The 288358-nt window shown below is 46.7% G+C and overlaps 2 protein-coding genes across 2 annotated transcripts; both read right to left on the bottom strand.

The window, feature by feature from the left end:
- Positions 1 to 52092: 52092 nt before the first annotated feature.
- LOC142574349 (alanine aminotransferase 2-like) lies at positions 52093 to 225528 on the bottom strand. The gene is made up of 13 exons (XM_075683453.1): positions 225378 to 225528; positions 224982 to 225071; positions 183146 to 183248; positions 140893 to 141020; positions 139195 to 139308; positions 127257 to 127386; positions 109565 to 109644; positions 96553 to 96686; positions 81798 to 81903; positions 69446 to 69511; positions 67400 to 67555; positions 59458 to 59570; positions 52093 to 52240 (listed from the first exon to the last, which is right to left on the bottom strand). The coding sequence occupies exons 1-13, from the start codon at positions 225474 to 225476 to the stop codon at positions 52150 to 52152; spliced, it is 1410 nt and encodes a 469-aa protein (XP_075539568.1). The 5' UTR covers positions 225477 to 225528; the 3' UTR covers positions 52093 to 52149.
- Positions 225529 to 248479: 22951 nt separating this feature from the next.
- LOC142574348 (alanine aminotransferase 2-like) lies at positions 248480 to 270442 on the bottom strand. The gene is made up of 3 exons (XM_075683452.1): positions 270292 to 270442; positions 258255 to 258367; positions 248480 to 248630 (listed from the first exon to the last, which is right to left on the bottom strand). Exons 1-3 carry the CDS (start codon positions 270370 to 270372, stop codon positions 248540 to 248542), a joined length of 285 nt encoding a protein of 94 aa, XP_075539567.1. The 5' UTR covers positions 270373 to 270442; the 3' UTR covers positions 248480 to 248539.
- Positions 270443 to 288358: the final 17916 nt, after the last annotated feature.

The following is a 288358-nucleotide window of genomic DNA, read 5'->3' as shown; positions in this document are numbered from 1 at the left end:
TAATGCCTTGTGCTAGTTAGTATTTCAAGTGATTAAGAGAATGATATAAGGGCTGTTGGATTAATTTGGTTTATTTGTCGTGTTAAAACACAGGCTGTGAAGTTAAATTCAGCATGTCTAGGTTGTTAACATGTCTAAGTATTTACGAAATTGGGGTGGCAGTGAGACTCCCTGGGGAAGCAATACCTCAGTTGTACTGATGGTATGGCTTGATTATATAATTTCATCATTGCTTGTTTAGAAATACGACAGTGGGTTAGAACCTATGAAATCCCACAACAGCAAGGCTGAACATCCATCCTTGCTTCTAAGAGGCTTAAAGAATGATGAACAGTTATGCTTTACAGCATATTTTGGTAACAAATATATGTCATCTTCATTTCAGTTGAACGGAAAGAGGTGATTGAGCACAGCCATGGTATTGTAGCATGCATGAAGGGATACAGGAGAGCCTGGGGGCTAATATATGTTAATGGAGTGAACAAGTAGCTGTGACTGGCAAGATTATTTTACTCCACAGAGGATGCTGCAGTAAGGTTCGTGCAACTGTAAGCAATACGAGAATGAGTAAAAGATTACTTGTAATATGTGGATTTGTATGGCAGATGAGAATGTGCACCCAATTTGCCACTACGCATTTTTTCTATTTTATGTTCAGCACAGAGTGTGAGTTACTATGGCTTCTTAACTGGAAATTTCTGCGTTCCGTTTCACAGTGTTTATGGTGCTATCTGCATTCATTTGACTACTTATGAAGTGATTGCATAATAGAACATGCCCACATCACAGATTTACACAGAACATAATATGAATTCATCATAAAGCTCCACCCAAGAAACTGTCTGTTGGTTATGAAAATAAAAAATGGCAACAAACATTCCCTTACTCTCTTGTGCTGCCCCGTACATGCTGCTAATTAACTAATGTCTACAATGCAGACATTCTGTTCTTTCATTAGGGTTAGTTGCAAGTTGCTCTGACACAATCAACATGCATTCATTGCCCACAAGCTACTGCATGTTGGAATCGGGGTTACAGCAGGCATGGCAAATGTTCTCCCCTACTTGTGTCTTGTGCACCATATGAGCCAGCATTTCATTTCATTGTCATGTACCTGTTTAAGCTGTTACTGATTCAGAAAGGCAAATATAAAATGACTTACTACGTCAACCATTTTGCATGCAAGATCCTTGCACTCATTGCAATGCTTATTAGAGAGTTTTAGATCAGGGGGATGCAATCGTTGAGGCTCGAAATACTAGGGGGCCTCAATGCTTGCGTCCCCTTAATCTAGATCTCTATATAGTCGCTTGATAATCTTGCTTTGCTTTGAGATGAAGTACACGTACTGTGCACCTGTTTGTTAGCCTATGCACTTCTCTTTCTTTTTAATGTGGCTGTGCATCAGCTAGCTAGGTTGTCACTACATGAATGATGTTTGGGCCAAGCCCAACGCAATCAAGTAACATTACTTTGCTATAGCTCACTGACTGTGCAAGCTTCTTTTTTGTCTAGGGAAAAGAATAAAAAGAGAATGCATGCATAAATGATGTTGACAGCAGCAAACGGTCTCAAGGCAATCATCCTTGATTGTCGCCATTGCTGAGAGAGCAAGCATGCCTGTATTCACTTTGACCACAGGCTGTACATTGTTTAAATGCTGATAGAAGTATGGATAAATAGTGAAGGGGCAGCAGATTGGCCACCCAAGCCTTTATGCATGGGCATTGCTGCCTTGTGTGCCCTGTAAAGCTCTGTTATCTCTTAAGGCATGAATGACATAACACTACTTCTATTGGCAGGGACATTTTTAGCACCAACAAGAAATGTAAACATTAGGTGAGTTCACGCCTATATGTGGTGCCTTTTCAGCAATATGAATTAATATTTGTTTTTGTGTTAACATTCTTCTCTTGAAAACATATCTGACAAGCATCTCTGCCTGAAGAAGTAACTGTGATATGTACATATCACTTTTATGTATGTCATAATTGTAATCAATTGCTCAAGACGTACTGATGGCTAGTTGTTTAGTCATGACTTAACATGGCAGTGCACTTTGAAATAATGACGCAACATAGAATGAACAAATAGCTCTGTGCGCCCCTGTGTGTTCATTCGGTGTAACATCATTATTCAGAAGTGCAATGCCATATTACATCATGTAAGCAATTGTAGGCTCACTATTAACTTGACAGCTACTAAAGAGACCTCAGCAGCAAAGTGCAACTAAATCAACAAGCCACTGTTGATGATTCACATGTGTGCTCGGTGATGAAGTGACTTGTCAATCAACACAGCTGTATTCCGTGCTAATAGAACATCTGTATAGGAGTATGTTAATAGATAATGCTGCGGCGCTTCAGCGTGCTACGCTGTTTCTGTGACAGATCCCTTGCTCATTGGCTTAGATACACCTGTGTGTTCGTGTATGCATGTTATTCCAAGCTGTTACGTACAGGGTCTGGCCCCATCCGTGAAAGGAATTCGCATTGGTTGGTGGCAGAAAACAGACCGAGTTTATTTTCTACAACGGATGCAGAAGAGAGCCGCATGTGTTTGAGGGGGCAAACTCTCGGTCCCTGTCTAGTGGCCGAGACGCTGAGGGTGATGGAGAATTCTTGGAACTCGACTCGGGGCGGGGTGGCTTCCTGTTTCGTCGGCACTGGTGCCTTATCCAGCCAAGGAGTGGTGGTGCATCGCTTGTACAAAACACTTGCCTCCCTTCTCAGATGGAGTCGCCGTAGTGATCCGGAGGGTGTCGTTCCCGCTGCGGACATGACTCTGCAGTTGTGTTTGGCACGGTCTCAGGGGCAGTGCCAATCTCTGGTTTGGTCACCGATGATTGCGAAGGCTCCAGCATTCCTGAGAGAGTGGCCTCTGACGACGTGGAGTTATCTGCTTTTATCCCAAGCATAAATGGGAGCGGGACACTGCTCGCGGTTAGTGTACAGCCCTTAACCTGTGTCGCCGAATCTTCTGTGGGGTGTCTCAATATACCAGGCTTGATGTGGTCACATTGTCATCGCACTAACCTGTTGGGGCGTTTAATGAGCCACAATCTGTGGTCTAGCTTTTCCAAAATCGTTCCCTCTGTCCAGATCAGATTCCATCCGAAGTTTCAAAAGAAAACTGCTTCTCCTACAGCGAGTACTCTCGACTTTGTGTCCCTGTTGCAGTTGGTATGGATTTTGTTCGCTTTTGCTTAGGGCTGAATGCACGTGAGAGCTGTATCCAGCTCACGCCCAAACATAAGTGCAGCTGGCATTTCACCCGTTGATGTGCAGATTGTGGTGTGTTGCTTTAGAAAAAGTGGGCCAGCCTACACGCGAATGTTTCGTCCTTGTTTTTGGCTAATGCTCGTTTTCTTTCAAAAGCCATCCTTTCTGCTTGGCCATTTGTTGTAGGATGGTACGGTGTGCTTGTTACATGGACCACCCCATTCTTCTTTAGGAAGCTCTCAACTTCTACTGAAACGAAGGATGGCCCGTTATGCCTGCCTGCCCAACAAAAGTACCTTCTTGCACATGCCTTCATGACCACAATTATATGGTGGTTTGCAGGTGCGAGTTTAAGAAGGTAGTTTCTTGCCTTTGTTGGAGTTTCCATCCGGAAGCCTCTAACAAGGCACCCTTCCTGCGCTGAAAGCTCAGTCTTCAGTTTCCGGCACGATGAAAACTGTTCTTTTGGCAGTTTATGAACTACACCATTTGAAACAGCCTCCAGCACTTGGGACAGAACTGAGTCTTCTCGAGTCATTCGTGCTAGTTGACGCGGTGAAAGCTCGAAGCTGGGAATGGTAGCCAACATGAGCACGTCTCTTAGGGGATAAGGTTTATCTTGTGCCGGTAGTGGAAGTCAGCTTAGAGTGTCCGCATTTTGGTGCAGTAGGCCAGGCCTGTACAGCAACTTGTAATCGTACATTGCTAGTTTAAGGCACCATTGCGTTAACCTTGATGAAAAGACCCGGGGTACTTGCTTTGTTTCACTCACGATTACAATCAATGCCTGGTGATCTGTTATGGTCACATGCCGGCCAGCTATGTACTTATGAAAATGACTGATGCTGTAGATTACTGCTGCACTTTCTTTGTTGAGCTGGAAGTAGCTCTTTTCGGCACTTCCCAGTGTTCATGAACTGAATGCAATGGGCGCCTCTCAGCAAATAGCATCTTCCCGAGCGAGGACGGCATCAACGCCGTAAGGCGATGCGTCCCGTCATTGTGAGCGAGTACTGTAGATGCATGAATCATCTCCTTAAGTGCCTCGAAATTGGCTTGATGCTTGCTCTTTCACTTCCAGTGCGTGTTTTTCTCTAGGAGCCTATACAATTCCACCACGACCATTGCTCTGTTCTCCAAAATGAGGTCGTCAAATGAAATAAGGCCCAGAAAAGCCCTTAGGGATGTCTTGTCAGATGGTTTGGGTGCTTGAAGTATAGCCTCAACCTTTTTCTGGGTGTTGCAAACACCATTGCCATCAATTCGATGTCTCAGAAACTAAACTGACGTAATTCCGAACCTGCACTTTTCTTTCTTGAGGCGTAAGCCTTTCTCAGTCTCGACAGAACCTGATTCAGACGCTGTGCATGCTCATTTGCACTATTCCCGTTGACAATGATGTCGTCAAGGGGAACACTCACCCCTGGAATTCCAGGTATCTATATCTCCCTCACGCACTGGAAGATAGCTGGTGCAGCGGAAATTCAGAACGGGAGGCATTCCACCCTGAATAGTCATTTTGTGGTGTTCACTGTGAGCAGTGCTGCTGTTTTTTCATCAACTTTCAGTTGTTGATATGCTTGATAAAGATCCAACATTGAGAAGAGGGTTCCACCATGCAGGTTTGCAAACACTTCATCTATAGTTGGTAGCGGGTAAGATGCCTTCTTCGCTGCTGCATTAACAGTAACAGTTTTAACAGTACTCCTGTAGTCACCACAGACATTGAGTGTACCGTCGGTCTTCTGAACAAGTACCAATGGGGTTGCCCCTTTGGTATGCTGCATTGGTTTTAGGATGCCTTGGCGCTGCAGATGGTCAAGCTTATGTTCCATAAGCGCCTGCAGCGCCACTGAAATCGGACGAGCCTTGCAAAACATTGCTGTCGCACCGTCTTCAAGTTCCAGGTGAACTAAAGGACCTGTATAGCTTCCAATGTCTTCCTTGAAGACATCTGGGTGTCATCCCATGACCTCTGTAATTTCTAGTGCTGGCTCTCCAACGTGGTTGATCCCCTTCACCTGAATTTGAAGTGCCAAAAACCAATCTCTGCCTAGGAGGTTGCACCCGGTGCCCGTCATAACCAACAACGGCAGCAGATAGTCCTTTGATCTCAACATCACATGAACTTGTGTGGAGCCCAGGACGTGTAATTGTTTACCTGACCATGTGCACAAATCGAGCGGCTCGCATGAAAGCCACGGAGTGTTTTTCTTCCACCTTCTGTAGGCTGTGTCTTCGCTTATCAGGGAGCATGCTGTATCTGTGTCCACCTCAAACTGGACTGGCTTTCCCTCCACTATCAAGTCCACGAGCAACTTGGGGCAGTGTGTACGTACACTATCTGTGTGCAGCTTGCAGCAGGATTTGCTGACAGGTGGTGGTTTGACACTGTGTGCCCATAGCTGTTAATTGTCGGAGCGTGGTTCCGTGTTTTTCTTTTTCTTTGAGATGCAGGCACGCTCGATGTGACCTTCCTTGGAGCAGAAACGGCACTCGGCTGTCTTGAATTTGCATGTTTCAGGGTCGTGCAAGCCGTCGCATCGATAGCAATGTCACGCTGACGTATGCTTGCCTCCTGGCTTGATTTGCGACGTCCTGTTAATTTCCTCCGAGGTTGCCACTCCCTTGATATCTCGCTGATGCCTTGACGCACTTTCCGCTGACAAGGCTAAGTCCACAGCGCATTGAAATGTCAGGCTTTTTCTGCGAACAGTGTCTGCGGAAGATGTTCGTGCCAGACGCCGCGGACGAACTTGTTCCGCAGCATCACATCTTGGGGCGGCATAGTTGGGTTCGCCGCTGAAGCGGTCGTTTGGGTGTCAGGTTACGTCGTCGATATTGTAGCCGAAGGCAGCGCTCCGAAGTTGCAGTCGGCTGTCAACGTTCCGAGGGCCGCAGCTTAGCTGCTGATCGACTCGTCTGGCCGTTGGTCGGGTCTTTGAAACACGTACCGGCTCTAAAGCTCGGATGTCCTGGTGTCGAAGTGCCGCCTTAGAAGTGTCACTAAATCATTTAAGTTTACTTCTGCCGGGATCTTCGGCGTATATCAGCGTGCACACGGTGTTCGAAAGTGTCGGCTCCACAAAGCGTGAGGAGAAGTGCCCGCTTCTTCGCTGACGTCGCTCGCCACGAAGTAAAACTCGAGGCGCTGGATCCACGATTCCCATAACTTGCCCGAGAAAGGCTCGACAGGGCCGTACATTCGTCCTATAGCCATGGCCTTAACTTCGAAAACTTACAGATCCGCTTCGCAACTCCTGCCTCATCGCCAGTGTTACGTACGGGGTCTGGCCCCATCCGTGAAAGGAGTGCGCATCGGTTGGTGGCAGAAAACAGACTGCGTTTATTTTCTACAAAAGACGCAGGCGAGAGCTGCATGTGTTCAAGGGGGCAAACTCTCGGTCCCTGTCCGGTAGCCGAGACGCTGACGGCGACGGAGGATTCTCGGAACTCGACTCGGGATGGGGTCGCTTCCCGTTTCTCCGCGCTGGTGCTTCGTCCAGCCGAGGAGCGATGGTGCGTCGCTTGTCCATAACACAAGCTTTCGCTAGCACAGCTACAGAAAGTTCGCCAGCACGCCGTACACAACCGAGCACATAGTGACGTATGTTGTCGCAACATTATGCGGTAGCCATAAACAAATAACAAAAAAGCGGCACAGGTAAGACGACTGCACAGTGTTCCAAAGGTGGGTCACCACGTCAATGCCACACATGCAGCACAGAATGTGACAGTGCAGGAGTCGCGTTTTCACCATGACGCGGAAGCTTCTACCTACATCGACAAAAATATGCTAGTGTCGTCTGCTGTTGGCGATAGTTGCCGACTTCGAACAGTGTTGCTCTGCGCACTGCCGAATGTTTGCCAGCTTTCAACAGACGTCGCGTCCCCGAACCGAAGTGCGGATGCAGGCGCATTCGAACCGCTCGAGCTAACTAATAAAAAAATAACTAATAATACACAAACGTAATAAAAAAATCCTGGCACGGTGCGAAATATTGCTGATCGCCAGCACTCGAGGCTGCCAACTCGCTGATGCATGTTGCCAGTTGCTGGTTACCTATTTGGACAACCAGAGGGCGCATGCGAACCGCACCGCATCATGCGGACTCAGCGTAAATGCAATTTTGTGACCGATCGCGGCGATCGCCCGTTTTTCACGAACCGCATGCATGCGGTGCGGCGTGCGGCGATGGGCGGTTTGAGCGTAAATCGGCCCTTAGCCACCATCGTCGGCTCACTCATCCCATCCCCCTCCCGCCCCCATGCTTTCGATCACTCGCACATGCAGCATGCGGCGCGCGGTCACGATGTTACCGCCCTTGGACTTTTTACGAAACATGAGGGCGACGGCAGGAATGCACCTGGAGTGTCCATAATATTGCTATCGCAATAATATAATAATAGCATCCGGCAACTGAAGCATAATTTCTTTCCGCAAAATAAGTAACAAAATCGAACTTTCACCATGCCACAATGCGCTGCGCCGCAACAATGTATTTTTCTTCCTTTTGTGGGGCGGTGGCACCGAAATGAAAAAAAGAAAGAACGCGAAGGAAAGTATATGTTGGCCACAATCGAATGCGTACTTTGGACACCTAATGTGGCGACCAAAGGAATATCGAAAAAAACATGAGATGCTTGTTCCACCGAGAACCATACGCATACTGCTCGGTATCCTACAACAGCGTGACAATAGCTTCCGCAGAGGTTGTGCTCAAGCAAACGCGGTGCAATCCGTCGGGTCCCCACAGTGATGGGGGCTAGCGACCATTGTTTCCTTTTCTCGCCTGCTAGCCAGAAAACGTCCAAAACTCTGTCGGGCGAAAACCCACTCGGCCAGAGAAAACCGAACGTGCACCAAAGTTAGCTGCGTGATGATCGGGGCAACACGAGAAAAACGCATGCGCTCTGGCTGGCTTTCGCAGCCCGCAGGTAGGGTAGCGAGAACAAAAAAATTGAAGAGGCTCAATGTGTCTTCGCGAATAAAAGTCAAAGTAGCAAAATAAATATGAACGTAGTTACCTTGGCTGGTTTAGTGTCTTGACATGAATGTTTTGGCGTAGGTGAAAAAAAAATGCTATTTTTTATCACATGACGCCACGAATGAACCACCACAACGCTTCTTCTCATGGGACCTCTCTGCGTGCTATGTCAGCTTGATTGATTGATTGATTCTTTATTTGTTTATCTTGCCTGATAGCGTGTTCATTAGGCTTGTCTCGTTGTATGTCCCGATGTAAGACTTTAGAAAAGTCAACGCACCTTTGGCGTCAAATGTTCATCACTACATTAAACCCACAAAGTACCGCAATTGAAAATCTGAAGCACAACTTTCGAAATGTCAATGCACCTTTCGCATCAAAAGTTTACGAAAACTTTACACCTATAAAGTTTCGGAGTTGACATCCATGCTGTCCGTAGATTCCGCGGCCTCCGCGAGATGATGCCCCGGCGAGCCCGTTCACCATCAAAATGCCCTTGAAACTTGGTGCTCGGATAGGGCTCCTTGCTTTATGTGACTCCCGGTGCATGGGCGTTGCCGCGAAATCCAGCCCGAGTTCGCAATTTTCGCGGTGAAATGTCTTTTCGAGCGTGAAAAGGACATTCTAGACAAAATCCAGAATGATTTCCGGCGCCGGAGGTTGCTTTGGTCGGCCGTGCATGGACAGCACGAATACATTTCGGGGGGGGGGCGCTGAAGCCCCATAACCCCCCCCCCCCCGGCTACGCCCCTGGTTCCTATATAAGAGAAGGGGGAGGTGTCGTGAGAAGGCAAGAAATCCACACTTCTATACGACAGCGGCTGCGGGTAAAACAGGATGTTATTTGTGCCCCCCTGATATTTCTGAAAAATAAACGCCATGCAAATATGTCCAGCGGAAAAATTACGCAGGGCGTGCAGAAGCAGAGCCACACTAATAAAGCGCGCCGCAGGGTCCAGGAGACACTACGGAAGCGGTCGACCGTCAAATCAACACTTCTGTGCCCGCTGAGCTAGCTTTGCCACTATGGCAATGCTAGAGGTCGTGGATTTGATCCCAATCGCGGCAGCCCCATTTCGACGGGGGCGAAATAGAAAACGCACGTGCACTAAGATTTTGGGAGACGTTAAAGAACATCACTGTGTCAAAATTATTCCGGAGTCCGTCAGTACGGCTTGCCTGATAATCCTAGTGTGGTTTTGGCACGTAGAGCCCCATAATCCAATTCAAGATTAATACTTCTGCCGCAATGCAATGTACCATGTGAGGCACTGACAACGCTCAACCCTCTCATAGTTTATAAAGTATGGCGCATAAGAACGCCACAAGCAAATACCTCTCGCTATGCGTTCTGTGTACTACGCAGAAACAGTAGTGGTGCACGCAAAATTATGTTCAAGATCTAGCCACCACTCTCGTTTTAGCGTAAACTTAAAAAAATTAAGCTTTAGCCGTCAACCTCACCATTAATTATCGTCAATCAGCATCCAGCGCAGCAAGCTTCGTTTACATCGATTCTCACAGTGCGTGGGATCTGCATATTTTTTTGTTTATAGAAAGAGCAGATGGTGCGATTGGATTGCGGAGAAGCTAAAATGCGTCATCAGTATCTTGTGCAGTCGGTATGCTTAAGCTGCCCAAACCTCTTTAGCTTCCACTAAAATGTTTCTCGCTCCGGTACTATAAATTGTAGTCAGGAAAAAAATCAACTCAATTCCAAGTTCCCAAGGCATCTTTCCAGAATGTGTTTGATTAACAACTTAACGCTTCAACTACAGCATTAGGCCGATGTGCAGCATATGCGCTTGAAATAACTACATTCCGTAAAAGTGAACGACTGCGCTTACAATAATAAACTTCGTAGTAGCACTGCAAGAAGTGCAGCGTGCGTATCGGCCACAACAAAACTGATGCGTGTACAACCTACTTCCTTGGAAGCACCCCTTTCAATACTGTTCGGGCCTTTCCTATTCTGGGTGTAACATTCAGCCCTTCTCTCGACTTTTCCGCATTTATCATGAGCACTGTATTTAAGGATCATCTAATTCTTCGGTTTGTGTCCCCTGTCTCCCTTCCCTGTAGACATGAGGTTTTCCGAGCAGTCTACAGTTCTATCATTCTGCCACGGCTTGAGTACTGCTCATCAGTGTAGTCCCTGTACCCAACTCACGTCGCGGACAAACACGAGCTTGTTCAGCGCCGAGCAACAAGCACCCTCAACTCCCGTCTTTTCGGTCGTCGCAAGCTCATACCAGCGTACAAAAATTGCCTCAAAGCCCTCAAGTGGCACCACCTGCAATGCCAGCGCAATGCTGCACCAGTCTGCAGGATGCTTGACGGCTCTCTGGTCAGCACGGCCTGAGCCACATCACACCTGTATACGCCCCGACACCACACCTCTATGCTTATACGTGGCATACAGAGTCTCTTCTCCTGCCCCCTGGCAATTCACACCCCTTCCTTGCGACCAGACTGAATTGTCACGCCTGTGTTGTGCACCCGTCGACTGTGTGCGTGTGTGCCGTACTCTGCGATTGAGCAAGTGTGTGTGTGTGTGTGTGCACGTGGAAGGGTGCTGTCGTCTTCACTCGAAAGATTCCTGTTCTGTACAGTTAGCCATGAGACGCTCTAGCGTACAGGCATCAGGCTTTCTATTAGTCTTGCGAGCTGTCTAGATTGCCATGTTATCGCTAAGATTATTATTGTCGCAGCACTGCGCGACTGAGGCAGAGAAAGAAGTAGAGTTCGCGCGCGTGATCTCGGTGTACTCTGCGCAGGCTGGGCCTGGCCTGTAGCTTCCATCTCGGACCTCGTTTCACCCTGTGAATAAACACGTAAGTGCAGCATTACAAATTGCGCGTGCCACATACGCTCAACTACAATACCACGAACAGACTGCTATAAGTATCTAGGTGTTCACTTGACATAATCATTATCATGGGTTACTCACATTGAAACAATATTCGCAAACGCCTCGCGCACACTTGGTTTCTTGCGTCGCAATCTGAAATCTGCATCGCCCGCTATAAAAAAACTTGCCTATCAGACATACGTTCGGCCGAAACTGGAGTACGCATCATCTATCTGGCACCCCTCGCAAGCATATCTCACCTACAAATTAGAAGCCATTCAGAATCGTGCTGCACGCTTTATCATGTCAAACTACTCAAGTAAAACCAGCATAACTGAACTAAAACGAACACTCGATCTTCCCAGTCTCCAATCACATCGTATCATCTCGCGTCTCTGCATGCTTCACTCTTACTACTATCACCAAATAGCCAGACACCCACCCTCGACTACAACCCCCGCCTAGAATCTCTGCCCGCCTCAACCACAGCTGTCCAATCACGCACATTCAGTGCCGTACGTCTTCGATGAAGGATTCTTTTTTTCCAAATGCAATAGCGCTGTGGAACACTGCCCGACTGTATTGTCTCTTCCGCCGACCACACGACTTTCCGTGAGAAACTAACAATCCACTACACCTAGAATGGTTCGTCTCGAATGCATTTGCTTATTGACACTTTTAAGTAATTAATTGATAGTGATTTGTTCTCACGCATAATATGTTTTTATATTATTTATGTAGTATTTATTTTGTTGTATTTTATGGTGTCTGTACAGTGATTTTGATGATAGTACTGCTTGCTCGGTTCCCTCCTGAGCGTTGTTTCCTTTTCTCTCCTTCGTCTATCTTTTCTTCCTCTTTTCCCTCTTTAGCGTGATGAAGAGTTCCTCATACTTTGTTTGCCCCCGCCTTATGTAATGCCTCCGGGCCTTTAAGGCTTCAATAAATGAAATGAAATCATTCGTAACATCTTTGGTGGAGGTGGGGGGTAAATCTTGGACGATCCTGGACGACCCAGCTCTACCAACTGTCCGACGGAGTAGGCGCTTGGCCGGTTTACGACCACAAGCAGCGGACATGGCCGATTCCGGAAAAGGCAGTGACGACGCCACCTGTGGCGGACCAGACAGCAATCACGCAGGTCAGGCTGGCTACTGGACACCGCTGCGAGAGCCACCCACCTTTTCGGAGAATGCGAACGAAGACGTCGACGACTGGCTTGAACACTACAACAGAGTGAGTCGCCACAACCACTGGAGCACTTCGAAGCAGCTCGATAACGTGGTTTTTTCAAACCGCGCTGCTCTGGTTTGAAAACCACGAGAGCATTCTGACAAGCTGGGACAATTTTGTAAAAGAATTCACCAAGTGCTTCGGGGACCCGACCTCTAAGAAAAAGAAGGCTTAGCAGACACTTTCCCGACAAGCTCAATTACTTGAAGAAACGTGTACGACGTACACAGGGGATGTTCTGAAATTATGCGGAATCGTCAGCGCTACTATGACAGACGAAAACAAAGTAGGACATCTGCTTAAAGGAATCGCTGAAGATGTTTATAATTTTCTTATAACGAAGGAAGATCTTAGTAGTACGTATGATCTGAGGAAACACTGCCGGGCATTTGAAGCGCTGAAAATGAGAAGGATTGGGCCAAAGTTTGGACGCTTGGACAACGTTACTACTATTGCAAGTGTGTCCGTCCCAACCCACGACGACATCTCCTCGGTGATTCGGCAAGTGGTTAAAGAAGAGCTTGAACGCCTTAAAGTAGTTGACGACGCTCTCGTGTGCCACCGGCCGCCTGGGCACCTCAGAGTTACCGAGAACCTCGCAGGACTTATGCTGATCGTACGGAGAGCAGCAACTTGCCACCGCAACCGACAAGTCTGGGACGCCGACAAGATGCACCACAACGATTTGTTGCGCGGGCTCTTCCCTCCTACAGCCAGCCTGAGAGTACGTTTCCACCCATAACACCCATGTTACCGGTGTCACCCGCGACAAGCCGCGACTCTCGCATTTGCTACAGCTGTGGTGTGCCTGGACACGTTGCTAGGTATTGCCACCGCCGGCCAGCAGCGTGCTCCACGATTTAATTCCTACACACCCCGCGTGCCCGCTGACGAGCCCTGGCCGTATCCCAGTTCCTTCCAGCGGCTGCAGCAGGGACGCGCGAACCGCAGTGACTCCCCCGTTTCCGATCGCAGCCTGACACCACCACCGACACGACAACGACGCTCGCCATCACCTCGTCGTCGCTCGTTATCACCGCCGCCGCTGGGAAACTAGCTGGTGTGACCGACGGGGGTGAGGCCGCAATATGTTCATCTTCATCAAGACCCCCTTGTGTAAAATTGTTTAAAAACAAAGTGTGCGTTTAATTGACAATATGAGTGCGTTTTCTTTAGTTGACACCGGGGCGGCAGTTTCTGTTATGAGCCTGTCCTTCAAATCGTCTTGGACAAAAGGTTGTTTTCTTGGGATCGGAACGCTACCTTTCGTGGAGTTGGTGGGAAAACGTTACGCCCACTTGGGGTCTGTTCTGTTTCAGTTACGATAGGGGACCAGACATTTTGAAGTGAATTTACTGTGCTTGAACGTACAACGCATGACATTATTTTAGGAATTGATTTCTTGCGTGAGTGGGGGGCAACTTTGGATTGTGGAAGGGACGCGATTTCTCTTCGCTGCGACGCACGAACTTCAATGCCAGATAGTACCAACGATGCCGCCTACGTTCTCTCCGTGTCACAAGATGTGTGTTTGCCCCCTCAGACTGCAATGTTTGTACCTGTGAATACTTCTCGCCCTCGTACAGGTTCTTGTTGTGGTTTAGCCGAGCCCGACTATAAAAATGCGCTCAAGAAAAATGCGATAGTCCCTCGTTCCCTCGTTGTCCCCACTGATGGTTGTACTCGTTTGTGGACAGTGAACGTTTCAACCCAATCCATAACATTGCCGCTAGGACTTAAACTGGCAAGTTTTGATGAACAAGCCATTGTCAGCGTCGGAACGGTCGAAATGTCAACTGCCGAAAAGAAATTCAACCCCAATTCCAACCATGATAATTCTGCTGACTTTAAGCGCATGATTAACAAGTCGCTGTCTTCTAGTGAGCAGTGTCTGCTGGAAGCTGTGCTCGCTCGCTACGCCACTGTGTTTGATTTTGCTCAAGGCCAACGAGCGTCCCATACACCACCGGCGTCTCGTATGCAACACCGCATCCACACAGGGCTAGCAACGCCGATTCGTCAGAAGCCCTACCGCGTTTCACCTTCAGAGAGAAAAGTCATCGCCGAGCAGGTCAAAGAAATGTTACACAAAGGAGTGATCCAGGAATAATGTAGCCCTTGCGCTGCTCCTGTGATCCTAGTGAAGAAAAAAGACAACTGATGGAGATTCTGTGTGGACTATCGCCACCTAAACACCGTCACAAAGAAAGACGTGTACCCCCTACCACGAATAGATGACGCCGTCGACTGCCTCCCCTCCGCGTCGTATTTCTCCTCTGTTGATTTACGGTCAGGATATTAGCAAATTCCCATACATCCCTCAGACAAGGAGAAGACAGCCTTCGTGACACCTAACGGTCTCTTTGAGTTCAACGTTATGCCCTTTGGCTTATGCAACGCTCCAGCGACATTCGAGCGATTTATGGATACCGTGCTCCGCGGACTCAAATGGGAAATTTCCATGTGCTATTTAGACGACGTCATTATCCACGGCCGGACATTTCACGAGCTCAATCAGCGCCTGTCGATCGATCTTGACTGTATCCAGCAAGCTGGCATTAATTTAAACTCGAAGAAATGTCATTTCGGTGAGCGTCAAGCCCTCGTACTAGGCTTTCTGGTCGACGAAGGCGGCATACGACCAGACCCTGAAAAGATAGCAGCGGTTCGCGACTTCCAACAGCCACAAACGACGAAAGATCTGCGAAGCTTTTTGGGCCTTTGCTCACATTTCCGGCGCTTTATCAAGAATTTCGCACAGCTTGCCTCTCCCCTCACGTCTCTCCTTCACAAAGACACCCCATACTTGTGGACTGCTGACAGCGAGTCGGCGCTTCAACAGCTGAAATTTTTGTTGGCTTCTGTGCCGGTACTGCGGCATTTTGATCCGGAGGCATCAATTGCGCTGCACACTGACGCCAGCGGTGCGGGTGTTGGCGCTGTGCTTGTTCAACTCTGCGATGGCCGTGAGCATGTAATTGCCTACGCTAGTCGGACACTTACGAAAGCGGAGACAAACTACACCGTTACTGAACTCGAGTGCCTAGCAGTCGTATTCGCCATTCAGAAGTTCCGTCAGTATCTACATGGCCGCGCATTCACGATAGTGACTGACCATGATTCACTCTGTTGGCTGGTTGGGCTGCGTGACCCGTCTGGTCGGTTGGCCCGCTGGGCTTTGCGCCTTCAAGAGTACAGCTTTTCCGTTAACTACAAGAGCGGGCGCTGTCACACGGATGCTGATTGTCAATCCCGTCTCCCTTCGCCTCACACTAAAGCTGAGGATGATGACTTCGATGACTACCTAGTTTCCATCTCTTACGACTTTCCATACCTGCGTACCTTCGAGAGCGAGCAACGTTGCGACCCTACCTTGAAATCCCTACGGGCAGCTGCACGTGAGCCAGCAGGAACAACACCGTTTACTTTTCGTAATGGTTTGCTGTACAAAAAAATTACTCCGTGGATGGTCCCCCATTGCTTCTAGTTGTGCCCGAAAATCTGCGCCCTGCTGTTCGTTCCATGCATGACGATATCACGTCCGGGCACCTTGGCTTTGCACGTACACTCCACCGACTTAGACAGATTTTTCTGGCCCAAGCTCTGGAAAACAACGAAACAGTATGTCGCCAGCTGTACTGTTTGCCAGCGCCACAAGCAAACAACGACGGCCCCAGCAGGTTATTTACAACCAGTTAGGCCAACGACGCTTCCCTATGAAAAAGTCGGCATCGACTTGCTTGGCCCGCTCCCAAAGACGTCAGCTGGCTACCGCTGGATTATAGTATGCGTAGATTATCTCACTCGCTACACGGAAACGGCGGCACTTCCATCCGCTACTGCAACATATGTCTCTTCATTTTTGTTGCATCACGTCATACTCCGTCACGGCACTCCCCGGGTTGTCATCAGTGACCGTGGACGGCAATTCACATCCGACGTCGTTGAAGAACCTTTACGGCTTTGCGGTTCTGCATGTCGGCATTCCACTGCTTACCACCCGCAAACCAATGGCCTCACGGAGCGGACGAATCGAACCCTTACCAACATGTTATCAATGTATGTCGCTGCTGACCACAAGAATTGGGACGCCGTCTTACCTTTTGTAACGTACGCGTACAATAGTGCCAAGCACGAAGTTACTTAATATGCGCCGTTCTTTTGCTGTACGCACGTGCTCCCAAGAGCTTTCTGGACACTATTATACCTTTATCGTGCCAAGAAGATCCTTCCATCGCCCAAACTCTATGTCGTGCTGAGGAGGCACGTCGACTGGCGCATCTTAGGACGTTGTCCTCACAAGGCAACAGCAAGATTTGCTATGATGCGCGGCATATCCCCGTCAGCTTTACTCCCGGTGATTATGTTTGGTTGTGGACACCTGTTCGCAAAAAGTGATTGTACCGCAAGTTTCTCGCCATTTACACCGGACCATTCGTTATACTCAGCCGCTTGAGTGATGTCCACTATGTCGTCGCCAAAGTGACGGCATGTAATCGGCGTTCACATGCGACGCAAGTTGTTCACGTGGCCAGACTCAAGCAGTACAATCACAGGTCCCTTTAACTCGCTCAGCGAGCTTCGTCTGTCCCCGGGGAAAATGTCGCAGCACTGCGCAACTGAGGCAGAGAAAGAAGAAATAGGGTGTGCGCGCGTGATCTCGGGGTACTCTGCGCCGACTGGGCCTGGCCTGTAGCTTCCATCTCGCACCTCGTTTCACCCTGTAAGTAAACATCATTCGTAACATTATTATTATTGTTCTTATTTTTAGAATCACCCCAATGAATGTGTTGAAGTCAGCGCGACAAATAATTTAAAATGTTTGTGGAGCTTCGTGCGCCCTTACTCTTCTGAAAACAGTGTCAAAGACGTATGTATTGTTGATAAAAATGGCGACGCTGTTTCGAACACTGCTGGTAACCTTACAGAACATTTCTGCTCTCTGTATAGTGCAAACGATGCTTCAAGTAACCTTCCTTCTCAGTCTGGCATGGTGTGTACGCTATCAGTCAATAAAGAACTTGTTTTCACGTACATTAGTCGCCTCAAACCTTCCCTTTCTTGTGGTGCCACACCTTCAGACACTGTTTACACAAGGGTGCGAGCAGTACAGTGCATCGACAGCAACAGCGCTGATGAATGTGATGACATTTGAAATGTGTCGCATACATATTGAAACACTTAAAATTGGAAATGTACTGCAATTTTGAATAATGTGCAGACTACTTTAGCAAAATGAGTGGGAATGTAGATTGTTGTCTTGTTACTAGGTTCCAGTATCTTTTTCACAATGTCACGCACCAGGCATAAACTTTTGAAAACACAAAACACTTTCTGTTTCCATATTTGATGTTGCTGTAGTGAGTTATCGCGCGGAGTCCACATTTTGTAAACTTGACAAAACTCAATTAACAATTCCTAATCTTTTCTGCGGGTGTACACTTTCTATGATTCTGACGATGCAAGAAATGCGGTGAAAGCAAGTTTTCAATCAATGGAATAAAATGGCGTCTGAAAGGGTCAAGATATATGGAAGCATACTTGTTCCCTGTTCGCACAAGCATCTTCAATGAAGCGACGCATTTAAGCCCCAGCCACTGGCATGCGTCGCACAGCTTCCATTCGCGCCGACAAGAGAACACGTCGCTCCGTGTCGTTTGGAGGAAAGGGGCATGCAGACACTGGACATAAGCTCTGACGCGTGCCGACGCTCTCTCCTCTGCTGCGGCACATTGTTGCTGGATAATTTTGTCTCCAACCGTCCAAGTCCGACCTAAAACAGCCTGCTTTAAACTAAGCTTGAAACAATAAGTTAGTGATCTGTATGCTCTGTTAGATATGAAAAACACGTTTGAGTAATGAATGTACGCCTGCTGCAACAGTTTATCTTTACGTTTGAAGTAACAATAGTGCACAAAATATCGACATCAGCGCTTGCGCTCGCGTATCGTCTGTCTACAATACAGCTTTGCAAATACCTCCACGACCATGGCATACCGTATCAAAAGCTGTTGTACAATTTCATTTGTGGTAGCTCATGGCGCAGCCAACTATGTTAGATTTAATCGTGCAAAGCATCATCGGAAAAATTGTGTTAGAAATATTTTCACGTAGTAGTCACGGTGGAAAGATTATGCTGACAAAATTGGGAGTTACAAATTTAACAAACTCTTGCCCAGCAAAAGCAACACTCAATCTCAACGATAGCGGTGAGCAATGTTGGGAGTCGTTGACAATTTCATTTGTGGGTCAAGCGCATCGGCTTTCATATATCAGTCGCTGAAAGTTCCATCGTATTCGCTGGTGCCCGTGCTCCTTGCAGAAATTACTACACGATACGTGTCGCGCATGCAATCAGATAATACACGGTCCGTCGATAAGAGACAAGGGATAGAACCATCGATAACATTCGCGAAACTTCCGATACATGCAGACGCGTCCTGCGCGGAGCGATAACGTTTAACATTTGTTAGCCGGTGAAGTACGGTTACCAGATACAGATAAAAAAGTATCCTTGTCAATATATTAATGCTTGTTGGTGTATGAAAGAAACGTGAAAAAGTGGGTCCTCAGAAGATCAGCAAGAAAATTTAAACATCTGCACCACTACAAAAAAATACACATAGCTAAAACTGACGTAATTCGTAGCTTGTCACCTCTCGATTCTTGATCCTGTCAAATCTTGCCCACGGAACAACTAATTTATTATTCTAGTTTGTTTTGAAGCATGAACAGCGCATCGGGAGGCCTTCACATTGAGTGTATTGCTAGAAAAAATTTCACTGCATAAAGGTCATGTTCTATTGTAACTCGGTTGCACATGTGAAGTCTGTCTTGACATTATGAAATGACATACGGTCAGATAATACAAGCGTAAGAATCGGAGGGGTTTAATAGGTGTCGTTCGCTGCCCTTTGCCAAGTCATACTGTAGAAGTACTTATTGGAATGTGTGGGGGCACCTCATCATAATATAAGATATATATATATATATATATATATATATATATATATATATATATATATATGTTATTTTCACAATCTGTTCACGCCCAGTCACCACAAAAAAGATGCCAGTTTATTGTTTTCAGCCTACAATGATGGGACAGACATTCAATTTGTTCTGTGAAGCACGCAATAATTGCGATAGCATATTATTTTATTGCGCAACACTGGATGCAGTTGCTAAGCATCATTAAAACTCTGAAGAAATTAATAACACAATGCATATGATCAGGCACATAGCATTTTATTGCGCTTTCTTTATTGACGCCTTCTTTTAATTGCACTAAAGCTATTTCACTGAAATCATATACTAGCACATACTTAAAAAGCACCATTTAATACTACAATAATAAATAAATAAATCAAATGTTTGTTATAGTGTCCAGGAAAAGCTAGAGAGCCTTCGTAATGGTGCACTTAAAAAGCAATATGTGAGAAAATATACAGAAAACATAAAAATAAAGCGAGACAATGAAACAAATACAGAAAAAGAAAACGATCGAGGAAGGGTAAAAGGAGGTTAATCAAACAGATTATCTACCGACACACAAAACAGAGGAAATGAATTCTAATGTATGTCAATACAGGCACAATTCTTATTACATATTTTTGGAATCGAGTCATATATAGCCCAGTCTTTAATGCAGTAAAGCCAGACAAAGAATGCGGAATGCTGCGGGGTAAACTGTTGCGGCACGAACAATGACATGTGATCAAGAAGCTTTGGGCAATGTATAATACCATGGGCCACCTTACACAGGAAGAAACGGTCTGAGTAACTAAGTTTCGAGTGTAGAGGTGCCATTTGAGCATGTTTCAGAAGGCTAAACTATGCTTGCTGGAATGGCGAAAATGGTGCTTCAAGATAGACACCAATTTGTTCTAGGCGCATTCAATGAGGTCAGAAATAGATTTGCACGTTGCACCCCCCTCCACAACGGCATACTCTAGTAGTGGAAGACGCACGGTAGAATACAATTTCAGATACAGGACACGTGAGTGGAAATCATGCAATATACGACATACAATTCCAAGAGCGTGAGGGCCGCGCTGTGTGATTATCTCTGGGGAGAGAAGTTTAGTATTTCGTCGAAGTACACACCAAGGTCTTTCATTTCAGCCATCCTGGTCAGTGGTGCATCCCTTAAAGTGTATGAAAATTGCACATGGGGTGTTTTCCGCATATAAGTTAACGCCATAGTATTCGAAACATTTAAGAGTACCTTATTGTTTCTGCGCCAGTTTAGGAGTGAAGAAATATATTTTTGTAGGTTGCTGCAGTGATGAAAACTGTTGGCAGTCAAATAGATTTAAGTCGTCAGCACACAAAGCCATGCTGCTCATTTATTAAAGCGTTCTTAACACTAACAGAAAGCAAGGAATGCAATACCGATTAAAATACTTTTGACGCACTGCGTAGGATAGATGTAGGCCGGCTGTAGTAACTGCATGTCTAGCACCCGATTTGTGCATGGGCAATGTCCACGCCACTACCTTCCAAGGGCTAGAAAACGTACCAGACTTTAGGAAACTATTGAAGATGCTTGTGAGAACGGGGAACAAGTATGCTTCCATATGTCTTGGCCCTTTCAGACACCACTTTATCCCGCTGATTAAAAACTTCGTTTTGCCACATCTCTTGCATGTTGAGAATCGGACAAAGTGCACAGCTGCAGAAAAGATTAAGAATCTTCCGTTTTTAAGAGAGTTTTGTCTAGTTTACCGAATATCGACTCCATGCAAGAACTCGCTACAAGAAGATGAAATACGAGAACATACAATGTATCGTGCTTCGAAAAGGCTTAGCATTTATCCAGCCCCAAGAATATTATGTCTTGTGCATGACACTGTGAAAATCAATGAAAGAACTGAATCCGCTTCATACAACGTACTGACACAGAGCAGAAACACCCAACCGTCTACCTTCCCACTCATTTTGCCAAAACATTCTGCACGTTATTCAGAATTGCAGCAAAGTTCCAATAAGTGTTTCAAGATGTATGCAAGACTCTTTAAATATAATTACTTACGTCAGTGCTTTTGGTGTTGATGCACTATTTTGCTGTACACAAATGTGTTGACAGTGTCACTGCGGAAGGAATACCATCAGCAACACAACAAAGGGAAGGTTTGAGGCGCTTCATACGCTTCAAAACAAGGTCTTCATTGACTGATAGCGTACACACTGTCCCAGACGGAGAAGGAAGGTTACTTGAAGCATCTTTTACACCATATACAGGACATAAATGTTCAGCAAAGCCATCAGCAGCGTTCGAGATAACATCAGCATTTTGATCAAGAAGACATACATCATTGGCGCTTTCTTTAGAAGAGTAAGAGCGCATGAAGGTCCAGAAATATTTTGAATTACGTGTCATGCTGGCCTCAACACATTCAATGTGGTCGTACTGATGAGTCTACTACTACTGCTTCTACTACTACTACTACTACTACTACTACTACTACTACTACTACTACTACTACTACTACTACTAATAATAATAATAATAATAATAATAATAATAATAATAATAATCTTAGTGACAACATGGCACTCTAGACAGCTCGGCAAGACTAAAGAAAAGGCTGATGCCTGTACGCTAGATTCCCCTAGAATGTTTGTCTATGAAGCAGCCGGTTGCATGCACATACGGTAACGGGCACGACCAAATGTGCGTACTTATCCCCCTTATTATTCCCATTTAGAGCGTGCTTTCTGAAATGGCCACATACGCATCGTTCCATGCGGCCAATTAAACTTTCTCACGCGTCATCTGTGGGGTGTTGAAAATTCGGTTTCGATTTTTAAATCATAATCCGAAAACAATTCTGAGCATGGCGTCCCTCTGGTGTTCTTCGCCCCTAAGGAGTTGCTAACTTATTGTTAGCTACGTGCTAATAAGGTACAACTTAATAGGGGTCGATAGGTGTTATGAGGACGGTACGCTGAGGAGCTGCGCATTTGCCGCAGTACAGCACCGTGCCACATCCCGCACTTGTGGACGTTTACGGTTCGAGAATGGCCATGCCGTGTTTTTTCAGTCCCTTCACTTGCGGGACAGGCTGGCCTCAGATTTGGGGTCCGTCTCCCTCCTCTTTGTTAGATTCCCCTCTCCGCTCGAGGGTTGAAACAAAGCGTCCCCAATTCAGTCTTGCGACCGTCCATGCACATTCCCAGATGGGGTTTCGCTGCTCAAGCATCTCTGTAGCTTCTTCAAGGTCGGCATAGTACTTGGCATTCCAAACGACAAGCCTTCGGTCCACCAGCTTGGCTCAGCTGTCCCTCTGCGCGTTCCTCTGTGCCCACTTACACCAGCATTCTGTATGCTTAATCAGCTTGGTTGGACACGGTTGTTTCTGGACATTCGCGCTCCTTTGCCTCTGCTGTAACCGAGGTTGCGCTGCCGACAGCGAGGCCGGGTGAGTGGCCGCTGATTGTGAACGTGTGGGCCGAGAATCGCGGGCTGAAAAGCGACCGAAGACTGGTTCTTTCTTTTCATTTGCTTGCCGCAAGATGGGTAGTCGTCGTGCGCGCTGCAGAGGGGGCTACCCTGAACAGACAGGAAATCCACAAAATTCAAAAAGAGGTGGGACTCGTGCAGTATATTAAAGCGAAGCTTTCTCTGCCTCTTCGTTCGACTTTCCCACTTCAGCTGCTGCTGTTGTATGGCACACCGCGTCGGGGGTAGTTCAGAGCGCGTGTATAAGGACAAGAGCACGACCTATATAGAGGAAAGATTATGCGAGAAACTCGCTTGTACGTTAGCACCGTGTCGAATGTGCACAATTACCTCCGGAGCTCCCCTGGGCGGTGCCCTCCCGTTAAAAATTTCTGGCAACATTTTTGAGACTGTCTTTAGACTATTGTTACTAGACCCTACCAACTGTCTTTATACATCCTAACAACGCTCTAGTAACACCCTACAAACAATTGGCCACCAACTCCCAATAGAAACGTGTTCATGGGATGTTCTTAAGCTTCCTACCAATTTCGTATGAACATTGGCCTTTATACACCCTAGTAACATACTTTCAAAGGAAGAATGTTCATATATCTCCTGCCAACTTCCTACCAACAACCTATTAACATTCTTCCAATTGAAGAATGTTTGTAAACGTTCTTCCAACTTCCTACCAATCCCCTATTAACAGGCCTTCTTAGTACACCATATTAACATTCTTCCATTTGAAGAATGTAAACGTTCTGCCTACTGTCTACCAATCCCCTGTTAACAGGCCTTCTTTATAAGCCATATTAACATTCTTCAAACTGAAGAATGTTTGTAAACGTTCTGCCAACTTCCTATCAATCACCTATTAACATTTGTCTTTATACACCCTAGTAATATCCTATCAAGAATTGGCCACCGTACTTCAATTGAAGCATGTTCATAGATGGTCTGTAAACATTCTACTAACCGTCAACCAACACAAGTCTTTAGGCTCTGCAGTAACACTCTGGCAATATTTTACTTACATGTGCTTATGTACTTGCTACCGACGTCTTACTATCCCCCTTGTCACATTTGTCCCACATACGACCTATTAGCATAGTGTAAAAATTTGTCAGTATGTGTGAACTTGTTGGTAAAAGGCGGTATGCAACCTAGAAGGTGCATGTACATGAAAAACAAATGCAAGTTTGCACTAGAAGTTTATTCACACAAAAATATTTACACGGAATTGTGAGAGAATATAGAAATTAATAAAAGTAATAAATAAATAATGACTTAATTGAATACAGCATGACAGCTGTCACATAATATCTAGCAAGCATCGATTATATTGTATTTTTTTACGTTCAGGGCTGATGTCTCTCGCAATATTTCCAGAGTGAACCCTGCAGAGGAAAAAGATGGTCAGCGTTAACATCATGTTCAGGTTAGCACATCACATATATAGAACAGCTTTTTAACAACGTTCACATGCAAGTTCATATGAATGCTAAAATTGTGACCGTCATCCCTGTTTACTTGCAGAGGAGATGGCAAGGATGGGGCACAATTTGCAATGCATATGCTTTACTGCGTTGTATTTACTACAAGTTATTAAAATTAGGAAGGTGTGCAAGGTTGTATTCAAAAGAAGAAAACAGCCTAACACTTTCGTTATAGCCGACAATGCTGTGGCCTGACTAATTTCATTTTTTCAAAACGTTTTCTTAACCAATTGTCTGCATAAATAATTTGCCCACTCAAAAAGTCAATTAGATGGTTCATTCATGTTGAAATTTGTAGCGCGCGAAATAGACACGGGCGCAGAGAAGGTGGACACGAGAGCTCTTACACAGAACTGTTTCCTTTTGGAAAGAGAAAATGTAAAAGTCCCAGCTAGCTGCACCGAGTATGTGCAAAACGTGTTCATCATTTTTATATAAACAGATTACAGAGCTTGAAGCAGTATTCAAGAATAAAAAATCTTTGTCAGTGATAGCAAGCAGTGGCTGACTGACGCATTTTTAAGCACGCCTTATTATATGAAAAGCTTCTGTAATTTGACGAGTTCGTTTATGTTTACTCGAAAACAAATTATCAGTGTAAGAAAATACCGGTTCACAATGACATAGGTTGCAGCGGTTAGACAAGACAGGTTAGGCAAGTTAGACATTCGCACTGGTCTAACCAGAGCAACCTATGTTTTTGTGAACCGGTTCGCTCAAACATATGTCATTGTGGACCGTGAAACTATACGTTCAATATTTTACTATCTCTCATCCTGTACAGCCAGAGTAGGAAAGAGCAAAGAATGAGTTCATGATCAGACAATATTTACCAGACATTAGGTCATTGCCAGCGCTGTGAAAACGAAGTACTTGTACGCTTCATGTTTATAGCAACTTCAAGTAAACGGCATGACGCGGCATTTCATTTCATTTCCTTAAAGGCCCCATTGAAGGGGTATTATATAAGGGGTGGATATATGCATACATAAAAAATTGAAGGCCATATTTTATTACAGGTTAAGATAATTTGTTACGGTGTTTAAAAATGTGCTAGGGCAGGTTATGACTGTGATTTCGTTGGAAAGGCCGTTCCAGTCTGTTGCTGCACGAAAAAAGAATGGAGACGAAAAAGTGACAGTGCGTGTACGTGGGTGCGTGACTTGTTGCGGGTGACCGGTGCGGCTGGATATGCGTGCCGGGGGGAGAATGTACGGGGCTTTGCCAAGTGAGCTGTAAAAGAACTTAGGAAAAAGAGAAAGACTAGCAAGGTGGCGGCGAGGTGCAAGCAATGATAAGCCGGATTCTGTTTTTAGTGTCAATATACTGATGTCGTAGGAGTACTTAAAAAATAAATCTTGCAGCTCGATTTTGAAGCGATTCCAGTTGATTGATGAGATATACTTGATGAGGGTTACAAATGGGGGATGCATATTCTAATTTCGCCCTGACGAGAGAGTGATAGGCTAGTAATTTTACATTTTGGGGGGGGGGGCGTGGCGCAAATGGCGTTTTAAAAACCCGAGTGTTTTGTTAGCAGATGAAATGATATTCATAATGTGCGTTTCCCAGGTACAACGGGTTACTCCGAGACATTTGTAGGAGGAACTAATTCAAGCTTGACGTCAGCAATTTGTTACGAGAAAACGCGTGGATTTCTGCGGCGGTGGAAGGAGACAGTCTTACATTTGTTAGGGTTAAGTTCCATTAGCCAAAGGTTACGCCATTCCTGTACACTTCGCAGGTCGTTTTGAAGAGACGTGTTATAAGAAACGCTGTTAATTTTACGGTAAATTATACAATCGTCTGCAAACATGCGGATGTTACAAGATACATGCATTGGTAGGTCATTAATGTAAATTAGATATAGTAGTGGACCAAGGACTGACCCTTGAAGTACGCCTGAGGTTACAGGGGTAGAGTTAGATGCTTGATTGTTGACAAAGACTGATTGTGAGCGGTTACATAAGAATTCTTTAATCCATGCTAAGATATTGGTATTAAGATGTAATGCGGCAAGTTTTAGTAGTAGACGCTCATGAGGAACTTTGTCGAAAGCTTTGGTGAAATCTAGGAAGATGGCGTCAGTCTGGAAGTTAGAGTTAATGTTTACATGCAGGTCGTGAACGAACATAGCTAGCTGCGCTTCGCAGGAAAAACCTTTCCTGAAGCCATGCTGCGCAGGATGAAAAATATGGTTGGCATCAAGAAAGTCCATGATATGTGTGTATATGATATGTTCAAGGATTTTGCAGGGAACACTGGTTAGAAGATGGGGGCGATAATTTAATGGGGAGTGTTTCTTGCCCGATTTGTGAACTGGAACGACCTTTCCTGCTTCCAATCTGGAGGCAGCACGCCTGTTGAAACTGACTGTGAAAATAGAAGACAGAGATATGCTGCACAAATACGTTTAGTTTTTTTTAGAAGTTTCGACGTAATGTTGTCCACAACAGCTGCCGATGAAAGTTTGATTTTGTCTATGAGGGAAGAAATGCCGGGTGGAAAAAATGTAGTTGGTGGCATGGTACATTGAAAGTTCGCATGAGGAATAGAAAATGACATTTGAGTTTCTTGTGTAAAAACTGACGCAAAGGTTGAGTTAAACCATTGAGCACATTCAGCGTCGGTTAGGGAATCACCTGATTCATTTGATAGGGTAATAGTTCGCGTGTCCTGTGGGCTTAAGACTTGCCAGAATTATTTTGGGTCGTTCCTAAGCATGTTCGGCATATCATAATAAAATAATGAGTGTTTGGCATGATATAGGGCTTCCACATATGCAGTTTCAGCGGCTTTGTATTTTTTCAATGCGTCAGGGGTGTTACGGGACTTGGGTACGCGGAATAGACGTTTTTTATTGTTTTCTAATCGCATCAGTGCTTTATTGAACTAGGGTTGTGCTCAATTGGAATGAATGCTAATTTGTGGAATGTATTTGCCAACTAAACTGTTTAGTTTCTTTTTGAAAATTTGCCCATTTTCCCCCATGGTATGACAAGGAAAGGCACTTGCAAAACTGGGGTAAAATTGCGTTAGTTCATGATTAATTGTTTCATAATTGCCCTTTTCATACAAGCTAATAGTCTTTTTACCAGTCGGGGTCAAAACGGGTTTAATTACGAAGTCGACATGAATGACTTTATGGCCACTGATTTCTGGAAGATACGTGATGGATGACATGCCCTCAGAATTACTTGTTAAGACAAGGTCTAGAATATTTTGGCAGCTATCGGTGACACGGGTTGGTTCTGTGAGCACTTGAGATAAGTTAAAGATGAGGCATACCTCAAGGAACTCGTTCGATTCCATTGATGTAGCCGTTGGTGCAGGCCGGCTTGACCAATCAATATAGGGAAAATTAAAGTCTCCAAATAGAATTACATGCATGTTGGTGTGTTTGGTTGTTATTTCACTTAAGATGTTATTCAGTTTGAAAGAGCAGTCTGGAGTACTATGAGGGGGCCTATAGCAAACGCCAAGTAAAATTGAATGGGGTGTGGCATGGCATTTAAGCCATAGGATTTCAAGATCGGACATAATGTAAACAGATGTACATAATGTATTTTGATTTACGGCGACAAGTACCCCTCCTCACCTCGTGCCCTTGCGATGGTTTCGGAAAAGTTGAAAATTTGGTAGGTCAGCGAGCACTTCGGTGTCCGTTACGTCTCTTGTAAGCCATGTTTCCGTTAATACTAGAAGGTTACTGCAAGATGACGAAACCAGATTAGAAATAATGTCACGTTTTGGGATGAAGCTCCGCATGTTAGTGAAAATAGCGGAAAGGAACAAGTTTGATCGCGGGGCGGGCCGAGGGTGGAAAGGCACATGTTGATGACTGGGCAATTGCCACGATATTTCCTTAACAGATTCTGTGCAATGGTCAAACACATATCGTTTGGTACCTATATGTAATGTTTTGAAGCGGAGAGAAAAGGACGTAGATTTCGATATAGCGAAAGCGATAAGGTTTTTATAGGCAATTCTGATGGGCTGAGGGAAATCTTCGCCGACGCTGAAATTGCTTCCCTTAAATTTAGGGCCATTAGAAAGTAGAGACTCCTTAGTTTTGAATTGATTAAATTTGACGATAAGTGGCCGAGCACGGCCTTCTGTATGTCGTCCAAAGCGATGAGCACGATCAATATGGTTGGGATCAATGACGAATTTCAAGTGATCATTACAGTGGCGGATGACAATTTTTTTCAGATTCTGCAAATGTTTCTTGCGGGTTAGGATCGGAGATGTTATGAAATATTAGATTATTACGACGTGACCTGTTTTCGTTATCATCCATCTGTGTAGCAAGGCGTGCAATCTGGCCTGCCATCTGGGTGGTATCTACTCTTGTGGTATCAAGGTCAGTTCGTAGTGTTGAAATGGCTTTGTAATGTCTTTCTAAATCATTCATGTGTTTACTTAGGTCTGATAGGGTTTTGTCTGTTGTTATTAGCTTGCTTTTTAGGTCTAGTACTTCAGTAATAAGTTTTGACTGGCCAGAAGCTAGCTTTCCTAATTCAGACATTACGTCTTCAATACCGGTAGGGCCAGGGTTAGTTTCTATATCACCCGAGGAAAGCAACAAAGACCGTATGACATGAACACATTCGATAACAATTGTAGCGGAGTACCATGGGCTCGGTAGCTGTATTAGGAAGTAGTTGCTGGAGTTTTTCCCGAAAGAATGATACGTTCTACTGACCTGCATGACGAAATACAGCGGATTACTGGTCTGCGCTGAAGCACAGCCACCGAGCCCACAGAGCGCGGGGGACGACAGGACCGGCTTTATAGCTGACGTCGATTACGATGTTGCTGACGATGGCGCGTTCCATGGTGAATGAAGACCCAAAGATGGTAGCGATGGCGTTGTTTTACATGATGAATCAGTCGTGGCGGGAGCAGGTAAGGGGCCCGCGCCGGGCGTGCCTGGCCGGATTGCTGTGGCTTGGGGGAAGGCCAGAATTGCGGGCAATGGAAGAAGTCTGGAGATGAAACCGTGCACCTGCATGGCGAAACACAGCGGATTAGTGATCTGCGCAGAAGCACAGCCACCGAGCCCACAGAGCGCGGGGGGCGACAGGGCCGGCTTTATACCTGACGTGGGTGGCGATGTTGCTGACGATGGCGCGTTCCATGGTGAATGAGGATCCAAAGAAGGTAGCAGTGGCGCTGTTTTACATGATGAATTGGTCGTGGCGGGAGCAGGCAAGGGGCCCGCGCCGGGCGTGCTGAGCCGGATTGCTGGGATGGCTGTGGCTTGGGGGAAGGCCAGAATTGCGGGCAATAGAAGTCCGGAGATGAAAGTTCAAGTATGTAGATAGATAGATAGATAGATAGATAGATAGATAGATAGATAGATAGATAGATAGATAGATAGATAGATAGATAGATAGATAGATAGATAGATAGATAGATAGATAGATAGATAGATAGATAGATAGATAGATAGATAGATAGATAGATAGATAGATAGATAAACTTTATTAAAAGAATAATCAGAAAAACCGCTAATGGTCGGAGCCCTTAGTCCAGGGCTCCGCTGGCTCTTGCCATCTTCTCAGCTCACTTAAACAGCTTGAGCTGGTCGTCGAGGGCCGAGCTGGACAGCAGTGCCTCCCATTGCTCCTTCGTTGTGTTCGTGTCTGGGTGTTCTATGTTGTGTAGTGTGCACTCCCACGTAATGTGGTATAGGGTTGGTGTGGCCCCACACCATGGGCATTGGCCCCTGTAGGCTGTGGGGTGTATCCGATGTAATATGTGTAGGTTCGTGTAAGTGCCTGTCTGGAGCCTACGCCAGGCAGCGGCATCTTCTGTCTTTAGGTTTCGATGGGGTGGTGGATATCGCAAGCGACGCCCTCTGTGGTAGTTCACGATGGCTGAATACTCGAGGTCGACAGGGTCCAGGTCTTCTGCAGCCGGCGTGATGAGTGCTCGGTTATGTACAAATCCTCGAGCTGCTCTGTCGGCTTGCAGGCTGCCCGTGATGCCAGTGTGGCCCGGTATCCAGATGATGGTTTGGGTGGTGAAGTCCTCAGAGTCCTCCTTGAGTATTCCGGCTAGGACTTGTGCAGCAGGTCTTCCAATTCTACCCTGTGGGAAGTTGCGGCAGGCCTGCTGGGAATCCGTGAGGATCGTCAATGGTTGGTTTGCGTGTAGGCCCTCGCGGATGGCTAACGCGATGGCCAGCTCTTCGGCTTCCGTAATCGTGCAGGGGCGGGTCGATGCCGCGGAGGTAATGTAGCCTCGGTGGTCGCATGCCACTGCAACTGCGCCCTTGTTGTTCGTCCCATACATGGCGGCGTCCGTAAAACGGGCCGTTGTACTGAACCTGAACGCTTTCTCTATTTACTGGGCCCTTGCTCTCCTCCTGCCGGAGTGTAGGTTAGGGTCCATGTTGCGTAGTATCGGGGCAACGTGAAACTTGTCCTAGACGTGACGAGGTATCAAGCAGGTTTCTTGGGTTCGAGTTGTTATTGCTGGGAACCCCAAGGTTTGTAGGACCTGCCGGCCCGTACGAGTCCGCGCAAGTCTCTGTTGTTGCGAGACGTAATGGGCTTCTGTCAGTTCGCTGAGGGTGTTGTGCAACCCTAGCGCCAATAATTTTTCAGTCGATGTACTCATCGGCAGGCGGAGAGCGGTCTTCAAAGCCATCCTCAAAAGTGTGTCGGCCTGCTTTGTCTCGCACTGTGTGAGGTGGTAGTAAGGCAAGCTGTATGTGATTCTGCTCACCACCAGGCTACTGACCAGTCGGAGGGTGTCCCTTTCCTGCTACGTCCTGCAGTTTGCTTGCGAGACCAATCATGGCGACGTTGAACAGCGTGGGAGAGATGACAGCACCTTGTGGTGTGCCCTTGTTGGGAGGGTGGTACACTGGAGTCTGGATCTCTCCCATCTTCAGCTCCACCGTGCGGTGGCTCAGGAAGCTCTGAACATACTTGTACGTTCGCTCGCCGCAGTTGGTGTTGGCCAGCCCTTCTAGGATTCCTTGGTGGCTGACGTTGTTGAAAGCCCCTTTGATGTCGATTGCTAGGATGACGTGTTCGCAGCTGCGGGAAACGTTTCTGAGGACTTCTTCCTTGATTTGAAGTAGCACATCTTGTGTGGACCGGCCTGCGCGGAAACCGAACATGGTGTCCGGCAGGTGTTTGTTATCTTCCAAGTGTCTCTGTAGTCTGGTGTTTATAATTTTTTCGTACACCTTGCCGAGGCAGGACGTGAGCGATATGGGTCTGAGGTTTTCAGTTGCCAATTTCTTGCCCAGTTTAGGGATCATGATTATGCGTGCGTGTTTCCACATCGCCGGTACCGTACCTTGTTCCCAGTGTTGGTTGAGAAAGGCCGTGAGCGCGGAGATAGACTTGTCGCTCAGGTTTCTGATCATCGAATTCGTGATTTGGCCCGTGCCCGCCGCTATGTTACGGGTGGTGGCTGCGATGACTGCTCTTAATTCGTTTTCGGTGATAGGTTCGTCCATTAGTGGGTTGGGTTGTCCTGTGTAGGGTGTTCTACATGGTTGTGTGGGAGTGGGATCTCCATAGCACTTGGTCTTGATGACATCGATGAGGTCTTGTTGGCTGCCTGGGTAGGTGTGTAGTAACCGTTCCAGAGCCCTGTGTCCTTATCCTTTGGTTTTGGTGGGGTCCAGGATGGCTTTGAGTATGTGCCACGTTTTGGCCGTGTCCAGCGTGCCACCGAAGGAGTCACAGAATCTATACCAGTTCGCTGAGGCGAGTTGCACGGCATATTCTTCTGCTTCCGCTGTTATCTGTGCTATGCGCGTCTTCAGTTTCCTGTTATATTTCTGTTTTTTCCAGTGGCGGGTAAGGCCCCTTTTGGCACCCCACAGCTGTAGTAAGTGGGGATCCACCTCTGGGGTCTCTTCCGTTCTGGCTATTTCCTTTGTGTGGTGTTGTTTATGTCGACGGAGGTTGTCGCACCAGACTTCCAGGTTCGTGATTGTGTCGGCGTCCTGTTCTTCGGCTTCCCTGATTTTTCGCCTGTCAGTGAGTTTAGCTGTACCGATCTGCCTGCGTAGGCGTCCAGTCTGTAGTGTTATGTTTAGCATGTAGTGATCGCTGCCTAGGTTTTCGAGTGTGTTGAGCCATTCGGCTCACGTGGTTTGAGTGATGAAGGCGAGGTCGGGAGTGGTGTCGCGTGTTACGCTGTTCCCTTCCCTCGTCGGTATGTTCGGGTCTGTGATGAGTGTCAGGTGACACTGTTTATTAGTGTTTGTAGCTGGAGACCCTTCCAATCCTGCCTCTGGTACCGCCGTAGCGTGTTCTGAGCGTTGAAGTCGCCTATGATTACCAGGGGACTGTCTTTAGCGAGGCGGAGGGTGTCCCCAAAGAGTTTTCCTATGTTTTCCCGTCTGGCTGGGGGACAATAAATGTTGAGGATGAAGGCGCTCTGTTTCTGATTGCCTTTGTATATTATTTCGAGAAGTACAAGTAGTATGTGCACGTCGTCTACGGGTTTGTGTTGTATGGTTGTGATGTTTCTGTCTACTAGTGTGGCTACCTTCCACTTGTCGTCTTGACTTGTGTGGTATTCTTCGTAGCCATGTAGTGTTGGTCGGGTACCGGGCTCTTGTAGGGCTATGACCCCCGGTGGCTTTGAGGAATGTGTGATCAATTGTGTCAGCAGCCCTTTCTTCCTCCGGTATCAAAGTCAAAGTTTTCTTTGACTTGCTTGTATCGTCTAGGATTTGTTGGACGTTGTGGTCGGTGATGTTACGATTTGGTTCGGTGCTGCTACAGGTGTGGCCTTGTAAAGGTTCTGTCGTAGCGTCTTTCGTAGTTTTATGGAGTGAAGCTGGTTCCTAAGCTTGCTATCTACAGTCGATTCCATGTGTTTCATTGCTGCATATGTGCGTTGTATTGCAGTCTGTGTTATTTGTTCCAAATGGGCGCGTGTAGCGTCCATGAGGGCTTGCATCTGGGTGCGGATGGCATCTACATGGGTTTGTAGGTCAATGATGTCCTTGTGCGGAGCCATCTCTTGTGGCAATTGTGTGAGCTGTATCACTTGTTGTTTGAGTTGTCTGTTTTCTTGTGTGAGTGTTTGCATCTGTGCGCGCATGGTCGCGAGTTCCTGTTCCAATTTAACAGATGGTGGCGTCTGTGGTTTTTTATACGAGGGGGAGGCTACTGCTGCCCAGCTTACCTCGTGTTCCTTGGTGGTACACCTCTTGAGTGAGGCTTCCTTGGTCTTTCGGTGGTCTTGCTGGGGCCCCTTGTCTTTGAGTGCCGCGGTGGCTGGTGCTGCCTGCTGTCCTTGTTTGGGCGTCGACCGAGATCGCCGTCTGGGCGACGGAAAGTGAGACCGGGGGCGAGAGCAGGAGCGGGACCTGGACCTTGGGTTGGAACTGGACCGGGATCCGTAGATGCTCGGAGACTCCGAGTAGTCGGAGTCTTCCCGCTCGGAGCTGAACCATCGCGGGCGAAGGTCAGCCGCCTTGGTCGACTGAGTGACCGGGCGGCGCTGTCGTTGGGTTTTGGGTGTGGTGGTGGAGGTAGGCTTCCTTCTGCGTGGAATGCGCTTGAGCTTGTTGTTGCACTCTGCTGCTGCCGTGAGGTGGGCCCCTCCGCACAGGGCACACTTCGGAATACAAGTGTGTCCGGCGTCTGGGTTAATGTGGTTGCAAACGTTGCACGCACGAACCGTTGGGTTGGGGCAGACGTCTGGTCGGTGTCCGGTGATTCTACAGATGGAGCAGAACTGCCTTGTCGGCTGGTAGTCTCGGCAAGGCATCTCCCCTCCGTAGTAATACACAAATCCAGGCACCTGGGGTCCCTCGAAGTGGAGTAGGGCTGTCTGAGATTGTCCGAGCATACGGGCCCGCACGATACGGACTCCATGTGTGCGGACCCGAAGATTCGCCATAAGCTCGTCTTCGCCGGTGCCTGCGTCGATGCCGTGTGCGACACCTTTAAGCAGGCCCTCGGGTGTTGATAGATACACCTTCACAGGGTGTGATCGTCCGTGAAAGGTGAGGCTTATAATTTTCATGAGGGTGGCCGCCGCGGCCTCGTGAGGGGTGCTCACGATGATGATGTTCGAGTCATGTCGCAGGCGGAAGATGAAATCATCCCCCTTGCAGGTCGGCGCACCTCCGGTGGCTTGGACGATCGCCTTGGCCACCTGGTGGGTCTGTAGTTTTCGAACTATGAGGCCCGGGGTCGGGCGGATAATGATTTTCATGTCAGTGCGCGGGAGTGGAGGCGCGCGTGGGCGAGGCCTGCTCCTTGCAGCCGCGTCATCAGAAATAGGTGTTCCGGCTCCGCGCTCTTCGCAGGTAGCTTGCGACGTGCCTTTCGCGGCGGCGGCTGGCGCCTCGGTTAGAGCTAGCCCTAACGGTGTGGCTTGCGATGGCGGGGTTTGCCCGACTGGGTCTTGCTCACCTGTGGATTGTTGTTTTTGAAGACGGCGTTTCCGATGAAGGGAAACGACCGTTTGCCACTGAGATTCTTGATTGTGGAGCTGCTCCGAGAGGACGGGAGACGGCCCAGGCAAGGCCTCGTCAGGCAGGGGTCTCGGGTGACTCTCGGATACGACTTCCATCGTTTCGGTGTCGGTGGGTTGGTGGGCAATGGTGCCTGGGTTTCCCGCGATCGTAGCGTTCCTGGCTGGGAACTGTCTGGGCAGATTGCGTGTAGACGTGCACACTTGTCTCGTCTACACGCAATCTGCCCAGACAGTTATACGTCCCGAACATGTCCCTGGTGTAGCAACCACACAGCGACACTCGCGCACATAACACACGAATGCACCGACCGTCCGGGCGACGCAATTTCGCCACGAGTCACAACACACACACTCACTACGTGGTCTTGGGAGGCGAGACTCTCCGAACTCAACCTGGGAAGCCAACTGGCGACCCTCGACCAGGCCCGGCGAGCCGCGATCGCCAGTGGAGCCCTGTCAGAGGGAACCACCCAGCAATAAAGCGCGCAACGGTTTCTGCAATAATAAAGTTTCTCCTCCTCCTCCTTCTCCCACAGCTCACTGTAGAAACGGTGGCTGCTTGCGGGTGTCCGAGCTCCCGCTCGCCAGCGTTCGGTGTTAGGGCTAACCCTACCGTCGGCGTGGGCGAACGAATAGGGCTTTCGTTGGTATTAAAACTGCGGCTCACCGAAGTTCGGTTCCGTAGAATCCCCTTGATGTTTAGAAGTATATTCCGCTGATCCCAGTGGTACCAGAAGATTTGGACGCTTGGAAAATTTGAAATCACGGAGCCGATGCAAAGCACGTCTGCACGCTTCGAGCTTCTTCTTCCCCTCTTCAAGCATGTAAGAAAATCGTTGTTAAAAAATTTTATGTCGTTACAGTTTGTGCTATAATAACCTGCCAAAATGCGGCATATGAAATTGAAATAAAATAACATCAAGATAATATGTTTATGAAGAATCATGGAAAAGAACATACCTTCTATTATAATTTGGAGACCGACAGAACATCGACGCAGTGCTGTCTTGAGGAACAGCTGTTCGCTATTTGTGCACTGTGCAGTTTAAAACACAGGCAGTGCCAATATTAAATCATTTCACACGACACTGCATCGCAGCTGGCACAGAAGTTGCAGAAACATTCACATCACGGAACGAAGAAAGCACCGTGGGCTTCTCAAACACGTTTCTGGTTGGCTTGCATCGATGAATTAGCCAAAACACAACATACACAGCAGCAAAAATAGCTAGATTGCTGCTAAAATACGCGACCAAACACCTACGTCGCTCCGACCGTACCATGCCGGCGTCGCAGAGGAACAGATGGCGATTGCGATGGCCTCCATCTTTGCCACAACTCGGGTACAGTGTCTAGAATAGGCACTGTAACTGCGGCCACTGTCAAATGTGTGCTCATGCGCGAGATAGGCATTTGACATTCTTTCCATCCGACCGCTCCGCCTTGACCGCCGCGGAACTGAAGCCCCTCTTTACGCCGAAACATGACCCCCACCCCCCACCCCCTACCTTGTGATGATTGACTCACACCTTAACGTTCGCCGCCTCTCGGTGAAAGCTGCGGCCGGCCTTTGAGTGCGCACGCCCCTCTGGGAACTGCACTTCGAGGAAGGAATGTACCTGGTGTCCGAGGTTGAAAAAAAAAAAACCTGACAAGACAGCCGGCTCAATTTTGTTGTGCATTTAGGGGCTATATAGTTTTATATTTCGAGACAATTATTGTTCTGAAAACCGGCTTTTATCTCCAAATGTAATAAACCTAGAAAAATAAAATCATATTGGGTAAATTATGTGGTTACCCCATTTTGCGAAAGAACATCCTTTAGCACTTGCCATTTTCAAAGACAAAACTTTGCTCCAAGGCGCCCAGCGCAAAATAATGCTGAAGCCTATTGTAGTAGTATTTTTATAGTGAAATACATGTCCAAGGAGTGGCGGCTATGACGTTAGCAGTTTTCAGACGCCCGAAGCACGGCAAAAGCATGGTCTTTCATATCCTGGCTCTTGGTATCCGTAATGCCATAATTACGGATGTCATGATGACCCCTTGTCTAAGCTCAAAATTTTGTCGCCATGTTGTGAAGCGAAGTCACTGATCATTAAGCGTACATAATTATTTCTTTTCAATCTCTCTTGACACACAGCAAGCTACCATCGCCGTATAAAGCCGATGAGTTGACATAGTTACTTTGCCTTCACTTTGATGCAACGTCCTATTAGTTTCCTTTAATGTGCAGAAGCCGTCGGTAGGAGGCAGGGGCGAAAGCGAGCGAATAGGGACGCGTACGGAGCTACATTTTTTTTTATACAGTAAGGGTAATTTCATTCTTTTTTCACAGAAGGGTGTTACTTGCACAAAGTTCAGCTTTTCTTTCTATTCGATCTGTGCGCTTCTCAGGTCGACACTCGCTCTCACTCAGGAACAGCTGTATTTTGCAGCCTTTTGGACATTTGAGCGGCAACGTTCCTGCGCCGCGTTAGCCTGAGTTTCGGCTCTTTTTCTTCTTGTTAACAAATACCGTGACGCTACTATGCTGACACGTTCCAGCTTAGGGCGTACTATATATATCGTGGAGTTCACTGACCTGATTATCTCGTTACAAATCTAATTGGTGGCCTTGCAATAGCAGTGTGTGGTAAGGACCGATTTACGCTCGAGCCCCACGCCACACCACCCGCCTGCCCGCACGCATGTGGTCGGGTGAAAATTTGCACATTTCGCAGACTGGTCTGGTGCACAGATTTCGGTTTACACTGCACGTGCGAGCCCAGTGTATACCGAAATTTGTGAACCAGTGTGCGAAATGTGCAGTTTTCTGCACTACCGCACGCATCACGGCTCAAGCGTAAATCGGCCTTTAATTAACAAGCCCCAAGGGCGGGTTAAAGCTGTGCAACTGGTGCGCGGCCTGCAAAGTACTCCGCTATCACACCGGTCAGGTGGTGTAGCGCAAGCAAATTTTCTCGGAGTGTGCTGATGTCACCGCACGCTCACTTAGTCCAGTAGAACATTTAAAGAGATTAGTTCTAACAGTTTAGGAACATATTTCTTTAAACATTTTAGTAGCACTCCGTCAACAATTCGCTACCGACTTGGATTGGGACTATGATTTAAAACAAAGAGCTTGATTCCTGAGTATGTCATATATCGGCATTAATGTGTGTTAGAAAAATTTATCAAAGACTCTCAAATTACTTCCAATTCTAAATATTTATCGGCAAACATTACGAGCTGTGGACGTATTGAGGATACATGTGGTTCAGAAAAAAAATAGTTTGATGATGTATAGTAAAACATTCTTTACGCAAAAGCAACGAGCCTTCTGACGCAGTACTAAAGTTGTTACAGTATATAGACAAAAGGTAGAAGAAGACAGGTTGACGTTGCACTTAAAATATTCTATGTGGAAAGTAAGAAGGAATTCTTTTAACGGCGTATTTAAAACATTCTTTATACAAAAGTGAGAAGGAAGTCTTTTAACGGTGTATTAATATATTCTTTATACGAATGTAAGAAGGAAGTCAATTAACGGTGTATTTAAAATATTCTTTATACAAAAGTAACGAGGAAGTCCTTTAACGGTGTATTTAAAATATTCTTTATACAAAAGTAAGAAGGAAGTATTTTGACAGTGTATGAACAAATGTTACTAGAATGTAAATGTAAATAGAGTGCCAATAAAGTAAATATACAGTTGGTAGAAGTTTCTAAATAATGTAAAGACGAATCTTTGTAAGGGCTGTTAGCCTCTTGACAGTTTTAATTATCCGTGATTCCCTCAAAAGCATAGCAGAAATTGCAGTGCTTACCTTTCTACTAACGTGCAAATCTATAGCGAAGCTAGATAGGATGGGGAGAGGAGGCAGCGTAATCATAGAACCGACAAAGTCGCGAAACGAGTGAACAACTCTTCCCTCGCAGTTCTCATACAAGGAGGGGAAGGGATGAGATAAGAAATAGGGTGCGTGAGGAAGCAAGGAAACGCTTCTACAAAACACGACAGTGGTTGCGGTGAAGCGGGATAAATCTAAGTTCAAGGTACCCTACGGTGCGTTTCTGATATTTCTGAAAAATAAACACAATGCAAGTGTGTGAAGCAGTCAACTTACGTAGGGCGTGCAGAAGCCGTGTCGAATTAATTATAGCAGATCGCAGGGTCACAATATTGTTCGCGGATTGGATCCCGACCGTGGTTCCCGCATTTCCACGTGATAGAAATAAAAAGCGCTCGTGCACTTTGACTTAGGGAGACGTTAAAGATCGCCATGGTGTCCAAAATATTCCGGAATCCGCCACTACGGCGTGCATTATATTCCGATTGTGGTTTTGGCAAGTACAGCCCCTATAATTCAATTAAAGTTTAATACTTCTGCTATGATGCGATGTGCCTTGTGAGTCAACGACAATGATCAACCCTCTCATAGGTTATGAAATACGTCGAACAACAATGCCTCAAGCTAGCAGTTCTCCCTGTTTGTTTTGCGTACTGCGCCGACAAACAACAGTGGTGCACGTAAGGTAACGTTTAACATCAACTCCCTACTCTCGTGTTAGACTAAACGTTGAAGAAGTTAGGCTTTCGCCGTCAACATCACCGCCAGTTATCGGCAATCGAAGCAAACAGCAAAGAAAGCGTCGCTTACATCGATTCCAACAGTGGTATCTGCATAATTTTTCTTTGCTGGCGTCTGTCGTGGTTGTCCCATTGCCGTACGATTTGTGCAGTGCCTGCTCTCCATACGCGGCTCCGACAATCCGCCTTTTGTATGGTCCGAGTGCGCGTACGCTCCACCCTAGCGGCGAGCGCTGGAAACGTGTTGTATGGCACGTGGCCTCAGAGTTCGGTCGGCGCGTGTTGTCTTTTCCAGGCCGTTCCATTCGGGCGGAAAGCAAGTAGTCGGGGAAGTTTCCTCTCCCGCCGCAGTGACGATAGCCACCGATTTAACGTAAAGTCCCTATATTATGGTCCCTAGGATATTGGGACACTACCTCCATTTTGGAAAGTAGGGAAAGTAGCGTCTCCTCCTGGCGTGCGCTTTTGTCCGAAATTCTCCTCGGATTTAACTCGTGGATTTCGTTTGCTCAGGGCACGCTATTCGAGCGAGTGGCCGCCGGATGCCGCGGAAGAATCAATGCAGGCGCTTTTTGTTTCAGTCGTTTGAAGCGTTATGGTGCGGAATTTGTCGCCCAGTGACAGTGATACGACTGTAATAAACTTGCGATAGGTCATGCCAAAAAATATTTTCGTAAACATACTACGAAATAAACTAGCGGAAGTGCTCTAAAAATGGCTAAAGCCTAGTGGCTTGATCTCCATAGCCGCGCCGCCTTGGCCATCCATGGCGTGGTGGAGTACGGTATGCTAAAAATTGAAGCATTGCAGACAATTTATGCGTTCATTTCGTATGCGTGACTTTAAGATCCCTTCTTATAAGCAAGAATATAAATGATGCTTGTTTGCTATAAGTACAGCTTTATCGAGGGACGGAAAGCACTTGAGCCAATGCCACTGCGCGAGCCGCATTGTGGGCTTGTGTGAAGCGTCAATAAAGGAAACAACATTTCGTTTACGTCACTGCAATATAAACCAACAGCTTGCCACATTTAAATTTTACCAGATTTAAAGGGCCAAATGGAATGCGCGTAGCTCGTGATCTGTGACAAGCCGGGAAGAAAGTCTGTCAGCTACGCGGTTTTCTTTGGTGTTGCTGGCTACTTACTGCACAGCGAATGCTGACATAACTGTTAGCAGCCGTCAAGTGATAGTTTGTGTTTCATCCGGAGCGTCACAAACTGAAGGGTGGGCGCCTACAAGATGCATTTGAAAAATCGGGCCACATTCTTCAATTCATTTATACGAACTTACCATTCTTTGGTTTGAAGGCAAACCTATTGGGGTTTTTTTATTTTAGAGCAAAAGGCCGCCGGTGTTCCCCAAATTGCGACACTTAAGTATACGAACTGTCACGCTTCTAGAGATGTGAGTACTAATTAATAAAATAAAAGATCAAACCGAGAGTTTGGCGAGAACTCGTCTACTTGGGATTGCTCATAGTCGTGAACAAGGCCCCAGTAAGGGAGCCAAATCGTCTTGGTTTTCTTGTCTTTTAATATTTTTGGTCGGCGCCGGTTTTACCTTTGACTAAAAAAATGGTTGAGAGGTTTGTAGGCGTGATTGCTGTCGTGACTGGTGGGCGATACTCAAAAATAAAAAGAAAGAAAAGCTAATGGGCAATAGCCTCGCAGTAGTTATCATTAGCTGAAAGCTTTCTTTCTTTTACTTTTGTTGGTGGATATAATTTTAAGAGAAATGCAGCCTCCATAGGCACACCAGTACGATTCTTCAGCTCTAATTGTTCGTTCGAGAATTGCAACACGATAGCGCTTTCTATGTATAGTTGAGGCAAGAAAACATACTCCGCGTATTCCTGTTTAATTGCATTGTTACATAAATACAGCGCACGTATGGGGCACTTCTTATTGTAAACATGTCAGAAGACGTTAGTGATCTACTGTGTGATATCATAGCAGGATTCATGCCTTGCACCGTCCAAATAAAATGCTTCTATAAAGAAAAATATTATTGGCCGCGCGGAACGTTCATAAACACACAAAGAGCAATAAGCATCACGCTACCATTGCTCCCCAAGTGCTACACTCAAAAGTTAGCAAGGATAGCACAGAATTCTTATCATTGCTTGGCTGAACTGAAACTGGCAACTACACGTGCCATTCTGGCTGCCTATCTTACGTTTCCCTCACCTTGGCTTCCTTTGGCTCCTTCTTGCACCTGTCTTTATATTGCGACGTGAAGTGAAAATAAGCGCCCATTCCAAGGTTGCGATGCAAATACACTCTAAATTTTTTTACACCCTTAAGGGTGTCTTTTGTCGCGCGGTAGCACCCTTACCATCAGAGCCCTAAAAATTTATAGAGGACAACAGCGGATATCTGATGAGACGTGCGATGACAAAAGACGTCGTTCAAAACTATGTAACCATTCTGACAGCCTCGGGCGCACAGAAATATCTGACAAGAGAATTTCACAGGGAGAGATAGGAAACTCTCCTGTCGGATATTTATATGCGCCCAAGGCTGTCAGAATGATTACATAGTTTTCAACTACGTCTTTTGTCATCACACGTCTCGTTAGAGCTCCGCTGTCGTCCTCTATAAAAGTTTGTAAGGCCCTAACGATAAGGGTGTTACAGGGAGACAAGAAAACACCCTTAAGGGTGTAAAATGCTTAGAGTGTAGGTCGCGATGCTTCAGGCGAAACATGGTTCAGAACATATTGTCACCGACATCAGCACTTGTGGTTATGGGAGCAGCGATTGAAGCGCGACTATGTTTGGGAGGAACAAACAATGGGAAAGAAAGAAAGCGTTTTTTTTTTTCAATTAAAGCTACACAAAGTTTGATTCATTCCCATAAAATAACATTCTTTATCAATTCTGTATTCGTGACAAATAAAGAAAAGAATACTCAATTTTTTTTTGTCATGTCCGACATGTAGGCGCGGTTGATCGAAAACACATGCACTTTATGTTTTAGTGTCACACACACATATTCATTGCTGTCATGTGGAGTGATCGTGTACCGAACAAACATCATGTCACTGCGTATACACATGAACGCTTTACTCTTGTGTCCATCTTCACGTGACCAGGGCTTAACGTATGCGGAAAGGCGAAATTCCGGCGTTAGGGTGGGCTCGCATATCACGATCACTGGGAAGCGGTATTTGAAAACCCGTTGCCTAAAGTCAGACATACGGCCGCATAGACCTCGAGCATTCCATTGCATTATAACAGAATGATGCATCTTCCGTTTCAATGTCCAGTGTTTTATCGTGAGCGCCATGATTGTCACCCTTATTTTAGAGCCGCTAATAGCGGCTCCATGGCATCTAACGTCCTCACGACCGATAGAGCAGTTGGCATTGCCAGTCTGGAGAGCAACATACGCATAGTGTTTACTAGCTGTTTAGGCATGCCTATCACCTTTTCATTTTCAATCCTGTCATTACCCTCCCGGCTTTTGGGGAGCGCCGAAGGAGTATCTCCACCTGAAGCCCTTTGTGGTAGCGAAGGCCCCTTTACAGCCGAAGAGGTTGGACGCATGTTGGATAACGATTCATTCCTTGACGGGCGCGGAGGTACTGGGGGAGGCGCATCTTGTGTGTGCCAGCCTTGCTCTCTCTGGCACGTTTTGCGTCGAAGTACTCAAAGGAAGTGGCTCTTTCTCCCGGGACTTGCTGTGGGAGCGCCGACGCCTTTGCCGCAACCGGCGCCTGTTCTTGTGGACGGAATCGGCAGCCTGCTTGTGCGTGGAGTTCTCTCTCACCATTTTTTTTTTCAGAATTTGTCTCTCCTTTGCCATTTTGGGGCAGTCCTTTGATGTCGCGTCATGGGCTGCGGAACAATTTGCACATTTCATGGCGTCAGCCTCACAGGATTGAGCACCTGATGAGCACCACCACATCTTCGGCACGACGTAGGATTCTTACACACGGCACTCACGTGGCCAAGTTTGAAACACTTGTGACACTGTAACGATCGTGGCACATATGGACGCACTGAGTGCCTCCCATAACCTACTGTTATCGATGCTGGTAAAGAGTCTGACTCGAAGACCAACTTCATGCACCAGGAGCGGCCGAATCGGTTGATGTCAAAGATTCGCACTGTCCACGATAGAAAATATCGCAGGTCTTCATTTTTGACGTCAGTGTCCACATCTGATACAACACCAGTGCAGGTATCGTTGCCATAAGCTAGGAATGAGCGAACTGGGATGCTGCCAACCGACTGCAGGGAACTGTAGCGCAAATCATAAGGCTAATCGGAAGGATAGCACACAAACATAGCGGGATGAGAGAGGAAAACACGATCAGGTTAATGCAGGCCTTCGGAATAAGTAGAATAGTACACATAGCGCCATAGTTGAAATGTCACGTCACGGAAAAAGTCAAACTAGAATGCCTCATTGGGAAAATATGCAAACAAGCCATAAGGATACTGATCAGCACCAGCACGGACAAGTTGCTCCAATTAGGCCTACACAACACGATAGACGAGCTCACTGAAGCGCAATGTTCGGCACAATATGAACGCGTCTCTAAGACTAGGGCAGGCAAACACATCCTAGAGAGGGTAGACATAGGTTACCACACACAGCATGGTGTCAAGGTGGACATCCAAAGAGAGACGAAGGAAACAATGGTAATACCCCCATACCAAAGAAAATGCACCCAGAGCACAATAAGGACAGACGAGAGAACAGAGCGAAGCAGATACAGAAGAAATTCGGCAGCGACAAGGACGCCGTCTTCGTAGACGCGGCTCGATACAGTCGAAGACGGGGGTTTACGACAGCCGTAATCCATAGAGAAAAACAGTATAAGACGTGTTCGAAGATATTCTCCAAAAGTAACGAGACAGCGGACGAAGTAGCCATAGCGCTCGCAGTAGCTCAGACTAACGGAACCGTGATAGTCAGCGACTCTCAGACGGCAAAAAGAAACTTTGCCAAGGGCCGAATCTTCCCAGACGCACTACGCTTTCTTCTTGCAGGAGGTCAAGATTGTAAAAGAAAGATGTACATCACATGGACACCCGCTCACACCCTCGTGGACGACTGCAACAATAAGGCGGCAGACGACGCGGCTCGAGCCGCTGTCGAAAGTGACGCCCCGGCACCCTCCGGACGTGACGGTGCGGTAAATAAGTGGGAGGGGGAGGATAGAATGACCACACATAAAATGACATCACGAAACACTATAGCTTACAGAGGGGCATATTCTACGACCTGACGCAAAATTATCAAGAAAGCAGCCTGCTTTTGGCGGCAGACAACTTTTTGATATATGACTGTGTTTGATATATCCGGATATATATCAAACGGAGAAATTAATCAAAGGGAAATCAGACATCCACCCGTTCGTAGCAATTGCTACAAAGGAAACCCATAAGTGTTCCTCGAAAGAAAAGCTTCAAAGTTGAAGAAAAATTCGTCCTGGTCCGGGACTCGAACCCGGGACCACCGCCTTTCCGGGGCAGCCACTCTACCGTCTGAGCTAACCAGGCGGCTAGCAGATGGCAGGGCGAAGTCGAATTTGTGGACAACACACGAAGCAAGGCCAAGTGTTTGACGTAGTAGTTCTGGGGAAAGCCGCAAGATGGAGAGAAGTTATTAATAAAGGGGAAATCAGATATCCACCCGTCCGCAGCAATTGCTACAAAGGAAACGCATACGGATTCCTCGAAAGAAAAGCTTCAGAGTGGAAGAAAAATTCGTCCTGGTGCGGGACTTGATTTGGAAGGGAACACCGACGTTGTCCCTAGGGCATTTAAGCGCGGGTTGAACCCGGGACCACCGCCTTTCGGGGTAGCCACTCTACCATCTGAGCTAACCAGGCGGCTAGCAGATGGCAGGGCGAAGTCGAATTTGTCGACAACACACGAAGCAGGGGCAAGTGTTTGACGTCGTCAGGCAAAGAAGAAGACCTAGACGCAATCAAGAACCCCGTGAACACCACGACTCATTGAACGCGGAGACTCCCCCTCTCAAGTCAACCATCAGCGAGGAATCCCGGTCCATGAGACGGGAGCCCAGAGGCAGCCGCTAGCCATTACCAGCCCGAGCCCGGACAGAGATTGATCCAGGGCTCGCTCAAGGTCGTCCTCCCGGGGAGGCCAGAGTGCCAGGTCACGCTCTCGCTCGAGAGGGCGATCCCGCTCTAGGAGCACATCGAGGGCCAGAGGTCGCTGCAGTTCCCGGTCCAGCCGACCCGGTGTCAGCATCCAGAAGCCAGATACGCAAGGAGCTGGTGCCACATGGGCGAACACAGTCAAGGGCAAGCCCAGAACGGTAATGGGGGGTTCGCTGCCAGAGCATAGTAATGCTAGAGCAGCGCAGCTTGAGAAAGAAAATACAATGCTGAAATGGCAATGGAGCGACTCAAAGCCTAGATAGCGGATCTAAGGAACGCGACTAAACGTAATTTAGCACGATCTTCCGCGTCACCCCATTATGTCGAGGGCGAAACTCCCATAGAAATCCCAGTTGAGGAATCAGATTACGAACGTCCGAAAAGAAAGAAAGCTATAGCGGAACTAGGAACTAGCACTTCTTTCATGAAAAGAGTCAGAAATCAAAGACGCCATTAAATCACTTAGCATTACGATTGGGACAATCAAAGCCACGTTTGAAGGTCTCGTGGAAATTTTCAAATCACTTAGTAGCATCCAGGACAAGCCTGAGAAGCACGTGTTTGACATGAGTCAACCACCCCAGCCTGCTAAGGGGAAGGAGCCAACTTCCGCCTCGACGAAGCAGATAGCGGTTGCATCTAGCAGCATCTCATATGACCAACTATCTTCCAAGTTAGTTGGCCATGGCGGCAAACCGTAAGTGAATTCGTATCAGGAAGTGGATCTGTACGGGATTGCAGCCCAGGAGGAACATCCTACAGTAGTTTTTGAGATCGCATCAGAGCAAGCCGGATGTCATCCTTCTACAAGAAACGCTCACTGATTTGGCCTCATTACCGGGCTACAAAGGGTATGCGACACACAGTGAAGGAAAAAGGGGTATCAGCACTCTGGTAACCAATAGAAGCACTTTCATCTCTCACGACAAAAGCCACAATTCTAGAAAAGTGGAGTACTCCCTGGTAGAAATTATACCAGAGGGTCTAAACAAGCCCAGTATCTCTATACTCAATATATGCAGCACGCCTGCTGACCACAGGAAGAGGTTTGCAACGATTGTTGCCAAAACGGCCAGCAAAACAAGGAACTCCCCCGTAATCTTAGCCGGGGACTTCAATGCTCCGCATTGAGCTTGGGGGTACCCTCAGAATACCCGCAAAGGTGCCGACCTATGGCAGAGTGCAGCGAATTACAACCTAACTTTAATTACCGACACTGCATGCCCAACTACACTCGGTAAGTCCTGCACAAGAGATGCTTCACCGGATCTCACCTTCGTGAAGAAAGTAGATTCCGAGAACTGGACCAACTTGTCAGCGGACCTGGTACCAATCACCACATCCTAGCCACTAAGATTAACGCCGAGAAGAAACGAGCCAGAAATTTTAGCATCACAGATTAGGACCTGTTTCGAAAAATCAGGGAAGAATGTAAGAAGTCCTAGGACCGGACGCCTACCTGGACCAGCGGTCAGAGCAGCTCAAATATACCAGGGTGATCACTACGTCGATGCAGACCGACCTTGAAATCGACAAGATGGACAGTCGTCTGGCGCATCTTCTGGAAGGCACGAAGTCACTCATCGACAGGAGGAATGGATACAGGTTGAATCGCAAACTGCGTAAAAGGATTGCAGAACTGGATAGAACTATAGAGGAGCATTGTCAGAAGCTAGCCAAACAGCAGTGGGATGAAGTTTGCAGTTCGCTGAATGGTCAAATGAGAGTAGGGGGTAAATGGGGCCTGCTTAAAAAACACCTCTTAGATGACAACTCCAAGTCTAATCAAAGGCAAGCGTTTCAGAAGGTTCTCCACGAGGCGAAGCAATCGGAAACCCCTGATGCTAGTGCAGATGGGCTGGCAAGCAGATATCTTCCGGTAGAGAACGCCAGTCCAATCGACAACCCTGCATACAGGGGCGAGCCAAATCCAAAGCTCAACGAACCATTCTGCACTAGTGAAGTTAGGGCGGTACTGCACAGACTGAATAGCAAGTCTGCTCCTGGTCCAGACGGAATATCTAATAGAGCTCTAAAGAACATGGACGTTCACTCTATTGAGCACTTCACAGAAAAGATTGATCGGGTCTGGAAGCGGGGATTGGCGCCCGAAACATGGAAGTCTGCATCAGTCCTCCTCATTCCGAAGCTGGGAAAGCCCCCTGGGCTCGCACATCTTCGGCCCATCTATCTCACGTGCTGCGTGGATAAGGTGCCAGAGCACGTCATTCACGACCGTATTTCGGAACACGTTGAGAAGAACAATTTACTCCCACACAACATGATTGGCTTTCGTCCGGCTTTGTCCACATAGGATGCGATGAAGCTAATAAAATGTCAAGTCATTGATCACGCAGTCCGAGATGTCAGGGCTATCCTGCGTTCAGACCTAGAGAAGGCTTTAGACAAAGTGTCTCACGTACACATTATGAAGGCCATATCGGAGTTCAATCTGGGTGCTGCTTTTGATAGCTGTATAAGCTCCTTTCTAAAGGGGAGGTAAGCAACACCCAAGACTGGTGATGTCAAGACAGGCATTCGAGCTCGGACCTAGGGGCACGCCGCAAGGGGCGGTGGTATGTCCACTTCTCTTCAACATAGCAATGAGGGGTCTCTCGAAAAACTCTCTGCCATTGGGGCGTTCAGTCGCACGCTCTATGCAGACATTATAATCATCTGGTGCACCAAGGAAGCGACGGGGAAATTGAAACAGGCCTCCAGACAGCAACAGATGAGGTCGAGTCATGTCTGCAAAATACGGGAGTGAGATGCTCGCCTAATGAATTCGAGCTACTCCTTTAAGTGTCGAATCCGAACGGGACCGAAGCCTAAGGGTTGGAACTACCTCTGACGTCGATATCAATCTAGTTACGCGTTATGAAAGCGTCATTCCCAGCGTCGACTCAATCCGTGTACTAGGCATTGTTATTGAATCCGATGGGTCCAACAGCCTCACGTTGGCTGGAACCACCACTAAAACGGTAAATGTAAGTAGGCTCATGGAGAGCGTCTAGCAGAAGGTGAGGCTTGAAGAAAGACAATCTGCTCAGGTTTTTCCACGCCTTCCTTATGAGTCACATCATTTATGTAGCAGGTATGCACAACTGACATACTTCTGGGAAAAAGTTTAACATCCTCATTAGGAAACGCATCAAAAGGGTACTCGGAATCTCCATGGCCGCCAGTTCAGAACGCCTCTATCAACAAGGAGTACACAATTCCTTGAAGGAGATTATCGAGGCGCAGGAATCGGCCCAACTGGCTCGGCTGCCCAGCTGTTTGGCGGGCTGAAGAATTCTCGCCACCCTGGGCCTAAACCTAGTACTTTCTGAAGAGAGAAGGCATCGAACCAGTCACGAGCAAAGAGAAAGCACTTACGTTGCTCCGATTCCTCGCAATGTACACACGCAGCCCAATGGGGGAAGGCGTAGGGCCAGGGCAATAGCGATCCTGAAGTTCAAGGACGAACCACAATTGGTCTGCTTTGTGGATGCGACTCATATGGGCGCTCGTCTCCCTTTGCCATAGTGGCAATAGATCAAAGAGGCCATGCTGTTTCGGCAGCATCGGTGGCTGGCACGACTTCTTCCAAAGCGGATCAGGTTGCTGTTGCTTTGGCTTTTTTGGATGACAACTCAACGAAAATATACATACTCTAGATTGGCAGTCAGGGCGTAAGCCTCGGGCTCCATTGCGAAAGACGCCCATAGTATTCTGAGGATAAGGTCAATCACTCCATATACGATTACTTGGTTTCCGGCACACTTGGGTCTAAAACTGGCAATTTTGGACCAATATCAATGGCATTGTCTAGTCCCAAGCGCGCGTACTAACTCTCCGCGCGGGAGGAGAAGCCTTGTCACAGTCCAATGTCCAACAGTTCAGGGACACTCTATTCACCTTTAATGAATAAACAAAACATTTCTTGCTGGAGAGAATAATCTTTCCTCCACCACATAAAATGCTCACAGGACCTCAAGCTATAACCCTTAGGATGCTTCAGTCTAGCTCTTATCCTAGTCTGGACTCCATGCACTGCTTATTCCCGGGCGTTTTTAGCTCACAGTGTCCTAGGTGCGGCGGGGCATGCAGTTTACATCACATGCTCTGGCGGTGTACTTCGTTACGAGAGGATAAGAACATCACTGAACAGAAGCGGAAATCGGCCATCAAGAGCTGGGAATCCCATCGTCAGCTTTGGGCTGTCGGGAGAGCCTGCGATGAGGCGGATAGGTTAGGCCTAACTGTCCCCACGTGTTAGCAGCCCGCGGTGTTGCCCTAAGGGGCGGCGCTTCTCAGGATCCTTTAATTAAAGTTCTTCGTATCCGTATTCGTATCCTCGTTCTTCCACGTGCCCATACCGCAATGTTTCAACAATCCTCTGTTATACGCATTCCACATGGCCGAAATTGCCTTCCCAGCCATATTGCTGCAAGCACCGATCCTGCTGGTTTTAAAGCCACCGCTCAATAAATCGTGTCTGTCGTCGACAACACATAGGAATGCCTGCACTACCCTGCCCTACCTTGTGTTATTGTATTCGCTGTTACAGTACATACCTTTCATGTATTGTCCGCCACGTGGCTGTTGATGTGTGTTAAACAAATAAATAAACATATAACGAAAGAGAAATAGGCATATACAGGATGTTTCAGCCAACGCTTTCATATATCTTTAAGAGTTGCTGGTGGCAGATATCAGAATTGTAGTTCATGAGCTGGTCTACTCGAAGCGGCAGACAATACTTGCAAAAAATGAGATGAGAAATCGACTAAATAATGAAGAAATCTCTAATTAGGTTTTTAACTAGTTACATTATGTCCCATATTCCAATTTACAAATTATAGACATAGAGTCCGCAAGGCGGATCCGCTTGGAACGCATTTTCAAGATGACATCTGTTTCGAGATATAAATTCCCGAACTTTAAGGAGAAATTCATTGGCGTTCTAGTTAATTTGTTACCAATTTGTTACTCCCCAACAAACCTCTTAGCTAACGCAGGTCTTAATACACTATCTGTTAGGGCCAGAGAAGCCCGCTAAAAATTCATCTACCAACTAATGCATGGCAGTTATAAGATAGACCGAGCTAAGTACATTACTTTGTCTACATCACGTCTATCGCGAAAAAATAATCCATTTACACTAAACCATTGCAAGTTCTCAATGACACGTTCAAGTTTTCACTTTTCCCACGTGCGATCAAAGAATGGAATCTCCTCCACTCAGACATAGTTTCCTCTCCGTCACTTTCATCATTCATCAACCTACTAGACACATTCAACAGAGAAGACGCCACTTAACGCATCCACATATATTAAACTGTAATACTTACTTCTGCGCGTGGAACGTCTGTATTTCAACCCCCAAACTGGTCGCTTCTGCGTGGTTATGTTAGCTTTATAGCTTTTGCAATCTTACATGGGTCATTTATCGCAAATTTTTATATAAGTTCTAGTAATACTATATTGTTATACCAACTATATTGTTATATTGTTATGGCTATATTGTTGTACCAACCAAAAGTATTGTACTTCACATCGTCATTGGTGATTTCTACAGTGGTCAAGGAAGCTTTTTCTCTTTCCTTTCTTTTACTGTACCATGTATAACGACCTGTTTGTTTCTTTTTGTAAAACTGTGCCCCCCTGCTTTGGTCTCCCTGAGAATAGCAGTATTCCAAATAAATAAATAAATAAACGTTGTTTCATACACTGACGCAAACAAGTAACTGGAACGCCAGTGCATTTCTCCGCAAAGTTGGGGAATTTGTATCTCGAAACTGGTGTCGTCCTGAGAGTTTGTTCCAAGTGGATCCACCTTGCGAAGTTCACTGTTATAATGTGGAAATTGCAATATGGGTCATAAGATAATTAGCTATGACGTTTATTAGTGTATTGTTAATTAGTCAATTTTGCCTTCCAGTTTCTTGTGCAAGTAATGCCCGCCGCTTCTAGTAGACCGGCTCATGAACGAGAATTGAGCTATCTTCCAGAGGCAACCTTTAAAAAATTCTGTAAGTGTTCGCTGAAACACCCTGTATATGTCCTTCTTTTGAATTTATTGAACGGTATTAAGTAATAAAGGATACTTTGATCCGTTATTGTTTAGAAAACCTTCATACTAGCAGAAGGTGGACAAATTTATAGATGCGTAATTTTCTGCGGATGGTGATCACATACGTGATATAAACATACACGTTAATACTTATTGTCCACAGATAACCACTGAGTTTTAGTGGAAGGTAGGTAAAGATAATTTTGCGACTGGTTTTGTATTTACTGTAAAAAATATGATTCACACAAACGTTAGTTGTCAGGGATATATAAGTAGCACTTTCAGATATTTGAATACTTACTTACGCGGTTGGCAGGAGCTTATCGGAGCGCTCATAAAGAAAGGGTTAGCTCCGAACGACAGTAAACACACAAAAAACACACACACACACACACACACACATACACACACACACACACACACACACACACACACACACACACACACACACACACACACACACACACACACGCACCCACACACACACACACACACACACACACACACACACACACACACACACACACACACACACACACGCAGATATAGCGTAAAGTTGCGCATGTGTTACAATTTTGTGAATTATTCATAGCTGGGTTTGCATCTGTGTACTATCGATACATTTTATTTTACTTGTTTCTAATGAAGAAAAGCTGCGGTGTTCTTCATCCTCAATGGTACTTCATCAGCAGTTCTTTATGAAAGGATTCAAGTCGGTCAAGCAACTCCAACAGCTGCTCCCTGGATGGAAGTATTGTGATCCTGCGAAAAAGAAGATTACCGTGTGAGCAATGAAGCGCGAAATTACAAAGTCGAGAAAGTCCAGAGAATGCATCTCTGTAGTTGACAGTAAAGGTGTGTTCGATGTAGCGCCAACATGAAGTACGGTATTTTGCACACATCGGCCTTCTACTATGGTTTCTTCCGACTTTTAAGTTTGTTATGCGTTTGCGGTTTCTCTTCTGCGTCAGCGGCATTGAGGACGGCCGTGGCAGCTTGTACTCCCTCTCTGGCTTCGATTTGAGCGGCACGAGCTCCTCCACTAAGCTCTTCGCCGGCGCGTGATACGCTGGTCTGGTATATGTCTTGATGAATAAATTGTGGCGTTTTTAATTAGAGCACCAAGCTTGCAGTGTATAAACCGTTTCTTGAAACACTTTGTAGCTACATGCAAACTGTTTTCCTGACAAAATTACTTTCTCTTAATGGCGATCGTTTGCAGGTCGACCAGACAGCTGTCATCAGCATGCCGCGACCCGCACATTCCTCGCGCAGGTAGCTTCAGCTATCTTGTGTTGCGTTAATATTTGCGTGGGCAAAGTTCAAAAACGAGAATTTCCTAGAACGACTGCTTTATCTGAGTGTAAAGTGTCACTGCAGCATCACGAGGTTGCGGGTTCAAATGCTGGCAAATCCCTGCCACGGCGTGCGCATTTCGATGGCGGCTATATGCGAACACACGAGTGTACTTAGATTTACGTGCACGTTCAAGAACCCCTGCTGGTCGAAATAATTCCGGAGTCGTTAAATGTGCATAGAATCTTACATGTGCTTACATGCGTCCCCAGGACACATGGATGCACATGTAGCCGGTCCGAATCTTTCAGGCACATACCCGTTATACCACTCTTCCGGAAACAATCAGTACTCACGTGGCTCAATGTCACTAAAGGGCGAAAGTAAAGTTCTAGATAAGGATGCCCAAACTCGGGGGGGGGGGGACGCAAACCGCCGGCGTAGAATGGAAGGTAAAGTGAGCAGAAAAGAGCACTGAATTCGCACAAGAAAGTTTGCGTCTTCCATTGCTTGGGAACGGCTTGGGTGCCTAATACTGTCTAATAACTCTTTGTAAATCACATTGCTGGCACTCCCGTAATTGAGAGTAGAGGTAAGCATGAAATGGCAACCGGCAAAAGAAATTGGTTGGAGATGATACTAGCCAAAATCTCAAAATAGTTGTAGTGCATGTTCGCAACGGCACACCCAACCGCACCACACGGCACAACGCCATACTGTGCACTGGTCCATACGAACGCCGCCCGGCTAGAAGAAAACCGGCTGTAGGTGAAACGACATGCAACGAAGGACACCAGGGAGACAGTGCGCACTGCCAGGCTAGAAGAATAAGATCGCTTGAAGGAGGCGCCACGCAAAGTGACGCCATCTCTCGAGGCGACGCAAAACACGCGCCGCAGATTTCAGGTGCTGTAACTAGAATACTTGAAGTAAAAAATTTATAAACAGAGATAAGGTGCCTCGGAAAGGAGTATCCCTAATTGCAAACTTTACACCGCAGTGTGCTATTCCATCTGTCAGCCCCATTCTTGATTTTATTATACTTGAAGTCACGACTCGTTAAATCGTCGTTTGCCGGCACTTTATTAAAGTTACTCCTATCCTATCCTATACTTGAAGTGGAATTACCCCTGAGCGGCACGTATGGGAATCGCTGAAGCCACTTTGCAAAGCTTCCGCTAGATGGCGTGCTCGCCTGCTTAAACTTCAGACCGCCGCATAAAACGCATGCTTGTATCATCGACTGTGTGTGTGGTGCGGGCTTGAAGCATTTTTTCGTGTAAATGCTGCCTTGAAGATACACGATGAGCCGGCGACAAAGTCGTTGTTTTGTACCCGGCTGCATAAGCGGGTACAAATCATGCAAGAAGAAGTTATCGTTGTTTGGTGTGCCGACAGAAGAGGATGTATTTCAACAATGGCAGCGCAATATTCCAAGAGCAGACAAGCCTCTTGAACGCAACGCAGCTGACAGCGAGCTGCACTTTGACATACAGTTCCTGTCTCGTCACTTCGAGCATACCTTTGACGGCAAAACTGTGCGCTTTGAGAGAACGAGGGCACTCCTTCTGCCTGGTGCTGTTCCGACTATCTTTCAGAACGTGCCTTCTTACCTGTCAAAACCCGTTCCCAGGAAAAGAAATCCTAAGGAGAGGCAGTGCCCACCTATTCAAGAAAAGCGACAACGGATGAGCAAGGTGGTGCAGCCGCTGCCAGGTGAGGAGTCGGATGAGCCTGATACGGCTACTCCTCAGCCTCGACTTCTATCAATCACAAGGACATTGCTCTTCAGTCAGACAGCTGGGGAAAGCACGTGTTCAGTTGTGTGCCATTGAAGATCGTGTACAGTGCGTGCGTACCTGGGCCTGACAGGAGTGTTCTGTGCGCCAAGAAGCTTGGGTTGTTCACTGTAACAGACGACATGGCGAGGCATGATGTGTTTGTGCGCGGAGTGAAACTTGCATAGACGTGCCTGGCCACCCACCTTCGATTCTCCAGGCCGTTGATAGCATGCATGTATGTTCAAAAGCAGGATTTGTTGAAGAGTTCGCATTCGCGTGTTCCAGCTCTAACTTGACAGTGTGGAATGGGAGCGTTTACAACAAGAAGTGAACAGGAACCTCACTTGAGCGGTGTGTAGTCTGCAAATATCTCCGGAGGATCCTGATCAATCAGTGATGCCGGAGAAAGAAAACTAAGTCAGAAACAAATGTTTCTAGAAAGGTCAAAGTGAAAACTCAAGCAGTGCGGCGCTTGAAGGCCAAAGTGAGAGCGTTAGTTGAAGTAATTTCGCAAATGAAAGAGGAAAATAAGAAGATTGAGGAAGTGGCACTTCTGAGAAAGATCCATAAGCTTCCTCCGAAAGAGAAAGCTGCGATCCTTCACTGTTTTGAAGCTGCAAACCGTAAATCACCAAAGGGCATGCACTACAGCTCTGAGTGCGTTCTTGAATGTGTCATTATACGCATTAAGAGCCCAAGATTGTATGAATACATACGCAGGGAAAAAATTCTTACACTTCCCAGCCGCACTTGTCTCAGGAAGTTTATGAAGAAATATGAGAGCAGATTCGGTTTTCACTGCACTGTTCTCTCAGGAATTGCAAACAAAACCGAAAAAAAATGATGAGTTTCAACGCCATGGCGGTCTTATAAAAGATGATATCAAACTCGCCGAAAACTTTGGATTGGCACAAGGCACTGGGAAAATTGGTGGCTTTGTGGACCTAGGTATGTTCACTCCTGACCACGAAAAGACCATGCCTTGTGACCATGACATGGTTGTAATGCTTCAGCCTTTGTCCAGGTCCTGGCAACAAAAATTAGGCATTCTTATGTCGAGAGGGAAAGTGAAGGCCCATTTGCTGTGCAAGATTATTTTGGAAGCGGTTGTTCTATCAGAAGGAGCAGGGCCTAAAGTTGATTATGTCACCTGCGACGAGGCATCCAGAAACCGTGCGATGTGGCATCAATTCGGTATACATGGCACGGCTGCAGCTGTCACACCATCAGTACAACACCCTACTGGAGTTGGCAGGCACCTTTTCTTTCTTTCAGGCTTTCCGCATTTGGTCAAATGTGTGAGGCATGGCTTCAAAAAATTTGTATAGAGAACGCCAGATGGTCACGTTGACGTGTGGCCAGTCAAGGTTGCCCATCAGTTGGACAAGTGTGCTACGACACTTAAAGCGATGCCCAGGATAGCTCATGTACACTTATATCCAAATAACTGTGAAAAGATGAATGTAAATTATGCTTTTAATCTCTTCAATACTGAAGTCCTGCGTGGGCTTTTTTGTACAGAGGCAAAATTTCAAAGTCTTGCGCATACAGAGGACCAACAGAACAGTTTATCTCCTTCATGCAGAAATGGTTTTCTGTCATGACATCAAGAGTGTCTTCAATAGCACTGAGAAAGAACTCCGAATACGAAGCAGTGCTGAAAAATGCCCTGGAATGCATAAATAGGTGGGAAGCCAGCACAGGGCCCACAAAGGCAGGCTTTTTGTCGCAAAGCACAGTAGAAGGCCTTAGAGTAACACTCAAAGATAGACTGCAACTTCTTGGATATCTGACTGAATGCATCAGATATAAGTACTTACTAACCTCACGTCTGAGCCAAGACCTTATTGAAAAGTTATTCGGAATAATTCGGAAATTCTACGCCTGCAACGATCACCCAACGTCATCGCAGTTCTTAACAGCAGTAAACTGCCTAACTTGGCTAAAGCACTGGACACCGGGAACTGTGCAGGAGGTGCTCTAACTTCCTTAGTCGGAGTGTATGAAGCCACCAACCATGTGGACACATTAACTGACAAGGCAAAACTTAATGAGGCTTCATGTGTCCTCGTCAAGTCTGAAATTGGTGACCGTGTCTATAGATAGAAGACCAGCGACGCCAGACTAACATATTACTTGGCTGGATATGTTGCTCGAAAGAAGGTGATGGCAACAAAGTGTCGTGAATGTTTCAGTCAGCTGTTAACATCTGCTGAAGGTGCAGATGAGGGTCTCTCCTCATTTACAGCATTTTCTGATCAAGGGGGTTTTCTGTACCCTTCAGTCCAGCTGTTCGCATTTGTGGTAGCATTAGAAGATATATTCACCATGTGGTTTAGCTGGCAAAAACTTCAGCGAGACGGCGTGCTGAAACTTCGTCACATCATGCAGAATGTTGTCCGTGTTGGGTGTCAATCACACCAGCAAGAACTTATGAACAACATAATGAAGTTCGTTCTTCTGACTAGGCTCTATTTTTCACCAAGCCCCTTAATAAAGATAGGCTGTCAGCAAGCGAAAGAAGGAAACACCTGAAACTAAGGAGAATCACTTGAATGGCAACAGCTTATGTTGCACGTATGACGTGTGCTCATTTGTCTCCTCGATAATGTAGAAATGCAGACAATGTAGAGAGCCATCGTTTTAATATTAGAGTTGAATATGTTTGATCTACCTGAAAAAAATATGAAATCCAGCGGCACTTTTTGTAATATTTTGTAATTCCTGTAATTTTTGTAATTTGTTCAATGTTTTCGTGTCACTTATTTGTCGAATAAAACTTTTTATAGCACAAATTTGTCGTCGATTGTAGAAGAAAAAACAATCATATCACCATTCAAGCAAATATACAGCTGTCCCCAGATCGTATGGCAACAGCTCGCTCGGTCCGAAGCGAACTTGCCAAGTTTTCTTTCTCGTGTGCCGAGACCTTGGCAGAACGTCACCGTTGGTAGCGGCACCCCATCCCCATTTAAACTAAACGCCAGAAATTTCATTTGGCCAGTGAATGCAGTTTGCGCTCCTGGAATCCGTACTGTATGATCATGCAAAAGAAGCGCGACATCCGAGAGCAATCTGCAGCAACGAAATTCACGGCGAAAAAAAAAACATCGCTTTACAAAAGTCTTCATGCACATCGACACCACACAAAGTTGGCGCAGAAAGAAAGCACCGGAATTCAAAGGCAGGTCGGCGAACTCGGTCTATTTACTGCGCGGCGAGCAGACGACTTCACAGCGCGCGGACGTGTAAGCGAACGCCAGCGCCACCAGGACCTCTCTTTCCGACGCATCGCGGAAGGGCTTGAGAGCTGGAGACGCGATACGCATACTTGCCCATTCTAGACACTGTAATTCAGGGACCGTTGGCGTTCAAAATACCCAAGGGTACTCTCTTTCATTGCCAAAAGATGACAATGAAGTGTATGGTGCCCTGTATCTGTCTTGTGAACCTCCGCTATTGGAAATAAGAAATAAAACTTTAGCATAGTAGAAGTGACTGCTTGAGTGATTTTGTGAACAAACATTAGGACGAACTCGGAAGCAATATTTTCTGTAACTTGTTAGGGCTGTAACTAGCATATGTTACTATAAGTTAGAAGCGTTATTACTGTCATATGTTATTAGGGCCTGTACAAAGGGTTGAGGGCGAGAGACCGCATTATATTGAATTTGATTGGTTGCCCGGATAATCTCGTGTTGTTCTCGCAGCTTGCCCTGATGTTTTCGTTTGAGCGCCCGGGCAATGACTCTGGCTGTTGGCTCAAATCCACTTGAAAGTCGCCGTCAACGGGAGCTAAAAGCATTTCAGGCTTAAAAAAAGTGAACACACATACACCATCTCACACAAGGAGGAGGGTATCGGAAAATGGTGAGAAGAAAAACATACTGCGGCGACGATGGCTGCGGGATGGTGCCAGAGTAGCGCGCGTCGTTTGCGAGGCTTGTCGGCGGCGGCTGCTGCGAATCATGCCCACGCGTCACCCATGCGCTGCCTCTCGCAATTTTCAGATTATCGATGCAGTCGCGCCACACTTCACACAGTTTACAACGTGCCGCACGAGACAGACTGTCCGCGCCAGCCAATATATCGCGAAATGAAAGCACGTGTAGAGCTGCGCTCAGATTTTCCTTTAGGGAGTATTGTTATCATCAGTGAATTTTCGTAGGCATCACCACAGCAACAAGAACTGTGTCATCTTGTATCGAACAGCTAAAATCAGTGTGCAAGATTCCTTGCAGCCTTGTTAGTCCACACATGAGGCTTTAGGATTTTGCCGAACAAGTTATATGCAACCGGACTCTTGTCTACACACACAGAATACACACTAACTTCAGATTTTAAAGCCGCTAACTCAATTCTTTCTGTAAGGGCTTTGCACATCACAACAGTAGAGAGGTTATACTGGACGTATAGAGGCGACCAGCAGTGGATCGTCTCGTAAAGTTGCATTCACGCGACGACGCAGATCACTGATTCAATCCTCAGACGAGCGTCACGTAGCTCAGCTGCAACATATCGGGCAGCTAACAGTTCATCTTCGGCTTTGTTCTGATACGGCAGCAACGTGTTGCACCATGTTTGTCCACGAAGTTTTGTGCGTCGTGTGAATCCATTTAAATATGGACACAGAAAGGAATTGGCCAGTCCTTAGGATTCGTCCTGAATGTTATGTAATGGACAAAATCTTTTTGTTTGGAACGATTAGAGTACTCTCAAGACGTTTCGGGAGAATATGCCACGTTGTATTGAGGTGCAGATCTATGTACTCGGCTGTATAGGTGCTCTTGGCCGCATTGGGATGACTCCAGAAAATCTTGAAATGTTATTCTATAGTTGTACAACAGGTCATGTTTCTCTTTAGCATCTGTTTAAGAGGACGGGTGCGCTTTTCCTGCCCACCTGATGTGAAATCGTCCAGGCAACCGTCCAAACCCCGAGCCTGGTATCACGCAGACTCCTTTCCTTTTCAGTAGCTCCTCAGCGTAAAATTCATCAGGACCCTTGTCTTGTCGCTGTAAAAAAAAAAAACAGAAAATGAACAGCGAATTAGGCTGCAAATTGGCTTGCGAGAGTGTCCATAGACGAGACAAAAGTGGGATTACTGTCAGAGAGTGAATCAGCTGGAAAAGATGCTGCTGTTCGACAATTTTGCTTGTGTTAGAAGATAGGGGGAAAATGTTAATACAGGAAGAAAGGCAGTATGAAGAACGAGTGCATGCTGTTGCAGTATGACGTTTTGTGCACTAAATGCCCTACTAAAGGCGGCAATGGGCACGATAGCTTCAAGAAATCCTGGTGATAAACATACCAGATTTGTCTGTGCTCATTGTGTCTATCTTGTACCGGGAAACTCTGCATACAAAAAACCAGCGTCTCTGCCTGGCACAATTGGGACCAACAGTGCATTAAAATGAAAATAAATGAATAGATAAATAAAATAAAACGAAATGAGCGCTTAAAAGGAATCCTTATAAAATACCTATTATTTAACTAAATAGACTTAGTGCTCGCGACCAGGTTCTCGTTTTACGGATGCAGCTTAACATACTGCACGGATACGGATGCGGCCGAATTTTTCCTCGAACACTTTGCAAAGTACAAACAGTACTAACTCATGTTAATTGTTAAGTTTGAAGCAGAAGAGGGCGAAAAGAACAATTCAAAAGCTGCTGCAAATATTTTTAGAGAACCGGCATATCTTTCTCTTAACAGTAAGTCTAAAAATTGCATAGAATTTGCCAGTCGCAGTTTGCAAATCATACTTGCAAAATATACCAAAGTGTACATAACAGTCCTGTTATGCCAAGTTTAGGAGCTCTATGGCTTGGAACAGTAGTTCCCTGATAACGAGAACATAAATGCACTAGTTTGACTCCCTTATCGGTCTGTTCGTTCTTGACATCGGCGAATAAATCCGCTTTTGCTCCTATAACAGTAATTTATGGCAGTGTTTGATTCGTCGTGGTGGTTTCTAATTTTATTGTCTGAGGCTTGCTAGAGAGAGTCAAGTGTGCGGCGTTGTGTAGGAGCAGGCTTGTTGAATAACATCGTCCAGACGTCTAAGGTATGAAGCATATCTAGAAGAGAGGAATCATACAAAGTAATTTCGTAAAGGCATAAAAGACTTTAACATGGCAAATTAGTTTTGTGGAAGCCCGCTAGGAGGAGAGTTAATGAAGGGTACACATTCCAAATGGTGATATTCAAGGATTCGCTATTTGCGGCTTACCTATAGATAGTCTTCCACACTTCGATGATGAAGGATATGAATACAGACAGGCGATCTAGGTGTGCGGTCCGTCTTGCATGCACAACTATAGCTGCATTTATACTTCTGTGCTGCAGTGTCTGATTTTAGTCAGCCACAAAATATTACGAAACACGATATCTGAGAAAAAAATGAATATATGCGCAGTCTCATGACGCCGCCTAGTATTCGCATTTGCAGCTTCTACTAGTATATGTGAGCAACACAGTGATGTTCGGTTTTACTGACAACGGTTAAAGGCTGCTCAGAAATTGAACGTTTTTCGAGATCCCATGGTCCCTAAGCTTTTATGGTTGGCGGTACTTCCTTGCTGCAACAGCAACGTGGTAGAAATTCCAGATGGGTTGCATTATTATAACAAGCTGAGACCTCAGTATTTGAGCATGCTTTTAACAGTCGCATGTTCTAATCTATCTTATAGATTCCTGAAAAAGGAAGTACTTTTTATTTCTTCTCCGCTTGGGCAGCTACAAATTTAGACAGCTTTACTGTGTCACATTAACTTCAGAGGCATCGGCACTGCGAAAGCAGTGGCGCTAGATGCGTCACGAGCAAATAGGCGAGTGGAATCTATTTCTGGTAGCATTGGCTGGGTTCTCGCAGTAGATGTTGATGTCTTCTAATTTCTGTAGTTCTATGTGACACGAGATCACCATATCAATCGCTGAACCAAAGTTGTACATGCGTTTACTTTTGTTGCACTTATACTCCCATATTGAGCGAGAGTAATGCCACATCAAATACGAAATACCGTATGCATTCATGTAGTAGCCCAACTGTTTATAGCCGCACGTTTGTTCTGCCTCCTAGCTATACTACGTAAGCGCCGGTGATGCGTCTTGTGGCATCAACGCTGGTGACATTGAGCTTCTGAAGAGTTGTAGTGCTCTAGTTTATAAAATTATGACAGCTAGACAACCGGACCCCTTCCGCGATTACTCAGCGTTTGCAGGGAGTGCCTGCTGACCACGGTGGTGGCGTGCTCATGGACAAGCGGCTCCGAGAAAAGAAAGTTATCGTTACGGTGCACATGATAATTGAAAGTGTAAATAGACGTGTAATAGTGATCAAAAATAAACTGAGGAAAACAGAGACCACATTTTGTATGCCAAGAATTGCAACAAAAATAAGCCATGGAGAATTACACATATGTCAAGAAGGAAATCGGGAAGGAAAATCCGTACGACAACACTGCGGGTATTGCCTTGCTATCAGAGTGCCGAGCCGGGTGCCTTAGGACCAAAAAAAAAAAAACGCCCGAGCAAATATTCGCTACAAGATGAGGCATGCGGCTCCAAAAGTACGCCGACAAGTTAGCGCATTGTACTGAAATGCTAAGGTATTAACACTGCAAAACCCTTTCAAAACGTCCACCTTACAGAAGCGCTGGTATTCAAAAGGAGACAAGCATTACTTTGTCAGCAGCCGAGACAAGCAAGATATGTTTAGAGTATTGGCATGAAGAAGGAAACCAACAGATTTATAGAACCGAGCAAACATAACTGAACAAAATATAGATGTGGTTCTAACGAAGGTAAAAAATGTGACAGGGAGAGGGGAAATTATATATATATATATATATATATCGCGGGATCGAATACCGCCACGGCGGCCGCATTTCGATGGGGGCGAAATGCGAAAACACCCGTGTACTTAGATTTAGGTGCCCGTTAAGGAAACCCAAGTGATCGAAATTTCCAGAGTCCTCCACTACGGCGTGCCGCATAATCAGAAAGTGGTTTTGGCACGTAAAACCCCATAATTTTTTTTAGCTATTTGTTACAGGCCTGTTTGGAATGGGATGCTCACATACATTGTCACCATCATCGCCGGCAGTTCAATGCGGCCAGAATGGAAGTTCTTTTGTACCGAGTTTTAGGTGGACGTACCTGGATTTCTAGCAGGACAAGTGAAATGAGCAGCCCACCACTGCGGTTTGGCTCACAGCCTGTGCATTTCTTCATGTTGTGGTTTACCTTTGTCAGTGGACACAGATCCATCATGAGGGAAATAAATGGATCGGTTGTTTGAAGTTAAGCTTTTTAATTCGAAAGCTTTAAGTGGCTCATACACCCGATAGACATGAAAAAAGAAACACGTTATCTGGCCCAATGGCAAAAAACTATCATTATCAGCAGCAGCAATGGCTCATACCCCTCTATGCAAGCAAAAAATATAATCGCATTCCTTTCGTAATGCAGAGGCTGCAAGGACTCATCAAAGTGAAGCGTACAGTGCATACATTCATTGGCATTACGCATACACACATACAGGAACGCGTCATCTAGTCGAGTGGTAAAAAAAAAAGAACACGTGAGCTTCTCAATGGCTCATACCCCCGGAAGCAAGCAAATATATGCAATGGCTCATAACCCCGTAAGGCTGATGCTTCAACAGCTCAGCAAAATGAAATGAGCGGCGTACACATTCATTGAAATCGACCATACAACACACAGAGTAGCATATCTTTCAATCCCCTGCTGACAGGATAAAACTAAAGGCGAAATGTCGTTGGCATGACTCTGACCTCGCTGTACGAGCGTTCGAATCCACAGCTAAGCGTAGAAAAAGACCGAGAAGCCGAACTGCAAAAGCAGCAACGCGAAGATGCGGGAGGGCGCATTACCAAGGGCGCAGCAGCCTTTCGCATTCGCATGTTACAGAATTGTAACATGCTGTCTATAGAACAGTAACATATGCTGCCCAATGTTATTGTGCTTCATCTTATTCATAATAAACAGCATTGTACAATTGGAACAAAAGCGGAAATTTGTACGGACTGCGTGCAAATGTCTTACAGAAAAGTTGTATAGGAGTGTTGGCTTTCGTGAGGTGGCCAGGTGTGGCACCGTAGTCTGCATCTAATGTCAGACAACAACCTGCGTACGACCAGGGCGTCATTGAGTACTTGCAGTTAGACACTTGCAGCGGTAAGGAGCTACCAGTAGCAACAGGAAGTAGCATAGCCTGCGCAGCAGCCTCAAAGTGGCCATACCGGGGGTGATATTCTATGGGATTTTCTGTAAATGTTCACCTAATGGACATGTACATTTCGGCCGCTGCTGAAACGCTGATTGGCCGAGCTCGGATACCAGCGATAAAGCAACGGACCCCCCAAACATCGATTCCTTCTCGCTAGTTCAGCTCGAGCCAGTTGTGACCGCCGAAATGGACAGTCCACCATACGGAATACCACCCTCTACCCTGGAAGCCGTAAAGTTCCACCACAGTCTCAAATTACGCAATGGCAGCATTTGGAGCCAATCAGAGAGGCCGTAGCCGCTCGCTGAGCCAGTGAGAAGCGAGAAGATGGGCATTTCGACAATATGATGAAATTTGACAATGTCTGGAATAGCACCTCTGCACATCACAATGCACAGCCGGATGCGGGTGTTAGTGAAGGCAGTGGACAATGCTGGAAAAACTGTCAGTGAGTATAAAATACAGTGAATATAAACACGATTGCTCCACGACATCGCGTGGCGAGGTGGCGAGGAGAGGGACAATGGACGCCGGAAAGGCTGCAAACTCGATTCGGGACCTCTAGGCGACGGCGAGCGGCTCGAAAATGTCGTGGCAGCGTCATGATTGTATCGGTGTGCTGCAGATAGTGGCTCAAAAGGGCTGCGATAAAGGGGGCGAACATGGGCAAAGGATGGAGTACGTTGCGGGAACGACCCGCGCTTGTTACAGTTGCAATCAACGTGGCCGACACGGCGGCAGTTAGGACGGATAGGTCGATCGTATTCAGCTCTCCAATCATCAGGGTTCCGAGATCGTGGAGCGAAACATTGATAACGAGGAAACGGTGTCGGGGTCTCAGAATTGGAAGCAGGACTGACTACGGCGCAAGCAGCGTGAACCCCGAGATTCGCTGGTTTGTTTCTCACGGTGGCTTGGACGAGTGAAACTACTGGTGTGTTTGAGTCACCGGCGTCAGAGCTGGTAAAGAGGTTAGCTGGAGCCATCGCTTCCTTTGCACGGCGGATAATCCTCGTCACTTCGCCCGAAGGGGGTGAAAGTTGATGCTGCGGCCGCTCTTCACACGAAGGCGTTGCGGTGGTTTTAGGAAGTTGGCTGAATGGTCGTTCAAAACGTCGGCTCTAGGCCTACTCGAAGGGCTTGCACTCGATCATGGAATCGACAGTAGCACAATTTCTGCAAATGAGCAGGAATGCGTCATTCGCTATCCCCTTCACGAGGTGGCCAACTTTGTAAGACATTGGCATGTCGCTGTCAACTCTGCCACACAGTGCCAGCACATTCTGTATTACGAGAGGTATGGCTCCGTGGACGTTCTGGCTCGAGTTAACAGCTGTTTCTTCACAGCGATTTTTCGACTTGAGGTCTTACCGAACAGGTAACGGAGCTTTTGCTTCAATGTATTCCGGCTCACAAGTTCAGCCTCATGTTTGTCATGCCCCAGCTTTGCCGTTAACTAAGATAAAACACTACATTGGCCAGCATGACTGTCAGGCCCAAGTGAACGTGACCGCTCACCCGTTCTAATTGCGACAGTCATTCCTCAGTGTCAATGTTATCGGTCCCGTGGCACGGCCCAGGGTTTCGAGGGTGGGCTAACACACTTGTGGTCCGCGGCGCAGCAGCATATTCTGGTTGGCGTGCTTGGTGGTCGCGCCGCGGCGCTGACCGCCCTGCAGCTCCGTCGCCTGACGAGGTAACCCCGCACCTCCTCAAACGTGTGACGGCGCCTCAAATAGATTAGAAGCGAACCATGGTGCATAAATATTGCACTTACAGAGGTGACCGAGACGGCTGAACCCGCGCAACGTCCCGGGGATCGTCTTCTTCGTTAGCCCAAGGAGGTGGCTCGTAACAATATTAAGCTCGGATATGTTTGAAGTGTATTAAATAACTCGGGTGCCCTGATACCGAGAACAGTTTGCAAAGCCCTGGAAATAATTTCGGCCAGTGGCATACCAGACCTGTAAGATCCCCGAAGGGCGTTTAGACTCCTTTATACATCTTCGATGCACGAGCTGCTTCAGTTCGCATACGTTCACGAATATCTTGTATGTCCTCTTCGTACACATGCATGTCTGGCTTTGAGGCCTCATTCCCAAACGTTCGAAACTTTTTTCAGCAAAGGCTAAATTAATGGACTGTGTTATGATAATCATGCGTTCGGCCGACTTAAATTCTCTATGCGGGAGGAGACAGTAGTTAGGGCGAAAATGACCTCACGCATGCCACAGCGTTCAGAGGCTGTGAAAAGACTAGCTGTCACACTGAACAACACCTGCGGAAGTAAATACAAGGAATATGGTGTCACTGCCCGATACTCAATTTTCTCACCATGTGAGAAAGTCGTACAGATGGACTGAATTTACTGTGGAAGCAGCCTTTCCTGCGTGTAATAAAATGAAGGTAAGCAAATGCTCATCAGGCGACGATAACCCGGCACCACATTAGCGCACAAACGTCTCTGTTACATTTAAAGTTTAAGACTTAAAGTATCCATTATCGCTCCGGTTTGCAATAAGATACATTAGTCCAGCAACGCTGGTGATTAATGGGGTGTTAAGTCGCAATGGCCCGGGATGGCTAAAGAGCGCCAGGAAAAAGAGCAGCGCAGAGAAAAATAAATTGGGCAGAAATTATCTGAGGATAATCGACAAATTGAAGCATTAGCTTCCCCCAAAGACTGCCGAGATATGCTGCTGGAGAAAACCCTCCGCGGAAGCCCGCTGGCGATGGCGTTCAGCTTTTAAACTTGACGTCGCATAGTCGATAGACGCCGCAGTGGCCGCATATGGAAGAGACAAAAATGCGAAAATGGCCGCCTACATAGATTTATGTCTACCTTAAAGAAGCCAAGCTGGTGAAAATTAATTCGGAGTCGCCCACTACGGTGCGCCTCATACTGGGAGCGTGGCTTTCACATTTAAAACAGCATATATTTATTAATTTTGAAAGACATCTAACTCTTCCAGCTCTTTCCGTTATTGCTGAGGCATATAGGTGCTACTGTGTTGCACTGCCACCAGGGTCAGCACCAGTTATAATCTAGCTCAAAGGGACACAAAAGCTAAACAATACAGAGCTGATAAAGGATTGTTTGAAAACTATGTTGTCGTTGATTTCATGATAGTGAGTAGATCATTAGAAGAAAAATAAAACTCGAAGTTGCAATTTTTTTGTTAGTTTCGGAGTCCGTTATTACCGCTTAACAATTAACTGCGCCTTAATAGACACTGCCAAAATTGATGAGCTGGTGCGGGAACTTTAAGGCATCGCCTTCACTCTTGTGTATTTAGTTTTTTTTTTTTGGCTCACCAAGCGCCTTCGCGTGGTAAGAGTGGTGTTTGTGTTATTTTCGAAGAGTAAATTACAGACACAGACGAAACCATTGTTCTCTTCAGCGTCCTTTTAAAGCCCCAAACAGGTCATATACCTTGCAGTGGTATCATGATCAGTCCACTAGGTGTGCACCGTTGATCAGATTGCCTCTGGGATCGGTACAGCTTGCATGGCCAGGCAGCGGCAGAAAACAAATATTGGGGGATGTCCCGAAGAACAACAGCTTGAAAATTATTTATCCAGATCACTCACCTGAGCTTCCTCTATGGCTTTCGCAGGTATCTGGACACGAACGTAGGCGGACATGGCCCCCTGTATTGGATTGCAATGCATGCCTTCAATTGCGTTTATTCTTTCCTCTGCAAGCCGCGCTCTTTCCGCCAAGGATTCGATTATGCTTGTTTTCTCCTGGAAAAAAAGCGGTACAATCTCTTTCGCTTGGAGATTCTCTTCACCGTGGCATATTGCAAGTTGAAACAAAAAAACATTGGGCAGAAATTAGGGATTGGTCATTTAGTGCGTAGCATTCTTTGTAACAATCACTCATGAAGCCGGTACTCTATACAAATTAGCTCTTAATATGGTATTGCGAGTAAAATAAGGTATTCGATGGCGCGAGGGTCACTGTGAAACTACCTGGAACAGGTGAAAATGCAAATTGCAGTTTCTTCACAAGTCTAGAGTCATGCGAGAGCACCATGAAGCCCTCCCCCCCCCCACCCTGCCCCAACTTGCACCAGAGATACAACAAACAAGTTATTGAAAAGGGTGCTCGCACTGCATAATTACGAGTTCCTGGTAGAAGGTGTAATTTGATCATCGCAAAAGGTGTCTGAAAAATCTTTCTCGCCGACCAGCAGATAATTAGGGCTGAATATTACGCAGTAACATAACACGAGAGAACATTCTTAATTTAACACAGCAAAGTCCGACTGGCGAAGCGTACCACAGGTTGATTTTCTCAAATTCAGCGGCAAGAAATGGATTGGAGAAAATTTTTCCCGGCAAGAACAACGACCGAAATTTATGAACTAATGGGCATCTTAAAGGTATTTCTTATCAATTTTTTTCATCGTACAACCACAAATTCAACCTATTACTATGCTTATTCTGCGTCCGCCAAAGCTGGGGACGCGATTCTTTTGCCTCCAGCAATATGGCCGCCGCGGATTCACTTGCATTTGCAGGCGGCTGCAAGGACTGCCAGTCCAGAATCTTTATGTAAACTGCTTCAACTACATAAAGGATGAAACGCGTTAAGAGGAAGCTTTAGCACGGCCCCAACTCTGACGGCGCCTATTCCAATACATCTAAAACGCAGAAATGTTTTTTTGATTTAACTTCAGGGCAGATTTTGATGAAATTCGCGGCATTTAAGAAAGAACGTTAAATTGAAGCGACTGTTGGAAGAGAAATTTTGATTGCTGGCCCGAATATTTTTGCAAATATCGCCGAAAATTGATTACATTGAAAAAAATAGACGCAGGATGTTTACAAATCCGGCCACTCTCCACCAAGAATAGATATCGCAGTTCTGTACTTTGTATCCGTCACAAGATCAAAAGCAAATTCTGTATAATAATTTATATCTTACGTGAAATTCTTACAATGTTTACCAAGGTATTGCAAAAGTACTATTCACATCTTAGTGATCATGTATTTCAGAGCATTGTATAATACATCAAATTTGCGCGCTTTACATGTACACTAGGTGAAATATACATAATTGTTGTGTTCATTTCTTTTATTGAGTTACAGTTGTAAAACTGATAATTTCGTTTTCTGCAAATTTGTAATTTCCAGATTTTTTTTAATTTTTACTTTTTCTTTTAAATGCATCAAACTTCAGCAAAGTTGTAGAAATGGCTGCCGAGAAAAATGACTTTTCCTTTTTCATGTATTTCGATAGGAGGCCCCCGAGCTAAATCTTCCTCTCGATAACAGAAGCCCTGAAGTCAAGAAGTACGTTGGACTTTAAGTTAAATATTTACGCAAAATTTTTCAGGCATCATACAGAATTCAGTCATGACAAAATGTATTTCCACGCTTTGGTGCGCGGGTTTACTCGCACGGTGATGGAGAGGCTTACTCGCATTCCTGATTACTCTCGTGCTGCTCATATACACCCCACTAAAAGGCAAGCATGCATGCATTTTTTCAGCTTTACGTTCAAGAATAACCATGGGAGTGCTTTGCAGTTCGCGATGATTTGTGAGTACCTTTCCTCAAGCGAAGCATCATCTTTGATTTTTGTGTGGTGCACGAAACACCGGAAAAACAATTTTTAATACACCTTACCTTGTTATACAAGTCGTAGGAAGGTTCAGCCAGCTGTGGCGGTTTTACCATGCAGTCCAAGGCAACCTGGTAGTGCGCAGGAACAAAAAGAACACAAGTGCTGCAAACATTCATTCTGTGGAATTAGACGAAGACATAGTATGGATCAAAGGACTGCGAACGCTTGAAATATTGTCCTCAGTGTCATTCAAAAAGGGGGAGAAGCACGAATTCGTGCAAATTCGGTGTCAGTGCCGCAGTATGCTGTAAGACATTAAAAATCAGTTCAGCCGATAAGAAAGATTTATTCACACAACTCTTACGAAAACGTGACTTCACGACGACGATAATATTCGAGCTTCGGTGCACATTTAGCGATGCTGAAGGATTGTAAACACAAAGTTCTGGTTATTTACCCATCGAGTCCTAAGGCGTAGAAGTTCGGATCAAATCTAATGCATGATTTTTTGGGAGATATCTGTTCTCGTTACCTAAACTAGTTCAGAAACGGCTGACTTGCACTTAGCGTATGCTTCAATGCCTAGCCGTTAGCTGGTAAGATCAAACTTGCAGTCGCAAGCGATCTGTATTTCCTGCTTTGTAGTAGGCTTTTCAGTTATTTTCACTAAAAATAGGCGAATAAGTGAATCCGTATACTATTTGTAGGTGTCATTAACTTTGCAGAGTGATGCCGGCGTTGTTTCGCTCATTCAGTGAAAGACTATATTACCAAGTCGTTATTCAGGACAGCTGTGTGATGGATGATTTTTGCTCGGGAGAACACGAAATGTGATACCTAAACTTTACTCCTTTAATGGTGATGTTCCTGCGGCTTTAAAGCACTGCTCAAACTAAATGTTCTAGCATAGCAAATTATATTTCACAAGGAAGTTATGCATAGTTATTTAAAGATAATGCTAACCACCATTGTTATTGATATTAACTTGAACATCTCGTTTACTAACACAAGAAACACAAAAAACACTGTTGCTCCTGTTGTGTGATAGCAAAAAACTATAATGTTGCACATGTTGCAAGTGTGGCGTGCTAAAACCATCCTGTCTTACGTGGTGGCTTTTACAGAAAATGGGCGTTGATCCGTACATGCTTATACCATACTCGCATGCTGAACTGTTCATCACGAAGCGTTTTACACGTTGAGGCGATGCTTGAGCATTTCATAAGTAGAATAACCTTGCAAAAAAGAAACCTGACATTACTCCCGTTACGCTCTCCGGTGTTAATGTTTACGCTAGCTTCGAATAGGCGGTTTCGTGACGACTCTAACAGCAGTAGGGCATTCGTATAAAATATTAATCTTTAAGATATAATAATAATATTTGGGGTTTTACGTGCCAAAACCACTTTCTGATTATGAGGCACGCCGTAGTGGAGGACTCCGGAAATTTTGACCACCTGGGGTTCTTTAACGTGCGCCTAAATCTAAGCACACGGGTGCTTTCGCATTTCGCCCCCATCGAAATGCGGCCGCCGTGGCCGGGATTCGATCCCGCGACCTCGTGCTCAGCAGCCCGACACCATAGCCACTGAGCAACCACGGCGGGTTAATCTTTAAGACTCGAGATCTATGACAATGGTGGATATTACATTTTGTGCCACTTTTGCCAGATTGATTATTAATGAAATTTTCAGGGAATACTTTTATATTCATGGCGGCATCGGGCGCCCATTTTCTAACTGCAGAAGTCGTCTTGTACACAAAGAAATTTTCTGCCTTAAGAGGAAGTTTTAGCTCTGGTCAGACAGACAGACAGACAGAATACTTTAATTAGGTCCTGTCGTACGCTACCGCTCAGGGCGGCAGAGCAGCCACGTCGAGACGGGTAGGCCGAGCCTCACCGCCGCGTCGTAGGCCCTCTGGACGGCCCTGAGTTCAAGCATAAGGTCTGAGCTCCTGAGCATGGAGCTTCATTCCTCTTCGGTCGTGCATTGAGGACTCTGTAATTAGGGGCACTGCCTGAACATGTGATCTAATGTACAAGCGGCGCCGCAATCTTGGCATTTTGGATCAAGGCCTTCGATGAAATGGCAGTCGGAATAAAAACTAGGGTATGACCTGGTATGAAGCATGCGGAGGGTAGATGCCTGTGCTCTAGAGAGCTTCTCATGAGGAAGGGGAAAAACCCTCCTGCCCAACTGATAATGTTTGATGATCTCATTAAAAGTGAGGAGAACATCCCTAAAGACAGCTAGATCGGACTCCGAAGATCCCCCAGGCTGCCAAGAGCGGTGAGTTAGGCCGCGTGCTGGGACGTGGGAATTCTCCTTCTAGTTACGCATGGAGGCCACATGTGATCTGAGGTGACCCGGAAACCAGGCTATTGTGGGAGGAGAAATATCCATATGACATAAAATGCAAATTACTTCAGCTGATACCGATAGGGACGTAAAGGCCCTGACCGCTGCTCGTGAGTCTGTGTAGGTATGTTGCTTAGAATCGTCAAGGAGAGCGAGGGCGATAGCTACAAGCTCAGCTTTAGCAGGAGTGGCGTTCCTGAGAGAAGCGGAGTGGAGAACAGAACCTGCGTGATCAATCGTAACGGCGGGGAAGTTGGCCAATCGAGCGTACTGCGCCGCGTCTCCGATGCATGCAGACTCTATGTTTGCAGACTCTATGTTTGTTATGTATGTTTGTCGTTTGTGTTTAAGCAGGGTTTCACCCCTGACCCTCTGTCTCCCCGCATTGTGCTGTGGGTGCACGTTGCGGAGAAAAAGAGAGACCGTAGTGTAAGTCATTTGCTCCCTAATGAGATTATGCTTGCTTCCCTCTTCTAGCACTGGACTACACCCTTGGACACCCTTGGATGATCAGGATGCTCGTGCCCGCGGTCGAGGAGAGCCAGGCCATCTGAACCATAGGCTGTCTAGATTATCTCTTCCAACGTCTTGTGAATACCCAGTTGCATGAGCCGGCCCATGCTAGTACGCGAAGGGACCTCGAGCACTCCCTTGATGCTCTTGATAAGGAGAATGAGCTGTCTTTTTATGACTATGTGAGTAGTGCATGGCAGCAACGTAGGTAACGTGGCTCATTAAGAAAGCGTGGAACGTTGGTAAATGGTCCTCCCTTACGCCACCTCTAGAGTTGGAGACTAGTGATAAGCCGAATCATGCTTTCTGTTTTAGCTCTAATCTTGTTGATGGTATACCCATTAGTGCCGTTAGCCTCTATAAACGTGCCAAGAACTCTGACGACCTCCTAGCCTAGGAATGAGAGGAGCAGAGCTGGTGCGAAGCTTTATATTGATGTCCGAGAAGGAGACCAAGCCCTTAGGTTTTACACCCCTTCTCCTTGGTCTGTACAGTAAAAGTTCCGACTTGTTACGAGGAGTCGTAGTCCGCTCCACTGAGGAAACCTTCGGTGTAATCCACAACCTGTTGGAGTGCCTCCTGTATTCTACCGTCACTGCCACACGTGTACCAGACGGTGATGTCGACGGCGTAAAGGGTATGATGCCTGCGCTCGACTTGCGAGAGCCTCTTGGAAAGCACACATGGAGCAGTGTTGAATAAAACTGGTGAGACCACCGAACCTTGTGGAGTACCTTAGGAGCCAAGTACGAGGGTTTCTGATTCTAGATCTCCTATCTTAATCGTGGCCCTTCTATTTTTGAGGAAGGAGCCGATGAATGCATGGAATCTGTGCCCTAAGCCAAAACTAGAGATGGATTTGAGAATATGCATCTACGAGGGAGTGTCAAAGGCTTTCTCTAGGTCAAGTCCCAGGATTGCCCTGATATGTCTCGTCTGAACGTCGATAATCTGATGGTTGATCAACTTTATGGTGTCCAGGGTCGAAAGTGTCGGCCGGAAGCCATTCATGTTGCACAGGAAGAGACCGTGTTCTTCAATGCGTTTAGAAATGCGGGTGTTAATGACGTGTTCGGTCACCTTGCCTTTAGAGGAAGTAAGCGATATGGACCTGAGATTAGACAGACCCAGGGGGCCTCCCTGTTTAGGGATAAGGAAGACTGACGCCAGTTTCAACGATTCCGGGACGGCGTCCTGTTTCCTCACATTTTTAATATGGCCCATGAGAGTTTGCATAGAAGCATCCTCCAGATCACGAAGAAGCCTATTAGAGATCCCGTCCTCGCCTGGGGCCGAGCTCCCATTCAGTCCCATGAGGGCCTCCCTCACTTCAGCCGTGCTGAAAGGTTCGTCTGGAGGCTTCGCGTGCGAACCCTTGTAACGATTATAGTGGGCGTCGCGTGAGAGATCAATCGGCAGATATTTTTGGGCGACTACTTCGAGTATTTCTTGGTCTGAGTCGTCCTGTTTGGCCGCATGGAGAATTTTTCTTTATTGTCCCTCTCTGGTTGAATTTCAAGTTTGGTTCATTGAGCAGGTGCTTGAGCAAGTACCGTATGCCCTGCCCCCCCCCCCCCCCCCCCGGGCGCATCTGGCCATCAACCGAGCTACAAACCTCGTCCCACTATTGCCTATAGAGCGTCTGACAGTATTCCAATCTCGTGATTCAGCTCAGCAATGATTTTGCGCAGCCTACGGTTGAGCTTTTGTGCTTTCCACCTGAATAGAAGGGCGCTTTTAGCTTCGAGCAAGTGCGCTAGACGGCTGTCGATCTTGTTGACATTAAGGTCAATAGGTAGGGACTTGGTGGCCGCAGCCACACCCTCTGAGTTGTGCTACCGAGCGGTCGAAATTCCGGTGATTGACGGTTCTGAGCAGCCTGTTCCCTGATTTTGCGAAAAAAATCCCAAGCTGTGAATTTGAATTCACTTGGGACCTGCTCTGTCCTTCCATCGAGGTGGCGGGAATGTAGTGATCCCTACCGAGACTTTTGTTAAGGTTGTGCCAGTTTACTGACCTCGAGTTGGCCACAATGGTGAGATCCGGAGTGGTGTCTCTGGAGCACGAACTGCCAATTCTGGTAGGGAAGGAGGCACCAGTGATTAGAGTGAGGTTGTGGTCCGAAGCGGCCTGCCATAGATCTCTACCCTTTGCGCTAGTGTAGTGATATCCCCACTCCTGATGTGGGCCATTAATGTCCCAGCAATTATGAGTGGGGCCCCGCCCGCCTTTCCGACTGCCTTGGATATGAGCGACGTAAAGCGTTGTCTCATGTCCCTAGGAGTACTGTAGATGTTGAGGATGAGGAGCTGTTCCTAAGCTGCTCGCATGACATGACCTCTATTAACAAGTGCTCAGTTTTATGGTGGTTCAAAGACATTGTGAGCTATGGTAATGAACCTATTCGAGACAAGGGTACAGAGGGCCCTTTTATCCTGTCCGAAAAGACAGTGAGACCTGTAGCGCGATAGGGTGAATGAGCCCGTCAGCGTTTCTTGGAGCAGGATAATGTGCGGCTTGTTAGGATGAGATCTAATGAATTGATAAAGGACTGCTTTCTTACACTGCGATCCACAACAATTCCATTGCCAAACTACTATGTTTCTAGGTCGACCCTCCATGATTCATAATTTCAATGAATTTTCCCCTCGCGAATCTCTAACCGCCGAACCTGACGACCCAGTACCGACCGCGGATTTGGGCGCTTCGACTCACGCTCAGAGCGAAGAATGCTTCGCCAAAGGACATGAGCGTATTCCTCAATACGGTATGAAACACTCTCATCTAGTTCTTAAATCCCTAAACTCAGATTTGAGCTCTTTCAGTCCCTCATCTCGTAAGGGCTTCGACAGGGCTCATTTCTTAGCGGGGCGCCCGGCTACAGGTGTCTCCAGCGGGATCTCAATGGGCTCGTCTACCGTCCCCGATGCGGCAGCATACTGCGAATGCGCCGACGTGGCCGCTAATTTTAGTTTGTCTACCTCTGCTTTAAGACGCTCAAAGGCCCTCCTTACCAAAGCGATTTCGCGCTCGAGTTGTGTGATCCTAGCCCCGCCATGCTTTGGCAGTGGTGATACTGCCCTTATTACCGCAGGTGACGTTCCCTGAACACAGTCCTTGGCACAGTTGGCCCAGCGAGTCTCCCCAGCGGGTGGTGCTTTTGGTCGAACTGCAGGTGTTCCCCTGAATCGCGAGCGCTCCCTGGAGCGGGAGCGAACGCTTTTGGACGAAGAGCGTGATACTCTCGACGTGAATCTGCTGCGGCTGCGCACCTTGTTGGCACCGATCGGCGCAAGTTGTTTGGCGTGCTGCCGTTCGCGTATCCTTTTGCGCACCACATACGGTAGTTGGAATCGCTGCTAGCACAGCTTGTCCACAGTAGGGTGAGGCCCTCCACACAGGGCGTTCGGGAGAGCGCGTGTGATCTTCGGAAGGGGGATAGCTTCCCGCAACTTATGCAAATCACGTCCTCGAGCGCCGGGCAAGCGTCGGCCCGGTGGCCTAACCTTCCGCATGTGTAGCATACATCCGCTTGTTGACGGTAAAGCGTACAACGTAACATACTTGGCCCCTACATGACGTAGTTGGGCAGCTTGGGGCCGTGGATGAGAATGACGACGGTTGTAGTGGTCTTTATGCACTTGACGTCCAGTGCTCTGGGGTTTCTCGGTTGAACAATGATGTTGCTGAGCTGCTCTTGATTAAAGACCAAGTCGACACCTCCGACGAACCTTTACACGCATTGTCCGGTGCGGCCAAGTAAGAGCTGACCTCATAGCTGGCCATCTCGACTATGATTGCTTCGATTATAGAATATGCTCGGGCGTTCTCTGCGTTAGGCGTACCCACGACGAGAATACTCTGCGTAGGGTTGGGGCACACAATGGGGTCGGCTATATCGGCCGGGCTGAGTTGTGCTGCCACTGCCAAGGCTTGGGCCACTTTGATTTGGCTAATATTCTTGACGTTCAGGCCACGTCGACCTCTAACGATGATTCTACAGTGGTCCCTCGATAGACGGGGAGTCTCGATGCGGCGGCGAGACGCTTCTTTGCGCCTGCGAGCGTGCGGCCTCCACCGCAAATGCCGCCACATTGTGCCGAGCTTGCATAACCTCCTTGCACGAGCGCACCGTGTTGCTTGCGCTTTGAAATGGCTTTGGTCCATCCGGACTCAAGGCACTCTTAGGTGGTAATGTCCTCCCCTTCGACTTCAAGTTGCATTGACGTCTTGTAGGAAAAGCACAGCCGCACGGGGGGAGAGCCCCTACCCAGCACTTTCGCCGGGGGAGTAGGCCAAGCTAGTCAGGCCTAGCGGCCGTTCTGCGTGGTCTGGCAGCGAAGCTCCAGCAATTCGGCAATAGGACCTCTCACCGAGAAAACTCCGGTATCGGCGTGATTTCCAGAACAAACTGCGTCGAATTACGTAATGTTGAGCAGCAGGAACTATTAATTCCCAAACGAAAACTTCAAAGTAGCGGGAGCCGATGTGTGCCCATCGGCTTCTTCCTCCTTAGCACGGTTGCTCCTATCTAAATACATGGAAAATGGAATTCGTTTTTCTTGGCAACCACTGCACCAAATTTGAGAAGGTTTGTTGCATTGAAAAGAACATTTCTAAATCTGTTGTTTGCGTGTTTCGAATTTTTGATTTAGGTCGTCACTTTTAATTAAAAATTTGCAAAAATAGAAAATTTACAGAAAACGACTCTATCAAATTAGCAAGAAAAAGTGATATCACAATTCTGTGAATTGTACCTTATAGTATATCTAAAGCGGACAAAATTGATGTCTTACGCATGAATCCAAAGAAAAATTGATTAGATGTAAATACAGCTTTTGCAGAACCGTTGTAAACAATGTAACAAATTCACGTAAGATATAAATTGACATCCCGAATTTATCCGCTTCGAATGATCTGATGTATGCCGTTTACAGAACTGCGATATCCGTTTTGATGCAGAGCTATGAACTTATAAACTTTGTGCGTCTATAATGTCGAACTTTCAACTTTTTTGAAGATTCACGCTTCCGACGGTGACCACAATTGAGCTTTCTCTCTTAAATGCAATAAATTTCGTTATCAATCAATTTCATTACTAGGTCCAGGGGTCATCTGAGAAAAACGTTTTTGTCTTTTACATGTATTTGAATGAGCCACGTCGGAGTCAGGCGCGAGCTAAAGCTTTCTTTAAGCGAGGTTCGATAAATACGGACTCAAATAACATCATGAAGTGCATTCCACTTAATTTTTTTTCATTCTCCTGCAGGGGCCTTAGTTTCATCAATTCATTCATGAGCCGACTAAGACCAACCCTTGAGTTTCAGTCTGAGTGAGCCCAGTTGAGAATGATGGTTGTGAGTCTGAATCTACATGAGGCTGCATGAAAAAAAAAAAAAACTCGTGGTGACAATAAGCGATTTCCGTTTACTGTGCCGACATATGGTTAAGGGACACTGCATTAACTCGAACAGCGATAAAGTTCGCTTCAGAATATTATTACTTGGAAAATTTAATCGTCAAAAGTTATGCGTTTAAATTAGTTCAGTTCAATTGTCAAATTAGAAACATATTTTCTACTTAAATCACACTAATGAAACTTAACATCCTTGGACATCAGAAAACTACGCCTACGCGATATGTCAGGTGATGTCTTGTAGCTCTTCATTGTCAGTGCCGCTCAAGCAAACACCTACTTTTAATTTTACCCTCGCGAGCCCGTGATGGGGGCCTCCTCCGTGTCTTTCGCACGTAATCCACGTGTCGCCGTGACGTTTAATGCACAGTGCCAGTTGTACCACTATTAATTTCTCTTTTGAAACAGTGATGAGAACGTGGAATACGAGGACAAGGGGCTGCACTGGCGCTATTATGATGGCTACATTTCGAGCGACTCATCTGACACACATGAACATGTTCGAATGTACTAGTTAACACTTTCTTTACCACGAATATTGAAATCGTTTGCCCGCGATCGATGATTTAGATTACCAATTTTGACATGTTGGAACCGTTCCTTATCCTGTGAAGTGCATCCAATAGTTAGTACTGAAATAACAGAATCAGTTTAAATTTTCGCGCTCCGGCGATGTTGTGATTTTTGACTGATTTTTTGGGAACTAATGTGCCCATGTTGTAGCGAAAAGAGAGGTAGCTGTCACCTTCTGCCGCGCTCAAGAAAAAAGCATGCCGCTCACATATACACTGCACTAGCGTCAGAATGAATTCTGTAATCAAATGACTCCCAGCAAGTAAAGAAATAAATTATATCGGCGGCTTTGCCATCCGACGTTGCTGAGCGGTGATAATTACTCGAAAATGACGCCACCTGTTCACTAGTGAGCTTTGGTTTGGAGGCCGAGTCGTTTTATTCTGCCAAAGGGGAGTTCCGAAGGTCCGCCACATGTCCAAGATGTGGAGCTGGTATTTGAAACCACTTTCAAAGAGTTTCGGTAACGCATCTGCCGTAAAATTCCGGCAAGAGGCGCTGCCAGTGTCACCGGGCAGTTATCGGAAATCGCTCCCATGGCATCGTCCCACGCGGCTGCGTCACGAGAAAAGCGTTGTGCTTCAAGCTATGCTACGCCCACACTTCAATTTTGTGATGCGGACTCGAGAAATGATACCAAAAATTACAGCAAAACTGATTCAAGCTCTGACGGCGACGATGTTTTGAGTCAGCATGGGACATCCGCAGCTGTTCACCGGCGAGTTTCCTCTACGGCCTTGAGGGGTCTCATTCCTTGCGCGGGCTTATCTGCGATTCTTCTTGTACGACCTGAGAGTTGTACTAATTATCTTCCGGGGGAATACTTCGCTTGGTGATGATGCGCTGCCATCGGCAGCAAAGAAACTTCAGTTCACGCCATGCAGGCGCCCCCGTAGCACATGTCGCCCCAGCATTATGTATCAAGCCAAAAAAGTTCACAATGGCGTGGGACTTCTTTCTACTCTTTTTCTTTGCAGAGGTGATAAAGACAACCTGCAAAAATGGAAACAGATATGCTTGGATGCATAATCGTGTTGTTGCCCAGCTACGCCGAGAGCCATCGCTCCTGGAAGAGGTACATGAGTCTGCACGGACTGGTGAACTACGTTCCTTCGACTTGTCATCGCACCATCCTCAGAAGATGGCGAAAAGGTGTGACTGCAAAATGTATTACGAGGACCGACAAGTTGAACAAAAACCAGACATGTTGTGGGACGAGTGCGGCGTGGACCGATGCTTAACAAAATCCAGGACCTGCTACACCGCATGGCACGAGCGATGAACTGTTTTTAGTTTCTTTTTTTACATCCGAAGAACGGAGGTTTACTGAGCATTTATTTGTTTCAGACTCTATTTCGGAGTTATTAATATTTGAAATGTATATTCTGGATTTCCTTTGATATTAAAGTGCTTGTAAATGTTTTTAATTCGTTTATGAACCGGCAGCAAAAATGACGCTTTCTAGAATTTTTATGTGTTACCTATCAAATTTTTTTCTTGCAACGTATGTTTTTGGAAAGAGCAGTTCATTATGCACAATATGCTAGCTGCAATGTGGGCTGGATAATTATTTGTAGTTGTAAATAATTTTTTTACGAGACATACAAAAAACGACCATTTCCTCGCGGTAATGGAAGAGTTAGGTATACGAACAAATTAACTTAGGTATTTTTAGGTGTAATTTCGTTGCAGGTTTCGGATGAAGCTCACCGCCTACGGATACGGCTTTTCTATTGTGATACTCAGTCGACGCTACAAATAAAAATTGTGAATTTATATTGCGCCGGCACTAACGATGTAATATAGAAGAGTCGCACACTCGGTTTCGAAGCCATGTGGGCAGAGTTACAAAGAAAGCTGGAACATTACAAGTGACAGATTTATTGTACGTTTTACGTTTCAATGGTTCGTTAACTTGTACCGGCGGATATGACGCTAGCATCAATAGAATGGCACTAGTGCAAGTTGTTTCAGCTTAGTTTTGTCTTTCTAACATGGCTATTTCTGAATGGTGCCAAAGATTTTTTGACTATCATAAATATATAAAGAATTGTAGGACGCTTACCCCTTTAAGAGTGGAACGCGATTGCATTCAAAGATCCCTGACTGCGTCTCTCGCTTCGCGGCCACTGCAGCGCATGTAACAGTAATGTTTACTGGGAAACGGTCGCAGCGAACGCTATAGGTACGAAGGTGGGCCCTCTGGTAGAAACGCGCACTCTTGCGTGGCCGCGATGCTGCGGACGCGAGCGTCATCTGGAAGTGTTGCAAGGAAACGGGCGCTCCGCTCCTTCACCTACAAGGTATTCGCGCGCCGGCGCGCCCAAATGGCGGACGCCGTGGCCGGTCTGTGAATGGTAGAAACGCTGGAAAAGGGGTTTGTCTGAGTTTTCGCGTGACAGAATTATGTTTTCTCGTATATCCAACTTACAATCCGATGCTATCCTCTCTGTAGGTTGTGTGTATGTCGTAGTTTACCATTGTTCTATGAATTTTAGCTTGAGAAATTTAATTAGGTGAGTACCTTCCTTGCGCCACATGAAGAACCTGGATACGGGTGGCTGAAAAGTCTTTATGCCAAAAGAACGCCTGACGCTGAGTGCCGGACGCCGACGCTGGATTTTCTACATGGGGGCCTTAGAGGTATCGCGTTACCGCAATCTCTCCAATGCTGTTCAATGCATGGGTAATAGTATCCAAGCTATTAGACTTTGAATGCTTAGGAGAGAAGATGAACGGTGTAAATATCAACAACATTCAGCTTGCAAATGACATGGTCCTGTTCAGGAACACTGGGGATGTATTGCAGGAAAGTATCGAGGACCTTAACATAGGAAGTACAGAGTAGGGTTGCACATTAATATGCAAAAGACGCAGGTAATGTTCAGTAGCCTGGCAAAGGAACAAGATTTTATGGTCACCGGCCAGGCTCTGTAGTTTGGGTAGGAGTATAGTTATGTAGGTCTATTACTCACAGGGGACCATAAACTTGACAAGGAAACTGACAGAAGAATAAAAGTGGGCTCGAGCGCATACGGGAAGCATTACCAAATCATTATGAATGTTTACTGCTGTCGTTGAAATGGAAAGCGTAAAATTATTCCGTTATACCGGTGCGAACATATCGGGCAGAAACATAGAAGTATAACAAAGATGCGCTATAGCAAGTTAAGCAACAGGCAAACAGCGATGGGACGAGGCATGTTAGGCGTAAGGTTAAGAGAATGCAAGCGAGTGGTGTGGATGAGGGCGCAAGCGGGGATAGCTCATATTCTAGTCGACATGAAGAAAAAAATAATAACAGAGCTAGGCATGGTGTTGGGAAAAACGGGTGTTGTGAAAAGGGCAGTGCAGTCGAGGACGGCAGTACATTGGGTGGGGTCATGAAATTAAGACATTTGCCGGCAGAAGCTGCAATCAGCTAGGGCAGCAAAGGGTAAGTGGAGATCGCTGGGAGAGGTCTTCGTCCTGCAGTGGACGTAAACTAGGCTCATGATGACGAGGTATATCGAGTATGCCAGACAGGTGGTCGGTCAAGTACGGTTACTTTACCTGAGTTAATAATGGCACCTTAGACAAGGTCATCGCGCTCTCCAGGTTTTCCCGATCCGTAGAGTCCAGGTTGATAGCCTCCAAGTATCCGACCCAGAAGCCTGCCCTTTGTAGAAGAAAACATGGTCGTTACATGGTCTAGGCAGATTGTGACACAATAGCAAAAATTTGATTAACCTGTCAAAGCAACGAAATGAAAGGAATTCTTACGGTCACAGGCTATACCCTTGAATTTCTGCCCAGCAGGCTCTATCGCAGAAAGTTAAAGCTAGGACAGTCGCCTTGCGTTCTTTTGGTTTTTCATGCTCGCACCCGTGACTCCTAGGGAATGATAGAAGTATAAAGCGTGGTGGAGCTGTCATACTTGTCTTCTGCGTCTCCATGGCAGCGTTTTGAAGTTGTTCCTAGTGCGCCTTTTTCACGGCCCGGTGCTTCATGCGCCGCGTCCTAGTGGTTGCCCACAGAACGTTTTGCAAGGGTGGTGCGCGCGGCCGCGGTGCCCGACATAGGGGGAGTCCTCAGAAAAACATTAAAAATTTCACCTACGCACACTGCTGCAAACACTCGTGACGCATACTGCGTTGTAACTCCACTGGTAGCTCCACCTCGGCGTTGGGCTCAAAACGTGCGTAGCGCAAGACCGCAACTCCACTTTAAAACAAAGCAGCCATGGCTTCGTCCGGACTGCGCCGTGAATCACGTAGCTGCCGCCTTTCGTTGATGGCTAGCAAATTTATCCAAAAACCCCGACGTTATACTGCGGCGACACATCGAAAGCATCACGTTGCTTACAAAGTCTTCTTGCAGTGTGGGCCCTCGCTAGCTTGTGGTGGTAACGCGCGCCTAGTTCTTGTTTAAGTCGCGAGTCGATACGAGACCGACAAGAGGCTGACGGCAACGATTGGCCGAGTATTCAGCAAAGGGTGTCACTGAGACCATTTTATGCTACCAGGCCGACAACCACACAGCTGACGAGCGCGAGTTGTCGTGGTACGACCGGCTTTCTTGTCGATGGCACTAACAAATTCAGTGTGCCGACCATCGTTCGACGGAACCCAGCGCGATCTGCCGTCGAAAGGAAACGCGACAGCCGCAGCGCCTTCGCTTGTATATATTATTCTTTGCGCAGAAAATACTTCAAATCATGCCTTCGAAGTTGCAATGCAGAAGCTTCCGCCCTCTCAAGCCGTCCACATAAAATTTGAGCCAGTGTTGACCCTGTTCAGTGGATGTTATAAGGCCTGGAGCCATAGAGTTCATCCACGCGCTACCAGATGTCCCTGAACTTCAAAAAAAGATCCTTTGGAACTTAGGAAACTGTTTTTATAGTTGAGGTCAACCCACCATGGTTGCTTAGTGGCTATTGTGTAGGGCTGCTAAGCACTATATCACGGCATCGAATCCTGGTCACGGCGACGGCATTTCAATTTGGGCGAAATGCAAAAGCAGTCGTGAACCTAGGCGGTACAGATCTCCGGAGTTCCCTAATATGGCGTGCTTCATAATCAGACCGTGGTTTTGGCATGGAAAATCCCATAATTTAAGCAATAGTTGAGTTCTGCCCTGAATGATTTGAAAGGAACTGCTCTTCACCCGGCGTGTACATGATAAGCGACAAGCGGCAGCTCAACTCTGTACTATGTCAATTCCCGAACGCTGTGTAATCGCATTCGCTACGTACATGTGTGGGTCTGTACGTGCTTATGCTGGTGCATTTCCTGATTTCAGATATAAGCTATTTACCCCTGCGTGAAACTGGAAACAACCGACGGCGCATTCGGTACAGTAGCATAAACAACCGCTTCGCTCAGTTGCCAGCGGTGCTAGCACGCGACGGCATCCATGTTTTCGCGAGAGAATTAGAAGGTCTATAAATGAGCGCTTATTCGAGCACACATTTCTGTGCCAATACTTGGTGGTGCACACTCGGCAAGTATGGTGAAGTTAAAAGAAAAGCGAGAATCAGCATGTGATATAGGCGTCTGGATCCCAGCTACCAATGTTTAAGTGACTCGGCCACTCATATTGACTCGCTTCAGGGTGGAAAATTCGGCTCATATACGCAGATATGAAGCTCTGCTGTTTTGACATTATTCCATATCATCAGAAAACAGCTTCAGCCTTGAAGTTGATGGTATTATTAGACTCTCGCCAAGCCTGGATGGACTCGACGTAGAAATGCCGCTGAGATATAAAACGTACCCATGCGTCAGCTTTTGGCTCGCACGTCGTCCCCGATCGCCTCGCCGAGTTACAGCGGCCAAAGAAACTTCGCCCCTCTTCGGGAGGATCCAAGTGCGCTCTATGACGTGTGTAGTGCATGCACCCTGGAATTGCTCCCGGGGCACCGACTTGAAAAACACAACCTGGTCAGTTCGGTGGCACTTCATAACTAAATATGGCTGGCACCCTGAATAACATTGCATTAAACGTACAGGGTTGCCAAGTCCTATAAGACACGCCGAAATTTTCAGCCTGGCCCGCGCTAAAAATCGTGATATTCTGTGTTGACAAGAAGCAAATTTTTTCCCCTATTGGGCATCGTTCTTGCTTTCAAACGTTCTTTCGACCTAGATTCTTTTTAATCTTTCACGACATCACGCTCTAGTGGAGTGGGCATTATTATTGTGAATCAAGCTTTCTTGCCAGATCTCTGTTTTATTTTTATGATGGTAAAGAGCGGATATTGACATTTCATTGTGTGCTATCTTCATTTAGGTTACGATTTTATGCATCTATGGACCCGCGCAGGCGACAAGTACAATATTTTTCGTGACCTGGACGTGTACGTTCAAGGCGGTCGTCACGTAGTGCTTGTTGGCCATTTTAATTCTTTTAGACACGCGAGCATATTTGAAAAGCCCGTGCTGTGGTCGCTCTGATTGGAACGCACAGGAGTTGCGTTGCCGCGACCAGCACCTTTCCTTGCTGGATACACATCGAGTTTTTCATAGGTCTTCATTTGTCTGGACGTGGCGACGTGGTGCGTCGTCAAGCAGGTTACACCATGTCGACGTGCCAAGCAGTTTAGCTCTGTATGTCCCGCAATCTTATGTGACAACTTTACCTATACCTCTTCTGTTTATATTTCCGATCACAGACCAGTTATGCTTAAAGTTTGCTTCCCTGCTTCCTCATCAGCAAAACACTGGCGCCTCGCCGTCCGCGTTCTATATGGCGCGCTCTCACGCTCTTTTTTTTCAAGCATCTTAGACACATCTCTTTCTAGATCTGACCCAGAGTCATGGGACGCGCTGAAGGTGCAGTGGCCTCTGCATTGCTCAGTGCATTGCTTCTGACGTATGTCAGAGGAACGGGCGGTTAGTGCCACAAAGCTCTGTATTGTCCTTCAGGTCAATCGACTGACTCGGATGATGCGGTGATGGCAGCGTGAGCTACGGAGGAGTTTCCAACGCCTCATCGCAGCATCGTCTTTGCCAGCTGCTGCTTCGCGATGCAGACGTAATCCGTGTGCACACCCTGAAGTTCTGCGCTTTGCAAGAAACTCGCTTTTTAGACAATCGAATACATTCGGTATTGCGCACCCAAGAGTAGTTCCTGTTATGCCGCCTCCTGCGCGTGATTATTCGCTTTTTCTATCACATTTTGAAAACATGGCGCGTACAATTATGCGAATGAATCGTGGTAACGTTGAAATGCTTAGTGGTCTGCCTCAGGTTCCACCTAAGGTCGCTGACCTTCTTTGTGCAAGACCGTTATCTGCTGAGGTGAAGGGAACATTACCTTCCATGAAGCGTAGCTCGGCCCCCGGGCCGGACGGGTTACCCATCGAGCCTTACATAATATTCCGGAAAGATAGTGCACTTTGTATCTGTTATCAGCCGCTGCATTGTGAGCCTTGAATTTGCGGCTAGTTTTCGCGACGGTCGTATTGTGCTGATACCTAAGCTTGGTCTACTATCAGTTCATACAGATTAATGGAGGCCAATCACGCTTCTCAACATTGACTACAAAACCTTCACAGCTGTTGTCACCTGGCGCTTGGGAGGCCTGATGCCTTCCTTACTAGGACACCGTCAGGCATGCTCGGTCCCTGGCAGAGAGATACACAATTTTTCCATCATTACGCGTAACGTAATCATGTTCACGCTGACCAGGTCAGCACGTGGTCTCTTATTTTCACTAGATTAAGAAAGGGCATTCGATCGCTTTGAACTACATAACTACATATTTTATGTGCTGACCTCATTTTAGTTTTCTGCAAATTTTGTTGAGCTTATTAGGAATTCCTACTCAAATATTCGAAGTAGATTGTTTCTTGATCTTCGCGAACGTGCACCATTCCCTGTCACGCGCGGTGTTCTTCAAAGGTGCGCTCTGTCCCCCCTACTCTGTGTGCTCAGCCTTGAGCCACTCCTGCACTCGGTACGTAGAGACCCTTACTTGTGCGGTCTCCCACTGCCTGGTAGCGGTGTTGTGAAGGTGACAGCCTTCGCTGATGACAACACATTATATCTCAGGAATGAAGATAGCTTGTTCCATAGCCTTCCAATTTTGCCTGAGTGCGGAATTATTTCAGGTGCTGCGCTAAATTTTTCCAAATGTCTTTATTTGTGCATTGGTTCCCCACAGACACGCCTAAGCCCCGTTTTCCTTCTACAAAAGAGCGATTTTATTTGTAGTTCAGGCCTTGATTTGTCCCCGATCGCCTCCCTTTCCGAACTCAACAAACTTGTGCTGATGCAATGCGTCGTTGCTAGGGTATTTTGGAGGGCCGTGCATGACGGTTTCCATGGCCTTAGAGCTCACCGCCTTATTGCATCTGCTCGCGTGGCCGTTTCGCGCAACTTTCAATTTCTGCAGGGGCCTTTTGTCTATGGCGTAACCAGTGCGAGGCAGTTGCCGCGGGATGTCGCTGCCACGCTGTTTCTACTTCTGGAGAGTCTTTAAACTGAGCTACTGCTGTTTCTGTCAGAGGAGTTGCTCATCCTTGGGGAAGAGGAGTTCCTTCGACAGTGGTCATACCGCTTTCCATCGATGGCTGATAGACACCTATAACTTAATTTTCGACCAGCCTGGTTCTTCTAGCCAGGTTATCAAAAGTATTCATCGAATGTACATAGAATGTAGGCGCCTCTCATAGCATCACTAAAATTATGTAAAGTGTCTTTGTCATACCGTCATTTACCTACCAATTGCGTACACTGTATATATTGAATATCATTTTGCATCATGTGAAAATCAGTTTATCTGTAACTGTGCGTTTTCGTGGGCCTATGTGGCTATATGTCAGAAAGTGAGGACTCAGACACTTCTTTGAAAACGTGCCGTGTATACTATACTTTGTACTTTGTATGTGTTATCCTGGTGGAATTGTGCCGTGATTATAATTCAGTATTAGTATCGTCTCTTGTTAAAATAAACTTTTTCTAAGCAAATCTCTTATGAAAGATGCCCCTTTTCCACACTATTTGAAGTTAACTGTCTGTGGCCGTATATTTCGACGTAAACGGATCCTTGTCTCTCTAAATACGATGCGGCAGGCTGTCCACGAAGTCGTCTTTGAGATGGAAAATGTATAGATAATGGGTAAAAGGAATATAAAAAGTGTGGTGAGGGTGCAGAAATTGGCGACAACGAACTCCAAAGCATCCAACCGCATCGGCAACAGAACTCAGCGTGTCCTTAGTCGGCCCCGCTATTAGCACAGCTTCGCGTTCAGGCCTGCTTACCTGAGCCGTAGTCGGTGAATGCGATATGGCTTCCAGGAACGATATACTGTCACTGAGAAGCCATTAATAATTAATCGCGATCCACAAAATGCACAGCCGACGCACAGTCAACACTGGCGCAGGTACACAAATCGAACTGGGGAAAGCGCCAGCACCCTTTCGAAACGTGTCGCGTGGCGTACGGCAGAGGGCAACCCAGATTCTCTAGCGCGGCCCTCTGATGTTCCGATGCTATGCAGCAGCTTTACATCCGCAGAGCCAACGTATTAGGTCACTCGTGGTATAACGACTGTGGTGCTGACGACAGTGTCGACGTTTTTTGCCTTTTTTGTCATCGATTGTCAGCAGCGGAAGTTCACAGTACCAGTGACTGTATCTCGGTAATTTTTACATTGTACTTTCCGCAACACATAATAGAACATATGGAAAACGGTTGCTTTTAGATGTGGCATTATGGCTTCATGAAGAGCTTTCTTCCGCCGAAAAAATAGAGTGTGTCCTGGAAGCACAATCCACAAACAAGTCATGTCTATCACGCAACTTACGTGTGCAATTATTATAGTGCAAAAATTAGACTGCCTGTTAAAGGTTGCAGATAATCTATGTTTTCTACGAATTTGCAAAATTTAGAAGACATTGTCTTATCGTCAGAAAATCCTGCATTGAAGTTTTTACAAAAATATTTTGTTGAGTTTCATTTGAGCGGTGAATCGCTACATGAAAACTATGTGTCTGAGACGCCACACGGCGCCTGCGTGATTTTAGTGAGAACGCAACAACAGTGGCATTAATCACAACATAATCACTGACGAGAAAGGAATCACTAGAGATGTCCGAGAACGTTTACACAATGTACCTTAAAGTTAACAGGAAAGAGGGTCTGTCCCCAAAGATCAGAATGTGTGCGTTTTCCAGAAGATAGGAAATTCAAACATGAAAAGAAAAGTGCGAGTATGGGACAAGAAAGCAGACAGGGCGGAACGGTTTCCCACTTATTGTCCCATTGTCGCACTTTTTTTAAACACGAAAGTGCTTTATGGTGGACTCGACCGAAATATATGTCCCGTTCGGCACAAACGTACGCAATCATCGTCATTCAGATGAGCGAGACGACGCTAAATTGCTGTCTTCTACCTCTAGCTATGGTTAGGAACGCAGACATAGAAAGGGTTGCTTCATTAAGAAAAATGTACTCGTTACAACGTATATTTGTTGCACTGAGGATGCTTAGGTATCTCTTTTATCACTGGTTAATTTCGTAGCCAACATGGCTGACTGCCTGGAGAACTATAGGCCAAATGAAAATGATAGTGCATGCAAAGAAGGTCTTGCGGTCTAACTCACCCGCTTTCTACGCACAGCGGCGTTCCGGGCATGATCCCTGAGAACTGTAAGCGCTCGGTGGCGCTGCGGCTGCTCACACCCCTTTGGTTATCTTTGGTTATCTTTAACCAAAGAGCATCTTTGGTTATCAGGTACGATGAGTGGGAACGAAACTTGGCGGGGCGTTACGTATTTGTGGACCGGAAAAAATTGCACAGAGAACAATAAAGAGTTAGTGGAGTGCATAAGCACTGATATTAAGGCTTTCGGGAGTGGTGCTGAAACTGTCCTATTAGGGGACATGAATGCCCATATACAGGATTTAGATGGCTATACCGACAATAACGGGAAGTCAATGCTGGAACTTTGTGAGCAACATAACCTCGTGATCGTAAATACAGGGCCTAAATGTGACGGACAGATCACGTGGGAAGTGGGAAACCGGCAATCGACCATTGATTACTGTCTGATGACAGAAGGAATTCATGGCAAGTTGAGAGAAATGGTCATCGATGAGGAAGGGTTTAACAGCATAGGGAGTGACCATAAACGCATCATTTTGAAAATGGAATATGTAGTTGGGAAAGAGAGCAAGGAGAGCAAAATGGCCAGTCCAAATTTGAACGCTAATCAAATAGCAAATACAATCACTAGAGTTGAGGAAAACTTGGCAAATGGCCAAGTAAAGAGTGGGAATATGGTGTGGTTCTAAGTTTAATAACGATAGAAATACGGAAAGAGAAGCAACATGTTCTTCGGAAAGGAAAAAAGAACCGAAAAGCTGGTGGAACAAGGAGATACGAGAAGCGATCGCCGAACGGCAGAAAACATCTCGAGAGCACAGGCAAGCAAAGAAGGCGCAGTTGCCGCAAGATGAAGCAACCAGTAAATGGGAAATATACCGGGAGAAAAAGTGTATGGTTCAAATACTGGTGCAAGCAAAATTAAAAGGTGGAAGTGAACGTTGGTTGTCAGAAATACGTGAGAAAAAGAAGGCCGCACCTAGAATATTTTGGAACTAGATAAAATTATTAGGCAGGAAGTCAACAACAATGCAGCAACATATCCTAGACGAAGATGAAAACAGACTGGAAGGAGAAGCGGCAATAAATTACATCCGTAAAGCAACAGCCGAATCTTTCCAAGGCAATGACGAGGTTGTACTTGATGAAAAAAAAGAGCATGAAAGAAACCCAAGTGGAAAAGGAGCTGGTGCGTACAAATTTAAACTGGAAGAAATCGGAAGAGAAAATTCCTAAGCGCACAGCCACGGGGCTAGACGAGGTTCCCGTTAGGCTGATAAATGAACTAGGACCAAAAAGTAAGGAAGCTCTGGTGAAAGCAGTGGAAAAACTTTAAAAGATAGACGAATACCAGACAGTTGGGGACAAAGTAGAATGAATTTAATTTATAAAGGTAAGGGGGAGAAAGACAGAATTCACTCGTATAGACCGTTGACCATTACATCGGTAATATACAGGCTAGCAATGCAGGCAATCAAATTAAAGCTTCAAGCATGGGCAGAGAATAATGGCATTTTGGGAGAGCTTCAGAATGGCTTCAGAATAGGTAGGCGTTTGAATGATAACTTGTTTGTGCTTACTCAGTGTATTGTAATATCAAAAGCAGAAAGCAGACCGTTGTATGTGGCCTTTTTAGTCATTACAGGAGCCCACGACAACGTAGACCGTAACATTTTGTGGGATATTCTGGAAGGGGAAGGCTTAGGTAACGATTGTCTACAGCTTTTCAGAGAGATTTACCAAGAGAATACCGTTTGCGTTGAATGGGAAGAGATGAGGAGCGAGGAGAAAGTTCATATCAACAAGGCACTGAGGCAGGGGTGCCCTTTATCCCCGCTGCTGTTTATGTTGCACATGGTGAGGATGGAGAGGGCGCTAGAAGGAAGTAATATCGGGTTTAATCTCTCATACAAACAGGCGGGTACAGTAATAGAGCAGCGACTCCCAGGTTTATTTTATGCGGACGACATTGTGTTGCTAGCTAACAAGCAAAGTGATTTGCAACGTCCGGCGAACATCTGTGGATAGGAAGGCAACAATTTAGGTTTGAAATTTAGTGTTAGAAAATCAGGTGTTATGGTATTCAATGAAAACAGTGAACAGACAGTGGAGATACAGGGCCAGGAAATACCTCGGGTAACAGAATATAAATACCTTGTTATATGGATAAACGTAGCCAATATATATATAAAAACACAGGAAAAACCGATAACAGTGAAGGAGAAGAGAAATGCAGCCACAATGAAGCACAGAGCGCTATGGGGATACAATAGGTACGAGGTCCTCCGAGGTATGTGGAAAGGTGTAATGGTTCCAGGACTTAATTTTGGAAATGCGGTTTTTCGCTATAAATCAGGGGTACAATCAGGACTCGACGGGAACTAAAGGTCAGTGGGTCGCCTCGCATTGGGCGCTCACTGAAATACTATAAATGAAGCTGTGCAGGGTGATATGGGCTGGACTAGTTTTGAAGTGAGGGAAGCTCGCAGTAAAATTGAGTATGAAGAACGGCTGAGGAATATGGAAAAAAGTAAATGGGCTGGGAGACTGTTCAGGTATCTGTACAGGAAAAACGTTGATTCACCGTGGAGGAAAAGAACTAGGAAGCTTACCAGCAAATGTGCGGCCTGTAGGGTGAACAACACAGCAACAAAGAAAGTCAAGCGGAAAGTCAGAGAGCCGGAATTAATATCATGGGTGGCGTCAATGGAAAATAAACTTTCCATGAGTAACTACTTAAGAGGAAAAAACGAAATCAGGAAAGAAACCATTTATGATAACTCAAAGGGAAGCTCATTACACTTGGAAGCGAGATCGGGATGTCTTAGAAGACGCACCTATAAAGCGAGATATAAGAAGGAAGAAGAAGCACGTGCTTGCTGTGGTAAAGCTAGGGAAACTACGGAGCATGTTTTATTAGAATGTGAAGACGTCTACCCAGCGGTCGATTTAGGCACCACTGACCTCCTTGAAGCCCTTGGGTTCAAAGGGAGCAGTGGTAAAGCAAACATGTCCGCAATAGACATTAGTAAGAGGCGACTGGAGGATTGCTGGAAGAAAAGTAGGGAAACGACAAAAGACGGAGACGTACAAAAGCACAGTTCGCAATGGGGGATCAGAAAATTTGGGCGTGGTAGTTCAGAGTGTTCTTTTTTTTCTTTTTCACTGTTTGGCCTAGGTAGGATATATAGGCAGTAAAGCAGCAAGAGCTTGGTGGCGCAACCCACCACCCCGTTCCAAAAGGGACGTCATAATATCCATCCATCCATCCTTTCTTTAAGCGTATGCGCGCCATGAAAGTTTCGCGCATGTGCCTGGGCTCGCCATGCCGTCGCAGCTCTAACGGGGGCACTTTCACCTCATACGCACTCACCATCGCGTCATATATACCTGTGACGCCCTGCAGCCTGCGGGGTTCCGTTTGCACTCCACAGCAGCCCAGGCCTCTGTGATTGCTATCGCTTGCAAGCTCACCGGCCTCAATTCGTAAATTAGAATATGTGCCGCAATTTAATTAATTCAGAAGCTAATTAGTACATATTTCTTAATTAGTTGCACATGTGTTTCAATTTCTCGTGCCAGTTATGTACGCCTCTTCGAATAATTCAGCTCAAGGACGAGAACTATTCTGTCTGCCACTGGCGATTTTGAAAAATGTCATAAAACTTCGGGATGATCACTTGTACGTTATACGGCCATGCACAACTACCTACAGCAAATATTTAATTATACGGCTCAGCTTTTTCGGAAGAAGCGGCAGAATGCAAAGTACTGGCTACTGTATAAATATAGCCGCGATATCTTGCATTCTGTTCAATCGCGTAGTTAGTGAAAATACAATTCACCAGATTGACAAACGTTACCTTAGGTCAGCACTTCCACTGAAAATATTATAGCCTTCAAGGAAACATGTTTTTCAGCAGCTTTTTACTGCCTTGTTGTTGCGTATTGATTTCTTTTTCGGTATTATAAAGCGCCTGCGAAATACGAAGACAAAATTAGGCAGAAACTCCGCTGGAGTTTTCTTAGTATACATAATTTACTTAATTTGCCATTTACTTATCTCCATGCACCCCAGTGCCACTATCAACATTATCAAATTTGATACAAACAAGATGAACCATTATCAATCTTAATCGGTCGTTATCAACCTTTTAGGACTCGATGCGACCCTTATCAATACTTATCGGTCCTTATCTACCTTAGAGGACTTGATCCGACCCTTTCAACTCTTACCGGTTCTTAACAATCTTATCAGAATTTCTCCGACCATTATCGTTCTTATCCATCATCCACTATCATTATCCAGACCATTATCAGCCTTATTGATCTTCAGCACCTTATCCAACCATATGTAACCGTTATTAACCGTGATGAGAACTATATAACCCCTCATCACTCCGTACCTTATCAACTCGTTGACAGCTTATCTGTCTGGGTTGCCTGACGCGAAGTGCGTGATGCCTTAGGGATCGGTGGCATTTTGGTCGGTCTCGTAACCTCCTAACGGAAGGCGCATCCCGAGACCACTGTAACGCATCGGGGATGTGGCGTGTTGTGGAATTTGCTTGATGTCTACAAGCCTCTAACATTGGCTCGGAATCTAGTCCTATAGTGATGGCTTGTATTCCACCACTACCAAATATCTGTGCAAAGCCTATATAAAAAGTGTTCTCCTTAGAGATTTGTTTTCTACCGTCGGTACCATACACTCATATGGTTCAGATATAGTCGCCTTCAGCGAGCGTGGGTGTTAAGCCGAGTGGGTAAGACACTCGGCTTCTGAGCGTGGAGTCGTAGGCCGAAAATTAACCACTGCCAACTTTTCAAATTTATTCTGTTTTTCTTGACAAGGCGCACCGTGTTACGCGTTACGGAAGGACAGACTGTCGCACGGATTTCCTGGTTCAGTCACCTAAGAATGCTCGCGATTTAAAACGCGCGCGACAAGCCCACTTCCGCGCAGTGAATGCAGTGCTCACAATCTCACCGCGCGTGAACGAAGAGCGCATCTAGCATTGTACGCAGCCTGGCCTGCTTATCGCTGTTGCGAACCACCGCGAAAGAAGCACATTTTTGGTGTAGTTCGCGTAGCATGTGTCAGTGCCTTGTCTCCTTTCAAGGAGTAGCGCAGAAGATTATGAAACTGATCATAGGTACTCAAGCAAATTTAAGAGCACTGTAGTCGCGGCACGCAAGTGGGTTACCTGGAATATATATTTTTTGTATTTCCCGGGCTTTCTTGAGGATCCAAATGAAAACATGGCTACGAAACAAGTGGGACATTGGGAAGGGCTGCATTAGATGTTTCCTAGAACAATCTACGACTTTCTCTCTGGTAGTTTTGTCCTTTCCTTAATACTTGCGAAGCTTCTTGACTAATTATGCAATTAGGTAGAATGAAAAACCCACATATCCAGACCCTTAGATCGCTTGACAAATTTTTTTAAAACTTCGGCAGAGGTTAGCTCCCACACCTTGCATAAACGGTCTGATAGTCCAGTAAAAAGAATGTGGATACCATGGTGCAAAATAAATTGTGTATATCCTACGCAAAAATAAAAGCAACACAACGTCATTGTCTGTACGACTATAACTACATCAATTACGGACCTACCTTGTAGGCACACTACTCTTTACGGCAGCAAATAAGGTTGAGTGGCTGGTATAGTTCGAGGGCGGTCTGCAATATATCAACGCCATAAATGTTGGGCATTACATCTAAGAAAAATATAAGAAGCATCGGGAAATTCATTGCCTATTGTATATGCATAATTACCGAACCTAAAAGCCGAAATTACTGAATACAGTTTAATTTTGTTAAGCACACACGAGAAATCTTCCATTATAAAACTCGTTACCAATCCTGTCATTGTTCAGAAGCATGCGTAAAAGTTTGGGCAATGCAATTATTTTGTCCAGAAATTCTGCCGGCACGCTGCTAAAGGCATCTGTGATTTGTGCCTCATCTTCTTCCATACTACGGTGCTCGCTGCTATTATAGCGTCCTGCGGGACAGCATGGCAGCGAGGCATGTACACCAAGGCGGTCTAACGAACGCCCGGGAATGTGGTTGCCAAGCGACTTCCCGTCAGGCCGCGCAAAATGGGGTGTTTTGCAATCTTCAGGGTCACCTATGTTCTCATAACTGGAAAAAACAAAGTCATATCCCTGTCTAGAGCATGTACAAATAACAATGTGCATTTATTGAACCCCGGAAATAAAATGGTCTCGCAACTTCAATTGCCTAGCCGCAAAAGAAAATATCACTTTCTGCTGATGATGCAAGCTTCCAAAATGGCCTCCGGATAGTCTTCAGTGCGGCGCTAGCAGTTACGAACCTTCACAAGGCAAACCGTGTGACTTACGTGAAGGACAGCGCCGTCACTGTAGAAAACGTTCTCGACCTATTTCGGCCATTCGCCGTTCCCACATAAGCATTATTGCAGCATACTCTACGGGACAGCGCGACTGTATTCGTCATTCTTTTATCATAATATGGCTTGTGCGCGGAAAAAAATTGTTTTGAGAAAGAAGGATAAGTCGCGTGTCCCGGAAGGACACGCTCACTGGGATTCACATGTTTGGACTTTTTCGGATCAACTTTTGAATAAAAGTCGCTGTATGGTTTCCAGCATCTTAGCCGATGAAAAGGCGGGTCGCTGATTACTTCTGCCGGCATAAGGTATGGATCCTGATGGTAATACACGAACAATGTCAGCTCTTAACAGTTGTTGCGCTGGCAGATGTTATACCAGTAATGCGCTTCCTTTCACGATTTTTGCATGCGTACTACGGGGTGCAGCATTTTATACATGCATGCTTGATGAGCGTGTTCAGGAACGGCAAGCGAGGCGTCGGCGTATGCTGTGGCCTACATAAAGAAACTGTCGATTGTTTGGTTCACAATCTTTTAGTTTCAGATAAATAAATGCAAAAGTGTTAACCTGATACCAAATAGATACATATCGACTTTCCAGGCACCGTGTGCTAATGAAGGCATAAGCCATCAACAAAACAACGTTCTAGCTCTGAGGCATATTTTCTATTGACAAACGAAGTAATTTTTGCGGTTGTATGACTATTTATTGTCTGTCATGAATAATGTTTACTTTATTTTCCTATGAGCACTTGCGAAAAAAACACCATTTGCAGCTCACAACAGACAGCATGTGATCGAAAACGCTATTCATCAAGAACACATATAAAAGTTTGTGTTGAGGATATGAAAGCTTTCAGAGATTGGTTATTTGCAGTACGCCCTAATTCATGTAATAAGATGCACTCATTAGTGTCGGGTAGTGCAAAATGAAGGAATAGTGGACACTCGCCCTCACAGTCATTCCTGCGGTAAAAATCGATGCGCGTCTCGCATAAAAGAAATGTGAAAGTGTGACTTGTAGCTGCTTGTCCACGCGTCTTCAGGAGGACTCCAGTGATTTAAACTACCAGCAGGAAAGTCCACAATGTCACCACTATAGTAATTTAAATCGACGCATACTAGTCAACGGCACGACAACTGTTCGTAAGTGCACAAAACCCTCTGAACTAGCGCTCATTTTACTTTGCAGGAGGTAAAGCCATTCGCATGTTTTACCGCTGTGTTAAAATGTCAATCCCACAACTAAATCCGCAATGGGTGTGGCAATCACAACTAAGTTTTTATAATGAGTTTATTTATGCGATGAAGTAGCAATAAGGGGAAACTGTGCTTACTCTGCTATAAATCCTTTGGCCAACGAGTGGAATGTGACCAACGGAGTCCGGGCGTAGGGGGGGTCCATTTCATTCATCACTGCTCTGACGCTGCGGAAAGGGCGGTCCTTGCAATAACAATTGTCCTGAAAAACCTGTAAAAAATGCAGGCAGGCTGACAAAATGCGTAATATTTCGCGTAATTTGCTACGACGATTTGTCCACAAGGTGGGTGCTGCCTTGTACTTTACGGGCTTTTGACTTTTTTATGAAATTCAGGCAAATACAGACGGATTTCACATCGACCAACTCTCCCGATTCGTACTGGATATTTCCGAATGCCAACCAATCTCGCGACCCTACGGATGTCACCATAAATGTCCCGAAAAACTGTGCCACCCCCACCGTGAAAAGAACATATAAAAATAATTAATATAAAATGCGTCATGCTACACAGCCGCCTCTCAACTGGCTTTATGCGCTAGGTAGAAAGTCAGATTTAAATTCAAGCCTTTTGCGTATAGGCAGCGTAGGCCTAAGTCGGTTCTTTTCAGACAAGACATGCACCGAGCTGTGCGCGTATGTAAAAGGTCTAATATGCGTTTTATAACTGCTGCTTCTGGGAGATAGCAGGGACACTATCTCGCGGAATTAGTGAGAGGACATCAACGCCAAAAAGGTTTCGAACTCTTACGGCGAACAGTATTACACTAATAAGAGAATTAATTACAGGAAGAACATGATGCAGTCACAACAACGTCATTACGCTTAAAGGTTATGAGTGCACAGTGCTCCACTTGATCATGCAGATTTGGAAAGGCTGTTCGAGTGCCTTCTACGAGTGGCGCTTATAACGTTCGTATTATTGGCATGAAGGAACAGAGACAAAGAAATGAAATATGAGTAGAAGTTTATTGTTTCTTTCGGTTATCTCCTCCGAAAGCCGAGAAGTTGTTCCAACAATGGATGAACTGCCGCAGGTCATCGCCGTAGAACTCCTCATTGTTTCCGGAAGAGCACGGTCAGAGCGATCACTTCATCGTCATCCCGAAAATGTTTCCTACACAGTGTGCTCTTTATGCGAGGGAAGATTAATAAGTCACTTGGTGCGAGTTCAGGTCATTATCATGCGTGGGGCATAATTTAGTAGCCTATGGAGGCTGTATGTTTCACCGTCACCTGTGCCGAGTGATCCGGTGCATTGTCATGGAGCAAATAGCCGCCTTTCGTGAGCTTTCCTCTGCGCTTCGCCTTGATAGCACTTCGCAATTTGGTGAGAAGCTTGGAAAAGTACTTTTTCTGTAATAGTTTGGCCTTTGCGGGCAGAATCTGCGGGAAGGGAACCACGGCAATCGAATGAGACGCTCAGCCTGACCTTACCAGGTGAGGGCACAGCCTTGGACTTTTTCGGTCCGGGAGACTTTCCGTGCTTGCATTATTTGCTTCGAAATTCACTTTCTAGGTTGTAATTGTTCACCCAACACTCACCAACGCATATCAGGCGGCCAAAAAAGTCGCGCGAGTCGCTTTCGTAAAGCGTCAACATTTTTGCAGCTGATTCCTTCCGCAAGTCTTTTTGAATTAGTGCCAGCAAACGCGGAATCGACCTCGCAGCATCTTTCGTCACGTGCAGTTTGTTGTGATTTATGTCGTGCATAGAGCCTGTAATCAAAAGAACAGACTAATGGGCTAGTTGGTATTTCATAACTTGAGGCCAAGCTCAAGAGAGCACGTTGGACAACAGAGGGACCGAAGGCGCATCATGTTGTACCATGGTATATATGTGTTACCCACATTAAATAAAGAACTACTGTTAGTGCTGCCGTGTCTTCGTCCCCTTCTGTTGCTCTACGTGCTCTCTGGCACTCAAGTCCTGCACCCAAGTTAACTTGTTCTACTAGTCCTTCAACAGTTAGCCACCGGTCAGCGAGCACAAGAACCTCCACTAGCGCAACAATCTGTGGCTCAACATTCAGCAATGGGCGGCCAATTCGTTTATCGTCCTCTAGGCGTGTGTAACCGCACTGAAATTGTCTGCGCTATTTGACAGCGGTGTCACGAGATGGGACATTGCCACCTCAAACCGCACCAGCTCGGCATGAATCCTGGCACCTTGTTCCTTCAAATACAGAAAGCGGATTATTGCACGTATTTCCACTTTCCTGATGGGTGCTGCCATTTCGCTTTGGTGCCCTAGCGGTGTTTCGCCGCATTATAAAAAACAGAAGTTTTATATTGCGATAAAACTAGACAGACGCTTACTAATTTTGGTGCCTATCCTGCACGACTTTTACAAAGAAATCACAGTGATAATATTGTGGCTTTTGACCACAACCTTTGGGAACACAAAAAATGCAGCCCTCAGAGGTGGTGCTGCATTGCCTCGGTCTGCGCCCACAAGGAGAAGTGTAATTGACGTTAAAATGAAGTACCTCTTCAAGCACTCGTCGACAATGGAGTCCACGTATCTGTGATGAGCGCTAGCCTACGTAGACGTTTAAAGAATGCCCTCACCCCAGGAGCTGCCCGAGTGCTTCGTGTGGCCGACGCCGGCGTGCTGGTTGGTCTTGCAATGTGTACTTCGCATTTAAGTAATAGCCAGCGCCGTACTTCTGTTCTCTTTGCTGTGATCCACAACTGCCCTCACGACGTTATCCTTGGATTGCACTTTTTATCCGCTCATTATGCTCTCATCGACTGCGCGACCGGAGTTCTTCAATTAGAACTGCCTCGACTCACCGATGTTCCGAACACCACCCCACCACACTTGTGCTCGCTTCACGATGCGCGTCTGTCACCCGAAGCAGTTACTTACGTCACTTTGACCACCCAGCAACTGGTTCCTAACGGTGAATATGTGATTCGCCCCATCATCGACGTGTTTTTGTACCGGAACGTTGCTGTTCCGCATACGCTGGTCACAGTTATTAATAACGACGTCGTTCTACCGCTTCTGAATGTCAGCCTGTGCCCTCATGTGATTCCTGCCGGCACGCTCATGGCCAGCGTTTCTAGTGGTTCCGAATTTGACATTGAGGGTCTGAATGGCGAGAGTGGTTTCTTAGCGCCGATTGCAGCTCACAGCTCTGGTTTCTTAACGGATGCCTTTGCCAAAATGTTTGCACCTGAACTCATCTCTGCACAGCTCATGGACATACGTCTCGTGCTTGAATCGTAAAGTGACATCTTCCATTTCGACGACAGGCCTTTAGGCCAAACATCTGTTGTTCATCAACGTATAAACACTGGAGACACGAATCCTATTCGTCGGCGTCGCTATCGTGTATCGCATGCTGAACGTCGAGTCATCCGATCAGAAGTGGACAAAACGCTCCGAAAAGGGGTCATCGAGCCATCAGACAGCCCACGGGCTTCGCCTGTCATACTTGTGAAAAAGAAAGATGGTACCGGGCGTCTTTGCGTCGATTATCAGCGCATAAACAAGATCACACGAGAAGACGTCTACCCACTACCACGCATCGATGACGCCTCGGATTGCTTGCACGGAGCTAAATACGTCTCGTCCATCTATCTTCGATCCGGCTACTGGAAGATTTCAGTTGATGAAATGAACCGCGAGTAGACGGCCTTCGTCGCGCCGGGTGGCTTATATCAATTCAAAGTCATGCAAGGCTCCTGCGACATTTGAACATAAGATGGACTTTCTTCTCCGAGGCTACAAATGCACCACGTTTCTCTGCTACCTTGAGAACGGTATTGTTTTCTCCCACGTGCGGCAGCCACCTTACCCTACTCGCTGCCATTCTAGCGGTCTTCTGAAAAGCAGGTCTCCAACTGAACTCGACGAACTGTCTATTCAGGCACAGTCAGTGCCGTGCTGGGACACCTTGTTGACGCATCCGGCGTCCAACCAGATCCGGGAAAAGTTCGTGTCATACGCAGTTTCCCTCTGCCACCTTATTCTTCTGATGCGCGCTGCTTCGTCGGCTCGTGTTCTTACTTTCGCCATTTCGTCAAAAACTTTGGCGATGTTCCTCGGCCTTTGACAGATCTTCTAAAAAAGAACCTGTCATTCTCATGGGGCCCGCAGCAGGCTCACCCATACGCCGCACTCATGGGGTTTCTGACCAACCCTCCCATACTCTTCCACTTTGATCCATCTGCTCCGACTAAGTCCCCACTGACACAAGCCGCCATGTCATAGGCGCCTAACAACAGAATGGTACCGAGTTCCTAATGCCTTCCGGCAGCCACCTGCTGCCACCTGCCGAGAGAAATTACTCCATCACCGAACGGGAGTGCTTGGCTTTAGCTTGGACTTTCACCAAGTTCCGTCCATATTTGTATGACCGCATGTTTTCGGTCGTTACAGAACACTACACACTCTGCTGGATGTCTTCCCTCAGGGACCCGACGGGACGGCTTGGTCGCTGGGCTTTGCGGCTCCGGGAATTTTCATTTATTTTCAATTACAAGACTCTACGCCTCCACAAGAACTCTGACTGCCTCTCTCGTCGCCCTGTGGATCCGCCTAATCCTGCTTTGCATGATCCGATGACCTGCGTGATGGCTTTTACTGACATCACCGACATGCGCGCTGTACAACAAAGCGAGAAATTCTTACAGTCTATGATCGCCGGAGTGCAATCAAGCAGTACTTACGGCACGTGCCGCATGTTCGTGCTGAACGACGGCATCTTCTGCCGCCGAAACAACTCTGACGGCCCAGATTTGCTCATTATCCTACCTCGTCATCTGCGTTTCGTCGCTCTCGAACAAATTCACGATGCACCGACGGCGGACCACCTTGGAGTTGAGCGTACATACGACGGCGTAAGACGCCGGTTCTTCTGGCCGGGTATCTACCGCTCTGTATGCCGTTATGTCACGACTTGAGAATTGTATCAGCGCCGGAAGAAATCCTTCTGACAGCTGTCGGACGATTCCATCCAATTGAAGTTCCGTCTGAACCGTTCTTCGCGTAGGCCTTGAGCTCCTTGGCCCTTTCCGACGACTACAGGGAATAAGTGGATCGCCGTCGCTACTGATTACACGACACGCAACGTGATAACAAAGGCGTTGCAGACTTGTTACGCAACAGACGTCACCGATTTCCCCCCCCCCCCACGACGTCATTCTCCGACACGGTGCACCTCGACAGTTACTTTCAGACCGCGGCCGCTCGTTCTTTTCTCGAGCTGTCGAGGACCTCCTCCGCTCTTGCGCCACTAAGCACAAGCTGTCCACCGCCTACAACTCACAAACGAACGGTCTTACGGAATGTCTCAACCGAATAATCAAGAGATGCTGTCGATGTACGTCTACATCGAGCACCGCGACTTCAATGCCATGCTGGCCTACGTGACGTTCGCGTATACCTCGTCTCGACATGACAGCGCAGGATATTTACCCTATTATCTTTTGTATGGTCGCGACCCCACATTGCCGTTTAACACCATCCTCTCTTCTGTGTCGCGTGTTGCAACTGAGTACGCCCGTGAAGTCATCGATCCCGCTCACACGGCACATCAAGTTGCCCGATCTCGTTTAGTATCCTCGCAGCATATACAAAAAAGCGTTATGATCGGTGCAAACGCGTTGTTAAGTTCCGCCGGGTTCTTGGGTGCTCCTTTGCTAACTATGTCTTCGGGTTGGCCTTTCCCGGAAGCTTCTCTCTTGGTACACAGGGCCTTACGAAGTCGTATGTCAAGTTACCGACTTAAATTACCAGATTTCGCTGATACAGTTTGATGCATCCTCAAGTCCGACGCCTGCTGACGTCGTGAAGATTTCGCGGCTGAAGCCATATTTCGCTCGCAATTCTTCACCTACCATGCGCCGAGACGGCAATTCACTACCCGGGTTACTGTTACGGACGGATGAAAGAAGAGAGAGGAAGAAGAAGATCGCGGGACGGTGGCTGCTGCGTGTTGTTGGTGGTCAGCCACGTTAACTACTCTGAGTCATCTTGTATATATATTGTAAATACAGTCTTTCTATACTCCCTACTTCCCCGTAACAATATTGAAGCACCTTGGTTGAGGCGAAAGGAAGAGGAAGAGGACGACTGATCTCTTTTGGTGCGGAGCGCGGAACAAAACTGGTGCAAGACTGCCTTTCCTAGATTCATCCATCTCATCCAACATCTCTAAATAAACATACCTCGTCCGTATCAGTTTTGTGGTGGAAGTGCTGGGTACTCAAACAAGCAGCTCGGTTCTGCAACCATCTGATCAACGCCGAAGCTGCCGACTTCCGGGCCGGACCCCGTTGCCGCTGATGGTTGAGATTTCTCGTGGTGAAGACGGACCCCGGAGTGTCCCAGTTCCTGCAGCTACAGCCCCTGCCCTGGTTACAGCGGCCTCTTCGGTACCTGCCTCAGCTCCGGCTGGTACCTGGCAAAGTCAGTACCTGATAGAGCCTCGCACGTTCGGAGGCAAATCTGGCGAGGACATGGATGAGTCACTCGCACGTTACAGACAGTTGAGTAACTATTACACTTGGGATGCGGTAACTCAGCTTTCAGACGTCATGCTTTTCTTAACGGACATGGCGCTTGTGTAGTTTGACAACCATGAGGACACCCTCAGGATGCGGGATCGGTTCGCGACCGAAATAACGGAGTGTTTGGGGCTCAGTCGCGAAGTGGAAGTAGGCTGAACAAACGCTGCTGCGAAGAGCCCAGGTCCCAGGTGAGACGTGCACAACGTATACTGAGGCTATATGGAAGATCTGCAAGACCGCCAACCCTCGCATGTCAGAGGAAGGTCAGCCACCTTGTAAAAGGATGTGCCGAGGATGTATATCACTTGCTCATCGGTAAAGACAATCTTGGTACAGTAACTGACGTTATGTGGCATTGTCGTGCATTCGAGACCCTGAAGATGCGGTGTATCACGCCTAAATTTGGTCGGCTGCCGAATGTGCCTACCGTTGCAAGTGTTGACGACTACGCGTCCTATGAACTGGCGTCTGCAATACGGTATATTGTACGGGAAGAGCTCACCCAACACGCGCACTCGACACCTTATGGTGATGCGCCAATCCCGGGCCCCTCTCATCGTGTTTCTATTGCTGCAACTGGCGTCTAGGACTACAACTACAGTTGTCACTCGCAAGCGAGGACGCAGCGCAATCACTACGCAGAGTCTAGGTACGAACACCGCTTCAGTTTTCCTCGTTAGCAGGCCGTCACACCCCAGGAGCCGTGTGAAGGTGCCTTTGTTGCCCAGCGCCACGAAAATGCTTTTCAGGAGTACAATGCATATCGCAAACCTCCTGTGTGTTATTGTTGTGGCGTTACAGGGCGCATAGCTCGCTTTTGTCGTCAGCGCAGGGAAACATCACGATACGATCCGCCATAAACGTTTCATCGCGCCGGGAATAGTCACAAGAACGATGCCTGGTCCGCCTATTCCAGGAGCGCCTCACGACAATTGAGTTGGCGCAATAGTTTGCCCGCTTCTGACCGTAGTCTGACACCGCTGTCAGGCCGACTGCGCCGCTCACCTTCACCACGACGGTGGCTCTCAGAACCGCCGCCGCAGCGAAGCTAGCCGGCGCAACCGATCGAGGTGAGGTCGCACAAAATTATTTACCTCAGATGGTTCCGATGATGCTTAGGAACGAAATACGCGTAATGATAGATTGAGTATGTCCAATGGCCTTAGTAGACACTGGTGAAACCATTTCTTTTATGCGACGTTCCTTGAAAGAACACAATGGCCGCAAGGTTATGTTTTCTTGGCACGAATCTACAATATTTCGTAGTGTCAGTGGGAAAATACTTCATCGCCTCGGAGTTTGTGTTGTTGGCCAGATAGGTGTTCCCAACTGAGCTCCTGTTTATGCAGCGGTGTACACACGAAAATATTCTTGGTTTTGACTTTCTTCAAGAGTGTCCTACTTTCGTCGACTGTGGCGTCGGTGAACTTTCAGCCAGCAGTGAGGTTGTTACAGCCCTCGGTGACAATTTGTCGGCTGCGTAATACAGGCTAGTTGTTTCCGAAGAACATACAGTGCTAACATCGTCCATGCTGTCAGTTGCCGTGTTTACTGCCACCGTCCTTCAACCTCTCACTGGTCAGTGTGCTAAGAAAAACATCTCAGTGCCTCGCTGTATTCTGTCGATTATCAACCGAGCCACGTTTTTGTGGACAGTAAACTGTTCGCCAGTACCGGTTATACTTCCTCGAGGAATAGAGCTCGCCGTCTTTGATGATGCCATCTGAAATTCTATCACTGCCGTTAACGAAGAAAAAGATCTAAAACGCTTGACCGTTTGTGAATGCAGTTGCTACAATGAGTCTCAGATTCTGAGCATAGTTAGTAAGAACCTACGGCAACACGAGCGACAAAAATTGGCCGAGCTATTGGAAAGATATGCTTCTGTGTTTGACTTCTGTTAAAATGAGAAGCGACCATTTTAGCGCGGTTCTAGAGCTCAGCACATTAACGATAAAAGCTCTGCTCCTCCGGTCGGGCAAAAACCTTACCGAGTGTCGCTATCGCAGCGTAATGTTATTGCCGAACAAGTTGAGAATGTGCTGCAGAAAGGCGTTATTGAAGAATCGTGCAGCCCTTGAGCAGCACCTGCCATTTTGGTTAAGAAGAAAGACGGTTCTGGGAGGTATTGCGTTGATTATGGACGATTAAACGCACCCACCAAAAAGAGATCTATATCCATTGCTTCGGATAGACGATGCCATCGACTGCCTGCATTCGGCTTCCTACTTTTCTTCACTAGATCTACGATTGCGTATTGGCAGATTTCAATGCACCCTGCTGACAAAAAGACTGCGTTCGTGACGTTCGGTGGAGTGTATCAATTTACTGTTAGCCCGTTTCAGCTTCACAATGCTCTCGCTTTATGGACTCAGATTTATTACGACTTATTAAGATTTATGAACGTAGTTCCTCGCAGTCTGAAATCGGAGGTATGTTTGTGCTATCTAGATAACGTTGTCATTTTCGAACGTACTTTCGAAGAGCATAACGCCCGTTTATGTCTCGGTTTAGACTGCATTGAAAAGACCGGCTTGGTTCTGAATTCTAAGAAGTGCCGGTTTGGTGAACGACAAGCATTAGTCCTTGGTCACCTGGTTAACAACAATGGTGTCAGGCCAGACCCCCGAAAAATAGTAGCAGTCAATGCCATTAGGCCATCTCAGACACTAAAATAACTCCGCAGTTTCCTGGGATTATGCTCCTACCTCCGATGGTTCGTGCCCATTAGCGGATGTTGCTTATCCATTGGCAAGTCTTGCGAAAAGACAGTCCATACGAGTGGGCACATAAACGCGACACGGCATTCTCTCAACTCATGTTTCTGCTGACATCAGAACCCATTCTTCGTCACTTCGTTCCGTCTGCTCCTACTGCAAGTGCACAGTGATGTTATCCGTGTCATGCATGATGATCGGACGTATGGACATCTTGAATTCATTCGCACCTTATATCGAACACAGGAGCGGTTTTATTGGCCTAAGATGCGACATCCTACTAAACAATACGTGTCGAGCTGCGACAAGTAGAAGCGTCACAAGCAACCTACGGGCGCTCTGCAAGGCCTTCCTCATCCTGTAGCGCCGCCTACTACACCTTTCGAGCAAGTTGGTACCGACCTGCTAGGACTATTTCCACGATACTCGAACAATAATCACTGGATCATCGTCTGTGTCGGTCACCTCTCTAGATAATCGGAAACCACTGCGATTTCCTCCTCCACAGCCGCTTGCGTCCATGCCTTCTTGTTACGCTACGTAATTCTTCGCCACAGTCGGCCTCGTGTAATCATCAGCGGACGCGGTCGCCAATTTGTCACTGACACCGTGGAAGAATTGCTTAGACTCTGCACTTCGCAATTCCGCCACTCAACGCCATATCATCCTGAGACGAATGACCTTGTCTAACGTGTATCAACTGCACCCTCACCAACATGCTGGCTATGTATGTATCATCCAAACAGAAGAACTGGGATGACATCTCACCGTTTATCACCTACGCATACAATACAGTGAAGCACGAAACCAAAGACTTCACACCTTTCTGCCTGCTCTACGCTCGGGAACCGCGCCGCTGCCTCGATACCATTTTCACTTTTACGCTCCGTACAGAGAACTCAATTGCTGAAACCTTATGGTGTGCTAAAGAAGCTCGACATATTGCTCGTCTTTGTACATTGGCATCACAAGATCGCTCCGCAGAGCGGTTTGACTGCCACCACGACTCGCTTTCATTCGAAAAAGGTCACTCGGTGTGGCTGTAGATGCCTCAGCGCAGACGCAGGTTACTCCAAAAGTCCCTTCACAGTCATTGACCGCATTAGTGATTTAACGTATGTGGTCGCCCCTGCAAGGTCACTAGGACTCCGCTCTAGCGCTAGTCGACTTGCGCGCGTTACGCGCCTCAAGCGATATCACACATCACTCAGCGCTAACTTACATGGCAGGCTTCGTCTGCGAAACGGGGAATGCAACGCCTTGGTTGAGGCGAAAGGAAAACGAAGTGGAAGACGGATATTTTTGGTGCGGAGCGCAGAACGAAGGCGGCGCGGAACTGTTTTTCCTAGACTTATCTCATCCATCACCTTTAAATAAACACGCCTTGTTCGTAACAATATGAACATTATGAACGTCTCTCCTACAAGCGTCGTCGCCAAAGGACTGCGGTCGGCTGCATAGCATTTCCAGCTTAGTTAAGGAATCTATGTTTCTGTGAGCTGTTATATTTATGAAAGTGCATACTGCTTGAATGGCTTGATCAGTAGTTTGCTAAGGCGGTTCAAAGTGTAGCGACGCCCAAAGCGTTCAGGTATCACAATTCCCCCAATAACTACCGTGCATGTCATTACCCCATTGTACTTGATGAAAGCGTTTATTCGACCTTCACGGCAATAAAGGTTTGTTATGTGGGTACATTGAACCAGCCTATTTTTTGCATTGTAGTGTTAATATTTCAGTGGCAGCCTAAAAATGCAGTCGTATTAGAGGAATGAATAAAGCCGGAGGACTGCAACCCCGTAAACCACGAGTCAAAGGCTGTTACCGAAACGGCAACTAGAGTTCCCCTTTTAGAAAGTGGCACATCGGTACACTACGCAAATGTCACTTGCGCATTTACATCAATATGTCTATGTCTTTAGCGTGTCGCATCCATGCAAACGGGAATGATGTGCTATGAACACGAATCCTCCGCCAGACGCAGCTTTAGGGATCGCTGACCACGCCCCACCGAAGATTTCAGTTAATTACTGGAAGTGCAAAAGTGTAGCTAGGGAGTATATTGCTGCCTTGATTTTTGAGAATGGTCCGTTATTAGAGGAAATAAGATAATGTTTAATATATTGGTATCCTGCTGCCAAGACGCGAGCTTTACTGCCAACGTAACAACTTGCCTTGCCCTCAAGCAACGTCCGAAAGCAGCAGTCATTCTCTGCCTTTTTCTTTGAAGAGCTCAGGGAGCCAATCCAGTTTAGGTCAGCAGCACTGCCTCGTTTTCCTTTCAATGTGGCTAGCATCCTTCGCCTATTTCAGCCACTTCGAGTCCAGTTATCTATCGAGCCTTTTACGGCACTGAAGTGAGCCAACTAGTCTAGTGGATTGAGTCACTGTATGTGTGTTCGTGGTCGTGATGCCGTCGTAATTCTTCGCCAACCGACTCTCGTCATGCCGTCTTCGTAAGCCGTCGTCGTCATATAGTCGCCATCCCATTGATGATGGTTGGCAGGTGGCAGGACGACATCATTTCAGCAACGACATCCCATTGTCGTCACCGTCATACCAGCTTCGTCGTTTCATCTACCGCATTCATTCTTCCTGATAGCATCGTAATTATGCTGTCGTTATTCAGTCATGAATATGTCGCCGTTGTCATGCCATCGTTGCGACTGCGTCGTCGTCACGCATTCATTGACATAGTCGTCCTGGTCTTTTCAGCTTCCTCGTCAATCGTTATGACGCCGTCGTCCTGTGGCACTCGTCGTAATTCCAATGTCTTCATGCGTCCGTCGTCGCGCTGTCGTTGGTATGCCATCGTCATCAACTGAGACTCGCCATCCAATTGTCGACGTGCCATCATCATCAAACTGGCTTCGCCATTTAACTTACGTAATTCCTTCTTCGTGATCCCGTTGTCTTCATCCAATGATGAGCATGGCTGGCCCTGCTGAGCGAGCGTCATAGCAGAAAGGCCTGATCCCGGACACAGTGTATGCCCCATGTAACGATATACTGAAAATTTTAGAATTACCACTACGATTCTAAATAAGGGTGTCTTCATCAATAAGGTATGTAGCTTCATTGCTTGAATGCTAATGTTATTAGCAGCTACAGTCGTATTGAGATGGGTTCTGGTGGATTTTTATTGCGATAGCAATTATGTGGACACACAAGGCGCTTTTCCGCCGCCGTAGTTGCCTGATGTTTCGTATAAAGTCCAAGTGCAACAGCATTGAGACGGCACGCCGTAAGCTGTGCTCTCGCTGCTTAGTTAGCGCAGACGCTGGAGGCAGCACGAGGGTGAATTCGCTACTTCTGCTGCCGCCCTTCCTCCTGCCAGCGTTCTGACAGCGAGTGCACGTGGTCATCGATTGACGTGTGCTCATGTTTGCTTGGGCCCGCATGACCCCATGTTTGGTAATTTAGCTAGTAAGCAAATGCTTACGAGTTTATATGGCCGCTAAAATACTATGCTTACTGCGTATAGTTGTCTAAAATTTACAGTCGCAATCGATGCTTCGCTGCTCCAATGTGCACTTCCCCGGTTGTTCTAGCAGTGGTATTTACAGTACTGCAGGAGCAGAAAAGCTCATCAGAGCGGTTCATTCTACCAAAAGCCAATTTCAGCGAATCTTAAGGCAGTATTCAGATGTAAGGTGCGATAACGTTGTACTTGTGGGCTTCTGCAGAGGTAGCAGTGTGAATTCGTCACAATGGTTGTTGTTAGGACCAACTAACTTTGCTAGAATTTAGAACGTCGTGTGTTCGTCTTAGTAAAAAAAAATAAACCTTTTGCAAACTCCAATTATCTTATCATTTTTCTTGCTCATGGAATAAGGAAACAGCGGACTCACCTCATCCGCAAGAATTACGAGCTGATTCTTGTAAGCAAACTCAACAATATCTTCGATCTGCTGCGTGGAGAGCACGGTACCTGAAAGGAAAGAAAAAATTTTATGTCAAGAGACGGCTTTATCAAAGGAACGAGAGTGGCGGTATGGGTTCTTGGTTCATCATCATGCAATGGCATGTAGTGAAGCGCAGCCATAACTAGGCGACAAGAAGAAAGAGATCCCAGACACGAGCGCTAACTTTCAACAGCGAAATTTTTTTTTGGCATCAGTTGCACTTGTACGCACCCAAAGCCACGTGCACAGTGATTTTAGTGTCAATATATACTGCTGTAGCAGCAAGCGCGAAAGAGAAGTGCCGAAAAACCTAGGTGTTCTTTGCAGATGTAATTACCTGTCAAGGCATGCACAAATAATCAAGCTCTTTAGCGGACAAGGACAACGAAGGTTGACTGAATCATTTATGAGCCGCAGGGAGAGGATGCGCAGGGTTTGAATGGCTAATTCTATGGTTAATCCTGCAGTTTTACATTTACTTCTTCCTATACAATAGCGGTGCCTTCTAGAAAGGGACGGCATGCGCGCGTTTTACACATTTTGGCACTATTTCTTGGCCTGCAAATCCGTGCAAATGTTGAAGATTGGGCGAGTAGTTAATCTTGTACCGTGAATGTATTTTCAGAGTAAACATATTTAGAAAAAGGGACTCGCAGAGTGAAAAAGCGCTGACTTCATCGTTTTATTCCCACGAAGAAATGCAAATATACGCTTGCAAAATAAAATGCGTCAAAGACGCTTAAAACTGCTGACGTGGGGAAATGCGAAGCATTATAGTCACTTTGTTGAAATATTTCTTTGTGCGTGTTCCTTGTCCGCGCAACCACTCGCCTGCGCTGTAACTGCGCCTCGGTAAGGCCAAATAAAAACACACAAAGCGTCTGAACGCGCTCGCTAGCTCGTCAGGAAGGCATAACTCGAAGGACCACTCAGCTGCATTGAATTGGACAATAAGGCTTTTTATTTTATACCCTCGTGACGCGGCACCAACTCCCACTCACTGACTGTGCCGTCACATGTCCAACAACGCACGCACAACAACACACATTTAGTCAGCCAGATGGCTGCACCATGACGTGCGCAATGACGCTCGCACTAGGCTGACATTTAGTCAATCAGAACCGGGGAAGCGTGCTCGCCTCCAGTTCCGGAGGCGCGGGTTCGATTCCCACCCAGACCGAAATTGACCAAATATTTTCAAATGACTTAATTTACTTTGTTCACTGGAATTTCCCTGAGAAATCCGACTCCAATCGGCTATTTTATTATGTGATTTTAGTCATTACCGTCGGCCATTTTTGGTATCATTATTCGCTAACAGCACCAACTACAACGCCGGATTTTTGCGCAATGGGGCACATAATGCTTTCGCATTAAAAGAAGGAAGTAGGGCATATGAATAATATGCAAGGAGAGCAACTGATACATTACAGGGAAGCTGTTTACCTCTAGCCCTTTGTACGTCCCCCGCGTGCGTTCCCAGAGGGAGCACCTTGGCCGGCTTACGTCCTTATCACGGCGCGTGGACAGGAATACGTGTGTCGATCCCGGATATTCGTGCAATACCTGGCCATTCCCAAGGGGGTACCCGGGCCGGTTTACGTACGTATCACAGTGCGTGGACAACAACACGTGGGCCGATGCCGGAGATAGTGCATACCGAGCCTACCCGCGGTGGAGGTGCAGAGCTGCTCCGATCTCGCGGCCCAGCAGGCCCAAATTGCGCGGGCCGAAGCAGCGGTATTCCTATGAAGTCCAGGACTGAGGAAGGCACCTAGCCTGCAGGGGGCTCCTACACTCTCTTTTCTGTAATGAACTTTTTCACCACCACAACCACCCAGGCTCCAAGCACTCCGCCAACTTCCAAAAGTAAGTTGGATACCGTGGGTCCAAATAGAACCACATAAATTTGGCGTTCGAAGAGAAGCACTATACATATATACCCAAGTACATTTAGTGTAGCAAGTTAGCCTTCATACGCTTTATTTGCTTTAAATCCTATTTTATAAATAATGAGAGGGGGGAATGAGTGTGGCGATGGCGCCTGTGGACATGGCCTGCGTTTTTGGGCTTGTACCGTCACGCGCGTGCTAAGTGCTGGCCCGACTGTAGCTGCAGTTGTGGTAGATGCATGGGAAGTGCGGTGATCGCGGAGGCGCTTCTGTGGCCGTAGTGTGGTGCCGTATGAAACAAAAAATCCACGATTCCATAATGTATATGCAGCCCATGCATGCAGCCTAAACAGCTGCGCTGATAATCAGTTCCGACATGCATCTTGTCGCCCCACGAATTTTCATCAGCTGTCGTGACTCGAGGAGGTGCTCACGTTTGCCTTAGAAGCCAATAGGACATTCGGTTTATTCATTTGACAGCGCTATAGAAGGTGCGCTCACACGTCTATAACCCAGCGTATATATTATTTCAGGGTCGATAATTTCGCGAGTTAGCTGGTTTCTATGCTTTTTCATCACTTTGCATTCATTAAAAAGAGGTGCGCAACCGCGGTCGCTGCAATGAATGCCGAGGCGACCGCACACTGCACTGTATACCTTGTTGTGATGCTCACGCAAACGGTCGGTGAGGGATCTGCCCTTTTGTCCGACGCATCTTTTTGCATATATCAGTGGAATATGCGACCCCTGCTGTGCAGGAGGCTAAACGTCACATGTGCTTGACAAAACAAGCAGGGGCGCATTCGAGGGCTGCGTTCACCAACTTGCTGAACGTCTAGTGTTTCTCAGCGGCTGAAAAAACCAACAGCAAGTTTGCGTGCTGTCAAATATTTTACGCGCAAGCATAAATTCACCGCCAGGGAATTTGCGAAGTTTTGTTTGAAGCCGGGAAAGAAGCGAGCGTCGGAGGAAGAAGGCTCCTGGAGGTGAAGAGAATCGCGCGACGGGGAAAGCGCGAAGAACCGTGCGGCAAAGCACAGCCACCTAGAGTAAAGCTTAAAACCCCAACCACGAGGACCCGACTTTCGACGGATTTCCGGCTTCGGCGTCCGCTAGCGGCACGCAGCGTTGACGCTCGGCGAGGTTTATCGTCGGCTCTCCACCACAAGGCGCTCTCGGCTTCGGCGTATTTCAAGCGTGGCGCAATGTGGCCAGTTCTTCCCCCGAGTTTACCCATCCAATTTCGCAAAATGTTGCGCTAACAGAACACTTGTTTGTACTTCATAAACAATTCCTGTAGTCTGAAAACTTCCTAAATAACTGTAGTTAGCTTTATCAGAAATACACAGAGCATTTTGCATGTTGTCTGTACTGAAACACGTAGCACCAGTGACATAGCATCACCAGCAGCAGCCATACACGCTAGCACTCGCTAGAGCACACGTGTGAACTGCGGCATTCCTTGCAGCTTCTTGTATGTGAGTACTGGCACGCAACGTTCTCTTACACTATATTTAGGACCGACAGTTCTGAGTGGACAGAAAAGAGGACGAATTGCTTCTTTGAAGAAGAAGCTTCTGTTGCTAAGTTAAAGCAGAGAGGTGAGAGACGGGAAATGCTGTTGGGTGGGTGAGGCCTGTGTGGCTACACCGAAAAACGGAAGGCCGCTACCACACAGCAGCCAGGACAATTTCTTCATTTAACACTGCTTTTAACCGATTTGAATTGGAACGCGTTGTGCGAAAAGATGTCAAGGCACTATTGTTGCAAAGCAAACATATCTCTTGATTGCGCAGCGAAATTTAAAGCTAGCGTCTTTCCATCATACAACTAGTAGGCGTGGACTGTCGCATATTTGAAGTGTACATTTTTCTTTTTTCAACAGATGGAGCGCATGTGCGAGGGCGACCAAGATATTTTTTTCCCAATATTATCGAATGAAGCCTGGAATATTTGACCTACTGCCGTCCTACGTTATCTACTGAGGCGAGTCTAGCAGTGCTATTGGAGGAATTAAAGGGCAGTAATTTGGATATAATAGGGCTCAGTGAAGTTAGGAGGCCAAAAGAAGCATATACAGTGCTAAAAAGCGGGCACGTCCTGTGCTACCGGGGCTTAGCGGAGAGACGAGAACTAGGAGTCGGATTCCTGATTAATAAGAATATAACTGGTAACATACAGGAATTCTATAGCATTAACGAGAGGGTGGCAGGTCTTGTTGTGAAACTTAATAAGAGGTACAAAATGAAGGTTCTACAGGTCTACGCCCCTACATCCAGTCATGATTATCAGGAAGTCGAAAGCTTCTATGAAGACGTGGAATCGGCGATGGGTAAAGTAAAAAAAAAATACACTATACTGATGGGCGACCTCAATGCGAAGGTAGGCAAGAAGCAGGCTGGAGACAAGGCAGTGGGGGAATATGGCATAGGCACTAGGAATAGCAGGGGAGAGTTATTAGTAGAGTTTGCGGAACAGAATAATATGCGGATAATGAATACCTTCTTCCGCAAGTGGGATAGCCGAATGTGGACCTGGAGGAGCCCGAACGGCGAGACTAGAAATGAAATAGACTTCATACTCTATGCTAACCTTGGCATCATACAATACGTGGACGTGCTCAGCAAGGTGCGCTGCAGTGACCATAGGATGGTAAGAACTCGAATTGGCCTAGACCTGAGGAGGCAACGGAAGAAACTGGTAGATAAGAAGCCGATCAATGAGTTAGCTGTAAGAGGGAAAATAGAGGAATTCCAGATCAAGCTACAGAACAGGTATTCGGCTTTAACTCAGGAAGAGGACCTTAGTGTTGAAGCAATGAACAACATTCTTGTGGGCATCATAAGGAGTGTGCAATAGAAGTCGCTGGTAACTCCGTTAGACAGGATACCAGTAAGCTATCGCAGGAGACGAAAGATCTGATCAAGAAACGCCAATGTATGAAAGCCTCTAACCCTACAGCTAGAATAGAACTGGCAGAACTTTCGAAGTGAATCAACAAGCGTAAGACAGCTGACACAAGAAAGTACAATATGGATAGAATTGAACATGCTCTCAGGAACGGAGGAAGCCTAAAAGCAGTAAAGAAGAAACTAGGAATTGACAAGAATCAGATGTGCGCGTTACGAGACAAAGCCGGCAAATCATTACTAATATGGATGAGATAGTTCAAGTGGCTGAGGAGTTCTATAGAGATTTATACAGTACCAGTGGCACTCACGACGATAATGGAAGAGAGAATATTCTAGAGGAATTCGAAATACCACAGGTAACGCCGGAATAAGTAAAGAAAGCCTTGGGAGATATCCAAAGAGGGAAGGCAGCTGGGGAGGATCAGGTAACAGCAGATTTATTGAAGGATGGTGGGCAGATTGTTCTAGAGAAACTGGCCACCCTGTATACGCAATGCCTCATGACTTCGAGCGTACCGGAATCTTGGAAGAGCGTTAACATAATCCTAATCCATAAGAAAGGGGACGCCAAAGACTTGAAAAATTATAGACCGATCAGCTTACTGTCCGTTGCCTACAAAGTATTTACTAAGGTAATTGCAAATGGAATCAGTAACACCTTAGACTTCCGTCAACTAAAGGAACAGGCAGGATTCCGTAAAGGCTACTCAACAATCGACCATATTCACACTATCAATCAGGTGATAGAAAAATGTGCGGAATATAAGCAACCTTTATATATAGCTTTCATTGATTACGAAAAAGCGTTTGATTCAGTCGAAACCTCAGCAGTCATGGAGGCATTGCTGAATCAGGGTGTAGAGGAGCCGTATGTAAAAATACTGAAAGATATCTATAGCGGCTCCACAGCCACCGTAGTCCTCCATAAAGAAGGCAACAAAATCCCAATAAAGAAAGGCGTCAGGCAGGGAGATACGATCTCTCGAATGCTATTCACAGCGTGTTTACAGGAGGCATTCAGAGACCTGAATTGGGAAGAATTGGGGATAGGAGTTAATGGAGAATACCTTAATAACTTGCGATTCGCTGATGATATTGCCTTGCTTAGTAACTCAGGGGACCAACTGCAATGCATGCTCACTGACCTGGAGAGGCAAAGCCGAAGGGTGGGTCTAAAAATTAATTTGCAGAAAACTAAAGTAATGTTTAACAGTCTCGGAAGAGAACAGCAGTTTACGATAGGTAGTGAGGCACTGGAAGTGGTAAGGGAATACATCTACTTAGGACAGGTAGTGACGGCGGATCCGGATCATGAGACTGAAATAATCAGAAGAATAAGAATGGGCTGGGGTGCGTTTGGCAAGCATTCTCAGATCATGAACAGCAGGTTGCCATTATCCCTCAAGAGAAAAGTTTATAACAGCTGTGTCTTACCAGTACTGACGTACGGGGCAGAAACCTGGACGCTTACGAAAAGGATTCTACTTAAATTGAGGACGACGCAACGGGCTATGGAAAGAATGATAGGTGTAACGTTAAGGGATAAGAAAAGAGCAGATTCGGTGAGGGGACAAACGCGAGTTAATGATATCTTAGTTGAAATCAAGAAAAAGAAATGGGCATGGGCAGGACACGTAATGAGGAGGGAAGATAACCGGTGGTCATTAAGAGTTACGGAATGTTTTTCCAAGGGAAGGGAAGCGTAGCAGAGGGCGGCAGAAAGTTAGGTGGGGGGATGAAATCAAGAAGTTTGCAGGGACAACATGGCCACAATTAGTACATGACCGGGGTAGTTGGAGAAGTATGGGAGAGGCTTTTGCTCTGCAGTGGGCGTAACCAGGCTGCTGCTGATGATGATGATGATGTCCTACGTTCCGGAAGACTTAAACCGCAGTCATCTCATCAGAGAGCCATTAGAGCCTGCTGAAGGTTTGGCGACAGCCTTGAGGTGAGCCCCCATTTCTTTCGCACTGCATAGCCTACTTCCTACTACTTTGAATAACGGCAGTCTTCGTAGTAGCAGCAGGGCCGTAAATGTTTTATTTTCCAACTAATGTGAATACAGAAAATGGTTTTGTGTGCTAACCCCACGGCCCCTGCCGCAGAGCCAGACGTAGAGAACAAATGGTCTGCCAAGCAAAAATATCAGTGACCACTAGCAACAATGCCACCTGTCCCGCACGACCTGGCATTCCCCAGCCTTGGGAGTACCCGGCGTTGGCGCTCTATTATCTATCATGTGCACGGTCCAATAGCAGTGTAGATCAGAATGCAACGAACAATTATATACCTTTTAATGTGTTCTGTGTTACAGCTATGTGGCCTCAGGTCCAGATATTCAAGACGTCACCATAGCCTACAGGGTAGGCATTGAAACAGCTCGCTTGAGCATCCACGTGTCAGGTCGTGCAATTTGGGCTCGACTGAAAGATCACTTAATGAAGGTATGCTATATATAAGCCCAATGTTTACAAGTTAAACTCGCATGCTTTTGTGCCGTAGCAGTGCAATGAAGACTAGTTCATATAGATTTTTAATTATGGTTCTAACCGCAGTAATCGCCAAACACAACTAGAATGAAGATAAAACAAAGAACTTCTCTGAATCACCAGGGATCAAAAGAATACATTTACACAAAATTAATGTGTCTGCTTCTTTATTATTTTTTGTTTCGAAGTTGCTGCAACCACCTTTATTAAGAATGGTTGAATAATAACGTCTGTGGAGGCATGTCTAGAACGGGGCTTGTCTTCATTGGGGCCCTGTCGTCGAACTGTTAGCTCCAACAAGATTTCCTGTTCGACTACTGTTGATCTCTTCAAGTGTACATATTCCTGTGATTATTTCTCTAATTTCACTTTCATTGTTGTAGAAAAAATATTTGTTGCCTAATTGTGTAGTTGCCACATGCTGACATCTACTTCAATAATATATAACATTATCAATAATGGACCATTTTCAGCTTAGACAAATGTAACATTTTCCATGATGCAGGTGCCCACCGAAGCTGAATGGGTGCATGTTGCAGATGACTTTGCGAAGACATGGCAATTCCCAAACTGCCTGAGGGCTGTGGATGGGAAGCACATTGCTATCACGCAGCCTCGAAGATCTGGAAGCCTGTGTTAGGACTACAAGGCGACATGCTGTTGTGCCTCCTATGCACGGTATTACAGTAGCATGGGACATGCTAATTTGGCTTGCCAGTAACAATGCTGCTGTAATATATGTGTGAATAAGAAGACGCGCCTCGCGGCACAGCCGCATCGCCAACGCGCGGCTCGTCTCGCCTCGCGCTGTTGATTGCTGGCGTCCGTTTGGACAGTGTTTCGGGCTGCTTCGCCGTTCCCGGTTGCTGTGCCTTTACATTAGGAGCCGCCAATAAACCTTTTCTCATATGTACTAACTATCACTCTTACATTCCGTCTGTCTAGAACCCGTTTTCCATCGTCTTGACGGCAGCCGCGCAGAGTGCATACAGATAGATCCTCGTTGATGTCGGTGCAGAGGGCCGCAAAAGGAATGGAGGGGTTTTGAAAAATTCAGAGTTTTGGAAAGCTCTAGAGAACAGAAATCTAGGCCTACCATCAGCCAGCCCATTCCCGGGAACTGGGGTCATGGCACCTTATGCCTTCGTAGGTGACGAAGCCTTTCAACTCAGAGAGAACTTCGTGCGTCCTTTCTCAGCGAAACAGCTGAGGGATGATCGAAGAATACTCAATTACAGGCTGTTCCGGGCACGGTAAGTGGCACATATTCGTGCTTCTGTCGAGAACATTCTTAATGCATCAGTACATACAGAGTGTCGTAATTTTTCTGATTACAGTAGGTGCGTAGAATATGCCTTTGACAAAACGACAGCAACGTGGCGCATTCTGCTGAGAACAATCAACGTGCACCCTAACAATGTGGACTGCATTGTAAAAGCAGCTTGCATTTTGCACAATTTCCTCATTGTGCTCAACAGCCAAACGCATGCAGACAAACAGACATGCAGACAAGTAGGGCAATCTTATAAATGTCTTTTCAGGCCAGTGGCGACACCGCATTGGCACAGCAATTAACAACTATGAACCTTACTACTTCGCTCTAGAAGCAACACACGCACGTAATTACAACGGTAGTACTGCAGATGCCCAGAAGTTCTTCAATGCTTATTTCTGCAGCAGTACTAGGGAGGTCCCTGGCAGTGGCTACAGCCGGGCATTACAAAAGAAGCGGCCTTGAGACAGGTGCAGAAGGACCAGCGTATAGCGCCTGACTGACAGCAAGCCTTTTAATTATGAATACTCAAGAAAAACAAAGCGTATAGAAGCTTTTATCAACACTTTATTCACTTTTCCAGGATAAAAATTGCCTAGTAATATCAGCTTATCTTTACTGCTTCAATCAGTGTGATAAAACTACAATGGTGCTGTGGCTGCACTAAGCAGTTAGCTTCATATCAGGATATTACATACTGCATCCGAGTAGCCAAATGCTCGCAGCATACCCGGGTTTTGGTACATGCAAATTGCAAACAAGTCATGCCCTGGTGGAGCAGTTGTGCCACACTACTGCTGTGTAAACTATAGTGCATTTCGTTCAAAAGTATGTGCCTGTGGCCCGATTGGGAATTGGAGACGTCCCTTGCTATGGTGGCAGCACAGTGGTAGGACGGAATAGCTGCTACCGGTCATTAATCGGGCTCCCGGTTCCTTGAATTTCGGATACCGTTGGTGTTCCGTGGCTTCACACTGGGCCACTGCTTGTGCCAGTATCCCAGCAGCCGCAGGCTTCCTGCATGTGGTTGCCCGGGTACTGGTACAAACCACTTGCAAATGTTTCATGCTCTGGTCATGGTTGCAGAACTCTCTCATGAGTGCCTTCTTTTGCTACCCCTTGCCTCTGCTTGGCGTAGCTCATGATGAGAATGACCATCCAGGCCTTGCACCTGAGCATGAATGTTCTATGCACGTCAATTATTGTGTCAGTTGTGCTTTCTTTCTTTGCTTGCACTTTGGCTTTTTTATGTCGCAGCATGAAGTAGATGGGCTCCTGGAGTTGCTGGTGCTACTCAATTGAAAGATCCCTTTGCATATCTTTTGTTTCCTATTGGCATTGAAATTATTGTGTTTGTGCTGTCTTACTTCCGCCACATTGATCAACTGGCTGTAAAACGAGACCATTGCAGTGGCACTCTCGGCAGCACCTGCCTGCTTGAGAGCGCGGTCCGCAGGTGCCGAATGGGGGGGCCTGCTTTCGCAGATTACAGCAAAACCAGTGGTGCTCGTACCTCGCGGACCAACAGGACTTCTTTCCTTCCCCGATTTTTTAGGTACTCCAGCTGAAGTTTGGGTTGCAGAGCCAGTTTATGTTGTGGAGCTGAGTAAACCTGATGCAGTCGTGTGCCCCGTACTTTGTTCTGTTGACTGAAACACTGCCACTACCATGTGGCTGCACCAAACTTTGCAAGACGCAATAAGCCAGTAGCTAGCATGCTACCCAGTACTCTATTTCATGTTTTTATTTGATGTCACTAGTTGACAGCAAACGTTAATGACCATAAGTGCATGCCGTTGCATGAAACATTGCATGGCACACTGAATCAAAGAAAACCAAATCGCACATTCAGCTTGCATTTAAGGGCATCTCTACCTCTTCATGGGTTGTGCATTGCTTGCTGCATTAAACATTTGCTGCAGCACAGTTCTGTTGCTCTTCTTAATCTGCAAGCCACAGGTAACAAATGTGTACGGCCAATAATGACAGGCTGCATGCATACGGTGATGGGCGGCTCGAGCATAAATAGTCCCTAAACCAACTCCCAGCTTTGAAGCGACTGATACTGCTCCATGTACTTGCTTTTTTTTCATAGTTATTTCAATGTGCTTGAATTGAATGTATACAGCAACTCTACAGACTGTTTTGAGCGCCCCCATGGTCATCTTCAATGTCAAGAGAACAAACATAATTGAGAAATGTGTACACTCTTTTTCAAAAAAAAAACATAAACCACCATTACAAGGGCAACAAATATTAGAAGACGCCACTTAGTCTGGCAAGGCATGGACAATGTTAACCTTGAAGCCAGCTATATGGGATGAGACCTATGACAATAATAATAAATTAAATAAGGCGGTTCAAAATAAGACAGAGTGTTGACGTCCTTGCGCGTGACCTTTCTTAGGTGACGGTAGTCTACGAAGAAGGGCCAGCTGCCATCTTTCATCTTGACTAGGACGATCGGTGATGCCCATGAACTGCATGAAGGTTTAATGACGTCCTTGGTGAGCATCTTGTCAACTTCTCGCTGTATCACTTGTCGCTCGGCATGGCACACGCGATAAGGACGTCATTCGATGGCGCTGGCGTCCCCAGTATTGACCTTATGAGTGACCATAGATGTCTGTCCCAAAGGACGGTCGTTAAAGTCAAATATATCGCGGTAGGTTTTTAGTGTGCGCCACATAACGGCTGGCTGAGGAGGAAGGAGGGCAGACGCTATCATCTTGTCGATATCACCGTAGACGAGGTTGTGGCCGGAAGGGGAAGGGGCAGAGGAAAAAGAAGCGGCAGTGACGAATGCAGAAACGGCACACTCATCGATACAAGAGATGTGGACTAGAGTAATGCCGCCTGGCATAATTTGCGTGCACCATCTAAAGTTTAATATGGGTAGAGACGTTCGATTATCCGTAACTCTAATAAGGGTGTTAGGAAGAGCAACGTTTTTGGTGAACAAGACGTGAACGATCGGGGTCCAGGTGCAATCGACATAGGGAATGGGAGAAAAAGACTGCGAATTCGCATATATAACGGCTTGAGGAGGTAGACGAACCTAATCCACTGAGCGCGATCGCGTTTGGCGTGCAGTAGGAGCGTCATGGTAGCACGGTCGGTCTAGCTGAAGCAAGCTACTTGCACAGTCAATAAGGGCAGAATGGGCAGACAGAAAATCTATACCGAGGAAGATTTCATGCCAGCATTTCTCAAGCACGCCAAGTAGTACCCTTGTGGATCGGTTGGCAACACTTATTCGAGTGGAGCACATGCCTAGCACAGGAAACGTTCCTCCATCGGCGACACGAATAAACGGTGCTGTGGGTGGTGTTAGGACCTTCTTAAGGCGTCGACGAAGCTCCGAATTCATCTTTGATACCTGAGCCCCAGTATCCACTACAGCAACAACATATGCATCATCCAGTTTAACGAGTGTCAGGTTTCTTCTTGTGTGCAGTGTGGTCAGATGATTTGGCAGGCGGGTGGTCTATGTAGCATCAGCTCTGGGAGCTGCATCGTTGAGTTTTCCTGAGGGAGTCGATCAATCAGCGACGTAGGGCGGCGGAATCGGGGCGAGCGAGATGATTGGCGATGACACAACGGTGAAGGGGACTGGAAACCACGTCGGGATGGTGAACGAGGATGCGGCATGGAGGGAGCGTCGTCGCCGGTGGTTTCGGCAGGCTCGCGGTAGGGCTTAAATCGGCGATGATCCCTGTCGGGGCGGCGGTAATATCCATCAGGCGCCCGATACCAATACCATCGGCTGTTACAATGGCGCGCCACGTGTCCAATACGACAGCAGTTGAAGCAAATTTGGTGGTCATCTGGAGTCCTTTACTTGGCTGGATAGCGAGTACAAAACGGCAGCCTTTGACCTTGGGCGTGCCAAAGTGAGGAACGGCGGTCGATCGGCTGGTAGGGAGCTGCGGCGCACACAGAGTCCAGGCCAGCATTGGAGAGCTCCTGATGAACGAGAGCCTCGACTAGTGGCATCATCTGGAAATTATGGTCATAGGTATGGCCGCACGTAGAAGCAAGAGACACAGCCTCAAGTTTACGTCGGATGATTTCCTTCATGAGTTTTACGGTGAGCGGCGATGACGGCTCAGGTACGTATTCGCACGTCGAGCGAAATGATGGGCAATGCGTCGACTTTCGGCGGCCTCAAAGCGCTTCCACTCTAGGATGATGGCATCGACGGTGTCGCAGTCTTTGCAGTTTAGGTGATTGAAGGCATCATTTTCTATGCCTTTTCACAGATCGCCCACATTCTCGGACTCCATCATGCCGTCTTCGGCTTTGCGGCAAAGGGCAAGCACGTTCTGTATATAAGTCACTTATGACTCTGCCGCTGTCTGCGCACGAGATGCTAGCTCCTTCTTTGCTGCTGCCTTTCTACCTGCAGACTTTCCAAACAGGAAACGCATCTTTTCCCCCTTGCATGCATCACAGCTCCCAATTTCGTCTTCGTTATTCTCAAACCACACCTACGCTGTTCCAGAGGTAAAATAATGTCTGCCAGCACAATCGTCTCATCCCAGTGATTGTTCTTACTTGCACACACGCAGAGGGGCAACAAGTCCTCGATGTCGACGTTGTCAGTCCCGCAGAATGTGTTTGGGTCTTTTAGCTGAGCCAGGACAACCATTTTCTCTGCAGTCGCCATGGAGGGCGCCGACCCCTCATCCGCCATTGTGGAGAAAGCGAACGGTCGGCCGCTGCGGAGCTCGGTTATACCGTGTGGGCACTCCCACCTCCCACCAAAATACCACGGGGCTGAGAGTAGCCGAAAGGGATGGGAAAGTGTATTTAAGCGATATATGCAGAGAGCGACGGCTGCCTGCTATATGGCCGAAAACAACACGAGCGCTACTCTGATCGTCGTCTTTACCGTCTTTCTGGCGCATTCTTCCATGCTTGGCAGGATGCGTGCTTTATTAGGCGGGAATAGCGCGTAACAATATTAATAAAGCGCGCAGAGCATCGCTCCAACCACTGTCGAAGCGGGAAAAGAAATGGCATCGCTAGAACATCGCGGCGTTGAACTTAAGTTAACATAGCGATATCCATACATCAATCTGTCTCACACACACACACACACACACACACACACACACACACACACACACACACACACACACACACACACACACACACACACACACACACACACACAAACACACACACACACACACACACACACACACACACACACACACACACACACACACACACACACACACACACACACACACACACACACACACACACACACACAACACACACACACACACACACACACACACACACACACGCCCGCATACACACACACACGCACGCACGCACGCATACACACACGCTTATTGGATGGATGGATGGATGGATGGATGGACGTTATGAGCGCCCCCTTTGGAACGAGGTGGTGGGTTGCGCCACCAAGCTCTTGCTATTATACTGCCTAATGGCCTACCTACATTAAACAATAAAAAAACGCTATGAACTCCCACAATACCAAATTTTCAGATCCCCTATTGCGAACTGTGCTTTCTTACGTCTCCGTTTTTTGTCGTTTCCCTACTTTTCTTCCACCAATCCTCTAATCGCCTCCTACTAATGCCTATTGCGGACATGTTTACTTCTTCACTGCTCTCGCTGAGCCCAGGGGCTTCAAGGATGCCAGTGGTGCCTAAATCGACTGCTGGGTAGACGTCTTCACATTCCAATAATACATGCTCCATAGTTTCCCTAGCTTTACAGCAGCAAGCACATGCTACTTCTTCATTCAGAAATATCGATTTATAGGTGCATGTTCTAAGGCATCCCGATCTCGCTTCGAGAAGTAATGAGCTTCCCTTTGAATTATCATAATTTTTTTCTTTCCTGATTTCGCTTTTTCCTCTTAAGTAGTTACTCATGGCAGGTTGCTTTTCCATTGTAGCCACCCATCAGATTATTTCAGCCTCTCTAACTTTCCGCTTGACGTTCTTTGTTGCTGTGTAGCCCACCCTACAGGCCGCATACTTGCTGGTAAGCTTCCTAGTTCTCTTTCTCCACTGTAAACCAATGTTTTTTCCTGTAGAGATACATCAACACTCTCGCAGCCCACTTACTTTGTTCCACATTCCTCAGTCGGTCATCATACTCAATTTTACTGTGAGCTCACTTCAAAACTAGTCCAGCCCATATAATCCTGCACAGCTTCATTTGTAGTCTTCCCGTGAGCGCCCAATGCGAGGCGACCCACTGACTTCTGGCTCACATCGAGTCCAGCCCTGATTTATAGCTAACAACCGCATTTCCAAAAGTAAGTCCTGGAACCATTACATCTTTCCACATTCCTCGGAGCACCTCGTACCTATTGTATCCCCATAGCGCTCTGTGCTTCATTGTGGCTGCATTTCTCTTCTCCTTCACTGTTATCGGTTTTTCCTGTGTTTTTATATATATATTGGCTTCGTTTATCCATATACCAAGGTATTTATATTCTGTTACCCAAGGTATTTCCTGGCTCTGTATCGACGCTGTCTGTTCACCGTTTTCATTGAATACCATAACACCTGATTTTTAACACTAAATTTCAAACCTAAATTGTTGCCAGCCTGTCCACAGATATTAGCTAGACGTTGCAAATCACTTTGCTTGTTAGGTAGCAACGCAATGTCGTCCGCATATAATAAGCATAGAAGTTGCATCTCTACTATTGCACCCGCCTGTTTGTATGAGATTAAAGACGATATTACTTCCATCTAGCGCCCTCTCTAACCTCATGATGTACATCATAAACAGCAGTGGGGTTAAAGGGCACCCCTGCCTCAGTCGCTTGTTGATATGAACTTTCTCCTCGCTCCTCATCCCTTCCCATTCAACGCAAACGGTATTTACAAGGTAAATCTCTCTCAAAAGCTGCAGACAATCGTCACCTCAGCTTTCCCTTTCCAGAATATCCCACAAGATGTTGCGGTCTACTTTGTCATACGCTCCTGTAATGTCTTAAAAAGGCCGCATATAATGGTTTGCTTTCTACTCTTAATATTTGAATACACTGAGTAAGAACAATTAAGGTATCATCCGAACGCCTACCTATTCTGAAGTCATTCTGAAGTTCTCCCGAAATGCCATTATTCTCTGCCCATGCTTGCAGCTTTAATTTGATTGCCTGCATTGCTAGCCTGTATATTACCGATGTAACGGTCGATGGTCTATACGAGTGAATTCTAACTTTCTCTCCCTTACCTTTATGAATTACATTCATTCTACTTTGTCGCCAGCTGTCTGGTATTCGTCTATCTTTTAAAGTTTCTTCTGCTGCTTTCACCAGAGATTCCTTACTTTTTGGTCCTAGTTTATTAATCAGCCTAACTGGAACCTCATCTAGTCTTGCGGGTGTGCGCTTCAGAGATTGCTCTTCGGCTTGAATACGCACTTCACATGTCGCCCCTCTTGTGGCAATAAAAAGGAAAGCAACGTTTACCCCTTGCATGCGTATCTTGCTTCACCACCTCCGGTGACCCGAACATCGGCTACAGTACCTTCTTTTCGGCGGAATGTAATGCTAAGTAGCTTAACCTGAGGCCTAACCCTTCATGACAAGCAACCACCAGTGTCAAACCTCTAGCTCGAACGGGAGCTGCGATACGAGAATAGTTAAACTCAAAGGAGCGCCGGCTGCTTAAGCACAGCGAAACAAGCGCGTACTCAGGCATCTCGGCCTAAACACTGCAGACATCAGCCAGCCCTTCTCGTTTTGATGCGTGAAACTAGGATGAGGAGAAGGTTAAGCTAATGCCCAAAAATTTGTAAATTGAAATATGGGTCATAAGTTAATTAGTTCGAAACTTAATAAGTTAATTTTTGTGAATTATTCGATTATGCATTTCAATTTTCCCGTGCAAGTAGTGTCCGACACTTTGAATAGAGCACCTCATGAACTAGAACTTTTGAATTTTTTGAAAGTGTTCGCTGAATTATCCGTATACCAGGCGCCGCGTATTTATTGCTCTAGAGCTGCTCACCAGTACTCAGCGCCTTCCAGTATGTGGCGCCTGAGCAGTACTCCAGCATCCAGCACGCGACAGTGGACCCACAATCCCCCATGTCACTGGACACTGGATAGGGGGTTTTGTAATAGCGAAAACACTCCAAAGCTTGAATTAGCATTTTGTAGGTGTGTGATCATTCCAGATAATTCAAACTTTCGGTATACATGCTGCCTCCATTCTCTGCTCGTGGTGGTGCATTAAAGGCTTATAAACAGGTAAAAAAACGGTGCTTTAACACTTTCACTTAGTTCCTGATTAAAAAAAATTAATTATGGGCCAAAACCACTTTCTGATTATGAGGCACGCCGTATTGGAGGACTCCGGAAATTTCGACCTCCTGGGGTTCCTTAACGTGCATCTAAATCTAAGTACCACGGTTGTTTTCGCATTTCGCCCCTATCGAAATGCGGCCGCCGTGGCCGGATTCGATCCCGTGGCCTCGTGCTCAGCAGCCCAACACCAAAGCCACTGAGCAACCACGGCGGGTAGTTCCTGATTTACCGTCGTACTTCAAAATTTACCTGCATACTACCCCTATCATATACATATACATAAACGTGTGTGTGTGTGTGTATGTGTGTGTGTGTGTGTGTATTCTATATTGTGTGTGTGTGTGTATTGAACTTGGTAATCAAAAAAAATGTGACGGTGTGGAAGGTGTCTCTAGTGCCTGTTCGAAGAGGGATGATTTCACATTTCTTTGAATAGAGCCAGATGGTTAAATCTTTTACTCGTAAATTTGTATAATTTTTAATTTCTAATCGGCTACATTTGCAACGTTGCACGAGTACAGCATAACTTCTTCGTTTTCTCTGATCATGAATTCGATTTTATTTGTTAGCATTCGTTGTTTCAGTGCACAATAAACCTGTCTAGCTTGCGTCACGATATATGTGTGTAGCGCTCCCATGACTAACCAGAAATTAGTAATCGAACATTGCGTTCTCCTTTATGTTACAGTACTCCTTGAGAGGCTGCGCACTTATTGGTCCCGTGGTGGACTCGTCTTGTCACGTGAAGTTGTACTCACTTGACGGGTTGCCAGGATTGACTAAAACAAGGCATCGTGGCTTGCATTTCATGCGCAAAGCGTCCAGAGCCTTCTGCATAGCGGTGGTATCGTGAGCCCAATCGTGATCTTCATCCAAGCAATAACAGGCCTGCATTTTTATACAGTAAAAATATTAGTGAAAGAATATGCACCAAGTCTATAAAGAAATATTACGCACATCGAATAAAAACGGACTAATGCGGGCTATTTTAAGAACAATTAGAGCTGAATACAGTGTAGCGCAGCCACATATTCTAGATCACTGCGCAGACCGTTAGACGCTTGGGTTACGACGACTCAAACTCCCAGGTATTTCGGTAATAGCAGCTTGGCAGTTCGCTAGCAGTGCAACTTGAGCACAAAACTAAGTAGCTATCTGCTTTGCAGCTTATCGCTTTCGTCGCTTAATTGGCCGCCCGTGAAACAATAGTGTTCGCGGAGCTACAAGATTGCGGAGCTACATCGCCCTGACACTTGGAGAAAATTGCAGATTTCTCCCTAATTAACGATAGCATTGAATGCCTCACTATTCGTCTTCAAGCGGGATTTTTTTCAGTAGTCTACAGACTGCCCTGTTGCAACAAAAAAGAGTTATTTTCCTTTGTGGATAAGCTGCTGGCTCATTTTAGCGGCACGGGCAAAATGTTCGCTATACTAGGTGCTTCGAACATAGATATGGTGGCTGAAAATACAATAACACTGGAATATAACCAGCTGCTGTACTCTTAGGCATGCTCGAATATTAAAACTTTGCCAACACGAGTTACAGCACATAAGCGAAACCTTATTAGATGACTGTATCACTGATGTACATGTTTCCCCTGTGCCTGCTGGCGTCATGTCCTCTGACATAAGCGATCATCTTCCAATATTTTTTTCTGCCTTGTTTCCAGAAATACGAGCCAAATGCGCCTGTATATTCCTACCGCCGCATCAATACAACGACGATGGCCTATTTTCGCTCTCTTATTCGCGAAAAAAAAAGCTGGGAATCTGAGCTAACTTAAAGTGAACCAAATAAGGCAAACAACACATTTTTCGATAGACTAATCACTTACTACTACATAGGCTTCCCACAGCATAGTGCTGCAAAACGACGGAAAAAAAATAGAAAGCCATGGATAGATGTGCTTTTCAGAAAAATAGAAAATAAAAATAAAATGAACCATACATTTCTTAAAACACGACACATGAGTCAATTCGCCAAAGTCAAGGAGTACCATAACCAAATCAAATCAGAATTTTTAAAAAAGGTAAAAGAGAAATATTATGTGGGCGTGTTCCCGTGCAATTATACGAATCGAAGGAATGTTTGGCTGGAAAATAGGAAGATATCTCCAGGAAAGACGAGCCCTCAAGACCTATGAATAGCTTCGGTTAACGGTACTCTTGCAGGTGAAGAAGCTGTCTCTGTCCTACACACTCGCTTTGTTCAATGATGCAGCAACATTTCTGCAGCAGGTCCAGAAGATATACGGCATACTATTTTGAAACCGACTGTGCAAAATTCATTAATGTTATTTCCGGCGACACCAAACGAAGTAGAAAGCGTGATAAATGACTATGAGTCAAACAGTGCTGCAAGTTTCGACGGTATCATGGCATCCCCTATAAGATGTGTGTCTGGCATCGTCTCTAATGTTTTACCTCACATTATGAATAAAATGATTGGGTCCGGAATTCTTTCTAGCAAACATAACATAGCCAGAGTTTGCCCGGTTCGTAACGGTGGCGCTGACCATAGTGTAAACAATTTCCGACCCATATCAGTACTACCTCTTTTTCAAAACTTTCTGAAACTGTCGTAAACGCTCGACTAGAAGGTTTCTTAGGGAAATATGCTATTATTATTACGGCACTGTATGGATTTCAAAAACAATAATCATGTGAGGATGCGCTTCTAACTATAGAACATCAAGCACTGCAAAATGTTGAAAAACGTTTGACCACAGTACGCTTATTTCTGGACCTGCGTAAGGCGTTTGACAGTGTAAATCATGTTATACTTCAGTCGAAACTTAGTGACTACGGTATACTTCGTACAGCATTGGATCTAATGAGGAGTTACTTAACGGATCGTTCCCAGTTTGTTTCATTTATACGAGCGACTTCCTCACATAGACTGGCGTGCCACAGGGATTCCTACTCGGTCCCTTCGTAACCATTTCTTCCTCATCTAATATCATCATGTACTCGGATAATACAAATCTTTTCTTTGGAAATTCTTCCCCACAATGCTTAGAAAAATAAATAAATGATTACAGTAATTCATTATGTGAATGGCTGTACATGATAAACTACAATTGAATGTCAGCAAAACCAAGTATATAATATTTAAACCGATAAGTAAGCCATTGTGTTTTAATGTAACTGTTTTATTTCAAGCAAAGCGGCTAGAACAAGTAACAACGCAAAAGTTTTGGGGGCTGTGGTTTGAAAAGAACTTCTCCTGGGACAATCATGTCAATAAGCTTAGCAATGATCTTAGCGAGGTAGTAGGCTGTATGTATAAAATTGGTGATATAATACTACTATGGCTAAAGAAAGCGATATACTAGGCCCTTTTTTACTCGGAGCTAAATTATTGTACCTTGATTTAAGGAACAATGACAACAGAAAACTATGAGAAGTTATTAAGCTTGCAAAAACAAGTAGTCCGAATTTTTGAAAACTACCATGGTAGGCAGGGTGACTTACCCACACACAAGCTCTTTGGTAAACATTTACTGATCAGAGCAAACCAAGTTTTTTATTATAGATTACTCTTACATATAAAAAGAACCACAGACTGCATGTTGTGAGCATACCCACGTCTTCTCCTCGATATCCATTACGTAATCAAATCAGAAAAATACCATTTACGCGTACCAACTACGGATGTTAGGATATAAACTATCAAATACCAAGGCTACTAAACATCGTTGAGCAAAAAATTCATTTTCACGCACTTCATATTAAGCACTGTATAAAGCTTTCTCTTATATTATCAAATTACTTATGCATGAAATGGTATCGCACTAACATTTTTATGCACCATATAGGTATGTTTTAATCTGCACTGTAATGTGAATGTACGAAAAAAATTTAAGCGTCAAATGTATTTTTACATAGTAACTGTATAGTGTACAAACTATCTTGTTTATTTGTATTTTCTACATCGTACTCGCTCGTTCTCGTGCTATATTTGCTTTTTTCTTGCATTGAATTATCATGTAAACCGAAGGCGCTTAGAAACAAGAGCCAGGCAATGTGGCCTTTAGCTTTCTTTCCTATTTCTGTAACAAAGAAAGAAATAAACTTCAAACTTCCATCCTTCCTTCCCATGCGAAAACCGCGGCTCAGAAGATGGGTCATCCTATAGTTCACAGATGTCCGAATACGTTGCCGCCACATGTCCAACAAGAGGCATACATTGGCAATACTTCATTGCATGTTAGACGTGCTTCCTGACTTCAGCATGTGCGAGACCCTTTTATTCGAACTCTCTAGTTTCCTGGCCGAGCTTCATCAGTGTCCGTGGTATCACATCCTAGCATAGGTTGTTTATCCCCTGGGTGTGGGGGTCTCCAGGCATTCCCGAGAACGGTAAACACTGTATGCGGCAAGTACTGAAAAGGCGCGCGCCGTGGCGTTCATGAGAAATCGAGGTGGAACGAGAGGTGAGGTGAGTGATGAGCGACGTATTATGGCTCGATTCGAACTTGACCCAAAACAATGCACGATGAGACATTCAAATACAAGTGAACCATTGATTGAATTCAAGTACATTTCACATCATCGCCATTTGTCTTGGGGTGAAGCTGTCACGTTGAAAATAAACATTTATTCAGATTTATCCTTCTAGTTCGGCGGCCCTTTGTGTGCGTGTTCTCGTTACAAAAAAAAATACAGCTGGCTTGTTCGACCTTGCAGAACTACAGCGCAATTTCCATTCAAGCTGTTGCTTTCGAGTAGTTGCAATAAAGATTTAACATGCGTGACATTAAGCCGCATACTTTAAAACGTTGCCCGCATAAGACTCCCTAATTCGAAACCTTGCCGCTATTAATTTAGTGAGCAGAGGTGAGACGAGTGGGATAGTTGGAGAAGGGGGACAGTGAAAGTAAAAAAGAAAGCGTAACCTCATACATGAGTGCGCTGGTACGATTTGTCGGCAAAAGTTCTGTTATGCTTTGTGTTCCTTTCTTTTTCTTTCTTTCAAAGGCAAGACAAGGTAAAGAACGCTGCTGGCACGAATAGATCTGCAATGGTCACGATACGAAGAAAAGAAACGTGGGAATTCTTCCTTCCGACCCATCCAGACGTCTGTTCACTATTGATGCTTATCGCGGAGTAGCTTATTCTAGAGAAACCAGATGACGCTGTCGGCAGCAAGCCGCATGTTGCGTCAGCGAAAGCGCACAAATACGAAACCATTACCACTTCCACCTTGCTTCTCTGTGATCAGTAATCGGAAACAGGAATGAGTTTTCGCTAACGCACTCTGCTCCAATCCCGCTGCAAATAGTGAAGCGGTGGATTGATGACGTGTGCAGAAGTCGACCGCGAAAATAGTGATCGGTATATCAAGGAATGCAGCCAATTTATCGGACCAAGCTCACGGACTGCTGTTACACAAAGGTAGCTTGTGTTGCCGGGCGTTCGCGAAGCACGAATTTCCCGGAGAATATGACTTCACTCATCGGCCAGCGTCGCATCGCAATCGTCCAAAGAAGGGGCTTTAACTCCGGAACGTCGGCAAGATTGAGTAGCGCTTGTTAAACAATGACAAAGGGAGCGCTGTTGCCGCTCATTGTAAGCTTCGCGCACAGTATCACGCAGATCTAACACAACTGACACGGAAACTTACGTCCACTCTGTCGCCGACGTATCAAAAGAATAAGTAATCAGCGCACTCTTCAATATATGCAGCGCACTTTATACGCACAATAAATGGCGTACTACACCGATAGCTGACATGTTGTCGAAGGTAAATGTCTCGTGACGGTCCACAAGAGTAAGCGGTATAGCGATAATACAGGGTTCGGCATATTTCGCTGTGCGTGTTCAAAAAATGGTTTTGCGCGCACAACTGCATTGTTCTTGTTCAAGCTTTGTTGAAAGATCGCATTTTGGAGCCTACGTCGTTTAGTATAACACATGCCACAGTTAGCTGGCTGGTGTTTCAAGGAAAGTTGCCTGCACTTATGAGGTGGCGAGCTGCTGCAGCGACGAAGCTAGCATAAACATGTACCAGCGCCTGCAGGCGGCTGCAGAAAGCAACCGGCAGGGATGTTTGCTCTAAGAACATATATGGTTTGCTGCGTGTTGCAGGAGCCGGCAACACGCGGCAAACCTCCCTCATCGGCTGCTTTCTGCAGCTGCCGGCAGGCAGGTACACAAGTTTATGCTAGCGCCGTCGCTACAGCAGCTCGCATCCGCGTAAGTGTACGCTAATTCGCACTTCTTGAAGAAGCAAGCAACGAACTGTTGTGTTACACTAAAAGACGTAGGCTCCAAACTGCGACACTTCAGAAAATTTGAGCCAGAACAGAGGAGCGGTGAGCGCAAATCTTTTTTTTTTTTTTTGAACAAGCGCAGCGAAATATGAAGGACCCCGTACATCTTTGCTACAAGGTATTTCAAAGCAGTTGCACCCATAGGGGTATATATTTGCCACAGAACAATAATCGTTATCTGTCTTGCCCATAGTTTCTTTCTTTAAAGCTGCAAGCCCGTTACTTCCAAGTTAGCAACGGCATGCATGTTATCAGCAAGACAGAGCATTATCGACAGGAAAGTAGCGGGCGCGGCGTTTTCAAGAAAGGAAACGCAAGCAAGGCAGAAGACAATTACTGTTGTGTGGCAAATATACACCACTGTTTTTAGAATTCACAGAACAGCCAGATTTCAAGCCTCGTGCGTAGTACGAAAAATCTATCGAGACTGAGGACACTTGCGACCGATTAGGCAAAAAATAATCAGGTAGTGACCGCACCGAGAAGTTTCACTCACTCAGAAACATGACAAGCCGCTGTTTCAAAGTATTTGCCAACTAAAGAAGGAAAAGCCAAACACGCGGACAAATCATAATGGCAAAGTTTGGATTGCTTGGAACAAATACTTAGGCCCACTTTTAAAGGAAGGACCACATACGCTGGTCGCGCCTTTTGCACTTACGCCTATCAGCTCCGAAAGCGCTTTTATGTGTTAGCTGCAGTTCCCGACAAAGCGTCTTGTCGTCCACCGGGTTACCATCTAAGATATCTCCCGAAACAGAGGTTTGTTAAACCGCAACGGTGTGATACACGTCCATTTAAACACGGAGCCAATGGAGGCAGCCGAGGAAACAAATACACATGTCACAACGTAATCGAACATGGCGGCGCCCATGGTATTGCCGCTTAAAGGGTCAATAGAGCAACCTTCGTGAGAAAAGAGAGAGAAGTGGCCGCGTGGTCAAATAATATTAATAAAAATTAAAAAAACAAAAACACAGACGGCCGTGTTTGTTTTCAATGTCCGCCTCCGGGTGTATAATGTGCACTATATGAGTTTTCGTGCCATGTGTAATGAGTCCCATTGCTCGATTTGCCCCACTCTCCTAAACAGAAAGGCTGGGAAGAGATACACTTCATTGCCTACAATCTTCTTTCTACGATACTTCCAGAACAACATCGCAGGAAGGCTTTCTGTGATCGTGTTGCTGAAAGTTTGCTTTAAATTTAGAGTAGTTAGACTTCTACCAATGCGACCGATCAAGTAATAAAGAAAACTTTGAAGTGAAAGCTCTCCCGTTCTTCCCTTATCTCCGCTAGCAGGCTTTGAAACACTTTATTAGTAATATTGTTTTTGCTTTTTGCAAAAGCTAGGATTCAGCCACACATACTTTGCTTCGCGAAAACATCACTCATATTTCGCCCCATTTCCGTGAGAATTTATTTGAGAGGCACATAAACTCTCCGATGAGAGCAAATAAAATTTTCTGCCGCTAAGAAAACATAAATAAAAATCTTAGCGCCCCTCCACTCTGTGAGGAACGATTGTCATCTGAGCTAGATGGGCTCCTCAATAGCGAACTGCACCTTCGCAGTGGATTGCCCGGTATTTCACAATCTTTGGGATCGGCCCAGGTATGGGAAATACTTAACTCCAGCTGCCTCGCTTCACCATGGATTGGTCCCGCATTTCACTATCATCGTGATCGGCCCCCGTATGGGTAGTGCTTAACGCCTGCTTCGCCTCCACCGCGGGTTGGCCCGGTATTGTACTATCTTCGGGATCGGCATATGTCTGGGTAGTGCTTTAATAATAATAATAATAACAATAATAATCTTTATTACATCCAGTAGTGTCGTGGTTACAATATCCAGCTCGCATAAGCAGCATCGCTTGTGTGCGAGGCTGGGCAGTCTGCTGGTAGTGCTGATAAGTGTACAAATAAATAAATAATGAAAAAAGAGAAATATATAAGGAAGAAAAAGGAAATATTGGAATACAAGTAATATTGCAAAAAAATGACATTGCAAAAAAAAGATAATGCATCAACAGCAAAAGAAAAAAGGACATTGCCGTTAAAGATAACTTTACAATCAGGTTCGCATGCTTCAGATCCTGAATAAAAAGTTTAAGAGATATGGGCGTTACGTAGCACCCATGACCTTAAAGCTAATTTAATATGTTTGAATGTTCCTGCGATGTCATTCTCATTCAATTTATTGAAATTAGCCGGCACGTAGAAAGCACGAGTCCTCTTGCCGTAGTTTGTGTGCACACGAGGTACCAGATATATTTCCGTCTGGCATAAGCTGCGAGATTTCACGTTCAAATTTTTGAAATTTCTAGACAAAGAATTCTTACACATGACGTCGAACAAAACTTGTTGCTCGACAAACAACATGTCTGACTGGTACATGCTTAGCAAGACATCTTCCCCACGACCAAGTGTGCCATACGAGAGGCTATAGGCAGTTTCTTTAGGATGCGGTTAATTATCTTAAGTCTATACTAGAAGAAACAAAGCAATAAATTGTTATTCCGTACCTTATGAGCGATTCACCAAGCGCTTTGTAAACCATTTTACGAACATTTACATCACAGAAAGATTTTAGGGCATACAAACGAGCGCACACATCTGGTGGGCGCCTTGCAAGCTCTTCAATGTGGACTTCCGCCGTAGGTCGGCCAGGTTGCACTATCTTCGGGATTGGCCCGCGTATGGGAAGTGCCTAACGCCTTCTTTGCTTCCACTTTAGTTGGTCCGGTACTGCACTATCCTCGGGATCGGCACACGTATGGGGAGTGCTTAACGCCTGCTTCTCCTCCACTGCGGGTCGGTCCGCACTTGCACTGTCTTCAGCATTGCCACATGTATGGGCCTGCTCACGCCTGCTTCTCCTTCGCCATGGGTCAGTCCGGCATTGCACTATCTTCGTGATCATACCAACTGTGGGAAGGGCTTAACGCCTGCTTCGCCTCCGCTGCGGGTTAGCCCGGTATTGCACTATCTTCGTGATCGGTCCACATGTGGGGAGTGCCTGCTTCACCTCCGCGCGGGTTGGCCCGGTATTGCATTAACTTCGGGATCGGCCCACGTATGTGAAGCGCTTAACGCCTGCATCACCTCCGCCGCGGGTCGGTCCGCAATTGCACTGTCTTCAGGATTGGCACATGAATGGGCCTGCCAACGCCTGCTTCACCTGCGCCACGGGTCGGTGTCCGGCATAGCGCTATCTTCGGGATCGGTCCACGTATGGGGAGCGTTAAACGCCTGATTCGCCTGCGCCGCGTGTTGGCCCGGCATTGCACTCTCTTCGGGATCGGCACACGTGTGGGCAGCGCTTAAAGCCTGCCTCACTTCCGCCATGGGTCGGCCCGGCATTGCACTTTCTTTGGGATCAGCACACGCGAGGGGAGTGCTTAACGCCTGCTTCGCCTGCGCCGCCGGTCGTCCCGGTATTGCCCTATTTTCAGGAGCAGCCCTTGTATGGGAAGTGCTTAACGACTGCTTCGCCTCCGCCCTGGGGTGGCCCGGTATTGGACTATCTTCGGGATGGGCCCATGTATGTGGAGTGGTTATTGCATGCTGCACCTCCGCTATATCTAGCCACCATACCTCCGCCGTGGGTCGTTCCGGCATGCACCTTTTTCGTGATTGGCCCACGTAGGAAAAATTGTTGGTGTATGCGTGGACGCGACCCGCCAGGACCTAGCCATAGAGAACTTTGTTGTAAAATTATAAAATACAAACACATTTACAACGGTCCGGGTGTTCGAATACATCATAATCATCATCATCACCCTATATTATGTCCACTGCTGGACGAAGGCCGCTCCCTGCAATTTACAATTAACCCTGTCCTGCGCCAACGGATTCCAACTAGCGACCTTGAATTTCCTAATTTCATAGCTCCATCTAGTATTCTGCCTTCCTCGACTGCGCTTTCCTTCTCTTGGCATCCATTGTGTAACCCTGATGGTCCACCGGTTAGCTAACCTACTCATTAGAAATATTTTCTCCCTTTCTTCCAGCATCTCCGCTAAAATGCTTTCACATTACTAAAATTTGTTTTTACAAAGCTGAGATTCCGATACATATTTTGCTTCGCGAAAGTGTCGTTCATAATGTTGCCCTATTTACGGCCTTAAGCGTAAATTACATCACGTAATTTACGGTTAAGGCCGCAATTATTCCACGCGCTTTGAACTCTTCCAGCTTATTATCCATAAGTAGCCCGCACACTTACCCGCCGCTAAAGTAGGTGTATTCTTGAGTTCCCTGAGGACATTGGATAAACTTACCACGAAAGCCACATCACACATTAAAATAAGGTAAGAACGGGCACTCTGTAGTTATTTGCAACGCTCCTAAGTAACTTAGAAAGGTTGAGTTTTCGTCACAAAATAAAAGTAAAATCTCCACCGTTTCCACTAAATGCAAGCGCGGTTTAACGTACAATTCTTTGTTGACACGAGGAAACAGCATGAGATGGTCATGTAATGTTTACAAACAATTTGTAAATCGTTTAACGAAGGTAGTTGTTACTGCACAAGATTTTAATTACTCACATTCACTTGAAATCATCCCCCCCCCCTCCCGATTTATCTGCTTCTTTCAGTGTGGCATGAAAGCTGGCATATATCAATTTTCAGCGTTTCTAGTGACATTAACACCCTTTGCTGTAAAAAAAAAGAAAAATCGCAGTTTCGCCTGTGAGGCGAAGCATCGATTGCGAGAGCAAATTAGTAGACAAGTATACGAAGTAAGGATAGTAGTTTTATGGACCGCATAAGCTTGTAAACATTCGCGCACTAAATTCCAAGCATGATTTTAAACGCCCACAAGCAAACATAAACACATTTCGCTTGATGGCCACCCATACTGGCTCTCAATACGCTGGAGTGAGGAAGCGCGGCAGCAGCAGCGAAAAAATTGACTTTCGTGCTGTCTCTAATTTCAACGTGAACTAAGAGGCGAAAACAGCGCACAGGAACCTATCAACATTCGAGGCACTGTGCCCATCGCTGATCGCTTTCAAGATTGGGCCCGCGCGGCCGCGTGCGGTCGTGCCGTGCGCAGCCTTCCCCTTCCCTCCCTTCGGTGCCTCGATTAGTACGGAAGAGGGCTACGATCTTTCTTGAGTGCGGCTGGCCCTTGTGGACGCCATCAACCTTGTAGGGCCCTCCGCGAACTCACCGCGTCTTTCCCCACTATCTATATGTCTCTTTATATTTCCCTTTCCCATTCTCCAGTATAGGGTAGCCAACCAGACGTACTTAGGGTTAACATCCCTGCCATCACCCTTCATTTCCTGCTCCTGCGCACTAAGTAGAGGAAGAAGGCAGGAGACTCGACTATTACAAGCGCGAGCCTTCAACTGAGTTTTATTGGCGAAAAGGGTGAAAGTTATAGATAGATGATGAATGACGTGCATCTTGTTGGCTGAAAAGGCGAAAACGAAACAAGAAATTTTTGAACAATTACGCGGAACTTGAAAGCGGTGATACGTACGGTATGCACTGAAAGATGAAATTTGGGCCAGAAAATGCTAGTTTTTTGAGCCACTGACCTTGTCATAGATAATCGTGCTGTTTTTGTGATAAGCCCATCGAAGCTGCGCTGACGCACTGCCCCTGCAAGTGATTACTCTACGCCGCCTGTGTGATTGCGGTTTCCACCTGGTTGGGTTGCTTGGCGACCGCTCTGCACTCTTTGAAAGCAGGACGACAATAGTGCACTCATAAGTGCAATTGCACTGTTGCCTATCTTTTAGGCACGTTCTTTTCTAACCTACGTAGATATTTTCTTACGAGCGTGGGATCGTATACACAGCCTTCTCAGTGCACTCCCATATTTCTGTGCTTCTTTGCCCATGTGTGAGCTCTTTGTCTAATATAAGAAAAATGTCTGTGACCTGGTCGAGGGCTCTACATTTGCAAATTGTCGCTAAACAAAAACAGCGTACCTCGCAATCACCAATGAAAGCTTCCATTAGACGGAATCACACAGCTAATGCGCTCGGCGCAATTATTTTGGGAATACTCTTTCCTGAATTCTCGACGTGTCCATTGACTGAAACAATTCTTTGTGTTGTCATAGCAAAGCCAGAGACACCATTCTTCGTCCAGCCAACCCCCGATAGTATCTGCAAGCGATCTGAAAATGCTAAATGCTAAAAAAATTCATTAACCAATACTGCTAAAAAATGACAATTATTTCAATTTCCTATAAGCTCTGAGTGTGATTGCAAAATAGAGGCTGTCCAGCGCACTAGGCCTGAATTTGAAACGAACATTGTCTTCTTATCTGCCGAGCATTTCTTTTTAATTACGTCTGATTAATGGAGCAATTCTACCTTGTCAAAAGAACTGAGGAGCGGTTGGCTCAACCACGGTTTCTCAACTTTTTCGAGACATTACAATGAAAATTTTAACTTACCAGATAGTAGCCTTCCTTCTTAAACACATCATGGAAACCCATGTATTGTGGAATACAGGTTAATGCACCGGCTTTCTCCCCGTTCAACCGTCGCTTTAGCACTTGAAGTACAGTCTGGAATATGGTGGCAATAGGGATACGAGTCAGTTAAATAATTGATATAACAGGTGTCCTGGTTTGCCGCGAGGCATAATGTCGGGAAGAAGTTGCATATAAAGATGGAGGCCTCTTTCATGCAGACATCACAACAGCGACCTATGAAATGTATGCTCTACGAGCACGCCGGAGAATTCACGCTGGAGTATATTTTCGGGCAATGAGGACACAACGGGAGCCAGACGGAAGAGAAAGAGGAACTACAGGTTGTGGGATAGAGCGAGCGTCGAATTCCGCAAGATCATTGATTTGGTGGTGATCATGGTGCAGCACGCAGTGACCAGTGATGCTTACATGTTACTTGCAAAATATATGAATATGCTTGCAAATACGGCAAGTATAGTGTTTTAATAAATGCAGAAATTTACAGAGTTTTTGGTTGGCGGGGGCCACCTTTGCCTTGCAACAAGGGTGATATTCTTATTATCGTTTGGAAAATTCAGGTGTTCTTTTTTTCCTATTCATCAAGTGACATCCTAGTCGCAGGTTTATCATTCATTTATTTAACGGGTGTACAGTAATACGGTTTACCCTGACTCACGCCGTCCAGTAAACATTGTCCAAAAGACTCAGAAGCAAGATCTAGCATCCTACCTTCAGCGTCACGCGTTTGAAAAACGGGCCTTCGCGTTAGGCAGAAATGGTCTCCCACACATTTTACAAAATCTGCATATTCTTGCAGTAGTACTGTGATGTGGGGGAGCTTGTGAATCTTGCTCGTGGCGCTACGGTGAGCACAAAGAACGAAAACAAAAACTAACCAAGACGACATAAATAAATTTGGTATTACGTGGCTCAGAGTTCAGCTGTCTGTATTTGACGTGACACCACAAAACGGTGGCATATCTATCAAAGCATATGTGGACACGTGCATGTGCCAGAATTCGGCAGTGTTTAGTGTGTGTGGTGCGCAGAGCGCTGAAAGCAGCCGGTTTTTCAAAGTAAATGTCCCTTAGAAGTTCGAGGTCCGTTATGCTTACTACCCGTGCTCCTTTTCTTCCTCATTTCTTTGCGCTCATATATTGCTCCTCGCAATATTTTTGTTTTCTTAACAATACTACTACTTCCTAAATTTTAGTAACAGGTCGCTCAGGGTTTTTTTTTCCTCTTCTCTGCTGCTTGTAAAACTGCCTTCCACCAATAAGGCACGTGCTGCAGGTAGTATTTTAAAGCTGTGACAAAAAGGAATCTCTTTTATAAAGCTGGCGTTTAACGTCGCTACAGAGATTTAGCTCGCACTTCAGGTCGTTTTTTTTCTCATGATAAGCTGAAGGGCATAGCATCGAATGCAGAATGGTGCACAGCACAGAACAGTGTATGCATTTGCTGCGCCGTAGGATCAATAATTCACAATGCACTTGAACATTTGAAATAATCTGTACACATATTGCGGATTAGTGAACGGCGTGGTCAAATTATTACAAACTCAGATCAATTCATGCATGCTGAGGAAACACGGTAATATAATCCGTACTTCTATGGTGCACATCACAATCATAACGCGCGCATTATTCCACGGTAGGAGAAATTAAGCATACGTACGGATACACCATGCATTACTCCATGCGTTATCCAGATATTCTCTGCGGCAGCTTGAACGGATGCTTTTTTGCTGATGAAATCGGCAATGTGCGTCCGGATGGTTGGGTGCCCTTGTATGTCCATAGAACCTGAGTGGGGAAATGTCACACTCCAGTTAGTGGTCAAAGCACGCTGATCACAACAGTGCATAACACTTTGCACTGAACGCTCCTAAAAAAGCTTGCACTCTTTGTTGCTGATCTTGTTCTACAATGATAATCGTCATCAATCTTGCCCGCATTTCCTTTTTTTAAAGCTGCGCCATCGGTAGTTCCACGTCAGGAACAGCATGTGCGTTACAAGCGTGACGCGGCATGGTCGACAGGAAAACTAGCGACCGCAGAGTTTTCGAGGAAGTAAACGCAAGCAGGGCAGATGACGATTATTTTTGTAGGACAAGCCCCTGAGGGCGCGAACTTTTTAAAGAGTGATCGCAGTTTCTGCCACAGCAATTATTAGATAGCTCAAGAAATAAAGACGGCGAAGCAGCCCACAGTGCCCCTGGCTGCGGCTGGCGCCGTACGACTCGAAACTACTTCCAGTACCGCCGAAGTTACCGTGGCAACTAACACAGTGCTCGTGCGAGTAAGCCAAATAATTTTTCGTCAAAATCGAAGCAGAAGCGCTCAAACCCTATGCTCTAAAGATATGTCTCACGGAGTTTAAGGGTCGTTTGGCCCTTTTAAGGGAACAGGGCATGATACGGTCACCCAACAATTTGCGGTTTTCCGCGAGAAATAGTTGTAGAGGGTCTATTATAGCTATACACTGTAGAAACTGGGCAGTAGAAGCGCATTGTTCTCCAAAATATGCTCTAGAATTTGCTGGCTCTAAGCCGCGCTCTCCGGCGCCGACCGCCATATTACCAAGCCATGTGTGACGCAATGTGCTACATAGATCCAAGCCAGCGTCTACTACAAAATCGGCCATTGCGCCAGGTGAGGTCAGAGGGTAGCTGCCGAATATATATTTGCTCCGAATATCGCGTGCCATGTCTTCGACACCACCAAATTCGCGTGAAGAAGCAAGCGACGAATATTTGAATAGCAGAAGCTGCGAAGGCGTCGTATGCGCTGAGCATTTCGACTTCAACCCCTTTGCCAGCAGCTCAAGTAATGAAATGTGGCCTCCGAGATATGCGCGCGCTGGCTTTCGCGCAACACCAATGTTGCCATCCATGTGACAACGCTTACTAACCTGCCTTCGTCCGAGACAGCTTAGTGAACGCGGTCATATAGATGGCGACATTGGTGTTGCACGAAACGATGCGGATGCCTTTCAGTACTGTTGAGTACCATAGATTCATCGCTTTATTTCACCACATGCGAGAAGCGCTGTTTAGGGCCCGTACACGGTCAATCCGCCCGTCCGCTCCGCCCTCGTCCGCACGCGTGCTGATGGCTCTCTACTGGTGAGCGAGGAACGGTCGCAACTTTCCCGTCCGCACGCCTGCTCGTCTCTCATTGGCTGGTCCGAGGCGGACGGTTCGGCTGTCGTCACAGCAAACATGGCGCGTGCTCGAAGCGAAGCGAAGCGGGGACGCAAGGCCTAAGCTACAGCCGCATCAGAAACAGTCTATTTTTTCTCGTTTTTGTGATTTTCGCTAGAGATATCTGGCACCCACGGAGATAGTCATCGAAAGCAGCAAGCCGGTGTACCCTTCCAGACCTCATCAGTGGGTGCGATCGCCAGCAGAAACAGACGGAGTGCAGGAAGTGTGTGTTGTGTTTACGAGAGCGTCGGGATAAATATTTGAAGCCGTCGACTTCGTGGTTTGTCGTTCCATGCTTCGCGTGCGTGTCGCAAACGAGAATTCCATCACATACACGTGCATTGTGAGCAGGACACATGTTCAGTGCGTGGCGAAATAAGTAGCGTCCGATTAGCGCACCCAGCGAACACGATTGGTTCCTGTTCTGTGTATGCGGATCGTTGCCGCGAAGTGGTGAACGCCAGCGCTTCGCAACTTTCAGAAGTAATCATACGATCAGTAGCGATAAGTTTTTATCGCCTTGTTATCGCTGCCATTCAGCGTGCGCTATACTGCGTGTGAGCCGTTTTGCCGTCTGCGACGCGCCTGGGGGACCGCGACGTTCGAGCTGTGTTCTTGCCGTTACGAAATGTGTTCGCAAGCTACAAACCGTGATATGTGTGTGGGATGTGTCGCAGCGTTGATGAGTGTAGAAGCGCTCGTTCTACGCGATGTGCATGTGCTCAGAAGTGAACTGTGCAGAAGTGTTGCCGATCGCGTTTTCATATTTAGTACCCTTACAGATAAGCCCTGTCACACCGGCCTTTTCTGCTTCGTACATCTATCGTTTCTTTCAAAAGTTGCTGCTGCACGGTTGAAGATGCTTCTTTCGGGGGGGGGGGGGGAAATTAGGGAACATCATAATAATTGCATACGTCAGGACGTTCAGCGCTGTCGTGAAATGTGGACGCGGCTGAGAGCACTAATGTCATGAATGCAAATTTCTGGCAGCTTTGATTTTCATAATGCGGACATTAGTGTGAAGAACAAGAATTTCTAGATTTCACGAAGTAAATTGCTTTATATTTTGTGATGCAAGCGGCTAACTTACATAGCCAAAAATCTGAGCTGCTTGTTTTTGAATAGTGTCTAAGCACAGAATCTGTCTCTGAAGACAACAGTGACATAGTAGATGAATATGTTATAGGTAAGAGCTGGATACTACCTTCTTATTAAGTAAAAATTTTACGTTTGCTGACAAAATGGAATATGAATGTAAAAATGAACACGTAGAACGAGTAGTAATAAGTAAATAAGTGTCACAGGTATGGTGTTACATAATATTCTGCAAGCAGCCAGCAAAACAGCAGGAAAGAAATTTTGCCCAGAATTCTTCTTCACTGGCTAGCCATGGTCATGTTACTAATGCAGGCAGAATTGGGTAAGCGAAAGTTTGCGGTTACTTTGTATATCCACCCTATTTGATTATCTAGTTCATGTCGCCTGTTTTGGCACGAGCCTTCAGTTTAAAGTGAACAATAGCACAAGTACCAGCATTGTATGCCTGATAAGTGCATTATTTTCTTTCCTCGTGTTCATTTTGCCAACAGTCATTAGCAAATAAGGTGGATTAAACTGAATTGGGCCTGCAAAGTACGTCCATTAAATGTTTTTCCAGTGCACTTTCATCTGCCAGTAAGCTTACTGCTACCTATCAGTCGGAGGTGTGGGATGTTGGATACTATAAGTGGTTATCTGACTGAGCTTTATTTTGCATATGCCACGGCTCCACTCATTAACTGAACCGTTTTCAGCTGCGCTGCAATTCTGTGGAAAGGGGACCTTGCCTCTTGTCATTCTTTAGCATGTTCATGGCCACAGTGCATTGTCTCTGAGAAGTCAGCTGCTATCACAATATAAAACATGCCTATTGGCTGCTATGAGTTTATCCTGAACACATATTTTTACAGTTATGTCAGCATTAGTTATGTGACCGAAGCCAGCGAATCAGGAAGAACTGCTGGCAAAATTTTCAAGTGACTATGCCGGCAGAGTGTCTGCTCCCTATATTATGTTAGCCCTTATTATGTTATGTTATATTATGTTATTATGCTTTGTCAGTGTGCTGAATTGTTCTTTTTGGACAGAAATTTACTACCCAGCCAGACAAGATGTTGCGAAACGATCAATTTTAGGCCTGTACACATAGTCACTTCTTTATTTTATGATATTCTGGACATGACACACATGTCTAGCTTAGAATAGCAACATCAGCTTAACTTATGCACAGAGTTGAGTTGCTGCATGTGAGAAAAAAATCACTGCAGAGCTAATAGGAATTAGACTGGTACGAAAAAATTATGTCTTTATGGCTTGTTGTATAAGTGGTGCTGTTCATTTGATGCACACAGTAACACGTGAACACAAATGTATGTGCACCTTGCATTTACGTACATGTATGTGTGAATAAAACAGCACAACTTCTAATATCAAGGCACGTCGCACCAACTATACCCATAAAAGATGGTCTATATGGTATTCAGTTGATCTTATTGAAATTTTATCACGTGGTGCAGTTACAACAGTTCATACCTGTATGTAAACCAATTTAGGAACTGCATTCACTGCATGTGAGAATGCATATTTTAGGCCAATGCAGTAGGTGGGGTAGCAGCTTTTTACTTAGCTTTTGCGATAGCTTATTAGAGGGATCTTGTTGATTATTCCATCCAAACAACTCATATAAAGGTTTGTGTTTAGTATACCAGCAGTGAATTACGGAATGTACCTGCAATTCTTTGTATACTAGTGAAATTAATTCCGCTGCTCATTGTTCTGTCACGTGTTGTTCTTCAGTCACACATGATGACAGTATTTGGCGTCATGAGTTCTAGGCTAATTTTCACATTGGCCTTTCGATGAAGTGACATCTGTCTCTTCAACAGTCAGTTTAGTGGAAAGCCACCACTGAACTAATAGCTCAAAGACCAATTCCTGCATGCTTTTTGCCAATCGGGTAGTGTGCGGAAACTATGTGTGATACATCACTTCAGCTACCCCAATAATCAGACAGCTAAACCTGCCACATATAGTTAAGTCATCGATATAGGCAGAGGAAGATGTTGCACGTATGTAACAGTTACTCATCCCTTGAAATGTGAATGACCCAAACATTCGCGAGCATATCGGTCACAACCATCCAACAGCATAAATGGGAACACTTGTGCTATCACAAGCGAAAACAAGCAGATTAGTACCACCATCTCAGCTGGTTTGTCGTGATTACCTTGCCTGCAATTTTCTTGTTTATATTGGAGAGGCTTCCTGCTTTATGAATTAACAGCTTTCACAACATTTACTGCGCTAATGAAGGCACATCACAGATACCAGTACTGAAGGAGTTATATACAAGTAGGGCAGGGAACTTATGGGTAAGTTAAAAAATAAACGGGTAAAACTATGTCGAACAAACTATTTTCACATTAGAAGATATACCATCGGCAATTAATGCACATTCAGAACATGCAATAAGTGCCCTGTGTGGAAGATTGAGACCTGTGATGCCAAAAACCTGTTTGCCTTTTAAATATGGACATAAAGAAAAATTCCAGTCTGTACTTCTGTGTCTGAGGGTAGAATATCAAAGAAGAGGTGCAAAACAGATTTTGCATGTAGTAGTCCCTTATGAATGTGCTACTCAAGTTGTGCCAAGCATAGCTATCTGTGTGCAAAGCATTGGACAAGCTACCATATGTATGTCTGACACATTAAAAATCTTTTCCATTGAACATTCTAAGCTCTAAATGTGAAATGCATGCTGTTGTCAGCTAGAAATAGCGTGCATACATATTTGACCCGAACCACAAAGAGCTGATGTGACAAAAAAATGTGTACACCTTAGTGTTATGTTGCTTTTCATGGTGTCTCAGTTAACTTATATAGTTTTGAATTTACAGATTGCTTGACATGTTTATAGCTAAAAACCACCGAAAACTACTTGCATTGTGACTGGGAGGTCACAACACGAGAATTTGTATGGTATCCTTCCCGTCAATCGATGTGTCCTTGCACTATAATAGTAAAATGTCACACCTGCAAAGCTGAGTATCCACCCTCACATTTCAAACGCTTTTTGAATGCTCAGCAGTTATGCTTATAAGTACATTCTGAGAGCAAATATACATCACCTTAATTTCAGCGCGATGTAGAGGGATGTTTGTGCACAGCCAAGCTGTTCTAGCATGCCTGCAGGAATACAGCATTGTCCAGTGGCACTGTATAGTCCAGGCATCACAGTGAACGACCAGTAAACAAAGCTGCTGATAATACTAAGCTGACCCATATGTAGGAGCATTATATTATCTAACCCACATGCAAAGTTGCTTCCAGTGTACTGAATAACCACAGCTTTGATTTTCCAAGTTATATTACTGCACACACACAGCGCTGAGACAAGGTTTGTACAATGGTGAGCAATGCATCAAGGAATGAAATATTGCTTGTGATGGGGTGTGCATTTGAATAGTAGATGCGAATGCATACCCAATACACCAGTATCCATGCTTTCTTCTGGAACAATCTTACATTTGGCACAGAGGCTGAGCCACTGCAGCCTCTTGACTGCCAATTTCTGTGCTCTCACAGTGCTAAAGGGGGTATCATTCATTTGGCTACCCGAATAGTGAATAGGTAATGGAGCACAACAATCTTTCAGTTTTACACACAGCACCTTGTGCATTACTCACAAAACTGAACTTAACGAACTATTTGCTGGTTTGTTATGCAAATAAAAAAATGGCAATGAATGTTTCCTCTCTTTTTGTGTGGCCCTGTCTTCAGCCCTATGTGTATTCATTTCATTGTCAGGTGCACGTTAAAAGAGCAACTAATTAAGAAAGACAAACACAAAATAACTAACTACATCAACCTTTTCACACCCCAAAAGGTCACTGACCTCACTGCTAAGCTACACTTTATAATCTCGGTTTGCTTTCAAATAAGTACAGGCACTGGTCAGCTGTCTATGTTGTGCTATGCATTTTTCATTTTCCTAAAATATGGCTGTGCATGAGCTAGCTAGGTTGGTACTGCATAAATACATAAACAACATGCAGCTCATGCCCAACTAACTCATATAACGTGAGTAGAGCTTATTTGTTATATGTAGAGCAATCAAAATAGAACATGCATGTATGATGCTGACAGTATCACACAGTCTCAAGTCGAACATCCTTGTTTGGTGCCATGGGTGAGAGAGGGATCCTGCCTGCCAAAGTACTGCTTAATTTTGTGCGCTTTGGTAATGTTCTTACATTGTTGAAATGTTAAATTAGGTATGTTAAGTAGTAAGGTGGCAACATATTGACCACCCAGGCTGGCAAGAAAGAATGCAATTGTTCAATTTCTCTCAAAATAAGTTTTCTTATCAGCAGTGCAGATTATATGCTTTCAAATAAATACTCCCCTTGGAAACATCTCATGAGTATATATATATCTGCATAAGGTCACCGCTATACATACATATTGCTTTAAGCCAGTCATAATGCATTGTACACTCACTGCTTAACCTTCAATTCCTTGCTGCATGAACTTAACCACTTATGCGCAACCTTTCTGCACACGGTGAGAACTTCATTCGTCGCTGAGTACATCATTTAGGGTTATCTTTTGTTTTGAAAGTTTACAAGCAGCAAGTATTAAATTCTTAAGGTGCATGTTTCATGCCTCATCTTTGGTGCCTTTATATCTGTAAAAAAAAAGGAAAAGGCATTCCATGCATCCAACTGCCGTAAGCACTCACTTTAAATTGGCAGAGTGAAGAAAAAAAAGCAGGAGCAAGCGAATCAGCAAGCTGTACTCGGAGCCTCACACGCGTGCTAAGTGGTAAAAAGGTGTTTCTTGGTGACCTACGCAAATGCATTCCGCGACAGATGTGCGTGTGTTGCGTATTCTTGCAAGCTGTTACTAGCACTACAGAAACCGCGCTACCGCGCTTCCGGCGACACTATCAATTTCGCTTGACACAGAACGCAGCACGTTGGATATTTAGAGAGGTTTTATTCAACGAGCCAAGGCAGCGCGCACTGAAAGTAATCATCCGAGAATACGTCGCGTACTACGATGTGATGCGATTGAAATACATCTGTAAAAGGTGGCGCAGATAAGACGACTGTGCAATGTTTCGAAGAAGGATGACTGTGCCAGTGCAACACATACGGCTGTAGAACAGAATGTGGCAGCCGGGAGTCGCATTTCCACCGAGATGCGGAAACTTGAAATTACATCTGCAAAAGTATGCCAGTGTCGTCTGCTCTCAAAGGTCGTTGCCAACCTTGAACACCTTTGCTCCGCCGAACGGTTGTAATGGAGCTGTCAACAGGCCGCGTCGCCCAATAGGAGTGCGCGTGCGATCCGCTCGTGCGGATTGAGCGTGCATAGAATTTCGCGACACCTACCGCCTTTTGGGCGTCCGCACGCGGGCGGGCTGGGGCGGAACGGACGGGCGGACTGACCATGTACGAGCCCTTAGGGCCGATTTAAGCTCGAGCCGCCCATCGCCGCAAGCCTCACCGCACGCGTGCGGTCGCGCGGAAAATTGCACGTATCCAGCACTTGTGCACAAATTACCATTTACACTGTGTGCACAGTGTATACCTTACACATTGTAAACCGAAATTTATGCACTAGTGTTTGATACGTGCAATATATCGCGCGACCGCACGCATGCGGTGCGGCTTGCGGCGATGGGCGGCTCGAGCGTAAATGGCCCTTAGGCAGACGTTCGCGGGAGACGATGCCTGGCACTGGTTCGCGCAATGTAAAATGTTATGCGCCTAGGCTGTTTGCTGGCATGCATTCTATACATATATGTCTCTCGTACAACCTAAGAAAAGTTTACACCCCTTGGAGTGTATATTTGTCACACAACAAAAACCATCATCTGTCTTGCCCGCATTTCGTTTCTTGAAAACGCTGCGCTCCTTACTTTCCTGTCGGGAATGCTATGTCATGCTGATAACGCGCATGCCGTTCGTTACTGGAAAGTACCAGGCTCGCCGAGTTAAAGAAAGGAAATGCGGACAACACAGATGGCGATTATTGTTGTGTGGCAAATATACACCCCAAAGGGAGCAACTGTTTTTAGAGTGTACGCGTATTGTTTTTCCTCTGTAGTTGTCAGCAAATGCCGGCGCACATGTGTCCGCGGCGCAAGTATCTTGCGTGATGTACACTTTGGCTCTAACTCTACTTGAACTTGCTGTATTACACTCAATATCAGTAAAAACATATATCAAGGCTGACGTATGGCCAGGGCACTACCTGTCGGATGACTCGGTACGCGAATTCAGTCAGCATTACGTCTCGCCGCAGCCTCAACTTTTTCACGGGTATCCCAAACTTGGCGAGAAGGTGCAAATTGTCGTTGTAGCTGCCTGGCGTAATGTGTCCCGAGAACAAAACAAAAGCTTCAGATGAGCGCCAGTTCTTTCTGCCCAGATTAATGTCCCACGCTCGACGGGTTCCTTGGGGAAACTGAAGAACGATACGGGGCACTTCTCGCTCCGTTCACAGCGCTACATAGGCAGCGTCGGGACATTGTTCAGTCACTGTAAGTTGAACAATTCCAATGGCAAGCTGAACAAAACAGAAACGTCCCGCATGCGCGCACGACTTAAACACGGATTCTGCGCCGGAATATACGTGCTCGATCGGCAAGCATGCAGCTTGTAACGTCCCAGATCGCCAGCGTGCCAGTGTTGCGCGACTGTTATGCCATTCGATAGTAGTGTAAAAATTTAATTACAAATCAGGTGCTGGCTCAAATGTGCAAAAACAGTGCCAACGTGTTATTCAATGCACAAGGATTACCTCACACAATACAGATTATAGTAGAGATTTGGGTGTCGTGGTCCCCTTTCAGCAAATGGAAAGCCGGGCGAGATTCTTACCCCGCGATTTGCGCTAAGTCATTGTTTCAGCACGTCATGTAGTCACAGTATGTCATAGATGTCATCCTGCTGATTCAGGCGTATGTTGTCTGCGGTGGGGAAATGGAGGGAAATTCCCTTTTCTGCGTTTTATTTTGTATCCTGCCTTTCATGTTTGCTCACTGGCTCTTAAATAAGAAAACTTTGCAGCTCATTGCTGCTAGATGGACCAGTTGCCACGCGTCAGCGAATCATAGCTCTCCTGGCGTATGTTCTCTTTAGTTTAGCATCGGCAGCGGCGTAATGTGTGCCGTGAGGCTATCACTATTTCTTGCACCTACCAATTGAAATAACCCATGAAAGGTTCGCAGGTGCACGCGGAGCTCCCTCGATCGTGTCGACATGGGGAAAGCATAATTCCTGTTGGAGGTATTGCTTCGCGTTCGTGAAATGCTGCGACACGTCTTCTTCTCCTCCTATTTCATATATTGCTCAGCTTTAACCACTTATCACATTTAAATCCTTTCAACTCCGTGATAATGTATACATAGGCTGTGGCTAAAGGTACGTCTTACGTCTACCTTTACCTTTCTTAACTTAGACCTTACAAAGTGCGTTGCAAAGTACGTCAGAGGGAACTGGAAGTGTTTTTAGGGAAGTGCGTCTGCTGTTTCACGTTGTGTTTTCCATGTTTCACGTTAGGATAGGTCAAACATAAGCATGATAACCAGGCAAATACATCTTTTCCTCACGTCAGCACTTATTCTGAGAGTGTTTCGGTGCAATGTGCCTGTTTGAACGCAGTCCGTGCACTTCGGCGCGCTCATCATTGCTGCAGTAACTGCCGCATCTGGTTCTATAGCGTTAATGCGAGCTTTCAGAGAAAAATTTGCCACTATATCACGCACTTTAGCTATAGCCACTGACCTAGTTGCACTGCGGCCAGCTATTTGCCTCATAACCCAGACGGCCGTGTCTCGTGCCCTCTTCAGCAACTAATCAGCGGCCCTGCAGCACCTCCAGTCACCAAGTAAGCAGGAGCAACTCGTCATGGATATCGGACGCCTATGCGTGAAAGCCTGCGAACTACATGGCTGGGTTGTGCTCCAGTAGTTACCAGCGCACTGCTGTATACAAGCTGACTGCGCTACAGAAACTAAACACAACACTTCGAGAGAAATGGTCCCGATACATGTCTCAAGAAAGGACGCGGCGACACTGAGACCTGCGCACGCTTGGCATTTACAGAGATTTCTCTGGACCTATCGAAATTATAGTACAAACCCTTATATAAAAATGATCCACCTTGTGACGCTTATATGCCATGCGTTCTCAAAAGGCAAGATCAAACATGCCTTCGCCATATCAGACTCAACGTAGCTTACACGAACTGCTTTAGGTGCAGGATTTAGGGTGACGGGATCGCTTATGTGTCCTCAATGCAAGGTCCTTAAAGACCTATAAGACGTTGTGCGCGACTGCTGTCGCTTTTTGTCAGAGAGACAGTCTATGATGGTGGCACTATTCCACCAGTGGGACTACAACTTGGAAATGCGGCACATTCTTGGCCCGTGAGAAACCACCAGCTGCGCTTTGCGAGCCACGAAAGCGCTGCTGATGTTCTTCGGGTCGCATACATTAGCAAAACTTTGTAAATATATCTATAGTGTATATGTGGCTGTACGGGCGGTTTAAGTGTTTATCATTGTGTATAATATACTGTTACGGTGCAACTAAGAGTGGTGCCGGCACAGTCAGTCGAAGGACGATTTGACGTGTGGAGGTGGAATCATTCCCTGTTTGTTACGTTGCAGAAGACAGATACAGATATGTATTTAGAACATTAAGAAGAGAGACAAGGATGCATAAACAATATGGCTGTCGAGAGCGATTCCACCTCTACACGTCAGATCTTCTTCTGACTGGTGCCACTTTTGGTTGCACCGTAACGTAACCTCCGCCTGCGCCGCCTCGGCGCTAACTACAGGGGAGGTGAACTCTCGGCAAAGTAAGGCTTCAGCTGGGACACATGCACAACGTCCGTGGGGACACGCGAGTCCAGCGGAGCGATTTCGTTGTTGACATCGCCAAGCTGACGGTATATCGTGTGTGTATCGCTGTGTAGCGCGGCAGCAGCTTTACAGACAAGCCAACGCGGCGACGTGGTGTCCGTAGGAGGACAACGGAGCCCGGAGATATCGATCGTCGCAAAGCGCAACCCTGAGACTCAATGGGCCGGGAGCCGGCAGTCTGGCGTGCCGTGTGTGCCCAGACGAAGACGTCTTGAGCATATTCAGTGGAGAATATTCATCGAGGAAGGTAGCGGCCGAACTGCGGATAAAAGAGTGAAAAGCCAGCGGCGTCGTGACGGAACGAATTATAGGCGAATCTTACGAAGGGTAACGTGCTGTCCCAATCACTCTGGCTCCGGGAAACGTACATAGACAGCATTTCTTTCAATGTTCGATTGAACCGCTCCGTCAGTCTGTTTTTCTGTGGTTGGTAGGCGGTGGAAGGCTTGTGCTCCGTAGTACATGAGCGAAGTAGGTCTTCAACTACTGGGGACAAGAATGTGCGGCTGCGATCCGTGAGGAGTTGCCGGGGTGAGCCGTGGTGGAGGATGACGTCACGTATAAGGAAATATGCCACCTCAGTTTCACACCTTGTGCGCAACGCTCGCGTGATCGCGTACCGGTCGCGTAATAAGTGGCGACAGCGACCCAATTATTGTCATATTTCGACGTTGGAAAAGAGCCCAGATGATCGACACCGACGCGAAAGAATGGTTCTGAGGGTGCATCGATGGGGTGAAGGCGTGCAGCGGGCACTGCAGGTTTTTTGCAGTAATGGAGGAGTGCACAGGCCTGAATGTAGCGGTGCACAGAGCGGTACAGTCCTGGCAAGTAGAAGCGGTGCCCTACAGGTCAGACGTGGCCAGGACGCGAGAGTCGGTGTCATGCGCATCATATTGAGGGTGGTCGAACGGATGACGGGAGTGAGATTCAGCGTCCTTGTACTTAAGGCTTGACGTATATAAAGCAGCAAATGAATATTCTTGGAGCAGTAGCGCCGATCTACCGAATCGTCCAGTGGCAACCTGCACAAGGTGTGGTGATCAGTAACCACGAGAAAAGTGAGGCCGTACAAGTAGGGGCGGAATCTGGCAACCGTCCAAACTAAGGCGAGGCACTCCCGTTCGGTAATTGAAATATTCCTCTCGGCAGGTTTCAGGGGGCGGCTGGCGTATGCAATTACGCACTCTGCGTCGTCACGCTGCCATTCAACAAGTACAGCCCCAATTCCATGGCCACTGGCATCCGCGTGAAGTACAGTGGCGGCCGATGCATCATAGTGAGTCAGCAACGGGGGAGCCGTGAGCAACCGTACGAGGGCGGAGAAGAGTTTGGTTTCAGCAAGGCACCATGTGGAAAGCACGTCCTTCTTAGGTCGGTGAGTTGACGAGCGATTTCGGCGAAAATCTTGATAGAACGGCAGTAATGCGATCATAGCCCAACAAAGCTTCTTACGTCTGGGGAGGAATACGGAACAGGAAAGTTCTGGACAGCGCGAATCTTCTCAGGGTAGGGTAGAACGCCAGCGGCACTGACGAGGTGGGGAGAAACGGTAATTTGACGTCGTCGAAAGTGGCAGTTGGGTGTGTTCAACTGTAGGCCGGCACACGGAAAAGAGCAAGAACAGGCGATAGACGCGTTACATTACCCGAGAAAGTTGGTGAAAAGCTTGTGACATCACCTAGATAACGCAGACATGTGGATCATTTATAGACGCGAAGTAAGGAGTCCATCATACCTTCGAAGGTTGCCGCGCCATTACAAAGGCCGAACCGCATACCCTTTAATTGGCAGAAAGTGTGGCGTGTTACGAAGGCTGCCTTCTCATGGTCCATGCCATCTACGGAGATTTTCCAATAGCCTGATCGGAGGTCTATTGATGAAAATTATTTGGCTGCGTTCAAACAGTCCCAGGTGACATGAATACGCGGCAAGGGGTAGACATCCCTGCGTGTGATCTTGTTCAGATGTCTATAATCAACACAAATGCACCATCTGCTGTCCTTCATCTCGACAAGGACAACAGGGGATTCCCACGGCCTGCAAGATGGCTCGATAACGCCTTTAGTCAACATCTTATCGACTTCTCGTTTTATCACTTGTCGTCTGGCATGTGAAACACGGTGCAGCCGGCGGCGTATCGGATTGGCGTCTCCGGTGTAAATACGGTGGATGACCACCGATGTCTGGGCTAAAGGGTGGCCGTCAAGGTAAAAAATGTCGCGGTAAGTTTCCAAGAGGCGGCGGAGGTCAGCAGCTTGTGCAGGAAGATCAGGTGCAATCATCTTGCGAAGTTCGTCTGTGAGAGTCGGTGAATCGGAAGTTCCTGTAGTGGGCGACGGAATTTCGGCGTCGAGAGCTGATATCTCTAAATCGTTCGCAGGCGAGATGTCACCCAAAGACAATCCTCTGGGAAGAATTTGAGTGAATCAGGTAAAATCAAAAAGAGAGAGCGGACTATGATATCTTGCAACAGTGAGAACGGTATGGGGAACGGCCAAATTTCTTTCAAGCAGTATGCCAGCGGTGGGATATTGCGCATAGACGCCGTCGGCAACAGATGTTAACGACAGTAGAGTGAAATACGTAGTGGCTGGAGGCAACGGGCGGATGTCTTCAGGAAAGCATAACCGTGGTTGTGTGAGTGGTGGACTATAGCAGTTGTGGGGAATTTGAAGCTGAATGAGACCAGGGGCCGTATAACGTGAAACTATTCCAATATGTTTTTATTCCTATCTCCTGACGTCAAGTTTGCGTAACCGCCGACGCAAGCATCGGGCGGTCATCCGTAGGGTTGTCTGAACAGACCAATCAAATGCTCCCCTTGGTCATAGGAGGTCACTTTTATTTGCTTGAAAAACGAATAACATTGCCTGCAGTGAGCGGCTTGTCTTATCAAATTGGCTCACAAGAGGCGAGGAGCATGCTCAAGTGGAGAGGGAGTCGATGGGGCTGAGCCACTGCACTGCATATCGATAGCCAGATGAAGAGGGTGGTGATTGGTCCGCTTTCTCTTACTTAGCTTGCGGTGGCTCGTCGACTATCGCGGCGGCATGCAACGGAAGCTTAAGAATGACGCTAAAACGGATCCTCAGCAAAGAATAGTTGGCAGAACGAGGTCGTAAACGCGCCGAAATTACTGGAAAACGTCACAAGGTCACGCAAGAAGTTTTATTACACGCAAATACACCCATGCTCTCCGGCAGGAGCCACTAGCTAGTGCCGGAGCGATCGACGGCAGCCATCTTTTATTCCTTTCGGAACGGGGCAGCCTGCGCTTATTCAGTAGAAAATTCAGTGTTGTTCGGCATATTAATGCATCTTTAACGCGTACGCGCCACTTTGACGCGGTAAGTTTTTGGGGTTTTGTGACGTTGCGCGAGAGGCAGGTGAAGTGGGTGCAGCCCGAAAACTTTTGACCAATAGCCGAGGGCTTATGGTAAAAAGGGGTCGAATCAGAAATAACTATTCTTGTTTTGCTCGGTCAAATTACGCATAATCATTGTGTGCGCACCATATCAGATGGGGAGCTATCGCGGTTTTCGTGACGTTGCGTGACAGACAGGTGAAGTGGGGGTGGTCCAAAAACGTTTTTTACCAATCGCGGGAGGCTGATTGTAGAATTGGAATAGAAAAGTTTGGAATAGTTTTACGCTATAGCGCCCCAGATGCGCAAACAATGAGGGTGAATGGGGCGATAAAATGTGTAAGTACAAGCCGCCTGCGTCAACCTTAAGGTTGATCTTCAGGACATTAAATAAAGTTCATCATACCATACCATACCTCGTAGGGGCGTTGTCCCAAAACAGCAAACAAAACAGTCGTCAGGCGCCACGCAATGCCAATGCTAGCGGCGCGCATACCAAGCACGGTAGGCGGAAGCTGCTCGATGCAGCGGGTTTGAGAGCTTCGTTCAGCCGTCAGCGCAATTGCGCACTCATCCTGGATATTGTGCGCGCCACTGGCACTGAGTGCTGGCACACCGATGCCGTCGACTAAAATCTGAATCAAATTCTCTTTCGTCGGCAAAGTGATCAGAGGGTCTTGCGGTCGAGTCGTCAACACACCATCACCTACGGGAGCTGCATCGCTTAGCTTTCCGTTCGCGGGCGTTGGAGCCACATCGGCGACGGTGGGCGACCAGCCTGTGGTGATAGAGTCGATGGTCAACGAGCTGGTGGCGAACGGGACGGATGACGTAGTAATGACGACAAGGGACCATTAAAAGGAGCACGGGCGCCATTGTTTGGCGGTGCCAATGGAGGCTCGTAACGACGCTCGCTCTATGCGGGGCAAGAGCCTCTGGTGAATGGCGGCCACAAATGGGAGCAGACAGTACAGTTATAATGGCGAGCAACGTGACCAATACGACGGCAGGCAAAACAGATGTCCCGATCGTCTGCGGTTCGCTATTCGGCTGGATTTCGGTAGCGTGCAGCATACCACGGGCCAGTCGATGGATCTGGAGCATGAGACAGCCGTGGAAGAGCAACAGCACATACAGAATGAACTCGAAGATTAGCTAGCTCTTCTCAGACTTGCCGCCAGAAATTGTTCTGTACCCAAGTTGTTCGGCTTACTGGGGCGGGAAAAAGGGCCGTAGCAGCCATGGCTTCAAGTTCCCGCCACACTATCCGTATCAGGTCATCTGATGATAATGGTCGCTGCACTGCTAGCCTGTCGTCACAAGAAGATGTCGCGGCTGTGTTCCGCAGACGTGCGAACGGCTTTGGAAAGCGGCGGCTCTTGGCGTGCTCAAAGCGTTGACACTCTTTTATGGTGTCCTGTACGGTTTCATAATTTGTCCACATCAGCAGGTTGAAAGCATCATCGGCGATTCCCTTCAGTACATACCCAACCGTGTCTGTCAGCCATATCACTGTCGGCCTTACGACACAGGGCGAGCGCATCCTGGATGTAAGAGACGTTTGATTCTTTGTACGTGTGGGCGCGGGTCTCTACTTTCTTAGCGGTGCTCTTCGGCCCGGCAAGACGGCCGCACAAGTCACTCAGCTTATGTTTGCACGTGTCCCAGTCGCTGAGCTCTTCCTCCTGGTTGTAATACCACACCTTCGCCCTGTCTTGTAAGTAGAAGGCCAAATTAGGCAACGAAATTGTCGGATCCCATTTGTTGTGGGCAGTCACACGCTCATACTCGGCGATCCAGTCTTCCACGTCGAGGTGGTGGGTGCCGCAGAATATTCCTGGATTCCGCAGCTGAGCCAGCACAACCGTCGCGGTTGTAGGCGCTCACGTGGACCGCGCCATGTCGGCTCCTGTTTCGTCCGTCACTTTGTCCCGTCCATGGTGATGACCACTATGGAGCTCCGTTATTGTTTCTCGTGGGTACCCACACCTCTCACCAATTTGTTACGTTGCAGAAGTTACATATTAAGATGTGTTTACAATACTTACAAGAGAGACAACGATGAACAAACAAGATGGCTGTCCAGATCGAGTCTACCTCTACAAGTCAAATCGTCTTTTCACTGGTGCCACTCCTGGTTGCACCGTAACATGAATCACCCAGTACATGGAATATCACGTGAGGCATTCATCCAGGCTTAGATCTCCCGCATGCCAAGAAAGCTTCCATCTGCCTCTCTCTCAGAGAAAGAAAACGCTTTACATTTGGACCCCTGGACGGTATATTATAACAACCTGCACTCATCGCAAATATAGGGCGATGCTGCAATTACGCTTCCTTGCCGATCCACTGAAGTGATAGGAGGAAATCTGTTAGTGTTGCAGCATTTTGCAATTTCGCATTTCGCAAGTTGTTGAAGTCGAAACTGCAATCCACAAACTAACAGAATCGTTAACTACCGAATGCAGAGATGCGCAACTCTTCTCCGTAGTTAGCTCCACTGACGGCTCTTTAAGTCGCCTTCGGTATTTGTTCGTGTACACGCGCGAATCGCTTTCTCGTGCCGTTTGCTTAGTAGGCTCAACGCAGTTCATAGACGCTTTTTCGGAAGGCTGCTTTAATCACAACGCTACTCAGACCAGTAATCAAAATGTTTAAATTAACAGCGCGAGTTACGGCGTCGTATAAGACTTCGTAGATCCCTATACGCTAAAGAGGATTTTTCGGCCGTGTGCGTAGAATGTACACATTTGTTCTTTCAGGCTGCTTTGTCCACTAAAGTAGTTAATGCTGAATCGATGAGGTTCTGCGTAAACTTGATCCAAAACAAACGTGAAGTATATCACTTCGGTGGTAACCAGAGCCAACAATGCTGAGCGCTCGCTTTTCTAGCAAAACATGCAGTGGCTCTTTGCGTGCAATAGGGTACAGATAAAGCAGTAAAATGATATGTCAAATAGAAAAGGTTTAAGTGGGGCGGACGTAAAGCGCGCAGGAAATGCGTTTCAAAAACTCGGAAATCATCGAAAATTATGCCGTTAAATGGTGAACCGTTTACACTCAGGGTTAGTATTTCGTGTACAGAAAACAAGCTCAATCCTATCAGGTAGTGAAGCTTCGCGCGAAAAGCGGTTGAGAACAAATTGTCACCGACATCATCCAGGGTGGTTATGCGATCGGCAATAGAAGCGCTAATCGGAGAAGGGTACAAACAGTGGGAAAGAAAAACGCGTCCTTTGATTAAACGAGATACATATTGATTAATTCAACGAAAATGTATATACAGAAATTTATTTGTCACGAAGAGATCTTAAGGAGGGGTGGTTTGAGCCCCCCAGTGCAGGGCTCCACTGGCCTCTGCCACCTGCCTTTCCTGGATAGCTAAGGACTTTTGTCCTGCGAAGTTGGAACGGGCGAGTTTTGCCTCCCACTGCTCCATTCTGTCATTGCTATTTGCCCTATGAAGGCACTTAGGGCACTCCCAGGTTAAATGTATAAGGGTGGGTGTGCCACCGCACCAAGGGTAGTTAGCCCTATAGCAAGTGGGATACATGGCGTTTAGCAATTTTAGATGGGGGAATACCCCAGTCTGTATTTTGCGCCAATCGACGGCCTCTTCCCCGCTAAGTTGTAGGGGAGGCTGCGGGTATTTTCTGCAGACTTCGCACTTATGAGCAAGGATGTCTTTGGCACTTAAATTGATGGTATTGTGAGAGGGATAGGGCGAGTGGTTGGGGTTAGAAGAGGCTACCGTCGCTCCGTTGGTACATCCTCGAGCAAACCAGTTCCGCTTTTCCAGGTTTTGCTGCAGTCTGCTATGTATCACCCTCTCATGAAGTTTTCCCATGCAGGACACGAGCGATACCGGCCGGACTGTATGGATCAAGGGATTCTTTTTGGTTTGGGGACCATGATTTTTTCATCCAATTTCCATTCCTGGTGCAAGTAACCCTTGACCCAGTACTCGCGGTTGGGAATCTTTGTTATTCTAGCTAGGGCCACCGACGCCTATTTTGAATCAATGAATTTGTGATTGAGTCTGGGCCCGGTGCCGAGTTTTTAACTGCGGCTTGTGAGGCCTCGCGCACTTCCGCGAGCGTTATTTCCTCGTCTAAATTAGGGTTGGCTTCTCCCGCATATGGCCTCGTCGTGTAGGTTGATCCTGTCGCGGTTGAGGGTCCTATGTATTTGTTCTGAAGGACGTCTAGTACTTTTTGGTCTGTATCTTCTAAGTTGTCTGCTATAATTTGAAGCTTCTTGTTATTCTCAGTACGTGTGCTCATGCTCCGCAGCATGCTCCGTAGTTTTCGCCACGTACTGGTCGTTCCCAGACTTCCGGTTAGGGTTCTGCAGAACGTCGCTCACTCGTTTTTATCTACCTCCTTGGCGTGGCCTTGGGCTTGCTCTACGAAGAGAGCGATGCGTTGTCTCAGGTGTTTGTTTAGTCGTTGTCTTTTCCACCTCTTGGCCAGTTTCGCCGCTCTTCCCATAGGCTGACCAAGTGAGAGTCTATTACCGGTGCCTTCGCCGTGCTCACAATGGCTTTGGTGGTGTCCGTGTGCACTCGTTGAAGAAATTGAGTCCATTCCCGCGTGTTGGTTGGGATGGTATCCGACTCCTCCAGCGTTCTTGGGAATTCTCTATAATGAGGCCAGTCGGTTAACTTAGTGGTGCCTATTGTGCAACAGATGCTCGGCGTGGAGAGCGCTATACCGATGCTCTCATGGTCGCTCCCAGGTTTTCGTCGAGGGAAACCCACTATGCCTCTCTGACGTTAACTGCAAATGCGCGGTCGGGCGCCAGGTCTCTGCCGATACTGTTGCCCGTGCACGTCGGTTTGCCGATTTGATTGATTGCCTGTAAGCCCAAGGCTATGGCGGTGTGCTCGACTATAGGAACCCTTTGGGCGACGTTTTCGCGTATCCCCATAGCATGTGGGGTGCGTCAAAACCCCCCGCTATGATCCGCCCTATCCCTGGTACCCGTTCAATCTTTTGTTGCCGAGAGAACTTAGGGTAGGTTATCCTCCTTGCTTTGGGTCGGACAGTGCACGTTTGTGATTATTGTGTGTAGCTTACTTCGTTTCATTGGCAACGCACTGATAAATATGGAATTAGTACCTCCCTTAATTTCTGCAAGTGTTAATAATTGAGCGTTTATTGACTTTCTCACCTGCGCGCCGAGCTTCAAAATTTGGGGAGTGATAAGAGTCTAGTATCCCTGCATTTTGGCCGGCTTTACACCGACCGCCTGCAGACACATCACGTTCGGAGCGATTTCACAGTTTTCGATAAACTGTCGGAGAGCTGCCGCTTTTCTGGTGAAGGAGCGGCAGTTCCATTGTCAGAGCTCCAACTGATCTGAATTTGTTATTTGTTGTTGCTTCTTAGTGTGATTAGCCATGCTGGCCACTCATATTTTGTGCCCTTGGTGTTTCCATGTCCGAGCGCCGTCGCATACTGTTATACAGTGGCTTATTTAAAATTTTGCTGTACCCGCTCGTATCGAAATTGCGCGTTTTTTTTTGTCGCAACAGCCTTCGTGACTGCTTTAAGTTGTTCCGCCACCAATGCCTTATGTTTCTCCATGTCATTCGTGCATCGTTGTTGAAACTCCATTAGCTCTTGATTAACGAACACCATCATTTCATGCAGGAATATTTTCATGTTTTCCGTGATTATTGTTTAGACTTGCGCTGCCTTTGTTTGCTTGTTATTTGAGATTGGTGTTGTCGGAGACGGCGCGGAATCCGACGTTAAATCTGCCATGGCCTTCGTTTTGGCTATTTCCTTACACTGAGGCAGCGTTTGCAGCTGTTATATCTTGTTATTTAGTCGTGCCTCTAAGTGTAACATTTTGTGTGCCTCTAAGTGTAGTGATTTTCGTTTACGTTCTTCTAAGAGCTGTTCTCTTAGTAACGTGTAGTCCTTTTGCATTTCCTGGATGCGTTTATCATTTTCGCCGGTATTCTGTTTTGGAGCATTGGAAGAAACAAACCTCGCCCAGCTCACGTGCTGTTTTTGAGGCAGTGGCGACTTCGACCGCTGGGAAGCTCTGGAGCTGGAGGGGTCCCTCGATGGGGTACTGCTCTTCGCTTTGCTTCCGTGCGGCAACCTGGATCCCGACCGGCATCGGCAGAGGTTTTCCTCCGTCTCCGTCGACTCGAACCAAGGCCCCGCGGTGTCCTTTTGGTGTTCTTCCCCGACCGCTCCCGCGATCGAGGCTTCCGAGTAGTCTTCTCACACTTGGCGGCGATCAGTTAGTTCGAGCACCTACGTGTCTCGTGCACCGCCGACACACACAAGGTGCACTTCGCTTCACATTTGTGTCCTTGTGGGGTAGATATTCCTGTCCGCAGCTCCACCATACCTTCTTGGGGTTTGGACACACGTCTGAGCGGTGTCCTTCTTGCATGCAGTCCAGATAAATTTGGATTATCGGTCTGTACTCCATACACCGCATCTGTACTCCCATGTAGTACACGCATTTGGGGCGCGTGCCTCCCGAGAAGCGTAGCAGAGCGACTTTGGAGCTTCCTAGTATTCGGGCCCTCTCGATGGTCACTCCTTGGCTCCTGACTCACAGGTGTGGCTGGAGATCTGTTGATTCGGTGTGGCTGGGATTCCGTGCACCACCCCTTTGTAGCTATCTTCTGGATCCGCTACGTACAGGCTGAAGGGCCGGGTGTTGTTTTTCTTGCAGCTCCATGCATGTGACTCGAAGAATCACGTCCGCCACCTCCAGTGAGGGCGTGGAGAAGATGGTGATATTGTCCCTTCCCGGATTCGCAGTATGAAATTATCTCCGGCGATGTTTTGTTGGTTCGTCCGTTTCGTGAGAGTATCGTACAGTATCCCGGATAATCGCTTGTGGTATCTCTGTTCTGACGCATTCTTTCAAAATGCGTCCCTTGTGGGCTTTCAGTATCATCTTAATGTCATTCTTCGGTAATCTTGGTAGAGGATTCTCCTTATTTGTGCGCATATTGAGATGACCGGTACCCGTCTCTCCTTTCTGCCCGTCTCCTTTCGCACCGCCAGCTTATCGCTGTCCGTTAATCTTATTCTTGCTGGTGGAATAAATTTGCCTGTTGTTCTGCTTGGTAGCGTCTCGCTGTCGTCGCAATAAAACTTGCTGACAGCCGTCCGTCGCGTGGTTAAGGGCGGCGATCTCCTGGCATTGGCTAGTCCCCGCTTCACACATTCGTATTAAGTCCCCGTTTTCGTCCGTGTTGTTATTCGTATGCGGGGGGATTATTTCGAGATCCATACCTTCTGACGCAGCTTCCTCCTACGCTCGGTAAGGGCGATCCTGGTATTAACAAGTGGCGAAGCGGTCGCTCACGCGCTAAGCCTATCGAGGCCTAACGGGCTTCCGCCGCTTCTAATTTTCAAAATCGCGTGGGATGAGAAATTCACTCACTGACTTGAGCTTGGTCTTGAAACGCAGCTATTGTCGAGTGTAATTCGAACGGCTGCTCGAGGCAGGTGCACTTGGTGATGTTGAGCTAAAGTCGGTAGTCGGCAGAGCACATGTGAGGAACGCGTTCTCATGCGAACTTCTTCCTCCTCAACGACAATAAAATCTCGAATGAATTTTATGTGCGCGGGGCGAGGAAAGAAAGGACAACTCTAGTTTATCATTATCAATAAATACTTTTTCTCAGCGTCCACTATAAGAAGGGGCAGGGATGCCGCCATAACGTCCAAAGCAGTGCAGCTCTTGAAGTGGGCCGAAAGGCGCACTCGTAAAGTTCACCTGCTGCAATGCGCCCCTGTCGTGCGTTGTGTTTTGCTTGTTGAAGTTTACGTGAATTTGCTATCGCGGGTGGTTTCATCGTTTCTTAACGCGTGCAATCAAGTGTAGTGAGTTGCGTCTACCAGGTAATTGTTTGTTTTAGCTGTTTTCGTGCGGCTACGCTTGCCCACAGGCTTGGCGTCCGATGATGGGATTAGCACTCTGCACCCAAAGCGTTCGTCATCCTCCACAGAAAGAAAAGTATGTTCTGTAAAGGGGTACGACTTTGACACCCGTACGAAAGACATTTTGCTGCATCGCTTCCCGCGCTGAAAGGCCGAAACACCCACCAAGTCGAATGGCTGTACATTTGAAATGGCAGGCCAACAAAACAAATTTCACACCTTTGAGAACAAAATCAGGGCGCTCAGATGGCGCTAACGCACATGAACCACCGATGAACCCCCGTCTTTATAAAGTACGGGCTTCTATGGAAGGTTCGCTACCAAGTATATTTACCGTGCAGAAACTACCGCAAGGCAGCCGTTTTCATAAGATTGCGGCGAAATCTCCGGTTGCAGAACTGAGTGCCTGCTTTATACAGGAATGCACAATATTTTTTCTATTATTTTAGTTTGCCTGACGCAGCGAAAACTTTTCCGGCCCTTACATCACACAAGGCAAGACGGGAGTAATCACTGCTGCGGGACTGCTGAACGCATGGGACCGTCTCGTAAAGAACGCATTTGATCATGCATGTGAGAGCGGCATGCGCCGTTCTTGCATGCTGTACAGAGCAAATGTAAAAACAGCGCAAAAAGCGTACTTATGCGTACGACCCGATGGTTCATTGGATCTGTTTGTAGAGCAGCCATGAGGACGCGTTGCTTGCTCTCATCTGTATTATCAGCTCTAAATGGAGAAAACGTTTTCAGGATACACTGGCAAAAAATTTTAACTGGGAAAAAAGTTTCCTTCCGCGGGGAATCGAAACTTGGACCGAAGCGTGCGAGAATGAGATGTGGCTTCAACGCCAGCGCTGGAACATTGCAGCTGGCTTTTCCAGTTGGTACAATAACCACTGCTTCAAAGCTGTTTCGGCCTTTTCCGCATTATTTGTGTTGACTTCAGTGTTTTTGAGGCCAATTCTTGTGCACTATGTGAGCATTCCTCTCTAGTCTCTGGTCTCATAGCATATTTAACGCCTATATAGAGTCGCTTTTAAAGGCCGCTTTCGTTGAAACGTTCCACCACCCTAGCACTATTTGCCGTCGAAGTGCGCTACGGCATGTACTCCTCCCTCGTGTTCCTGCAAGTTCCTAGCTCGCACATGTGAAGACGGACAGGTATGCGCATATGGATAGGCAGCTCTGAACGTATTTTGACCACTGCGTATTTAACGTAGTGCGAAGCACCGCGGAATGGAGACTGGCGTTGTCCTTACGGTCTTACCATTACGCTGTATCATTAAGAAGGCAGGCTGAATTGTTCAAGCGTACGCCTCAGACAGCTTTAGACACTTTGTTACAGAGAAGCTGCAGAACGTGGCGTTAGCACATATCACGGCAGCCAGCTAACGGTGTCACAGCGCTATTAAGGCGGTGTTTTTTTTTTCTGCTGTAACATCGGTAGAGTGGCTGAGAGCACTAGCCAATGTACATTTCACAGGTTGATGCGCTTCAAATGCTTGTGTAGATCTCGCATACCACCTTATTTTCACGATTATAACGCCTCTTCTTTTTCGAAATTTCTGGCCTGAGAATGCACCTCGCATTAGATTCGGGTTTATGACATGAATGTCAAGCGGGCAGTTTCCTTCGTTTTTGTTTCCCCAACCGTTCAAACTGCAGTGAGCCAAACCACTAGGCTCCATCGCAATCGCACCTTGAATGCAGCTACAGACACGTGCAGCCGATGCCTGTGTGCATCGCAGCCAACGAAAGCGCTCGCTTCTAATCGCGGCAGATTGCGCGGCCGCGGAAATGGGAGAATACCGGAATGGAATAGGCTTCGCTAAGGGGGAGGATAGAAATCGCGATTCGCTGAGCCAGTAGCGCGTCGACCCCGTGGTCGTTAAAGTCCCTTGCGCGTGGTCCCTTGATAATTTGACAGCACCGCCACTCCCACTGGAGGAGGTCGCCGGTACGCGACCTCCTCGCTCATTTGAGCGTCCGCCATCCGCGGGAACCGGCTTTGCTCCAGTTTTTTTCTACACGACACTTAATCCTCCTGCGGTTGCTCTTGGAATCGCCGGGTCTTGCGTTTTGCGTGTGACTTTCTTTTTTTGTTGGCGCCATTTTTCTCCTTAGCTTTGCTGGCTCGGCGCCGCGAACGTTGCACTCTGTGTGTCCTGCGGTATTGTGCTAGCACTATGTCGTGTTCAAGCTCACATAACTGCAGCAACAAGCCTGAAAATGGTTGCGCAGTTTTAATGTGCAGGCATTATACGCTATAACGAACAATTTACACTAAATATATATGCAATATATATATATATATATATATATATATACATATATATATATATATATATATATATATAGGGCAGGCACCTACAGAGGAACTTTTTTTTCGAAGGAGACCCAAGGTAACTTTTCTTTGCAAATAAGGGGGGGGGGGAGTACCTTGGTACCTTTACTAGTAACAATGTGAATAATGCCCACCGTTCGCCGTAAAGACGCGCAAACCTGCAAAAGATAAATGAAAAAAAAACGTGTCTTTCACAGTTACACCAGTGAAATACACCCCTTCATTACTTCACAAATAAGGAACCACATGAAATGCACTTGCGCAGGAGAGAGGCGCAGGAAGCACACTGCCAAGAACAAGTAAATAGCACAAGCGCAAAATAAAGATTTTTCTTAGCGTTTGCTGATTTAGCTGCGGGAGAATTATAGAGAAATATACATTTGTGCAACAATCACTTCTTTTCGACCCCTCGTTTACTGCTCTACCAAGTGCCAAAACCGACTCGTATTGTTACTTGGGAAGTTGCGTAACGACGCGTGGCTGCCAGTTTCGTACAGCCACGTATAGCGCAGGACTCTGTGGTTCCCGACACAGTGAGCCCACCGCGGAAGGTTAGAAAAACACCCACATAAGCACAGCACAGAATTGGCTACGTCAGGCGGCTCGACTTACTACTGTAGAAGCGTCATTCAAAACAAATGGAATCATTTGTCACTTCCCGCGGCGTTTTCTCTACTTCCTTTTAAATAAAAAGATGTTTATCCATAAATATTGTTACGGGTATATAGAGAGTATAGAAAAACTGTGTTTGCAATATATATGCAGGATTACTCAGAGTACTTAAGATGGCTGACCATCAACACCCAGCAGCCAGCGTCTCTGATCTTTTCCTTCCTCTCTTCTGTAATGCATTCTTAACACGACCCCCGGGTGGTGAAGCGCCGTGTCTGCGCATGGTAGGCGAAGTATAGCTTCAGCCGCGAAACGTGCACCAGGGGCCCTATAACGTAAAACTATTCCAATATGTTTCTATTCCAATCTCCTGACGTCATATTTGCATAACTACCAACGCAAGCACCGGGCGGTCACCCGCAGGGTTGTCTGAATAGGCCAATCAAACGCTCTCCTCGTTCATAGGAGGTCACTTTTGTTTGCTTGAAAAACGAATAACATTGCCTACACTGAGCGGCTTCTCGCATCTAATTGGCTGAAAAGAGGCGAGGAAAACGCTCAAGTAGAGAGGGATTCGATGGGGCCGAGCCACTGCACTGAAAGTCGATAACCGGATGAAGAGGGTGGTGCCGGTGTCTACGATTGGTCGGCTTTCCCTTACTTAGCTTGCGGTGGCTGGTCCAAAATCGCGGCGGCATGCAACGGAAGCTCAAGAATGACGCTAAACGGACCCTCAGCAAAGAAGAGTTGGCAGAATGAGGGGGTGAACGTGCCTAAAGTCCTCGAAAACGTTACACGGCCACGCAAGAAGTTTTATTATACGCAAATACACCCATGTTCTCCGGCAAGTGCGAGTAGCCAGCGACTGAGCGATCGGCGGCTGCCGTCTTCTATTCCTTTCGGAACGGGGCAGCCTGCGGCTATTCCGAAGAAAATTCAGTTCTGTTCGGCATATTAATGCATCTTTATCGCGTACACGTCACTTTGACGCGGTGAGTTCTTGCGGTTTTGTGACGTCGTGTGACAGGCAGGTGAAGTGGGTGCAGCCCGAAAACTTTTTACCAATAGCCGAGGGCTAATGGCGAAAAGGGGTCGAATTAGAAATAACTGTTTTTCTTTTTTCTGTCAAATCAGTGTGTACACATCATATCAGATGGGGAGGTATCGCGGTTTTCGTGACGTCGCGTGACAGACAGGTGAAGTGGGGGTGGTCGACAAAAGTTTTTGACCAATCGTTGAGAACTGATAGCAGAATTGGAATAGAAAAGTTTGGAATAGTTTTACGTTGTAGCGCCCCACGTTAACATGCGTATAACGTGAGGATGTATCAAACTGTAGCGACGAAAAATCGTAATTGACGTCGTTAACTTGACGTAGGACTTCATAAGGCCCTGTGTAGCGAGAGAGAAGCTTCTGGGAGAGGCCAACCCGACGACATGGTGACCAAAGGAGCACCCAAGCACTTGGCGCGAACTTAACATCGCGATGGCCCCGGTCATAATGCTCCTTTTGTATATGCTGCGAGGCTAATAAACGACATCGGGTGACTTGACGTGCCATGTGAGCGCAATCTATGACTTCACGAGCGTACTCATTTGCAACACGTGGCACAGAAGGGAGGATGGTGTCAAACGGCAATGTGGGGAAGCGACCACACAAGAGATAAAAGGCTGAATATACTGCGGTGTCATGTCGGGACGAGCTATACGCGAACGTCACGTAGGCCAGCATGGCGTTCCAATCGCGGTGCTCGTTGTAGACGTACATCGATAGTATCTCTGTGATTGTTCGGTTGAGACGTTCCATAAGACCATTCGTTTGTGGGTGGTAGGCGACGGACAACTTGTGCTCAGTCGCACAAGGGCGGAGGAGGTCTTCGACAACTCGAGATATGAACGAGTGGCTCTTCGTGTGTAAATAACTGTCGAGGTGCACCGTGGTGGAGAATGACGTCATGAAGGAGAAAATTGGCGACGTCTGTTGGGCAACTAGTCGGCAACGCCCTTGTTATCGCACAGCGTGTCGCGTAATCAGTAGCGACGGCAATCCACTGATTCCCTGTAGTCGTCGTCGGAAAACGGCCAAGCAGGTCACAAGGCCAACGCGAAAGAACGGTTCAGATAGAACTTCAGTTGGATTTAGTCGTCTGTCAGATGGCAGGGGAGGTTTCTTCCGGCACTGCACAATTCGCAAGTTGCGACATAACGACGCACAGAGCGGCAGAGACCCGGCCAGAAGAACCGGCGTCGTACGCGGTCGTAGGTACGCAAAAATCCAAGGTGTCGCGTCATCGGTGCATCGTGAAGCTGTTCGAGAACGACGGTTCGGAGATGACGAGGAAGGACAAGCAGCAGCTCAGGGCCGTCAGGGGTTGATATGTAGGCGGTAAAGGATGCCGTCATGCAGCACGAACATGGGGCACGTGATGTCGGTGCTGCCAGATTGCACTCCCGCTATGATGGACTGCAAGGATACGTCGCGTTGTTGTTCTGCGCGCATATCGGTCATGTTAGTCAAAGCCATCACGCAGGTCACCGGATCATGCGCAACATGATCGGGAGGATCGACGGGTTAACGCCAGAGGCAGTCAGCATGCTTGTGGAGGCGTCCAGTCTTGTAATCGACACTAAATGAACCTTCCTGGAGCAGGAAAGCCCAGTGACCAAGCCATCTAGTCGGGTCCCGTAGGGAAGACAGCCAGCAGAGTGCGCGGTGGTCTGTGACGACCGAAAACTTGCTACAGTAGAAACACGGCCGGAACTTGGCGACAGTCCAAACTAAAGCCAACCACTCCCGCTCGGTGATGGAGTAATTTCTCTTGGCAGGTGACAGCAAGCGGCTGGCGTAAGGTATAGCGAACTCGGTACCATACTGTCGTTGGGCTAGAACAGCGCCGATGCCATGGCCGCTAGCGTCAGTGTGCACTTCGGTCGGTGCAGATGGCTCAAAGTGGGCAAGTACGCGATGGGTGGTCAGAAACTACATTAGAGGGGAGAACGTGTGAGCCTCCTCCGGGCCTCATGAGAATGGCGTGTTCTTCTTTCGAAGATCTGTCACAGGCCGAGCAACGTCGGCGAAGTTTTTGACGTAACGGTGAAAGTAAGAACACAGGCCGACGAAGCAGCGCCCGTCGGAAGCAAAACGTGGCATAGGGAAACTGTGTACGGGGCGAATTCTTTCCGGATCAGGTTGGACACCGGATGCGTGAACGAGATGTCCCAACACAGTAATCTGATGGCGCCCGAATTGACATTTCGGGGAGTTCAGTCGGAGGCGGGCTTTTCGGAAGACCGCAAGAATTGCAGCGAGTCGGGTAAGGTGCCTGCCGAACATGGGAGAAAAAACAATAACGTTGTCAAGGTAACAAAGACAGGTGGTCGATTTGTAGCCTTGCAGAACAGTGTCCATCATACGCTCAAATGTCGAAGTAGCATTGCATAGACCAAAGAGCATGACTTTGAACTAATATAAGCCACTTTGCATGATGAAGGCCGTCTTCTCGCGGTCCATTCCATCCGCTGAAATATGCCAGTAGCCGGATCAAACATCGATGGACGAGAAGTATTTAACTCCACGCAAGCAGTCCAAGGCGTCATTGATGCGTGGTAGTGGGCAGACGTCTTTTTGCATGATCTTGTTTAAGTGCCGATAATTGACGCAAAGACGCCACGTACCATCTTTCTTTTTCAAATCGTCGACAGGCTAAGCCCAAGGGTTGTCTGATGGCTGGATGATTCCTTTGCGGAGCATTTTGTCCACTTCTGATTGGATGACTCGAGGTTCAGCATGCGATACACGATAGGGGCTCCGACAAATAGGATTCTCGTCTCCAGTGTTTATACGGTGGTGAACCACAGATGTTTGGCCTACAGGCCTGTCACCGGAATCAAAGATGTCACTGTACGATTCAAGCAAGCAGACCTATGTCCGTGGCCTGTGCAGAGGTGACGTCAAGTGCAATCATTTTCGCGAAGTCATTCGCTAAGGAACCAGAGCTGTGAGCTGCAATTGGCGCTAAGAAACCACTTTGCGCATTCAGACCCTCAATGTCAAATTCGAAACCAAAAGAAACGCTGGCCAAGAACATGCCGGCCGGAATCACTTGAGGGCACAGGCTGAAATTCAGAAGCGGCAAAACGACGTCGTTATTAGTAACCGTGACGAGCGTATACGGAACAGCAACGTTCCGGTTCAGAAGCACGTCGATGATGGGGCGAAGGATATATTCACTGTCAGAAACCTGTGGCAGGGCGGTCATAGTGACGTAAGTAACTACCTCAGGTGGCAGGCGCACATGGTGAAGCGAGCACAAGTGCGGTGGGGCGCTGGTCGGAGGATCGGCGAGTTGAAGCAGATCTAACTGAAGAAAGCCGGTCGCGCAGTCGATGAGAGCAGAATGAGTGGATGAAAAGCCCAATCCAAGGATAACGTCGGGAGGGCAATTGTCGATCACAGCAAAGAGAACAGAAGTAGCGCGGCCGGCTGTGCCTTAACGCGCAGGACACGTTACAAGAACAAGCAACACGCCGCCGTCGGCCTCACGAAGCACTCGGGCAGCTGCTGGGCTGAGGACCTTCTTTAAACGTTTATGTAGGCTCCAGTGTCGTCTAGGCTCCAGTGTCGACGAGTGCTTGGACAGGTGCACCGTCTATTTTAACGTCAACTACACTCCTTGTGGCCACAAACAGATGATTTTCTGCAGTAGGAGGGAATGCAGCACCACTTCCGCGGGCTGCATTTCTTAGTTTTCCGAAAGGGTGCGGCCAAACGCCCCAGGGGACGAAAGGCAACGTGGCTGCGGCGAACGTGAAGATGGTCGATGTGTTTGCTGTGAATGAGAGTGGTGTCCGCGCGGCGATGGTGAGCGACTGTACCACGTGTTCCTAGCAGAGTTGTCGGCGCTGTTGGACTCTCTGGTGGGCGAATCATTGACCTCAAAACGGCTCAGGCTGGTCGGCGTGCGAGGTGTTGAAGGCAACGAGTTGCGACAGTATCGGGCGACATGACCAATGCGGCGACAGATGAAACATATCGGCTGGTCGTCCGCAGTTCTCCAGCCAGTCAGGTTGTGATAACGTGGAGAGAAGCGTCGGGGTGGAGTGAAAATAGCAGAAGGGCGTTGGTTAGCTCTGGGATTGGCGACAGCACGAAAAGAATGTAAACCAACGTTGTCAATTATCTAGCGAATGATGGCTGTAGGAGAGGAACGGAAAAAAGTGGTAGCATAACGGCTACGCGATCAGAAAGCTGCGGGCGCCGTCGCGTCCAGTTCACGTCGAACGGTTCGCACCACGTCCTCTGATGGCGACGCATGCTGCTGTGCAGGTGTATCTTCACACGTACATGTTGCGGCAGTATTGGGAAATGTGGCGGATGGTTGCATGACGCCTCGGCGTTTGGCCTGCTCGAATTGTCGGCACTCTTTAATGATAGCGTCAACTGTAGAGCGCCTCTTGCACATGAGCAGATTAAAGGTGTCGCCAGCAATGCCCTTAAGCACGTGCCTGACCTTCTTAGCTTCTGTCATGTCGTGATCGGCTTTACGAGAAACTGCCGGCATGTCCTCGATGTACGAGACATAGTATTTCGTGGGCGATTGGGCACGGGAGGCCATTTCCTGCTTTGCGCGGAGAATTTACGGCCGGCTGGTTTGCCAAACACCTCTGTGAACTTCCCTTTGCATTGCTACCAGCTGGTTAGCTCCTGTTCGTGGTTTTCGTACCACACCTTTGCCGTGCCTCTTAGGTACAACAACAGGTTAGCTAGCATCCGCTTAAGGTCCCATCCATTGAATACACTCCCGCGTTCGTACATAGCCACCCACTCTTCAACGTCGGCGCCATCGGTCCCGCAGAAAGTTCCAGGATCCTTGGGTTGCACAACCACAACCGAAGGTGATAGCAATGTAGCTGACGGCGGTGACGTTGGACGTGGCGACGACGTTGATGCCGCGTGCTCACCGTCATTCATGGTGCTGACGGTGATGCGACGTCCACTGCGGAGCTCCGCTTCCAGCCGTGGTACTATGCACCTCCCACCAATAGCTTACGGGGATGTTGGAAGTATAGAAGAACTGTATTTACAATATATATGCAGATGAGTAAGAGTAGTTAAGGTGGCTAACCACCAAAAACACGCAGCAGCGAGCATCTCCGATCTTCTTGCTCTCTTTTCTGTCATGCTTCCGTAACAATATTTTCGCAAACAACGGTTCAATTTTTTTTAATTCTTGCTTTTCCTTCCGGTTTGGCAGTTGCCTCGGCTCTTCCATAGTAGATCGCTTAATTTTCCAAGGCCTTGCGACTCTTCTTTTTAGTTGCCAATTTTGCACTAATATTACTGTACAATTACGGAAAATCCAGACGAGGTAACGGGTGATATTTCTATTCGTCATGCGTCTAACGGTTATTGCAGGGTTTGATGATGGACGGTCTTTCACAGGATTGTGACTATGATGTTTTCAGATTGAAAGACTATACCACATACTGCGTAAATAGGCAAAATGTCCGTGGTGGTGGTGTTGCACTGTTGCTCAGCAACAATCTAGAAGGTCAGTTACTTGAATCGTACACAGTAATAACCCGAGATTATGAAATTCTGTCGGTTTGTACGCAAAGCACTGTGTTTTCTGTATGTTACCGGCCTCCGGACTGTAATATTTCGTCATTTGTGGGGTTCTATCACCTGCTTATGGCTTCTGTTGTTGAGCGTCATAATCAGAAAACGTTAATAGCTTGCGGTGATTTTAGTATTGACATGAATATTCACAGTCCGTCTGCTAGATATTTTAATAGATCCATTGTGTCTAATGGTCTTGTTAACCTGATTAATATACCAACGAGAGTCACAAGTGAAAGCCATTCTGTGCTTGCTTTAATTATCACTAACTCTATGCAGACGAACCCGGCGTGGTTGCTCAGTGGCTATGGTGTTAGGCTGCTCAGCACGAGGTCGCGGGATCGAATCCCGGCCACGGCGGCCGCATTTCGATGGGGGCGAAATGCGAAAACGCCCGTGTACTTAGATTTAGGTGCACGTTAAAGAACCCCAGGCAGTCGAAATTTCCGGAGTCCCCCACTACGGCGTGCCTCATAATCAGAAAGTGGTTTTGGCACGTAAAACCCCATAAATTAATTAATTAATCTATGCAGACGAATGTTATTTCGGGCGTTTTATCGTGTTCCATTATGATCACCTTCCCGTGTTTGTTTGCATAGAGAAGCCTGGTGCAATGGGGAGCGAATCTACATCAGTCACATACCAAGCAATTAAAGAGACATCACTGACATCCTTCGGGGACCAGCTTGTGAAAATAGATTGGAGCAAGATAGCTGAACTAGATGACGCAGATTTAGCCTTTAATGCGTTTACTGATACATTTAAACAAATTTATCATCACTGGTTTTCTCCTGTGACCCGCATAAAAAGTCACAAAACCCGCAAGCCCTGGATAACGTTAGAGCTCCGCGGAGAAATACAAACCAAACAAAAGTTACATAGAAATTTTTGTCCACTCGTCAGGCTGAGGACCTTTCGGTGTTTAAGAAATACAGGAATAAATTGACTAAATAACTGCGATCTGCAAGAACTTCCTATCACCTATCACTTCTATACGTCAAGAATGCTCGACATAGTGCACTATGGGCAAGATTAAATACTCTCTTACAGCGTAATAGTGCACACACTGCATTAACCGCACTAAATATTGATGGAAAGGAAGTTTATGGTTTGGAATTGGCTAATGTATTCAATACGTTTTTAACAAACCTGCATACTAGCGCTGCTCAATCAGATGCCAGCAAATACATGCACATTCGAAATGATGAATCAGTCTTCCTGCATCCTGTTACGGAAGGTGAAGTATTGTAAGTAATAAGAAATCTCAACAACAGCAGTAGCTGTGATATTGATGACGTTCAAATTCGGCCAGTCAAGCATGTAGCTGATGTTATGGCTCCCATTCTTGCTCACATCTTTAACATCTGTTTAGTAACTGCAGTTTTTCCCAAAAAAATGCAATTAGCGAAAGTCGTTGTCCTTTTTAAAAAGGGAGATCGAAATGTTCTTGGTAATTACAGACCAATTTCAATTCTGCCAGTGTTCTCAAAAGCCTTTGAAAGAATGTTTCATCTAAGGCTAACTTCATTCATAAATTTACCCTGCTAACACCATTTCAGTTTGGCTTCTGCAAAGGCAAATCAACTAAGTCTGCATTGCTCGAACAAAAAGAATATATATTAACACAACTAGAAAAGAAAGCTATTGTCATTGGTGTGTTTGTGGACTTTTCAAGGGCTTTTGACCTCGTGGACCATAAAATACTGCTTAATAAATTTCAGCACTATGGTATCCGAGGGAAAGCACTATCATTATTGAACTCTTATCTATCGTTTAGACAACAAGTGGTATTAATTAATGGCAGACTGTCTGAACCGAAACCTCTCATGTGCGGTGTCCCTCAAGGAAGTACGCTTGGACCTTTGCTCTTCACATTTATATAAATGATATAATAAATATTAACTATGATGCAAAGCTTGTCATCTATGCGGATGGTACAAGTCTATTTTTTGCCGGTAATAACATTTCCGAACTTATTGATCAATGCAACGTTACCATGAAAGCCCTCGAGGATTAGTCCATTGCTAATTCAATGAAGATAAACGAGGGTAAGACTAAGGCAGTCATTTTCAAACCAAAAAATAAACTTATCCCACCACATGAAGACATTATTTTGAATTCACGTCCCGTAGAAATAGTAGAGCAGTTCAAATGCCTAGGGGTTATATTTTCGTCCAATATGTCATGGGGTCATCACGCTAATTACGTCTCAAACAAAATAGCTCAAATGACTGGCGCTATAGGTCGTTTAAAAAACATCCTTCCTAAACAAACTAAAATGCTGATTTACAACTCGATATTCAACTTGCATTTGAATTATTGCCAGTTAGTTTGGGGTACCACAACCTTCACTAACCTTGACCGTATTCACCTAACCCAAAAGAAAGGTATCGCCGACATGTGTATAATACGTCATACCGACATCCAACTGCAGCTTTATTTAGTCATTCTAGAGTGATTAAAGTACATAACCTCTATAAATAGCGTCTCAGTGTCATCTTTAAATCGGAAATTACGAATAACATAACCAATCTCAGGAAATTAGCAGAACTAAAGAAAAAACATTAAGCTATCCAAAAAGACATGGCGACGAATGGATGGTACCGACACCTCGACTTAAACTTGGACAAGAACCGCTTCACTATATTCGTTCATCTCTTCTTAATGGTTATACTCTCATTAATTTTGATTTGTTTTCTTGTTCGCACGAAGAGCTGCATACAATGTGTTTAAATAGCAAGGTTTGAGTTTACTTGTGTGCACGTATTGCCGATTCGTGTATACTTTAGTGATTACTTGATATACTTATCTGTTTGTTTGTTTTTTGTACAAGTTCTACTACTGCCTCCCTGCTGAACATTAGGTTTGTAGACTTGTCAAGCTGCCCTGGTGTAGCGTTTTTCTGCAACCCTTCCATCTGTATTGCAAGATTGGAAATAAAATTGTAAATTGAAATTTTATTTCCATCTTGTCTAACTCACATCACGAGATTTGGTTCCTAGGAGCTGCCAGCGTCGCGAAGAGCCGTCACTCGAGGAAATAATGAAGCAAAACGAAAAGTTAAACGCAACTGGCGTTTTCTGCGGCCACAACTCGCTCCATGAGCATACAGAGCAGCTGACTACGAAGTGAGTCCCATTCCTGGTTCCTGGATCAGTCTAAACAAAGAAGGTTGAAGTAAGGAAGTAACAGGGATGCGCGTGACCGTTGCAATAGAAGGGGACAACTGAACACGTGTTGAATTTATAGCACGGGCATCGAATCTGTGAGAAAACTGGCCTTCACACCTGAGGAAATGCTGATAACTACGGCCATCCAAAAGGAGTGAAAAAGGCAGCAATATGTTGACCGCCGAATAGCTGTCGAGTCTTTAGGTTAATTTGGCAGCGCTTAAGGATTGTGTGTGAGGAGTGGTGCCGTTGACGAGGGAGGGAGGTTAAGTCGCTTAATTTCGTGCCCCCTCCCACTTTCTGGGCACATGCCTGGTGAATGGGGAAGCTTACAATAGGGTTGGGCCAAATGAAATTTGGGATTGGGTCAATTTTAATTTTGGTGTAGGTTAGGCTTCAAGTTTGGAGGTGCGCCAATTAAAATTTGGGGGTGGACCAACTTGAAATTTGGACATGGGTCAATTTCAATTTCACGGTGCGCTAAATGAACTTGGAGGGGGGCAACATAAAATTTGGATGTGGCTCAAATGAAATTTTGGGGTGGACCATCTTGAACATTGGGGGTGGGCCAACAAGAAAAGTGGGGGTGGGCCAAGTTAATTTCGCGGGTAGGACAACTTAAATTTGTGGGTAGATCAACTTTTTGGCCACCCAAATTTGCATCTCGGCCAAGTGAACCTTGGGAGTCGGCCAACTTAAATTTGGGGTATGCTCATGCATGCTTGGATAGTGCAGTTAGACAGTGCTGCTTCTTCATTCGTTTTATGATACCACAAGGAAAGCGTGAACGCTTGCGCAATAAACAGCGGATGCAGAAGGTTGCACTGAAGCAGGGTGTGAGACCGGGCTAGTACTTGTAGACCGGTACAGTACTTCATCATCATCATCAGCAGCAGCCTGGTTACGCCCACTGCAGGGCAAAGGCCTCTCCCATACTTCTCCACAACCCCGGTCATGTACTAATTGTGGCCATGCCGTCCCTGCAAACTTCTTAATCTCATCCGCCCACCTAACTTTCTGCCGCCCCCTGCTACGCTTCCCTTCCCTTGGGATCCAGTCCGTAACCCTTAATGGCCATCGGTTATCTTCCCTCCTCATTACATGTCCTGCCCATGCCCATTTCTTTTTCTTGATTTCAACTAAGATGTCATTAACTCGCGTTTGTTCTCTCACCCAATCTGCTCTTTTCTTATCCCTTAACGTTACACCTATCATTCTTCTTTCCATAGCTGGTTGTGTCGTCCTCAATTTGAGTAGAACCCTTTTCGTAAGCCTCCAGGTTTCTGCCCCGTAGGTGAGTACTGGTAAGACACAGCTATTATATACTTTTCTCTTGAGGGATAACGGCAACCTGCTGTTCATGATTTGGGACTGCCTGCCAAACGCACACCAGCCCATTCTTATTCTTCTGATTATTTCCGTCTCATGATCCGGATCCGCCGTCACTACCTGCCCTAAGTAGATGTATTCCCTTACGACTTCCAGTGCCTCGCTGCCTATTGTAAATTGCCGTTCTCTCCCGAGACTGTTAAGCATTACTTTAGTTTTCTGCATATTAATTTTTAGACCCACTCTTCTGCTTTGCCTCTCCAGGTCAGTGAGCATGCATTGCAATTGGCCCCCTGAGTTACTAAGCAAGGCAATATCATCAGCGAATCGCAAGTTACTAAGGTATTCTCCATTAACTTTTATGCCAAATTCTTCCCAATCCAGGTCTGAATACCTCCTGTAAACACGCTGTGAATAGCATTGGAGATATCGTATCTCCCTGCCAGACGCCTTTCTTTATTGGGATTTTGTTGCTTGCTTTATGGAGGACTACGGTGGCTGTGGAGCCGCTATAGATATCTTCCAGTATTTTTACATATGGCTCATCTACACCCTGATTCCGTAATGCCTCCATGACTGCTGAGGTTTCGACTGAATCAAACGCTTTCTCGTAATCAATGAAAGCTATATATAGGGGTTGGTTATATTCCGCACATTTTTCTATCACCTGATTGCTAGTGTGAATATGGTCTATTCTTGAGTAGCCTTTACGGAATCCTGCCTGGTCCTTTGGTTGACAGAAGTCTAAGGTGTTCCTAATTCTATTTGCAATTACCTTAGTAAATACTTTGTAGGCAACGGACAGTAAGCTGATCGGTCTATAATTTTTCAAGTCTTTGGCGTCCCCTTTCTTATGGATTAGGATTATGTTAGCGTTCTTCCAAGATTCCGGTACGCTCGAGGTCATGAGGCATTGCGTATACAGGGTGGCCAGTTTCTCTAGAACAATCTGTCCACCATCCTTCAACAAATCTCCTGTTACCTGATCCTCCCCAGCTGCCTTCCCCCTTTGCATATCTCCTAAGGCTTTCTTTACTTCTTCCGGCGTTACCTTCGGGATTTCGAATTCCTCTAGACTATTTTCTCTTCGATTATCGTCGTGGGTGCCACTGGTACTGTATAAATCTCTATAGAACTCCTCAGCCACTTGAACTATCTCATCCATATTAGTAATGATATTGCCGGCTTTGTCTCTTGACGCATACATCTGATTCTTGCCAATTCCTGGTTTCTTCTTCACTGTTTTTAGGCTTCCTCCGCTCCTGAGAGCATGTTCAATTCTATCCATATTATACTTCCTTATGTCAGCTGTCTTACGCTTGTAGATTAACTTGGAAAGTTCTGCCAGTTCTATTCTAGCTGTAGGGTTAGAGGCTTTCATACATTGGCGTTTCTTGATCAGATCTTTCGTCTCCTGCGATAGTTTGCTGGTATCCTGCCTAGCGGAGTTACCACCGACTTCCGTTGCACACTTCTTAATGATGCGCACAAGATTGTCGTTCATTGCTTCAACACTAAGGTCCTCTTCCTGAGTTAAAGCTGAATACCTGTTCTGTAGCTTGATCTGGAATTCCTCTATTTTCCCTCTTACCGCTAACTCATTGATCGGCTTCTTATGTACCAGTTTCTTCCGTTCCCTCCTCCCTCACCCAAACGTAGCGCTTAGCTACGTTTGGGTGAATGTCTCATTTCCCCTTATTAATTACTGCTCTCTACCTTGCTGGTTTCTGCAGAACTCTTACGTCAGAAGGTAAAAAATAATCCTTGCCTTGGGAACTGAAAATGTCGAAAGACGAAGGCCGCAAATATATATCAGCCGTGGAAGTGCAGCGGTAGACCAAACGCGTCGACTGTCATCAGAAATGATGAAAACCTGAGACAGACCGGCAGCTTCAAGAAACAGCGCCGCTAGGACTCCATCATTGAGTCCTAGCCTACACACGGATGTTCTAGCATTTATGGCCTCAAACCCTCATGCAAGCATGCGGGACGTGACCGCCCAGGAACCAATTTTCAAGTCATCCGTTCGGAGGATTCTTAAAGAAGGCCTTTCACTCTTACCACCTTAACGAACACCAATGCTTGGAAAATAAGGACTTGTAGAATCATCTAGATTTCTCGAATCCTCACAAAACCCGATGAGTCACCGGACTTCTTCAGCAACCTGATGTGCTCAGGCGAAGCCAATTTTCACAGAAACGCCCAAGTAAATTCGCATAATGCACACCATTGGAGTGATTACAATGCACACTGAGTAAAGCACAATCAGCGCGAGAACCTGTGGTCGTTCAACATGGGGTGTGGAATTTACGCCGGTGCTATAATCGGCCCCATCTTCTTCGATCACACACTGACTGGACAGCGTTACGTGGATAAAATCCTTGAAGGAGTGGTGGATGAGTTTCGCAGCGAAGTCCCGTTGTCACGTCTTTCGCTTCTGTGATGTCAGAATGATGGACCACCAGCACACAGCAACACGCCAAGCACGAAATTGGCTTGATGCGACTTTTCATGCGCAATAGATTGGAAGTTACGGGCCTGTAAATTGGCCGCCCAAGTCACCTGACCCCTTTCCACTGGATTTCTTTCTTTGGAGTTATGTGAAAGATCGTGTTTAAGTGATCGAGGCGGACGTCAGATTACCTCAAGACAAGGATAACGGATGTCTGCCGTAGAATTCGAGCGTTGGTCGTCAAGAAAGTCACTGGAGATGTGATAAAGCAGACTCAGTACTGCCTAGCTGCAGAAGGAGACCTATTCGAACACGTCCTCTAGGCAGCAGCCGGTGTTCAACGGCACTACGAGTTCATAGATAATAAGGGCCCATTGAAATCTGATGTATTTTTTTGTGCAGGCCAATTCGGCAAATGTATAAGTGGGTATTTACTTTCTTGACCGCATAGGTTTTGTTTTTCCTCAACACATGGGTCGCTTTTCGGTCTGTTCGTTTCGGTTTCATTTTGTGTCATGAACCTGTTTTGCAGCTTTGGTCCAAAGCAAGTCTATGGCGCGAAATATAGCTGTGCGCGCACTCTGTTGAAGCGGTGGGAACATGTTATGTCTATTACATTGCTTTTCGCGTTTCGTGCGTGGTCAGAGCGGCGCTTCGGCCACGTTGTCAAGGTTCCTTTTTATGAATGCGATCAGTCATCCTTGAGATACAGATAAGTGTGAAGTTGAGAGGAAGGAATAGCTGCAAAGCCACGAAACCACCTGTTTGTGCTCCTTCTGTACCATTATCAAGGTGATGCGCAGTCTCTTCGGGTTTGCGACAGGCAATGCAGTTACTTTCAATTAGCTTATTTCAGGGCGCTGCTTTAGGATGCTGGTTGGAGCCCAGTCACGCGGTATTTTTCATATTTCGTGAGGTTTGTTGGCCAGACAGAAAAAATTGCTCGCAAATGGTACGTCGCTGAAAACACAACAGTTATATGTCATTGGGGGGTACCTGGGGGCGCCTAGAAATGCCTCTTTGACACTTTCATAATTCGAACAGTACTTCTCGAATTAGATTATTAATTACAATTCTCGAATAAATTTTCAGGAACGAAAGAATCACTGGCGGGTACTCAACTGTACTGGAAACAATATGCACTAGGCTTTCTTCGAGTAACGCAACTGCTCTGTTTTTAAGTCTTGATAGAGTATAGTTGGGCGCCCTGTATAATCACTCAGTAACCGAAATGAGACCAAGCTGGATGCACACCAAATCAGAATCAACGGCAGTCATGTGCAGGAGCGCTTAAGTTCGGACTCACATAGAAATAAAAATAAAATATTATACAGAGGCTGCAGTTCTGACGCAAAATCGAAGCAGTATTAGTGATAGCGAAGTATACGACAGTTACACGAAGGAAAATTACACCACCGAGAGACGCCACATTCTTGGTGGTGGGAGAAGATTGAGGCTGTGAAATTGAACTGTCTTCAACTATGAGGTCTTGTAAATTCTCATATAAGGCGCTCATTTTGGTGAACAATTCTTCGAGACCAGACGAAGCTTTTTCAAGTAGAAGAATCTATGTATACATATGAGGCTCCGAAAGCTGGTCGAGCCCTAGCCCTCCTCACCCCCTAGGAAAAAGGAAAACTTTCCGCCTGTGTGCCATGCTCTTTTTAATGGGCTTTTTACCGCTCCCTTTCTATTCCAGTGAACTTGCCAGCATCTAGCATCAACAAGATCATAGACCAAAGCTTCATTACACTAGCCGTGCTGTGCGCGCGGGCAAGCTTCTCAGTACGCGCTTTCTGCTGCTCGCCGAACATCGAAGCCCCCACGCTGTATCGGAAATCTTTCTCGCGGAAGTGCTTGCTGCACACCCGAGTTGTAGCCGAAGGCTCTTTGCCAGTTCTGAGTTTTGTGATGCAAGCTTCACGCAGCTTCTTGTCCTAAGGCTATGTGTGAAAACTGACACCGGGCTCTGTTGTGTACGTCCGGCCCTGCGTCACCGAGCAGTAGCACGCCATGTTCCTACACTGTAAGGTACGTAACAGCGCAACACAAGACATGGACAAAAGCAAGGTAAAAACGACGACACGGCGCTTTTACCTTCCATATGTCCGTGTCTTGTGTTACGCTGTTATGAACCTCACAATGAATTCTAACCAACTGGCCCAACTTGCCCTCTTCATGCATGTTCGTCCATGTTGGGTGCCTTCAAAGGAAGCCACTACCTATTATAGTATCTTCAAGTACTGTTAAGCACACACCCGAAGCGGGAAAACTTCCCCAATTAATCAGATCCACTGCGCAGACGACACTTAGAACAGTAGTTTTCAGTTAGCTCCGGCGCTTCCGAAGCAGCCGACGCGGCCGCTCTTTTAACGTGATCCCTCATACCATGTCACGCCGACGGCGGCTGCTCCAGCTCAGGCATACTAAACAGCATATTTTGAGTCTGTCATCATTATAAGCAGGGTAACTGCATGAGACAACCTCATTTCTGTAAGATCAGTTTCCTCAGAGGCCAGCCCTGTAAACATTGATATTTTTTCGAGCAATATTAACTCCACTGAAGCATTACCTATAGGGCAGGTTTACCCAGCGTGTGAGAATTTTGTGCTGTTTGCAGTGTTATACATTTTGTAGCTTACACTGTATGTTACACGGTAATGGATTGCATGAATTATTTGGCGATTATTTGTAAGAAACAAACCACTCATGCGTGAAAACTGTTAGTAATTTTATTTTTTATATTCTTGGCACATTACCAAAACTTAGTGACCGTAGGCTCAATCATCACTGCAACGCTTCATTTTTACCTGAATATGACAGTAACTTTTGTGAAGCACTTTCTTCCTGCATGCCTGATACCTTGCCTTTGCCGATTAACGCGCGAAAAAGAAAATTAGCAATAGGTAAATATGTAAACTTGGCTCACCAACAGATCGACCAGGGCACTTATCGAGTATTTCTCGCGCCCGCTCAACGACGTCCTTTGGCATGTTTTCAGCAACTCCTGCATGTGCGCACACGCTGAGTACCTGCAAACAAGTCATACAATTTCACAGAAAGCAGTATGAAATAAAAAGTTAAATTGTCATTTAGAGGATTCAGTACGTTTTATTCGTCCTTTCTAGACTGCATGTCAAAATTGAAAATGCCCCGACGACGCTGAAAATAATTGAGCTGTTTTAGCCCCAAGTTGGACAGCGCAATTAATTTTGCTTGTCTCGCACGGCAGCTGTCAGGGCAGTATCTCACCGAAAAAAAGTTGCCACACTAACTTGTATTCTGAAGCCAGCATAAGCCTGAAATGCTGCTTTATGTTTTGAAATCGCTGTGGGTGTTCTGTATTATGTCCCAACTACAGGATGAATCCCATGTGTGTGCAGGTCAAGGTGTCTCTGCAACATCCCTGATGTACCTCTACTGGACGAAACATTGCGATTTTTCAAGAGTGAGAAGCTTGTGTTTCTTCCGCAGACGTCAGGGAGCTATTGCACAATGTGCCGCAAAGAGGTGTTCTCTCCGAAGTGAAGGGCTTCATAGAATGCATTGACATGTATAGGTCCATCGACTTAAAGAGTTTCTGATTACTTTTGTGGTGAAATAAGCGCGCACTGAGTGTAAAAGTGAAATGCAAACTGAGCGTAAGCATTTTTTCGTGCTTATTGAACGGGTATTTGCACTCTCTGTTCGTAAAATTCAAAGAGTGTGCGTTGAGACAAAACCAATTGTTGTGTATTGGCGTGCCCGATAGTCCTGAGACTTTACGATTTATTCATTGTGCCAGGTGTCCGGCGCATTATGCCCAATTTAGAAACAGAAGGCGTCAAAAAGTGCTTTAGATTTGCTGAGGATTCTGTGGTGAGAATTTCATGAGCAGACTTCTCTTCAGCAAGGAAAGAAGGCATAAAAATTTACTGGACTTCCACTCTGTCAAGAAGGATAACCAGCGAAGCTCTATTGGGATGACTATATTACAACTATATTGATTTATATTCACTGCTATTATGCTATATTGATTTAATAAAGAGAGATATACGTAACTTTGTGTTCTTTATCGCCTTTATTTTGTCTGATTAGTTACCCCAGTGACCATAGCTTTGTGGTCGCTGTGGTACACCGCGATTAGTTCTACTGCTACGCTATACAAGTTCTTGACAAAAGCTAAAATTTATAAATTACTGGTGTCGCTTGGTCCGCACATTGGTGTCCGTGTTGAATTCAATTCCAAACCGTTTCAACAGGAAGGGTACAATGCATGCACTGAAATATCGGCGCGCAAGCGGACATGTCACGTGGTGTTTTTTGTATTTCGCGGGTATCATCAGTAAGCTGAAGAACAATAATACTTAATAGATCTAAAGACAGAAACTGTTTATTCCGACGTTTTGCAAGCGGCTTTGCAACTTTCGAGTTGGAATTTTTTCCCTAGCTTTGTTGATTCAGAAACTGGTTAATTAAACTTGACTAATGATATAATTCAGCAAAATACAAAAATAGCGTGCATCGGCATATTTCTAAACTCTGGTTAAAGTTAGCTGAAACACCCTGTATAAGCAGGAAATGCGCGGCGTGTATCACTCAAACAATGTCTCCACCCTTCACGGAGAGGCGGGCGAGAAGGACAATGAGGCAGCCAGGTGCGGTCGACATTCGTGAGCTATTGTAACGTCGTAGTGACGGTGAACACCTACAGTGCAACAATCGCAAGTGACGAAACTATTGTTGGGTGAACCGGAGCTTAGCATGACAAGCAGGTAACACTTGGCACAATGGCAGCGGCCAGCACACTCGTCGATCGTCGAATCTGATATGCGGATCATTTGCGTCGGTTTTATACCTCATTCGTCGATGGTTCCCGCGTAACGTCGGAGGATCGTTTGTAGCCAGAAATAAGATCAATTGAGCTTTCCGCTTAGTTCACATTCGCGTATCGGGGTGCAAACCCAAGCTGGGGGAGCTATAGCGTAAAACTATTCCAAGCATTTCTATTGCAATTCTGCCACCGGCCCATTGCGATTGGTCAAAAACTTTTTTGGACCACCCTCACTTCACCTGCCTTTCACGCGACGTCACGAAAACCGCGATAGCTCTCCATCTGATGTGACGTGTACACACTGATTGAGCATGATTTGACCGAAGAAAAGAAAAATAGACATTTCTGATTCGACGCCTTTTCGCCATTAGCCCTCTGCTATTGGTCAAAAGTTTTCGGGCTGCACCCACTTGAACTGCCTGTCACGTCAGTTCACAAGGCCGAAAAAAATCACCGCGTCAAAGTAACGTGTACGCGTTAAAGATGCATTAATCTTTTACTACATCTCCGAGATTACAACAACGTTCTGCCCCATCAAGGGCACCGACAACGTTCCAGCCGACTTTCTGAGTCGCGTCAATGCAGTCTCTACGTTGATGTCGGAACCTTTCATCATCGATGTCAGCTTACTCGCCAGTCAACAGCGTGACGACACCGAACTTCGTACACTCCGGAATTCGTCAACGTCCCTGAAATTGGAGGACGTGGTTGTCACTACAGATGGTACGTCCGTCGTCTGCGACACGTCTATCGACACACCTAGAGCATACATTCCGGCATCCCTTTGCAGACAGCTTATCGAAACCGTGCACAACCTGTCGTATCCTGGCGTACGCTCGACACAGAAGCTTCTTTCCAGTCGTTTCGTTTGTCCTCAGTAAACGCGCAAGTTCACGGTTGGGTTCGCTGCTGTTTGTCGTGTCAACGCGTAAGATCCAGCGTCACCCCATTCCGCCTGCCAAGTCATTTCTTCCACCGGACGCTCATTTTGACCCCGCACACCTGGACCTCGTCGGCCCTCTCGCACCTTCGAAAGGTTACTGCTACACAGAAGCTTCGCCTATATGTGACAACTCAGCGCCCACTGCGGCAGCAGCTTTCGTGTCTACATGTATAGCAAGGTTCGGCTACCCATCCACAATATTCACCGATCGCGGTCGGCAGTTTGACTCAGCACTCTTCAACGAGCTACTCAAACTACTCGGAACCGCACGTTTTCGCATGACTGCTTGCTACCCGCAGTCCAATGGCCTAGTTGAACGTTTCACCGGCATATCAAGGCCTCCTTATAGCGCATGAATGAATCGCCGGAGAAGTGGGTTCTACATTTGCCTCTCGTCTTACTTGGCATCAGTGCCGCACTCAAGAGCGACCTAGGTTTCTCCTATGCTGAGCTAGTCTACGGCACTCACCTACGCCTTCCGAGCGATTCCTTTGTCGCCACCACCAAAACACCTATGCCATCATCTGGCGACTACGTTGCCGAACTGCAAGCTTTCTTCAGCCAGATACGCCCCGTGCCTATACGTTCGCAAGAAGCAAGGCCTGCGTACGTTTCTCCCGCACTCGTCTCTGCTACCCACGTTTTCGTGTGTAACTGGGCGGTGCGGAAGCCTTTGCAGCCACAGTACTCAGGGCCATGTTGTGTTCTCGAACGTCGTCCGAAAACTTTTGTCGTGAATGTCAACAGCCGATCAGACACAATGGCCCTGGAACGTCTCAAACCCGCCTACATCGAAGTACCCATGTCACCGGCCCCACAAATGTGTGACGCAACCCGTACGCCGCCTCCGTACGCGACACCCAAGACCAACGCCAAGACACGCCGCGTCACGTGGGCTTTCCATCGTTCGTCGAATATTCCTTCTCTCTAGTGGGGAGCACTCTGTAGCGGCACAGCATTGGCGTCGCGTGAGAATTACGTAGACGCTCGCGTCTACACGAAGCACAAGCGGCTGGCACGCTCCAGCACGGGCTAGCGTTCCGAAATTGATTAAAAAATGCTACGCTAAGAGATCGAGTGTCGGGTCTACGGGGTCGCTCGTCGCCACAACAGCATCTTGCAGGGTGTCTTGAATGTGTCCTGCGGAGCCGCGATTCATACAAAGGGTGATATCATCGGCGTATATACTGTAGTGTAAATCTGGGATGGTGACCAGCGCTCGATGTATGTGGCACACGGCGAGGTTTAAAAGAGTGGGCGACAGTACGGAGCCCTGTGGAATGCCACGTTGGGGATGGTCGTAGTTTGGGGATGTCGCGGCGCCTAAGCTGAGACAGTATGTGCGGCTGCGAAGAAAGCAACGGACGTAGTTATTATATAGCCTGGCTCCACAGTTTGTTGCTTGGAGCTCCTCTAACATGCTGTCATGATGGACGTTATCGAAAGCCTTTTCGAGGTCGACGGCAAGAATTGCCTTCAGTTGAGCGGTGCTGGTGGTGGCGAATATTGCTTGCTGGAGTTGGAGAAGCGCATACTCGGTTGAAATGTGTTGTTTGTATCCGGTAAGAGAGTGGGGGAGGGAGGGGCGGGAGGTGTTGTATAGTGTCCAGGTGCGTATGAAGTGGACGGAGGATCACTCACACCATAAGCTTTCCCGCACAAAAAGTGAGGCAAATGGGTCTAAGATTGTCAATGATATGCGGTTTGCCCGGCTTGGAGATGAAGGTGATTGTGGCCGTCTTCCGTTCTCTAGGAAGTGCACCGGAATGCCAAGCACTATTAATTAGTTCAAATAGGTTATCGTAACCTTGGTCGGCTAGGTTGCGAAGTTGGTGTACAGTGAGATTGTCGGGCCCCGTCGCCGTGTTTACACGAATTTCTGACACAGCCTGTTTTAGTTCGGCGAACGTGATATCCGCAGCAAGGGAGGTGCCGTTAGGTTCGTGCCCAGTGTTGGAGTGTTGCGTTGGAGTGGCGATATATTTTACCCGTAGGGCACGGTAAAGGTTGTCGGGAGGTGCGTGTTCTTCCGGAATTTTGCTTAGGGTTGTGCGTGCGGCGATATTAGTTTGAGAAGGATTTAATAGTCCACGGACTAGACGCCACGCCGACGCAAGGTGCAGGGTGTCGCTGAGTTTATCGCAAATGCTGTACCACTGCTCCCGTCTAAGAGAGTCCGAATAAGCGGCAATTTCATCATTGAGGAGGGAGATGCGTTCGTGCAGCAGCGGTTACAATTGTTTCGTCTCCACCTGCTTATAAGGCCGTGACGGGCCTCCCAAAGGTGGAGAAGCCGCCGGCGCATCCTTTGATTGCTTTAAGGCGTGGGTATGATGCTGTCTGCGATGATGAATTTAGTGCAGCCAAGCGTCATAGTCGGTAGGGGTAGAAAGATTGCCTGAGTTGGAGTCCTTGCGAAACTTAAGGCTGACAGATTTTCTATAGCTGGGTGCCTGGAGGGTGATCTTGATAAGCGTATAATCGCTATGAACGTGTCGTGCGTATTCGTGCACGTGGCCTTGGTTGGACTTTTGTGGAGGGTGAAATCTGGTGTAGTATCTCGTTGCACAGAGTTCGCGTGACGGGTGGGTGACTCGACATTGTTAAGAAGGGTGGGTCGTTCTTGCTGGATGACGGTTAGGAGTTTGGTGTCTTTGGCACTATTTTTGTTGTATCCACATGCTGTATGAGGTGCATTGAAATCTCCGGCGGTGAGGTGAGCCAAGATTCGTGAGGATCGGAGACGTGCTGTTGATTCAAGGAATTGAAGGGACTGTTTTGGTGGGCCGTATACGTTTGTTACGCAGACGTGATGAGCCGAATTCTTCGCAAAAGGGCTCGAGGGAGATAGCTTACAACCTTCCACATGAAAGCGCAAGGTTGTAAGCCACCCAGTGGACACAATCAACGAATTTTTTGCCGTGATTGCCACAACTTGTAAAAGATGGCCCAAAGGGCGAATTTAAGATATTTATGCTCCCAAGAAGCTCGGCAAGCTTTGTAGGTTGACGGATCCATATGCCGTCCCGTCCGATAAGTGCAGAAAGCATCACCACAAAAAGTTAGTCGTTTGTGTCCAACGGGTGGTTTACGACCTCCCGCTTTCATGTGGGAAGCAATATATCGGGCAAACTGGGCGCTGCCTCAATGATCGGCTCCGCGAACACAGCAACAACGTAAAAAATACCACCTGGTGGGTTCTTGGCGATTCATTGTCGCGATCATGGATGCAAACCTATCGAGGACGAATGTACGATTGTGTCCCGTGGCAGGACGCAGTTTATCCGTGCAATACTGAAGCGCAGATGACTGCGAAATCAGGTGATAAGTATGTTAGCTTTCCTTCACTGCCTCTCACAGAAAAAGAACTAAGTTTCTTTTAGGCGGCATCACATGACTCGTAACTATGTTCCACAAATCCGCAGTCTACACTGCTTCAGATGTATGACACCCATTCAGTGGTACAATAAACTTAGTTGAAAGTTTGCGCTTGGTGTGTCTTCTTATCTTACCTCCGTGTCGTTTTTTGTTGCGTAATATTACATGTGTAATGGATTACCAACTTGCCCGGAATGCCGCTGTCATTAAGGTCGAGTTCCGAAGGGGCTGTTGAAAATGTGGAGTGGAGTTGATGTGGTCAGAGGAGCGGACGGTTGATCGGTCTTTGCGGAGGCTGAGCCGTTTGAGATAGCCGGCTTTGCGGACGGCAAGATTGCCTGTTGACGTGCCTCGCACCCGGGGTCATCGGTAGCGTGGTCTTTGCCGCAGTTTCGACAGCCAGGCTTGCACTCCTGCGCTATTTCGGGATCTGGGATGTCAGTGCCACAAGTTTTGCTGCGGAGTAAATCATGGCGCAGACAAACGCCTTGTCGGTGACCAATGGCCAGGCTTGTTTGACAGAACTGCGCCCTGGGGTGGTGAGGGGCGCATCGCTGTGCCCCGTTCTTGTAATACACCGTGTATGGGGCATGGGATCCGCGAAATGTAACGAGGGCTGTGCCGGTCTTGCCCATCATGCGAGCAGACAAGATGTCGCAGGTGTCAGCCTTGAAGTGTTTGAGGAGGTCTGTCGATGAAGTGTGGGATTCAACTTGATGTATGACGCCCTTGCAGGAGTGATGGGGAGGCAGCTCGTATATCTTAATAGGGAAGAGTCCGTTGGAAATGTTCAATGATTCGATGACAGACCACTTGGGGAGGATGTTTCAGTCCTTGACACGGAGGTTGGCAAGGTTCTTTGATGCGTGAACTGTGGTAGTAGCTGATAGGATTTCAGAGTCCGTGAGGCGGGCTGCACGACTCACGGCAAAGTGGAGCAGAGGGGGCCATGGTATTGCAAGTTGCAGACCTTGAGAGGGACGAAAAATTAGGAAAGTCTCAGTTGGTTTACGTCTTGGTCGTTGAGGAGCCACCGTAGACCAGCCTTTGTTGTCTGTGGCGTAGCCTGGGGGCATGGTGAACAGGCAGAAAGCCAGCGACTGCATGCGCCTTGGTACATTCCGTCGTCGTCAGGGGCTCGGGGCGCTGGTAGGTTTAGCGGTCGGCAGCGGTGCAAACGGACGTGATTCGTGCGTATGCCGTGGTGAATGGCACACACAGCGCACGACGCCTCGGGAGGCCCGGGCAGGGGGCAACGGGCAAATCTCACGCCTGATCGTTTCGTAGTGCCCGCCGACGGCGCGTACGTTCTCTCCGGGTAGATTTCGGGGTCCGGAGCGCTCCGACGGCCCGTCCGTTCACTTCGAGTGGCTGTGGTGTTCTACCGGGGCGCTGGAAATAGGCTGCGATGTCGAGATTGTCTTTGTCAGTGACGCGTGGTAGCATGGCTTGCAGCGTCGACGCCGGGATCTTTTCGTAAACAAACTTGAACGGCATCATATGCGTTGTTTCTTGCACCACCGTCTTCTAAGCAAAATCTGCCCATGGAAGGATGGCAACCCACGTTTTGTGTTCAACGTCGACGTACATTGCCAACATGTCAGCGAGGGTCTTAGGCGTTCCGTAAGACCATTTGTTTGTGCGTGGTAAGCGGTAGTCTTACTGTGACTGGTCTGGCTTTATTTCAGGATGGCTTGAGCCAGCTGCGCTTTAAAAGTTGTTGCTCTCCGTGATGATATGTGGAGTAGGGTATTGTAGCCCGGTGTTCTCGATTAAGAATTTCGTCCCTTCTGCCGCACTATCTTTGGACAGGCCTTTCGGTTCGGCGTAGCGCGTAAGGTATTCGGTAGCCACGATGGCACACTTACTAAGGCGAAAGCCTTTCTAGGCTCATGGTGAAGTTTGTGTCAGCAGACCTGACCGCCGGAGTGTCCGCCGAAGCATGATCACGCCATATGAAGACAAATTAAAGAGATCAAAGAATGAAAAATGATTGATAGTGACAGTTAGTGAACGATAACGTTATATACGAGATTGGTAGAGGTGAATATAGACTAGTAATCACTAATAACGACTACTAATGAATTGTAATGACTGCTATTGACTGACAAATGACATTTATGTCTAACGACGGCTTGCAATGACCACAATTGATTAGAAATGACTAGAAATTCTAGTAATGAGTAGTAATGACTAAAATGACTACCAATGACTTGTAATGACTACTAATGAATAGGAACTGACCAGTATGTCTAACGAGGGCTTGTAAGGACCAAAATTGATTACAAATAACTAAACATGCTTAGTAATTAGCAGTAATGACTAATAATGACTGAATTGACTTGTAGTGATTACTAATGACTAGCATATGACCAACATGTATAACTACGGCTTGCAATGACCACAGCTGATTGCAAATGACTAAAAATGCTTAGTAGTGAGCAGTAATGACTAATAATGACTGAAATGACTTGTAATGAGTGGCAATGACTACGAAATCACCAATATGTCTAACGACAATTTGTAGCGACTAGAATTTGTTAGAAATGATTCAGAATGCTTAGTAATGACTAGTAATGATTAATAATGACTCAAATGACTGCTAATGACTAGAATATGACCAAAATGTATAACGATGGCTTGTAATGACCATAACTGATTACAAATGACTAAAAATGCTTAGTAGTGAGCAGTAATGACTACTAATGACTGAAATGACTTGTAATGAGTAGTAATGACTACGAAAAACCAACATGTGTAACGACAATTTGTAGTGGATAGATTTCGTTAGACATGACTCAGAATCCTTAGTAATGACTAGTAATGACTCAAATGACTTGTAGTGACTACTAATGGCTATGATATGACCAACATGTCTAACGACGGCTTGTAATGACCACAACTGATTAAAAATGGATAAAAATACTTAGTAGTGAGCGGTAATGACTAAGAAAAGAAGAGAAAGAGAAGAGGCAGACAGAAAGGTGAATGATAAGAGGAGGAGTACTATGGTTTCGCCGTTCACCTCTCAAGAGACATCTTAAGCGACCCTCTAATTTTCCCAGATGCTGACGTCCGGAACGGGCCCAAAGAAGTTCATGCCGATCTGATGAATGGTCAGCAGGGAGCTGCAGCAATCCCACTGGTATTGGTGTCTTGCGTCGCTGGCCGTCTTGACGTAGTAAGCGACATCGACGATGAGGCGTGGTCAGTACAGCTGTTTCATTTTTGAATGATTGCGGGAAATTGTGAGGTACCCTCCGGTCTGATATTCACGCAGGGCGTGTAGAACCTGTAGCGACTGTGCTGATGGTACAAACAGAAGACAATTGGCGCAGAATGGGGATGATTTTTTCTGCACCAGGACATCGTTTAGTCAGAAAAACGAACCCGCAACTAAGCCTCCTTTGGACCAAGTCAGTCTTGCCTTCTTTGTACTCAGCAGGAATTCCTAGCTCCAGGTCGACCTGCTGCTGCTTTGCGAAGTCGTCTGCGCCTATGTTTTCAAAGACGGCGTCCTCGTCTTGCGTCAGTGGGCTGATGGGGGCGCAAGACAGACAATCAACATTAGAATATTTTCGTCCGAACTTGCAAAGAACAGTGATGTCGAATTCTTGCAGTCTGAGGCGTGTGCGCGCTAGGCGTCCAGTAGGTTCGTTGAAATTTGTTAGCCAACGCAATGAGTGATAGTCGCTTACGACTTTAAGGTAAGTTAGTCCATTTAAGCAAGGGTCGTATAGGCAAGAGTAAAGTTTCGCGGTAGGCTAAATGATGGATACATACTCCTTTTCAGTCCTAGAATAATTTCCTTCCGTTTTCGTCAGGAACCCGCTAGCTTAAGCTGTGGTCCTGTCAAGGTTGTCTTTCCCGTGAACGCCGATGCCGTCGAGACCTGTGGTACTTGCGTAAGTGTGCATTTCGGTATCCACGTCTTCATTGCTGCAAGTACTGGTGGCGACTGCAGGCATCTTTTAAGCCCTTGGAATGCTTGAACTTGCGGGGTTTCCCACTTAAACTCAGTGCCTCAGTTTATGATATGAGTCAGTGGCTTGGCGATATGATAGAAATCTTTGACAACGCACTTAGAGTAGGCACAGAGGACAATAATCTGCGCACTGCTGTCGTGTCGACAGGTTCCGGAAATTTCGTTAAGGCAGCTGTCTTCGGCAGATCAGGGCAGCCTCCGGGCTTGCTGATGACGTGCCCCAAGCAGAGGAGCTCTTCGTACGCGAAGCGGCGCTTTTCTGTTTTCAGGATGAGTCCGAATGACCTGGTCGGCTCAGGCGGTTGTCGAAGTTTCCGAGAAAGACGATGGCGTCATCCGAGTATACGTGAGACGTTTGCCACTTTAGTCCTGCCAGCACCGTGTCCGTACCGCACTGCAATGTTGCAGGTTCCGGGCAAAAGCCGAATGTCATAGCTTTGAGTTCGAAGAGGCCACACGGCATTTAGAGTGTTTAATTAAAGTGCATCTAACATTCGTCTATAACACAGCGACTCACGTACCCGAAACTTACGTACCCGACAAGGTGACTTGTGCCTTGTCGGAGCACGGCCTATCTTCTGCAGTAACTGAGGTTTACATTGTCATCTTTGCTCAATGAACATGGTCACAGAGATGTTGGCTTTGCTACCTTCACCAAAGAAGGTATGCGTGATTTTTTTTCTAACTCATCCTTAATAATTTTATTATATAATATCCTATCACGATTAGAATGTTTAAGTTTCAGCACTGCGTTCATTCTCATTCTCATGTGTACACGTGTTGTTTGCACGTTTTCATTACACTACCTAAAATGCTACACATCATGTATGCATTCATTGTATTTGTTGTATTCTACTATTCATTTATTCTTCCATTATTTTATTGTATTTGTACTACTTATGTCTTTGTGTTCTTCCTATTATTTTGCATAATAATCAGACTATTGCGAATCATCTGTTTGTTGTTGCAAAAGTGGACTGTGAAGCCGTTGCCATATACGTGGGCCATGAGGCACTTTCAAGCGGTTTTTTACGGCTTTAAGCGTGAGGGACACCTAGCTATCGTTGGAAATAAAGATTTGATTGATTGATTGATATTAAAAGCATTCTTTTCTTGGTCCCGCTCATCGATTGCAAGTTTCTAAAATCCAGCTTTTAGATCCATCCAACAAAAAGGCTTTTCATTAGAGTCGATCCAGTGCATCGTCTATCGGTGGGACGGCGGTATACACCCTTGTTCGTGACTTTGTTGAAGAGACGGTAACCAATGCAAAAACGCAGAGTTTCTTCTTGCTTCTTCCCTACGACAACAAGATACACCCGCGGGCTTTTCGACGGCTGGATAAGTCCATCGCGCAGAAGTTTATGGGCTTGTTCCTTTATAGCTTGTATTTTTCATGGCGCATTTACCAGTATTGTACGATGCTCTGCTATTGCTGTTTGTCGAATCTGCGATGTCACCGAAAAACAGTCTTCATGCCATTGTAGAAGACTAAAATGTTGTTGCTGATTACGCTTTAGAAGACTTGGATTGACATAGAAACCTGGTTCAGGAACTAGGACCGTCGACGTCGGGGTTGCGCAGTCGAGAGAAGAAATGTATTGCTAGATTCCGCAATTTCTCCCATCTAGGCGATCGCCCCCCCCCCCTGCTTCTCTTTAGGCTTTTGTATGCCTTACTGACGTTTGTCAGTGGCACCTTCGCTTTCCCTTTGTGCAGTCGGGCGAATACTGCGGCGGCCCAAATTTAACGGTCCATCAGTAGATCTTTGCCCTTGACGATACCTTCTAGTGTGCGGATGTTTCGGTGCCGACGGGAACGATGACGCTGGAACGATGTGAGCTGCTGAATTGATATTCGAGCACACTCAAGGGATTGTGACTCAGAGAGCTCTGCGGCGGTATTCCCTTGGTCTTCGGTTGGCTTTATCGATTTGGACTTCAGTTGTATGGTTGCGCAGTAGTGGTTTAGGATGTCGTTGCAGAAAATTACGTCTCGGGAGAGCTGTTGGAGGATAACGAAAGCCGCAGGCTAGGTTCTTGCATGAACAGTAACTCTTGCCGTGCCGAATTGTCCTAGCCTCCGGCAGAAATTCTGGTAAAGTCTGACGTGTTCCGCATCAGAATGGCGAAGAGTTCTTGCTTCCCCCACGCATGAGGAATAGAATTTTCTTCCCCTCGTGCACAACCGGGTTGGCATGGCGAAAAAGTGACCAGTCCTTCCTCTACCGCAAAATGGAGGTGAGCGGAGGTTGTCCTGCGTGCACCTGACCTTCGTCACGGTTAAGGAACCCACAGGTAGCGGTGCCGAATTGCTTGAGCCTCCCGCTGCCTCAGCTCAGGATCTTCTTGTTGCTTTCGGATTGCCGGGGCACGGACGACCCTAACGGCTGAATTGGCGCGCCGACGGCGAGCCCTTTCGCAGACACCCTCGGAGGAACGCACAACATGTAGCCGTCCCGTCAACTTTCCGAGACTGACCTGAACGGAAACGAAGCTGGCGGGGGCCAGCGTGCGCGAAACCTTTTCTTGCCATTTTCCTCCCTGGCGAAACAGCCCTGATTGGTTGCGCGGGGAGCCAGGGCTGGCCAGGACGCGCTACGACAGTTTTCATGTGTAACAAAAACATTCTGACATGGCCGGTCGGGAGTCTACGAAGATGGCACGACATATTCGTCACTAAAAGGAGCGCCTGTATCAACGTTTGAATAGCCCGATGCGCCCAGCCTTGTTTTGTCCTTGCCATAAAAGTTGTAACAGCGCAAACACATGGAAACATAAAGTAACCAGGACCGTCCTGGTTACATTGTGGTTGCATGTGTTTGAGCTGTTGCAATTGTTATGTGAAGTATGCACAAACTCGCGCAGAAAGAAGCTTTAATGTTCAGTACATGGCCATGCGCATTGCGTTCAGCGCATGCACTGCTACATCCTAGCACATCGGTTTCCTGTCATGTTGGGAGCCGTTAAAAGTGTATTTCAAGATGATCGGCGAATTTGCTGACACGAAACAACTGCATTTTCTACTAGAAACATTGTGTACCGCTCGCTAGGCTGTGTGTTACGGGGCGACTGAGGGCACGCGAAGCTTCAGCCTTGGTTGACCATGCAGCTGGAATCCTTACTAATGACTCACGCTTCGGCGCCGGTGCATCTGTCAATTCATCACACAGCCCTTTACCGCAGCTGCTCTTCTCTGGGAGAAACTGCTTTTTGCGTGACCACGACAACGCCACTTGTGAGCCAATACAAAAAGTCGGGTCATCTCTATCGTAAAAAAAAACGTTGTGCTCTTTTTGGGTATCTGCACTCGGGCTTGCCGTAGGAGTTCGGTCCTTTTTCTTTTCCACGGACGCTTGTTATCGTCTTTAAGGATTCACTTTTCGAACAAAGTATTGGCGGCTTATTCCACAGAAAAAAAATAGTCATGGTGCAGCTTGTCTTTAGCGTTCCACATGCCGCAGGTTGACACTCCGAATGTCTCAAGCCAGGTTCCCACCTAGGTCGTCCGTTGAAGCTCCCCGCAAAGCTCCATGCTCTCTGAGTTGTTGAAGCAGAACCTACGTATATAGGTGGCACAGGGGCTGTCATTGTGGCTGCTGTCGTGGCCGCACACTTTCTGGTCTTCTCAGAAACAAGTCGGTGCTGCGGGCGAATGTTTTGTAGCCCGCGGCTAGCTTGGTCTACCGCGGCGATGTTGCCGCTCTCTTCTGGGTTTGGACTTGACGGGGGCATTCTGTGCATGAACGCAAAAGCACCTCCTCAAGGTTCCACCTTGTAGTGACAATGAACGACCACAGTGGCGCAAAGCAATTATGGAAACTACTTGTTGATTCCGCGACTCCGTCACCAGCAAAAGAACTAACGCTTGCCACAGTGACAGCGGCGAGCACACTCGTCAATCGTCAAATTTTGATATGCGGGTCAGGCGCGTCGTCTTTTATGCTTGACTAGTCGAAGGTTCCAGCGTAATTGCTTGTGCTTGCATACCTTCTAGAAAGTACAACGCTATTCGCGTCTAGCATACAATTTTAATACGCAAGGTCCGGAGCCTACATGGATACCAGATATAAATAACCATAACGTTAAAAGAAGTTTCAAATCATGCATGTGCACCTTGCACTGAGTGTAAACTTTACGTTAGAAGTGAAATGCCGTTCCGGAAAACTGATAAACAAGTACACGTGGCAGTATTGTTAAAAACTTTGCTAATTGTACGTATAGCAGAGTAATCATAAGCATAACCTGTAAAAGGTATAATACTCAGCCCTACTCCATTTTTTCAGAGTAGTAGGCCCGAGAAGTTTGAACTGGTGCGTTATCGTGTGTGGCGTCAGCACGAGGACTCCGTGCGGCGCAAGTTCTGGCTACGCGAAGTCTGCTTGACGCGATAAATCCACCTATTCTGCTTGAATTCTTATAACGTCGTCAGTCTGCAAGTTGGTAATGCAGTGCACAGAATATTCTAAAGCACTATTTCCAGCCACTATCACCGTCGGACCATGCTGATGGCTAGTGCGAGTTCCGGAGAGCCCTTGAGAAATCAATGTGATTTTCCTGGTGCGACGTCGAGGGTTGCTTGCTGGAAGCAATTGTGGGAGACGCCTAATTAATTTTTAAACGTTAGACCAAAACCTATATGTTACAATGTTGTTCACTTTTCTTTATAGAAGGAAATAAGATGCCTGTTTTGTAATCAAACAAATAATTTCATGTCTTGGGCATATTTTGAGGCCGCAATAGCGGCTACTAGAGGAATTTCCGTGCAAGAGGACATGACGGTCATTAAGAGCGGTTGCCAGTTTCACAGCGATCGGCTCGGGCGGCGCCGCAGTACCGTTGTAGTGAGACATGTGGTAATATATAATAATACATAAGGTATGTGGTATGGTAGACGTCAGTGGTTGTATAACATTGGTAGTTACGCTTATACTGATGGTAAATGTAGATAGAGTAAGGATACTTATCGCAAAAGTTACGTATATATAGGGGTATTCAAAATTTCAAGGACCATCTATTGACTTGCCGCAAAGCGTTATCCGCTATTTTAGTTAGGACACGGTAAAACTAAACTTCTCGCTCTAAGCATTGCTAGACGTACAGCTGCTGCTCTCACCCCATACATGTGATTTTATCCACTGCTGTCAATGCTACAAACGATAGAAGAGATCCGTGGTAAACCTTGGGGGGGCTGCTTTTTTTTTCAGGAGTGGGTGCAATAAAATGAGCGAATAAAATCAAACGCACAACCTTTTACATTGGCCAACGCATAGAGTGTGTTGAACGCGGTGCTGCGGTTAGCACATAACAGCTGTATTTAAGTGGTATTTCTTTTCTTCATATTTTAGTACAACTAGTTCAACCACAACAACAATGTTGACATCGAAGCAGCTTTTGCAATGCGGGGGAAAACACGGACTAGCGGCGCCGGTGCACATTGCTGCAGTGCACTGTAACAATGCTGCTGCACATCTTGACAGCAACGCATCTCGGCAAAGATCGACAATAATCGCGAAATGCATATTTCAAGCTGTCACAGCTTCACCACGCAGCATGCTGCTGAATCGCCAGTGCATTTCTTTTTACTGGCATTGAGATGTTGAGCTAGTGGGGCATGCAGTCACGCGCTCTGCGGGTTTGCTCACGTTAGTGCATCGTACTTCAAACGAAGCGTCTGTCAAGGAATAACGCGCGCTGGTGAGCTAGCTGGTGAGGTCTACACTACTCTTGGCCGGCTGTCAATTGCGCGGCACTCGAGTTGTGAGAGTAAACGTTGTTGACTAAGCTGAGGGTGCTGGTCTGTATTGCTGGGCGCTACGAACGGGCAGCAGCAAGCGATAACCAAACATTTAAACTATCCTCAGGTTGCCTTTGAACTTCACAAAACTATAAGCTTGCCATTTTTAGGCAGGAGTTTCAACAAGAGTCAACGCACTCTTTATGGAGCTGGTAGACCAAAGTCTCACCTTTAAATTTAAGCACTTGGAAACCAGTGGTTACCTCAAGAATATTCTAGTATGGGTGACGAAGAGATAGTTCAATTCCATGAGCGCAAATAAGAAGAAGTAAAAAATTACGTGCATCCAATGGACATTTTGGAATCTATGTCCGCTTTCACACGAATTCTGAAGGGTCATGTCTTTCCCAGGTTTAAATGGTTATCCAATTAGATTCACGTACTTCACTATGCAGATGACATAGCCTTCTTTTGTTCTGACAAGAAAATTGTGGAGAATGCATTTACCATTTTGCAAGAGTTTTGCTCATCTTCTGGTGCAGCAGTGAACTTTTAGAAGAGTTCAGGGTTTTGGTTCGGCCTATGGTGTACGATGCCAACTGACTAAGCAGGCATTCAATGGAGGCAAGAATTTGAGTTATAGGTTTACCTCTGTCCCAATATCGCAATAGTAATCCACAGTGATGAGCAGAAGTTGCAGAAGTACAACATAAGGTTAACAACTGGCAGGGACGGCCGTTGTCCATATTTAGGCGAGCTCAATATGGACAGCTGAAAGTGTTCCGAGCAGCTCAACTTCTGTATGTCCTGCAGGTACTACACTTCCCGCGCCTTACGTTGCAAGCTTTCCATTCTGTGTTTGCTGCCTATGTATGGAACTCACGTGTTAATACCATGCCGTGTTAATAGACGTGTTAATACCATGCAACGTGACCTTTTTTCTCCTCTTTAGAGTGGGCGTCTTGCCTTAATTTACGTTTTTGTTAAGCAACTTGTTCTCCCGGTTATTCTTTTTTCGTGATGGATAGATAGATAGATAGATAGATAGATAGATAGATAGATAGATAGATAGATAGATAGATAGATAGATAGATAGATAGATAGATAGATAGATAGATAGATAGATAGATAGATAGATAGATAGATAGATAGATAGATAGATAGATAATACTTTTATTCATATCAATTCTCGTACACCAAAATCAGGCCTACCAAAGCGTCACCAAGGGTTTGAGTGGCAGCGCCTGGCAGACAGCCAACATTAGGCAAACAAAGGAAAAATAGAGATGTTGCAACGAACTCGACAAACAAAAAAAAAAATTTAACAACTCAGCGAGACAGATATAGAGACATAACTATTACAACATCAAAAGGGATGACAGCCATGGGAAATTAGGACACTAACTTTCGATTAAATCATTATGGGGCAGGAAGCAACGCGGAGACATACCGCAAAATTTTTTTCAGGGTGTATTTTGTTCTCATGCGGAATACACTAGGTGGCATACTATTGAAACAGGCAGGTACATAGTATTGACGTGTGCGCGTTCCGTACCGGGTTGAGGAGCGAGGAATGCAGTAACGGTATTTTGGTCTTAAATCACGTGCAGGAACATATGGAATGGTGAACTCACTGTACCAGAAATGTTTAAGCACAATAGTAGATGTGTCACAACTTCGAATAATAAATTATCTTCCATAAATAGTTGTGCCGTCATCTGTCAGAGATGCACCACAGGCTTCTTGGGATTTCATGAAGGAGGTTGTCGGAGGCTTTCACTTTCTTAAGGCTCCCTTTAGTATGGATTATATTTTCACTATCTGGCGCAACAAAAATTTCCGCGGCACTCATAAACAGATTGTTTCCTGTTCTATGTTATTGTGCGCCCTATTTGGAATGTCATTACCTGAATATAATTAAGCCTGTCCGTTGAATGATCATTCTTTCAGGGATCAAAACATTCTTCTTTGACCTTCATTTGGCAATCCTTCCTGTCAGAACCTGATTGGAAAAGAGGGGCTGTTTTGTGCCGTGGTCAACAAACTGCCACTTGTGTGAACATGCTGAAACGATCGACAACTGTTCTGCAGATTGTAGGGACGCCGTTTTCTCCTGGGACGTTCTCCAAAGAACACTTAAACAAGATTTATGTGTTAAACCATACACAATTCATTTCCTACCGTAGAAAGATCCCCGTCACCCACCAATTGACTTGTGCAAGGTACATGGACTACACAGCCCTTGTCGCAGTGGAATGTATGACAGGCACGCTGAACCACCGCGAAGCACTCGGTCTTTTTTTCAGGCTCCTGTTGCCTATGTTCGTAGTGTTTACGCTGCACACGAAATGGTGCCAGACTGGATACCTTTATTGGACGTTTGCACGTGCTTGCCTGACTTTTGAACACGTTTTCAAAAAGCTTAAATTTGTGTATCACTTTGTTTTTCTTATTTTGTTGAAGATACCGCTCCCATGTAGTAAAGAAAAAGAAGTGATAGTGGCTTAATGATTAGAGCATCAGCTCTACTGCTGCGAGGGGGAGGTTCAAATCCTGCCGCCGGACGCGCTTCTTTTCTGTTAGCGAAGCTTTTTTTTTATTGCGAATCTTGCTCGGCATTCGTGACTGTGGGTGCTGTGTGGCTGCGCACTGGCCGAATAGGCCAGCCGATCACAATGGAGGACGCGTGCCACTGACTTCCTTGCACAAAGCACCAGATGGCGCTGGGCGGCAGCGCTGGCCGTGCGGCGAAACAAAAAAGAACCAGAACACTTGCTTTCACAGATCTGTGGCAGCGGAGGCGACATTGCTTTAGGCTCTCTACAATGCCTGAATAAAACCTTCCGTGTCGCTTTGTGCGGACATTAACTAAACCAAAACTCGCGTTTCGATGTTTTATGCACTTACACAAAGTTTCGCCGTATATGGATTGCAACTGCTTGAATCTGCGTCATTTTTTTCTAAGAGTGTGGTGTAGTGTACTCGGAGAGAACCTGACTAGTGACCGACCGACTCAGATGAAGCGATGTGATGGTAGGCAGCCCTATAAAGCCTACCGGGGCGGTAGCCAGGGCCTGATACCGCCCATGATTTCCTGAAAACCGGTGTAGGCTATATCAGGGACGCAGCTGTAGTCAGATACGTGAAACAGCTTCCGCGTGCTTCTGAGGACTTACAAAAATGACCTCAACCAATACACAAGACTTTTATTCATGCATTGCAATTCTTACATGGTTGTTACGAGCCGAAGTATAAGAAGACAAAGCATGTACCACCAAGCAAAACGCACGGAAAAGCAGTGTCGATAGCACGGCCGTTACCCCAAAAGAAGGCAGCGCGCATCCTGAGGGAGAAAGAAGAAGGAAGATGAGAAAGGCAGACGTTGATTGGAAGGAGCGAGGTGTGGAGCGGTGGTAGACCGCTTGGAGAGAAGAAGCTAGAGGGACGCTCGAAGAATTAGCGCAAAGGCGGGGAACCGGTGGCGTCGGCACCGAAGACCTGAGCAGGAGAAGGACACCAGTGGCATTCCGCCAGTCTGGCATGATCGTCCACGCCACGCGGCTGTGCCGATGGTCTCCGGCAAAGGGTCGGTCCAAGGACAACGGCCCCATCCTGCGCTACGGGGACCACCTCGCCCTCACCAACGGCAACGCTCAACAAGCCAGGCCTATTCTACGGAGACAAACCCTCACCAGAGATGCCAGTAGTCCACCGGGCCATGCGAAAGGACTACACAGAAGCAGACATGTAAGCGCCCCGTCACACTTGACTTATTAGGACATTTAGAGAGAAATGAGAACTGGTTGGTTGAGGAACTCGTGAAAGATAGCGAGAAGGGAAGAGACGAAACACAAAGTGTAACGCGTTAGCCTGGTGTATGTAGGCGTGATGCGAACTGGTGCATTGTGTGGTAATATTATAAATGTGTTTTGTGTGTCATTGTCTGTATTCATGTCTCGTGCACCGGGAACAGTGACAATGCTTAACTTGTAATTGATCTAGTGGAGGTCCTGTAGTGTAATCTCGGTATTTTGCTCGCTAGTCATTCGTAGGGGGCAAGTCCTTGTCAAGGGTGATGGACACGAATCGGCATAACTCTTGCTGCTGCAGTCTCTTGACGCCATTTCTGGACACATGTCGAACGCGAGGGTGCTATAGCCGAGCAACCATTAAGTGCTCCACCAAATTGCACACGTGTAAGCCTTAAAATTCCGAATGAACGCGAGTTTAAGTTTGATGGTTCATACTTATTATGACAGAGTGACATCTCCCTAACGCAACCACTACCATTTGGGTCAACAATCATGCCACTAAGCTACGCCTCTCTGAAGGCCGGGCGAGAGGCAAAATTTAGCTCCGATTACGTCATGCGTGGTGCGACAATGGTATATGTGCCCGCGACGCATGCATTTTCGATAAATGGCTTCTTTCCTCTACATAGACAAACGAAAGCAGGGGACGTGGGTAGGACGGTTGCAAAGGTATAAGTGATGTTAGAATTACATCTTTTCTTTACATGCATCTAACTTCACATGCGCTTTGAACAAGCGACGCCTATGCTCACCGAAATAAAAGATGTTTCACGTCAGAACGGCAACTGTGGTTATGAATTATAATCGTTACCTAGCGCACAGGCTTAAGACAATGATGTTAAAAATGAGGCAAACGTGTTTTTTTCTTGTCAAGTGAAGTCAATAAGTAAACTAAAGGGCCCGTGGAAGCGAAACAACCAGGGCAGGGCATGCCCTATGGTTAAAACGCAGAAATGTGCTTTCAGGCAACCGCAGTGTTTGTTCAGCGCAATGAAGAAGCTTTTTATCAGAGGTCACAATACTGCCTACAGCTATTTATTTATTTATTTATTTATTCATTCATTTATTTCACGTACTCTCAAGGCCCGAAGGCGTTACAGAAAGGAGTGGAGTCAAAACAAGAAGTAATGCAGTAAAAATACAAACGAAAAGTATTATCAGAAGAATATTAACAAAAGGCATTCTGAACGGTGGTCTTGAAATTATTAGGGTCGGTTATGAGTGCGATTGATGCGGGAAGGCGATTCCAGTCCGTGCTTGTACTGGGGATGAATGAGTCATTGTACCGGTTAGTACGGCACAATGGCACCCCGATTTTAAGGCTGTGGTTAGTGCGGGCCGAAATATAAAACGGATGGGCAAGAAGGGTTTCTTTTAAAAGGGGGTTCAAGTGAAAAACTTAGTGAAAAAGGGAGAGACGGGAAGATTTGCGGCGTGGCGAAAGATCAGGTAAGTCAAGAGTTCCTTTCATTGTAGAGATAGTTGCATAGCGAGAATAATTATATAAGACAAAGCATGCCCCGCAGTTTTGAATACCTTAAAGAGTAGAAACTAATGAAGACTGAGTCGGATCCCAAATGGCTGAAGCATACTCCAATTTCGAGTGAACTAAAGTTTTATAAAGAGTTGGCTTCAGGGAAGAAGGGGCAGAGATAAAATTACGGCGCAAGTAACCAAGCATGCGATTAGCGTTTTTAGTACCATAGTCAATATGCGAGTGCCAAGAAAGGTTATTTGATATGTGAAGGCCGAGATACTTGTAAGAGGTAACTGACGTCACAGGTGCACCATTAATAACGTGCGTGTGCGTGGCAGTGTTACGAGATATACGCATGGCCTTGCATTTATTTGAATTTAGTTGCATGCACCAATCAGAGCACCACTCAATTACGCGGTTCAGGTCGTCCTGCAGCTCTTGGGAATCTGAAGGATTAGTAATTTTACGGTAAAGAACGCAGTCATCCGCGAAAAGCTTTATGGTACCGGAAAGAACGCAGTTCGGAAGATCGTTAATATAGATTAGAAAGAGAAGTGGACCCAGGACTGACCCTTGAGGAACACCTGCTGGTACGTTAGAAAACCGCGAATCACAGTTATTAGTGTTTACAAACTGCGTCCTGTTAGAAAGAAAATTTTTTATCCACTCGAGTACATTTAGATCCAAGTTAAGTTCAGCCAGCTTAAGCAGAAGTAAGTCATGGGTCACAGAGTCAAAGGCTTTGGCAAAATCAAGAAATACGCAGTCAATGTCGGTACCTAGATCAGAAATTGCAAAGAGATCGTTAGTAAATGATAAGAGCTGGGTTTCACGGGAAAAGAACTTACGGAAACCATGTTGACAGGGGTTGAAAAAGGAGTTTGATTCTAGAAACTCAGCCAAATGTGAATATAATATATGCTCAAGAATTTTACATGAAATGCTTGTTAGTGAGATAGGCCTGTAATTGCTGGGTAAGTGTGTGTTACCTGATTTGTGAACTGGAATCACTTTTCCTACGCACCAGTCGTGTGCAAGAACCGACTGCTGTAATGTCTGAGTGAAAATGTGCGACAAAATAACAGCAGCAAATAGATTAGTACACTTCAAAATCTTTTAAATCAGGCACTCTGGGCCGGCAGAGGAGGACGTTTTTTGATTGTTAATTAGGCAGCTAACACCAACCCAGTCAATAGAAATTTAATACATGGGCGAAAAACCAGAATTGGATACAAGCGGTAATCTACGTGGCATTGCGGTAACATGGGAAGAAAACACCATCATTAAATACATTACAGCATTCTTCAGGAGCAACAGGTTGATCATTTGGGTATGTTAATTGGATTATTTTGCTTAGAGTACGGTTAACTATGGTCCAGAATTTACGAGGATTAGTTTGCAAGGGACAGGGAAGTGTAACAGAATGTAAGTGCTGTTTCGCACTAGCGGCTGCTGCATTGTAGTCACTTTCAGTGCGGTATAAACGTATTTCATACGGGAAGTACTGACGGATGCTTGAATACCAGGTGCGAGAGGACTAAAACTTGTGTGGACAATCAAATTCATTGGGCAATCTTTATGTGTACTGCGCCTGGTGCACTGGCACCTGGCACAATAAGTCGACGTTTGTCGCGCGGTAACTCGGACGGAAAGATGAGGGAGTGCTGGAAGGCATTATTAGCTGATTCACAGCAGCATAGGCGATGCATCAGCACTCCTTCGTTTCCGTAAGTACTTTTGCAAGAGCAAATCCGCAGAAGAAGATGGCGGTCAAAAGCAAGAAATAAAGTTGAATAATGTTCCATTTACCTCACGGTGATCACGTGCCTTCGATGGACGAGCAGCGTGAATGCTTTCTGAGTGCGCGTACTAAGTCATATTTGCTGCGCTTAAAACGCTAAATATTGCATCGTTGTCCACAATCTATTACCTACTCCTGTGCAAGCACTGTCCACAGCTGTCCAAGCGGAAATTTGAGGTGTGTCTTTTGTTTAGAACAACAGAAAGCTAGGCTAGTTGCTAAGGATTCATTATACAAAAAAGAGGTGAGGCGTGCAGACAGGACACAAGAATAGAGAAGTGGACAACACGAACGCCGACTATCAACTGCCTCAGTGCTTCCTTCAGTTGATAGTCGGCGTTAGTGTTGTCCACTTTTCTACTCTTGTGTCCTGTCTGCACGCCTCATCTCTTTTTTGCTTAATGTCTTTTGTTATTGCGTACTTTCTCGCTTATCAAAATAAGGGTTTTTTTTTTGCTTTCCACAGGTTTGTCGCCTTGCAGATCCATATTAAGCTAATATTAGGCTTCAGTGTCCGTTTAGTACCATTCCGGCTGGGGCAGTCTCAAATTCCTCTGATCCTGAAATTCATACTGAACGTGATCCGTCTTTACGTCGTTTGGGTTTTAGAAAAATGTCACTGACGATAAATCGTTGCCCTGCTGACAACACAAACAAGGTTTACCTGTGCATATTTAGAGATGGCAAAGTTAAACTTTAGTAATATGATCCCAGCGCACTATACCGTGACAGCTGGCCTTATTCCCCAAGGTCATCCACCTTGCAGTAAGGAGCATGTACTGGTAAATGCACCGGCATGTCAAGCCGCCCGATTATCTGACAAAGAGTTCAATGTAACGGCTGCTGTGATGTTTTTATCGAGCGGCCGTGGCAGTCTCTGCAAGAGCACCGCCTGCGTTTAACGCATGTATTGCAACTAAGTTTTTTTACAACCCACGAAGCCTATATCAGCGGAAATTCAGTTAGAGATCGCATGGCGTCCACCTTCGCATTCTTTGGTTGTTGCTCTCTTAGGTCACAGTCAACGTAGAAAAGCCTGCCGAACTGTCTAAAGCACGAACACAAACAAAAGTTAGCAAATGTATGCAGCAGATGGATGGCATGCATTAAACAGATGGCATTAAACAGATATTATTCTGACAGGGATTGATATTATTTAAAAAGCAAAATATAATTATGGTTTAGATACCGGGAGAAACTACAACCAGGATGGTGGGCCAAAAGCATCACGAGCGCTTCTTCGATCATCCCCTTTAGAGCCTCCGTGGGCGGCTTCCTAAATATGCGGGGATAGCTTGTGGTATGTGAAGATGATGATTTATTTGGATCTTCTTTGAAACCGGTCGGTCACAAATAGTCACCTAGCATATTTGATTTACTCTGGTATGCAGTACATACTCTACATTCTAGCATTTTTGTATATACTTATTTAACATTTTTTTCTCCAAACTTCTTTTCCCTCAAAACTGCTCTATCTAATTTGTATGGCTAGCTATGTCTGTAACCAACCCGGTCGTATGAATCTCTTCGCTGCTTATTTGCCAAGAATACTGTAGATGTCTCTTGCTTATCTCGACTGCTTACCGGTTGATATTTCAGTTCGCATCAGAAGGCAACGCTCACGTGACCTTCGGGTGATACTGGGTAAATCGCTTCGCATTCCATTAGAATGAGCTGAGTGGTTTGCGGATTTTCGATGCAGCATACACATGCCTCATTTTGTTTCGAATATTCGGACCGGTATGTTCATCTCCTTAGGCAACCAGCTCAAGGCTCAAATAGTAAGGCACTTTCCTGCGTGTTATCGTACATACTTTCTCTTCTAATTTCTTTCTTCTAATTGTTGTAAATTTCCGTGGTCCTTCTTGTTTCCATTCCTTTCATTCTATGAAGTCTCTCTGCTTTTTCTCACTTTCTGATGAGTCCTGACTGTCTATTTTCACTTTGAATTACCCTCTACTTGGTTGCCAACATTCTTGACCTCTTCTTCCATTTTGTGTCCACGCTTTTCAAGAAGAGATATTTATGCACTTTAGCGGGCTGTTTATGTGCTTAGAAAAAGTTTCGACAAGACAAGACATTTCAACAAGAGATGATACGTACAGTGAGTCACAATCACGCAAGAATTCGACCAGGCCAATAAAATGTAAAAAAACGATACACGCCACGTTCTCAAAGTAGTGTCCCAGTCCTAACTCACCAACATATAGTATGCATACACCCACCGAAAGGCGCAGTTACACATAAAATAAATGTCACATGTATAAAATGATGTTCCATATATACAGTGTACACAATGGTTATGTACAATGATGATGTGACAGAACACTTTAGACAATTTTGAAAATATGTGCATGAAATGTGTATGTACAAAATGATTATATATATTTCAGCACACACATACCGAAATCACGCGTACCTACATCCTATGTGCATCAAATGAACACTTCTGATGGTCTGGCTAAAAGAAACAGGCTGGTCGAAAATTAAGCCATACGCATCCATCAGCCACCAACAGGAAACAGCATGACCACTGTCGAAGGAACTCTTCTCCAAGGAAGAACAACTCCTCTAACAGTATCGACAGTAGATCAGAGTAGAGCCTCTGCAGAAGTGGAAACAGAGCGCGGCGACGATGCCCCGCGCCAACTGCCTCGCACCGGTTACGCCATAAACAAAAGGCCCCCGCAGGAATTAAAAAGGCGCAAGGCGGCCAGGTGAGCAGCGACCAGATTTAATAAAGCGGTTAACTCCAAGGTCACAAAAACCAGTATGTACGGCCGTACAAAATACTCTGGCAAGGACGCATTGCAGCAGCACATGTTTATTGGATTATTGAAGGGGGCAATTGGGACAACGCCCCACCGCTCTAGCCTGTCACGAGTTCGATGCACTTGCCACCCTAGACGCCGCATGAATTCGCGTAGGTGACGAGGCAGAAATGACGCCGTTATCGCATCCCACGACGCATTATTGCTGGGGGAACTAGAGGAAGCAGTAAGGCTGGCATAGTATCTACTACATGGTTTTAGAGAACGTCTGCATCAAGACATACCTGTTGTGTGTGGCGATAAAATGCCACGGCCGTACAGTAGAATGCAGTTGCATTTAACACTTGTAGTCCGCGGTTTAAGTGCAAGCCCAGTAACATGTAACGAATTTTTGTACCAAGGAAATAGCAGGCGACTTCACGCGCCGGACATTGATCACGTCGTAACAAGTTGAGCAGAAATCGCAGAGCAAGCAGCCGGCAGCGGACAGACACTGATGGGAAACCGCACCCACCGCGACAGCGTGGTTCCCCACGCGCCGCGTGACAGACCAGTTCTGTAGTGCCCTACCTGAAGTAGGAACCAAGAAGGAAATGCACGGACATTGTAACCTGTAGTGGTGGCTGTACAACGTGACAAACATACCACGCTCAGCCGCAAAATACAAACTCTGCTAAGTACCTTCTTTCTAATAGGGGTAAATCATACCCTTGAACATCTTGAATATGTCGCCTTAGATCTTCAAGAATTGAGAGCCACAGAGTCTGGTATGCCATTATACGTGTAATCTAGGCCTAAAATACGAATAGAATCGCGCTTTTGAAGACGGAAAAGGGGAGCTAGGCGTGTGTGTGCTGAACCAATGAACAAATAACGACATTTTGAAAAATTTAGCGCAGCACCTAAAATATTTTTGTACTCAGCGAAAATACGAAGGCTACGGGATAAGCAATTTTCGTACCTCAGATATAATGTGATGTCATCGATGGAGGCTATCACATTCACAACACCGCTACCAGGCAGTGGGAGACCGCATACAGTTGGGTCTCTCACTACTGAGCGCTGAAATGGCTCAAGGCTGAGCACAAGGAGTACTGCGGATAGAAGGCACCCTTGACGAACACCACGAGTAACGGGAAATGGTGCACTTTCACGACCACCAAGGAACAATGTACTTCGGATATTTGAATACGCATTCCTTGTAAGTTCAGGAAAGTTTGACGAAAAGCCGAACGAGGTCTGCACAATAAAGATGTAGCTACGCTCAATGTAATCGAATGCCTTTTCTTGATCTAGTGAAACTAAGAGAACACCGTGCTGGTTTGGACAATGTGTATGTCATCATGTCACGCGTGACGAACGAAAAACAGTGTGTCTCTCTGCCAGGGACTGAGCATGCCTGATGGTGCCCTATTAAGGAAGGCATTAGGCTTCCCAAGCGCCAGGTGACAATACCTGTGAAGGTTTTGTAGTCAACGTTGAGAAGCGTGATTTGCCTCCATTCCTCTGGACGAACTGATGATGGATCGTGCTTAAGTATCAGCACAATATAACTGTGGCGAAAACTAGACAGGAATTCAATGTTCTCAAAAGAGCGCCTGATAACAGATACGAAAGCGGCATGAATATCTTCCCAGAACGTTGGATAAAACTGAACGGGTAACTCGTCCGGCCCTGGGGCTGAGCCACGCTTCATGGAAGATAATGCTGCCTTCACTTCATTGGCTGATGGTCGTGCAGAAAAACTATCAGCTACCTTAGGTTGAGCCTGGGGCAGCGCACTAAGCATTGTACGAAATCATCGAGAGCCAGGATCTATTTGCGTAGTCGTACGCGCCATGTTTTCAAAATGCGTTACAAATACAAAGAGTGAATAATCACGCGTGGGAGACGATATAACCGGAAGTGCTCTTGGGGCCGCAGAAGCTAATGCGTTCGGCTGTCTAAAGAGCGAGTTTCTTGCGAAGCGCAGAACTTCAGGTTGTGCGTACGGATTACGTCTGCATCACCAAGCTGCAGCTGACAAAGACAATGCTGCGCTGAGGCGGTGGAAGCGCATCCGTAGCTCATGCTGCCATAAAGGCGTCAACAGAGTCAGTTGACTGACCCGAAGGGCAATACGGAGCTTCGTGGCAGTATCCGCCAGTTCTTCTGACGTACGTCTTCTGAGTGCACGTCCTTCGACTGAACAATGCAGACGGCACTGCATCTTGAGCGCGTCCCATGACTGTGGGTCAGATCTAGAAAGAGGCGCGCAAGACTCTTGACAAACAACAGCGCGAGCGCGCGTCATGTAGAACGCGGATGTCTAGACGCCAACGATTTGCTGATGAGGAAGCAGGGAAGCGAATTTCAAGTATAACTGGTCTGCGATCGGAAATATATGCAGGGGATGAAGGTAAAGTTATCACATCAGACCAGGCGACATACTGAGTTAAATTGCTTGGCACATAGGTACGGTCTAACTTGCTTGACGAAGCGCCGCGTCGACGCATCGCCACGTCCAGGTACATAAAGAACCATGAAAAAGTCGATGTGTATCCAGCAACGAAAAGTGCTGGACGAGGCAACGCAACTCCCGTGCGCTCGAATCAGGGCGACCCCAGCCCGGTCCTTGCACATCTGCTTGCGTGTTTCGGATGCAATTAAAATTCCCAACAAGCACCACGTGACGACCTTCGAGGAAATACAGGTTCAGGTCACGAAAAAAATGGCCTCCGCGGGTCCATATATGCAGAAAATTCGTAACCTAAATGAAGATTGTACACAAAGAAATGCCAATATCCGACCTGCCCCATCATAAAGGACAAGATGATCTCTCAAGAAAGCTCTGTTGAAAATAATACCAACTCCACTAGGGCGTGATGCTACGAAGGAAAAAATCAACCTAGGTTAAAAGTGCGTTTGGAAGTAAGAACATGTCCAATTGTGAAAAAATTGGTTTCTTGCAAACACAGTATGTCATAATTTTTAGTGCGGGCCACGCTGATAACTTCGGCTTGCTTTACAGGACTTCGCAACCCTTGTGCGTTTAATGAAATGATGCTCAGGGTGCCAGCCATATTTAATTAAACGTATCACCAAACTGACCTGGTCGTGTTCAAGTCGGCACCCTGGGAACAAGTCCATGGGTTACGCAATACACACGTCCCTTTTTCAGCCCTCTTGAAAAAGGCCGGGGTTTATCGGGCCACCGTAACTCGGCACGGCGATCCGGGCCGCCGTCCTGGCCAGAGGCTGACGCATGGGCACGCTTTACGTCTCGTGGGGCCGCTATTTCTATGTCCAGTCCATCCAGGCTTGGCGAGAGTCCAACGCTGCTATGAACGCCGAGGCTGAAGCTGTTTTCTGGTGAGCATGGTGGCGGTAGCGGTAGGGTGGCGGTATTGATTTCATCTGCCCCCGACAACTTCGGCAGCCTGGGGTTCATTCAGATGTAACGGATGCGGCATTGCAGGGGATACAAATGAGGCGGATGAAGCCACAGCAGATTACCTAGGTGTATCCACTGTAGTAATCACAGGGTCAGGTGTTTTCTTTGTGTTTAAGACCTTGGTGCGATCAGGAGGACTGATGGTAGCAGCCGAAGTGGAGGCGCTGTCGGCCACAGCATGCGTGTCCTTCGCTGCTTGGAAGGTCATCAAACATGGCATGTTGCGATCCCCCATCTCACGGTCTTCGTTTTCAGTAGAGGAGGCCGGTGAACATGGCGCGTTGTGATTGTCCAAGCTGCATGCCTCTTCATGTAAGGGCAATTTCTTTGGTTGCGGCGTGACGCGCAGTCACAAGAACAGTTGACGCCGGCGGTAAGGGGGAAGGGATCCAGCAGCAGCGTCCGAGTGTGAACGCCGCACAGGGCACGCCACCGTAGGGTGACCATGCCCACAACGCCGACAAGGATGCTCACATCCGTGGCTTTCGTGGCCATGGAAACCACAACGGCCACAGAATGCACTGGTAGGGGTCCCTGGAGCCGCACCGACGAGACACGCGCTGCCAGCCACGGTAGTCAAACGTCACACGATGACCAGAAACTCGCAGGTAATTGGGGACCGGGGTTGTGGTACTCATTTCCATCCGAACGAAGCGGGTGCCCGTGAGCACGCCACGTCGTCTGCTCATAAGACCAGCGTTGACAGACAGAACCTTACCGCATGGTGATAATGCCTGGACGAGGACTTTGTTAGGAACGAAGGACGGCAAAAAGAGGCAGGTTATGTTGGTGACCTGCGGGCTGACAGGAAAGACAGGACAACGTTCGCCACCATCGACGCTTAGAGCCATGGAGGCCATGCTCTTGACGATGACTTGGAAGTTTAGGCCTCCGATTTGCTGAACGCAGTATACCTCAGAGAGACTAACTATTGAGGTCGTCGTGCCGACGGTGGCCTCGCGACCATTCCCCGTAGGGAAAACAACATCGAAGGCCCAAGTCTTCGATGTTGATGTGGAACACACACGGACGTTAGCACAAAGCGTACACTATATAAGCGTTAGCTGCGCAGAATATAAGCGAATGAGTTGAGGGTCGGTGTCGCGAAAAACCTGGTGTCGGCATCCACCGTCGATGGCGTTGTCTGCCGAAAAGTTCAACCCGAACCACAATCACGCAGGCCGGCCGCGTGGCCCAAAAGTTTTGTTGAGCCAATTGATCTTCTCAAGTAAAATGCGTCAGAAAATGTGTAAAGCCCGACTTACACACAACCAACAGAGATGATAGCATCGGATTATAATTAGAATACACCAAAGAATACTTCGAATATACGAGAAAACAACTTTGTTACGCAGACACTCAAACGCAAATCCCTTTTTTCTTGCTTACGGCGGTATGAGCAACTGAACAGTCACTGCTCGTACCTTCTGCCTTAAGGGCGTGCGAGCCATTGCTATTCTATGCACTTCTACCGGGATTGGCCCACCGTTGTTTTCTATCGGGCCTCGCTTCGCAGAACACCCAGTGTCGGTCTGGGCGTCAACGGGACCCGATAAGGCTATCGCGTTCCACTCATAACCCCTTCAGTCACAAATTATGATAGACTGTCGATATATGTGCGAACCAGAGATAATGTTATGCCAGGTTGGCTTGATACTCCACTGAAAGCAAATCAATGTGGTGGAATGACACTTTGTGCATTTTATAAGTCATCACAATTACAAGGTAACTAAATTTTTGAATATTGTAAAGTCAGTTATGCCACATTTCTTCATAAAAATGATTAAATCACCCGCTCGAATTACATGCACAGGCAATCATTTGACCGAAAGCATTTCAAAAAAGAAAAAAAATATTTCGAGGTTGCTGCCGACATGCCTAACACCAAACGCCACGTAAAAGACGGTGGTGGCTTCACCAAACGGTACTCTGTAACGATACATATGACTAAGAAACAAAATGGAAGTAATTTAGGTTATCAGAATGTTCGATTTACCTTAAGCTTAATGCTTGTGCTCGATTCTTTGCTACCACTGCACAGAAATGGCAAACATAGGTCGCGTACACAAATGTGGACGCTGTGAATGAAGGGGATAAAGGCGAAGCTAAACATCCTACAATTATATTGACCCAGGTTCCTCAGTATTTCTTTACAACTAATTTTCCTCTGCACTTTTATGCCTTCAACCAAGGCCCGAACCATGTCACCTTGCAGTGCCTCATTTGTGGTTTTTCCATGGGCTCTACTGATCTATGGTTAACTTCCAGCCCCGACAGGACATCTGATTTTGAGCACAGTCTACCTAGATGGTGCATTTCGGCCGGTGCTGATTGTGTGGAGCTGAATAAGGAAGAAAGAGACTGTCTGTGGACGCCTGTCTCCCCTCTGGTACCTCAGTCTTGCCAATCAGCACTTCAGGAGCCGCCGAAATGGGCATATACAGAATGGACTTTTTTAGAGGACATGTACATGAAATAGACATGTGTACTTACAGAATAGACCCCCCGCCCCCGCTCCCTGGTCAGAATAATTGACACCACACACAGGGGCATGTGCCGCTTATTCCGACGTGCCCAGCGACTGAGGCATACTAAAACTGTGAAAGAAAAGTGCATTGGAAAGTAATTAGAAAGTGCAAGAAATTCTGAACTATCGGAGTTCGTATTGCATAGGTATAGAAGGTCATCACGCAGGTCGACCAGGGGGGGGGGACGAGTCGGAGTGGCGAGAGCTTAGACGATGGGTGGTGGATCTCAAGTTCTCATCGTTGAGCTGTTCGCTGCGTATGTAATTCGAGTCCATGGGTGAGGTATGCCGTGCATGCTGCGTTACCATTATACGTAAGGCCCACTGCCCGCTTATGCGTCTTATCTTGCTGTCTGACTTTGAATAATTTGTATTTCTCATTCCCGAAATGGAAGGAGGCTCGAGAAAAAAGCAAAATCAATTTGCTTTAGAAGTTCGCGCCACCTTTACACAACTGTTGGGCATATGTAAATAATTGTAGCCGCCAGGATTTTTGAGCAGCAAAAATAATCCCATTATTGGAACGAGAAAAAGAAACAGCAAAAAAACTAAGAACAACACAGGCTAATTACACCATTATTGTGCTTGTTCAAACTAACTAAGTGGAAGTGTTACGTGGCCCGCATGTACGATACAGCAGATACAGTGCAAAATTTACCACTGTGGCATTATAAAACCATTTAATTTTTTTGTTGTGTTTTTTGATGATGATGATGATGTATGGGGTTTTGTGGCGCAAGGGCCAGGTATGGCCAAAGAGCGCCATGTCTGTGCTAATGATTTTGCGGTGTAATTATGATTACTATGAAGTTCGTGTGAGGTGGCTGTAAAGAGGCCTTAAAATATACGCTCTAAAGTGCGTAAAATCTGTGTGATAAAATTATGGCGATGACGTGTGACTTGTACTATGAACATTTAGATGCATGTAAAAAGAATGATACGATAGGTAAAATATATGTGATTGTGAAAAATCCATGAGCACTACTGCCTCCTTCGAGCCCTTGAAACACAAGGGCCTGGAGGCATGTGCTATGCAAAACAATTATCGCAGTGGCATCCTCTCAAGAGAGGAGGCGCTACGAATTCATGGGACTAATAACATGTAAGACCACATCTTTAAGATAACCTAGCACTGTGTCTGTATTAAAAAGCGGTTCTGGACCAAGAAGCATTTCAGGATGAAGAGGAATGTGCTGTCGGTATGCTAATGAAAAATGTCTTTTTCTCTCAGATTCGGCTTCCCGACACTCCAGGAGGACGTGGAGTACGGTCAGCCTCTTCCCGCATCTACCACAGGTTGGAGGCTCACTTCCGGTGAGTAGAAAATTATGGGTGCCGAACGTGTGTCCTATTCTGAGACGACAGAATAGGACATCTGTTCGGCGCGATTTTGTAGTAGACGGCCAAAATCCTAACTGTGGTTTTATCAGGTGGAGCTTATTATCCGTTTCCGCATCCCACATGTGTTGCCAGTGAGAAGGCCTTTCTTGCTCCTTCGCAAGAAAGGCCTCAGATCTGTGACAGGCACCGCAGAGGTAGGGTTAACAGCTTGCAATGTGATTGACGTGGCCATCTCGTCCGCCAGAACGTTACCTTCAATTCCCCTATGGCCAGGGACCCAGCATATTATAATATTCTGGTTAGATGAGTACGCTTTGCACAAGACCGAATATAGTTCATTAAATACGGGATTTTTATGTTTGCTGAGTGACATTAAGGCCTTCACGACGCTGAGAGAGTCTGTATAGATCGCTGCTTTTGGAAGTTTCGATTTTCTTATGTGCTTTACAGCAGAGAGTAGTGCGCAGGCCTCGGCCGTAAAGATACCTGTTTCCGGATGCAGTACATCGGATTCCGAAAACGATGGGCCGACGGCTGCATAGGATACCCCGGCATTTGACTTGGAAGCGTCTGTGTAGAACTCTGCGCAGGAGTGCTTGTGCTGGAGTTCTAGGAAATGCATTCGGATTTCAGCCTCAGGAGCGTGCTTTGTAACTTTTATAAAGGATATGTCACATTGTATCACCTGCCACTCCCAAGGAGGTAAGAGCTTGGTTAGGTGCATTAAGCGATGCTCGAGGAGCGGGACATGCATTTCATCGCTAAGCTGCTTCACACGTAGCGAGAAAGGCTGTCTTATGGAGGGACGATTGCTGAAAAGTGTAGCGCACGTCATATCGGTAACATTATGAAAACATGGATGTTCAGGATTGGAGCGTGCTTTAAGGAAATATGTAAAGCTAATGTATGATCTCTGTAGGTGGAGAGACCATTCATTTGATTCCACATATAGACTTTGTATGGGACTCGTTCTGAAAGCGCCAGTGGCCAGTCGGATTCCCAGATGGTGGACTGGGTCTAGCATCTTTAGCGCGCTCGGGGCGGCAGAGTTATACACAACGGCACCATAATCCAATCGAGACCGAATTAGGCTCTTGTATAGATCCATTAAACACTTCCTATCACTACCCCATGTAGTCTGGGATAGAAGTTTCAATAAGTTCATTGTTTTCAGACACTTTTCTTTAAGATGTTTATTGTGTGGGACGAAAGTAAGTTTATTGTCGAGTATAACACCTAGAAATTTGTGCTCTTTGTTTACAGGTATCTGATGTCCACACATTTCCAAGCAAGGATCCGGGACCAGGCCTCTCCTCCTTGTGAACAGCACACAACAACTCTTTTGAGGATTGATCTTAAAACCATTTTTCTCTGCCCACCCTGACACCTTGTTCAAACCATGCTGTACCTGTCTCTCGCATACTGCGAGGTTACAGGATTTGAAGCCTATTTGAATGTCATCCACATAGACGGAATACAAAATGGCCGGGGGTAAGGAAGCACGAAGCGTTGTCATCTTAACAATAAAAAGTGTGCAACTGAGCACGCCTCCCTGGGGTACACCAGTTTCTTGTGTAAAAGGACGTGACAGCACATTGCCAACTTTCACCCGGAAGGTACGATTGGACAAGTAGCTTTTTATTACGTTGAGCATATTATCATGAATGCCCATTTCCGATAAGTCTCGCAAGATGCCGTATCGCCACTTTGTGTCATACGCCTTTTCCATATCGAGAAATATCGAGAGGAAGAACTGTTTATGTATAAATGCGTCCCGGATATTTGTTTCAATACGTACAAGATGGTCGGTTGTGGAGCGCCCTTCTCGGAAGCCACACTGATAGGGATCAATCATTTTGTTCTGTTCAAGGAAATGGATCAGTCGCCGATTTATCATTTTTTCAAATACCTTGCACATGCAACTTGTGAGGGCTATCGGGTGGTAGCTTGCCACTGATGAAGGATCTTTGCCTTGTTTTAGAACAGGGATCACAATGGCTTCTTTCCATGCGGTCTGAAGGTACCCTGCGTCCCAGTTGTGTTGAAAAGTGTAAGTAGTGTCACTTGCGTGTCATTGTGTAAGTTTTTCAGCTTTTCGTACATGATTCTATCAGATCCTGGTGCGGAGCTCTTGCATGCACTCAAGGCAGCTCTCAATTCGGCAATACTGAAAGGACGGTTGTAAGGCTCATTCTCTCGGCTTTTTCTTGTTAAAGGCTTACGTTCTTCTATTTCTTTATATATGAGAAAAGATTGCGAATAATTGTTTGAACTTGACACGCTCTGAAAGTGCTCCGCAAGTGAGTCTGCCTGATCTTGCAGTGTATCGCCTTGTGTATTTACCAGGGGGAGTGAATATGTTTGTCGCCCTCTAATTCTATTTACCCTGTTCCAGACTTTGGCCTCGTCTGTAAACGAGTTAATGCTCGATAAATACTTCTGCCAGCTTTTTCTTCTGGCCAGTCGGCGGGTTCTCCTGCCTTGCGATTTTACTTGCTTAAAGTTGACTAGATTCTCTGCAGTGGGAGAAGCGCGCAGCAACCCCCACGCTTTGCTTTGTTTCTTACGAGCGATCCTGCAGTTTCGTTCCACCACGGGACCCGCCGTTTACATGCCAAGCCATGTGCTTCTGATATGCATTTAGACGCCATGTCTATAATGAAGGCTGTGAGATACTGCACAGCAGCATCAATTCCTAAACAAGACATGTCATTCCATGATATATTAGTTAAGTTTCGGAACTTCTCCCAGTCGGCTGTATCGATCCTCCACCTAGGAGCCTGTGGTAGACATTCTTTTTCTTTATGTGTTTTTAGCAGTATGGGGAAGTGGTCGCTTCCGTAAGGATTCTTGGTGACCTCCCATTCGAGTTCAGACAGCATACAAGGGGAAACTAGGCTGAGGTCAATTGAAGAAAATGTTCTGTTTGCGAGAGAATAATATGTGGGTGTCTTCTTATTCAGCAGACACGCACCGGACGAAAAAAGGAACTGTTCAACGAGGCGACCTCGCGCATCGATACGAGAGTCTCCCCACAGGCTGCTGTGCGCATTGAAATCCCCAAGCACAACGTAAGGTTCTGGCAATTCTTCTATGAAGGACTGAAATTCATGTTTAGTTAATTTGTAATGGGGGGTATGTAGAGCGAGCAGACAGTGATAAGTTTGTTGAGGAGAACAGCACGAACCGCCACTGCCTCAAGGGGCGTTTGTAGCTGCAAACGTTGACACGCTATGCCTTTCTGAATAACACTGGCAACACCGCCCGATGATGCGAGAGCATCATCGCGATCTCTGCGAAGCGTAACATACTGTAACAGGAAATTTGTGTGTTTAGATTTTAAGTGTGTTTCCTGCAGACACAGCACTTTTGGATTGTGTTTGTGGATGAGTTCCTGCACGTCATCAAGGTTTCAAAGAAGGCCTCTGACGTTCCATTGAATTATTTGTGTATCCATATTGGAGGTCAATAAGTGCTGTGTGTACAGAAACAGAAGTAGTGAATATGGAAATTACAGAGATTAAATTACAGAGCCCTTTCGAGGCCCTGTAACGGGAGTTCTGCCCTTTCTGGAGCGTTCGAGGGAGCCTCGCCGCTTCTTAGGCGCTTGATGCGCCATGAGGATAGGTGTAGTGTCCATTGCCTCCTGTGAGGCGCCGGACACGTGCTCTTGCGAGCGAGAAGTCACCAGGGAGAGTCCCGCCTTGGAGGGCAAGACCCCTGCGCCCACCAGCCCGGAGGTCGATGGGGCTCCCTGGGGGATTTGGCTGCGCCGGCTGTTGCCAGCGCTGGATGGGACCTGGGAGGTTGAGGCAGCCTCGGCTGCGCCCACCTTCGGGGTCGATGGTCCCTTCTCCTCGGTTGGCGGAGCAGCGCTAGCTGCAACCGCCGCGGGGGCAGACGGCGTAACTGGCGACTCACTGACTGTGGGTCGGACAGCCGCCGGAAGCCTTTGTGTCGCTGCCCCCTGACGCGTCACATCGGCAAAGCTTTTCTTGGGCAGGTATGAAAACCGCCTGCGTGCTTCTTTGAAAGATATGTTTTCTTTAACCTTGATTGTAACTATTTCTTTTTCTTTTTTCCGTGATGGACAGGACCGCGAGTACGCGGCATGTTCCCCATCACAGTTCACGCAGTGGAGAGAGTTCTCACAAGCTTCAGAGGTGTGTTCGTGGGCACTGCATTTCGCACAGGTTTGGCGGCCTCGGCAGCTCTGCAAGCTGTGGCCGAAACGTTGGCATTTGAAGCATCTCAGGGGGTTTGGCACATATGGCCTAACACGAAGCTTGATGTACCCGGCCTCTACAGACTCGGGCAGATTACTTGAGCCGAAAGTCAATATAAGGTGTTTTGTCTTGATTTCTTTGCTGTCACGCCTGATCTTAATTCTTTTAACATTGATAACATTCTGGTCACTGAAGCCCTCCAAGAGTTCATCCTCAGTGAGCTCCAGCAAGTCATCATCCGAGACAACACCGCGGCTGGTGTTCATCGTACGGTGCGGGGTTGCAATTACTTGGGTTTCCCCAAACGACACTAGTTTTGTCAATTTCTCATATTGTTTCTGATCGCGGAGCTCCAAGAGGAGATCACCGCTTGCCATCCTCGACGCCTTATAACATGGACCAAAGACTTCAGTCAATGTCTTAGAAACAAGGAATGGTGAGATAGTCCGCACTGGTTTAGCTGGTTTTTCAGAGTGGATCACGTGAAAACGAGGGAAGGATTCTTTTTGCCACCAAAAAACTGGAATACATCATCGGTGCGCCCTCTGTTCTGAGGGCGATCAGGAAGCGGAGGGAAAGAGGTTGCCATAAAGGGATTGAATTTTCGGCAATAACGCCAGCCACCCACCGGGGAGTCCTACAAGGGGACGCTACAGGGACTGTAAGAACAGGTCCTGCAAACGCCAGCTGTACGTTATCACTATAACCAAATATGAGATAACCTAGGTTGGTTATTCACACAAGGTTAACCCTTGCTGCCTGGAAAATTGGAAGTGAGAGGAAGATAGGAGAAGACAGGAAAGATGGAAAGTAAGAAAAAGACGAAGGTTGGAGGGAGAGCGAGAGACAGGAAAAGGCAACTACCGATTTCCCCCGGGTGGGTCAGTCCGGGGGTGCCGTCTACGTGAAGCAGAGGCCAAAGAGGTGTGTTGCCTCCGCCGGGGGGCCTTAAAGGTCCTAACACCCGGCATCGGCTCAACCTCCAGGACACGGCTAAGCCGCGCACGGCTACACGCGGGAGGGTCCAAGCCTCGTGTGCTCGGGTACGTGGTGTCGCAACACACCAAACGCCTGCTGACGCAGACGCCCCTGCAGGGTGTTGTGTTTTTTGTCTACCTTTATATTGTGTGGATGAAGTGTGTTAATATTACACGAATAGGGTAACAAAGCATTTGGTCACGAAGTGTCATCAGAAAAAAGGGGATTCTCCGTAGTTCACATACCCTAGACATATTTAGATGTGCATAATGTGCGAATGTTTCGAGCTATTTTAGCATGTTGTGAGTGCTTTGTTTGCCTTGATTATAATACTTAGCTAAACTTAATGAGTAAAGGTGTGAATTGGAAGGCAGTTTAGCCATTTAAAAGATCACGTGTATGTGCGCTGGTTTCGCACCGGATGTATTACGCAGTGCCTTATTTTGCAGCACATCCAACCGAGTTAGAGGAAGGCTAACTCGGCCCCATACAAGACAAAGTAATTATTGCAAAGTAAGGATTGGGTACTATATATGTGTAGTCTGACAGCTAGCGGCAAAAAGAATTCGAGCTTATCCAATATAACAACGGATCGTGATGTCTCTGTAATAGCACGGTTCACTTTGAGTCCACCCATGACATACCTCTTCGAAAATGGACAGTAAACATTTCAATTGTATATACTACTTCTACAGAAGATTGACCGATTGTAAAAGTGAGTCAATGTGTATTACGTCTGAATTTTTCGAGCTATTTCAGCACGTTATGGGGGTTTCCTACGCCTTGGTAATACTTAACTAAACTGAACGACTAAATATGGGAACTGACATGCTGTTCAGCCATTGAAAAAAAATCAGGGCAAGTGTTCATAAAACGTACTCATGCTAGAGAAGTACGTAAGAGCAAATTTCAGCCAATCCTCCTGCTGGACGTACCCTTAGTAAAGGCCGCCAGCCAATGGCAAAGGGCACTTACGAATGAAAATAATTGTGAATTCAACCTCGGATCTATGTGCGTTGGTTTCATACCGGCTGTATGACGAAGTGCTTTATTTTGCAGCAAATGCATTCGAGTTAGAAGAGATAGCCTACTTCTGCCCCGTACGAGACAGAGTAATTAAGTTGAGATAAGGATTGGGTACTATGTATGTATAGCTTGACAGCTGAGCTCAAAAAGAATGTGAACTTATCCATTATACAGACGGATCTTGATGTCTGTGTAATGGGACGGTTGACTCCAGTTCACCCGTGACACATGTGTTTTAAATTTGACGACAAATTATTTTAACTGTGTCTGAAATTTCAATGGAAAATTGACCGATTGTAAAAGTGTGAGTCAACGTGGCTGTTTAATATCTTGGTATAAAAACAAGAAAAGTTGTTTGCTTAAGTCAATCTCTAAAGCAGCATTACGTTGCAGATGCATAGATTTTGAACTCCTGTAATAATCTTTATATAATTTGACTGAAATGTACGAGCGCGAAATACCGGAAGTGTCATCATAGTAAAATGTATTCTGCATCAGCAGTCAACATTTCCATGTCGTTCCTGTAGAAGTTCAAAAGTAATGGTCCTGACGTATATTCCTGTCGTACCCCGGTACGTATTGACCGTAGACACAATAATAGCAGTGGACATACATTCCTTGCCTCTTATTACCTAAACACGATTTTATTAGGGGACGAAGTATACTTCGTATACCGCGCAGTTAGCGCTTAATCAATAAGGTTAACTGGTTCAGGCGGTCAAAGGCCTTGGAAAAGTGAAGGTGTAAATGGTGCAACATATTCTTTTTTGAAAGCTTTCAAAACATTCTATGCGCCAAACGTGCGTGCTCTGTATACCGGCTCTTTCAGAAAGCAAGCTCTTTAAGGGGAACTGAGGAAATATTCAATTAGCATATATTGAATCCTAGTGTTCTGTTTTAATTTTTTCGCAAATGCCGGTAGAATGGAAATAGGGCGGTGATTTGTCAGGCTATTCTTATGTTCTCCCTTAGATAGCACAGAAAATATTGATATTTGCACCATTTTTGAAAACGCACCAAGTGAAAATGCTAAGTTATCAGTGTTAGCTGAGGAGATATGAAAACAATAAAATAGCAGAATGTGGGTGTAGGCCAGTTGGTTAGCCGTGATATTGAAAAGTTACCGCAAAAAAAGGCGAGAATTCAAGAAAGGGCCAACATGAAGCGGTGTTTCTCACGCTTCGTGTTCTCCCTTTCTTCAAGTCTCTTGTTTTCTTGAGGTAATTTCTCAAAATGAATAAGTTGCTTTATGGACCTTATTTGACTGCCATCATTGTCACGTATATAGCTCTTAATAAATAAAATCAATACATGACAGATCTCACTATCGCGGATAGGCTCTAAGTGGACACTATTCATATTTCTTGGCACTCTTTTCGAGGTCTCAAGGAAGTTAGCTAAGGGGGATGGTTTCCACGACTGTGTAACATGGGCAAGCGCTTACTAGCTCAGATTGTTCGCTTCCGTGCGTTTTTGCCCTTGTTATGGTGCCTGCGACGTGATAAAAATATATAAATGATAAAACCAGCCATTACTTAGTCCTATCTCGTGCTGAATACAAACTATTAACGGTGATTTGCTGATATTATTCAGGTCAACTGTTTCTTTTGGCGCTTGAAGGCGCAGCGAAAAGTCACCGAGACGGGGAACTGTTCCGATGTACACGTAGCAGATATCGCCACACTATTAACGTTGGTAGTACCTTGGCAGGCATTCTAAGAGGCTTATGCGTTTGGCATTATTATTTCAATTTGCTATCTAGCCTGCTACGACATGACAGTATGCCAAAATCCTTATCTATTGGCATGTCCCGGTTCAGAACGAATTCTTCTTCAGCTGCGAGGCTTTTCTTTCTAGGAACCCGCTTATGTTTCCTTTGTACCGATTTGCTGCCTTTGGGCAGATGTGTAATTCTTTTTTTAGTTATTTCTGTCCACCCTGCGTGTTTCTGCAGAACTATTACGTCATGTCTACCGCAGTTTCTCAGAGCAGCGGGGCATATGCGCGTAGAGCTTAACGTATAACGTATCGCATTAAAATTACACATGCAACGAAAACTCTCTATTACCAGATGTATGTTTCGAACGACTGCATAAATTCTTGTGCTCTGCAGGGCTATTTGTAAGAGCACGTTTAGAGACGAAAAGCCCAAAGGCAGCATACTATGTCATAACGGCAAGACCACGATTTCCATGTTTGCGCTGCCTTTTCTATACCGTTCTCGCACAAACTAATAGAAGTTCAACTCCTTATTCCGTATCAGTTGCCATGTTATCTAAGATATTAAAAATACGGAATATGCCTTTTTCCAGGTCATGGTGGCGGACCAAAACACGCATTTATTTTTATTGGATGACCATTTGCCCGTATCCGAGCACATTACTTAGCTGGTGCACGTGTAAAGAAATAATGAGTACTTATGAGGACACTGTGTGTGCTTGCGAAAAGAATTGACTGTTGATAAATAAATAAATAAATAAATAAATAATATATTGAGGCTGTCCGTAGCACCACTCACCTGGCGAAGAAAAGTTATTGGCTTTTGGCCTTGCGCTTGTGGATCGCAGAGGTCACACCTAATGAGATAGGGAAATCCATGCTCTTCACCCTAACAAATAAGGAGAGAAAAGCAAGACAGATATTGCTGAGACAAAATCTGCGGGTAAATTTTCAAGTTATTTGCAATAAGTGAAATACCATATGAGTGTTAGCTCTAATCGGTACTTATACACAAATTTCTTCAACTTCTGAATACACATTGCATCCAACCATCCTTTCCCGCCAATGCAGGGGTGTCTTCCAGTGCACCATTTGAGAGGTCAATATCAGAGGATGACTTTGTTACTTAAAGGCGCATTAGAGCTTCTATTTCACATTGAGACAAAAGCAAATGAAAAGATCTTGTCGTGCTTACATTTTGCAACAAAGCTTCCAAGTTGTTTGATAACTCGAACATGCGCCAGAACGCCTCGTAGCCTTTGTATACATACGCGTGGTCATGGATTTCGTTCATTTCCACCCTGCTTCTGGTCAGCTTGCGTGCGCAAGCAATGCAAAGGCGCAAATGGTAGAATGGCGACTAGCAACAGCCCTTACTTTTGTACTTATATAGCGTTGTTCAACATGTCGACAAAATAAACCTTCATACGCCTACTCCAGATGTGGCATCCTATGCTTGATGCTTTACGTGTCATACGCCTTTGTATATTTGCGATAACGGGACAGGTTTCAGGGGCTGCGTGACGTTTGTTGTGGTTCCGCGCTACGTAATGCTACAGTTGAGTGACAGCGTGTGTGATGTGGCGCTCATTATAATAGATTTGAATACCATGAATTCTTTTCTGGAGAACTCATAGCGAAAATGTTTACTTTCAAACTCTTGCGCCTGGCTCCACATAGCACTCAACCTAGGCTCAAGAAAGTGAATGGCAGCGCCACCCTTGGCCTAAAGTGTCCTCTACGCTTAATGAAATCCCAGTGCAAGTCCTAAGCAAAAATGTGACAAATTGCCGTCGGTGTCTACTAGAGGGCCCAACAGTTATGTTGCGTTATTAAAACAGGTCATCGTTGCATTTAGCAAATATGCCCCGGAGTGTAGTTTAATATAGCAGCCTCTTCTTCAGCCATTCCCACCCGAAGTGACCTGGAGACTGAATTCAACCTCCGCTTCAAGGCCCCTTGCTTGGCGGTGGGCACTGGAATCCTCGACTGAAGACCCGCCCACGGACCCTCCATAACCCTATTTTTCCACTAGACGGAACTCTAACGTAGATATATCTTCCAAGTCAGTTTTGCGGAAGCCCGCAAGGTAGAGAAAAGTTTACTCTTAAGTTATCTGACCTATATATATATATATATATATATATATATATATATATATATATATATATATTTGATCGACAGTTTTTCAACATGGTGGTACACATTTCTGTTAGTATACTTCTACTAGCAATGATATCGACCACAATAAATGACCACTCAGCTTTAACTATTGCTCATATTTGACGATTATTGGCAGATTGCGGACTCTGGAAAAAGAAACCTCTCACCAAAAGTACCGCCCAAACTTGCCTTCAGTGCTCCTAGCACTTACGGAAGAATGTCGAAGTTTCATCCGAAAGCGAAGCATCGACGACGATAGCAATTTAATGGATAATTATACAAAGTAAAAATAGTGACTTTATCGGCCGTATAATCTTGCAAGCGTAGGCATCCAACTAAATTAACAAGGATGGCGCCAAGCGCACGCAAGTGAACAGGAACACATATCAGTCGATGAACGCAGACGCTCGCTGTCAAAACACTGGACTGGGGAAGCACGGAAGCAGCTGCGATCGAATTGACCATCTTGCTGCTTCTCGCATCAACCCGAACTAAGCCGCGGAAGCGCAGCGCCTGTCGGCCTCTGTCTCCGTCGCAGATGACTTTCAAGATACAGCAGCCTGGGAGGGCGGCTGGTTGGAGTGTCTGTATAATTGCTATCGCAATAAAAAAACGTTACCCAAAATTTGGCCTCTGGTCACCTCGGTTGTATAACTTTTGAAGTACAGCAAGAATTAACACACAGAAAGTTCTGTCGGGCTGGCTAACTTTCCGTAATGACGCCTAGGCTGTTACAACGATGTCTCATCGCCTGTTCCAGTGCCCTTATTGATTACTGTGCAATATTGTGCAACACTGCACATTGATGTTGAGTATACTGTAAAGAATATAAGCGAAACACGTCGATGCTCCAGCGCAACTTGAAGCCGCACTAGACTAGCTTGATTGCACGGAAAAGCCGATCAAACGCATTATGCAATGACATGACTATTCTGCATGCTCGTTGACCTTACAGCATTGCTTCGGGTGCGTAAAGAACGCAGTCAAAAACGACCCAGATGCTTGCTGAAATGAGCAAAAACCAATGACCCATGCAAAATAAGAACTTAAGCGTTTTCACATTTGCGAAGGTGCTGTTTCCCCGCGTAGCTTAGATATCACTATGCCTAGCATTGACGAGTACAAATCTGCATACTACTTTTTTACGTGGTCAATCTTACAAAGCTGCAAACTAAGAGCCAAGTGCATATTGGCTAAACCTAACTTTTTTCCCTCTCAGTACTTCTACTAAAATAGCAAATTATTAGTTTCATTCTGGTTCCTTGAAGTGCTACGTTGAAAGCGTAAATGTGCAGGGCTTTCCTGCAGTGCGCAACGGACAACTTTGCTAGAAATAAAAAAAAAGTGCAATTGTCGTTGTTTCTGAAATGACGAATTGTGGCGCCATCGCATTGTACCATGCATGTAGAAGCCTCAAAGAACTACACCGCCGTGGTGCCCACTGACGGGTCATGACGCCCTGAAATCAAGACCACGAAAAGTGGAGCTGTAGTGAATGCGAGAAAAAAATTATGCTGTCGTGTATCTTTACATTTAACATGTGACCTGAAAGGTCTGTACCCCACCAATATTTTGCGTACTGTCGAAGGTCCATATGTATATCCCTAAAACTTTCTTTATAGGCCAATCATTTGTGCCCTTGCTCCCTTATTCTTTTTCACCAAAAGCGCAGCAGATAAAGCTTTGGTCTTGTACATTGTGCCTTGAATCTTTGCTTTATCAGTATGTAATTTCTGCCAGGTAAGCGGAGAGATTATGCACAGAAGCATGGGGGGCTGTGACCATACTTCCATAACCTGGCTGATACAACGGGGTCTTGCTGTATGAATGAATAATATTACTATGAACGGCTTTATTTACAAAAGATAGACGATAGGCTGACCCCACAGTCCATCGGCCAGAACACCTTGTTATTCTCTCCTACTTCCTCAATCGAATTCTGTTGTGTTCATTACATTCACTCGGTAGCAGAAGTTTATGGACAGGGAAAGGCAGAGAGGTCGGCTGGAAAGTGCAGTATCTGGCCTACTGCTCTGCGCAAAGGAAGTGGAAGAGGAGAAGAAAGTGGGTCATAACGTGGGATGATGATGTGAGAAACGAGATGAAAAAACATATCACATGAGTGCCACCATAAGTGCTACGGCGAGGCAGGATCACCGGCCGCTGATTCTGTACACGTGTCAGCGGAGAAGCACGGGCTGAAAGCGACCGAAGGCTGGTTCTTTCATTTTGTTTTCTTGCCGCAAGCTGTGTAGGCGTCGTGCGCGCTGCAGAGGGGGGACCTTGAACAGACAGGAAATCCACAAAAGTGAAAAACAAGTGGGACTCGTGCTGTGTATTAAATCGAAGCTTTATCGGCCTTTTCCTTCGACTTTCCTACTTCTGCTGCTGCTGTTGTATGGCACTCCGCGTCAGGGGGTAATTCAGAGCGTGTGTAGGGACAGGAGAGAGATAATGAGGAAATGTGACGCGACAAACCGTTTTGTACGTTTGCACCGCGTCGAATGTGCCCAATGCCCTCCGGAGCTCCCTGAGCGGTGCCCTATTAGCCTCTTCACAGCTGTAATTATTCGTGATTCCCCGCGAAGGCATAGCAGAAATTGCAGTGGTTAACTTTCTACTAACGTGCAAATCTAGAGCGAAGCTTGATAGTATGGTAGAGAGGATGGCGAGAAGAGGCTGCGTAATGATAGCAGTGACGCAGTGGCGAAATGAATGAACAGCCTTGCCACTCTTCCCTCGCAGTTCCCATGCATAGAGGGGAAAGGGGAGATAGGAAAAGGTTACGCGACAAAGCAAGGAAACGCTGCTCCAAGACACCACACTGGTTGCGGGAAAACGGGATAAATTTAGGTTCAAGGCACGGTACGGTACGTTTCTGATATTTCTGAAAAATAAACACTATGAAAGTATGTGAAGCGGACAGCTCACTCAGGGCGTGCAGAAGCCGAGCCGCAATAATTATAGCGCACCGCAAGGTCTAGGCGACGCTATGGAAGGGCTCGCTCGTCAAACCAACACTTCTGTGCTCGCCGCGGTAGCTTTGCGCCTGTCCCATTTCTCGAGTTCGCGGGTATGATCCCGACCACGGCAGTGGCATTTCGAAGTGGCAGAAATAAAAAGCGCTGGTGCACTTTGACTTAGGGACACGTTAAAGATCACCATGGTGTCCAAGTTAATCCGCAGTCTGCCACTACGGGATGCATAATAATCCGATTATGGTTTTGGCAGCAAGTACAGCTCCTATAATTCAAGTTCAATACTTCTGCTACGATGCGATGTGCCTTGTGAGTCCATGACAATGATCAACCCTGTCATAGGTTACGAAATATGGCGCGCAACAATGCCTCAAGCTAAGAGCTCTCCCTGTGCGTTTTGTGTACTACGCGGACAAACAGCAGTGGTGCACGCAAGGTAACCTTCAACATCATCTCGCTACTCTCATGTTAGACTAAACGTGAAGCTTCCGCCTTCAACATCACCGCCAATTATCAACAATCAAAGCAAACAGCACAGAAAGGTCTGCTGACATCGATTCCAAAATTAGTGTCCGCATAGTTTTTCTTTGCTGGCGGCTCTCGTGGTCGTCCCATTGCCATGCGACTTGTACAGTGCCTGCTCTCCATACGCAGCTCCGACAATCCGCCTTTTGTATGCTCCGAGTGCGCGTACGCTGTACCCTAGCGGCGAGCGCTGGAAACATGTTGCACGGCACATGACCTCAGAGTTGGGTGGCGCGTGTTGTCTTTTCCAGGCCGTTCCATTTGGGCAGAAAGCGCGTAGTAGGCACAGTTTCCTCTCCCTCCACAGTGGCGCTAGCCACCGATTTGACGTAAAGCCCCTATATTATAATCCCTAGAATATGGGCACCATGCGTCCATTTTGGAAAGTAGCGTCACTCTCCTTCTCGCGCGCGCCTTCGTCCTAAATTCTCCTCGGATTTCACTCGTGGATTTCATTTGCGCACGGCACGCTATTCCTGCTAGCGGCCGCCGGACGCCGCAGAAGAATCAATGCATACGCTTTTTGTTTCATTGAAGCCTTATGGTGTGGAATTCGTTGCCCCATGACAGTGACACGACTGGTAAACTTGCGATATCTCGTGCTGACGAATATTTTCGAAAACATACTCTGAGATAAACTAGCGGAAGTGCTCTAAAAAGTTTTAAAGTGGAGAGATGGCAGCGCCGCCTTGGCCGTCGATGGCGCAGCGGAGCGCGGTATGCGAAAAATTGAAGTAGTGCAGACAATTCATGCGTTCATTTCGTGCGCGTGTCTTTAAAAGCACCTAATGTAAGCAAGAATATACATGATGGTTTTTTTTTGCTTTAAATCCACCTTTATCGAGCGGTTTAAAGTATTTGAGCCAATGACACTACGCGAGACGCATCCCGGGCTTGTGCGAAGAGCCAATAAAGGAAACAACGCACGCCCTTCAATTTCGCTTACGTCGCTTCAATATAAACCAACAGCTTCCAACATGTACATTTTACCAGAAATGAAGGGACAAATGGAATGCGCGTAGCTCGTATTCCGCTACGAGCCTCGACTAAAGTCCGTCAGTTACGCGATTTTCTTTCGTGTTGCTGGCTACTTACTGCCCTAACTGTTAGCAGCAGTCAAGTGATATTTTGTTTTTCAACCGGAAAGCCACAAACTCAACGGTGGGCGCTTACGACATGCACTTGAGAAATGAGGCCATATTCTTCAATTCATCTATACGAACTTAACATTCTTTGAATTGGTAGGAAATCTATGGGCATCTTTTTTTCTTAGAGCAATAGGCCACCGGTGTTCCAGAATTTCCGACACTTAACTATACGAATTGTCGAGCTGCTAGAGATGCGTGCACTGATTCATAAAAGAAAAGATGAAATTGTGAGTTCGACAAAAACTCGTCTGGTTGGGATTACTCATAGTCGTGAACAAGGCGTCCGCATGGAGCCGAATCGTCGTGGTTCTCTATTGTTCTGATATTTTTGTTCGGCGTGCGTTTTACCCTTGACTCAAAAAAAAAAAGAAACGATGGTTCAGAGGTATGTAGGCGTGATTTCTTTTGCGAGTGGCAGGCGATACGCAAAACAACAAAGAAAAAGAAATCCATTGGGCATTTGCCTCGCAGTAGTTATTATTAGCTGAAAGCTTTTTTCTTAAATTTTTATTGGTGAATGTAGTTTTATGAGATAAGTGCAGCCTCCAAAGGCAGACCAGTACGATTCTTCACCTTGAATTAATCGTTTGAGGATTGCAACGTGATAGCGCTTTATATGTTTTGTTACGCTGGGAAAAGAGGACAACGTCGTCGACGGTTAATGTGACGTACTGGCAGCAGCCTCTCGGGATTCTCAGCTGCTCTTTATATAAGCCTTGTAAATACATCGTGTAAATAGTTTTATACCGGTGACATTTTGGTGGACATGCGGGGTACGCGTCTTCACCACGGAGCTCCGCAGCGGACGGCTCAACCAGCCTGATACCATGCTTCCAGTGGAAGACACCGCGTCTGCAGCTGCAATACCGACTACGCATACCCAGTGCGTTGCTCTACCTCAGCCGCAAGACCCCGCAAGTTCACCACCCTCGATGGTGTTGACGTAGAAGAATGGTTGATGTATGAGCGCGTCAGCAAGGTGAGCAGTTGGGATCCGACCGTCATGCTGGCCAATGTCGTGTTCTACCTCGATGGACCACCACGAACGGGGTTTTACACCGACGAGCAAGAGCTAACCAGCTGGGACTCGTTGAAAGAAAACCTGTCTGGCGTTTTTGGCAATCCGACCGGTCGACAACTAGCCGCCAAGCAACAACTCGCCACGCGTGCCCCAAACTGCTATCGAGTCGTATGTCTCCTACATTCAGGACGCCCTGACCCTCTGTCATAAAATTGACACATCCATGCCAGATGCCGACAAGGTTGGACACATTATCAGAGGTATCGCGGACGACACATTGAACCTACTGGTCTTTAGAAAGTTATCGACTGTCGACGCCATCATGAAGGAATGCCGCCGTTTCGAGCAGGCAAAGAGTCGCCGTATGTACAATCAGGTTAGACGGCTTCCAAATACTGCAGCGACCTCTTCCTGTACCGACCCCACCGACCAGTCTATCTCGCCGCCACCAAGCGAATACGTGACCCGAATTCTACGTCGCGAACTCCAAGCAGCGTTTCCTGCCTCGCCTCAACAGACGTCTTGGAACAACACTGCTGAGATGATATCGCTGATCTATCCCATGGTTCGCCTGGAAATCTCAAATATGGGTCTTCCCAGCGCCTGCTCCTTAAGTCACCCTGACACCCGCCCTGCTCCTATGCATCGGTCGTATCGCAGTGGCCCTCATAGTGTCCGTTATCCTTACACTACCAAGAATCCATCGGACTGGCGTGCACCTGACGACAGGCCGATCTGCTTCTACTGCGGCGGAATAGGTCACATTGCGGCGGAATTGGTCAGCCGTTGGCCGTCCCCTGCTAGAAAACTTTCTCGAATTCAAGTTCGCCACTAAGTTCTTCACCCCGTCACTTCTACGACGCTTCCGACGCCCCTACCTCGACTCGCCGCAATGCTCGCTCGCCCTCGCCTCAACGTCGCCAGCCACGTCCGCCTCAGCTTCCCCGCTCGCCGTCGCTGACCTACCCAGGACCGTGCCAGCAGGAAAACTAGTCAATGCGGAACTTCGAGGCGCTGCAATGCCGGATTCGCCGCAAAATCCTCCTTTGACGCTGTTTACGAGTAATACCCCTCTGGGCGTCCAAGTTGATGGCGCACCCGTCACAGCACCCGTAGATACCGGAGCACACACACCGATTATGACCAGCCGCCTACGTCGCCATTTATAGAAAATTATTACGCCTGCCATTACTCGGTTCGTACAAATTTCCGACGGTAGCACGGTGACCGTGGTCGGAATGTTTACTGCACGAGTGAGCATTCCGGCCACCCCATTGTCGACCTTTTCACTGTGCTTGATCAATGACCTCGTACTAGGCCTAGACTTCCTCTCCGCCCATTCAGCGCTCATCGATTGTTCCTCCACTACTGTGCTTCTTGACCTGCCTCTACTGCATGTTCCTCTGAGATCCCACGAAATTCGCCTAAGACCGACTGATTTTGTTCACGTTCCACGACAGGTCTTGACGCACACCGAAATGTCTCTTTCTACGCCATTTCCCGATGGTGATTACATCTCCGCTCCCACAACTGCCGTAGTTCTCACTCGCAACGTTACGGTCCCGCATGCAATACTGAGGGTCACAGACAATGGCACGTATCTCCCTGTGGTGAATTTCGAGCTCGCCAAGCAAATTCTGCCTAAGGATATTACCCTGGCTACGACCACTGCTTCAGAAGTTAACTGCTTTCAGACTCTTGCCGTCAACGCTTTCTGTGAGCTTGTCCGGTCTGCCAAATATACTGGCAACGACATTAGAAAATGATCGCCCCGAATCTCACTCCTGCCGAGGCTGAACAGCTCTGCAGTCTACTGCTTTCCTACAAGGATATATTTGACCTGAACAACCGACCCTTAGGCCAGACTTCCCTTGTAAAACATTGTATACATACAGGCGATAATCCACCCATCCATCGGCGACCCTGCCGAGTTTCATCTTTGCAGCACCACTTCATCCGAGTGGAAGTACACAAGATGCTAGCGAAGGACATCATTGAGCCATCGTCAAGTCCCTGTGCGTCACCTGTCGTGCTGGTCAAAAAGGACGGCTCATGCAGATACTGCGGCGATTACCGCCACCTCAACCGCATCACGAAGAAGGGCGTCTACCCACTACCTCGTATCGATGACGCCCTCGATTGTCTATACGGGGCACAGCATTTTTCTTCCATCGACCTACGGCCCAGATATTGGCAAATCGCTGTCGATGTTCTAGGTCGTGAAAAAACCGCCTTTATAACGCCTGATGGTCTTTCCCACTTCATAGTTATGCCTTTTGGGCTATGCAACTCTGCGGCCACCTTTGAGCGTATGATGGACTCATTACTCCAAAGATTCAAGTGGTCGACTTCTCTTTGCTACCTAGGTGATGTTATTGTGTTCTCGCCCTCATTCAGCACACACATTGAGCGCCTTTCAGCGGTCCTTACCCTTTTTCGCAAGGCCGGTCTACAGCTCAACTCCAAAAAGTGTAACTTCGACCACCGTGAGATTACTGTTCTTGGGTATGTCATCAGTGTGGCTGATATGGTGGGCCACGACACTGCGGCTATGCATCCGTACTCACGCAGAACACTCGTACAGCTGCTGCTGCCGCTGCTTATCCTGGACAATCTACCGAGTCGACCCCGCTGTCTGGATGGGCCCATGATGAACTTTTGAATGAGCGATACCAGAGCCTTCATAACGGAACCGTTCGCGAGTTGCTGCCTGCCTTTGGGTTGCCTGCATCACACTTCATCGCCGACGCTGGAGGCCACTGCCATGTTCGTCGGGCAACAAGGGGCCACGTCACTTATCTGGCCGCTTGAAAAAGGAGGGATTCCTGCGGACACCGTGGGCCACGACACTGCTGCTATGCATCCGTACTCACGCAGAACACTTGTACAGGTTAGTTATTTGGAAACTAAGTGTTAGCAGGACAATAATCTTCATCTCTTTGCGGTGTCGTGGCCACCTGGTTTAATTGATTATGTGAAGTATGTGCGCGCGGCTGTGTAGTACTTTTGGCGCCTTTTGGCTCTCGCGGGGGACGTGGAGGAAAACATGGTCCCTATGACTAAAGCGCAAGACGATAAGCTTGATGCCGTGGCAGCAACAGTTCAGCGCCTTGAAGCGAACAACATAAGTTTTTCTGAGTCTATAAATAAGGTCCTGCACATCCACGTCACCCTCGAGAACGACCTTAAACTGTTAACTAAGAGGATTACGGAATTGGAATCCAAACTTGAAACTCTACCTTCTAATCAGCCCGTTTCAAATGAAAATACTGACAGCTCTAAAATTCAGGACAAGGTGGACGACCTAGAAAATCGCTCAAGACGGTCAAACGTGTTGCTTTTTGCCATTAATGACAGCGATGCAGCTGAGTCTTGGGAAAGCTCAGAGCAGCATGTGAGGGAATTTTGCTCTCAAAAGCTTGAAATTGCCGTTACCTCCGTTTCCAGAGCTCACCGCTTATGACATTTTTCGACAGACAAGAAGAGACCCACCATTGCAAAATTTTTAATGAAAAAGAAGTCGAATCTGTCCTTAGTTTTGGTTACAAACTAAAGAACACGAATTTAAGTATATCACGCGATTACTCTGAGGAAGTTCGTCTGAAACGCCTTGGACTGTGGCAGTTTTCTAAAATGATAAGTAAGGAGGGGGACCGCATTCGTCGGTCGTTCAATAAACTTCATGTGAACAATGATGTTTATCTCTGGGATACCACTGGCAATCGGGGTGTGCGTGTGTCCGAGTCTTCTACCGATGACACTATCAAAGTCATCATGATGCTTCCGATCGTGTACCAACATCATTGTGGGGACCGAAGTGTTTAGATAAGATGTGTTTCCTATGCACTAACCTCAGAAGCGTTACGGCGAAAAGTGTTGCCCTCTCCTCCCTTATCGACTCCACTGGAGCCTCGATATTAGCACTGACCGAAACGCGGCTTAACGATTATATTGCCGACGATAACATCCTTTCATGCGAATCAGGTTTCAATTTCTTTCGACGCGGCAGAAAGGACAGGAGAGGAGGTGGCGTCCTTATTGCGGTGAAGCAAGAACAGAATACTGTACCAGTTGTTGTTGCCTCTTTTGTGGAATGTATATTCATCTCGATAAAGTGCATTACTACAAATATTATTGCCGGTGTGTTGCACCCTCCGCCCGACCAGTACGATGGGTTTGCTGACGAATTTTATGTGTGTACGCGTTTTCCAAATTCTGTCTTAATTATCTTTGGTGATATTAATTTCCCCAGTATCGACTGGGACACTCTATCTGTCTGAGCAAGTGATAAGGATGCGCACGCTTTTCTGCAGTCTTGTATAGATTTTCACCTAACTCAGCTCATTACAAAGCCCACGCCATGCGCAGGTACCACTGCCAACATTCGCGACCTGATTCTAACCAATAATCCCGATGCTTTTTCTAAAATCTTTCACCTTAGTGGTATTTCTGACCATGACATCATTACCGGGTGCCTCAATCACCGTATGCTTGACAGGAAAACTACCTCAAACCTGATCAGGTGTCATAATAGGTCTAATTTTGACCAGATGAATCTCGAATTAACCGCTTCTTCTGGGCGGTTCTTAGCTGAATTTACTTTCCGTTCCATTGAACAGAACTGAACACTGTTCAAAACAACCCTACTTAACCTCATTACAAGACTCATACCGGTTATCTCAATTAGGTGCATTAAAAGAGCGCCTTAGTTCAATGAGCGGCTGCGAAGAGCGACTAAGAAGAAAAAGCGTTTGTATAGGCAGGCAGTTGCTAACAACCTAATAACTACGTGGGAAACCTACAGGAAAAGCGACAAGGATTGCCAAAGAATGCTGGAAGCCACCCGGTGCCAGTTTTACAGTGACGTCTTACCCACTATGCCATCTAATATTCCCCAAAGATTTTTGAGCGTAATTAACCCACATTCACGTACCCATTCATCCTTAACAAATTGTAATGGTGATCAGCTGGACGATGCCCATTCTGCTCAACTCTTTAACAATGCTTTTTCGTCTGTTATCATTCATAAAGTCATTACCCCTTCTGTAGCACTCAGTTCACTTCATGATTATTCCATGCCCTATATAGTCATAAGGGATGATGGGATTCTTTCTTTATTAAATAACCTTAAAGATACTACAAGCACGAACCCGCTTGGCTTTAACTACAAAACACTTCGAAATATATCTCAGAGTAGTTTTTAAGTCCTATCTGCGCTTTTTTCTCAGTCTTTATCACATGGCTGCATCCCTCATGACTGGCGCGTAGCTAAAGTAATGCCAATTTTCAAATCTGGCAGCCGCTCTGATCCCCTAAACTATAGACCCATTTCATTGACTTGCACCTTCTCAAAGCTCCTTGAACATGTCATACACACCCACATCATTAATTATCTTGAAGAACACAACATCATATAAAAATATCAGCACGGTTCTCGCAAGGGATTTTCTTGGGACACTCAGCTTGCTGGATTTACTAACGACTTATTGACTTTAGTAGACGCCGGGTTTCAAATCGACGCTTTGTTTCTCGATCTTTATAAGGCATTTGATCGGGTCCCCCACCAAAGGCTATTACTCAAGTTACCGCATCTCAAAGTTCACCCTCAGGTTTTAGCCTGGATTAAAGACTTCCTCTCATCTCGCGTTCAGTTCACCGCTCTTAATGATTGTAACTCTTCAATGGCTCAAGTCACATCCGGTGTACCCCAGGGGAGCGTGCTTAATCCCCTGCTCTTTCTCATATTTATTAATGATTTACCCAATTGTGTATCTTCCCAAATTGGACTGTTCGTGGACGACTGTGTTGTGTACCGAGCCATTAAATGTGAAACTGACCACCAATTTTTACAAACTTACCTCGATTCAATTAACACTTGGTGTTCACCGTGGCTAATGATACTAAGCTAAACCACTCTAAGACAAAGCTGGTCTCCTTTACAAGAAACTCTTCGTGCATCCCTACCGCATACACTATTAATCACGTAACAGTTGAGACAGCTTCTACTTACAAATATTAGGAGTTCACCTTCAGTCCTACTTAAACTGGAACTATCACATTGATCTGATTCTAGCAGCTGCTAACCGTTCTCTTGGCCTCTTAAAACGTAACCTTCGACACGCTCCGGCACCTGTGCGTAAACTTGCTTATATCACCCTAATCCGACCTAAAATCGAGTACGCTTCAGCCATATGGGACCCGGATCAAACCTACCTCATAGATAACATCGAATCCCTGCAGAACCGTGCTGCTCGTTTCATTTTTTCAGATTACTCACGTGTCACTAGCGTCACAGTGTTAAAAGCTCGTGCTGGTCTTGATAACCTTTCCCATCGTCGCAAACTTGCTGGCTTAACACTTTTTCACAAAATTTACCTTCATCCGTTGCTTCATGATGATTTCTTTCCATCACCATCGGCGGTCTTTCCACGCCGTGACCATCCTTTCAAGATCACACGCATCATTTGCCGCACTTCATCTTTTGCGAAATCATTCATACCCAAAACAATTATTGAGTGGAACCAGCTGCCTGCTTCAATCGCAACTGAAATGAATTCGTCTAAATTTGATGAACTTCGAAAAAAGGAATGCGATGAGCTGCTTTTCTTCTAGTTTTGTTCCGTTACCGCAATGTGCTTGATTTTTAATATATTGGTGTTCTGTTTATTATCTTGCATTTCTCCATTATGTCTCATTGAATGTTGCTGTTCTGCTTTTTTATTCTTTTTGCCTCTTCCTTGAATATACGCTTCTCTAGATATTTGTAGAATTTTTGTCATCCCCCTATGTAATACCCACGTTGTGAGGGCCTTTAGGGGCATCTTGAAATAAATAAAAAAATAAATAAGTATCCAACCGGACCTAGAGAAAATTCGCGCCGTGAAAGAGTTCCCTGCTCCACAGTCGGCAAAAAAAATGTCAGAAGTTTTGCGGGCTTTTGCTTTTACTTCCGCCGCTTTCTTAAAGATTTTGCCATCATAGCACGCCCTGTCACAGATCTCCTAAAGAAAAGTGTGCCGTTTTCATAGGGATTCTCTAAGGCCGCCGCCATTTGTCGCATTACCACCATGCTTACCACCCCACCGATTCTAGGACACATCGCTACTTCAGCCCCTACAGAGGTGCGCACCGATGCGAGTGGCCACAGAATCAGCGCCTTCTTGGCACAAGTTCAACACAGCCATGAATTAACATGTCATCGTGTACGCTAGACCTCTGTTGTCACCTTTGGAGCGGAACTACTCTATTAGCAAGCGCGAATGTTAGGCCGTTGTGTGGGCAGTAGCGAAATTTCGCGCATCTTTATACGGCAGGCCCTTTTCTATCTTAAGGGACCGTCACGTCTTCTGCTGGCGTTCGTCCTTGAAAGATCCCATAGGGAGGCTTGGGCGATGGGCTTTGCGGCTACGACAGTGTTCCTATTCGGTGGTGTATAGGTCTGGTCGCATACACATGGACGCCCACTGCTTATTCCGTTACCCTGTACACCCGCCTGCCAACGCCGACACGGATGCTTCCCCAAGTGTTATTTCCATTTCCCAGGTTTTGGACATGGCTAACGAGCAACGCCATGACGCTACATTGAGGACCCTCATTGACCGAATGGAATCTGTTCCTACTGATCCATCGTTACGGTGGTTCGTCCTCAACGACGGGATATTATAGCGACGCAGTTTTCATCCTGACGGTCCTCTCCTTCTCTGTCGTTCCTCAACACCTCCGTTCAACCGTGCTTCAGGGGCTTCATGACGCTATAACTGGCGGACACCTTGGGTTTTCTCGCAGTGATTACGACCGCGTGCGCCGCCGCTTCTACTGGCCCGGCCTCTCACGAAGGCCTTTCAATATCGCAAAGAAGCCAGCAACCCTTGCTGCCGGGCACTTACAGCCGATCGACATTCCTCCTGAGCCATCCATTCGCGTGGGTTTGGATCTCCTTGACCCTTTCCCCGAGTCCAGCTCCGGCAACAGGTGGATCGCTGTCGCTACTGATTGTGCGACGCACCATGCCATCACTCGGCCACGTCCCACGAGCTACGCAACCGACACCGCAGATTTCCTACTCCGGGATATCATTTTAGTACATGACGCCCCACGACAACTCCTTAGTGACCGTGGCCGCACTTCCTTCACCCAAGTTATGGCCGATATTCTACGCTCATGTTATACCAAGCACAAACTGGCTACCTCCTATCATCCCGAGACCCATGGCCTAACTGAGCGACTTAATCGGACTATTACTAGCATGCTATCGAAATACATTTCGCCCGACCACAAGGACTGGGATGTGGCGCTCCCTTATGTATGGTTCGCCTATAATTCATCACGCCACGATACTGCTATGTGTTCCCCCTTTTACTTACTCTTCGGTCGTGACCCTGTATTGCCATTGGACACTTCACACCCCTTGATTCAGGATTCGAGGACCGAGTATGCCCGCGAAGCCATCGCCCACGCTGATCATGCACGCCAGCTTGCCCGTACTCGTTTGTTGGCATCGCGTGAATCTCAACGGCATGCTTAACCCCCCCCCCTCCTCAATCGTCGCCATCGTAACACATATTTTCCACCAGGCTCGCTCGTACTACATTGGTCCCCATGCCGCTGAGAGGGGCTCTCCGAGCAACTGCTTCTGTGCTACAGAGGCCCTTACCGCGTTCTACGTCAAGTGACCAATGTCACGAGATGACCGCCGTGACCTCCGTCATGCCACCCAGTTCCACAACACCTGACGCCATGCACATCTCTCGGCTGAAGCCTTACTATGCCCTTACCGACGGCCCCGTCTGAAGCACCGGGACGGTGCTTTTTCTGCCAGGGGTCGTGTTACGGTGGGAAAAGAGGACAATGTCGCCGACGGTGAAGAGGACAAAGTGGCAGCAGCCTCTCGAGATTCTCAGCTGCTGTTTATTTATGCCCTGTAAATACATCGCATAAATAGTTTTATACCCATGACAATGTATTTCAGGCAAGAAAACATACTCGGCGTATGCCTGTTCAATTACATTGTTACATAACAACGGCGCCCGTAAGGGATAGTTTTTATTGTAACCATGTCAAAAGACATTAGTGATATACTGTGTAATATCATAGTAGAATTCATGCCTTGCACCCTAAAAATGCCTTTATGAAAAAAATCTTATTCTCCTTACAGAACACACGTAAAGATACAAAGAGCAAGAAGTATCATGCTACCATGGCTTCCTAAGTGCTACACTAAAAAGTTCAGAAGGAAAGTATTATAACTGCAGCATTCGTATCATTTCTTGGCTGAACTGAAGCTGGCAACTACACGTGGTATTCTTGCTGCCTATCTTATGTTTTCCTCACCTTGGCTTCTTTTCTCTCCTTCTTGCACCTGTCTTTCTATTGTGACGTGGACTGAAAATAAGCGAACATTCCAAGGTCAACGGTAATAGATCGTGAAGCTTCGGGCGAAAAATGTTTCAGAACAAATTGTCACCGACACCTGCAAGGTTAGTTATGAAAGCAGTGATTGAAGCGCGACTATGTTCGGAGGCAACAAACACTGGGAAAGAAAAAAGCATTTTTTAATTAAAGCGATACACAGTTAGATTCATCCAACGAAAATTAAATTCCTTATCAATCTGATATATTTGTGACGAGTAAAGAAAAGACAGCTCAATTTTATTTTATCATTATCAATAAAGACCTTTTTTCAGCGTCCATCGCAAGAGGGAGCGTTGAGGACGCTATCGCTTGCAAAGCAATGTAACTCTTGAAGGGCTCAGACACCAGGACAACAGAGGGGCGATTACTTGTACTTACTAAATGAATTAAAGAAATTGTAAACTAATGGAAATGAAAGATTATGAAAAAACAACTTGCCGCAGGTGGGGAAAGATCTCAAGTCTTCACACTACGCGTGCGGTGCTCTACCAATTGAGCTTCCGCGGCGCCGTTTCCCCATGCACTTTCTTTGGTATTTATTTTTCCTGCTGGAAGCCTGGGATCGTTAGCCAGTGCCACCACTCACAAACCTTGGCGGCGGATGCGGAACATCCTTTCTGCCGTCGTCGTTACGAGTGCGTGATATTTTTAGGTGAAGGCAACTGGTCAATAAACCTACGCATGCTACCGAATGCCTCAGTGTTGCCTAGTTCAGGACCCTCGTTATATAATAAAGGAGAAGAAAGGGGGGCTAACCTAGGGGCCAGATTATTTGTTAATCATGTCATCAGAAGCTAACAAACAAAAGACACCGAGGAAAACATGGGTGAAATTACTTGTACTTGCTCATGGAATTAAAGAAAATGATAAATTATTGGCAGTGAAAGTGGATAAAGAAACTAGTTGCCGCAGGTGAGGCACGACCCCACGTTTTCGCATTACGCGTGAGATGCTCCCATCGGATGTATAATGCGAAGAATGCGAAGACGTAGGACTTGGTCGGGGCTTCACTGCAGACTTAAGTTGTGTCCGACTATAGCTGGCGTTTAAGCTGTTAGCATACGAAACGCCTGTCTGTCGAAATGTTGAGTAAGAAAGCACCGTATTTGAACCTTGCCAATTAAGTCTCAAAGCAGCTCTTGAATCAGCCCAGAATTGTGACACTGGGTCCAGCCTAGCTGATTCTTCTTGCAACTCTACCATCCCACCTAGCGGATTGTTCTCGCAACTCGATCATCCCACTCTTGACGATCGTTGAAGAATATTTCTACTATATTGTATTTGTCACAACTTTTGCTATTTGAGACCACCTAATAACAAGTCATCGCGCGCGCCCATCGCGTGTCTCGAGCGTTGAATCCAACCGAATACCCTCGTTCCTATTAGGCTGCAAAGCACGAGGCCGCGGGATCGAATCCTGGAATAGGGGCATCATTTCTATGGAGGCGAAATGAGACAACACCGGTGTACTTTGATATAGGTGCGCCCTAAATTTTTGGAGTCCCCCGCTAAGGCGTGCCTCATAATCAAATCGTGGTTTTACCACGTAAAAACCCCTTCCCGGAAGACGAGATGCGCCGGGGTTGTGTTGCCAGTAACCCGGATCACCAGCACAGATGTCGCCCGAAGTGTGATCTCTGCGCGTGTCGTCATCTTACTGCAGATAAGGACTGCAAGCAGAGATTTAAGGTCCCATACGTCATCACGCAAAGAAGAAGGCCTACACACAATCAAGAACCCTAAGAACACCACGACTCCTTGTACGCGGAGGCTACCCCTCTCAAGTCGGCCATCAGCGGGAAATCTAGGTGCCGGAGTGTGGAGCCCAGAGACAGCTGCTATCGGATACTGGAAGATGATACCAGCCCGAGCCAGGACCGAGCTTCATCCAGGGCTCGCTCAAAGTACCAGTCGTCCTCTCGGGTCCGCAAGGGTCCCACGTCACGCTCTCGCTCGAGAGGTCGATCCCGCTCCAGGAGCACATGTGGGACCAGAGGTTGCTGCAGTTCCTGGTCGCGCAGGCCAAATGTCAGCATCCAGAAGACAGATAAGCAAGGAGCTCGTCCACTTGGGCGGACAGAGTCAAGTAAAAGCCTAAAAAAGTAATGGTGGGTTCGCTGCCAGAGCATAGTAATGATAGGGTAGCTGCCGTTCAAGCTGTTAGCATACGAAACGCCTGTATGTCGCAATGTTGAGTAGGAAAGCACCGTATTTGAACCTTGCCAATTAAGTCTCAATACAGCTCTTGAATCAGCCCAGAATTGTGATACTGGGTCCAGCCTAGCTGATTCTTCTTGCATCTCTACCATCCCACCTGCTGAAAAGGGCAATGGAGCAACTCAAAGCCGAGATAGCGGATCTAAGGAACGTCACTAAACGTAATTTAGCACGCTCTTCCGCGTCACCTTAGTATGTCGAGGGCGAAACTCCTGTGGACGTCCCAGTTGAGGAATCACACTACGAATGTCCGGCTAAAAATAGAGCCATAGCGGAACCAGAGCTTTAAAGTTCTGCCATGAAAGGAACGTCAGAAATCAAAGACGCCATTAAACCACTTAGCATTACGATTGGGGCAATCGAAACCACGCTTGACGGTCTCGTAGAAAGTTTCAAATCAGTTTGTAGCTGACAGGACGAGCTTGACATGCATGCGTTTGACATGAGTCAGCCACCACAGCCTACTAAGGGGGCGGAGCCAACCTCCGCTTCGACTGAGCAGACAACGGTTGCATTTATCAGCATCTCATATGACCAACTAACTTCTAAGTCTAATCATGTCGGCAAACCGTAAGCAAATTAGAATCCAGAAGAAAAGCTGTACTGAATTCCAAGCCACGAGGAACGTCCTACAGTAGTTTATCCGTTCGCGTCAGAAGGAGCCGCTCGTCATCTTTCTAAAAGAAACGCTCACGGATTCGGTCTCCTTAACGGGCTGCAAAGCGTATACGACACATAGTAAAGGAAAAAGCGGAATCAGCACTCCGGTAACCAATAGCAGCAATTTCATCTGCCATGACATAAGCGATAATTCTAGAAAGGTGTACTCCCTATAAAAAATTATACCGGGATGGTCTAAACAACCGCAGTATCTTCATACTCAATATACAGCATGCCTGGTGATCACAGGCAGACGTTTGCAACGATTGTTGAGAAAGCGGCCAGCAAAGCACTTAACTCCCCCCTAATCGCAACCGGGGACTTCAATGCTCCGCATCGAGTGTAGGGGTACCCTCAGAATACCCGCAAAGGGGCCGACATATGGCAGAGTGCAGCTAATCACAACCTAGCTTTAATTACCAACCCGGCATTACTAGACGGTAATTCCTGCACCAGTGATTCTACACCAGATCTCACCTTCGTCAAGAACGTGAATTCGGCGAACTAGACCAACTTGTCAATGGACCTGGGCAACGACCACAACATCTTAGACAGTAGCATTAACGTCGAGAAGAAACGACTCAGGCATTTTAGCATCACATATTGGGACCTGGTTCGCAATATCACGGGAGAATGTAAGCAGTCCCAGGTCCCGACCCCTACCTTGGACCGATGGACACAGCTCAAAGATGTTAGGGCGGCCACCAAGTCGGTCCAGACCGACCTCGAAGTCGACAGGATGGACAGTCGTCCGGCGCATCTTCTGGAAGCCAAGAAGTCGCTCCTCGACAGGTGGAAGGGATACAGGTTCAATCGCAAACTCCGTAAAAGATTGCAGAACTGAATAGAACCATAGAAGAGCATTGTCAGGAGCTAGCCGAACAGCAGTGGGATGAAGTTTGCAGCTGGGTGCATGGTCAAATGATGACATGATGACATGAACTCCAAGTCTAATCAAAGGCAAGTGATTGAGAAGGTTCTACACGAGGCGAGGCAATCGGAAACCGAAGATGCTACTGCAGATAAGCTGGCAAGCAGATATCTTCCGGTCGAGAACGCCAGTCCAATCGACTACCCTTCATGCAGGGCGCGCCAAATCCAAAGCTCGACGAGTGATTCTGCACTAGTGAAGTCAGAGCAGTACTGTACAGTCTAAATGACAAATTTGCTCCTTGTACAGACGAACTCTCTAACAAAGCTCTAAAGGACCTCGACGATGGCTCCATTGAGCACCTCACTAAAGAGATTAATCAGGTCTGGGAGCGGGGATTAGTGCCGAAAACATGGAAGTCCGCATCGGCTCTCCTCATTTGGATGCCGGGAAGACCCCGGGCCGTACAAATCTCCGGCCCTTCTCTCTCATGTTGTGCATGGGTAAAGTGGCGGAGCACGTCATTCACAACCATATTTTGGAAAACGCTGAGAAGAACAATTTATTCACATACGACAGCTTTGGCTTTCGTATGGCTTTGTCCACACAGGATGCGATTAAGCTCATAAAATGCCAAGTTGCTGACAGCCCAACCTGAGATGTGAGGTCTATCCAGGGTTGAGATCTGGAGAATGCTTTTGACAATGTCTCTCACGTTCGCATTCTGAATGTCTATAGGAGCTCAATCTGGGTGCTGCGTTTCATAGCTACATAAGCCCCTTTCTCAAGGGGAGGCAGACAATACTCAAGATTGGTGATTTCGAGACAGAGCCATTCGAGCTCGGACTTAGCGTTATGCCACCAGGGGCGGTGGCATCTCCACTTTTCTTCAATGTAGCAATGAGGAGTCTCTCCGAAAAGCTCTCTGTCGCAGGTACGGTCAGTCACACGCTTATGCAAATGATATAACCATCTGGTGCACCAAAGGAAGTGAAGGGGAGGTTGAAACAGGCCTCCAGACGGCACGACATGAGGTGGAGTCATATCTGGTAAACACGGTACTGAGATGCTTGCCTAGTAAACCGAGCTACTCCTTTATGAGCCAATCAGAAAGAGCCCGAATCCTAGGAGTTTGGAGCTGCTCACAGACGTCGATATCAGTCTAGTTACATGTGAAGGAAGCCTCATTCCCAGAGTCGACTCTATCCGTGTGCTAGGCATGGTTATTGAATACAATGGGTCCAACAACATCACGGTGGCCAGAATCACCACGCAAACTGAAGATGTGATTAGGCTCATCAGGAGAGTCTCTAACAGAACGGGAAGCTTGAAGGAAGAAAACCTGCTCAGGCTTTTCCACGCCTTCCTTATGAGTCACATCATTTAAGTAGCAGCTTCGCACAACTAGCACACTTCTGAGAAAAAGTTGTTGAACATCCTCATTCGAAAAACATCAAAAGGGTACTCGGCATCCCCATTAACACCGGTGCAGAACGCCTCTATCAACTGGGTGTACACAATTTGTTGAAGGAGATTATCGAGGTGCAGGAATCGGCCTAGCTGGCTTGGCTATCTTGCTCTTTGGCGGGCAGAAGGCTTTTGGCCATCCTGAGCCTAAACCCAATCCTTGTTGAAGAGAGAAGGCATCGAATCACTGAGGAGCAAAGAGAAGGCATTTACGTTGTGCCAATTCCTCGCTATATACACGCGAAGCCAAATGGGGGAAGGCATAAGGCCAGGGCTACTGCGATCTTGAAGAAGATCAAGGACGAACCGCAATCGGTCTGCTTTGTGAATGCGGCTCAATATGGCCGCTCGTCTCATTTTGGCATACTGGCAATAAATGAAAGAAGCCGTGCTGTTTCGGCAGCCTCTGTTGCTGGCACCACTTCTAAAGCGGCGCAGGTTGCTGTTGCTTTGGCTCTTTTGGACGACAACTGAACCCAAATATACAGACATTCTACATCGGCAATCAGGGCGTTTCCCAGGCGCGCATGCTAACACTCCGCGCGGGAGAAGGAGCCTTGTCACAGTCAAATATCGAAAAAGTTCCGGTACACTCCATTCGCCTTCACCTCAATTCGCAAAACGTTTCTACCTCGAGAGAAGAATCTCTCCCCCCCCCCCCATGAACTGCTCACAAAACCTCAAGCTATAACCCATCGGATGCTTCAGACTTCCTGCTATCGTAGTCTGGCCTTCAAGCACTGTTTATTCCCGGACGTTTTTAGCTCACAGTGTCCAAGCTCCGGCGGGACATGCAATTTAGAGCGCATGCAATGGCGGTGTCACTGGTTACGACAGGATAAGGACATCACTGAACAGAAGTGGAACTCGGCCATCAACAGCTCGGAATACCATTGTCAGCTTTGGGCTGTCCAGAGAGCCTGCCATACGGTGGTGAGGTTAGGCCTAACTGTCCCCACGTGGGAGCGGCCCGCGATGCAGCCTAAGGACGGTGCTTCTCAGCATCCTTTTAATAAAGTTCTTCGTATCCGCATCTGTATCCTCGTTCTTTCACGTGCCCATACCACAATGTTTCAACAATCCTGCGTTATACGCACTGAACATGGCCGGAATTGGTTTCCCAGGCATAAAGTTGCCCGCATCGACCCCGCTGGCTTCAAAGCAACCGTTGAATAAATCGTGTTATCGTCGATAACACATAGGAATGACTGTACTACACTGCTCTACCTTCTGTTATTTTATGTGCTGTTACAATACCTACCCCTCATATATTGTCCGCCACGGGGCTATTGGCGTACCTTAAATAAACAATTAATTAATTAATTAATTAATTAATAATGAAAGAGAAATAGGCATAAATATGTCTTTGTTTTGCATTTATTGAACCACATAAAGTAATGAAAAATACTTTGATCCGTTTTTGTTTAGAAACCCTTCATACTAGCAGCAGGCGGACAGATATAGGTGACTAATATACTGCGGATAGAGTTCAAATACGTGATCAAATACAGACGTTAGCACTTATTGTCTACAGATAGCTACTTTTGCGACTGGTTTTGTATTTACTGTCAAAAAATAGGACTTACACAAATATTACTTGTCAGGCATATATAAGTAGCATCTTGAGATATTTGAGTTCTTACCTATGCGGTTGGCAGGAGCTTATCGGACCGCTCATAAAGAAAGGGTTTGCTCCGAGCGACATTTCACACACAAGAAATACACAAACACACACAAGCAAAAACACGCACACACAGAAACACAGAATTAGCATAAGTTTGCGCATGTGTTACAATATTGTGAATTATCCATAGCTTGGTTTGCATGTGTGTGGTATAGATGCACTTTATTTTACTTGTTTCGAATGAAGAAAAGCTGCGGTTTTTTTTTGTTCCCTCACTGGTACTTCATCAACAGTTCCTCTTGAAAAGATTCAAGTCTGTCAAACAACTCCAACAGCTGCTCCCTGGGTGGAAGTATTGTGATCCTGCAAAAAAAAAAAAGATTACCATGTGAGCAATGCAGAACAAAATGGCAAAAAGAAGTCAAGAAATTCCTGAGAATGCATCTCTGTAGTTGTCAGTAAAGGTGTGTTGGGATGTAGCGCCAGCATGAAGTAAAGTATTTCGCACACATCGGCCTTTACTGTGGTTTCTTCCGACTTACAAGTTTGTTATGCATTCGCGGTTTCTCTTCTGTGTCAAGGGCATAGAGGCCGGCCGTGGTAGCTTGTAGTCCCTTTCTGCCTCCTATGTGAGCGGCAGGGGCTCTTGCACTAAGCTTTTCGCCGGCGCCTGATAGGCTGGTAGGGCATATGACTCGATAAATTAATTGTGGCGTTCTTAATAAGAGTGCCCAGCTAGCAATGTATAAACCTTTTCTAAGAACACTTTGTTGCTACGTGAAAATTGTTTTCCTGACAAAATTACTTTCTCTCAATTACAATCGTTTGCACTTCGACTACGAAGCTGTCATCCGCCTGCCGGGACCGGCGCACTCCTCGAGCCGGTAACTTCATCTATTTTGTGTGGCCGGGAAATTTTTAAAAGGAAGATTGCCTAGAACGACTGCTTTATGTGAGTGCAAAGTGTCACTGCAGCATCACGAGGTTGCGGGTTGAAATGCTGGCAAATCGCTGCCACGGTGTGCGCATTTCGATGGGGGCTATATGCGAAAACACTCGTGTACTTTGGTTTAGGTGCTCGTTCAAGAGCCCTTGGTGGTCCAAATAATTCCGGAATCCTTCACTAGGTATGCCTCATAATCAGACTGTGGTTTTGGCACGTAAAAACCTATAATTTCTTTTTCACTGCAACATATTTAACAGTCACATAATGGTGGCGCTTCTAAATTTAGAATGAAAATTTAGAATCAGCAAAGCCATTCGACGTTAAAATTGTACAGTTTTCACAGTGAGATTGTGAAAATTCGGATTCTAAGGTTAAAGTAGCGACATTTTAACGTGTACACCAATAGGCAAAGGAGATCTATTTGATTCCTCTGGGCGTCGTGAAATACCCCAGAAAAGTGAAAAAAAATACATCAGAGAAAGTGCATAATAAAACGCGGACATTTCACTGCACTGTACGAATTGTCGGAGTATAGAGTCTTAACGTGTGCTTCCATGTGTCCTGGGGACACATTGACACATTTAAGTGGCTGTAAGGAAGCCTAAAAATAGTGGCTGTAAAGTGCTTAAAATGTACGTGTATTAAGATAATGGCGATGACTATTGACCTGTACTATGAGCATTGAAGTACATTGCGAAAAATGATGATATGCAAAACATGTCAGATGCGAAGATTCGTCACAGCACTAAGGCCTCACTAGAGTACTTGAGACACAAGGGCCTGGAGACACGTGCTATAGAATACTGCTGTCGCAGCGGCATCCACTGAAGAGAGGAAGGGCGCCGGATTCTAAGATGGACCGATGGCTGCGTAAGGAAACCCTGCATCTGACTTAGAAGCGTCCATGTAAAACGCAGTGGAAGAGTACTTATATTGGAGTTCTAAAAAATAGATTTCAATATGTGCCTCTGGCGCATGTTTCGTGACTTCTACAAAGGACAGTCTATGAGCTGCCACTGACATAGCGGCAACAGTTTCGCTTGAGTCATAGTACAATGTTCAAGAATTGGAAAAACCATTTCCACAATTAGGTTCCTCACACGCAAAGAAAACGTCTTCCTCACTGCAGGTCAGTTATAGAAGGGCGTAGCAGCGGCGACATCGCTTGTGGTTGAATAACAAGGATGTTCCATGCACGCTTGTACTCTCAGAAAATATGTAAAACTGCTACATTACCGCTGCAGATGAAGTGACCACTGATTTGACTCTACGTAGAGTTTCTGTATTGGACATATCCCGATTATTAGTGTTTTATGGCGCAAGGGCTACAATGGCCAAAGAGCGCCATTAACAGTGTTCAGCAGTGCAGTAGACTGTTACAAACATGACTGCGGGTATAAGAGGTTGCAATGCCTGTGACGTGCTGCGGTGGCTCTAAAGGCCTAAGAATAAAAAAAAAACATTAGTCTTGCATTTCTTGATAGAATTTCCGATGATCATGTAGGATTTGGGGTAGCGTAGGGAAGATGAGTTTAAAAGCGGTAAGATATGTGCTTCAAGAAGTTCACATAACAGCGCGTCGAGGGGGTACATCGGCTAAGCCGATAGGAAAAATGCAGGGTACATAGGTAAAGTGGTGCGGTAAAGTTCAGGAAAGTATTTTTTCCGCGTAGCTTTCATGCCAGGATATTGTATAAGATATGCATGACTGTGAGTTGACTTCCACATCTGATGCAGACTGGTGGATCAGTACTGTTCAGCAAGTATGAATGTATTGCACGTGTGTGTCATATCCTCAGTATCGACATGATTACTTCCTCCTGTCTATGAGGGTGTACAGGTGTTTGCGTAATGTAGGGTTGAATGATGTGAAGCTTATTATTCTTTTATGTGTTTCAAGCTTCTTGCCATGTGTGACGCAGTATTCCTTGTACAACATGTTTCGCATCTTCATATGGCACATAACGTACATCTATATGGGGCCCTAGGGCTGCAAAAGCCGCATTGGCGCCAGCCGCTTCATTACAAGGTACAATATTATGGCCAGGTATCCAGCAGATTATAATATTGCCGCGACACCATCTGTGCCCAACCCCGTTGACGATAAAGACGACGACCTCGTCCGTGCAAGCGAGGCGTTAGAGAAGAAGTCTGGACTGAGCGCTAGCCCTAACTCTCACGAATAAATACCGCTCTCCGCTGTTGTCTCCAGTGAGCCGTGACACTGGTGGAGGTGCTGGGTAATGTATCATCACCTAATGATAGGTCACATCATAATCACATAAAGATATGTAGCCAATTCTTGTAGGCAAAAAATTATGGAGTTTTACGTGCCAAAACCACTTTCTGATTATGAAGTACGCCGTAGTGGAGAACTCCGGATATTTCGACCACCTGGGGATTATTAACCTGCACATACATCTAAGTACACGGGTGTTTTCGCATTTGCCTCCATCGAAATGCAGCCGCCACGGCCCGGATTCGATCCCGCGACCTCGTGCTGAGCAGCCTAACATCATAGCAACTGAGCAACTACGGCGCGTTTCTTGTAGGCTAAGGATAAGCTGCTGGATTGATTGATCTGTTTTATTGTTATTTCTTTAACTTCTAGAAGGATAGCATGAGCTTCAGCAGTAAAGATATTTGTGGGTTTGCTTAATCTTAAATGGGCTAATAAATCTGGACCGATTGCAGTTCACGATGGTCTTTCAGCAGTTTTTGAAGCGTCAGTGCAAAATTGTGGACACTTGTACTTACTCTGTAGTGATAAGAAGTGTTGTCTTACAGCTTCTTGGGGTGTATGCTTTTTGTTTGTTCTGCGAACGAGAAGTCACAATGTAGAGTGACTGATTCCCGTGGTGCTACTAACTCGTTAGTGTTATGCGGGTGAACGTCCGAAGCAATATGTTGTTTTCCTTGACATAGCGACAGTGCTTTCAGTAGAAATGGCTTGGACTTGTCCTGCAAGCACCGGTCGCGAGACGGATACCCAGGTGGTGGACGGTGTCTAGGATTTGTAATGCACTTGGTGCTGCACAATTATAAGTTATTGCTGCTTAATTAAGGCGGGCGCGGCAAAGACTGTCATATAAGTTCAGAAGACGCTTTCGATCACTACCCCACGTAGTGCATACAGAAGCTTGAGAAGGTTCATTGTTTTCAGACATTTTATTTTCAAATTTTGAATATGGGGGGGAATAAACGTGAGCTTTGAGTCTAAAGTGATTCCGAGGGATTTATGTTGGCTGCTCACAGAGAGTTGGTCACCTTGATCTAATACCAGGCAGTGGTGCTATCGCTCGCTTGTTTGAGAAGAGTACGCAGGTGCTTTTTGGGGTGTTTGTTTTGAAGCCGTTCTCATCCTCTCATTTAGACAATTTGTTTATCCCAAGCTTCACTTCTCGTTCGCAGATAGCAATATTGCATGATTTGAAACTTAATTGTCATCAACATAAACGGAATAAAGCATTGCGCGTGGAACGACTGTATGCAGGCTGTTCATTTTTACAATAAACAGTGTGCAACTTAGTACGCCCCCGTGCGGAACACTGGTTTGTTGGGTAAATGATTTAGATAAAGCATTACCTACTTTTACGCGAAAAGTGCGGTTAGACAGCTTTCGTTTTGTTTAACATGTTCCCACGGACGCCCATCGCGGAAGGATGGCGGAGGATCCCGAATCGCCATGTCGTGTCATACGCTTTCTCTAGGTTTAGAAATACCGAAAGTAAGAACTGCTTATGAATGAATGCATCGCTAATGTTTGGCCCAATGCAGACAAGGTGGTCTATTGTCGATCTTCCCTCTCGGAAACCACATCGAAGGGAGTGTAGTTTGTTGTTACATTCTATGAAGCTGATTAAGCGCCGGTTTAGCATTTTCTTTTCCAGAAACTTTGCACAGACAGCTTGTTAGCGCTATTGGCCTGTAGTTGCTGGCTAAGGCCGGCTCTTTCCCTTGTTTAAGTACGGGGATAATTATAGCTTCTTGTATTTGTGTCTGCATTATGGTAAATGTGTGTTTAATAAGAGAGGAGGATTAGCTCACCGGCCCTTTACAGGCGCCGTGACGCGAATGTTGTCTTTCTTGGAGCGGTCGAGCAAGGCGCGCCGCTCCTTAGGAGCTGGTGGCGCCGTCTTGCTGGTTGATGTGTCCATTGCCAGACACCAGACACGCGCTCTTGCGAGCACTGGGTTTGACTTGAAGGCCTCGTCTCAGTAGACGAGACCCTTGAGGCCCCCGGCCCGAAGGTCGATGGTCCCTTCTGGGGTGGCGGAACAGCGCTAGCTGTAGTCGCCAGGGAAACTGATGGGCAGATGGCGTAACCACCTAGTCACTTCCTGTGGGTCGGACAGCCGCCGGAAACCGTTCTGCCGCTGCCCCCTGACGCGTCACATCGGCAAATTTGTCCTTTGGGAGGAAGGATACCCGCCTACGCGCCTCCTTGGAGCTTATGTTCTCTTTTACTTTAATTGTAACAATTTCCTTTTCTTTTTTCCAAGATGAGCACAACTGCGAGTATGCAGCGTGCTCCCCATCACAGTTTACACAGTAGAGAGAGTTTTTACAAGACTCTGAGGTGTGTTAATGAGCACTGCATTTCGCACAGGTTTGGCGGCCTCGGCGGCCCTGTGAACTGTGATCGAAACGCTGACATTTGAAACATCGCAGGGAATTTGAAACATGGCTGAACGCGAAGCTTGGTATCCCGGCCTCGAGAACACTTGTGCCAAAAGTAAGTATCAGGTGTTTGGTCTGTATTTCCTTGTTGTCACGTCTCATATTAATTCGCTTACCATTGATGACGTTCTGCTCACTGAAGCCCTCCAGGAGTTGCGCTTCAGTCAGCTCCAATAGATCATCATCGGAGAGTACGCCACGCATGGTATTCATAGCACGATGCGGAGCTACTGTTAATTGGGTGTCCCCAAATGATACTAGACTGGGTGGCTTTTAATATTGTTTCTGGTTATGGAGCTCCAAGAGGAGATCACCGCTTGACATCCTGGATGCTTTATGACCTGTTCCAAAAACTTGGGTGAGAGACTTAGACACGAGGAATGGTGAGATTGCTCGTGCGGGTTTGTCTGGTTGTTCAGAATGGATTACATGGAAACGAGGGAAAGAGTCTTTTTGATGGGCAAAAAACTCGAAGGCATCATCTTTGCGCCCCCTCTTCAGGGAGGGAGCGATAAGGTAGTGGGGGGAAAGAACTAGCGATAAAAGAGTGTAGTTTCGGCAGTAACGCCACCCACCCACCCTGGAGTCCTACAAGGGGACGCTCTAGGGCCTGTGAAACATGGCCTTCGAACTCCAGCTGAACATTACCACTACAACCAAATATGAAGTAACCTAAGTTGGCTAGTCACACAAGGTTAACCGTTGCTGCCTGGTAAAGTTGGAAGTAAAGGGAAGCCAGGAGAACACAGGAAAGATGGAAAGTGAGAGAAAGGCGAAGGTTGGAGGTAGAGGGAGACATGATAAGGCAACTACCGATTTCCCCTGGGTGAGTAAGTCCGGCGGTGACGTCTATAGGAAGCAGAGGCCAAACAAGTGTTTCCTCCGCAGGGCGGGCCTTAAAGGACAGAACACCCGGCATCGCCTTAACCCCCATGACACGGATTTCCCCAGACACGGCTAAGCCGCGCACAGCTACAGGCGGGAGGGTCGGACCCTCATGTGCTCGGGTGCGTGGTGTCGCAACACACCAAACGCCCGCTGACGCAGACGCCCATGCGGGGCCGCTCTTCCCGAAACAATCGGTACTCACGTGGCTCAACGTCACGAACGGGTGATAATTGAGTTCTATATAAGGATGCCAAAAGTTTCGGAGATGGAAACCGCCGGTGTACAAAGGAAGGTAAAGTGAGCAAAAAAGAGCACTGAATGCGCACAAGATGTGCGTCCTCCATTGCTTGGGGGAGACTTGGGAGCCTGATTATATCGAATAACTCTTTCTAAATCACATTGCTGGCGCTCCCGCAATTGAGAGTAGTCGTAAGCATGAAATGGCAACCGACAAAGGAGATTGGTTGGAGATGATACTAGAGAAAGTCTTAAAATAGCTTTAGTGCATGTTCGCAATGGCACACCCAACCACACTGTACTGCACCAGGCCATACGGTGCACTGGTCCATATGAATGCTGCCCAGCTAGAATAAGAAAACCGGCTGCAGGCGGAACAACAGCCAGCGAAGGACACCAGGGAGACGGTGAGCACTGCCCAGCTAGACGAAGAAAATCGCCTGAAGGTGGCGCCATACGGCGTGACGCCATCTTTCGAGGCGACGCAAAACCCGCGCCGAGGAACTCAGGCACAGCTGGCGTTCAAAAGACCCCAGGGAACTCTGTTTCAGCACCAAAAGATGGCTATTGGAAATAAGAAATAAAATTTCAGCGTACTTGAAATTACAGCCTGAGTGATATTGCGAACAAACACTAGGGTGACCTCGGAAACAATATTTTCAGTAATTGGTTGGGGTAGTAACTGGCATATTTTATGGGGGCCTGTAGAAAGGGTTGAGGGCCAGAGACCGCATTCGTTTGAGTTTTGACTGGTTACCCAGATGATCTTTGTTTTGTTTTCGCAACTTGCCCTGGTGTTCTCGTTTGAGTGCCCGGGCAGCGACTCTGGCTTTTGGCTCAAATCAACTTGAATGTCGCCGCCAACGGAAGCTAAAAGCATTTCATGCTTAAAAAAGGTAACACACATACACCCTCTCACACATACAAACAGTAATACCAGCCTTGCTGCCAAGGACAGGTAATCGCCGTAACTCATAATAAAGGCTAATGCTATGAAAGCGAGTCAAGTTACTCGAGTAAATGAAGATAGTTCGGTACTAACGTGCTCGACCGTAACGACCATTGAAATGCATGCATTGTCATTCTTACGCAACTGTTTGCCACCTGTTTGAACGCGCTTTCATGTTTCCAACAATACACATGGGTAATTCACAAGCTTTTTACTTTGGCCATGTTACCATATGTGTAATATACGCGCTGCACATACCTAAGCAAACTCTGAAAATACTTTCATGCATTCGCATTAACGGCGCCGGAAAAATCGGGTTCGACTAACATATCAGCTTGGCATGGAAGAAAAAAAAGCATATGATGCAAGCTTGTAGCAAGCATTCGGATCGGCGCCCAAACTTCTTCCTTTATTGCAGCAAACGGGCAGACAATAATCGGCAGGCATATGGCCATCGCGAGGCACGTTTGTCAGTGCATGGCGCATAACAAGCAGTTTACAGCATCATTGTGCTGATTGTGCAGCGAGATCTGAAAAACATATTTTTTGTCAGATGTTATTTCATTTAGGACGCAGGGGGTAAACTTCAGGATGGCTGATGTATTGCTTATGTATTGTTTCAAGAACGCGATAAACTGCAGGACATAACTTACCACACGTACCTTTGCGGACGCGCGCAAGCTCGCATTCCACGCGCCTGCGCTTGCCGCGTGTCGCGAGGAATGGAGGTTTGCATCCACAAAGACGCATGACAGCGCGCACTAACTGTGCTCACTCAATGACGCATTGGCAGACAGAACTTCGTAGTTTGTTATCGACAGTGTTTCAAAATGCTTCGATACCACTGAGCATAATTGTAATAATTTTATAGCTGTTAGATCAGCACATAGAGGAAAGAAGCACTTTCTCGCTTGATAAAAACCTGCCTGACAGAGAGGTGAATGTAGCGCGCAGTAGCTGCGTATCCAGGCGCGCCGCTGAGAGACAGGCCAAGCGCACGATAACAGAGAGGAGCTGTTCACCGAGATTGCTCTGCGTTTCGACCCGTACGAACCATGTCGTACTGTCTGCGCATGCGGGGGCGCGCGGACGTGAGCTTGCGCGCGTGCATACGTGCGCTCTGGGCTTTAGGAGCCTGTGCCGTCGGCGAGCGTCGGCGCAACCGAGGGAACGAGCACAGCGAAAGATTAAAGCGAACGCGGAGCGCAGCGAGGTAGGAAATACTCGAGGAGGAAAGCGAAGGAGAGTATCGCAAAAGTGCGAGAAGAAAAACATAGTGCGCCCACGATAGCTGCGAGATGGCGCGAGAGTAGCGTTAGCAATGTTTGTCGGCGACGTCTGCTCTGAATCGTGCCCGCGGGTCACCCACGTGCTGGCTCTCGCAACTTTCAGAATAGCGAGAGTGTCGCGCCACCTTCACACCGTTCACAACGTGCCGCACGAGACAGGCTGCCCGCGCAAGCCACTATATCGCCAAATGAAAACGCGTGTAGAGCTGCGCTTATATTTCGCACTAGGGAGTATCGTAATCGTCGGTGAATTTTTCGTAGGCATCGCCGTAGCAACAAGAAGTGTGCCATCTTGTAACGATCAGCTAAAGGCAGTATACAAGGTTCCTGGCAGCTTTGTCAGCATATAGATGGCGTTTTATAATTTTACTGAACGAGCTCTATGCAACCGAACTCTGCCTACACACACAGAATACACACTAACTTCTGATTTTAAAGCCGCTAACTCAATTCTTCTTTCTGTAAGGGCTTTGCACATCAGCACAGTAGAGAGGTTATACTGGACGTATAGAGGCGACCTGCAGAGGATCAGCTTGTAAAGTTGGATTCACACGACGACGCACCAAGCTGATTCAATCCACAGACGAGCGTCACGTAGCTCAGCTGCAACAAATCGGGCAGCTAACAGCTCGTCTGCAGCATTGTTCTGATTCTGCAGGAACGTACGGCGTTATGTTTGTCGACGAAGTTCTGTCCATCGTGTGAATCCAGTTAAATATGGACACTGCAAAGGAACTGGCCTGTCTTTAGGATTTGTCGTGAGTGAGATGTAATGGTGAAAATCTTTTTGTTTAGAACGATGAGAGTGCTCTGAAGACGTTTCGGGAGAGTATACCACGGTGCCTTGAGGGGAAAATCGATGTACTCGGCTGTATAGGTACTCTTGGCAGCATTGGAATGACTCTCGAAGATCTTGAAATGTTATTCTATAGTTGTACAACAGATCATATTTCTCTTAAGCATCTGTTTCGGAGGACGGGTGCGCTTCTCCTGCCCACCTGATGTGAAATCTTCCCGGCAACCGTCCAAACGCTGAGCCTGGCATCACAGAGACTCCTTTTTTTTTCAGTAGCTCCTCAACGTAAAAATCATCAGCACCCTTGTTATGTCGCTGTAAAGAAACAGAAAGAGAACGGCAAATTAGGCTGAAAACTGGCCTGCGAACCAGTCCATAGGCAAGACAAAAGTGGGTTTAATGTCAGACAGTGAATCAGCTTGAAAAGATGCTACTATTCGAAAATTTTCCTTATACTAGCAGATAGTGGGGAAATATTATTATACGATGAAAGGGAGTAGTAAGAACGAGTGAATGCTGCTGCAGGCTGACATATTGTGCACTAAATGCCCTGCTAGAGGCAGAAATGTGCACGATAGCTTCAACAAATCCTAATGATATCCATACCAGATTTCTGTGCGCTCGTTGTGTGTGTTTTGTGCCGAGAAACTCTGCATACAAAACACCAGTGTCTCTGCCTGGCACAATTTGGACCAACAGTACATTCAAATAAAAATAAATAAATAAATAAAATAAGACGAAATGAACGCTTAAAAGGACTCCTTATAAAATAACTAGCTATGCATTTGACCAAAGAGATTAGCAATGGCGAGCTACTAGATTTTCGTGTTACGGATACGGCTGAACATACTGCACGGATGCGGATTCGGTTGAATTTTCCCTCGAACAATTTGCAAATTACAAACATTTCTAACTCTTGTTAATTGTTATGTTTGAAGCAGAGGAGGGCGAAATGCAGCGTGAAGAACAATTCAAAAGCCGCTGCAGATATATTTAGAGAACCGGCATATCGTTCTCTCAACAGCAACTCTGGAAATCGCATAGAATTTCCCACAGTCACAGTTTGCGAATCATCCTTGCAAAATATAGCACAGTGTATATAACAACCTTCCTATGCCAAGTTTAGTAGCTCTATGGCTGGGAATGGTAGTTCCGTGATGAGGAGGACATAGATGCACTGATTTGACTCCCTTGTGGGCGTGTTCGTTCTTCGCATCGGCGAATAAATCCGCCGATGCTCCTATAACAGTAATTTATGACAGTGTTTGATTCGTCACGGGGATTTGTAATTTTGTAATCAAATCGTCCAGACACCTAAGGTGTGAAGCATATCTAGAGAATAATTCACACAAAGTGTTTTCTTAAAGGGAATATAAGACTTTAACATGGCAAATTAGTTTTGCAGAAGCCCGCAAAGAGTAAAGTTCATGAAAGGTAAACATTCGAAATGGTAAGATTCAAGGATTCGTTATTTGCGACTTATTTATAAATAGTGTTCCACAATGTAGAAATTAGGCACGATAAAAAAGAAAGCATATAAGGCGACATTCTGCAGCGTTTTCTTAGTGTCAGGCGTTACAGAACTAGAATATCAAATGTTTACAGGAATGGAATATATCCGTTGCTGTTCGTGTTTAGGGACATATTTCATGTGCAAATAATTTCATGTGCAGCACTTTCGTTCTCCAACCAACCTCCATCACTTCGCAGGTACACCACACAAGTCGGCTTTTCGCATCAAACAAACCTTGGTGTTAAAAAAAATGTCAGCGATATCACCGTGCATCAATGTAATGGGCAACCAGTACCGAATGTTATACTCCCTCATCGGACTGCAACCAGTTACCTCGAGTTCACATTGAGGGAAAATGTTGGCAAAGGCGTCGATCACAAGAGTACCGATATAAACAATTATGCTTCTGCGCTACTGATTTGGTTGATTCAAGACTTGAGCAGATGAAGATCTCTGTGAGTCAGCCTTGTACTAGAACGGGACTAACTTCGATGATGAAGGTTATGAATACAGACAGGCGATCTAGGTGTACGGTCCGTCTTGCATACACAATTATAGCTGCATTTATACTTCTGTGCGGCAGTGTCTGATTTTAGTCAGCCAAAATATTTTACGGAACACGATATCTGCGGAAAATCTGAATATATGCACAGTTTCATAACGCAACCTAGTATTCGCATTTACAGCCTCTACTTGTGTATATGAACAACATAAAGATGTTCTGTTTTACTGACAACTTTTACACACTGCTCAGAATTTGAACGTTTATGAGATCTTGCGTTCCTTAAGCTTTTACGGTTGGCTGCACTTTCCTTGCTGCAACAGCAATGTGGTACAAATTCCAGACGGGTTGCGTTGTTGTAACAAGCTGAGAGTTCAATATTTGAGCATGCTTTCAACAGTTGCATATTCTAACTTATGTTATAGCTTCCTAAAAAATATATATGTACTTATTTATTTGTTCTCCGCTTGGGTAGCTACAAACTTTGACAACTTCAGTGTGTCACATAAACTTCAGAGGCATCGACACTGCGAAAGCAGCGACGCTAGATGCGTCGCGAGCACATAGGCCAGTCGAAGCTAGTTCTTGTAGCATTGGCTGGATTTTCGCACTAGATGTTGATGTCTTCTAATTTCTGTAGTACTATGTGACACGAAATCACCATATTAATCGCTGAACCAAAGTAGTAGATGCGTTTTCTTTTGTTGCAGTCCCATATTCAGCAAGAATAATGACGCATCAAATATAAAATACCGTATACATTCATGTAGTAGCCTCACTGCCTATACCCCTACGTTGGTCATGCCTCATGGCTATACTACGTAAGCGCCGGAGATGTCTTTTGTGGCGTCAGCACTGGTGACATTGACCACGATGGTGGCATGCTCGTGGATCGGCGACTCCGAGAAAAGAAAGTTATCGTTACGAGGCACAAGATAATTGAAAGTGTAAATAGACGGGTAATAGCGATGAAACTGACAAAAACACAGACCAGATTTCGGATGCCAACAATTGAAACAAAAATGAGGCTTGGAGAACGGCAAATACATCAAGAAAGAAATCGGGAAGGAAAATCCGTACGACAACACTGTGGGCATTGCCTGGCAAGCAGAGGCCACAGCCGGCTTGATGAGGACCGAAAAATGCCGGAGCAAATATTCGCAACCAATAGATCTATAGAACCGAACAAATATAGTCAACTGCACGATATTCAGATAGGGTTCTAATGAATATATATATATATATATATATATATATATATGCAGGTTAGGTGACTATTTGTTACAGGCCTGTTTTGCATGGGATGTATACATATATTACGTGCACCTAAAACTCAGTACAAAAGTGCTTCCATGCAGCCTCCATTGAACTGCAGGCGCTGCTGATGGCAATATATGTATACATCTGTGATGTGTGGTGCGCGACATGGTGCGGGGCTCGGGACGGTCGAGAGCAGACGACGCGGAGTGCACGCGCGCCGAGCTGGAAGGAGGAAGAACGACGACGCCGGAGAGCGCCCGGCACGTGAACGCGCGGCGCAGGAAAAACAACAAAAGAAAAAGCTACCAATGAGAAAAAACCACGGGGCGTCGGGCAGCCAATCAGTAAATGCCAAATCGGCCAGACCACGACAAAAAGCGTGGTGCGCTGGCAGAACGGGGGCGACACGCAAGAGGACACGCAGGGAGACGCCGGGGAGACGCCAGGAGAGTCCCAGGAAACGACGGCAGGAGGAGGTCAACCACCGGAGCGGGCGTTGAAGACGGGCCGTCGGGTTCCGGACCCGAGCCCACCAGGACTTCACCCGACCGGGGCCTCCTGCCAACCTGTTCCTGTGCGTCGCCCGTCTACCTGAGCGTGCCGTCGGCTCCTCAAGGCCGGTGAGCTTCTGCGCCAGTGGGCAGGACGGGAACAGTCGGGCTTCGGGCCCGAGTTTTACGCCAGCTGCCCGGTCAGAACGCCACCCCCGTCTGCCGTGCCGCCTGCTGCCCGAGGCCGGCGTTCGAGCTTCCGTGCCCGTGGGCGAGAGGGGAGCAGTCGGGCTACGGGCCCGAGCTCTCTGCCCGGCCAGAACGCCGCCGCCGTCCACTCCTGCTACCCAGCCGCCAGCGTTACCTCGCCTCGCCAGAGCTGGCGCGCTCCCGGCGCCGGTTGGTCAACCTACGCCGCGACCTTTGGTGAGACCGGCGCCACTCCTTCTGCCAGCTTGTCGCCGCGTTGCCGCGTCGAGACTGCGACGCGTCCCCGCCCTCATGGCAAGCCCGAACTCGCACCCTCGTTAACCTCGTGCAAGCCCTATAAGAGCGTTCCTTACCGCAATGTTTTTTTTGAGTGTGTATTTCAAGCATGTTTTCTGTTTCTTTTTATTTGCTTTATGCTTCTTTTGTGTGTGATTAAAAGTCTTTGTGTGTGCGACCAAACCAACGGCTTCGTCCTCAATTGGGTTCTCGGAGGCTCCGCCTAAGAGAACCGCTAAAACATTGCGTACCCGAACCTTTGCCCCCATAAGTGGGTCATCACAAATTGGCGTCCGCGACAGGACAAAGCCGTTCGTTTGGATATTTTTTTATTCTAGAGGTTAGGAACTATGGCTAACACAAGAGACTTGTTAGCGTTAGCCGAACGCATGGGCCTAGAAGGTGCGGAGTTGAGGGCGTGGTTGGACGACCAGGAAGCGCGTGCGCGAGAAGAGCGCGCAGCCGAACGCAAGGCTAGGAGGGAGGAACTTGCACTGGAGGAGAGAAATTTACAATTACGGCTTAAAGTCACAGAGGCGGAAGCCGCATATCTGGGCAAGAAACAGCCAGAAATTAGTCTGTTTGACTTAGCCACCGTGGCCCAACGATTGGGTTTGCATGGGGCTGACTTGCACAGGTGGGTGCAAGAGAGATGGTTGTTAATACGCGAGAAAGCTCAGAGGGAGGGCAACAGGCGAGTGGCCGAACAGGCAGCTGAGAGGGAACGCCTGGAGGAAGAGCTTCGCAGGGTGCGCGTTCGCATCGAGGCACTCGCGGATGCTTGCCCCGAAGGGATAAGATCCGCGGTTGAGGATGCAGCACAGCAGTGCAGCAGCGACCCTAGGGTTCCCTCCGACATGGCCTCAGGCCTTGGCGAGAGAAAACGGTCTCAAGGAGATACAACTTGTAATGATGCCATTTTAGGCAAAGATATTGATGTTTGCTCACGAAGCAAGAAGCATATCGCTTCCGTATCTCAACCGGTGCTGCGCGAGACCAGCGCAGGTGATGACTGGCTCGCACATGGTTCCGACTTGCAGTACATGGGCCTGGTTGATGAAGTTAGAACAGAGCAACCCCGACAGGCTAAAGATAGCACGTTGGAAGGTTCGCATCGTGATCAGGATGAACCTGAATATATCAGAGCTCCTGTGGAACCGTGTTTGGTTTCCCCAAAAAGTATTCAGGGGTCGTTACTGCGTCCCTCGACACAAACTGTTTGTGACACTATGGGCACTAGGAAGGGCTCAGGCCTGTGTACCAAATCAACACGTGGCTTTGAGGATTCAGAACATCCTTTGTGTTCTCATGCACTCATGTGTGGTTCGACCGTGGGCACTGATGCTGCAACCAAACATTACAGCGCTGACTACTTTAGAACGCAGACAGTGACTTGGTCGACACCATGCAGAGGCATTATTGCCTGGAGCAATATTATCGCGGACTGGCCTGGGTTCTCTGACCGAGAAGGTAAATGTCTAGTTAGGTTGATACGGGAAAGGGTCACCTGAAGGAGCCGATACTTCGCTCATGGCTCTTCACGGACTTTTGACCTCGGACTTGGTAACCTGAAACTTGATGGTTTATAGTGTGTGATAGCCTTTGATGCTACAGTTTCTATTCTTTAGAGTTGTGGTGGTGTTTTTGAATCGTTAATGTCTTTGATCTGTATGCTCAGTGAACTGTACTGTGAGTTCTTGTGAACGGACCATGACTGTGACTGTAGTGTTCCGAGCATGTGTGAACTATGTCGCGCACTGAGCGGCAGTTTTTCTTCTGAAAAACTTGTTAAAAAAAGGGGCTTATGTGATGTGTGGTGCGCGACATGGTGCGGGGCTCGGGACGGTCGAGAGCAGACGACGCGGAGTGCACGCGCGCCGAGCTGGAAGGAGGAAGAACGACGACGCCGGAGAGCGCCCGGCACGTGAACGCGCGGCGCAGGAAAAACAACAAAAGAAAAAGCTACCAATGAGAAAAAACCACGGGGCGTCGGGCAGCCAATCAGTAAATGCCAAATCGGCCAGACCACGACAAAAAGCGTGGTGCGCTGGCAGAACGGGGGCGACACGCAAGAGGACACGCAGGGAGACGCCGGGGAGACGCCAGGAGAGTCCCAGGAAACGACGGCAGGAGGAGGTCAACCACCGGAGCGGGCGTTGAAGACGGGCCGTCGGGTTCCGGACCCGAGCCCACCAGGACTTCACCCGACCGGGGCCTCCTGCCAACCTGTTCCTGTGCGTCGCCCGTCTACCTGAGCGTGCCGTCGGCTCCTCAAGGCCGGTGAGCTTCTGCGCCAGTGGGCAGGACGGGAACAGTCGGGCTTCGGGCCCGAGTTTTACGCCAGCTGCCCGGCCAGAACGCCACCCCCGTCTGCCGTGCCGCCTGCTGCCCGAGGCCGGCGTTCGAGCTTCCGTGCCCGTGGGCGAGAGGGGAGCAGTCGGGCTACGGGCCCGAGCTCTCTGCCCGGCCAGAACGCCGCCGCCGTCCACTCCTGCTACCCAGCCGCCAGCGTTACCTCGCCTCGCCAGAGCTGGCGCGCTCCCGGCGCCGGTTGGTCATCCTACGCCGCGACCTTTGGTGAGACCGGCGCCACTCCTTCTGCCAGCTTGTCGCCGCGTTGCCGCGTCGAGACTGCGACGCGTCCCCGCCCTCATGGCAAGCCCGAACTCGCACCCTCGTTAACCTCGTGCAAGCCCTATAAGAGCGTTCCTTACCGCAATGTTTTTTTTGAGTGTGTATTTCAAGCATGTTTTCTGTTTCTTTTTATTTGCTTTATGCTTCTTTTGTGTGTGATTAAAAGTCTTTGTGTGTGCGTCCAAACCAACGGCTTCGTCCTCAATTGGGTTCTCGGAGGCTCCGCCTAAGAGAACCGCTAAAACATTGAGTACCCGAACCTTTGCCCCCATAAGTGGGTCATCACAACATCCCATGCAAAACAGGCCTGTAACAAATAGTCACCTAACCTGCATATATATATATATATATATATATATATATATATATATATATATATATATATATATATATATGCAGGTTAGGTGACTATTTGTTACAGGCCTGTTTTGCATGGGGTGTATACATATATTGCCCTCAGCAGCGCCTGCAGTTCAATGGAGGCTGAATGGAAGCACTTTTGTACTGAGTTTTAGGTGCACGTAACTGCAGTTCTAGCTGGACAAGTGAAATGAAGTGTCCACCAGTGCGCTTTTCGCTCACAGCTTGTGCATGGGTTCGTGTAGGGGTTTACCTTTGCAGTGGACCAAAACACATGTCCATCATCACGAATATAAATGGATCGGTTGTTTGAATATAACCCTAATAATTCAAAAGCTTTAGGTGGCTCTTACACCCGACTGACTTGAAAAACCAAACGCGTTATCTCTCTTAATGGTACATCACTATCATCATGATCATACCCCCCTATGTAAGCAAAAAATGCAATCGCTCATCCTTTTCGTAATGCACAGGCTACAAGCACTCATTAATGTGAAGCGTACAGTACATTCATTGGAATCACGTGTACACACGTACAGGAACGCGGCGTCTAGTCGAGTTGTATAAAAAAGAACACGTGACTTTCTCAATGGTTGATACCCCCGTCACCAAACAAAAAAAATGCAATGGCTCATACCCCCGCAAGGCTGAGCCTTCAAGAGCTCAGTAAAGTGAAATGAACATCTCATATATTCACTGAAATCACGCATACAACATACAGAGTATCATATCTTTCAATACCCTGCTGAGAGGATGAAGCTAAAGTCGAAATGTCGTTAACGTGTGTCCGACCGCACTGAGCGAGCGCGCGAATCCTCAGCTAAGCGTCGGAAACGGGCCCATGAAGCAGAACTGCAAAAGCATCAGCGCGAGGATGCGGGAGGGCGCATTACCAAGTGTACAGCAGCCTTTCGGATTCGCGCGCTACAGAATTGCTACATGCTGCCGAATTTCCTTGTGCGTCGTCTTTTTCATAATAAACTGCATTGCAGAATTGGACAAAAGCCGCAATTTGTAAGAACTGTGTGCAAATGCCTTACAGAAAAGCGGTGTCTGAGTGTTGGCTTTCATGAGATGGACACCTGCGGCACCGTGACCTGTATATAATGTCAGACAACAACTTGCGTCGGAGTTTTCGTACAACCAGGATGTCGTTGAGTACGTGCAGCTAGACACTTGCAGCGGTAAGGAGCCACCAGTAGTAACAGCAAGTACCATAGCCTGCGTAGCAGCCTGAAAGTGGCCATACCAGGGGTGATATTCTATGGGATTTTCTGTAAATGTCCACATAATGGACGTGTATATTTCGGGTGCTGCTGAAGCGCTGATTGGCCGCGCTGGGGTACCAGCGAGAAAGCAACGGACTCCCACACATAGATTCCTTCTCGCTCGCTCAGCGCGAGCTATGAGTGGCCGCCGAAACGGACAGTCCACCACAAGGAATCCCACCCTCTCCCATGGATACCGTAAAGTTCCACCACATTCTCAAATTCCGCAATGACAGCATTTGTAGCCAATCAGAGAGGCCGTAGCAGGTCACTGAGCCAATCATAACTGACAAGATGGGAATTTCGAGAATATGGTGAATTTGGCAATGTCCGGAATAGCACCTCTAGATATCACAATGCACAGCTGGATGCGGGTGTTAGTAAAGGCAGTGGACAATGGCGGAACATCTGTCAGTGAGTATAAAGTACAGTGAATATAAACACGGTTGCTCCAAGACGTCGCGCATCGAGGGGGCGGGGAGAGGGAGAATGGACGTCAGAAAGGTTGCAAACTCGATTCGGGACCTCTAGGCGACGACGAGCGGCTCGAACATGTCGTGGCAGCGTCAGCACTGTGTCGGTGTGCCGCATATAGTGGCTCCAAATGGCTGGGATAAAGGCGGCGAACATGGGCAACAGATGGAGTACGTTGCGGGAACGACCCGCGCTTGTTACAGTAGCGATCAACGTGGCTGACACGGCCGCAGTTGAGACAGATAGGCCGATCGTATTCAGTTGTCCAATCATGAGGGTTCCGAGACCGTGGAGCGAACCTTTGATAGCGAGGGAACGATGTCGAGATCTGAGAAGTGAACCTAGGACTGACCACGGCGCAAGCAGCGTGAACCCCGAGATTCGCTGGTTCGCTGCTCACGATGGCTTGGACAAGTGAAACCACTTGTGTGTTCGAGCCGCCGGTGTCAGAGTTGGAAAAGAGGTTAGCTGGAGCCATCGCCCAGTATACACGGCGGACAATCCTCGTCTAATCGCCCGAAGGGGGTGAAAGTTGAGGTTGCGGCCGCACTTCACACGAACGCGTTCCGCCAGTTTTTGGCAGCCGGGCGAATGGTCGTTAAGCACGGCGGCTCTTTGCCTAATCGAAGGGCTGGCACTTGATGAGGAAATCGACAGTAGCACACTTTCTGCAAATGAGCAGTAATGCGGCGTTCGCTATGCTCTTCAGGACATGGCCAACCTTGTCAGACACTGGCATGTTCCTGTCAACTTTACCACACAGCGCCAGCACATTCCGTTTTACGACAGGTATCGCTCCGTGGACGTTTGGCTCGAGTTAACAGCTGTTTCTCTGCAGCGATTTTCGACTGGAGGCCTTACCGAAGAGGTCACAGAGCTTTTCCTGCGTTGTATCCGGGCTCACAAGTTCATTCTCATGTTTGGCATGCCTGAACTTCGTCATTCCATTAGGACAAAACACCACATTGGCCAGCACGACTGTCAAGTCGAAGTGATTGTCATCGCTAACCCGTTCTAATTGCGTCAGCAACTCCTCAGCGTTGATGCCATCGGTCGTGTTAAACGTTCCAGGATTTCGGGGGTGGGCTAACACAATTGTGGTGCGCGGCGCAGCAGCAGATTCTGGTTGGTCTGCATGGTAGTCGCGCCGCAGCGCTGACCGCCTTGCAGCTCCGTCATCTGGCAAGGTAACAGCGCACCTCCTCAAATGTGTGACGGCGCCTCACATAGATTAAAAGCGAACCATGGTGCATAAACATAGTATTTACAGAGGTGACCGAGATGGCTGAACGCGCGCAACGTGCCGGGGATCGTCTTCTTCGTTAGCCCAAGGAGGTGGCTCGTAACAATAGTAAGCTCGGATATGTTTGAAGTGTACGAAATAACTCGGGTGCGCCTGTTACCGTGAACTATTTGCAAAGCCCAGGAATTTATTTCCGCCAGTGGCATAGCGGACCTGTAAGGCCTCCGAAGTGCCTTACAACTCCTTTATACTTCTTTGGTGCGTGAGTTGCTTCAGTCCGCATATGATCACAAATATTTTTATGACCTCTTCGTACACATGCATGTATCGCTTATTTGCAGAATTACCAAACATCCAGAAAATTGTTTCAGCAAAGTCTAAATTAATGGACGGTGTTCTGATAATCGTGCGTTCGGCCGACATAAATTCTCTATGTGGGAGGCGACAGAATTATGGCGAAAATTAACTCACGCGTACCAATGCGCGCAGAGGCTGTGAAAAGACTAGCTGTCACGCTGAGCAACGCCTCCGGAAGTAAATATAATATTTATGGCGTCACTGCGTGATATGCAATTTTTGTAACTTGTGAGAAAGTCGTACAAGAGGTGGACCGAATTTACTGTGAAAGCCGGCTCTCTTGGGTACAATAAAATGAACATAAACAATAGCTCTTCAGGCGACCAACAGCCGGCACGACGTTAGCGCACAAACGTCTCTGATACATTTAAAGATTAAGACGAAAAGTATCCAATATGGCTCCGATTTGCTAAAAGATGCATCAGTTTAGCAATGATGGTGACTAATGGGGTTTTATTGGGCAAGGGTCCGGGATGGCTGTAGAGCAGCAGAAAATATGGAACGCAGAGAAAAGAAATGTCCAGAAATTATCCGAGGATTATAGACAAATTGAAGCGTTAGCTTCCCCAAAAAGCCTGCCGAGGTATGCTGCTGGAGAAAAACCCCTACGGTAGGTAGCCCTGTGGCTATGGCGTTCAGGCTTTTTGCTTGACGTCGCATAGTCGATAGATGCCGCGGTGGTCGCATATCGACGAGACAAAAATGCATAAATCGTCCTCTATATAGTTTTATGTGTACCTTAAAGGAGTCAAACTGGTGAAAATTAATTGGCAGTCGCCCACTACGGCGTGCCTCATACTGAGAGCGTGTTTTTCACATTTGAAGGAGCATGCATTTATTAATTTTGACAGGCATCTCCTCCGGGTTTTTTCGTTATTGCTATGAGACATATGGGTACCACTTTGTTGCACTGCCACGAGGGTCGGCCAGCGTTATAAACCACCTTAAATAGACAATAATGCAAAACAATACATAGCTTATAAAGGATTGTTTTAAAAGTCTGTTGTCGTTCATTTCACGATAATAAGTTCATTATTAGAAGAATTGTAAAACTCGAAGGAATTCTTTTTTTTTTTTAGTTTCGCCCCGGAAACCTCAAAGCGGTGCTCCAGTTTGACATCATGCACTTTAATGTATGTTTTCGTATTTTGGGCCGCGTTGGCTCTTCAATAGATCCCGAAACTTGCCATATTCAGTCTTTGGCTTCTACAGAAGAGAATGCAGTCCATCATTACCGGTGAATAATTACTGTGCCTTAGTAGACACTGTCCAAATCTATGAGATGGTGCGGGAACATTAAGGGAGCGCCTTGACACATCTTTTGCGTTTTTCGTTTTTTTTCGGTCTCACCGAGCGTCTTCGCGTGGTAAGAGTAGTGCTTGTGTTATTTCAAAGAGTGAAGTACAGACACAGACGAAACTATTATTCTCTTCAGCGTGCTTTTAAAGCCCTAAACAGGACGTATACCTCGCAGCTGTATCATGATCATATATAGTTGCAGCGGTATCCTGATCAGTCCACTGGGTCTCCACCGTTGATCAGATTGACTCCGGGATTGGTACAGCTTACATGGCCGGACAACCGCGCAAACAAAAGTTAGGGGATGTCCCGAAGAACAACAGCTTCAAAGTTATCTCTACAGATCACTCACCTGAGCTTCCTCTATGGCTTTCGCAGGTATGTGGATACGAACGTAGGCGGACGTGGCCCCCTGTATTGGACTGCAATGCATGCCTTCAATGGCGTTTAACCTTTCCTCTGCAAGCCGCGCTCTTTCCGCCAGGGATTCGATTATGCTTGTTCTCTCCTGGAAGAAAAGCGTTGCAATCCGTTTTGCTTGGACTTTCTCTTGGCAATTGCGAGAGGTGGCTGAAAACCTTTTCTCGCCGACCAGCGGGTAATCAGGGTTCAATATTACGCAGTCACATAACACGAGAGAACATTCGTAATCTAACACAGCAAAGTCCTATTGGCGAAGCGTACCACCGGTTGGTTTTCTCGGATGCTGCGGCAAGAAATCGACTGCAGATCTTATCCCGCAAGAGCAACGACACATATTTGTGAACTAATGTACATCGTATAGATTTCTTATGAATTTTTTGAACGTATAACCACAAATGCAACCTAATGCCATGCGTATTCCGCGTCCACCTATGCTGGGGACGCGACTCTTTTTGCCTCTAGCAATATGGCCGCCGCGGCTTCACTTGCATTTGCAGGCGGCTGCAGGAACTGTTAGTCCAGAATCTTTATGTAAACTCCTTGACCTACGTAAAGAATGAAACGCATAATGATTAAACTTTAGCTCGGCCCCAACTCCGACGCCGCCTACTCCAATGCATGTAAAACACAGAATTTTTTTTCTTATTTAACCTCATTGCAGATTTTAATGATAGTCGCGGCATTTGAGAAATAAATGCTAAATTTAAGTGCCTGTTGGAAGAGGAATTTCAATTTCTGGCCTGGATATTTTTGCAAATATTGCTAGAAATAGACTACTTTAAAAAATGGACGCACGAAGTTTACAAATCCGCCACTCTCCACCGAGAATAGATATCGCAGTTCTGTAATTTGTATCCATCACAACATCCAAAGCAGACAAATTTGATATATTTTATATGTTACATTAAATCCTTACAACATTTACCAAGGAATTGCAAAAGTGCTATTTGCATATTAGTGATGTATTTCAAAGCCTTGCATAATACATCACATTTGCCCGCTTTAGATGTACACAAGGTACAATATACATAATTCTGGTATTGATTTCCTTTATTGATTTGGAGTTCTAAAATTGATAGTTGCATTTGGTAAAAATCTGAAATTTTCAGAATTTTTTTCTGATTTCAACTTTTTTCTTTTAAATGCAACAAACCTCAGCAAAGTTGGTGCAGTGGCTGCAGAGAAAAACAATTTTTGCTTTTCCATGTATTTCGATAAACGGCCCCCGAGCTAAAGCATCCGCTTGATAACACAAGCGCTGAAGTCAAGAAGTACGTGGGATTAAGGTAAATAGGTGCGGAAATTTGAGAGGCAGCATACAGAATTCAGTCATGACAAAATACATTTTCACGCGGGTTTACTCGCACGGTGGCGGAGAGGCTTACTCGCATTCCTGATTACGTTAGGGGTGCTCATATGCATCCCATTAAAATGCAAGCATGCATGACTGTTGTCAGCTGTGTTTTCAAGAATTACGATGAGAGTGCTTTGCAGTTCGCGATGATTTGTGAGTCACCATCCTTAAGTGAAACATCATCACTGATTTTTGTGTTGTGCACGAAACACCGTAAAAACAATTTTTAATACATCTTACCTTATTATACAAGTCGTAGGAAGGTTCAGCCAGCTGTGGGGGTTTTACCATGCAGTCCAGGGCAGCCTGGTAATGCACAAAAGTAAAAAGAGCGCAAGTGCTGCAAACTTTCACTCTGTAGAATTACACGAAGACTTAGTGCAATGATATCGATCAAAGGACTGTGAGCACTTGATATGTTCTTCTCAGTGTTATGAGAAAAAGGGACAGAAGCAAAAATTCTTGCAAATTCGGTGTCGGTGCTGCAGTATGCTGTACGACATTAACAAATCAATTCAGCTGAGAAAGAAGATTTATTCCCACTACTTTTACGACAAATGACTTCACGACAAAGATTGCATTCGAACTTTGGTACAGTTTTTGCGAAGCTGGGAGGTCGTTAAACACAAAGTTCTCTTTCCTTAACCGTCGAGTCCTACGATGTAGAAGTTTGGATAAAATCTAATGCATGACTTTTCAGGAGATATCTGTTCTCGTTACCTAAAGTACTTCAGAAACGACTGACTTCCACTTATCGTATCTTTCAATGGCTAACCGTTAGCTGGCAACATCAAAATTGCAGTCGCTTAAGCGATATGTATTTCCTGCTTAGTGGTAAGCTGTTCCGTTATAATAAACTAAAATAGCTGCATAAGAGAATCCGCAGAATATCTGTAGGTGTCCTTAAATTTGCAATGTGACGCCAGCTTTGTTTTGCTCGTTCAGTGAAGGAGACTATAGTGCCATGACCTTATTCATGACAGCTGCGTGGTGGATGATTTTTCTTGGCAGAACAAGAAATGTGACACGTAAACTCTGCTCTTTTAATGGCACTTTTGCTGTGGCTTTAAAGCACAACCCGGACTAAAGGTTCTACTAAATTATTTTTCACAGGTAAGTTATGAAAAAATATTTAAAGATAATCCTCCTAACTATCATTCTGAAAGGTATTCACTTGAAAATCTCGTTAACTAACACAAGAACACACAAAAAAAACATTGTAGCTTCTGTTGTGTGATAGAAGTGAGAGAGAGACAGAAGGGCAGGATAGACATGGGGGTTAGCCAGTGTATGCACCTGGTGGATATCCTGGGCTGGGGAAAGGGTTAAAGGAAATAGAAAGAGAAAAATGAGAAAAGGAACGGGAAAATTCACACAGTAACACGACGCTACGCGCTACAACATTCAAAGACGGTCGCACAATGCGCACGTCCTTAAAAATTTCAGCAGAGCCCTTAAGGTCTTGAGTGCCGAAGTCCGCCTGGACCAGTGTCCTAGAACTTTTTTCCCTCTGAAGGGGCGATTGTCCAGTTTTTCGAGCGCGGTCACGAGCACTTTTCTTGGCACATTGTAACGGGAACGGTCACAAAGGAGGTGCTGGATCGCCTCCTCGCAGCCGCAGGAGTAGCAAGTAGGGCTGTCGGCCATTCCAATGCGGACGGAATAGGAGTTCATGACTGCCACGCGGAGCCACAGGCGACACATAAATGTTGCTTCCGCTTGTGGTAACCCAGGTGGTAGACGGAGTTGCACGCCTGGATCCAATCTTTGGAGGCGTGCGTTCGTGAATTCACTGGTGTTCTGCAGATTCTAGGTAAGCTCGCGGGCGAGGGAACGAAGAATTGTGGCTGCATCTGTTCTTGACAGTGGTATTGGTGTGATATGAGAACCATCGTGGGCATCGGGCAGGGTCATCCGCACTGTGATGTCGCGGAATTCCGCAGTGACCAGGTATCCACTGGTAGATGATGATGCCGGTTGCGTGATGGAGGAGTAGTCGGATGTCTGTGACTAATTGCACGTTAGGTCCGTCGATGAAAGGGGACATCAGACACTGGAGAGGTGCATTTGAGTCACATAAATTGGACCATGAATGAAAGGGGACATCAGACACTGGAGAGTGCCTTTGCATCACATAAAATGGATCTTGGATGATAGACGATAATTTGTGACCAATAAACTCCAGCACAACACGGATAGTGGCGAGTTCTGCAGCCATCGATGATGTAATGTGAGAAGTCTTGAATTTGATGGTCAGAGGCTGCGGTAATTACTACTGCTCCAGCTGAACTTTTAGAGGAGACAGAACCGTATTTTTAAGCGTGGATGCGTTCTTTGTACTTCTTTGTAAAGATGACATCTCCGTTTTCTTTTTGATGCCGGGAACCACAAGAAGAACTTGGAATGGATGCAGGCACCACAGCGGTAGAAATTGTAGTGTTGCAGGCGCGAAGTTTAACGGTAAAGTTCCATGGTTGGCGGCAATAATCCTGCTAAACGCTGAACGAGCTCGAGCGGCGGGTATGGAGGCCAGATGATGTGATGAAAGTCGGCCGAAGTGCTTGATATTGAGCTTGCACAGATTGGAGAACACGAAGGTAGGTCTTACCGGTCCCACGGAGTACAGGTACGCTATAGTGTTTGAGACCCTGGAACACTACGTTTTAGAGTTTGAGCATCGCACTCACAGACGCATCCCATGACTTTCCCGCAAGAAATCTGAGCACGTGGGTTATCATGACTAGTTTCCTATTTAAGTAGGAGATGTGAGGACTTCAGGAAAGGTCTCGATCAATTATCACTCCTAGAAAGCGGTGCGTCTTCTCGAAGGCAATAGGCTGTCCATTAATTCTGACAACGTATGGTTTCGTTGCTATGCACGTGAAAGCAACCATAGAGCACTTCTCGGAGGACATCTCCTGACCTCGTGCTGAAAGATAACTTGATGTTAGTGTGGCCGCTTTCTGAAGTCTGGCGCGCACCTGGGGACGCGTCGCTGCTGATGACCAAATGCATATCTTATCTGCATAGATCGACACATGGACGGATCGCGAAAGGGTATGAACCAGGTCGATGAGCACGAGGTTAAAAAGAGTGAGGCTCAATACTTTGCCTTGTGGTACGCCACGGTAGTCGTGTTGTGATGACGCACTATCCTCTGTTTGCACAAAGAATGACCTGTCCTTCAAGAAGCTGTATATCCATTGAAAGACAAGTCCAACTAGACACGGTGCTACTCATCCTTCTGACTCAAATGGGTAGAGGCTCGCGCTCAGGTGGCACTCCTTGATGTCTACGGCTTGTCCGTTCGTGAACAGGAGTCAGCTCGGCCGGACTTCGTACTCAGCTTGTAGACGGTGTTCGATCTGGGGGTGGTAGCAGGTACCACGTCCCTCCACTAGAGAACCAGAGAAATGTAAGCTAGATTGAAGACGGAGTCCTGCAATATATACACTTCTCTTTAATTGCAGGCCAGAAGAAGAGCGCGCAGCTTACGCGTTTTATCGTCTTTCATGGCGCTGACCTTTGCGCGCGCCGTCCCGCGGTGCGGGAGCCCCACATCATTGTGTCGATATGCAAATATGAGAGATTTTCAAAGGCTTTCTCCAGGTCAAGTCCCAGAATTGCTCTGACATCTCTTGTCTGAAAGTCGACAATCTGATCGTTGATTAACTTCATGGTGTCCTGGGTCGAAAGTGCTGGCAGGGAGCCATACATGTTCTACTGAAAGAGACCGTGTTCTTTAAATTGTTTATAAATGCCGGTGTTAATGATGGGTTCGCCATCTTGCCCATAGAGGAAGTAACCGATATGGGCCTGAGATTAGACATATCCAAGGGACGTCCCGGTTTCGGGATAGGAATGACTGACGCCAGTTTCCACGATGCCGGGATGGCGCCCGGTTCGCACACCTTGTTAATCTCGTCCGTGAGAGTTTGTATGGAAGCATCGTCCAGATTACGAAGCAGGCTATTAGAGATCCCGTCCGGGCCTGGAACCGAGCGCCCATTCAGTCCCATGAGGGCCTCCCTCACTTCAGCCGTGCTGAAAAGTTCGTCTAGAGGCTCCGAGTGCGAACCCTCGTAAGGCGGATAGCCGGCGTCGCATGAGAGATTAATGGGCAGATATTGTAGCGCGAGTACTTCGAGTATTTGTTGGTCTGAATCTTCCTTTTTGGCCACATGGAGAATTTTCTTGATTGCCCTGCTTTGTTTGGATTTCGAGCTTGATTCATTCAGCAGGTGCTTAAGCAAGTTACATTTGATCCCCATGCACGCCTAGCCATCAACCCAGCTATAAACCTCGTCCCACTATTGCCTAGAGAGCGTCTGACAGTGCTCCTCAACCTCGTGATTCAGCTCAGCAATCTTTTTGCGGAGTCTAGGGTTCAGCTTTTGTGCTTTCCACCTCAATAGAAGGGCGTTTTTTAGCTTCGAGCAAGTGCGCTAAACGCCTGTCCATCCTGTCGACCTCAAGATCAGTAACTAGGGACTTGGTGGCCGTAGCCACATCCTCTTTGATTTGTGCTACGCAGTCGTCGAAAGATTCCAGTGATTCGTGGTCCTCAGCAGCCTGCTCCTTGTTTTTGCGGACTAGGTCCATGAATGTGAATTCTCTTTGGGGCCGGTGCTTTACTTCCATCGAGGTGGCGAGAAAGTAGTGATCATGGCCGAGACTTTCGTTAAGGTTCTGTCAGGTTACCGACCCCAGTTGGCCACAAAGCTGAGATCCAGAGTGGTCTCGCTGGAGCCTGAATTGTCAATTCAGGTATGGAAGGAGGGATCAGTATTTAAAGTGAGGTTGTCGTCCGTGGCAGCGGTGGCGTAGAGGTAGAACACCCGCCTCGCGTGCAAGAGGTCCGTGGTTCGAATCGCGGTGCCGGCAATTTTCCACCGGATTTAAAAAAAAGTCCGCGTGTTGATAAAATTGCATACACAGGCCTGGAGTGTGGCCTAATCCCGGTGACCAAAACCGGTAACGCACTCCCTCACCAGAGCGGGATTCGCCACCCTGGTGCAGTACTTGGCCACAACCTCCTATATGAACAACACAATCAAACCCAGGCCCTCAGTCCCCAGCAGCTGTGAAGCGACTGACCACGGCGGCGGTCAGGCCTGCGACGCAGCACAGGGTGCTAAGAATCACTGGCTCCGGACAGGCCGCCATTGGAATATGAACCTGGCAACGTTTAACGCTAGAACGTTAGCTAGTGAGGCGAGTCTAGCAGTACTATTGGAGGAATTAGAGGGCAGTAAATGGGATATAATAGGGCTCAGTGAAGTTAGGAGGCCAAAAGAGGCATATGCAGTTTTAAAAAGCGGGCACGTCCTGTGCTACCGGGGCTTAGCGGAGAGAAGAGAACTAGGCGTCGGATTCCTGATTAATAACAATATAGCTAGTAACATACAAGAATTCTATAGCATTAACCAGAGGGTGGCAGGTCTTGTTGTGAAACTTAATAAGAGGTACAAAATGAAGATTGTACAGGTCTACGCCCCTACATCCAGTCATGATGACCAGGAAGCCGAAAGATTCTATGAAGACGTGGAATCGGCGATGGGTAGAGTGAAAACAAAATACACTATACTAATGGGCGACTTTAATGCCAAGGTAGGCAAGAAGCAGGCTGGAGACAAGGCAGTGGGGGAATATGGCATAGGCACTAGGAATATCAGGGGAGAGTTATTAGTAGAGTTTGCGGAACAGAATAATATGAGGATAATGAATACCTTCTTCCGCAAGCGAGATAGCCGAAAGTGGACGTGGAGGAGCCCGAACGGCGAGACTAGAAATGAAATAGACTTCGTACTCTGCGCTAACCCTGGCATCATACAAGATGTGGACGTGCTCGGCAAGGTGCGCTGCAGTGACCACAGGATGGTAAGAACTCGAATTAGCCTAGACCTGAGAAGGGAACGGAAGAAACTGATACATAAGAAGCCTATCAATGAGTTAGCGGTAAGACGAAAAATAGAGGAATTCCAGATCAAGCTACAGAACAGGTATCCGGCTTTAACTCAGGAAGAGGACCTTAGTGTTGAAGCAATGAATGACAATCTCGTGGGCATCATTAAGGAGTGTGCAATGGAAGTCGGTGGTAACTTCGTTAGGCAGGATACCAGTAAACTATCGCAGGAGACGAAAGATCTGATCAAGAAACGTCAATGTATGAAAGCCTCTAACCCTACAGCTAGAATAGAACTGGCAGAACTTTCGAAGTTAATCAACACGCGTAAGACAGCAGACATAAGGAAGTATAATATGGATAGATTTGAACATGCTCTCAGGAACGGAGGAAGCCTAAAAACAGTCAAGAAGAAACTAGGAATTGGCAGGAATCAGATGTATGCGTTAAGAGACAAAACCGGCAATATCATTACTAATATGGATGAGATAGTTCAAGTAGCTGAGGAGTTCTATAGAGATTTATACAGTACCAGTGGCACCCACGACGATAATGGAAGAGAAAATAGTCTAGAGGAACTCGAAATCCCACAGGTAACGCCGGAAGAAGTAAAGAAAGCCTTGGGAGATATGCAAAGGGGGAAGGCCGCTGGGGAGGATCAGGTAACAGCAGATTTGTTGAAGGATGGTGGGCAGATTGTTCTAGAGAAACTGACCACCCTGTATACGCAATGCCTCATGACGTCGAGCGTACCGCAATCTTGGAAAAACGCTAACATAATCCTAATCCATAAGAAAGGGGATGCCAAAGACTTGAAAAATTATAGACCGATCAGCTTACTGTCCGTTGCCTACAAACTATTTACTAAGGTAATCGCAAATAGAATCAGGAACGCCTTAGACTTCTGCCATGCAAAGGACCAGGCAGGATTCCGTAAAGGCTACTCAACAATAGATCATATTCACACTATCAATCAGGTGATAGAGAAATGTGCGGAATATATTGAGTAAAGCAATGAAGGGGGCTAGTTGGTGAACGTTCATGGTTATATTGCGCTCAGTTTTACAAACACGATATTAAGGAAGGACAGGACGTGGACGGACGAAGCGCAAACTACCAACTGTTTGATACTGTTAAAGAACGCGCTTATATACAAGGAGATATGGTGCGGGCGGGGGGGGGGGGCTCCATATAAAAAGATATGACAAGGTGACGACATGTGATTATAGTTTGGGTCAGGCATACATCCTTCACATGCACCCGTTCGCCCTGGCAAACTCGACCTCAGCTTTGATAAGCGCGAAGGACGGAGTGCTTACGCACGTCTCTTTTTCTTTAGCTATCGCAAGCGCCTCCCATATTTCTCGCTCCGTTTTTGTTTTTGATGTTCCGATGACTGTGGTGCTTTCTATTAGCGGGGAGCATTTGCACTGTTTGCAATGTGCGGCCAAGTTGCTAGGTGCTGTCAGAAGCTGGCACGTGTATTTGTGCTCCCGTAACCTATCGTTTAGACAACGTCCAGTTTGCCCAATGTATACTTTCCCGCAGTCTAGTGGGATTTGGTAAACAACTGAAGTAGCGCATTCTACGTACTTTTTTGCGTGATTAGTCTGACAGACCGTAGCACTAGGGTTGGCCTCTTTGGATCCTGCGTTCACCTTCTTGCACATGCCTTTTAGTTTTTGCGGGGCGGAGAACAGAACTTGAACGTCATGGCGTTGGGCTGTCTTTTTTATCCGATGTGACAAGCCATGGATGTAAGGCAACACCACGCGTTTTTTAAATTTTTTCTGTGTTTTCTGCCTTTTCCTGTTGGCTCTGATTTCGGGCAACAAGTTTTCACAGATTTGCACCACCATGCTTTTCGGGTACCCACTGTTTCTCAAGCGGCTTACTTGCAGGTCGATGCTCTCCCTCACAGCATGGTGGCATGATTTTTCAATTGCTTCACTGATGCAAGCCTTGGCGATGCCTCTTTTAATGATTTTAGAATGGCAAGAGTCGTACCTCAGGATTTCTTTTTCTCCTCTAGTTTTGTAGCACCAGCACATGTGGGAGCCTCTGATCCTAATGTTTATATCAAGGTACTGCAATCGACCTTCGGTAGGAGTCTCGTACGTGAACTCTAAACCTTCATGTGCTTTTTTGAACATGCTGATGACAGTTTCTACGCTACGTGGATCGGTTTGGTTTTCTTTCATGCACACCAAATAATCGTAAACATATCTGAAACAGGTAGTTATGTTCGTTTCTCCAAACAAGGCGGCAAGTTTCCCGTCTCCCACACTCAAAAATAAGTCGGAAAGCACGGGAGCTATACAAGAACTAATGGCGATTCCATCCTTCTGCTCATACACACTGTCACCATATTCGATAAACGCGCCATGTAGATACAGTTTTAACAAGTTCACAAAACTTGAAATACTGCACTTGCACACGTCCTGAAATTTGGTGTAGCCCAACGTGTCGATGGCTTCTTCTACTGCTTGTACCACCGCTTGCCTCGGGACACTGTAGAACAGGTCCTTCACGTCGATTGAAAAACAAGATGTCGGCGGGCTACTCTTTAGTGTTGCAATAACTTCGTCAGAGTTGCGGATCAAGAACGGGTCGTCGAAAGGTAAAGAGTTCAAGCAGGCCTGAATGTAGTCAGCGATGCATCTTTGCCATGTTCCGCGATCTTCAATAATCGTCCTAAAAGGGATTCCCTCTTTGTGGGTTTTTACCGTGAAAAATGGCTTCAGAGTGAGTTCTTTGCTCTCTTTCACGCGCTTTGCCAATCTTGTCAAGCCCATGCTTTCACATGTTCTGCCTGCTTCATTTTTCAGTTTTGCAATTGCTTTGTACGTAATGTTGCTTATTGCGAAATTCTTACGGATCGCTTCTTGGGCGGATTTTTCGTATTCAGGAGAGTTCATCACGACAAACACGCCTGTTTTGTCCGAAAAGAGCAGTTTTAGATTTTCTTTCTTGAGGTACCTAGTCACTCTGCTTGTTCCTGCAGGTTTGGGTTTTTTTACTAGGCTCTTGTTTGACACTCCCGTCAAAACTTCTTGGATGCAAGTTACTTTTTCTGGCTCAGGGGTTCTTTCCGCGACTGAGCGTACCATGGCCAGGAACTGTACTGCCGTTACTGGAGGTTCAATTGCGTATTTTGGTCCCTTAGTTAGGGTCTGTTGCACATAATCTGGGATCTTTCTACCGGATAGGTTCACAGCACCGCTTCCTTGAGGCTTACGCTTTTCTCTTCTAGGGAGGCTCTTGAATGAGCCTTTCCACAAGCTTTCGGCATGCAACTCTGCCAAGTTGTAGAAATACCTGATCATTGCTGTTGAAGCCGCCGGGTCCATTGTTTCCGCGCATATCGCTGCAATGTGGTCTCGAAAGAGGCGAATCTGTCGCCACGTTTCCGCTCGAAGTATCTTGCAGAGGCGTCTTGCCGTTCTTTCGGTAGGGGCGACGTTTCCGAGTAGACCAGCCAACACAGGTGAAGACAGACCGTTGTTCAGGGCGTACGTGAGAGTGCGAGTTCTGTGCCTGGCCTTCGCAATGTTGTCGACGAAATATAAAGTACGAGGGAGCGGAGGAAGGTTAGGGATGTAGAAGCCCGATGTACTCGAAATAACATTTAGTAAAGCAATGAAGGGGGCTAGTTGGTGAACGTTCATGGTTATATTGCGCTCAGTTTTACAAACACGATATTAAGGAAGGACAGAACGTGGACGGACGAAGCGCAAACTACCAACTGTTTGATACTGTTAAAGAACGCGCTTATATACAAGGAGATATGGTGCGGGCGGGGGGGGGGCTACATATAAAAAGATATGACAAGGTGACGACATGTGATTATAGTTTGGGTCAGGCATACATCCTTCACATGCACCCGTTCGCCCTGGCAAACTCGACCTCAGCTTTGATAAGCGCGATGGACGGAGTGCTTACGCACGTCTCTTTTAGAGCGCAGCTCTTTGGCGTCCGTTCCTGGGTTTCGCGTCGTCGTCGTCGTCGGCGTCGTCGTCGGCCTCGTAACCAGCTCCGCCCCCCTTTCATCCCCCCAGCGCTAGCAGCGACCGACTGATACCGCTGGATGCCGCTGACGCCGCTAGAGAGTCAAGATAACGTGACTGCATAGAACACCGTCGCCGCCATGCAGAAAGAGGAGGAAAGGGTCCCCCCCCCCCTGTTCTTGTGTGGCGGATAGCTGGGGTTGACTCACTATCGCCGTCAGCGGCATCAGTCAGTCGCTGCTATCTCTTCCCTCCTCCCTTTATCGTGTTGTCCGCTTGCTGCGCGCGCTTCTGCCCCCATCGTTTGCCGCTGGGTGTACACGCCGCCCCCCTCCGCTTCCGCTTACTGCTGGTTGCTCTCGACGGCGGCGATGAGCCTCCGCTTCGGCGGCGCGAACTGCAGGGTCTTCTCGGCGGCGGCGATGAGCTTCTGCTTCAGCCTCGCTTACTGCTGGTTGCTCTCGACGGCGGCGATGAGCCTCCGCTTCGGCGGCGCGAACGGCAGGGTCTTCTCGGCGGCGGCGCTTAGCCTCTGCTTCCCCCACGGCTGTGACAACCTCGCGAGGCACTTGTATAGATCTCGTCTTTGAGAATCAAGCATTGGTGTACCAAGTCGAACATATATCAGTCTATTTCTCCGACCACAAAGCTTCCTTCATGACTGTCAAGAACTGTTAGTGGAGTCTTTGTTAAAGGAATACGTGTGAAAAATAAAAAAAAAATTATGTGATAGCGCATACATGTGTTGCTCGATTTCTTTGCCTCAATCTATCCAACAGGTGAAACAGCTTATTTGCTGCGCTCAAATTTCGCATTAGGAAGTAACGTAATCGTCGGTAATTTTTCTTTAGCTATCGCAAGTGCCTCCCATATTTCTCGCTCCGTTTTTGTTTTTGATGTTCCGATGACTGTGGTGCTTTCTATTAGCGGGGAGCATTTGCACTGTTTGCAATGTGCGGCCAAGTTGCTAGGTGCTGTCAGAAGCTGGCACGTGTATTTGTGCTCCCGTAACCTATCGTTTAGACAACGTCCAGTTTGCCCAATGTATAATTTCCCGCAGTCTAGTGGGATTTGGTAAACAACTGAAGTAGCGCATTCCACGTACTTTTTTGCGTGCTTAGTCTGACAGACCGTAGCACTAGGGTTGGCCTCTTTCGATCCTGCGTTCACCTTCTTGCACATGCCTTTTAGTTTTTGCGGGGCGGAGAACAGAACTTGAACGTCATGGCGTTGGGCTGTCTTTTTTATCCGATGTGACAAGCCATGGATGTAAGGCAACACCACGCGTTTTTTAAATTTTTTCTGTGTTTTCTGCCTTTTCCTGTTGGCTCTGATTTCGGGCAACAAGTTTTCACAGATTTGCACCACCATGCTGTTCGGGTACCCACTGTTTCTCAAGCGGCTTACTTGCAGGTCGATGCTCTCCCTCACAGCATGGTGGCATGATTTTTCAATTGCTTCACTGATGCAAGCCTTGGCGATGCCTCTTTTAATGATTTTAGAATGGCAAGAGTCGTACCTCAGGATTTTTTTCCTCCTCTAGTTTTGTAGCACCAGCACATGTGGGGGCCTCTGATCCTAATGTTTATATCAAGGTACTGCAATCGACCTTCGGTAGGAGTCTCGTACGTGAACTCTAAACCTTCATGTGCTTTTTTGAACATGCTGATGACAGTTTCTACGCTACATGGATCGGTTTGGTTTTCTTTCATGCACACCAAATAATCGTCAACATATCTGAAACAGGTAGTTATGTTCGTTTCTCCAAACAAGGCGGCAAGTTTCCCGTCTCCCACACTCAAAAATAAGTCGGAAAGCACGGGAGCTATACAAGAACGAATCGCGATTCCATCCTTCTGCTCATACACACTGTCACCATATTCGATAAACGCACCATGTAGATACAGTTTTAACAAGTTCACAAAACTAGAAATACTGCACCTGCACACGTCCTGAAATTTGGTGTAGCCCAACGTGTCGATGGCTTCTTCTACTGCTTGTACCACCGCTTGCCTCGGGACACTGTAGAACAGGTCCTTCACGTCGATTGAAAAACAAGATGTACTCTTTAGTGTTGCAAGAACTTCGTCAGAGTTGCGGATCAAGAACGGGTCGCCGAAAGGTAAAGAGTTCAAGCAGGCCTGAAGGTAGTCAGCGATGCATCTTTGCCATGTTCCGCGATCTTCAATAATCGTCCTAAAAGGGATTCCCTCTTTGAAAAAAAAAGATCCAGATTAGAAAAGAAAGATCCCAGATTATGTGCAACAGACCCTAAATAAGGGACCAAAATACGCAATTGAACCCCTAGTAACGGCAGTACAGTTCCTGGCCATGGTACGCTCAGTCGCGGAAAGAACCCCTGAGCCAGAAAAAGTAACTTGCATCCAAGAAGATTTGACGGGAGTGTCAAACAAGAGCCTAGTAAAAAAACCCAAACCTGCAGGAACAAGCAGAGTGACTAGGTACCTCAAGAAAGAAAATCTAAAACTGCTCCTTTCGGACAAAACAGGCGTGTTTGTCGTGATGAACGCTCCTGAATACGAGAAATCCGCCCAAGAAGCGATCCGTAAGAATTTCGCAATAAGCAACATTACGTACAAAGCAATTGCAAAACTGAAAAATGAAGCAGGCAGAACATGTGAAAGCATGGGCTTGACAAGATTGGCAAAGCACGTGAAAGAGAGCAAAGAACTCACTCTGAAGCCATTTTTCACGGTAAAAACCCACAAAGAGGGAATCCCTTTTAGGACGATTATTGAAGATCGCGGAACATGGCAAAGATGCATCGCTGACTACCTTCAGGCCTGCTTGAACTCTTTACCTTTCGACAACCCGTTCTTGATCCGCAACTCTGACGAAGTTATTGCAACACTAAAGAGTAGCCCGCCGACATCTTGTTTTTCAATCGACGTGAAGGACCTGTTCTACAGTGTCCCGAGGCAAGCGGTGGTACAAGCAGTAGAAGAAGCCATCGACACGTTGGGCTACACCAAATTTCAGGACGTGTGCAAGTGCAGTATTTCTAGTTTTGTGAACTTGTTAAAACTGTATCTACATGGCGCGTTTATCGAATATGGTGACAGTGTGTATGAGCAGAAGGATGGAATCGCCATTGGTTCTTGTATAGCTCCCGTGCTTTCCGACTTATTTTTGAGTGTGGGAGACGGGAAACTTGCCGCCTTGTTTGGAGAAACGAACATAACTACCTGTTTCAGATATGTTGACGATTATTTGGTGTGCATGAAAGAAAACCAAACCGATCCATGTAGCGTAGAAACTGTCATCAGTATGTTCAAAAAAGCACATGAAGGTTTAGAGTTCACGTACGAGACTCCTACCGAAGGTCGATTGCAGTACCTTGATATAAACATTAGGATCAGAGGCTCCCACAGGTGCTGGTGCTACAAAACTAGAGGAGAAAAAGAAATCCTGAGGTACGACTCTTGCCATTATAAAATTATTAAAAGAGGCATCGCCAAGGCTTGCATCAGTCAAGCAATTGAAAAATCATGCCACCATGCTGTGAGGGAGAGCATCGACCTGCAAGTAAGCCGCTTGAGAAACAGTGGGTACCCGAACAGCATGGTGGTGCAAATCTGTGAAAACTTGTTGCCCGAAATCAGAGCCAACAGGAAAAGGCAGAAAACACAGAAAAAATTGAAAAAAACGCGTGGTGTTGCCTTACATCCATGGCTTGTCACATCGGATAAAAAGGACAGCCCAACGCCATGATGTTCAAGTTCTGTTCTCCGCCCCGCAAAAACTAAAAGGCATGTGCAAGAAGGTGAACGCAGGATCCAAAGAGGCCAACCCTAGTGCTACGGTCTGTCAGACTAATCACGCAAAAAAGTACGTAGAATGCGCTACTTCAGTTGTTTACCAAATCCCACTAGACTGCGGGAAAGTATACATTGGGCAAACTGGACGTTGTCTAAACGATAGGTTACGGGAGCACAAATACACGTGCCAGCTTCTGACAGCACCTAGCAACTTGGCCGCACATTGCAAACAGTGCAAATGCTCCCCGCTAATAGAAAGCACCACAGTCATCGGAACATCAAAAACAAGAACGGAGCGAGAAATATGGGAGGCGCTAGCGATAGCTAAAGAAAAAGAGACGTGCGTAAGCACTCCGTCCTTCGCGCTTATCAAAGCTGAGGTCGAGTTTGCCAGGGCGAACGGGTGCATGTGAAGGATGTATGCCTGACCCAAACTATAATCACATGTCGTCACCTTGTCATATCTTTTTATATGTAGCCCCCCCCCCCCCCGCACCATATCTCCTTGTATATAAGCGCGTTCTTTAACAGTATCAAACAGTTGGTAGTTTGCGCTTCGTCCGTGCACGTCCTGTCCTTCCTTAATATCGTGTTTGTAAAACTGAGCGCAATATAACCATGTGCGAAATATAACCAACCCTTATATATAGCTTTCATTGATTACGAGAAAGCATTTGATTCTGTCGAAACCTCAGCAGTCATGGAGGCTTTACGGAATCGGGGTGTAGACGAGCCGTATGTAAAAATACTGAAAGATATCTATAGCGGCTCCACAGCCACCATAGTCCTCCATAAAGAAAGCAACAAAATCCCAATAAAGAAAGGCGTCAGGCAGGGAGATGCGAGCTCTCCAATGCTATTCACAGCATGTTTACAGGAGGTATTCAGAGACCTGGATTGGGAAGAAATGGGGATAAAAGTTAATGAAGAATACCTTAGTAACTTGCGATTCGCTGATGATATTGCCTTACTTAGTAACTCAGGGGACCAACTGCAATGCATGCTCACTGACCTGGAGAGGCAAAGCAGAAGAGTGGGTCTAAAAATTAATCTGCAGAAAACTAAAGTAATGTTTAACAGTCTCGGAAGAGAACAGCAATTTACAATAGGCAGCGAGGCACTGGAAGTCGTAAGGGAATACATCTACTTAGGGCAGGTAGTGACTGCGGATCCGGACCATGAGACGGAAATAATCAGAAGAATAAGAATGGTCTGTGCTGCGTTTGGCAGGCATTCTCAGATCATGAACAGCAGGTTGCCATTATCCCTCAAGAGAAAAGTGTATAATATCTGTGTCTTACCAGTACTCACCTACGGGGCAGAAACATGGAGGCTTACGAAAAGGGTTCTACTCAAATTGAGGACGACGCAACGAGCTATGGAAAGAAGAATGATAGGTGTAACGTTAAGGGATAAGAAAAGAGCAGATTGGGTGAGGGAACAAACGCGAGTTCATGACATCTTAGTTGAAATCAAGAAAAAGAAATGGGCATGGGCAGGACATGCAATGAGGAGGGAAGATAAGCGATGGTCATTAAGAGTTACGGAGTGGATTCCAAGGGAAGGGAAGCGTAGCAGGGGGCGGCAGAAAGTTAGGTGGGCGGATGAGATTAAGAAGTTTGCAGGGACGGCATGGCCACAATTAGTACATGACCTGGGCTGTTGGAGAAATATGGGAGAGGCCTTTGCCCTGCAGTGGGAGTAACCAGGCTGATGAGGATGATGATGATGATGTCGTCCGAAGCCTGCTGCCATAGATCTCTACCCTTTGCGTTAGTGTGGTTATATCCCCACTCCTGATGCGGGGCGATAAGGTCCCTGGCAATTATGAGTGGGCTACCGCCTGCCTATCCGACTGTCTAGGATATGAACCGCGTGAAGACTTGTCTCGTGTCGTTAGGAGTTCTGTAGATGTTGAGGATGAAGAGGCTGTACCTAACCTGCTTGCATGGTATGACACCTCTATTAACAAGTGTTCTTTTATGGTGGTTTAAAGAAAGATCGTTAGCTATGGTGGTGAACTTCTTCGAGACGAGGGTGCAGAGGCCCCTTTTATCCTGTCCGAAAAGACAGTGAGACCTATAGCCCCATAAGGTGAATGAGCCCGTCAACGTTTCTTGGAGTAGGATAATGTGCGGATGTTAGGATGAGATCTACTCCCTTAAGCTCTGATCCACAACTGTTGTATTGTCAAATTAGGATGTTACTAGGTCGACCCTCCATCATTCATAATTTTAATGAAGTTTTCCTTGCGGCGGATTTCTAACCTCCGAAACCGGGGATGTAATACCGACCGCGGATTCGAGCGCTCCGACTCTCTCGCTCCCAGCAGAGAACGCTTCGCCAAGGGACTCCAGCGTATTCCTCAATTCGGCCTGAAACTCGCTCATGTCAGTCCTAAATTCTATAAACTCAGATTTGAGCTATTTCAGTACCTCATCTTGTAAGGGCTTTCACAGGGCTTTCTTCTTAGCGAGGCGCCCGGCTACAGGTGTCTGCGACGGGATCTCAATAGGCATGTCTTCTGTCCCCGATGCGGGAGCCTATTGCGAATGCGGCGACGTGGCCGCTAATTTTAGTTCGTCTACTACTGCTTTATGACGCTCAAAGGCACTCCTTAGCAAAGCGATTTCGCGCTCGAGTTGTGAGATCCTAGCCGTGCCATGCTCTGGCAGTGGTGATACCTCCCTAATTACCGCAAGTGACGTTCCCTAAACACAGTCCTTGACACGGTTGGCCTACCGATTGTCCCCAGCGGGTGGTGCTTGTAGTCGAACGGGAGGTGATCCCCTGGATCAGGAGCGCTCCCTGTAGCGGGAGCACCCGCTTGGCGAAGAGTGTAGCGCTCTCGGCGTAGATCTGCTGCGGCTCTGTGCCTGGTCAGCACCGGGCTCATGTTCGCGTCTTCTTCTGCGAATCACATACGGTACTTGTAATCGCTGCTTGCACAG

Source organism: Dermacentor variabilis, chromosome 3 (assembly GCF_050947875.1).
Source record: "Dermacentor variabilis isolate Ectoservices chromosome 3, ASM5094787v1, whole genome shotgun sequence".
In the NCBI taxonomy this organism is placed as follows: domain Eukaryota; kingdom Metazoa; phylum Arthropoda; class Arachnida; order Ixodida; family Ixodidae; genus Dermacentor; species Dermacentor variabilis.
Note: the sequence above shows the minus strand (reverse complement) of the source record. Positions and strands in the feature narration are given on the sequence as shown.

Excerpts from the sequence above, each read along its gene's own strand:
- LOC142574349 (XM_075683453.1), bottom strand. The coding sequence starts at position 225,476 with ATGAACGAAATCCATGACCACGCGTATGTATACAAAGGCTACGAGGCG. Across the intron at positions 225,072-225,377 it reads TGGAAGCTTTGTTGCAAAAT|GGTGAAGAGCATGGATTTCC; the intron begins GTAAGCACGACA and ends CTTATTTGTTAG. Across the intron at positions 52,241-59,457 it reads CCTGGACGATTTCACATCAG|GATCACAATACTTCCATCCA; the intron begins GTGGGCAGGAAA and ends TCTTTTTCGCAG.
- LOC142574348 (XM_075683452.1), bottom strand. The coding sequence starts at position 270,372 with ATGCATTGCAGTCCAATACAGGGGGCCACGTCCGCCTACGTTCGTATC. Across the intron at positions 258,368-270,291 it reads AAGCCATAGAGGAAGCTCAG|CGACATAACAAGGGTGCTGA; the intron begins GTGAGTGATCTG and ends GTTTCTTTACAG. Across the intron at positions 248,631-258,254 it reads CCGGGAAGATTTCACATCAG|GATCACAATACTTCCACCCA; the intron begins GTGGGCAGGAGA and ends TTTTTTTTGCAG.